This window comes from Pteronotus mesoamericanus, unplaced genomic scaffold (genome assembly GCF_021234165.1).
Source record: "Pteronotus mesoamericanus isolate MK-2021 breed Mesoamerican mustached bat unplaced genomic scaffold, CSHL_Meso_final contig_52, whole genome shotgun sequence".
Taxonomy (NCBI): Eukaryota; Metazoa; Chordata; class Mammalia; order Chiroptera; family Mormoopidae; genus Pteronotus; species Pteronotus mesoamericanus.
In genome coordinates, this window is record NW_026555189.1 from 17,657,658 (window position 1) to 17,946,015 (window position 288,358).

General features: G+C 37.5%; 1 pseudogene; it reads left to right on the plus strand.

Moving 5' to 3' along the window:
• Window positions 1-61,849: 61,849 nt before the first annotated feature.
• Window positions 61,850-214,851, plus strand: LOC129075144 (AP-3 complex subunit beta-2-like; annotated as a pseudogene).
• Window positions 214,852-288,358: the final 73,507 nt, after the last annotated feature.

The window sequence follows — 288,358 nt, forward strand, 5'->3', positions numbered from 1 at the left end:
AAACCCTCACCAACTTTCTGAACTAATATTTTTTGTATAACTTCTCCATCTTAAAAATGTTCAGGATTGATATCAACTAGAGATAACTGTTTCTAATTGATGTTTATACAATCAGCTTTGTAATAAGGGTGAGAGTGCTTATAATACCTAAAATATACTACTAGCCCACCATAGAAAAGCATTAATTAATTAATTCATTTTTTTGCTCATGTATGTCTTTACTTAACAAATACTCTTCATAATCGTTAAAATATTTTGCCCACCACTGGGATTGAGATCATGAATAAAATCAAACCCTGCCCTGGCTTCATGAAGTTTACAGTCAATGTAGTAGACAAACAGTAATTAATCAGAGCAATAAACTTAACATTTCCAAAATTATTATTAAAATGTGAGTTGTAGGAACTGTGAAAGTATATGTAATTGGGATTTTTAGAAAGTCAGAAAAATCTAGGCTGGTTTACCTTGGGCGGGGGAAAGAAATGATAGTTGTAATGCAAGGTCATTACTAGACAAAGATGGAGAAAAAAAATTCCAGGGGAGGGAAGCAGGTAGCAGAATGTGAAGCAGGAAAGTGTCTAAAAAGTGAGTTACTGAAGGGAGCCAGCCAGGGAGATTGGGAAGCAGAGAGCAAGGAAGGATATTGTAAAAGGTAAGGCTGGGAGCCATGAGAAGCCAGACCGAACTTAACTTTGGAAGCTGTTTACAGGTTTCACCTTGATTCTGAGAATAATGGGAAACAATCCAAGCATTTTAAGCTAAGATAGGAAATAACATGATACAACTTTTTTTTTTTTCAGTAAGATCATTTAAATTTTAAAAATGATTGGGGAGAGTCAAAGGTGAATGTAGGTGAACTGGTTAGGAGGTCATTAAAATGCTTCACCAGACTCAGAGGATTCAGATAACTATGTGAGACAATAAAGATTTTAGTCAAGTCCCAGGTTCATTGCAAATGGTCAATGTTAATCTGTTTCTAGTGTTGCTGCTATCAGTAATAAAGCCATGCATATTGTTGTGCAAAGCATTTAACAAACATACTTACATTTTTCTGAACTCACAAACTAGCAACATTAACTTAAAAAAGTTTATGCTTGAAATCTGAAAAAATAAAGCCAACGCAATGATGAATTTAAAATAGTTGTTCTGCTACAGATGTACAATAATTTGATACAACAAAGTTGTTTCTTTTGTCTCTTTACAACATTATGGTCAAGACTGTTCACCTTGTGTAAAAAACAAGCTGTTTTAAAAAAAAAATTAATGTTGTAAACATTTAATCCCCACATCACATTGCTTGCCGTCTTATTTTTATTTTCTTATCCTTTAACCATATACTTTTAACTAAAATGTATAATGGCCTTTTGAATTTCATTCTTAAACTTATTTTAGTCTACGGAAGACGTGGCACAATGCTGTACCGGCTTTGCAGAGGGAGAGGAGGAGTGACTACACCTGGGGAAAAACGCAGACTTGGAGAGGCACCTGGAGCTGTTCCAAATGTGCATTTTCTTAATAATTAGCACATCACACATCTAGTTAGCATCTCATAAATAATCATAGACTATGTATTTAATGAATCGCTTTACTTTGCACTGTCAGAGGTTAACGGGAAAGCAAAATGGTTTGCTTATTTTAAAAACGAGGCACAGTTATTCCTCAGGTACACTATGACTAAAAAATAATGAAATGCAGCAAATAAGCATCGCTCATACTAGTTTTAAAAACACAGAGAGCAATAGGTATATATGTATACATATCTGTCACATCTGTCAAAACACCCTATATTTATATGTTAGAAAATAGCTACCTATATACATTTATGTTGTGACAAGCATATGAATATGCATATGCTTGTGATTGTACATTTCACTTTTACTCCAAGCCTTTCTGTCAAAATCTTGTCCCAAGTTGCATTTTGATGGTGTGTATTTCTCGTCTTTTTTACCCTACAAGAAAAGAGGCTTGTAAAATGAACGATCACCAGTATTCGTACCTATATTTCTCAACACTGACAAAATGCTTCTATAGGATCTCTTGAAATAATGATTCTGAGAGCAAATACATTTTCCAAATGTTACATAGATTTTTAAGGTACAGGTCCTCTGAGAAGACTAAAATGGTATTAAATACCCGTGTAAACAGAGCGAGTTTCCTCTAATGTCAGTACGGCCACACTGGTGACCCAGCCACTGCCGTGTGATGTCATGACTAGGAGTTATTTGGGGCGCTGGGGAAGGGGCTTTTTACACGTGCCCTGACCTAAGCCATTAACAAATATGTATACACATGGGGCAGTGGGAATATGCCCTGTTTGTGATGGGGCACAGGGAATCTTGGGACGTACAACTTGTCACGTCTTCGAGAGCATCAGTGAGCAAGGCACAGGCAAGTGAGGATGGACACTGCACTGGAAGGCACTCACTAGCCTGGGACCGGGAGCCTTGCTTCTCCTTCCCAAGGCTCCTTTGTGCAGCAACTGTGCTCGGCACTTTATTTATGCCTCTGTCTGTCTGCAAGGTCTTTCTCTCTTTTTCTTCCCCAACCTCTTCAACATAATTTCCAATACAAACTCAATTTACCCTCATCAGATCTCTGCTAAAGCATGAAATAGGAACATCTGATTTCTTTTTGTGATGGCACATTATTTTTAATGTAATTAATGCTATCGAATACTTACACTCAGAGTGTTCCATTTTGTTTTTAAAAAGCTTACATTGGAAATCAAGAAATTTTAGTCTTGCCTGTTTCATTTTCTTTTGTTCATAGCCTAGACCAGGGCGTTCACCACACATAAGAAAATTAAGGGAATAATAAGAACTTTTTAATACATCAAGATATTTTCTTGCAGTTAACTTGTCTTAGTACATTATTACTCTGCAAGAGAAGTAACCAATTTTTTTACATTTTTGGCCCTATTTTTTTAAACACTACATTATATAGACTAGTGTTCCCTATAGGAGATTTCAGAAAACACTGGTATTATTGAGTGAAAGGTTATAGAAGGTTAGATACAGAGGGTTTCGAAGATACCCCAGCCCACCTCAGTGCGCTTCAGTATCTGCATCTGTAACTTGAGGAGTTTGCAGTGCCTTGCTTAATGTCAAATAATAAAATAGAACAGCTAACATTTTTATGCATTTGACAGTTTGCATTTACAGCTACTTCATTATTATTTCAAAATTACTTTTAGAGCAGTTTTAGGTTCACATCAAAATTGAGAAGAAGGTGCTCCCTACCTTCACACGTGCCTAACCTCCCCCATTGTCAACCCACCCCATCAGAGTAGTACAGCTGTTACAATTCATGAACCTACCCTGACACATTTAATAACCCAAAGTCCACAGTTTATCTGAGGGGTCACTCTTGGTTTTGTACTTCTATGGATTTATATAAAAACCAGGGGTAGGCAAAAGTAGATTAGTGAAGTTCAGACTAGTGAGAACATGAAACACAAAGTCTATTCGTGTGTGATTATTTATTAATAATTATATTATTTTCCATACAAACAACTCTAAACCTACTTTTGCTCCACCCTGTATAAGACGTGTATCTGTCATAGCCTCATACAATATTCACCACCCTGAAAATCCTCTGTGCCCCACCTGCTCCCTCCTTAACATGCCTCCCTGTGGGCCACCACTGAACTGTTTACTGTCACTGTCTACATAATTTTCTCACTATGAAGTAGGATGTTAGCTGTGTTTATTCTTTATCAGGTGAGGTAAGCAAAGTTCTCCTCTATTCCTAACTAGTGCACTCAGTTTTCTAGGGGAGGTTGTTTTGTTTTTGTCTTTTGTTTTTGTTTTGTTTTTTTTCCCATAAACTAGAGTTGGCTTTTGTCTTGTGCTTTTTCAGCAGCTATTAATACAATCATATTAGTTCTCTCCTTTAGCCTGAGAATATGATGGATTACATTATTGATTTTCAAATATTAAATCAGCCTTGCATATCTGGGATAAATCCCACTTGCTTGTGGTATATAATTCTTTTCATGTATTGTGGGACTCAATTTGCTAACATTTTATTGAGGATTTTTGCATCTATGTTCAGAAGAGACACTGGTCTGTAGCTTTTGCTTATTGCAATGTCTTTCTTGAGTATAACCCTGGCCACTCTCCTTCCATATCTGAAAGGGACTGTAGAGCATTTGCGTAATTTCTTCCTGAAATGTTTGGTAGAATTCACCAGTGTGTGTTTCTAGGTGTGGTGATTTCTGTTTTGGAAAGTTATTAATTATTGAGTGAATGTATTTAATAAATCTATAGACCTCTTCTGAATGTCTATTTCTTTCGGCAGATGTGTCTTTCAAGAAATTGGCCAATTTTATCTAAGTTATCAACTTTGTAGATGTAAAGTTATTCATAGCACCCTTTCATTTTTCTTTTAATGACCATGGAGTTGGTAGTAATGCCCTCTTCTTTCATTCCTGACACTAGTTATCTGTGTCTGCTCTCTAATTTGATTTTTCCCTCCAATATTTACTGTGGGAAACAGATCAAGCCCCTGGTGGGAAATCACACCATGCAGTGCACCCCTCTCCCCATTGATGGGAACTACTAGGGTTTTTCACTCTCGGGCAATTACAGTTCAGGTTTTGCTAGCCCAGCACTGGTTCCCACAGTGACATCTGTTTGCGGGTCTCCACCCTGCTAAACCCGGACTCCCTGCAGCAGCCTGGCTCTCTCTGCAACCTTGAGACCCACCATGTGCTTGTGTCCCCGTCTCTTGTGGCCCCTTGGAGAGCGGTTGAGTTTTCAGACGGATCAGCTTTTCATTTGTGTTTAGGTGTGGAGGCCACTTCCAAGCTCCTCATAAGGAGAGCCAGGAACCCCTTTATCTGCTTATTATTTGATTCTCAAAATAAAAAAGAAAAGTCAAGGCTTCGTCTGCAAACTTGATAATGGGAAAACTGAGTTTTAGATGCTAAGGAATTTGTTCTTAGTCATGAAATTATTGCAGATCTAAACTGGAACTGGATTAATATTTCTGTGTTCTTTCTCTTGTTACTCTTTCAACTCTTTCCTATCTCTTCTTCTATGGTTTCCATAATTTATCAATTCACTGATTTCCTGACACTTGAATTCAGCAAATGTTTATTAGGTACCTGCAATCATAAAGAAATTGGGCTATTTGTGACATAATAGTGAGCAAAAACCAGCATAACCTCTATAATATTGGAGCTAATAGTTGAATGGAGAATAGAGTTATGTCAGACAAAATATAAAATCACACAAAGAACTATTAAAGTACAATGATGGTAAGTTTCTATAATAAGTACATGGTACATTGTGAGCAATGTTCTGGAGGACAATGAAGACCATCTTAAAATTTAACAATTTAAATGAAACATGGAGGAAACCTACATAAAATATGTGCCAGGTACTATTCTAAACATTTTGAATATTTTTATTTAAATTTTACAAAACTATCCAGAAATGTAATAAATGTTATCTCTATCTCACATATGCCCACAAACACAACATGCATATACATACACAAATATACACACACAAGAATTTAACATAAAACATGTCAAACATCATATACTTATGAACCATGTCTAACTACAGAATCCATATTTTTCATTAACACCACACTACCTTTTGGGTAGTAGAAAGTCAAGCAGATAGAACCATATTGCTCAGTCATCACTCCATTTAATTTCGCTATTGGGGTTCAGGTTCGGTCATGTATTGTTGGCTATTTTGTTTTCCTCAAAGCCAAAGGCAGCGTGCTGTGGTCATACAAGCTGAGAAGCACAAGATTTGAAAGCATCACAGAAAGCGACCTTATCAGAAAGGCAGTTATGTGAAAATTCATAATAAAGGTGTTGAGATACAATAATCCATGGAATTAAACCAAAGTTTTCAAAATGGTAAAGAACATAAAGATCTATTTGTGCCAAAATTCTGAGCAAATATTTCTACTTCACACAAGTAATAGTGTTGAAAATGGAGAACAATATATAACCATGATGCAATTTGATTTCAAATATATCTGTATTTTCAGGTATTTTTTGAAATGCTGGAAAATATGGTAAATTATTCCAAGTCCCTCCAGTAGAGAACCAGAGAGCCAGTGACAGCATACATTCAAGGTTGTCATCTAGTGGTGACAAGCAAGCTGCAGGCTTGTGACCCCAAAGTGGTATCTGCATATCACTATCTCCTACCTTTTCCCTCTCCTTTATGAATTTGAAACATCTTATATAATGGCTTAATTTTTTTTAAAGAAAAAATGATGTATAATTTGTCTCTCCATATTTCTTCCTATAAAATAATAGTGTCATTTAACAAAAAGTAGTCGAGGAATACTGATTTCAAGATTGTTTATATTTAATAAAAATCTTGAATATTTATCATTCTTATTTAGATCATGGAAAGTAATAACATACCTTCTTGAAAACAGAGAATTCAACATCATTGCATTCCATCAGAGAGCACAGAAGATAAATTTTAGCATTTGTCAGTGTTACTCACCACCCAGGCATATTTCATTAGCTATTGTCAAAGGCACAGAAAACTGCCAATCACATTAACTAACTTCTTTTAAAAGCCATTCAACTGAGTTTAATTGTGATTAAGTGTATTTGAACGGAAGGAACATTAAATATACAAATGCCTCCTGGCAATCTTTTCAGAGTTGGTGGTGAACAACAGTTTTTGCTCAATGGGAAGAAACCTTTTAATGTATTCCAACAAAATAAAATAAAATAAATCAATGCACACATTTGGTTGCATTCAGTACAGTGAGTTTTGTTTTTTCTTTGCAGTAAAAGAACAAGAGGTAATGCTCAGCCCTTATAGGGCAAGAAAATAATGCTACCACTCACCTCAAGTCAGGATCCTAAAAGAGCCTAGATTCTTCTGTTTAGTTTTCGTCTATCAAGGCAACAAGTTAACCTCACGAAACTAAAAATCACAAATTCCATGCCCATTGCTTATTTACCATCTTCTCTCTACCTTTGACACCGCTGATTTTATTGTTTAGATTATCAATAAATTTCCTTGGGTCTTTTCCAAACAGGATAACTGGGTTCACATTGCTCTAGATTCTCCCTTTTCCTTCCTCCGTTCATTCTCACCTGGGTACAAGGAAAATCTGAATAGGCTTTCACTCTGTAGGGTGTGTCTTGCAGAAGTGTAGCAAATCTGAGGAAATGCTTCTGGGGTAATCAGTGAGAGCTTCGGGGAGGTGGTAGTGTTGGAGTCAGAAGGAACTGATTGAGTCTCAGAGAGGAGCTATCAGAGTACCCACCCAACATACATGACAGTATCACAGCAGCTCCAGTATTTTATTTCTCCAGGAAGAATTCCTTTAAGCAAATGGTGCTATAGCAAACATTCATCATCATGAGTACAAAAAACAGTGCCCAAAGTTCACACTGCTCTGACTCCTAACTGATTTCCATTCATTCCCTCTCTCCCTTCTCTCCCTCTCTCTCTCACACACACACAACACACACATAGCTCCTTCTTCAACACACATTTCCTAATATTTCAGATTCCTACTTTTTTGGTATTTCATTTTCAAAGAACTTAGAATTGCCACAATATTATGATGTTTCTCTTATCTGCACCTTGGAACCTATTATTCTCATTCCTTGTAATTAGTGAATGCCTTCCTCTTATATTGTTTTGCATACGTAGTTGATGTCTATATGTACACCTCTGGACCTAGCTAACAATGCATTTGTCACTTTGTTTTCAAGAAGAGATTCCTTACATGTATATAAATTGAATCATTCTGTCCCTTTTATTTCCTGTTTTAAAAAAATCAATGTGACTATTATATGGTTTATCATTTATTACTTTATACCATTATATATGATAAACATACTGTAAAGGTATTATTTTAGGCATTTAATTAATTAAATGCTTGTCTAGTTTTGCTCAATGAGTTTTTGCTGAAAGAACCAGGGACATGGAAATAAAGAACAAACTGACAGTGACCAGAGGGGAGGAGGAGGAGGAAAAAGGGGAAAACAAGGGGAAGGGGCAAGTCAAGGGACATGAGTAGAGGACTCATGGGCACGGACAATGGGGTGGGGTTTCACTGAATGAGGGGGGTGGGGCGGGCAGGGCAGGGGAGAGCAACGGGGGGGAGGGGGGGAAGGTGGGACAACTGTAATTGAACAATTTAAAAAAAACAGGTATTTCTTTTGTTCTACCAAAAACATTGCTTTTGACTCTAAGCTACCAAATGTTCACTTTATTTTTGGCGATGCAGCAAACAAGGCAGGGAGCAAGAACAAGGCAGGAGTCAATCGATGTTCTATTTCATGCTCCCAAGTGACAGTATTCAATCAGAGTCTACCTTCCACGTCAGAAGGTTTGGGAGGTGCCTATTGGACACCATCTGCTTATACATTGCCAGTTTCATCAGAGAGGATATTGAATTAACCTTGAGAACTGCTTAACATTACCATATTCTCAAGGAGAATCATCATTAGAATAATTGAAATAATAATATGTTGCAATCATAGGAACATTAATATACTGTGATTGGTACAAGGGAGAAACGACAACTGTTCTCTGGCCTTTCAGTTACACTGGATGGACTGCACTGTGACCACTACTGTTTTTAACCTTCCTGATGCAGAATGGGCAGATTCTTTTATATTTTTCTGAGGTGTTTCCCTCTATCTCCCCTCTCCCCTCACCCCAGTTTTAGGATCATACACAGCTTGGGTTATAGGAATACTTGTACCAGATTTAGGCCATAAGAAAGGCTTCATCTTAGATGAATTTTTTTCTTATAAAGAGATAGGATTGGAGGAAGCTGAAAAACCTAGAGAAACGTCAGCTCCATCAAGGAGAAAATCAGATGGGACTACATGCCTGAAAATAACCCCCGGCTGTAGGGGAAGGTGGGGGAAACCAAGAAGTACATGTTGGGTGAAGTAAAAAGAAGTTGGGAAGAAGCAAGGGAAGCAGCGTTGGCAAAAGGAAATCTGTAATGGTCATGCATGTTTGTGTCTAGATGGTCCCACTGGGGACTCAGTGGGAGGAGAAGCTTTGTGTATCATCATCTGAATTGTGTCTTTGTGTTATTTTCTAATAATTACGTTCTCCTCCTCCGAACAAAATGTACCTCCTTAACTATTACATAATTAAAGAGTTTTAGAGGACACATACATGGAAAAGATAATCATAATGAGCTATAAGCTAAAATCTATGAATCCTGCTTTTCAAAGAACTTGTTCATACTCTCTCCTAAATACATATGAAATTCAATACAGAGTTCAAATCTTTAGAAATGTATGTCTTCATATTATATCTTCTTTATTTATGAGATACTTACACATAAATTTTAGTTAAAAATACAAGCTATTTGGAATAATAGGTTGAATAATTATCTGGTGATTTTACTCAGTAGAGATAGGCAATCTTAATAATCCAGATTAATTAAAAAATACCTTCTCTCTTAAAAAAACAAAAACAAAAAAAAAACCTCTCTATTTTGTGCAAGGTGCAGACTCCAGGAGATTTTATACCTCATCTGTAGTGGATGTAATCTTTTTTCCTTGTCTTTAAAACACCAGAGGGAATTACAGGAATCATTGGTTCACTGATTAGTACAAGCAATGGACCTAAATTATACTCAAAATCAGTTCTCTGAAGGGCTTTTATTGGTGGTCATTATTTGAGCGCAAATGAATTTCTTAGCTATTTGGTGGTTGTTAGCCACCATAAAATAGGACAGACATGGAGTCATGGACAAATTCACCCCCCAGGGTAGAAATAAAAAAAAAGAAAAGCATGTTGTTTAGGGACAATGTCTTCCAATCCCACATTGAGCCTGTTCATAAGCAGAAGGGCTTTTTTTTATAGGTCACATGCACAAACCTTAAATATACTCTCAAAAATGCAGACTCAGAAATGCCACCTTAAGGCTGGCTAGGCAGAACATCTATTTAGAAATGAAGGACAGGAGTTTTGATTACCTTCTAGGAATATGCTAAACTTTTAAATGCCACGTGCATTGCCCCCACTAAGGGAGACAATCTCTCAGTTGGACATGTCCCCATGATTCCCCGTTACTGCTATGATTTCCTCAAAACACCATGGCCTTCCCACTGATCTTTCAGGGAAAGATCCTATATAGCCAGTGAGTCAAAAATATGGAAAATGTCTTGTCTACAAACACTTGCAACTTTCCATTTTGCAGGTGACGGAGAGTACCTTTAAGATACTACTGGTTCTCAGCTAGCTCAGATAGATGAGTGTCATCCTGCAAACCAACATGTCGCCGGTTCAATTCCTAGTCAGGGCAGCTGCCTGGGTTGCAGGTTTGGTCCCACATCAGGGCATGTATGGAAAGCAACTGATCACTGTTTCTCTCTCACATTGATATTTCTCTCCCTCTCTTTCTTCCTCCCTTCCCCTCTCTCTAAAATCAACATTTAAAACAATTAAAATAAGTCATTACTGTTTAAGAATCAAGGTGCTTGGGAGATAAGCACTTGTTCAAAGAACTTGTTCATACTCTCTCCTGAGTACATACGAAATTCAATACATAGTTCAAATTTTTAGAAATGTATGTCTTTATATTATATCTTCTTTATTTATTAAATAGGAAAAAGGGAAATTTAAAGTAACTTTAGGAAAGATATACTGATTATATATTAATTAAACAGTAACTTAATCAACCATATGATTTAATCAGCGCAAAGTTTTGCTGGGCATTTTTCCAGGCTAGGTGTAGCAAATAGCTTCTCATATAACACAAACACATGGTAAATATTCCATATATTAATATTAAATATTGTAGTTTAAGTCTTCACTGGTGGGCTCTTTTGGATAAATTGATAGTCCAGTCTTGAGTGCTAAATTGTGAAGGACTCAGAAACCATGTCTCGGTAGAAATCTGCTGAGACAGATTAATGACGTCCGTCACAGAAAAAAGGAGAGTAATGAGACCTAGTGCTGTCTGACACTAGGGAAAAGCAGTGCAGAGCAGGGACCATGGGGAGGTAGACAACAGGTAAACATTTATCCCAAGAGAGTAACCGCTTTCTATGTAGAAACATGGCGGACTTACAGCAAACACAGTCCTACCATAGTCAGATACAATGTCACATCGCCTCTGCTGTATGGGAGATTAATGTAAGGTGTCTTAGGAGCACAGACGAGAAGACTCTGAACCTGCTGGATGAGTCTAAGGAATATTTCAGAGCAAAGGAAACTTCTGATTGACTCCAGAAGCAGAAGCTGGATAGGCAGGAGTCATGCATGTGAGGCCGAAAAAACAGCACATGCAAAAATAACAATATCGGGGTGGGGGGAACGCATGCGGGAAACTTTAAGCAGATTAATTTTGTGGCGGCATAAAACGCATGGAGGGCCATGTTCGAATGGAGCCTGGACAGGTCGACTGTGGCAGGGTCCTAAGTACACCGTCAGTGATGTTGAACAGGTCTCAACGACACGCTGTCCCTGGTATCCCACCAAGGAAAAGTAAACTTGCATGAGCACAATTACATTTGCAGTTTCCCAGAACTTCTCAGACTGCCCTTGTTGTCTCCCTCATTCCAGGCTCATATTTGTCACTGGTACCCAGTTTGCATTTCCCAGGTTCTCTTAATGATTATGGTTTCTCATGCCTGGATTGGATCTGGTTATGCATGTACAATACTGTGTTTAAGGTCACAAAAAAAAAATTTTCTTTCACATTGATTCACTATCCTCACACTGAATGCACCTGGTTTTTATCTTCATCCAGTTCTCCCATCAGGCAAAGGCGAGTGTCGTTAGACTTGCTCGTCCCTCCACAATTATCTTCCCCCACGTTTGATTTAGAGACACATTATTATGAATTGAATAGGTCTGTGCTAAAATACCATCTTTGTCAAGGCACATTCTGAAAGGCTTTTTCTGTGGGGCATACCATGAAAAACAAGAGTAGACAGAACAATTAATGAAGGGAACCCAAAGACTGAACTGCACAAATCAATTTTGCGCTTCCTTTTCTTTTCCAATGTGTCTTCATTTATATTTCAACACTCTGCCTCCGATTAATTTTAGAGAATATATTTCCATGTCAAAATCCTTTCGACGGACCTAAATAAAGTAAATTAAAATGAAGATTGCTGTTGCTATGCAGCTGTATGTATGGATTCTAAGCTTGATGGGAATTTAAAGGCGTTTCTCCCTCATCATTCTTAATGGAGCCTAGAATTAGCAGCCAGCAAAGTTGTGGTGTCTGAGTTCAGTTATCTGTTCTATCTACCAGTTTGCTCTTTTTCTGTTCAAGCTAGGAATGGGGTAAAGTTGGGAGACACTGGAATCAAGCACACTTTCTTTCATCAGTTTGGTGAATTTGCATGGTTACCTTGCCTCTTTAAGCCTAATTCTCCCTGCTGTACAACTCTAAAATGGTACTGTTTGATTGTAGTAAGAATATATATGATAAAAACTCATACAGTGATGATTCTGTGTAGCTATCAAATTGCTACATATTAGACATCCTAAGGACAAAAGGGCCAAAAATTAAGGTGAGAACATTCCCTAAATCTAGCAGAAATTATGAAGCTACTGCTTGAGACAGACGCGAAGAAGAACTGTAGTGAACAGAACACATAGCGTCATGAACACAGAAGTGCATGTGTGGGAAAGCAGGCAGGGCAGGGACCATGACAGTAGGTGCAATGAAGCCTGTTTCCATTCATTAGTACAGAAACATTCATTACAACGAGCAGGTGCTCAATTAATGGATAAAATAAAGACTAGATAAAAACGATGAGAAAACAGAAACACAAAAGTGCAGTGAGTCAAAACTTGATGGAAACTTAGGGTTAATTTGTTCCGGTTGGTTCCTGGGACTCCCTTTATGAAATGATGCTGTGTTCTCTCCATAAGTGAGCAGTAGGTCTGCGTGTCTACTAAACTGGTCTGCCCACTGTAAGGCCTGTATTTGGAAGCACCAGAGGGCTCAATTCTATTTCTTACAGGGAGGCGTTTTGGAAATGTTTTCTCTGATACCTTTAGGAGGAAATGCACATGTTTTCTTTCATTTTAGAAACTTATAGAAACCTTTCCAGGTCAGGTGAGACCCCAGGGAAAATGCAGTGGTAATGGAAATGCTCTTGTGCATCTGTCTTTGTAAATATTTGTTTTTTGTGGTTTATGGCGTGTTTAGTGTTCCCAGGCTATATGAAGTCAAATTATAATTTGGAATGTGTTCCCATAGAAAAATTGTTCCTAAGTTGCAATAAATTATCAGAAACTTGCTTATGTGAAAATGCAACGTTCTCTATCCCTACATGTCATTAGACACTGATTGATACCTCCCTGTTCAAGGGTGGTAAAAAGACAGGGATAAAAATGTATCATGTACCTATTACGATGCTCTTCATGCATTTATTATGTAATTTAATCCTCATCATAAAACTTTGAGTGCAAATGTTATCAGCATTTTATAGAAAGAAAGACAAGTTTAGGATTAGGGAGATTAAGTAATAGGAGTATTTGAAAAGCTGTGGCTGACATGCAATATTAGGCATATGTAAATTGAAGAATTACACTAACTAAACCATCAACAAACCTTTGAAAAACACTGAGGTTTTGGGCCCCATAAAAAGGACTTATGAGGAAGCCTTGACTTCAAGAGGGTTTTAGTCTGCTAGTGATAAGTATGTGCCTTTTGCTGTGAGTTTTGAGAAGTCAAATTGAAAGTTGATTTGTAACCCATAAATATATTTTACTTTATAATAATTACTCAACAAATTATTAATATATAAACATAACATAAAATTTCCTTGTGATATATATTCTAGACATTAATTTACATATTTTCATTTTAAGTGGTATAATTTTGATGAAACATATGAATATATACATATGCATATGCATATATATATAGATGAGATTTCATATATGTAAAGCTCATAAAAAGTATTGAAACTATAAAACCAGGTTCATTTGATACCAGCTTCTTAAACAAGTCTCCCTCATAATAGTGTTCTTTTGTATCATTGTATTAGCATTCAACAAAGAAGTCAGGAATAAGAAATAACACAATTGCGCTATATTTTCAATAACTACATTCTTCCTGTTTCTGCAAGAATGGGACGAGGGACTGGGGCCGGCAGTTCACAGGTCTTGTGTGTTTAAAATTAACCAACTCAACCTGTTCCATTCCAAGCTCGTCCTTGTCTCCTCAAATCCAACTCTTTCTCCTTTGTTCCTCAGACCCATTATTTTCTCCTGCACTTTCCTTAGGCTCAGAGAAGCCTTGTAAGCATTACAAAGAAGAATCCTCATCAGTCAACAATCCGCCCACCTACACTTGCACTGCAACAGGTTCTTGCCACATTCTGGGCGAAATCCAACCACTTTAACTCCTGAGTCATAGGGCCTGTGATAATAGAAAATTTCCAATATCAGGTTAGAAGTCAGGTGCATTGAAAGAAACAAGGTTAAATGAACGTATCAAGTGTGAGACATAACTTTACATTTTTTTTCTAAGTAATAATTGAAAAAATGTGAATAGTAGAATCAAGGAAATGCTGTTCACATCCGTGACGGACTTCTGTGCCTCTGTCCATAGCATCCTCTTTTTGGAACTGCCTGCGCCCTCATCTGCACCTGCTGTACAGCTCTCCCCAAATGCTCCTTCTCATCACTATTTTTTGTTCAGCCAGAATAAAATGAAATAATGTTATTGTGATAGTTAATCCTGTTGTAGGCTTGCTATGTTTTGGAAACTATGCTAAATTATATATATGGCACTATATATAATATACAATCTTATCATCTCTGTTTATTTAATTTGCACAGAAATTAACTATAAAAAGTGTATTACACCGCACCATGTTATAGATAAGAAAACGGAGGCTTAAAGAGGTGACATTGTGGCTGAATTGTGTCCCCCCAAATTCATACATTGGAGTCCTAACCTCCAGTACCTTAGACTGTGGCTATATTTGGATATAGGGTCCTTGAAGCAAGTTGAGCTAAAATGAAGTCACTAGGTGGTTTCTAATCCAACATGACTGATGTCCTTATAAGAAAAGGAAAATACAATCCAGGGATACAAAGGGAAGACAAATGTAAGAGCACAGGGAGATGGCAGCCATCTACAAGCCAAGGAGGGGGCCTCGGAAGAAAGCAGCCTTATCAACACTGCCAACTTGATCTCAAACTTCTAACCTCCAGAATGTGGGAAAATAACTTTCTGTAATTTGATCCCCCCGCCCGCCCCATTATGTGGTACTGCGTTATGGCAGTCCTAACAAGCTAACACAAGTGGCATGAATTTTCCAAAATCCCACACTGGTACAGTGATAAAAACCAGGATTAAAACTCCAATAATTAGTTTCCTGATTCCATGTTGCATGCCACTGTGACTCCAACATTACATTGGAAAATGCAGTACCTATTGTTTCTGTATCATTTTTATTGGTAGCAGTGCACTGCAACACCTGATGGAATTATCATTGATGATATGTTTTGGAAGATCATGCTTTTAAAAGAAGAAAATGATCAGGATTTTGCACCTCCTCATTGTCTCTATCTAGCTCCATGCCTCCTATGTATAAACAGGTGAATGAATAGCACACCTGTACTAATATGTAGAAAATGAAGACGGACTCCATTTCCTTCACAACCCTCCTCAATTGGGTCATGCTGAATGTAAGTGCAGTGCTTTTCTCCTACTGTTATTAAGATTGTATTTATTTATTTATTTATAGAGAGAGGGGAAAGTAGGGGGAATGAGACTGAGAAAAAGAAACATCGATCACTTGCCTCTCTCACTCACTCTGACCAGGGACCAAACCTGCAACCAAGGTACGTGGCCTAACAAGGAATTGAACCAGCAACAATTTGCTTTTCAGGATGACACTCAACCAACTGAACCACACTGTTCAGGGCATGTTTCTGACATTCTGGTACTTGTGTTTTAATCATTCTTAACCAAGGACAACTAGTGGACATTTGCTAATGTCTGGAGACATTTTTCAATTGCCCTAATTGGTGATTGGGGTGTTCCTGGCATCTAGTGAGTAGAGACTAGGGTACTATAAATCACCCTATGCACAGGACAGCCCCTCGCAGTGAATAAATTATCCAGCCCCAAATATCAATAGTGCCAATGATGAAAAAATATGGTTTATATGCTTTATAGGGTATGTGATACATACTTTTTTCTTTAGAATATTTCCAAAACACAGAGTGCCTACATTACTCTTTACACCACTGTACTCAACTAGATACATATATGATGAGCGTGATGATGTGAGGGTCCTTCCCTTTTGGGGACCCTTCCTGCCAATGGAGTCTATTTCATATACCATATTTACATCCATGCATCATGAGAGAAGGGAAAATTACAGGTTCAGGTTAAAAGGAACTCACACATGCTTCTCTGAACAATTGGGCCTAGTTCTGTTATGGTGTCCAAATTCTGTAGGAGATGATGATCCCTATGCTAGGGAAGCCATCTGCTTCCCACCACGAAATGACTAATGATCTGAAGTTCCTGGATGTTCTGATCAGATTCTCAATTCAGCTAAGCAGTCTGTGAAATGCATGTGGGGATTGGCTCAGTCAAGTCTTCCCAGCAGCAACGACAGCTCCAGAAAAAAGGGTCCCAGTCACATGCCTTTAGGCTTCTTGAAGAAAAATATATCAAGAATAACTTACCCAGGGTTTTATTCTGTTGATTCTGTTTCTTAGAATATTAATTAGAGTTGGCAGTGATTGCCAAAGTTCGGTCATTATGCAATGGTAAAACAAACAAATTGAGGACGAGAGATGTGACTTATACTAATAAAAATAATTTTGGAAGTATTGGTTCTGTTTTATGGAATAGCATTCAGGATTTAGAGAGGTTAAGCACTAGTTGATAACGGTAGTCAAGATCTCAATCCTGCTCAGTATGACTCTATTGTTTTCAGCAAAGTCAGAGTTTGTTGGAAAGCTGTATCCCAGATCACTCCTTAGGGAATGCATCTTTTCCACTTGAAAGGCACTGGGGAGTGATGGGGCTGCTGTAACTGACATTCATGAGCTTGGGTGCTACCTATTCATCACCTACTGTACCCCTCATATTGTAGCAGCCATAGAAATGGATATTACTGTCTTTCTAGAATGAAAGCACTCTGTCCAAAGAGCCTCCCTTGCACAGTGACTGGCCTAGAGGAGAAGTTCAGTTACACATCTGTTGACTAAATGAATGAGTGGAGACACACAGGAGTTAAGGGAAGTCCTTATTATTATTAAATAGCTAATAAAGATCTGCTAGGGTTTAAAGCCATGTTAAAACTTCTGAGCCATATGAAACAAAAACCTCAGCGGAAAATAAAATAGAGGTTGTATCAGTTCATTGTTGTTGTATAAACAATAGCATCAAAGCTTAATGACTTAAAATGGCAACAGTTTATTTACTTTTTCTTTTTTATTGAATTTATGGGGGTGAATTTTAATAAAATTCTTTAGGTTTCAGGTATACAGTTCTATAATACATCATCTGTATGTTGTATTGTGCATTTACCATCCCAAGTCGAGTCTCCTGCCATCACCATTTATCCTGCTCCCCCAGCAACAATTTATTTAGTTTTCATCTTTGTGAAGTGGCAGTTTAGACAGTGCTCAGCCATGTAGTTCCTGTGTAGGGTTCCCACAAATGGTATTGGTCAACTGTAGGTCACATAGGTGGATCTCCTGACTGTGGCTGAGATAATCCACTGGGCTCAAAATTGTCAGACTGTCCCTAACACTGTATTCTGCTAATCAAAACAAAGGAGGAGACCAGAGCAGATCCAGGGGGTGAGGAAATACACTCTTCCTCTTGGTAGGAGAAGCTTCAAAGTAACATAAAAGAGAATAAATACAGAAAGCAGAGTGATGACCTTAGAAGGAAACAAGGAAACCAGTTAATCTGTTTTCCCTAATTTGTGGATCATGGTTTATTAAATCAAGCACAGTTTTATCTACTTAATTATTTGAAACAGAAGTCAGGAGACTGTATTCTAAAGGAGTATAAAGACTTTCTTTTAAATTTCTGTTCATGGATTAACTATGTTCAAAGATTTGGCAGAAGTAAATAGGCCTGGCCAAGAGCCAAACATGGTCTCCACAATTGGACAAGCTGCAAGGAGCAGGTCAGATTTTAGAAGCACTGACTGCAAAAACTCAATTATTTAAATCAAAAACCCAATGCAGATGATCAAATAAGTCGTTGACAGTATTTGATCTGGAGCATAAGGAACCATCTGCTCTTTATAAGCTAAAGCTTAGTAATAAATGCAGTCAACCATTGGCAGATTTAAAATTCAAATGCAAGTTGCATTATCTGGCCTTAATTCTAATGCAATTCAGAGTCTTAATTTCTATATTATACTGTACATTATCTGCATAGGAAAAAAACTCATAGAGCTTTTATCAAATTTTTCCACCTGAGGTCTAAATGTTGTCTTGTTATAAGTAAACAGGATGGCCCATATTCAACTAAGAGTGGCAACTGTGAAAACTAGTGTTTTCTTAATCCTCCCCCTTTCTTAAGAGTTTAGGAGGATGTCTGTTGGCTGGGAGGAGAAGGCCTCTCCTCTGTCTCTGTCTCTGTCTCTGTCTCTGTCTCTGTCTCTCTCTTCCTCCCTATGTTCCCTCCCTTCTCTCTCCTTCCTGCCCCTACCCAGCCTTCACTTCACTAAATGAATTAAGGAAATATATTTTTTAATGATGTTCATCAATTTAAGTAAGTAATTTTGTTATTTTCCTGAATTTTTAAACAATATACTACATTTAAAGAATGTGCCTCCTTTGCATGAATATTTAAAAATCTCACAATATTTAAAAAAACATCAAGTTGGCATTTGTAAAAGTTTATCTTAGTGGATTGGTAAGCCTTAAAGATAATTCTTTGACTCTAGATATAGAATAATAACTTAAAATTGAAGATACTTTTAATTTCAAAGGGAAGTTGAATGGACTATCTTCATTATTTTTTGGCATTTGCATTGAAGTTATGAAATTCTAATTTGTTTGGATATCTGGGGAGAAAAAAAAGGAAAATTACCTGAAGTGAAAATTATTTTAAATTAAGGATAAGAAACTGATATGAATATTGAAATTAATGAACAGGCCTCCAGGTTTGAACCATCACAATAATGTATTTTGTATTTTTTTGTATTCTAGTTAAATGAGGTATAAAACTTTTTTAAAAAATTGCCCCTAAAAATTTAGTTTAGTTTCTGTGTGTGTGTCTGTCAAAATAAATGTACAATTCCTTTCCCCTCCCTCCCATCTTAGCAGGGGTTAAGTGATGAGACTGTGTGCAAAGAAAAGATACATTTGGGAATTTAGAAGCTAAAGCAAGTCAGAGTTGTAAGTTTCAGGAACTTCAGACTTCTCCCATGAAAGCGGGATGTAAGACTTCCGGGGCAGGCTTTGTAGTCCAAAGTTACATTGAAAAGTCATTCTAAAACTTCTGCTTTCAGAGTGACTGTGACCAGTAGGCATTCCATTCAGGTTCATGCATGATGGCCACCACATTGACATCTGACCATAAAATATTTTTACATGACTGTTTACATGTTGTTTCATGGATGCTGTGGAGAAGGAAAAGGTTTTCCTCCAACTCTCTTAGCATCCCTGGAGGTGCCTGGATGTTAAACTGGTCAGTTTAACAGGAGAAAAACATATAAATGCATTTAAGTTTACATGACATGAGAACCTTCATAAGGAAGTGAACACTGGAAGAGACTTGAGTACTTGTAGCGTGGGCAGCCCTGTAGGAATATAACAGGTTAAGGAGTATGAGGTAAGTGTTGCAAACCAGAGGAAACTTAACCAGTCCTGTTTGTTAGAATTCTTCCATCATGCTTTTGTTTTGGAAGATAAGGATGTGCCTTTTCTCTGGGTGTAGAGAGAACGATCTCACACAAGGATTTTATGTCTCAGGAGAAAAAAGGTGAGAAGGTCTAAGAGACCTTCCTATTTCCACAGCTTTCCCAAAGTCCTTCACCTTAACTTATGTAATCTACCAAGGTGATGTACGGGGTACTGTGTCCTGAACTCCATCAATGCTTCTATTTATATTTTCTTAAAACCACAGAAAAGTAACCTGGAAGGGAAAACAAGAAAGAAAGGAAGGAAGGAAGGAGAGAAGGAAGGAAGGAAGGAAGGAATGAGAGAAGGAAGGAAGGAAGGAAAGAAGGAGGGAGGGAGGGCAGGCAAGAAAAGAAAGAAAAGAGAGAGAGAAAGAAAGAAAGAGAAAGAAAGAAAGAAAGAAAGAAAGAAAGAAAGAAAGAAAGAAAGAAAGAAAGAAAGAAAGAAAGAAAAAGAAAGAAAGAAAGAAAGAAAAGAAAAAAAGAGAAGTACATGTGTATTTGGTCCTAAGTAACATATGGAAAATTTAGATTCCAACTATGTCAAAACTCTAATAGCAGTTACAAGGGATGGTTTAAGATGATTGGAACACAACACTGTTGCAAGATTTAGCTATTGCCCCAGTAATGTAGGGGTCTTACTGAAGCTATGCCCACATGCAAGAGGCCGCGTTGGCCCGGATCTCAGTCCTGATGCAGCCCCTTGCCAAGCCTCGAGGACCAGCTGAGAAAGGACCAGCTGAGAAAGGTGGAGTGACTATCACCCCAGACAAGGCTGGGTTCCCTCCCTTTTCCCTACCTATTTCCCAGCAAGTTAATTCTAAAGAAAATAACAGTGTCAATGATAAAAATCATTAATATCAACACATAGTGTTATAACCATTCTTCTCCCACCCCATATTGGTAAAATGATTCCCTATGGGGTAACCAAACTTCACTACTGGAATTTGTACAATGGCTGACTTCAGTAGTTTCTTTGGAAGAATTAATTCAGATCAGATAAATTCATGTCAATCTTGTTCTTTGCCTTCGCTGAGATAACATTTCCAGCCATGTGATGACCTGCTGTGGCCAGGACTTTGAGTTGTAAATTGCACGTTTTGAATCAGGATTATGTCTATGATAGTTTTATATTATAAATACCAACAAAAGCCTGGGTAGTTCAGAAGTTATGTTTAGGTCACAAATTATTTCATTACATAGTTAGTAATGAAACCTTTTATTTTTATCATCAAAATATATTAAAAGTGTGGTTACTTACTATAATTAGTAAACTTGTCTTTAGCTAAGACCAAAAAAGATGTAGCAATATGAAAAATAGGAGGAGAAAGAGAAGGAGGAAGAGAAGACATGGACTTCCGGTGCTCATTGCCTTTTGGCTTCACATTTTCTGACTCTAATTCCCAATCTTTCAGCTTTAGTTTTCAAGTTATTTTAAGTTTTATGATTTATATATTTATGTGTCACCTAAATAGAAGTTACACATTAATATAAAAGTTATTTGATCATCTTAAATTGGAAATAATATCTTGCAGTTGCTGAGTGGGACACACTATTCAATGGTGAATAATTAATAATATGGCACTAACATATATATACAGGGTTGTTGTGCAACTGGTTGAGACTAAGACTGATCTCATGGGGGGCAGCAGGCAAAAGCTGGAGAATGGATATGAGAGACCCACAAGTCCCCCATCTCAAACGTGGTATGAGTGAGAAAGCATGGCCATGACAATGTGAACACATCAGCTTTAGTTTGCAATTGCTTATGCATGCCTAATCCAGGATACTTACTGTCACAGAAGCATATGATAGTTTATGATTGTGACCTAGAAATACACAGCTGAGAAAGTGTTGCTATATTTGAATAGTTTCAAAAAGAATAGAGGTAAAAAGCCACAGTTTACTGCATATAATTAGACAACTCATTCACCCAACACCAGCCTGGCTCTTGTTCTAGCTACTGCTTTTGGAGCCTGTTCTATGCAGACTCTAGATGTGTGCAAGTGCAGGCTGCCTGCTGGCCCCAAGTTCCTGCCACCCTCCTATGTCTCATTCTTGATGTTGATGTTTGAGGCACAGGGTAAGCCTTTGCTCCCACATATCCAAAACCCAGAAGCAAGGGTGGGAATGAATGCCCTGTGGTTAAATCAGTGACCGATGGAAAACCCATGTGGGTAGACTCATTTTTTTCCATCCTAGTAGACTAATCCATGAGATCCTGTAATCAGTCCTATTTAGTGGACCAGGTTTATAAATGCAATACAAAATTGTGTTGGATCTTCTTCCTTCCTTCTATCATTAGCCTTGCCCCTGCTTCATTTATTTTTATGTTTTTAAAATGTATTGATTTGCAAGAAAAAGAGAGAGACAGAGACTTTGATTCATTGTTCCATTTATTTATCCATTCATTGGCTGATTCTTGTCTATGCCCTGACTGGGGATTGAACCTGCAACCTTAGAGTACCGGGATGAAACTCTAACCAAGTGAGCTCCAAGGTCAGGGCTATCCCTACTTCTTGATATGGAATTGTACTTCCTTTAAAAGGATCACTTACAGCTCGATTTCCTAGAAATCAGAAACTGAGGCAAAAATATTTCCTCCTAAGACATGAACATGTGCTTATAACCAAATATGCTATTTGATTGGATTATAGCGTTATGTGTTGATTCTCTAAGGGGTTTATAACTAAGGCTGTTAAAAATTATATGGCCTCTTTCTCAATAAAACTATGAAAGTACATGTGAAAGACAGCATCAAAATTTAAAAGATGCATGTAACATGATCTGGTTTAAGATCCTATCTAATATATTCTATTTTGTATTCAGCTTCTTGAGGTCTGCTCAGCCTTTTGGACATCAAACAATTCTGTTTTCAATTAAGAAAAGAACACCTACAAATTTTAATGGAATTAATTGTGAAACAATGGACTCCATTACTGAAGATAACTTTTATCAAGGATAATTGAAGTGGTATAAATCAAAAAGAAATTAATGAACCTCTTCACTCTGAAACCATTCAATAGTGGTGCTTTATATGCCAAAAATAATTTATATTAGAGATACAGTTCCAAAGATAAATAATTGTTTACCATTTCTCCCTTTTTCTTCCAAAAGCAGCATATACATTTCATTGTAGGGCTAGAACAAAACATTTTATTTTTCATGTTTGGCAACACTATAAATATTCATAACCACACAGCTGTCAAAAAAGCACAACTGAAAGTGCTTAAACCACAAAGGAGGAACAATTCCTTGAGTAGTCCTTGAAGAAATCGCTCTGCATGTTCCATCCAATTGTTCTAACATTTAAGCTAAAACTCCTGACCTTCAATAAATAAACAGCGTCCGCCTAATGAAGAATATTCAAAGAACAAAAACATTCATCTTTGAAAAACTATTTTGCCTTTCCTCTGAGGAACTATTTCTGACTGCACCATCATTTTGATCTGGCTTTTTTATAATTCTCATTTTTGTTTTGTTTTCAAATCACTTTTAAATGTCAAGTTTTTTGTTGTTGGGTTGTTTTCCTTTCCTTGGTTCCTCTCTCTCTCTCTCTCTCTCTCTCTCTCTCTCTGATACATTTAGCAAGAATGTTTTGTTGTAAAAACTTTTCTACCTAGTCAAGGGATACTAAAAGTTTAGAAAGAGTTGTCACAAAACCAACTAAGGTCCTGCTTTCAATCCACCCTCATCACAAAGCAATGTGACCTATATCCTGAAGTTTGGATGCTATAGGCACATCAGTATGTAGACAAGTACCTTAAAGTAGAATGACAAGACACCACCCCACCTTCAGAAACAAACATAAAAACCCAAAGTGTAACCTCGGCTTTCTAATTTTTTAAAAATTTTATTTGTCTTTAGAGTGAGGGGAAGGTAAGGAGGAAGAGAGAGAGAGGAACATTGATGTGAGAGAGAAACATTGATCGGCTGCCTCTTGTATGCATTCCAACAGGGAGACCAAACCCACAACCCAGGTATGTGCCCTGACCAGGAATCAATCTGGCAACCTTCTGCTGTGCGGGACAACTTCCAATCAACAGAGCCACATCACTCAAGGCCTAATTCTTTTCTTTAAATTAACACTATTATGTCTATCACCTGACCTTATTTTGAGACTCTTGTTTTATGACTTTTTCCCCCTAGATTTTCCAACCATGGACTATTTTCATAAAATGTCAACGGTGAAAGAGGCTGGAAATCAACCAATCCATGCTACAGAGCATCCAAGATGCTGGGAGACAAAGCAAATTGTCCATGAGCACCTAGCTAGTCAGACAAGATTGTCTTCTCTGACTTCATTCTTAAATATAAGAAATGTTTCCCTTGAAACATCTGGAGCTTCCTTTAATGGTATTTAAATTATACGTCTGCAACCAGGAGTCTTGAATCACAGTCTTGAAACCAAACATGATTTGTAAAGCGCTCATGATTACAAGATCAAAAAGACTACATTAATATGACATCAGCTCATTAATTTGTACCTTCACTCCTGGCCTCCTGCAATTTAAAAATAGCTTCACTGATTATGGGAAGGTTTTCTTCCTTTTGAAAGAAAGGGGGGAAGGAGCATAATTGAATTTTTCGGTATTATCTTTGATGAACATTTAGACGCTCAGAGCCAAATTTGAGCTGGGAAATTTTAAATTCAGTTGGACAAAACCAGAGAAGAACACAGAGCTTAGGAGGGTTGTGGATTCAATGAGTGTCAATCTATTTCCAAAGTTACTGTCTAGGAGTTATGTCAGGGCAAATTGTGAACAGATATTTGACATTTTACTTTTTCTTTTGACTTCTTCGTGCTTCTCTGGCCTTCCTGAGAACTCGGCATTATTCTAAACGAATATATCAAAATATTTGAAATTCTAGGTTTTAATGAGTAAATCTGTTTCACAGGATTGCTCAATAATCTGATCAGCTTGATTTACAAGGAGAGCTTTGGGGAAAAATTCAAACATTTTTATGGTACCATGAGTTTTGTTTGCTGTTGTTTTAAGGCAAAGTTAATTACTTTATTTGTATATAAGGAATATCTCAAGAGAACTTTCCTAATTTAGATCAGGGAACTCTAAAGGTTTATTACTTTTTCATCATTTCATTATTTTTATTTTTATTTTTTTCCCCTGACAAAATAAATTCTTTCCTATGCCAGGACCATCACAATTGCTGTTTTCTCTACATCTTAAAATGTCCTTCAGCCTGTCCTTTTCCATGACTGGCTTTTCCTCAAATGCTACCTACTCCTGGAGGCCTTTGCTGACTTCCATATAAAGGGGACCTACAATTTACAGCCCAGTCATTTTCTCAAATGGAAAAGTGGTGCTCTTATCTTTCCGCTGTTTATCCATATGTTTCATGATCGCCCTAGACTTTGTCTTACCTGTGTACTGGTATATTCTGAGTGCCTAGACAGGTATAGAAAATACAAATATGTACTGAGTAAATGCAAGCATCTACAGGACCTATTACTAGAGTTCTCTCTGCTCTGAAAAGAGTGGCTGGGACATAATTTTTCAAGTTAGGGCATAAAGAGAAGTATAGGAGGAAAATATTTTTCTTAACTCTCCTTTCAAGAGTACTCTACAAATACTCTAGTATTCTAAATAATATATTCAATAGACAATAACAACAGAAGTTATAATGTATCAAGCATTTACCAGTATAAATATTTTGGATATGTTAACTCAATATGAGGAAAAAACAATGGCATAGATAATTATCCATATTTTATAAAGATATTGACACACAGATGGCTACAGTATCTTGAACTTACCTTTGGTCATTTGCCTGTTAGAGGGCAAAGTTCTAGAATCTGTATAGTTATCTACTTTATTATTATGTTTCTTGTAACTAAAACAAACATAAGAAAAAATATATATATATGTGTGTGTATATATAAATTTGTAATCAGAGTCAATGATTATGAATATCAAGATATTTTTATATAATTTTCCCATTTTTCTATTAACATATTGAGCTTAGTGGATAAAAATCATAGAGAGTACAGCTGCACTCTGGAACATTCAACAACAAAGCTATCACCACTTCTAGTTCAACCCAAATGACAGAAAGGAGAGGTTAATAGACCTAGAAAGTAAGAGTTATTAGGTTTGATTGTCTTGAGAGGGGAAGTAAACATTGGCCAAGGGGCTAATCAACCTAGGGTGACCCCATAGAAAGAGAGTCAGTAGAATAAATACCCTCTCTTAAAATGGATTTTCTAAAAGCTAGATCTTGAAACCAGGGCTCATGTTTAAGTGGTTTATTAACAAAATGCTCCCAGGAGAAAGCAGAAATGGAGTAGGGAAATGAAGTCAAACAAGGATACAATTTCAAACAAAGTTCCACCTTTTGCAGGAACCTGCAGGGAAATATGAGGTATAAATTACCTCCCACAGAGCTTGTGATGTCTCAAGGCAGAAGAATTGGACTTTCCTACTGCTGTGCTAATCAGCTATTACTTAGGGGTCAAGCGCAAGCACATACATTCTTAAGTATTTCCTACTTTTATTTACATATGGTTGTATTAGTTTGCCAGGGCTGCTATAACAAAATACCACTGACTAGGAAACTTAAACAATAAAAATCAATTTCCTCCCAGGTCTGGATGGTAAAAGTCCAAGATTAAGGCATTGGCAGGTTCTCTTTCTCCTGAGGCCTCTCTCTCTGGCTTGCAGATGGCTGTCTTCTTGTTGTGTCTACACATGGCCTTTCCTTTGTGTGTGTGTGCATCCCTGGTGTCTGTGTGTGTGTAAACTTCATCTTCTTATAAGGACACCATTCAGAGTGAACTAGAGCCCACCTTAATGTCCTCAATTTGACGTAATTACCACTTCAAAGGACCTATATCCATGTGCAGTCACATTCTGAGGTACTGAGGGTTAAAGCCTCCACATAAGAATTTGGGGATTCACAATTTAACCATAACCTTGGTCAATTTGGCTCCATTAGCCTTAGGAAAGCCCTGCAAAGAAAGTCACAGGTAAGCTGAGACTAGACACACTAATAGTGCAAGGATGTATGCATATTTGGGAAGAGACCAACAGTTAGTGTCTGTCATGTTGTGATGTAATTTTAACTCTACCCAGAGTTATGGCAGGCTCCCCACTTTGAAAGCACTGCCCTCAACAAGACCATCAGATCATCAGACACCAGCTGCCAGTTCTGGTGTTCCTAAGCAACCCCTCTGACCAGCTGGCCAAATTTGTGGATTCCCACTATCCCTCAGGTTTGACAATTCACTAGAATGACTCAAAGACTCAAGAAGTGCCCTACTTATGATTACGGTTTTATTACAGAGATTACAAAACAGGACAGGCCAAAATAGCTAAGAAAAAATGAAATGCACAATGAGAGGTATGGGAGGGTCCTAAGCATCGAGCTGCAGTGTTCTTGCCCTGTGCCAACAGGACTTGTCACTCCCTAGGTCCATTATGCGCTCACCAACCAAGAAGCTCACCCAAGTTGCAGGTGTCCAGAATTTTTATTAGTTCTTCATTGCATAGGCAATATTCATTGAATCATTTGCCATATGACTAAATTCAATCTTCAATCCTCATAACCTGGGTAGAGGTTGGAAGGTCAGGTTGATATCAGTTGGCTCAAAAATCCAACCCTCTAGTCGCATGTTGATCTTTCCTACATGGCCAAGCCCATCCTAACTTTCTGGAGGTCCATCTCCGTAGGGGTTTACTTACTAGAAGTTCACCATTGAGTTAATTTATTAGCAAAAACTCAGCTGTGGCCCCACCGTGAATAACAAAGATACTCTTACCACTATGGAAAGGATTTAGAATTTCCCTCCCAAGAACCCAGGACAAAGACCAGATAAATTTTTTATTATAAAACGGTAACCCAATGTCACCCCCCTACCTCCATCTGATCTTCTGCCAGAGCTCCCCAAAGATCCAAACAAACAGTAAGCCACATAACTATAGTTTTGGGAATAGGGGGGAAAAAGGCAGAAAGTATAAATGAATTTTTATTTAATGTAAACAGTATTTTAAAGAAAAAAAATGAAAAGCTCAGAGGGACCTGGTAGGAGTAGATAAAATGACTAGGGAAGTGAAGAAAGTGATGATGCATTCAATGTTTCCACTGATTACCTAGAAGGTCTTTGATATATCATTTAGCTGACTCTTGACTCCAGTTTTAAGATGATGAAATTCAGACCTGAAGACCTATATTACTTTTGACTTAAAAGATTATGGTTTCATGGAGTCCATAATTTGCATTTAGCCACTATTATTAATATGAGTCACTTACATATGAAACACTTGGTACAGATTTATTATGGCTGCTGGACTACAGAACCAAGGCCACAAGGAGCTTAAAGGGAAAAGCCGCAGTTTCATGGGGTAGTTGCAATATGAAGGTATTATGTATGGACCTCTAACAGGTCCCAATCCAAACCTCCAAAAAGAGATCTGAAAGAATAGCAATGTGTTGTTCAGTTAATGCCATCAGTTTTTTTCCTATATACCTCAGAATTCATCCTGTATGAAGTCCCTGGAAAAAATGGCAGTCATGTCACAATCTAACTGAAATGACAATTGCTATAAATTGTTCTATAAAACAGGAACATAACTGAGATAATTATGAAATAATCTGAATGATACGCCCATGACTAACAAAACTGTGTGTTCTCCATAATCAGGAACATCCTTTAGCACCTCAACACAGTGGCAGGCTTTTAGTTGGTGCCAAATAATTGCTGGATAAATGAAACTTTCCTTATTTTGAGTGCAGACAATGTGATTTAACTTTCTGAGCATTGGTTTTCTTATTAGTAAGTTGAGCATGATACTCTCTTTAGAGGTTTATTATAGGGTTTAATTTGGGTCATATATAATGAAAATTCTCCTCAATTTAAAGAGCTAGAGCAGAAGAAATCTCTGAACTCAAAGTAGATTTCTGAGCAATGACAACTGAATGTCTAAGTACCATTCCCTGCCCCTTACCTTCTTCAAACCAATACTCCAGCCCTCCACTGACCTAAATTCCAGTGTGAACCAGTCACAAGGACAGTATTTCAGAGTCAACAACTTAAGTTAGCATGCCCTCTCTATATTTGCCCTGCCTCAGTGCATTTAGGACCACTTGTCAGGAAAAGGTTATTTAAAAACAAAATAATATATAGTAAATTATTTAATAAGCCACGGTAATAATAGTAGGAATAGTGAGAGCTATTTTACTTGTATATACTCCTGCAATTTTCAAAACTTCCCAAATGGGCTTGCATTGTTTTTCTTATTTAAAAAAGCTTCACGAATCTATTATACAAATAGCATTCTTCAGTGGAACTTCCATGGAACAGTTTATGACTTTAAATACAAAGACTACCACTAGGATGTTTTGAGGCCAAATAAGCACAAGTTGGAGAGGGGAAACACACTTAATTGAACAAATTATTCTTGCATGTTTTTCATCAAAATTTTCTTTCATCCTAATTGTCAAAAGATAATATTAGAACTGGACAAAATACAGTATGACTTGTGAATAATCAAAAGACCCCATACAGAATATGAATTCATGCTGGCTGAATTCTGAGTATGTGTAGGAGGACTCCAGAGACTGTCTGCAGGTAGCTTATTATGTTGCTCTCTGTTTAGAAGTCCAAACTAATGGTGCATATCACTTTAATGAGTAAATGAAAACCTATATAAAATAAATGGTCCATCAAATGAGAAAAAAGAAGATACATTAACAGGTATTAATGTATCTTTAGCATTGAATGGAGTCAGTCTTGTATATATTCTTATAACTTCTTGGAAACTCCCAAAGGGAGCCAACTTTCTCCCATCATTCATTTTAACCTCTGTGTCGTGATAATCCATCATTATGAAAGGAAGCATCTGAAAAGACTGTAATAACCTCTTATAAAGCCTTGCCTATCATCCATATAAATGATGAAGTTTGATTCTGCTGATGATTGAATTGAAAAAGAGGAAATAAATTTAAATTTTCTAAATGGTTAGTTTAAAAAATCTGCTATGTATTGACACTTGAATGGAAATGTGTTAAATAGAATAGTATATTTTATTATGTGCATATCTAAATTATAAATCTCAAACCAGCTCTACAAAATCAATATAATTATTCCCATTTAAAATTGAGAAAATTGAGATAAAATGAATAACAGAATTGGCCAAGGTCACATAGAAGTAAATGATTGCTCTAGCTTTCCAATTTGAATCCATGTCTGTCAGATTTCTAATATTTACTCATTGATTTCCATTTTACAACCACAATTGAGAAAATCATTAATGATTTATTTGATGGCATAAAAAGAACTTGGTTTACTATAAGCTAAGTTCTGTGCTAAGATGTGTACATGCATTTTCTCATCACACAGTTTCATATACCTACCTTTATGGTAGGTTATTTGGCATACCACATTCTCAACAGAGGTGAGAAAGATGTCTCTTATTATATTAACATCTTTTATTATCTGAAGAATGGATGAACAAATGAATGAGTGAATTAATAGAGGGTACAGTTGAAGCCATTAAGTCTACCTGATTTAACTATAAATCCCACGTAGACTGAAGATAAATGTAACATTTTAGGTGGTACCATAGGTAATTATGTTTTATAGTCTTGGTACTTAGCTCATTGATTTTGGTAAGCCAGAACTGGGATCAACAAGAGAGTAGGCCATGTTGTTGACAAATACGATTACTTAATAGTCACACATGTTTGGGAAAATAATACCTCTCAACTTTAATCCCAACCCTATCTTCATCTTAATCTAATTCTCAACATTGCTGACATGCTCCTCCACCTGTCCTACAGTTACTACATTAGCCATTCATTTTCAGTTTCAGAAACACTACACATTGACACCTTCCACACTCTACATGTCTTATTTCAATCTGGAATATCATTTCCTTTCCCTTTACCCAATATTCTTTCATTTGGAAACACATCCAAGGCTTTATCCTCTTTTCCTGATCTATGTTCCCTTAGCATCTTACTCAAGTAGAGTCCTTACCCTAGTATGTAATGGTCTTCATTCCCTTATCTATATTTCCCTCCACTGCGTAAGCCAGTTGAGGACAGAGATCATAGCTGCTTGATCGTTCCATCCCTACTCATTGAAAATATGAAGAATTTAGAATCACATTGAAAGTCTTATTGTAGTCTATAAAATAAACGACACAGTGGTGGCTTTATTAAAGCTCCATACATAATTGCTGCCAATATCCCTAGGATGTTTCTGTGGGGCAAAAAGGAGATGTATCTTCCCTGAGTGAGTATTATCATATTCTACCCTAGAGACTCCAACAAGAATGAAGCCCTGCCATTACCTGGATTTTGGCCTCGTGAGACCTGTATCAGACTTCTGACCTACAGAGCTGTGAGAGAGTAAATTTGTCCTGCTTATGCTGCTTAGTATGTCATAATTTGTGATGGCAGCAATAGAAAACTAATACATGATCACAATTTTTATTCCATTGGGATGTCTTTGTTGATCTCACTACCAGACCGTTAGCTTCTTGAAAGCATGTCTGAGACCCACAACTTGCTTCTGCACTAGCCATGAGTGCTAAAATGTTTGAGTATAAATTGAAAAGAAACCTGTATGCTGCCTGATCCAGTATTACTCCTTAAATCTCAATGGAAACATTCTGCCATTCCAGTGTTTGAGGATGTCTCTAGTGGTTAAGAACTCATTATCTATGGAATGCCTTCTGTGTTTATGAATCCACCATCTACTGAGGCAATCCCCGTTTGGTCTTTGGAAGCTGCTGTAAGGGAGGAAAAACATAGGTCAATATAAAGAGAAATTTCTAATTCTGTTCATTGATAAATGACCTTAGTTTTGCTATTTAGAATAAGCTAAGTTCCTTTCCATTATTCACATAGGAACTCCTAACATTTTCCTCCATGAGTCCTGCCTCCAGTCTAAGCATAACCTGTTGGTCAATGGCTTCTGAATGCTCATCCTGCTAAAACACCTTTGGGCACTCTCAAGTTTGGTACTGACTCTTACAAGTTTGATCCTCAGTCTTTGGACAATCCCACCGAATAAATACTTTTTACAGGAAAATAGATTATGAAAAAAATTGATTGTCTTTTTTTTTTTGTTTGTTTTACCACAGGCAATACATAAAATGAATTTTGGAAAATATGAGAAAAATATTCTTTAGCAGAGTCATAACGATCTTTGTAAGAGTTAAAACGCTACCTGCACCAGGCAGCTAGAGGCCGAGAAGCAGCCGATGATAAATGCAGTTAGCCAGACGCCACTGGCGATGGATAGGAAGAGGATGCCAGCAATAAAGAAAGAGAGCAGGAGTAAAATTTGGGATATATTTTGATAGTATAACAAGAAGTTGCTGATGAATTAGGTGTGTGTACGATCAAAGACCTCAGAGATGATTTCAAGGTCTAAGAATTGAATCTTTTAAAAGGTAGAATTGCCATTTACTGATGTAGAGTGGCATGCAGCAGGTTTACGTTTGAGGGAAAAAAATCTAAAAAATGAGTTTTGAATATGTTCTTTTTGAAATACCAATTAGCAACCCAAGCGGAAGCATACGGAAAGAAGTTGGCTGTATTACACCGAAAAACGTCCAGGTTAGAGATATAAAACTATAAGCTCTCAGTGGGTAGATGACTCTTTTTAAGTCAGGACAATGGATGTGGAATTTAGAGAGTAATTCCAGATGGAAAAGAGACTCAAAGCCTCAGTACTTGACACTATAATACTTAGGTATTTGGAGATGAAGAGAAACCAGAAAAAGATATAGAGAAGCAACAGCTAGTCAAAAGGACATACAAGAGAGTTTTGTACTAGAAATCCACAGAAAAAAAATATTTAGAAAAAATAAATGATTAGCCCTGCCCTGTGTGTTTCTGTTGGTTGGGAATTATCATCTCACAAATTGAAAAGCCTTGGGTTTCCAGGCTGGGGCATATTCCTGGGATACTGGTTCAGTCCCAGCTCAGGTCAGGTCAGGTCCAAAAGGCAACCTATCGATGTTTCCCTCTCACATCAGTGTCTCTCTCTCTCCCTTTACCTCTCTCTAAAATCAAGAAGCATGTCCTCTGATGATAAAAAATAAAAAAATGATTGATTGATGGTGATAGATCAAATTAAAATTAATAAACTGAATGGACATTACAAGGTTTACTGTAGGAGGTTTCTCATTGAAATTGTGGAGGTGAATGGCTCATTGAAGTGGGTGTAAGAGAGGATTGGAAGAAGTGATTTAGAGAGCAACAGAAGTTGAAAATTTTTAATGATATTAAAATTAAAGAGAGAAGATAAATAGTGTGGTAACTCAAGGGAGATGAAGTACGTAGAGATACTAGTTTTCATTGTAGATTAAAGAAATTATAGCTCCTTCGTATGCCACCGAGAATTAGCCAACTAAGGAGGAGGGACAGACAATGGGGAGAGTGACAGGGTGGTTGCAGGGGTGTGTTTGTGGATTCAGATAATGAGAGGAGAGGGGAATCTGTGCATCAGGGAAAGGGTTCGCCTCAGGGCAGATGGGATTTCAATTGCAGTAATAGGATGAAAAATACTGGACATGCTGATACAGATGCAAAGGATTGGCAGATATGGAGTTAGCGGGGGTCTGTGAAAGTAATCTTCAAAGTGCTTGAAATTTCTCAGTGAAATAGGAACCCAGGTTATAAATCAAGAGTGAGGACTAAAGGTTGAGCAAAGAGGAGAGGCTGCGAAGTAATTATCTTGGATGATGGAATAATGATGAGATTAGGATTGCTAGGCAGCCCATTTGAGGTTAGAGTAAGGGATTTAAAGAATATTTCTTGATCATTCATTCATTCATTCATTCATTTGTTCATTCATATTTACTTGAAAGAAGGAAGAAAAAAATGTTAATTATTTCCTCTTGATTCACATGATTTTATACAAAATATTCCATGTCTGGATCCAGGCATCCTCTTCAACCCTATTTTTCCCCCTCCTTCCTTCCCATTTCAGCTCCCCCACCCTTTCCCAGGGCCCCATCCCTCAAACATAAACACATGAAAGTTCAGACTCAGTCTGTACTTATGAGAATTTGTATTGCTTATTGAATCAGCTATCTGTGAAATCTAATCCCATATCTACCATTCACCCATGGTGTGACCTTGGATGCTTCATCTCTTTGAGTCTTTGTTTGTTCATTTGTAAATTTTTAAAATCCTTCTTGATAGGTTATATGGAGATTTTAAAAATTTAAGAATAAGATAAAATACTGAAGTCATGTGACTTTTTCTACTGTTAATTCTTCCTTCCCAAGCTATTTTCTTGGCAGTTTAATATGCTTCACCATTTGTGAAGACTTCAGAAATTCCCCAATTTCTTCCTACTCCTAAAACATAAAACATTTTAATAACATTTACTACAGCAGTTGTACATGAAAAAAGCAAATAATGTAATGTTTACCCCAAGGCACAATGAAATCCTTGCAGATGGGAATCTGCTATTACTCATTTTGTATCATAAAACCTAACTAAAACACACACACACTCCATATTCCATAATTAACATTTGAATTCTGAGAGGGAGAGGAGGATGAAAAAAGGGAAGGAAATCACCAAATCTAGGAACTTTAAAATTAATTATAGAATCTAGGTTCAAACAGGCACTTGGAGAGATAATTAACATTAATGTGTTTGGAGATTTTCAAAGGTAAAAGTGGAGTGATAAATGATAAAATGATTTACATATATGGTTGTGTATGTGAAAAAGAGAGCGAGAGAGAGGGAAGGGGAGAGAGGGAGAGAATTGTGAATAAAATAGCATCTCCAATAATTTTCAAATGTCTCTGAAGAGCAAAAATGATCCCAGTTGATAGTTGCTGTTAAAGTGATTCTCAAACTTCAATGTCACCTGAAGCTCAGGTGACTAGGACCGCCCCCTAGACTTTCCAATTCAGGAGGTGTGGGCTGGATCCCCACAATTTGCATATCTAGCAAGTTCCCAGGTGGCGTCAATACTATTGGCCCAGGGCCACACTTTGAGCAAAGCTGCTTTAGATAGTCACCTCAGAGCTCAACTCCAGGTTCAGTTCCTTGCATGTGACATACTCACCTCTCTGTCACTGTAGGCACACTGCTGAGACTTTTTTCCCTTGGCTACTGCCTTCAGAAGACAAGGACGCCACACAGGTGGAGAAAAGGACACATAGGCTGCCACTTGCATCCTTCTACCTCCAGATAAGCCCTCCTTCCCCATGCCACCATTTACATACAGGTGGTCCTCTGTATAGGATGCAAGCAGTAGAGTCCCTCCCAGCTGACTCCTGAGATGTTACCCTCTCCTTTGCCAGGAGTCTTTCTAAAATGTAAACTAATTATGCCAGATCCTGCTTCGTGACCATCATTGAGGGACACCTACCAAACAGAGACTAAGTTCTCTACTTCTCCTGAGCCCCACAGCTCTCTCCACTGCAAGTCTGCTCTGCCTGTCTTTTCATTGTCACTGGACATGCAGCACTTTCACAGAGCTGCAGGTAAATGAAAGGCAGGAGAATGCACATGAAAATCCATATGTACTAATCCAATGTTGCTAACATATTAGGGGTATGACTCCGCATAAGCTTTTTATCCCAATTTGACCGATTAAAAGATTGAGTCATTTGAGAGCCAATGACACAAATCTTGTTATATAGGAACCTGTAAATGAGCCTTCATACTCCTCATCTCATTTGATTCACATAAACTATATAAACATATCAGGTGGTTACCTATTCCGTTTCATTTCCCCCTTTTAATTTTCTTCTATTGCCATAGGGTACGAGTATTAGGAGATGCATTTTTTTTTTTTTTTTGCACCTAAAATCAACTCTGTCTTCCTCTTCTGAAGACACAGTAACCCAGCATTCTATCTGCCTGACCAAGCTCAGTGCCTTTCTGTGTCATACCTTCCTCCCTTCACAGGCTCAGGTGCTAAAAGAATGCAGAGAAGCAATAAGTCAGGACTTTGAAAAAAATTTTTATATTTCATGTGTGACGATATTCTCTGTCCAGTCTATGGAAAGGCAGAGTAAAAATTAATCCTTATTCAAAGCAGCTTTGAACTGAAATATTTAGAAAATCAGGAGACAGATGAGAGAAACAAATGGAATGGACTTATTCTTTTTGAACATCAGAGTATGATAAAAAAGAACAGACTGGGAAGGAAAACAATTGCCCACTCCATGGTCTCACTTTGCATTCCTGGCGCAGTGTTCAGAATACAGAGAAGAATGGAAAGAACAAATAAGTCAAGTTGATGAAGCCGACCAGCTCAGTGGTTTCCCCTATTGTCATAATTAAATAGCGGGCATGTGTTCCATGTACAGAGTCCATTGTAGATTGGTTTACCTACTGCACATTCCCTTCCCCAGAAATCTAACCATAAAATTTTACCCCACTCTCCACTGTGTAAATTTGACTTATATATCTAGACTCAATCCTGTTGTGGATCCTTACCCACAATCTGCCAACCTTCCTAATTTTTGTGTTCCCTGACCCTAGACTACTTAGAACCCAATTTTAGTTTATCTGCATAATTCCAGAGTTTCCTGCATTTGAATCTAGCCTTTGTCCCTTAAGTTTTCCTTTCATCTAGCCTAGCCCTGATATTCAGAGTTCTGAGAGCTACCTTGTATTCTTTACGCACCACCAGCCAACTAGCTCTTAGGGTAGATTTGTAATTCACCTTTAATCCTCTAAAATTGGTTCCAATACCATTTACAGGTATCAATACCTTAGACTTAGTATTCTCAGAACCAGAATGAACCCTCTCTATAATTATGCACAATACTTATGACTTCAGACATACATACACACCGTAGTTTTTCCATGTCTGTTAACCATCAGTATACCTTTCCCCATTCCAACAACAGAATGGCACTGACATTCTGTTTTGTTCAAATAAGAAACCCAACACTCATTCTGTTGACCCACTTGTTGGATGGGGCAGAGGTGGGGAGAGCTCTAATACTGATACACAATCTAACCCACAGGAACGCTGGATGAAAATTATAAAGGCTAATATCAGGCTTTCTTTGAATTCATAAACACTGAAGATCTATACCTTTTTACCATTTTACTTGTTTTCACTGAAAATTTCTCACTGACATTTTCTGTACTAAGATTATCAGAAGGTTATGAATTTAGTAGGGAAAAAGGTACCCAGAAATGTAGGGCAGACAAGAAAGTAATTTTATAGTTATTCAAACTAATAATCTAGCAACTCATTTTTTTAAATTTATCTATGTCTATGTCTAGGCACGTACATACAATTAGGAAACATGCTATCAACCCTGGGGGTTTTGCCCTCGTGTTGACATAAAAAAGTGTTGCCAGACACCTTTTGGTGCTATAAATGGAACTGACCCTCTGATCTGACCAGAATTAAATAGTTCCGCATCAGATCATAGCGAGCTTGATCACTTATACCTCCATGAATTTTTCAAGCCTTTCTTTTAAATCTCCTTCATAATTTATTCATCCATTCCTCGGCTACAAAGGAATCTGAAGAATGTCTTCAGCTTTCGACCTTTTATTTTCCAATATCAGATTATTTGTCCTGCTCTGATAGCCCCAGAAAGCTTTCAAGACGTGTGTGATGCATCCAAATTTCTCTTTGTTTCCTAGAGCTGAGATGCAACTATCACTTGGAGGGCAATGTATGAAAAGGAACAAGGCCGACCTGAAGTAAACTGGCTTGTGCTTATTGTCAAAAAACTTACTAACTTTTAAAATAAAAAATCTTAGCATTATGGTAATACATAAGAAGAGCATAGGTGTTGAGAGTTGGGGAGGCTTTGTGTGGGGGGGGTCAGGAGGTACATGGGAAATCTCTTTACCTTCTGCTCAATTTTGCTGTGGATATATAACTGGTGTAAAAAATAAAGTCTTCTAAAAATAATAAAAAGTAAGTTTAAAAATTTTTAAAGAGCATAAACTTAAGAATTAGAACAATGTGCATTTCAAACCTTATTTGAATCTTGAGGAATTATCTGGCTCAATTTAGCAGGAAAGCCATAGTGAAAGTTATACAAATCGAAGAGAAACAGATAGAAACCAACATCTCAGAGACAGTAACTGAGTACTCAAATATCCAAGTAAAAAATAATTTCTTTCATCTCATTTTTCTTTCATTATGCTTGTATCTATTTATCTTTGATTGATGGTCCAATTCTCTTTTCTTTTATAATGCCTCTCCAGGGAGTGAAGAAAGGAACATGGGTGTTGTAATTTTTTTAATCCCAGCAACACAGAAAACTCTCCCCTAGTACCCACATAATGACCCTAAGGAAGAACACTCATAATCCACGCTTGGGCAGTGTGCCCACTTCTTGAACCAATTACCGTAGCCAGGACAGAGCATGTCGTGATTCCCCAGAACTCTGTCACATGCCTAAACTTGTGTCCAAAGATGAGGGTCTGATGCTTCAGAGAATATGAAAGTACCAGAAATGCTGAATTGCTTTGTTACTGTACCACAGATCACTACATCCATTTGTTATCCCTGGGAAAATTACTGAAGCACAGTGCTTCATTGAGGAAACGGTTAACATAATTTTTTAAAATGAATATCAGAAGTGTGATGTTTGGGGCTCATCAAATTCTAAAATATGAGCACAATATAGTTTCCTTTGTACAGTATGTTTACAACCATAAGCAGAAAACAAGTAACACATATTGAAATGCGAAGTCCAGACATTAAGTGAGAATTGCTCCTGAACAAAGCGCCTCCCTCTGGAACACTTAGCTTCCGCTTCACTGTGAATTATATCCATCTGTTGGTAAATGTCTTAATATGATATTTTTTTGAAAATAAGCGAAGCTGTAAATGTTAGTTTTGCAAATTTCAATATAGTCATGCGCCACATAGTGATGTTTTGGTCACCGATGGACCATATACAGTGGAGGTTCCATGAGATTATAATGGAGCTGAAAAATTCCTACCATCCGGTGACATCACAGCAATAATCTAGGCCACATAGCCTAAATGTTTGGTGTCCAGAGGTGTCCAACCTGCGACCTGTGGGCTGCGTGCGTCCCAGGATGGCTATGAACATGGCCCAACACAAAATCATGAGTTTACTTAAAACATTGAGATGTTTTTATGTTTATGTATCACAATGTATTTAATGTGTGGTCCAAGACAACTCTTTCTCTTCCAGTGTGGCCCAGAGATGCCAAAAGGTTGGACACCGCTGCATACCATATGGGTTTGTGTAAGTGTACGCTAGGATGTTCACACAAGGACAAAAATCACCTGATGGTACATTTCTTAGAAGGTATCCCCACTGTTAGGTTGCACATGACTATAGTAATAGACTGCCATTATAGAACATCAGTGAGAACGATGAGATTAAAAAGTTCTTAAATAAACAGGTTCAAGGAGGCTTGTTCCCAGCTTCTCTACCTCTAGAGCAGGGAAACCCGCTGACGTGGTTTCCAGCATGGCCTCTCCAGACGGCTGCTCCATGGTCTGGCTGGACAGCGGGAACTTCGAGGGGCCGGGGAAGTGCGTCAGGGTTCGGGCAGCAGGCAATGCACAGCCCAGGCCCAAGCGGGCTGGTTCCCTTATTTTGATTATGCCAGTTTCTAGAATCACTTTTATCTGAAAAAGCAGCTTTTTTTGTTGATCTCACTGAAATATTGTTTGTTTTTTTTTCTTTTTTGAATAACACTGTGTGTTAACAATGTTTACACCGCATGTGACAGAATACAGATTCTGAATTTTGACAGAATATAAATAAGGTCAGTGTTTGTTGATACCTTGTGCTAGAGATACCAACACATGCATACAAACCGTGAAAATATTCAGCATAAAATAATTTGTCTTTTCAACGAGCAGCAGTAGTTATGTGAGCTCAGCAATGCCAGGCCGTTTTTTTCTGAATTTTTTCTTTTGATGGTATATCGTCCTGTTTATAAGAGGGGTGTAGAATGTTTAAAAATAACTGAATGCAAAATAGTTATAACTTGTTTTCTTTCTTTTGTCAAACGAATGCAATTTTCTCTATTGTAGTGGTAAATATGACAATATCCAGGATCATCTAAAACCAAGTATTAAAAGGTATAATTTTAATATTATTATTGCTATAATGAATGCCATGTGCTTTTGTGCACTTATGTTTACACTCACCCCTATTGCTTCTAGCTAATGTTTTCATGTCACTGTGTATTAGAAGTCTAAGTTAATTTCTGTTTTGTTGTTAATACCAGCATCTTCTTTCCCTTTATTACAAAAACTGGTATTCTTAGGATAATGTGGCATGCAAAATTTTAAGTGGTTTTACTGAGATAATAGAATAATATCTGGACATCATAGGAATTTCAGTATGTATATCCCAAACTTATCTAAAAAGTGCCCATTCTGAATAAGGTTACTATAATAAAGAGAAAATAGTCTTAGTCATTACCATATATTAATAATTGGTATTGGTTCCCAATAACTATTGGGAGCTCCCATTTCCATATTCATCGTAGCCCAAGACATTGTGAGGGTCAGCTTATCACTGCCAACTTCATTTTGAATCCATGCATTTATTTCTGAATATCTCTTAACTTTATTTAATGAATGGCCCAGTAATATTTACCATGATAGATTGGCTTCAAGTTTATCACATGGCCCCTCCCGCCACGTGTCTACCATGTATAATTAAATAAACATAATTTTGCATACATGCTGCATACTGAAAATAATGTAGAAAAAGAGCAATCACTATTGCAAGGATGTTCTATGTAATACAATAGGGTATATATGATATCGCAAGGTTAATTGTGGTACTGCTAGTCATGGGAAATTGCGGAAGAAAGAAGCTAATGATAATAAATTTGGTGTCTGAAGTCCATGAGGGATGATGAAAATAAGTCAACCTATCCTTAAAAAATGTATTGATATATATTAGTAAGTATGTAAAATGCACTAATAAATCCATTATACTATATATTTGTACCCAGGGAGCACCATTTTTACCCACGGAGCATTCCTGCAGAAAGAATTGGAGTGCAAAAGTATGAGTTTTTTTGCCTTCATCTTATAGCCCACATAAGGTCTTAGAAGGCAATATATCATGCAGTTTTTTAAAATCCAAATTACACACCTGTGCACCAATCTACAGAAGGGCACCAGCTCAAAAGGATTCCCTCACCTCTGCTCTCGAACTAGTGAGCGGCAAATACGCAGTTGACATTGTTTACGTGAAGGACACAGGTCGCCCTGTTTTTGAAGCTCTCTTGAGGAGTGTTAATGTGCCTTGTTTTATGTGACTTCAGAAAACGGAACAAGACCCATAAGGTAGAGGTTACAAAGTAAAGTTAAAACATTTGAGGTTCAAAAGGAAAGAGGTTTCTGTCTGAGGACCCCATCTCATTTCATTCTGACTTGTTTATTATCCTCTGGACTGTCAAACTTTAATCAAGTCTTTTATCAAGTATTTGAGTAAAATGTATTCCCCTTTTTTCCTCTGACTATAGTACAATAGAGAAAGTGCGCACTGAAATTTTAGTAGTCTCCCATAAAAATGAATGCAGGCTTTCATGCCTTTGAGCTTTTTTGCCCACAAGGCTGAAAAATTATTTAGAAGTTTTAGTAAGAAGCTAAATGTGTCTAATGAGAGACATTAATAATATTGACAAAACAATGAATCTTCTTACCTAAGCCACAATACCAGAGGGTTACCCATCTCAAACCAACTCTCTTGAAATCCCTGCTTGCCTCAAATCCTTGTTGAAAGTAAAATAATCAAATAATGAGTAAACATGTTAACTTTTAAAATCTCATAACATTTTTATCTGTGGAGAAAACAAAATGAAATTCTCTCTCTCCATGCATAGAATTAGGATATTATTAAACTCTTTGGCTGACATCACCTATACAGAGAGGCAGCAGTGGAAGGAACCATAGGTTTTGGATTTAAATTGTTTCATATTATTTTTCTAGCTTTCTTGTTTTAAACTCACCAGGTCTGGGTAACCTACTTAATCTCTAAGAAACTTTACCCGGTAGTTATGTTGATTAAATGGAAATAAATAGATGTTCACTTGTTTTTCTCCTTTACCACAAACACACACACACACACAATTGTGTTGTCATAAAATACACACATAGTTTTTGTAAGTACCAAATTGATGCCAGTGCTTAGAATACTCAATGCAAAAAAATGTATACCAAAATACAGAAGGTGACTTACTACATCTACATATTATTCTTTAAAAAAAATTGGGGAAATATGTAGAATACATACCTCTCAATAGATATCTCTATAGATTTCTACAACCATTCATTTAGTAACAGATAAAGATTGTTAAGAATTCCTCTAGATACACTACCCCTCTTCAAAAGGTAATTAATCTTCTGATTTGTACTATCATCAATTAGTTTGCCCCTTCTTGAAAATCATGCAATGAAAATCAAAGAACATGTGTTCTTAAGTGCATAGTATTTTAGCAAAGTATAGTGCTTGTGAAATTCATTGTGTGTGTATATTGTTTTTTCCTTTTTCTTTTATTGCTGAGCAGTAAAATTACTACTTTGACCCAAATCCATACTTGACTATTTTGGAGACTAACTGAAATTGTGGATAGACTTCCTACTAGTTGCCTTCTATCCTTACTCCCAGTACCCAGAGAAGTCTACTTCTTTTTGACCCTCTCTGCCATTTTATCATGTTGAGCATAAGGTTTTATGTTACACTGCTCTGATTACCACAAACACCTCTCTCTCTCTGTTTATGTTTTATCATCTCAAGCTCCATCAATTTCCAAAGGAAAACAGATTTTCATCCCCTTGATTATCTATGTCAATTCTGCCCCCCCCCCATTCTACTCTTTACTAGTTAATACAACAGCAGTATGGCCTGACATCATAGAACAATTCTAAATTAAGTTTGAAGTATAAGCATCATACAAAACAAATCTGTTGTAATATGATCTACCATAACATCACATGTATGCCAAGGTTAAGAAGAATATGGCAGTTGATAATGGAAATGGGCAAAAGCGACAGATTGAACCAAGTGCTATGAGCACAACTCACAAATAATAAGCCTTTTCTGAAAATCGCAGAAGGGCCTTGTGACAGAGTTGTTGTTTTTTTTTTAATGTTTCAGATGAACTCTCTAAACAACTTATTTTAATTGGAGTACATTACTCTAAGGAATATTTAAACCGCACTGAGGAACTTCAGACTCAGAACCTGCCATTTGCTGAGGAAGCTGCAATTAATTCATTTTCCTCCTAGAGGCACTACTTAACATGTCAAAGAAAGAAATCTCTTCCAATGAGAAAGAGTGAACTTGAAGAAATTGACCATCAAACTGTACCGAACTTTCTTCTTAAATAATTTTTTTTCATTGACTCTGGATATATCCTTCTGTTGAAAGAGGAATATCAGGTTAATAGATTTTAACAGCTGTCCTACTCCACTGGTATGTATAATGAGCAGGAGAAAGATGATGTACAATGAAATAACTGATTGATTTTATGTCACTGGGGAGTTTCACCATCCTGAAGTCATTATTTTCTCCTTTGTTCACTGTTCACTAACCTACAGATAGTATAACAGAGGTAAATGAGTAAAACTTTGAAGATGTTTCCACTTAAAATTGTTGGTAGGAAGGGAAACAATTTTCTTAAAATATTTGTATAGCCTATAATCATTGCATCAAATATGCCTTCTAAAAAATCAGCATAAATAATTGAGTACTGACAGCTACTGTTTATTGAACAATTATCATGTATCAGGGACTATGCTTTGTACAACATAAACATTAAAGAATTAAATTGTCATTATAATCTTGTGATCTGTCAACTCACATTTTACCTTAAGAGGAAAAGATTAAACACTCAGAAAATATCAAGTAAAACATCCAAAATTACAAGCTCACACGAATAGTGAATGTCAGAGATAGAACTCAAAACTTTGATTTGTCTTGGTTTCAGAAGCTCTTCCCAATCTCATCCAACCTAACTATAATTATATCTCCATTACTTATTTTCCCCATTAACATGTCCCTTTGGATGAATTAAAATTTTAGCCAATAGGAATGAAAATTGATCATACTCTTCTATCACTGATTTAAAGTAATTATAATAATGTTAACATACTGATGTAAAATTTTAAGACTAATTGTCACTTATATAACATGACCCATATCTCATGCAAAATTAACCACAAGTTAATGTAGTATCAGAATACAAGTATGTATGTAGAAGTGGAAAATTTTGAGAGACTTGTTATAAATGTGTCAGAAAATTCTGAGGGCCTTTAAAATGTATAGGAGAGAAAAACTAACACACAAAAGAAAACAAAGACAGGAAAAAAATGAAAGAGAAGAGGAAAGAAAAAAGACAAAAAAAAGAAAAGAAGATAGCATGAAAAACTTATTAATGACCATTATTCCGGGTCAGTCTATGCCGGATCTGGCATAGCTAAGATTTGAATCTAGGCTACACTATCCCAAATCTTGAAGGATAGGCAAGGTTGCCACTTAAATCTTTTGCTCCCAACCCAATCCTCAAAGCTAAGTTTAAAAAGTCAAAACTAAATAATCTACTTTACGTTTATAAGAATACGATTAAATTATTTTCAGTAATGGAATGGAACCCCCTGGTTCTGTTGGCATTGTTCAAGTCAAGAGGCAACCAAAATGCATAAGGACACCTTTGGAGCACATGTCTACCATAGCCCTGGATGTGTTGTTTCCAAAACTAAAAATACAATGAGATCTTTCAAGGCCTAGTGTTTGGTATCATCTCTGTATCTGCCATCAGTAGCACAGATCCTGCAACATAAAGCGTTTATTAAATGTTTGTTCAATGAAGGACTAAATAAATTAATGAGTGAATGACATGGCTTTTTCGAAACTCAAGATCTCAGGGTACAGTCCCAGAATAAGAGGATCAAATTTCATAGTCGCTATGATCATCTCTCTCATTTTTCAAAAATTCATGCATAACTATCAGACTCCCATTATTGCTCAGTATCCTACCAGTTTTCTATAACTGAAGACACTAAGTTCCTCTCTTCCTTTGGCTCTTAATTCCCACTGGTCCACCATCTTCACTGAAGCCAGAGTTACTTTTCTAAAGCACACTCAGATTGAGCTACTCACCTACCTTCAAATGTTCATAGTACTCACAATAAACTCAGACTCCTTATCCAGGCCCGCAAGGTCCTCAGCAAACTTCATCACACTCTTAACTCCAAGTGCTATTACCTACTTCATGCTGATGCAACGTGAACTACTGACTACGTTCTGAATGGCCTTGTCTTTCGCCTTAGCATGAGCTACTCCCTCAGTTGGAAATGACCATCGTGCTCTCATGCCATGTCTTGGTCTGAGTTATTCCCATGCCATCTTCAACTTACAATTGCTTTCTCCTTCCTTGAGCGGTTTCTAAGTCATCTCTTTGCTCTGCTGCTGTAAAACGAATGCATGTTGCTGTCAGATAATTTATCTCCCATCATCTTGTAAACTAGCTATGTATTTATCCCTACTTACTTACAGTAAATACCTTGAGGGCAGAAACAGTTTTACAATTTTTGTTTTGTTTTTTATTCCTATTTGGCAACACACCTGACCCAACACATAGTAGGTATTCAACAGAGGTGGGTGTGATCAGATTCACTGTGACAAAGCTACGAAGGCGCTAACAGCTCACGAGGAGTGCAGCCTCCTGCCCTTGCCTCTGATTCTTGGCAGCCTCCTGAGAATGGAGCCAAAAACTCTGTGAGAAACGCATTCTCTGCTTTGATTCTCTGTGTCCAGCTCACGGACTGTTCTTCCTCCTTCCAATCCCTCTCCCTGGGGCCTTTATACAATAAAAATGCCTGCCGTGTTCTATATTCTCCTCAGCCAAATAGGGGCAGAAATCATGAGAGTGAAGCAGTGGCTCACCGGCCCTACAGACCAGCGCACCGTGTGCACCATGCTCCTGAACACAGCTACCCGCTTCCCGGGCTTCCTGCCCCGCTGGGTGCAGGCGTGCACTGGCGACGCCTCTGCCTGCTTACTAATACATACACAGGGCACGTAATGAGAATATCTAATGTCCTGAAACAGATCGAAAAAGCTGTTTGATTAGGAATTTTTATTTTTTAGGTAGACCTGTGCGCATGTGAAAGGTGTCCCCGAAACCCATTAGTAAGAATGGCTACCATTTATTGAGTGCCAATTAAACAACAATCCCTAAACTAAGAGCTCTCCCTGCCAGAGCTTATTAAGTTTTCACTCCCTCTCTACAAAGGAGATGCCATCACACCCACGTTACAAGTAAGAAAACAGTGCGCTGGGAGTTTAAGGAACTAGCCTAATGTCCCCAAGCCAGGAAGAACAGGAGAGGGGCTGGAATACAGGCTGTGACAGAACCCTCGCTCTGACAACGGCAATGTTATTATGGTGATCAAAGTGCAAGGGAGAGAGCCAGATACATTGTTTGTCTGCATTGACCTGTAGCTGTTGGGACTGACATTTACTCAAAATCAGTCACCTGTTTGGAGCAGCTGGGGAAAAAAATGTAACTAGGAACACGTAGTGAAGGAAATGTTCTAGCACATAGCGTTGGACTGTGCAAGGAAACATAGCTATATTTAAGTGAATTAGTTAACATCAAACTTTAGGGATAGTGTGAAACGACACACGCATCTTTCTGAGGTCATTTAAGGTCAGTAAGTTATATGTACATTGCCCACATGGAGGAAGAAAAGTAAATGACTTGCAGCATAACAATCAGGAAAACAAAAGAAAGGTACTCACTGTTCATAGGTATCTCCACACTCCCCAAATAATGTAAAATGAGAAGATCCATTGCTAATTGGAGGGTCCCTGACACAGCTGATAAGCAGAGAGTTGCCTGGATACTGAACGTCTATCCATCTGATGTGCTCAGTGTCTCTATTTCCACAATTAAAGTCTGTCTCCACGTAAAGTATGTTGCGTAAACATTCCACAGAAATGTCTGCTTGCTTTCATCAAGTTTCAGAGACCACCTGTAAAGAAATATGCTTCTCTTTCATCCACTGCTATCCATACGATCATTGTCATCAGAGATAAATTATAATGCTAGTCACAATTTTCATAGAATACATGCAACTAAATAAAATTAGAAATAGAAGTCAGTCTTCCATCATTAATTAACAGTAGGACCCGGCCCACTACTGCCTTTTATGTTTGCCTCAAAAGAAAAACTGGGAGCAGGGCAAGGGATTGCCCTTGGGTATCTGCTTGGTTAGTACCGCCTTTGTCTAATATACTACTGTACCTCACAGTGACCAATTTAGTTGCCCCCTGACACCTTAGACCCGCCCCTGGCGGGGTCTCCCAGTTGGCTGTGCTGAAGTGCTGTCCTGAAGGAGGCAGAGACACAGGGGCGTGTGATGGCCACAGGTCACTCTGTGCAGGGGGGATGAAAGGGGGCCCAGGGCTGGTGGAAGCCCAGCTGTAGACTCCAGAGCAAGAGGGAGCAGTTGCAGGGTTGTGATTAGTGGCCCCTTTGGAGGGATGCGAATCAGAAGTGGTGTTGACAGGGTGCGTCCTGAGTACACCTCCCTGCAGGGACTCGGCCAGAGGACGCTGCTCCCCCTCCTGCTGGAGAAGCAGAGAAGCGGGACCCACAGGAGGTTCTGACAAGTGTGGTGAGGACGGTGTGAAGGAGCCACGAAGAGTTGTCTTGGTAGACAGAGTCCTGAGCAGCAAACCCCTGCCCCTGGACCCCACAGCACGCTGCAGCCATGCATCAGAAATGTTCAATGCCACGCTGTGGGAAGTGCGGCAACAACTGTACAAGAGACTATATTGTGTTCAAGTACATGCTGATGTCTGAGATCAATTTTAACCAGGTGGGCAAAAGAGAGGTGGACCAGGTGCACAGGTGCACCGCCATGCCCTAATGGTGACTGTGGGTGTCAAGGAGCCACTGTGTCCAGGTCCATCCAACCTTGTGCTGCCCCATGCCGTGCTCCTGGCTGGAAAACTGCAAACTAGCTTAGTAAGACCTTAGAGCTAATTAGGTTGCCCCTACAGAAATCTGTAAAATATCATCCATGATACTGAAAAGCAGCAATTCTCCCTGAAGTTTGCCACTAATGGATCTTCCTGCCTTTCCGCTGTGTCCCCTTTCAGATGCAAAACATCTTCATTGTTTACTGGAAAAGCCTCCTCCTTTACCACTGATACTCTAGGGGTGGGTACAGAGCCCCCAGGCAGCACACACAATGGACAAGCCGCTGTTTGAGCGGAGGGCCAGCCCTTGCAAAGACTCCAGAAGACAGGACCTAGCAGGTTGGGAGAATAGCTTAAGGCTGGTCCTTCCGAGGACAGGGGAGGACGAGCCAACCCTAATATCATCCTTTTGCTGGTCCTTAGCTTTCTGTGGAGTTGTTAGGGGAGGAAAAAAAGAAAAAGGTTAGAACAGCCCCATAGGCTGGCCACAGTTCTTCCCCCCACAGGAACACCCGTCTCAGTCCTACCACAAAGGAATCCAGGCTGTCTCAAAAAATTTGAGGGACTTTATGAAAACTAGTCCAAGGTCTTCGAGTGAAATCCCCAAAAGGATTAGAATTTCAAACCCTGCCAGCCACACAGGCTAGTCCCGGGTTCTGCAAGTAAGAGAATCTGGAAGATGGACTCTTTTCTGCTGCCCAAACAGAAGTCTCAAGTCATGAACATTTAGACCCAGTAGAACGGGCTCTTCAAGGCCCACTGCGGCTGCGTGTGGTCCAGGGCTGAGCCTCACATGGGAGGCCACAGAGAACGGCATGGAGGCCAGCAGAGGGCGCTGAGGGGCTGGCCGTCACAGGCACCATCATATCTGAGACTGCGGTCTCACGAACCTTTGCATCCCATCAAAAAACGGAGCCATAGCATGCGGACCAGAGTGCCCCCAGCTTAGATTCCCTTAATTATAAGTAAATCTAAGCAAAATAACTCTGCCGGAAAAGAATAAATTGAGACTGCTGTGCCCCTTCCTCTAAAAAATTTTATTTTGGCATTCAGGTTTAAGACTGTAAGCTCAAACCCATACTATTTAAGAGGAGTACTCAAAAATTAACTGTTCCTACTTGATAATCTCCTTTTCCTGGTGTCTTCCTTGGTTCCTTATCACTCATCTGCTGTTGTTCGGTGGTGAATGTTAGAGGTAACTTTTGAAAAGGTCAACACATGCGAAGCTGTTTCAATGAATTGCGACTATGTTGTTTTTTCCCACAGATCGAAACTATGCTGGGTGCACTCATAAAACAGGATGACTGATAATGGGTTAAAATGAAAGTCCTATTTTGGTTTCTAGCGAAATAGTTTTTTGCACTAATTAGACAATTTTAGAAGGTGCTAATTGCTATTCTCTGTAGGTATTTCTCTGCTGCTGCCCTTGTGAGCGGTGAATATTTTGGTGATATTGTTTCAAGAAATTTCACAGAGCCATCCATTCCGTCAGACCCACAGCACACGGAACCCAGGAAAGTCACGCACATGGCACACCCAAACCCCCATCCACAGGCACACACAAGCACAAGCCCAGCCCCCAGCTGGGGATGCTACTCTACAGTACGTGCGCCTGCTATTCAACTACGTTATAAATTGGTTTCCCACAGGGAAATGATGTTACTGCACAGTGGGAGACGAGGTATGAAAATGGCAACGTTTTAGTGGACCTAGGTGGCAGTATGATATAAAAGAAAGACAAGGGACTTTAAAATCAGACAGCCTCAGGTTCGAATCCTTACTGCACTGGTTGGGGATACATGAGTAGGTAACACTAAGTTTGACTCCTCAGTTGTAATTGTTGCATCAGGCCCCATATCCGGAGCACCTAGTATTGAATAGAAGCAGAACATCAGGAGGTTCCATTCCTCCTTTCCATTCAGTTAAATCTGCATGGCTGGCATGTTGTGGCATATCTGGGGGAAAAAAGGGCATGGAATATCTGGGGGGAAAAAAGAGAGTAAGTGTATTCAGTTGAAGCTGACAAATCAGAAACAGATCCTACTGATTACAGGTACTTTCTACATTGAAATATGCCTTAGATAACTGCTTTTGAGAGTTAAATAATTGCCAAAATATATGGCTGTTTTCCTGAATTACATGCTTCCCCCTCCCCCACCCCGCCACCATTTGGGAGGCGCTAGAGACTGCTTTTAAACACTGTAGTGGAATAATGCAAACACCACCAATGGAATCTCAAACCTGTCACTCCTCACCGTTACCACTTCTTCAGATATTACAATAATACAGAAATGAGATTATGCTAAGAACTCACCTTTCTAACGGTAAGAGCTCACCTTTCTAACCCATGCTTCTCCGACCGTCACAACCAAATTATCCCTTACACAACTGCTAGTTATTTCATAATAACTTCACTATTTCTTTTGTCTATAAAATGAGTCCCGACATTTTTTTCATGTCAAAGGAAACATGAAAAATGATATGGGTATAGTCTATTAGGTTAAAGGTCTATTATTTGTGGGTAATCTCAAGGGTTAATATAATTTTGGGGGGAGGTATATATTTTCCTAGGGCTTTTCTATATGAGTATTATTGTCCCCAATTTCCTTCAATAATTATTATAACGTAAAGAACAAAACACGAATGAGTTAACATTCAGTGACCATCACAAATGTGTTAGGTATGTGTAATGCATTGTCTTGTTTCATCTCCCCATTTAACAGATGAGGAAAATTAAGTCTGTCAGTTACCTGTACCTTAAGCAGCCCTAAGATGCTTATATATTCTGCTCTGTTTGCTAGACGAAGATGTCCAAGAGATTGATCTAAGAATAGAACACAGGAAAATTGCTCAGATCTCTTTCTAAACATTTTTAAAAACCCATAGAATTTGAGTTCCTTCACTATCCCATGTCCTTCCTTTGCCAATGTTTCACTCCATCAGGTTATCATTTCAACAGTGATTCCTGGAGCTAAACACAGCGTGCCAGACATGCCCCGCCCCAATCAGAGCCAAAATAGCTACAAATGGAAGCCTGAGAACCGCTTGAATTTCCTTGCTAACGACATCAAATCTGACCCAGATCCAGCTGTTACACACTACCTTCCTCGCATAGACACCTCTTGAACAATAATACCTTCCCCATCCTTCGTAATTGCTTTTGTTTTTCTCGACTTACTGGAATTCCTTAAATTGTTGAAATATAAATGGACTTCATATGGCTATTACACATCAATCCAAATTATAATGAAGCATTTGAATCCTATTTTTATTATTTAGTCACTTCTCTCATTTTCTGATCACCTGAAAATGTGATCGTCTTACACTGTGGCATTATGCAAATCATCCGCAAATATGCTGAGCATGTCAGGACCAATAACACAGCCTATCAGATTCACAGGCTGCCTTCTATTTCTTGTGGAATTAGCAGGTGTGTATGAATATATTTTATAAAACCAGAATGGCAAAACCAGAATGTCAATCCAGTGCTTTCTTTTATCCTGTGAAATAATATCAACAACCGTAGATACTGTGTGATTTTTCAAGGACAAACAACAGAATTAATCAATGTCTATTAATAAAATATATAAGTAGAAAGTGAAAGCAATTTCAAACAGAAGGAAAGGAAAAGAGATTGAGAGTAATCATACCACATTTGTACTACTTAGCTGTGAGTTATGTTACTGAAAGTTGTTAAAATATTAATTCAGTCAACCTCCTTAATTATAGATTATATTACTTTAAGAACAATGACTAAAGAGGTAACAGCTGAAAAAAGTGTTGCTCAACAAAGTGATAAGTAACAAATGTAATAAAAAACTCAGTCATTATTTTTAATTCTTGATGCTCAGATTTAGGGTGACTTTTTAGGCATGTTGAATTTCATTCAAATTGTTCAGTTTCATACAAGAAATGTTTTACAGGATCTTGGTTTTCAAACACAATAAATAAAAAGATAAAAGAACTTTGATATTCAGCTTTAAAGAAGATTTAAAGAACATTATAATAAAATAAAGAAGGCATTAACAATATGTATGAAGGCAGATTAAGGAAAGTATATATTCATCTCCAATGGAAAGAGAGTTCCTTATTCTCCAATTTTTTTTCCATCCAGATCATATGGTTGTAGTTTTGTCAAAAAACTGAGTTATGGCAATAGTGAGTGGTTCTCTAGTCTAATGAAAAAGAATATTTTAATCATATTGACCTCATCTTGAATCCTGTTTTAGGCACTGAGTTGTTATTTAGGCACTTCTGAGCATCAATTTTTGCCATCCATAAAACAGGTATGAGGATATCTGAAACACAGGGTTTTTGATATTAAAAAAATTATTTGTCCATGTTTCAAATGCTCTTAGTTCCACTTAATGCAATCTAAACCCCTTAGCAAAGCTTACAAGACACCACATGACCTGGCCCAGCCTCCACATGGTTCAACCAAACTGTTCCCTGTGAGTCTCTCACACACATTTGCTTCTTTCTAGCATCTTTGTATCAGTGTTTCCCACTGCTTGAGAGCTTCTTTCTGGAGATCTGTGTCTTCCTGGTCTCTTCTTCTTTTAAAAAAAAAATATTTTATTTTTAGAGAGCAGGGAGGGAGAAAAAGAGGGAGAGAAACACCAATTCGTTGCTTCTCACATGGCCCCAATGGCAGACCTGGACCACAACCCAGGCCTGTGCCCTGACTGGGAATCAAACCGGCAACCATTCGGTCCACAGGCTGGCACGCAATGCACTGAGCCACACCAGCTGGGGCTGCCTGGTCTCTTCTTATGATTCACATTTCCGCTGACTATTTCAGATACACCTTCCAATCCACAATGTAAATTAGTGATTCCTGTCCCATCGTCTTTTTTTCCTTATTTATTGCCTGCTTATTTTTTTCAGAGTGATTACCAAAATCTCAAGTTTATAAACTCCATGAGAAAGAGAACTTGCCTATCTCCTTCATTCTTTGTCCTTGGTGTAAACGCATAAAAGATGCTTGGTATATTATGGTCAAATATCTCAGATTATTACAGGCATATTCACAGAATGAATATGAGTTTCCTCCCTTCTATTTGAATTTTCTGGCTGTATAATAATGCCTTTATAATTATGCAGTTATGATGTAGAGAACCAATATATTGAGACTATAAGGAGATAATAAAATCAAATGGAGAAATTATATACATACAAACACACCCACTATGGGCCACAAGAGCGCAAGTTTTGAGCAGATTGTTGAGTGTTTTAAGAAAGCTGATTTGACTCTCTGAGTGCCCGTAGTCTCTTTAAAGATAACATTACAGGTTTGGAGAAAAGTATGTATCTCTAAAATCTATATATATATTTTTCCCTCATAGAATCTACACCAAATTTGAACAAAGAGGAAATCAAGCCAAATAGAGCAATTTAAGTGTATGTTGAGATCATCAATATATCTAATCTACATTCTGGAGCTTCTGTAAAGGTAGAGGAGCCCATTTTCAAATTTTTATTTTTAAGTCTCCTTTATAGGCTCTTCTTTCCCTCACTTTTCCACTAAGGTAGGTGAACGTTAGTTTACTTCTTCAACCCAGGACTGAGTTTCTTCTTTTTTATCTGCCTAGCATCTCCTCCTGCAAATTCTTCCTGTCTCATTCGCTGTATATGTTGAGATACCAGATATAACTTTTACTAAATACTACATTTCCCCCCGTATGACAGGCCTCCCCCATTATCAACATCTCCCACTTAAACTGAACCTATATTGACACATCACTATCATGAGAACACCATAGCTTACATTAGCCTACACTCTTGGTGTCTTAAAAATTTCCAACAAAAATGTATTCCACATATCCAGACAAATCATTATATTAACAGAATTCATCACCTTCCCAAGAGGAGGCCGCCTTTCATTTTCAAACAAAATAGGTGTGTCCTCTCTAGCCCCATCTAAGCCAGGCACTCATATCACAAAGAATGATGGGGTAAGAGACTCTCACACATTTTCCTTGATTAAATGAGCTGTAAAGTTATTAGCCTGGCATAACCATATAAAGAAAACTACATGAGTATAAACTCAACCCAGAAGAAAGTAGGTCTGAGCAGTGGAAGGATCAGAGGTTCTTGGACAAATTATTTAGGCACCTGGTTTCATTCAGCTGTGAAGACAAGAATAAATATAGCTATTTTTAGTTCCATAAGTAAGTAAACTCCCACTCCCCTAGAATTCTTTCAACTTACTCTATTTTGAGTTGGGTTTCTCTCCCTAGCAACCAGAAACATTTAACCAATATAACTCTTCTCCCCTGCACTCTATAGAATTACTCTGGCCTCATTCACTACTACAGAGGATATAATTATGTTTTTTCAGATTTACAGTAACATGAGTAATTTTTATATTGGATGTTTGGTATAATAGTCGGTCTCTTCTTTACCATGAATTAAATAATAGGGAAATTTTCATATCTTCCCAAAGACATGCCCTGGCCTTTTTCCCAGTAGGCATAGGGATAAGCTCTAGTGCCACCAAAATGCCTTTGAAAACCTCAACACCTTCACCAGTTCCCCCCCCCAAAAAACATATTTGACCCAGTTTGTGAGGTTTCTTAACATTCTTTTAATTCTACAAATTACCAGCTTTCCTTATCAGAGGGCTCTGATGTAAAATGGGTTTCTATTTTGTATGTGAAATTCACTTCCTTTTTTCTTTTTAAACATAAACTCTATTTTCTATTTATTGATTAATTTATTTCCGCAACAAGTATTTGATGGATATCAAGCATGAACCAAGGATTATGCTGAATTTCAGGTTGCAAATAAAAACAAATATGGTAACTATTAAAAAAAATGACAGTTCTTCAAGATTACAAAGATGATCCAGGAATAAAATCCACTTTCCACTTCTCTGATAACTTTTAAAATAAAAACTTATTTCCTGATTTCATATACTGTTGTATCTGCTCTTGGGTAGAGGGGATGAAAATCTGCATTCTTTTTCTTAGGAATAACAAAAATGGCTCAAGCATCTGTTTACCCAGAGAAAGGGTAGGGATCCAGCACCAGTGTGTACAATATCTCAAAAAGACACACAAAAAAATCACCCTCACTGACTAGAACTCAGCCATGAAAGCACATTTGCCTCATCAAAGAAAGCATTTAAAAATTAAGCTTCTCTTTAAAAACATCTATTTTTACTAATTGAGAAGAGGATTACCAACAACATGACAAGGATAGCATGGTAGACTTTAATCAACTCTTAAGTGCTGAATTTTTTTGGGGGGTGGGGAGTGGTGAGTGACACCCAAACATACATTTGCTCAAGGCTTGGGCTAAATATGAAGAGACCTTGGACCTTGCCTCATTTTTGCGCCCAGCCTGCTCTGTGACCTTTGACAAACCCTCAGCTTTTGGGCCTCACAGTTCAACTATTCCAAGCAACTTATTTTAAATGTGCAAGGAGTGACATCTCACATTTTGTTAAAATTGAGAAGTTTGCTCACTTAGGACCAAATACCAAAAAGGCAAATAGAGATTTATACTGATGGCTGCTAACATTAGCCATATAGACCTGAGATTCATTCATTTATTCATTCATTCATTTTTATTATTTTCATTCATTCAGTCCACTCATGTATTTCATTTATGCTGGATAAAAAGCCAATGGTTTTCTGTAAAGGAGCAGATAATAAACATTGTAGTCCTTGCAGACTATATAGTCCCTATCACAATGACCCCACGTGCCATTATAACAGGAAAGCAGCCACAGATACTACATAAAGAGGTGTCCTTATGTTACAAGAACTTTGTAAGAACAGGTGGAGAACTGATTTTGCCCAAGAGCTATAAGACTGACTCTTGCCCTGAAAAAGAAACAAGATACAATTTGAACTGAGCAACTGGCACTGTGGCAATATCTTCATATGATTATTCTGTTTAATCCTCACAAAAAAACAAGTGACAGAAAACAAGACACAAGTTCCACATTCTCACCAATTTTAATTTTTTGTGTAGAAAGAAATTCAACAAATCGATATAAAATAAGTAAATTATCTGAAGCAAAAGCAGAGTAACGGCATCAAAAATGGCGGGGTATTCCTTCAAAGAGGTTGATCCCACCGTTCTCTGTGGTAAGGTGACATTCTATCAGAGACCTGAGTGAAGTGAGGACACACTCCAAACAGATATCTGAAGAGGAGTATTTCAAGAACAAGAAAGAGAAAGTGAGAAAACTTTCGGGACGTGGAGGGGAGCATACTTGACCTAGGACAGGAACAATCAGGAAGTTAATGTGAGAGGAGAGGAGTGAGGTCAGCAAGATGGCCCTGTAAAAAGTGCCCTGCCCGCCTCCACAGCACGAATTTGACATCTGCTCACAGGCCTAAGTGCATTGTGGGAGCTTTCAGGTAGAGGAAGGAGACTGGGAAACCTCAGGGCAGGTCCTCCGAGACCAAGGAGAACTACTGTGGGAAGGCGCTTGGCCAGGTTCCCACCCAAGTGGCTGACCTGCTCATCAGGGTCCCTGGTACTGTCTGTACCCATGACTTCAAGGCCACCGCCCTGTTTGGCCTCAATGCTTTCACCAGAGTAACACACTCCAAGGGACCTGGGAGGTAGCGCACCCATCTCCACTCTAAAGCAGAGGACCCTGAAACAGCCACTGGACTGGGATTCATCCTCTTTAGTCATATTGGAGGGTCAGGGACCCACAAAAACACGTCTAGTGAGACTGGGTTAATATTTGACACTTTCTTCTGCTATAACCGTTGGGCCTTCTTTCAAAATAATATTAATGATGAACATTACTAGCATTGTGTTAAATTCCTTTGAGCACTTATATTAAATTCCATAAAATCACACAATTCCTATAAGGCAGGTATTGTATGTTAATTATGAAAACAGGCCCAGCACAACTAAGATATACTAAGTTTCACAGATAAATGTTGGAGCCAATATTTGGCACTAAAGCCATTACTATTAGAAATAAACAGTTGTATCAGACATGATATGTTTTCAAGCTCAAGTCACCTTTGTCTCTTTATACTTTTACTAATATTAATTATTGCCCTATAAACTGACCAAGAACAAATGGTACCTAGTATGTGGTCAATAAAGGGTAGCTTCCACTACTACTATTACTACAATTATTATTATTATTAGAAAAGTGTATTTGGGGAATTCCTAAGACTTTTATTTAGTTACTTATTTCTCTTTATATCTGGTGAAAAATATCATTTTTATAGACACAGGAACCCAGTACACTGACAAGGATCTGATATCACAGTATAGTTAACTCACACTTGGAATTAGGTCTAATCAAACTTTGACTTTTCTACAAAAAAAAGCTCCATCCTTCTGTATTATACTGGGATGGTCAGCATTAACCAAAAGTGTGTTTATTTTATAGCAACTTGTTTGGGAGAGTTAAGTTTCAATTCAGCTTCATCATTAAATGCCTTACAATTCCTTGCTTGTAGTTTTTGGGATTTTTTGTTTTTGTTTTTACTTTATAGCATACAAGTGTGACTTCTGGCATCTTTCAGAGGTTCTGCTAGTTAAACATTCTTTGATAATGTATTTTCCCCTTAGTATGCAGTACAGTCTTCTTCTTGTAACCAAAAACCAAAACTGTCCTGCACCCAATAGCAGTGCTCAATATATGGCAAAGGCTCAATAGATTCCTCTCTGAAGATACAATGCAGGACCTCTGGGTTTCAGAGCAGTTAATAAAAATGCCTGGAAAATTCTGCACTGCTTACGCTTTCTCAAACAATCAACAACCCTTAAGTATCACCAAACTAATTTTTGCAGTTCTCCAGACTTCTGTTTTCAAGAATCTCTGAGCTAGGAAAAAAAAAAAAAAGAGTTCTAAAATTGAACATACATACTCCAGCGATTCCAGTGAATCTTTCAGATCCTTAATTTATAGCTAACACCCAATCGACAATGAAAAGGAAAATGCATTTCTCTTTAAGAAGCCTTTGGAGTTCTCCTTTAAAGGGTAGAAGTAATAATCAAATTAGATTTGTTTATTCTTTATATCCTTCATATAAATTTCACAGGTTTACCTTGAGAAAATGAATGTTTTCTTCATTTTCATAATCCTGACTCTCCAAATTTGGTTTATACATTTTAAGGAGACTTGATCAAACATCTATTGAATTGGGGTTAAAATATATTTATTTCTTAATTTCCATAAAACCCTCTTTCAGATTCAGAACTAAATGGTACACTATTGAGTTGCTATTGAGAAATATTCTTCAAAGAAGTGTAAGTTTCTTGCATAATCAAATTGGACACAACTCATGATTTTTTTTGCTCTATATTGAAACATTATGTCTCACAGATCACTATGTGATGCATTGTATTCTCAAAAATATGCATAATTTAGGTGTTATAAAAATAAGAAATCCAAAATTTATCAACTGAATTACAATTTATCCTACAACAGAACAATTCCTCTGAATGTAGATGACTAGCAAAATGTATTAGACATAATATATTTACACAAAAATGTATTATTCTCAACTAAGCTTTCTCAAAGATACTAATTTAAGGTTCTAGAGAGAAGTGTTGAAATACAGATGCATGTTTATCATATTAAATTGCATTTGAAAATGCAACACAGGACTTTGGAAAGTGTTTTAATTTTAATCTCTTTACCATGTTTTGTTTTTTCATAAAATATTCCCCCAGCAGTAGCTCCAGTGTACATATGAAACTTTTAAGACATGGCTAGAGAACCCAAAAACAGCTTTCAATTCTTACCACAATTTTGTAAGCTCAAACAACCCTTTAAACACTTTTTAAAAGGAGCCAGAGCCATTCAAAAGTTCACCTTGTATACTTGCTCAGCTTCAATGATCATGAAGGGTACTACAGATTCATTGACTACAAGATAAATATGTAGCAAAGAAATTATATTGAGGAAGTAGGGGCTGGATCACATAGAGGAAATATGGACTGACAAATATCAAATTTTTTGGAAAGTATAGCGGACTCGTATTTTTTTAAATATGATATATGAGAATTATGTATAAATGCTATTACATTTTCCATCAGAAAGAGTCATTTTTACATGTTCTTATGCTGCATTTTAAGAAGACAGGTCACTTTTGGTGCATTTTCATCGCACTGAATGACTTCATATTGGTCCACATCCCAGGTTTGTCAGAAAAATAATGGAGATAGTGAACACGTTCAGCCCTGGCACTGAATAAACTGTTAGGATTCTTGCCTTTTTATTCTTTTTCTTCGTCTTTTGTCAGAATGTGTTCTTGTTCAAAGAGGAAAGGCGGCTGAGTGCACTGCAGAGCGCTGTTGTTTCCAGAAGCCTCCCGGGTCTATTGAAATACACCAAGGACACCCCCCGGAAAAGTGACATTTAGTCCCTTCCTCACATTGTGAGCAAAGACCACGGCTCCAGCATTCCCCAGAAAGCAAGTCTACTGCAACCATTTCGACAGAAAAGATTCTGCACTAATCTTCATGAAATGCATTTGACACACTCTCTTTGGGAAATCTAACTCCAAAATACCGACAAGGTGGCCCAGCAGGTGATATTTTCTGATCTGCATTGACTGTTTAAAAAAAAAAAACTATCAGAAAATCCACTGAGAGGTTCTGCTGCTTGGGAGTCCATTCACAGGAGCCTGGAGGGTGTCAGCTGAACATCACCTCTTAGTCCTGATAGAAACTTGACAAATTTAACAGGGAATTGTTTTAATTATTCCTATGAGTCTAGTACTGTTCTAAGAGCTGTTTATGATACAATAAAACAATGTATTATTTTTCCTGAGGATGATTTATAATCTAAATTTAACGGAAAATAGTTGTGTAATTCATCTCAGTACCGAGTATAAATAGTTATTTGCTGGTAATATTCTATGAGGTATAATGACCAGATTTCCTAATTGTAGAGTCAATGAATTAGCCTTAAAAATACTCTTCTATCATTTGTGACATTTGAGATACATACACACACACACACACACACACACACACACACATATATATATATATATAACTTTTAGAAGAAAATGCTAATTAGATTTTATTGCTATATATTTAATAAAACACCTTTTCATGGGGAAAATGCAATCACTTTCAAGTGAGACTGTCTGTGAGAATGCAGAATGCCATTTGGTGCTGATGTTTCAGGAATCAAATGGCACAGACAAGTCAGACCTACATCTTGAGATTAGTGTTTGTTCAGAAATGAAATGAAGAAAAGTTAGGAAGAAAAGACTGGAGAAATAAAGTGAAAAGAAGAGTAACAGGAGAAATATCTCTGTTAGAAGCGTAAAAAACACGTTTGGCCATGAAAGCTACAGTTGGGTTAAAGTGTCCCCAAAGTCATCGTAAGGCTCTGGACTACGATGATAAATGATGGACACCATAAGGCACCACCCGGAGGCCCTCCCCCCATTAAAGGACCAGTGGGTCCTGCTCCTGAGGGTTCTGTTATCAGACATCTTTCACCTCTCAGCCCCGTTGGGGATTTCCTTTGCTACAGAGAACCAGTCACACATACCATATGTACCATACCACTGATCATACATACCATACATACCATAAAAGATCAGTGTGGGATTATAAAGGGCTGAATATCTCGGGTCCTTTGGGGACGACTCTGAAGGAGCTTGATGTGTGGGTTGGCCACAGCTCCTGTTACAAGTGCGTCACAGCTTGACTTCCCCTTCCATCCCCCCTGCTTCCCTCCCACAGGTGCTGGACCCACGTTATTCTGTAGTGGAAACATTCTGCGTACTAAATCCCATCTCGGAGCCAGCTCCCCTGGGAACCTACCTGTGACTCCAAAGGGAATTGAAAAAAAAGGGATATTTGGCAAAGATGTTGAATAAACTTTGCTTATTTACCTTAACTTTAAACACTCCAATGCTCTTAAAAATATAATATTTGATAAACAAGGAAGGGAATGCTGTAGGTTGCTAAATTGGGAAAGCTATTTATTCTTTTGAATTATATTAAACTTTGGGAGAGAAATAGCTCAACAATTAGCTGTCTCATTTCCTTCAATTGTTCAACTACTTTCCAAAATAGGTTAGTATGTTTTCTCAAAATCAACATGTCCACCTAAATTACCTTAATTTTAAAATCACTGAAGAGTTTAGATTGTGCTTGTGGCTTCCCAGACCTTAGAGAGGTAGCAGCTTATTTCCTGCCTGATTATGCCATAACTCAGCAGTTAGCTTTGTGTTTTAGACAACTCCTGCATCTAAGTATATATTCCTGTTTTTGTTCTTATTTGAAAAGGTGGCATGGGATATTTTAAAAAATCACAGCCCTTAAAATAAAGGAAACTTGGGTTTAAATGTAGAATTTCCCACTAAGTAGTTATAAAATATTTATTAAATTTCTGTTATTATAATGCTTTAATCATACATCATAAGATTAACGTTAAGTAGCTTACATAAGTCACTGATAACCCCATACACCAGAGATGAAAATCACTTTTTGTCTCATTTAAAAATTTTTAATATACTAGTAACAGGGAGTGCTCTATTGAGAAGCATTATGAAATGATAGCTGATTTCATTTATCCATTTTTCTAAAGAAAACTGCATATAGTACTCAGTGGTTTGTTGGAGCTGACCTGTATAGACTTGCCAATTATCATATAATCAGGAAATGTGTGACCTGGTTGTGAAACATAAACATTATTTTGAAGAATACGATTGAACAATTAAGTTATGTTTACAAACAAAGGTAAAAATTATCAAAATTTATTGCATATTAATTATGTTCCTACGCTGTCATAATGCCCTTGATGTTATTTACATCTACTGTATCTGCGTGGTGGAAATCTGCTCCAAATGCTACCACGCAATTCTTTCCAACACGATGTTTGTCGGGGTCATACTGGAGCTTGAAATTGGCCATCGCAGGATTATTTACACCCCAGGAACCAACAAATGCTACAGACTAAGGCCCCTCTCCAAACTGCACTGCAAGCCATTTTATGTGACTTGCAAAGCGTTTATGTGACAGACATTCTGGTATGTGCTGAACTCATATTAAACCCTTTCATTGTCAACAAGCCTATTGAAGTAGCTGCTAGTATTACCTCCTTCTACAGATGAGGAGCCCAGGGCAAGGTGTTTAACCTTCGATGCCTGTGGGCCACACGCTACAGGAGGTGGTACCGGGACCTGAACACGGGCCAACCTCGCCTCACCGGCTGCTCGTGCACACATCACTCTCTTTCATGCACGGCAGTTGTCGATTATACCTGCCTGGGAAGGTGAAGTGAAGAGCAGCCAGGGCTATGTTATTGTAGGCAGTCTACGTGAATGGCATTCTCTAGATCTGTGCAGAGCACAGTCTGGCAGGTTACAGGTTGCAATCTGTGTTTCTGCATCTGAAAAATGTGGACGGCCATCAACTCCATTTTTGTCTAAGGGAGGCTGAAATCAGAGAATGCGTGTAAGGCATTTAGCATTGTGTCTGATACATAGCAAGTCCCTTAATCTCAGTTATTGTTTTTATACTATTCTGTTATATGCACTTTGGAGATGATCGTTTACCATAATGATAGCAAGTTTACGGAAGCAATGATTTTCTTGGAAATGAAGCAGAGCAAGAATAAAAATGCTAAAGAAGGGTTAGAAATATAGGAGAAATAAAGGAGGGTAAGAAATATAGGACAGTAAAGGAAAGGAAGGTTAGGAAAGAGATAATGATGGGGAAATAATGAGTATGGAGAACGTGAAAAAAGAAAGGCTACAAATGAAGCAAAGAGAAAAATGAAGCAGCAGCATAGGGCACTGTATTAAATGTCTGAATAATCTCAATGCTGATAATGTTATTATGAATAAATTTCAAGATTACTTACAACCAGGGCAGATAACTCATTCTTCCTGTAGCACCCACTATTATAACTCTTTCCTGATACTCCTATAATGCATTTATAAGTGGTTGCCAAGACAGGCTGAGATTTTTTGAAAGCAAGAACTTTATGTCTGATCAAATTTTTATCACTTAGCAGTTTCTGCAACATAGAACTCAATAAAAGTTGAAGTTAAATATTAAAATTTGAAACATTTAAATCAATATGCCATATGTCTTGTGAATTTTCCATAACATGAATACATTTTAAAAAATCATATATTCTCATTATCCCTGAAATCCATTTTGCGATGATTTAGAAGTTGATGACTATTCCATAAAATATGCTGAAAATAATATCCATTTTATGGCACATAATTCAAAATTAATTTTTATTGTAAGTCTTTGCCCTAAGTAATGATCTTACAAAACTGAAAAGGAGGGCTGGCAGGAATACTTGCTGTGCTTCTAAGTTGGTGGTTGCCTGCAGATCAATTCTACTCAAATTAATTTAGGTCCTTTGGCACATTTTTACTAAACATCACACTATTAAAAATGTAAAATATGCCAAGCCAGCTATTGAGAGGAAAGTATTCCAGTATGAGCTGCACTTAAGCTTTTATTGGTACATAATTATGAAATATATGATAAATGTAAAACATCAATATAAACACAATTATTGCATAACAACCACAGTAGAATAAAATAAGATTTCTCATAAGTCCAGAGGAGAATTTATGATTATTAATTATTGAGATATATGTCAAGGAAATATCCTTGTCATTGTGCTCCCGGGTTCTGCTTGAGACTTCTATCTGTCACAGTTGGTGGAGGGACATGTCTGCAATGGGCCAGGAGTATAGACCAGGATTTGATCAGTAGGATTTTCTTGGGTACTGTTGTATGACTTCTATCCATATCTTAACAACTAACATTCTGAATCAAGAACTTATCTTCATTATAATTAAAATTTAAAAGCATAGTTATTTAAATCATTTAAGATATGTAAGACTCTGTGCTAGATTCAAGAGAGCAAAATGATGCATTCGATTAGTTATTCATTCATTCAACAATAAAAAATAGTGAATGCATCTAACACATCCCTGGTAGTATGTAAGGTTCTGGGATTGTAACAGTAGTAAACACAGGCCCCTTTCTTTTCAGAGCTAAGTCAAACAAGACCCTTCTACCAACGGAAGGCCTCATGGCTCAGGGGAAAGAAAACATCCAATAGAATTAGGCAGACATGCTTTTTATCCTTAAATTCATCTACCTATTAAAGATGTAATATAAATCAGGTGAACCTAACAGAATTGGCTCCTCACCTTTAAAAATGGTGTAATGCCTAACTCATAGGATGGTTGTGAGAATCAAATCGGATACACTGAGAACCTAGCGCAATGTTTGACACATTATAGACATGGAGTCAATGTCAGTATTGATCATATTCTCATCATTAGTTCCATAGCATATATGCCAGTGTTATTATAAGTCCATTTTGTATCAATATATGGCATGGTATTTCTTAATCTTTATATTATATATTATTTATTCTCTATAAAGATATTTCTTTCAAATATCTTTTAAAGATTTTATTTCTTTTTAGAGAGAGGGGAAGGGAGGGAGAAAGAAAGGGAGAGAAACATCAATGTGTAGTTGCCTCTTACATGCCCCACACCGGGGACCTGGCCTGCAACCCAGGCATGTGGCCTGACTGGGAATCAAACTGGTGACTGTTCACAATCCGGCACTCAATCCACTGAGCCACACCAGCCAGGGCTCTTTCAAATATTAATATATTATTTTCACTACCTGCTTGTAGCTTGATTTAGGAATTTTCTTAATTATGTAAAGATTCAGAGAAATCAAATATCCTCTGAGTATATAATTGTTATTACACTAAATGGAAAACTTCATTTCAACAAAGACAGTATACTATTCTATAATTGTTTAAATGCCAAGAAATATAGATTATTGGCTCATTCAGTAACTTGTGAAGAGATACTATTTGGGTGTAAGTGGGGTGACTATTAGGGAAACAAAAAGTATTTTAATTTGGAGATGCCATAAATTTAACCAAGTATTAAGAACCTATGTTTTCCTATTTTGGGAAGTTAAATTGCTATAGAGAAGGGAGGACAGAGAAATACTGAATTATATGTATGTGTATCTTCTATGTATTATGCATGATGCTAAGCACCCACAAATTAGATATATCAGGACAGGGAAGAGTAAGATACATGGTATTGCCCTTAATTTGCCACGAGCAGATGAAGAAGATGAGGAACTAGGCAGCTGAGCGTGAGTTTTTAAAAATCCCCATGACATTTGTTCCAGGTCACTTGATGAGTTAACAGAGCCTTTTAAACCCAACTCTATGAGTCTGGCATCTTTTCTTTGTAAAGATCACTGCTTTGAAACCAGGCACCAAGTTTTAGGTAGGACAAGGCTAAAGAAATAAGTCTAGCATTGCTAAATTATTTCTGAAGTTTTAATAATCATAGATACACCTCCCATTCCAACCATGTAAGAATAAATTAAATTCCCAAATTTATATCTGAAATGTATTTTTGGTATAATTGGTAAAATATAATTGGTAGTGGGCTAGATTATTACCTATTTTTATATAACTTGTGATGTTTTATTTTTAGCTATTTATTTTCAGAAGTGAATTATAGATAAGCATCTATTCAACTTCTGAGACTTGCGTTTCTCCCTATGGTTGGCAGCATGTGTATCTGGTTTCCCATGTTATGATAACCGATGTAAAGTGCAGAAGGCCAATTTGAGCCTTTTTAAAAAAAATGAGTCAGACTTAAATGGGCCAATACTTTAATTGGAGAGGAGGAGAGCTTTGGATGCTATGCTTGGTGTTGCTCAATGTTTCTGGATGACTAAGTACAGCGCAGCAAAGCTTTTCTATTAAAGCCATCCTCAGAAATCTCCTGTCAGACACAATTCCTCTCCCTCCAATTCTAATTGTTAATTCATGTGTAAATGCTAATCCACCTCAAGAAGTGGCAATGAATGTTATCCGATCTAGTTTGCAGGATGTGGTGAACTAAAGCTCTGTAGTATATTCAATGATCGATGGTGGTTTTCTCTGTTATTAGTGCACCCCCCACCTCTATTACCAGAAAAGAGCAACAGCTCAGACTGGACCGTAGGGCACATTGGCTTCTCCTAATTTATGCTGATACCTTTCTGTCAGGACTATTTCCTTTGGTTTATTACCTGCAGCAAACAGATTAGTAAACCCCATTAGCTTGAGTCTAACAACTACAATCAAATTATCTTGGACCAGAGAAACAACCACACAAGAGAGCATTTGCCACTGATGGAACCTGAGTGTCCCACTAAAAAGAAAACCCCAGTTGCGATGGCTTAAGGATGGTGGACCAAGAATGTAAAAAAAAAAATGACTTTCAGAAGTACACATTATCTCATAAAAACCAAGCAAATCTTCATTGTAGGAAGTCAATGTGATTTTAGCGTATTTGGAAGAGAGTCCAAGCCTGTTAGATAGAAGCTTGGCTTTCCACGTGGTGGTTCGGGGAAGGTTGCAGAGTTAATGCAGTGATGTTTAAGACCTGATGTAAATTTGTACATAGCCTGGAGTACTGAGGAGTCAGCCAAACTCCTCTATAATGGTCTTTTTAAAATGCAAAAGTAATCCTACTCCTTTCTTTCATAGTCATGCTCTGAAAGTCAATGTTCGACTTACCAGATAAATAAAAAAAATTTCCCCCACTTCAGCTTGTATTACTAAGAATTCATAATCTCCTTAAACATTATACATTTTCTAATGGGATACTTCCAAAAGTCTATTGCAAAGTAAGTTTTTAAGCCAAATCTGTACCGCAAGGAAGATACATTCATTTATATTTCAAGAAACAGTGTTTTAGTTACATTGTTGTATGAAAACTTCTCACAGAAGTGAGGTTTATATAAAAAAAAATCAAGGCTTCCAGATAAATGGTAAGCTATTAATAATTTTAGATCTACTGTTTAATTACATGCCTCTAGCTTGAGAGTTACACTCTTATTGTATAATGCTATTTTAGGGATAAAATTTTCAACCTCTGATAACGTTAGTTGTTTATGTGGAACAAAGCCCTTTAGAATTGAGCTCAATTATTTGTCCTTTGGGCTTTAGAGATAAAATTAAATCTTTCCAAAATGTCATTTTTTTTCTCAAATAAATGTCTGTAAGAGTTTTTACATTCAAATTGGCAAACTCACTTTGCATTCAGATTTAATGGGGATATGTTCATTCCTCCTGCAAACATTATCCCTGAGATAACAATTCAAAGTGATGGCGCCTCTTATCTTAAGAAATATTACTTGATGAGTCAATAGATGTCAATCTGGGTGAAATTTAGATACAAGTTCAAAGGCAGGATTGATCTGTTGTTAATCCTGTATGTTAACAATTGTTGGAAAGAGGGGTGGTAAAAATGTCTGGTATTCAATACTTTTCTATTTTACCATCAGGTTATCTAGATAAGGTACAAAATGGCATACTAATTCTGAAAATTCTGCTAAATTTGCCTCACCTAAATCCTGAGATTTCAAGAACACAAACATAGAAAACTCAACAATAAACAGTTTCTATCTAAAAATACTCAACACAGGACTAAATCAAAATGTGTATCTTGCTTTGTGTTGAAAAACATTACCGACTATTCCAACTGCCATTTTTCCCCATTCAGAGCATCACAGAAATAATAGTCAATAGATATACATTGCCATACAAGTGGAGATCATTTTTAAAAGTTGTGTCCAAATCACCTAGGTTGCTTGCTCAAATGCAGTATTACAGACCAAACCTAAACCAACAGATTGAGTACCTTCAGAGAAAAGAGGTGAGAAATCTACATTTCAATCACCTCTGCAGGTGACTTGTATACACATTCAAGATTGAGGTCCACTGAGATAGATATTTGAAAAAGAAAATATAGATTTTGCTATAACTACTTACTTCACTTATTGGAGGCCCTTCCTACTCTCTCTGGCCATTATGAGAAAGGGAGAGTTATACATTATTCATGCCCCAACCAACCACATGTGGTTGTGGGAGTTCATTTGTTTCCACTCATTCTTGTTTTCTGACAATTGTAGTCAAGGTTTCACATTTTTCTAAACCCTGCTTTAGCTGTATCACACCAATTTTGATGTAGAGTGCTTTTCTTGTGATTAAATTCTAAATATTGCTCAATGCTTCTGGCTTCTCGATATGTAACTCAAAATGCAGTTGCAAGCAGAAACCATTTTCAAATAGTGGTTAGAAATAACTGAAATAATGCTACTGCTATTGCACTTCAAGTATATTAGAGTTTAAATAAGGTTTTTGCTGTTGTCTGTAGTCTCAAAGACTAATTCACCCAAAATTTTATGGAACTATGAAACGAAAATTAAAAAAACAAACAAGTACTTGTAAAAAATTTCTTATACTACACTAAGATTTTAAATCTGATGCCAGCTTACATTGGTAATGATTGTCTCTATTAGATAAAACCATACCACATTGCAGCTTTAAGAACATTCAAATGCTGATTCTAGCCATTTTAATATATATATTTTCTTTAGATAGCTGCATGGGGCTATATTAACCAAAAAAAAGGCTAAAGAAATTCCCTTTATAAATTCTCTTCCCATGACCTTGACTTGCTAAGCAACCATAACAGTTCACAAAATTAAGTCAACAACAATTATAGGTTCGTGGACTTAACCTTGCTAAGTATTCTTAAAAATTTGAAAACAGCTAGTAAGTGACAGGGGAAGGCATTTTTGAGCAGAAAACTTGTTCTCCTAGTACTGGACATATCCTGCTCTCAGCGTGGACCCTCAAGGGAAGAGCACCGAACTAGGTGAAAAACTGCCCAGACTGCTGAGCTACTAATAATGAAATACAGCAGCCCCGCCCACCTTTGTCCACAGGGGTTACCTTCCAAGACCACCAGTGGATGTCTGAAACCACAGATAGTACCCAACCCTATGCACACTATGTTCTTGCTTATACATACATATCTATTATAAAGTTTATAAGTAAAGCACAGTAAGAGATTAACAATAACACTAATAATTAAGTAGAACAAGTAGACCAATATACTGTAGTATTTGTCATGTGAATGTGCTGTCTCTCAAAAGTTTAAATTTTGAAAATTGCCACCAGTAAATGTAATGCTTTTTCCACTTTAACTATGTGCTTGCCATCCTCTGTGGCTATAACTTTCTCAGTTTGAGGTACAACAGAAAAACTAGTACACATCTCTTTTCCCTTCTTCACAATTTCATGGGTAGAATATTTGTTCCTACTGTAGCTCTTAGCAAACTTGGCATACAATTTATTTTCTTAGGATGAGAACTTTCAACTTTTCACATACAGGAAGCACTTTATGACCTCTCTTTGGAACATCGAAACTGCCAGCATAACTACTCTTGTGCTTTGGGACCATTATTAAGTAAAATAAGGGCAACTTGAGCACAAGCCCTGTGATATTGTGATAGTCAACCTCCTAACAATACCAAGTGACTATGAGGTGAGGACCGTCTGCAGTGTGGAGACACTTGACAGGGTGTTGATTCACATCACTGGTGGGATGGAACAGGATGGCTCAAGATCTCATCACGCCACTCGGAATGGTGCACACTTTAAAATACAAGTATATGAATTATTTATCTCTAGAATTTTCCACTTCATATTTTCGGACTGTAGTTGATTGTGAGGTAACTGAAACCACAGAAAGCAACAACATGGCCAAGGAGTGTTACTGTAACCATTTAAATATATTTCTTCTAGTTAATAAATTTATAATCTTTTAAATTAGTTATACCTCAAATTCCTAATCCACAAATGTCAAATAAAAGCATCAGGACATTTTTGATGGTATTAATCAAGAGACTAAACTGTTTCTATACATCAAACTATATAATTTTTATACTCCGAATTCAAGAAAGAAAAATACCAATTGTTCATTGGTCATACATAAAATACACAAAATTGTATGAACAGAAGAATTGATAATAAACCCATCAGAACTGATTAATATCAACTTCTCATTAGAACGCAAGGTTCTGAAGGCAAATAAATTGGACATAGCCCTGCATTATTGAAAGTCAGCCACTGGTAGCGACGACGTAGTCATCAATTGTGCTGTTAAAGATCGAGAACTCACACACACAAAAAGCCTGCCACTTCTGAAGTCCTATAATTCCCTGAATTCCTCTTTCATTTCCCTAACCCTATATGAGATTATCAGTTTGATGTTTTGGAGAGATTATTCCTTTAGTTCAACATCTCTTTGATTTGAAAGCAACAGGAATTCATTTATATTTTATTTGAAATGTTGAATGGTGGTCTCTTCTCTGATAATACCCAAACTACAATAACTATGCAGGTGCTTGTATTTTAAGGGCACAAATTATACTTGGCTTATCTAGAATGGTAAATGGAGTATATGTTTGTGAAAGCAGTCATTAAATAGGGAAATCTAATTAGGACAAGCTCTTAACACCCACACACACGCGTACACACACACAAGGCCCTGTTGTCAGAAGGCATAGTTCTTCCTCCAATTAAACCAAATATTAAAGCCCAATGATTAAAGAGAAAAGTGAGACAAAAAGAATATCATTTAGTATGCTCTAGAGTTAAAGGTATAAATATCATCTTTAAAACTTGCTTGTAGTCAAAAGCACTAGAAAAAGAAAAGAAAAAAAGAGCCCAGAGTTATGTTTTCCTTGACAATTATTTGTTTCTTTTTAATATCTACACTTCAATTTTCTGCTGGGAATTCTTTTTGGGGGGAGTTATATTTTCCAATAGAACATCTAAAGGCCAGTATCTTCTGTTAAAAGTCCCACACATTGAAACAGGAGGCACACCAATCCATATTTCAACCTTTGTTCATCATACTGAGTATTTGATATTTACTCTGGGACATTGTAACATGAGGAACATGTGTATGGTTTGTGGTAAGAACAGTGATTATCTGTGGATAGTGATGTGCAAGAGATTAGATGGGAAACTTAAAACTTCCATTGGAAGGAGTCTCTGTTTTTTCATAAATTATTTATATGTAACTACTAATAGACTTACATGCATCATAATCAGGCAGCTACATTATGACTATCTAGGACCTCATACTATTTATGGCTATTTGTATAGAATCTAGGGACAAAGATGAGGATCTTTCAAGGTCTAATCTTAAACTATTCTGGAAACATTTACAAAGACTACTATATCTAACTTTGGAGGGCTATGATAGCATATACTAGCATCTGTATAGATTATATTTTAATGCAGGTTCCTTTATCAATAACTTGATAAGAAAACAATCTTAAGCTTCTCTTCAGTTATATCTACTGTCACTAAAAAGTAAAATAAAAAGTAAAACAATAAAACTTCAAAATAAAGAAATAAAAAGAATTACATTTATTGGAGACAAAAACAAACTTCTAAGTATGTTCTGAATCTGTCTTCACAACAACCTGGCCAGGGTGGGTGTGGGGAGAGGGATGTATAATCTATCGGGAGGGAGAAGCAGTCAATAAAAAGTCCTTTAGAAAGCCTAGATGATGGTCCTAATAGGCAAACATTTTACATCAGCTATTTTAAATGTAGTCAGAGAAGTAAAGAGGAATATAAGAATACGATATTGCCAAACTGAGATGAAAAACATAGAGGAAGAAATTATAAAAAATGATCAAGTGCAAATTCTGCAGTTGAAATGTATAATAATTGTAATATTCTAATGAAAAGAAATCACTAGAGGAAATTTCCACAGGCAGAAAATAGTGAACTTCAGATAGATCAATTAAGATTATCCAGTCTGAGAATCAGAAAGAAAATACTTTAAGGCAAGTGGAAATATAGAGGAAATATATTAGAATTTATGGGATAAAGCTAAGCTATATACATACAGAAATATGCAGCTAAGAATACTTATATTAAAAAGAAGATTTTTGAGTTAATAACCTGGTCTTCTACCTTAAAAATACTAGAAGAGCAAACTAAAACCAAAGGAATAAGAAGAAATTATAAGTATTAGATCAGAAATAAATTAAATCGAGTCTAGGGGAACAATAGAGAAATTCAGGATTTCAATGATGGTTTCTAAATAAATAAATAAATAAATAAATAATTGACAAATCATTAGTGAGACTGAACAAGAAGAGAGAGAAAATTCTCTTCTCTAAAATTAAAAATAAAGGGCATTATTAACGACCATACATAACTTATATCAGAGCATATAATATAGCATATAAATTATAAATATATAATGAGAATATTATAAATAAATGTATATCAATAAATTAAATAACCTAGATGGAGAGGACAAATTTTTACAAAGACACTTAACTGCCAAAACAATTCAATAAGAAAATGAAAATCTGAATAGACTATTACCATGTAGAAAACTTAAATTGGTAATCAAAAAACTTCCCACACATATACACAAAAAGCCAAAGACAAGATAGTTTCCTGGTGAAATCTGCTAAATATATAAAAGAATTAACAAAATTGCCCAAAATCAACAATGGGGAAGTAATATGAACAGACATTTCTTCAAAGAAGATATACAAATGGCCAAGAATCACTGAAAAGATATCCAACATCATTAGTCATTAGGTCAATGCAAAGCAAAACCCAGTGTGACACCATGTTCTACCTACTATATATCTATACTCAAAAACACAAAGAGAAAAAAAAGTTGGCGAAGAGGAGGAGAATCTGGAATCCTCATGCATGACTGATCAGAATGGAAAATGGTGCAGCTGGTTTTGAAAACAACTTGAGAGTTCCTCAGTGTTCAGATGACATATTGTAGAGCTGTGCACTTGAGACATGTATAATTTTGTTAACCAGTGCCACCTAATAAATTCAGTAACAGTGAAAAACATGTTAAACATAGAGTTACCATATGATCTGGGAATCCTTTACCTAAGTATACACGCATACCAGAGAGTACACACATAAAAACAGATAAAAGGGACAGATCTTTGATGGGATGCAGGACATATGACAATGCTCTGTATACATGTGATTATTTAATGGAGGGATTAAAATAAATGCTCTTTATCAAGCAGATTGTCAAAGAAGTGCAAGAGAACTAAATTCATAAACTGTCACAAACTGAAGCCCCTGTGATTATTTAATTGAATCACAACTGTATCTAAAAAGTACATTGCATTCTAACAAATTAATTGGAAGAGGGAGAAAGATTAGCCTCTTAAGAGGCACAGTACTTTTTTTCTCCATTACATTTTTGGCCACATTAAGATCAGACAAAAAAGAGAAAGCCACAGGACAAAGATTTTACAATGTGCATCATCCGCATACTAACCATATATCTGTGAACTACTATATCAGGATGGTTATTTATGTCAATTCATTTAGCTTTAATATTGACCAAAATGGCCTGAACATTCCCCTTCAACTTGATAACCTTAGGCAGGTTTCTTCCCCATTATATCCTCCGATCTCCCTTTTCGTAGACCATTAAACTTTAGAGAATTGTTCTTGCCACTGTAAGTTCTTTCTCTGCCCCTGTGAGATGTAAATCTTCTTGCAACCCAGGAAAAGTCTTTCTCAAGGACATGGGAGCCATCCCTCTGAAATGTAACCATGAGGACATATAGCATCCCTATCTCCCAGCTCTGTGGAAGGGCAGCAGACTGACTTCAATAAGCATCAGTTAGCAAATATACACGCCTATCACTTTCGCCAGCCTTCTCCCTCACGCTCTGGAGAACTTTTCCATGAGTTCACCCCAGTGCTTAAAAATTTCCCCCGATTTCTGTTTTAGCAAAGTTGAGTTCATTCTCCCTCCTCAGGTGCAACAGTCTACGACAAAGTCTTCCCTGCCGTCTTGAATGAGTGACTGTTGCAACTCTCTTGAACAATATGAACACAGGTCTCCAGAAATAAAATAGAAACCAAGAGGTAATAAAGCGAGACCAGAAAGGGTGCATCAGCATGCAAAATATTTTCTGGAAGCAATAAATAAAATGAATACAAATTTGCTAAAAAACTGATCAGCACTAACCAATTTATAATCCAAGGCACACAAAAACAGGGAGGGCTTTAGAAAGAATAGAATGGACTGGCCAACAGGCCCATGAAAACGTTCACAGCCAAAGTAGAAATGATTGGAAGCAAGATCAGGCAGAAATGAAGTTGTAGCTGGAATGCAGTTTTTAGGGACCACCATAGGACAGAAAGGTCAATAATCTTAGGCCTAGACATTAAGTGTTAAGATTTTCATACGGGTGCACACCATGAGGAATGAAATTAGGAAGTTTGAGTAGCCTCATTAATTTTGACTTGCTGCTATGGGTATTAAAAGAAATAGAACAATGAGAAAAAGGACCTGGAATTTTATGTAGCATATTTCCTTGCATTCATACATGAGTACTGCATATTTCTCTGGTACCGTGGTAAATGTTACTTTATGCAGAAAGTATCTCCAACTCTTTAGTGCTAGTGGACAGAAAGAAAATTGATTTCTGTGTACTGACATAGTGTCTTACAGCCTTGCTAATCCTGCTTACTATCTAAGATATTTTTTTAGAGTCCTTGAAATTCCCTACATGAAAAATCATGCCAACTGTGGATAGACAGTTTTAGTTTTTACTTTCCCATCTCTATGACTTTTATTTTATTGAATTGTCTGGAATTTCTTGTACTATACTACTGCTACATTTGTAACTTGAAAAATAGGGCCCACACTTGTATCGATTCTATGAGACAAAAGAGAGAAAAAATAGTAATGGGGATTCTATGCACATACTGCTGTGCACTGGGGCCTTTGTGCCAGTTTTTCTGGCCAGAAAGATGGCTTTTATCTTGGAGTTTGAGTTGTCCGCTGCCTCTGCCATTGCTGAGGGCCGGGATCTCTCCCCTGGGCACAGGTAGGAGAGATCGCAGAGGGATAAAGAGAAAGAGAAATGGAGGGTTTCTTCACATTCTCCCTCTTTCGGTGGCCCACCCTCCTGGTCCTCTGACAAGAAGAAAGAATATTTCTCTCAGAATGATTGACGCCCGTGTTGCCTAACAATACAGTGCTTGCTGTTCAACCTCTGGAACAGGTTTGGGAGAAATGCATACCCCCCCCCCAAAAAAGGGAGAAATTTTTGTTCTGTATGTCTTCCCTCAAAGTGTTACTTCCCTCACAAATATGCCTGCTCCCAGATTTTCAGGGAGTTGCATTTTGTCCAGAAGTTTTGGTTTTAATCAGTGGGAGAAAGGCTGGGATGACTCCATTTTGTCTAGCATCAGAGAGCTAGACATCTTAATTAAAAAAAAATAAACTTTTGCAGACTTTATACAAATTATTTCAGGAAATAGAGAAAACATTACTCAATACACCATATAAAACTAATATATTTTTGAACACATGATTTAAAAAAGATCACCACCTAAAAGAAAAATTCCAGGCCAAACTAAATCATGAATTTAGATGTTTATATCTATATATAACTCATATAGTGGATTAATGTAGTCATTAAAATAAATATGAAGATTTATCATTAGGTTCTGATGAAAAAAATCTTTAAAATAAATTGACAGTAGCTAAGTACATACTACAAAATTTAAAAACAGCATGATATTTTAATAAATTTATCTATGAAATGCAAGACACATATGTAAATATGTGAAATACATGAATGTAAATAATACAAAACATCAAACTGTGGGTGGGGGTAACTTTGTAAAGATATGGTTGTCTAATCACTATGTTGTACACCAGAAACCAATAAAAAATAATATCAAAACAATAAAAAATAACAAAACAGACAAAAATATAAACAGTGGTTCTTTCTGTGTAGAAGAAAGTCAAAGGATTGCAAGAAAATATTATGAACATTTGTGCCTTTTTTGTCACTTCTTTTTCTAATTTTCAACAACGTATCTGGATTGATCATAGAAAAGAAATATGAATGCATTTAACATATTGAGAAATGAAAGTTGTTTTGAAAGGATTTAGGGCCCGTTGGTTTTCTGAAACAGAAACGGGGGCAGTATATGTCCCTGTGCTTCTGAATTTTAAATTGAGCACATTTATGCTAAGAACCTGATCCCCATACAGTGGATATTGAATGATGAATGAAACAAACATTTTATTTTAGAATAACTTTGTGCCCTGTTGAATATGTTCTTTTATAGAGGTTCTGTTTAATTTCTTGGAGTATCTAGCGCCTGGATGAGAATCAGGCAGGGGATCAGTTAGCAATGATGGTGGACTGATGTCGAACGGCCTGGGTTCAAAGAGGAGGTGCTTCACTTTCCCTCTGAGCAGTTTTAAATTTGCTTCACATTCTTGTCAATGACTCCTACAAACTCTGAGCCAAATGGAGTATCTTGCTCCACCTAATAATCATAGCTCAGCATTTGAAAAAATATTAGCTAACTAAGAGCTGTGTGATTTCACCCATACATAGAATATAGAACTGAAACACACAGACACAGACAACAGGATGGAGGTTAGCAGCAGAGAAGGGAGGTGGGAAAGGGGGCCAGATATATGGTGATGGAGGGTGTGACTTTGGGTGTTGGGCACACACAATGCAATATGCAGACTGTTTATCATAGAAATGTACGCTTGAAGCCTATATAGTCTTAGTAGCCAGCGTCACGTCAATACATTTCATAAAATAAATAAATAAAAGCATTAATCTCAGAAAAAAATAACAACCGTCAACCTGGGGAAATCCTGAGAAGGCCAAATGTGACTAGAAGATCAGTATGAGGTCAAGACCTGCTTTTCACAGCACACCCCTTAAATCTTTTGAATTTCATACAGTGTGCATATTTTACCCACTTCAAATTACATTTAAAGTAACAAACTGATGGAGAGAAAAAGGAAATGAGAGAAAGGAAGTAACCCAGTAACTAATGACTAATTGTGTGGACATATGAAGATGGGTGGGAAACTCAAGAAGGGCAAGCAAATAATAGTTACAAAGATGTGACTGGTGTAAAGTTGAAATAATGTGAGCACTAGCTTGGAAATCACAGTGATTACTTTCATTGTTACACATACATATATATTATATACATTATGTATTATATATACATATTTTATTATGCAAGTAAAAATATAATTTCCTATGTCACAGGGCGCTTATGAGTGTTAAATGAGCTAATTCATGCAAACGTGAGCTATATTGTATGTAATGCTGGTCTTAGCTATCATTACGGTTACTATTACATATTAACCATATTAAATGAAAAGTTCTGCTCTTACTGGATTACATTATTTTACATAGAGTCACTCTTGTAAAAAGTAGCTCAATCATAGCCAGGAGCAATAATTTTGAGTATATGCTCTTTTCTCTTTCTCTGGTGGCTTCATGATTATGGCATTTCTGTCTATGATCAGCACTTACGGGGGCTCTTCAATTTACTTCCTGTTCTTCAAAAGGAGCACTGTCTTCTTTTTAAGGTGCTCTGCAGCCCTCTCACTCAAAGACAAATTTATATGTGATAAATAGACCATCCTTTCAGGTGAAATAAACATACACATACTCCAAACGTGTCACAGAAGCACGTCTCCACCAACTCCAACCTCACACACGCGCATTTCAGGAATACTCAATATACTTCAATGAATCTACAATTCTTTGTTTCCTTATTTCTCTGTGCTTTAGTTTCAACTATGATAACTGTGATGTTAGTAACAACGTTCACAAAGTTTGTAAAATGAAATATTTTACAGCCCATGAAACTCTTGGAATAGTTTTACTTTGCTTTTACTGGGTTATAATCATTATTGTAGCATGGCTAAATGAAAGACTACCATGGTAATATACATTAAAAATAAAGCATATTCACACATATATCATATAGTATATTAAAATAAGCAATTACAAGGAAAACTGTTTAAGCTACCCAAATGTTAATAGGGGTTCTATTACATAGAGGAATTATAAAGTGATTTTATATTTTTTCTTCTTTGTATCACAGATTTTATTTATTCTATTATATATTCTATGTGTGTAATAACATATTGGAAAATACATTATTACATATTTTCTAAAAGTTTTAAAGCAAATTATACTTTGAAAACACATATGCCTACCACATAGGAAAAACCCAGTATATTTGTTAACTGTTTTTGTCCTTGTGATTTAATAATGTTAAAAATCCTATTAGATTTGCCTAATGGTTTTAAGTAAAAATTTTATTTTTTATTTTAATTTCCTCTCACCGAAAGTAAAGAACATATTAAAATTAACATATTAAAATGGGGGGTGAGGGGGCGCACAAGGGGTTGCATATGGGAGGAGGGGTAGGTGGATAGGACGGGGGAGAATAATGGGGGGAAATGGGGCAACTGTTATTGAACAACAATTAGAAAATACAAAAAATAAAAAATAGAGAGGGGAAATAAAAAAAGAACACACCAATTTTCAATCCATTAAACTATTGTTATTCTAGATAAGAAGCAAAACCATTGGGATGTTTCAAATGGGAGGTGAAAACACACTGAGAGATCAGTTACCTGTCTGTTTAAACTTGTTGAATCTGGGTTTATACTTAGCAGAATTATCACAGAATAAAAATCCCCTCAGAATTCCCATACAGTATAACTTTCTGTTGTTGTTGTCATAGGGACTAGATCAAAAACCTTAGAGGAAAGGAAAATTGTCTTATTCCCATCAAATTCCAGGACCCAAAACCGAGTGAATCACACGGTGGGACTTTTGTGTTATGCCAATAACTATTTCTGATTTCCACTAATAGTAGTGTTGGAATAGCAAAGTCAAAACAAGTAATTTAATAACAGAGCTAAATACACTCATTAGAAACTTAGTGGGAAAAATAAAAAAAATTTTTGGTGATAAATATGTTTTGTGCAGTCTTGGATTTGAATTATAAAAACATAGCAATCATAGAAAGTTTTAATACAAATTTCCAAAGAAAGTATTCAAAATATTGTTAATTGATGAGTGTTCATTACATCTTGATTTAGAATTGGGGTGTGATATATTTAATATACTGGAGGCAGAAATTTACCTTTATTAAGAATGAGGTTAACTATGTTGTTTCAAAGAAAATGTTATAAATGTTATAAAAGAAGAAACCTTAAATGAAATAAATTATTTTGTTTTTATCATCTATGGTATATGTAATAGCCATAACTGCAGTTTTTCCTATTAGTAAAGATTTATTAGTCTAAATTTATTTATTGGAAATAATAAGACTTTTTAATACTTGTATTTTAGCTACAAATATTCTTATAAGACAGCAGGCTTAAAACAATTAAAAAATGAAGCAAAATTTGATAAATGATGAATAAGTATATTATATACTTAAATGTTCTCTGGAGGCCAATTAATTCTGACCCTCCAACCTCTAGATCTATATTTGAATAATACAAGTTGCTTAAAAATATCTAACAGGATGGGTTTTTTCCCCCCTACTAAGTATGTTTTTATTGTACCCTCCGTTTGGACAGAAAGCCAGAACTTGAAAGCACATATGATTCCTTTGGCTTTTAGTTGACAAAGGACAGCAACATATATCTACATTATGTATGCACATCAGCAAAGGAGTACAACTTATTTACCTTTCCTTTCCAATGCACCGTGGCCATTTGGATTCTGCATCTCAGTGGCTCTGCCTCTGACGCCGTGTCCCATGGGCATCATTTAAAATGACGAGCCTAAAAATTATGGCTCTCCTTCTGCCTAGCCCCATAACAGCTAAAGAATCCCACATCTGTTCCCCAGTTTTGCCTGATTAATAAAGATGTGCAAAACAGGAATTATCCTCTTCCCCTAAATCGGTAAAGAAAATGAGGGGGCTCAGGAATACTAAACAAATTATGGATAAAGCAAAACCTTTCTCAGAAGCTCAATGCCAAGAGGAATTAGACTATTGTTTACACATGGATAGACTCTAATTTTGGTGGTACATCATTCTGCTAGAGTTGAAAGGATCCTTTTCTCCTTAATTTCAGAGTTGAAAGGGATACCATTTTGCTAAAATAATAAGGATATGAATGGGTTCTAGACCTGTGTTTGCCAACTATCTGCAGTAAGGCAATTATATTGTCATTCCATTTGGCTTTAAATCATAATTGTTTGTCACATGAACATCATTTTTTTTTCCCTTCTATAGCTTCTGCCTTAATGATTCTGAGATTACACAATAGCATTCAGCATTTTTTGAGGAAAGAAACAATGAACACCACAAGGGAAATGTAGGTACTTTACATGAATTCAAATAGTATTGATTGAGTACCTTCTATGTTAGAAACAGAGAAAAAAAGCTTTGGAAGTATTATTTTGATTGGCTATATAATATTAGATTTCATGGAGGTTTCAGAATGTATTTAAACAACATCATACACTTGGACAGTTGGGCTAATTCCTATTTTTTATCTTTGTATAAAATACAGCAAAGAACATCCTAAAACAGAGCACTTCTATGTTCATTTCCATTTCCCAAGGATAAATCCCTAGCAGTGAAATTTGTGTCAAGCAGTATGCAAATTTTTAAGACATTGGCACTTCCATACATAGCTGGTAAGAAAGCAATTTGATTCCATTCTCATTGAGGAGCATTGACAATATGTATAAAATTTCTTCCACCTTTTACAATAATTTATCTTTCTGTATATATGTCACATTTGCAATTTAGATGAAGCGTTGAGATCTAGGTCACCTCAGATTTTTTTTTAAAAAAGTTATTTTTGTAATTTATGCCAAAGCAGTGAAAACTCCATGAATAAGTGGTTAATGAAATAGACTCTTCATCTTCCTTGACTATTCAGTGCAAGTTTTATTACAATTATACCAATCACTCCCATAGTCTAAAATTAGTGGGGCTCATCAATATCAGAAAGAGATTAGGGGTTTTGTCTGTTTTAAGTGTGTTTCTGATGCACCTGCTGTCAGAAGAGTGACAGCCAGGTAATGTGGACAGAACCCAGGAACTAACGTCACCATTAGCGAAGGTGGCTAATTGGTCCTCCAAGATTAGGGATATTGTTCTGTTTGTAAACTAGTGATGCCATGTTTGTAAATAACTTCAATTCTACTTTACACAGCCCAGGTCTTCTAAATCCCATTTCAAATCCCTACAGTATAATTAATGAAGTGGAAAGGAAGTTCCTAGGACCTTTCCCAAAATAGTATCTCCAGGTTACTGAAAACCAATAAACTCTTGATGGAGTAGATTATTTTGACACTTTATTTTTGCTATTGGTGTTTTTAATCACAAGACTGATGGGAAATCTGAATTGTTAAAGATAGCATAAACCAGTTTATGTTGAAACAGAATTACCTCAAGCTAGTAGTGCATAAAGTATTAGAAAGGTAGCAAGTTTTGTTGGGTATCCTTAGAAAACATAAAATATCTTTTTTCTTTTTCTTTTTTAACTTTAAATCATTTTTCAAAGGCTTACCTCAGTTCAGCATTTGGATTGAAAATAATGTACTCTGCAATATTTTCTAGTATTAACATTTTGCACATTTGTTTCATTTTTGAGTAAGCATCATAAATGTACTTTTGAAATCTACCAAGTGAAAGCGAGAAAAATATGCTATTTTAATAATATATTTATATACACTGGACTGCTCTTGAATCCTTTAGATGCCAATTGCACTAAGTGTTTTTCTTATCATGTACAGTTCTTTTTAGAGAAAAGCACACATTTTCTCACCACTATACCATGTACTTGTACTTTTTTGTTAACTGTTGAATCCGGCTCATTCTAGGGTCTTAAGTGAAGTTAATAAAACAATACAAATAAACAAGAGACATCTTGGTCCCCAAGACATAAAACAATAATCTGAGTCACTGTTGGTTTTTTTTAATAAAAAGCACATCTGCTTCTGTAATAAATATAAAATTTTCTTCCACAGCCTGCAAATAGGTCAAATAGTAAAGAGTTGGAACGTGCCCTGTGAGTTCTTTTGAAATTTAAAAAGTGTCCTATAAAAATTAAGTTTGGCGGTGACAGAGTTGGCTTGTTAGATAAACCAGAACCTCACACCACCCCCTGCCCTGTGTGATCTTAAAGCAGAAGAAAAGTAACTGCTAGGGGTTTGTCACTCCATGCTCAACAGGTGCCTTTATCAGCAAAGCTTTTGCTATGCATGTAAGGGACAGAAAAGGCAAGCCTGATTATCTCTAGTACATTCGGACTCTGATTTTAAGTGACCACTTTTCATCATGAGTTTATGAAATCTTTAAGAGAAGCTGTGAAGGAATGCAATAAATTCAAGAAATAAAGCTGTCTCAGGCACCCCATAGATCCCAGTGGATATAATTTCACAGAACTGAGTTACTGCTCAGGACAGCCAAGATATTCTTAATGCTTCTGTGTGTAGCCCAAAATACTCTGATTTACAGTTCTAAAGGGAATAAAGCCTTCTGGTTCATACAAGAAAGAAACAAAAGCCACAAACAAAATCTGTGATTTAGTTAATACAGTACTGTGCGGCTTCCTGAATCTCTCAAAACAGGACAGGGGCACGGCAAAAGTAGGTTTACAGTTGTGAGTACATGAAATACAGAATTTATACTTGTATTGGTATTTATTATTGTATTATTTTCCATACGAACAACTGTAAACCTACTTTTGTCACACCCTGTATATGCGGGATCTATTTAAAAATAATGATCAAACTATCTGAATTCCAAAACAACTAAATAACTGAGTAACTGTAGGTTTATGCTCATGAATGAAAAAAGACTCAGTATGACACTTAGGCCAAGTTCATTTAAATTAATCAATAAATTTAATGTAACCCCATGAAAATTTCATCAAGATTTCTAAAGGAACTTGTAATTGTGATTTCATAATTAATATTGAAATATTGGTTTAAAAATTTTGAACAAGTTGAAGTACAAAAAGATGGACATATCCTAAAAGATATTAAGATTGTGTGGAGCAGGTATAATAATTAAAATACTGTGGCATTGTAATGGTAGGTGTTTCAGAACTTGAATTCTGTAGTTAAAAAAGCAGAGAGGAGATAAATACAACATTTCAAATAAATGGGAGGGAAATGCAACAAAAAATGTCATGTTAAAATAATTAATTATTTATTTATTAAAGAAAAATGATAGGCCTGTATCAACCAAAATTCAAAAACTCTTAAAAAAAAGTACAAATGGAAACACACTGAATATATATTATTAAGGTACTACATACAAAGTAAATAAAAATATACACAAAATATATTAGATACAGAATATGTTATATATAATAAGATATATTCAGTACGCTTTCATCCGTACCTTGTTTATATGGGGGGCCCAAAAAACCGAAATTATCTTCTGGAGGGCGGGCCCATTGTACTACAGGCTTCCCCCACTAGGTGAGTGTTCTAGGAACCCATCTGTGTCAGTGCACCAGCTGGCATTGTTGTGAGAGGCTGCGTTCAGCTTCAGTGAATTTTTTTTGAACTCTTTCATTGCATTTGCCCATTTCATGAGGGGTGACTTATACAAGTGCACCTGCCCACTGCTGAGTGTTCAGCAGGTTTTAGCCCAAAACTGCATGACCCATGTGCCCCCCTCCCTATTCACCTTATCTCGCCCCAAGCAACTTTTTCATTTCCCCAGATGGAAAAAGTCCTAAAAGGGATTTTTTAGTGTAGAAGCACTAAAAGGCATCAAAATTGACAAGTTAAAAAACTGTTTTGAGCAGTGGAAAGAACATCTAAATAGGTGTATTGTATCAAGTGGAGAGTACTTTGAAGGTGACTGAAGTTTAAACATTTAAGAATAAATACACAATTTTTAAAAAAATAAATTCTGGGTTTTTGGGTCCCATCTCATATATGTGCACATATATTATATATAAAATAAATACATTTCATATATAATTTTTGGAGATATATTCATCTGTCTATATCTATCCTTATCTATATGTCTTTCTATATCTATAAAGAGGGAAACTATAGTATAATATCATTCTACCTTTTGTATTAGACAAGGTCTTATTTAAAAAGAGATAAATGAATACCAAAAAGAAAAAATAAGTAAAAAAAGACAGAATGTTACGGATATATATATTTACAGATGTATACATTTATACATAAAACCACAGAAATCAATGGAATAGAAACTACTATACTAATCTTCTACAAATCCCTAAAAAACAGATAATCAACTTGAAAAGATTGCAAAGAATTTTAGGATATTCACATTACTGATACACATAAAATATACCTAAATGAAACATAAACAAGATTTAGAAAAAGTAAGTGTTTTTCACTTAGACTAGTGGACATCACAAAGAATAGCATAAAGTATTGGGAAGAAATGAACGGTCTAATAGTCTTAGTGTGAGAGTAAATTGGTACTGACTTCTGGAGGGATATTGGGGAACAGTATTAAATGTGTGCATCATTTTATTCAGAAACTTTTCTTCTAGGTATATATCTAAGAATACATTTGCATGTATATTTAAGCATATATAAGAAAGCTAACTGACACATTAGCCTAGCAATAAAACATTCAGAAATAAACCCAGATGTCCTTATTAGGACAATGGTTAAATTTAAATTTATCTACATTATATTTATATTTAGTTTATTACATATAAATATTTGTGTTTAATATAATATATATTATGTGTATATGTCATGTAAGTTTGCATATGTTTAGAGTAGCATAAAACATGATATTAATTTAGGTTATTATGAACTTGTACTCAGAAAATATTTTAAAAAATACAAAATATGTTCTTGATTATATAATTTATAAAAAAAACAAAACTTACTTCTCAATATATACATATTTACTTGATATACCAAATAGATAGTGATTACTTTGGGGAAAGAAAAATTAATGTTAGGAGCTATGAGTAGAAGAGTAAAGAGGGAATTTTATTTCTAATTTTTTAGTAAAATGAGCATATTTACATATCACTCACGAAAACAAAATTATCCCTTCAGCCATAGTCTTCTGTCATTTCAGCTCTTCTTCCCTTGTTTTTAACCCTTGACATTTTCTCTGAAAGGTTGCAAGGAAACAGGAATCTGAGACTGAGACCTACAACTTCAAGTAAACGGATTCTGTCAACAGACTGAATGCGTTTGGAAATAGGTTCTTTCCCAGGGCCAACAGGTAAGTGCTTGGCCTGGGGGACATCTTGACTTCTTCCTTGTGAGACACTGAGCAGAGAACTCAACTGAGCCTGCACAAACTTCTGAGCTACAGAAATGTCAAAAGGTATGGGTATTGTTTTAAGCCATTAAGTTTGTAATCATTTGTTACATAGCAATAGAAAACCAATATGCCATCAGAAAAAATAATATAAACCCCAAATAAACATTCTTATTCTTTACACCTTTTCTTACGTTAATGGCAAAGATCTCGTTATTACTGCCTAGATCTAATGCTTTGGATTCCACCTCCTGTTTCTTTCTCAGGAATCCTGATGGCTGGTCTACCTCCAACCTATTTCTAACCATGCTCTGTCTCATCTGCATATGAACGTACTCAAGACTATTTTAACTATTCTCTATTCATGACACATCCTTCCTTCCATTAGTATCCTGTATCATGTTTCATTTACAGCTCATTCTTCATTCCTGATCTCTTGCTTCGATTTCAGACCCATACATCAAACTCTTTACTAGATAGCTCTCATTGGATGTCCTACAGGCAGCTCTAACTCAATATATCCAAAGCAGAACTCATCTATTCCTGCTGTCTTTTAATCTCAGTGAGTGGCACCAGCATCCAACAAAATGATCAAGCCAAAAAACCCATATATCACAGTTCTCTCTGTCTTCATACCTGAACCTAATAACGTATCGTCCTCTGTTGACTATGTATTCCGGGAAACCTCTGACGGCCTTCATTGCTCTCCGCCTTCCCTGCCACTCCTCCGGTGCACACCATCATTTATCACCTGGGGAAACTCACCCACACTCCAAACTCATCTACCTTCCAAAATCTGGTCCTCCTATAAGACTGTCACCATATTGAATCTAAAGTAAAATTTCTTAATCCAGTATTGGGTCATGTGACCGTTGATCACTTATTTAACATCCAGAAATGTTCTAAATGTTTGATGTTTTTATTTATTAAATTCTTACTACAGTCTGCTTGACAGATAAGGAAATTGAAGTTTGAAGAGGTTAGCTTGCCCAGATTAAATACCAGTAATGGTAACTATTGACTATACTGCCTCTCTACTCACCTGTCTCAGTGCCCCATACTACTTAACTTTTCAATATTTTCATTTCACACTTATTTAAAAAGAGGGTAACAAAGATTATATAACCTCCGCAAACAAGTTTGTAGATGAGTAGTGATTAAAGCTCAAGTTAGCATTCGTTATCTCGTTTGAATATCACAACAAACTTGGTGACATCCATAAGAGAGAAAATAAATATCAAAGAGCTTTTCTGGCTTGGAAAGTGTCCCATTACTAGATTATGGCATACCTTCGGGGGGAGGGCAGGGACAGGTTCTGAAATGCCGCACCTCATTTATTTAATGAGTTCACAAATATTTATGGAGCACCTGTTATGAGAAAAGCATTAGAAGAGGGTCCTGGGATAAAAACTAGTGAATTAGACAGACTTGTGTCTTCTACTTATAATCTTTAATTTTTGGAAAGGAAAGGGGACTTTGAACAAATATTTTAATAGTTAATGAGTTAGTTATATGCTATTAAATTGTACTAAAGACTACATAATAAAAGAATGGCATGACCTGGCTTGACCCAAGCAAGTTTCCCAGAGAAAATTACATCTTAAATAAGCTGTAAAGGATGGGTAGGACGATGTTGACCATCGCTCCAGAATAATTCATTTAATTTAAATGACGCTAACATCTGCATTGACCAAACAACTGATGTGACTGCTGATCATAGTCAGGGGCTACATAATCTCAAATTAGAGACATAAAATGTCAGTCAGTGCAGGACAATGAGTGTACCATCTTAATAACGGAATTCTACTGAATTGGCAAAAGAGTATTTTTCCGAATGTCTGTGCTCAGATCATGACTGCTCAAATTAACCTTGGCCTGTTAAATAACTATGAGTTGTGGACCTTGTGCACAAGATACCTCTTCACTCTTTGTGGAGACAAGATGAACACAGGTTAATTTAAGAACAATATTGTATACGGTAAGCACTACAGTTTACATAGTGTGGTAATAGACAGCTTTCATTCAAACATGCCACTTTTGCTTGGCTGAATACTTTCCCACACCAACCAGTTGACTCCTGACCCTTTGTTAACCACATTTTCTTTCATGCAGGTTTTCTTCCTTATCCTCTCTGACTGGCTCTTGGTCTCTGTCCAACAGCTGCTCATTACCTGTCAGTGGCTCCCAGCAGCCTAGAGGGAAAAGGACCTGGCTGGAGCCTGTCACCTGGGAGGCCATCTCATCTCTTTTCAGTTCTATTTAGTCTCTAAAGAACTCCAGTTTTTATGTCACCGCCGTAGTGACCATTGTTCATTTGCTCACAAGGTCATGTGTTCAATTGCTGGGCAGCTCAGACCTTTTTGTCACTCACTTGTGTCTTTGAGCCTCAGCTCTCACGAGACAATACAATAGTGGCTTATAGAAAGGGAGTGTTTTTCTGTTTATTTCCATTTTCAATTAAAAGTTTGAAAAAAAATACCTAATTTAACTTCTACCCCTCAATTTACATTGGATAACAGCCCATTAAGCATGAGGTTCATTGACTACAAATATATTAAATTTGTTTGTTTTGATTATTCCTTTCTTTAAAAAAATCACTGCTTTTTTTCTAGGGTCAACAAAAGAGATATAAATACGGAAATGAACTGAACAAAGCAAGTTTTTAAATAAGCCATGAAATACAAAGTTTTGCAACCAGGTTAATAGCAATGTGTCCTCTGACTTTTTACAGATTGGAGGATTGTTGATGTTTTCTTTTTTCCCAGGCCTTGGCTCAAATCACATGACTGACAAAGGCTTTTCTGAGCACTGCAGACTTGCTATGTTCTCCTAAGATTCCCCCATAGCACTCTGTTCTTTTCCATCTCAATCTGCACCAATCCAGTATATTTATGGTCTGTCCGGAAAAAGTCCAGCATCGTTAATGTAACAAGAATGGTTACGCACGATGATGATGTAACATGGCAGCTAAGGAGAGCTGACTGGAATGAGCATGTGTGAACAGTGATGACTTCACAGTGACGACTTCAGTCAGTGGGGGTGGTAGATGCTGTTGAGTGAGCACGTGTACTGTGTGGTCATGGTATTCAAAATGACTGAGCAAGTAGAGCAAGCAATCTGCATCAAACTTTGTGTTAAGTTTGAACATTCTTCTGCAGAAGCTATTGGGGTAATTAGGAAACTGCAGTTATGGGCAACTGGTGATTGATAGCTTCAACAGGATAATGTACCTGCTCATGCATTTCATCTCGTGCAGTTTTTTGGTGAAATATCAAATCATCCAGGTGACTCAGCCCCACGACAGCCCAGACTTGGCACCCTGCCACTTCTGGCTTTTCCCAAAACTAAAATCACCTTTGAAAGAGAAGAGATTTCAGACCATTGATGAGATTCAGGAAAATATGATGGGGCAGGTGATGGCTACTAGGAGAACTGTATGAGGTCCCAAGGTGCCTACTTTGAAGGGGACTTAGGCATCATTGTCATATATACAACGTTTCTTGTATCTTGTCCTCTAGAGTCTGATAGGACCGGGCACAGAAAAATGATAAGTAAATATTATAATTGTCCTATGGAGTTATTCTGGCACAGATGATAGACACACAAATAAAAATATATATTTATGTATATTTTTTAAGAATTAAAATAAAAGATCTGTTCAGAAGGTAATTTAATTTAATTTCATAAAGGGATTGTGGTTTCATAAAAGCCTTCCAGGTCTTGTAACTATATACATCTACCCTTATTGCTTTGTGTGGAGCTTCTTGGCTCTTTTCCACAGAAAGATTGGAAAATTAAAGTAAAACTATTTTATTTGTCTATCATTCTCTAACTTTTTCTCTGCAAGTGAAACAAATATCTCATTAAACTATTGGGAAAATTTTAGGACATTATGGGGGTACTTAAAGTTCAAAAATATTTCCCACTGAACTTCACACCTTCTCTAAATTATATAAAGATAAGCTGAACAGAAATAGAAAATAAGAAAAAAGAATGAAATAGAAAACTACAATCCATATTTTAATACATGACACAGCTTTACAGGGTTTGAAATTTTAAGTACTAGAATTTAATTTAAAATTACTTGTTTTTTAGAGTTAAGCTCCATATTTAACTTTAAGAAATAGATTTTCTCCTCTGGCTTTTAAGAATGGCAATAATTAAAGCATTTCGTTTGATAATATATCCTTAGTTAACGTAAAACATTCCCTTTAGAGCAGTGAATATGCTAGGTTGTACAATTATACAGTTGCTATGGAAATCACCAAAATGTCATCTGTTTGTGTTTATCTTAATGTTCTGAAGTAACAGACATATCTCACAAGTTGACACGTCCATACTTGCCCTTAAGATATGCTTACTTCAAATAAGAGATACAGAGGATGGAAATGTCCTATTTGAAAACCAAAAGCCAACAATGCATTATTAATATCAATATGTAATTATAATAATCTTGGAAGAGAATGAGCCTTGTGCTTTTTCAAGAGGAACCAAAATTATTACATTCTTCAGCATTAAAGAAATGGTATTACACAAGGGACAGGTGAGAAAGGATTGGGCCTGAGGTCATCTCTGGTGATCTTTTTCAAGATGGGTTGCAAATCCATCAAACTCTACAGTGGTGGAGCTACTAATGAGTTCCTCATTAGGTATTAGTCAGCCATATTAATAATATGCACTATTCCCAAAGCCTGTCAACAAGGAGAAAAAAAAAACATTCACTATCCTGGATTAAAGGATACTGATGTCTATTCAAAAAGGAGACCTTTCCTATAGTGGATACATTGTCCTTTTAGGCAGGTGGTTCCACTTTCTAAAATTATAGGGAATGATCGTCCTGAAAATCCTGAAAGAACTAAGTGGTAAGGTTCATGGAATACTTATTGCCAGTAAAATATTTCCTTTCTAAATGTGTCCCTTTTAAATCATTGTTTGTTTATTCTTTCAAAAAATATCCAGTGTCATCGTTTAGTGTTGATATGTGTGTCTGTATATATAATTAAATACATGATTTGAAAAGGGCAAAAAAAGTTCATCTTATTTTGTTTTGGTGAAAGTCATTTCATTAAATTTCAAAGCTGAGATTTTAAGGGGAAAAGGCATTTTCCTTGACATTAGTTTAGAATGTATTTACTCTTCAAAAAGCAAACAAACATTAAACAGCAGTGCTTAAATGCAAATGCTAAACTCAGTATTTAAGATAGTTAGAAAAGAAAGAGGTTAGTGTATCTTTCCTTAGGATAGCCACATGAAAGAAGTTGAAAATTGTTACTTGTATTCTCTATTCTCACATTTCCCCCAGTGGACTATTTCATGCATCCTTCATGAACATCAGTCACTTAATCACTAAAATATGTTAGACTAACACATACAGGGCCAAAACATTGCGGAATGACACAGTTACAGAGCGACCTCTCACTGAGTGGATAGTTTTACAAAATGACAAGACAGCAAAATAGTTAACAAGGATGGAAAAGAACAGGAAAGGAGGAAGTGCTTCGGTATCAGACAACAAGGAGAGATTTAGTATATCTTACTTAGGTATGTTCAGTTATTGGCTCAAAAAAATAAAGTTAGAAACACACATAGTGGCAGGTGTCTTGGAATGACCAGCAATTTTGAATTATTAAAATGAACAATATGAGGAGGGAATAAATGAGAGAATATAAGACCCCAAAAAACACAAAAGTATCTCTGGAGAGTGGACTCCTTGTGGTATAGATTTCCCTTGCTAAGTGAGTAGTCTAAGAACCCATCTGTACCAGCGTACCAGCTGGCATTGTAGTAAGAGGCTGCATTCGGCTTCAGTGAAGTTTTTTAAAGACTCTTTCATTGCATTTGCCCATTTCATGAGGGGTGACTTACGAGCACACCTGCCCACACTGTGCTGAGTGTTCAGCAATGTTTGACCAAAATCATTATAATCCCCATGCTCCCTGCTCCCTATTTCCCAATCTTGCCCTAATTGACTTTTGTTTGTTTGTTTGTTTCTCTAGGAGGAAAAAAGTCCTCAAAGGAAAATGTTTTGCCAATGTGGAAGAGATGAAACCAAAAAACGGCAGAAGCATTAAAAGGCATCAAAATCGATGAGTTTAAAACCGTTTTGAGCACTGGAAAAAATGTCTTGAGAGGTGCATTGCATCAAATGGAGAGTACTTTGAGGGTGATTAAAGTTTAAACACGTGAGAATAAATACACAATTTTTTATAAATAAATTCTGGAATTTTTTGCATCCCCCTGTGTATTCAATGAATACCTCCTGTGAATATTGCATCCTTCGATAGACTTTGAAAGACACTGTTTTCAAAAGAAAAATTTTTTTTTCTAAACTATTTTTAAATACTCATGCTCTATCTTGAAATGTGCTTTTAATAAAAAATAAATCCTTAAGTAAAATACACTACACACATTTATACTTTCATGAATGCTAGTGAGTTACCTTACTTTCTGTATTATCTTTATCACCATCCAGTGATTAAAATGGTTTTAACTTCAGACTCTGAAGAAAAAGTCTATAGTCAGAAGCATAGTGTGAGAAAAAGTATCTAACCACAGAACTGTATTGGTATTGTTTTCCTAGCAGTTGATCTGAAGCAAGCTATAGGTCTTAGCAAATATGATGCTAAGAAGGGTTCAGCCACACTTCTATTAAGGAAAAGCATGATTCCTTTCTACTCATTCAATCAAAAGGAGGTTCCAAAAAATATGTAAGAAGCCAGATGTGAGGAATGAATGAATTTACGAGGAGGAGGAGAATCTGGAGAACCTTCCAGTCTAATCATGAACCTGGTAGTTAACTCTTCCCCTTCTAGCCTCACATGAAAGTGGCTTTAAGACTCCTTGTGAACCAGGAGCTAAGGTATCAGATTCGCCAGCTCCTTCAGGGACCAAACTCTGCTTGGGAACATGCAGCATCTGTTGGTATCATCACAGCCATGGGGGCCATTTTAGTATCTGAACAGCACATCATTTTCTGTTTTGCATTATGACCTGGACACACACCATGAAAGGCGATGGGTTGACCCAAGATTTGCCTCTTTGCAGACAGAAGTTTTCTCCTGCCTGCACTATTGCATTTCCATTGAAAGGGGCCAAACAACTTAAATTTGAATACCACGCTCAGGCAGGAGATCAGAGAGAACCAGGTTTAACATCCTTTGCTTTACTAGGGAATTTTGGAGAACTTTATTTGTTCACTTTTCTCAAAAGTAAAATGAGAATGAGAACAGTTTTCCTCCAAGTGGCTGGCACACAGTGAGGGCTCAAAGATCTAGCAACATTATTAATGTCCCTTCCCTTTCAGGTGGGCCGTTTCTTTCTCCGGGGCCTCTGCTGCCGGCCCGGAGTACCAAGCTTCACTTTGGCCTTCCTTCCTTGCCCTGGTTAGTGTGATATTTCCTCAGTTCCTGACCCTTTGCCAATGCTGGAAATTTCCTTTGCTCCGTTCTACTACATGCTACATACTCCTCAGGCAAGCCCATTCTGACTGTTCATTTCTTAAGGATTACAAAAAGGGCATAACCTGAAGAAAGATCTTTCCACAGAAGACATTTCCTAAATATGCTCCCCATACTGATTTCACACACACACACACACACACACACACACACACACACACACACAACTTAGATTCATATCACAGCTACACCTTAGTTCTGTATGTGATCTATAACTGATTCACAGGTTGGGCACTTTAGTCAGTCTGCAGAAAACTTGCAAGGTAGAAGTACAATGTTTGAATTTAATAAGGTACTGTCACTGGGCAATTATACTGTATGTTTTTATACAAAACCCATAAGAAATAAACATTTTTTAAAGTTTTTCAAATAAGTCTGTAATACAAATATGTTCAACTTCCTGTTGGAATAGGGTTGCTGTTTATTGATTCTTGGTCAGTCAGCACACAGGCCAAAAACAGATGGCATATTCCAATCTGGTCATTTGAAAAGGATTTAGTAAAGGGGCTATTGCAGAGCTCTGCGCTGGCTTTGCTGTTTTGATGTAGGAAGGAAGGAAGGAAGGAAAGGGAAGGAGGGAAGATATCAATGATCAAATCAAGGGATGAAGAAATCTGTGTGTTCTTCAGCACTATAAAGATTTTTTTAATAAGGATGACTTATATTCATCAAAAGGAGGTAGGTGCACCAAAAGGGACGGTGAGCTACAGGGATTAGTAAGTGGGGAGATGGCCCATTGTCACCCACAGGCTTAAACACAGGACGGGGAAGCTGTCCCACAACCCAGAACGGAGCAGCTGATTGGACAGGACTACTAAGAACTTCAGCTACAGACCCGGTCTTGGGAAGCAGCTACTTAAGAGGACACTAAAGAGGAGGAAGCAAGAGAAATTAACACCTGACCTCACTCTGGTCCCTTCCCCCATCTCCCACTAGTGTTTCCTCTGCCTGAGCCCAGCCCAAAGGACGAGGCCAAGGGAGCCCCTTGTCGAGAAGATAGCAGGTCTGGAGGACCAAACAGAGGCTGCTGAGCACAGTTCTAATTCATATTGTTGAAAATACATTTCTAGAAATAAACATATTAAACACATTACACTAAAACTTTAAATAATTACTGAATCCTGATGCCATCTTAATGTGATAAGAAGGAAAAAAAAGTAATCACTCCGTTAAGTGATATTACATGAGACTGCAACTGTTAACAAGACTAAAATAAAAACATACATATAGCACCAGTTCATTGACCGTATTAGGATGGACATTTAAAATCTTAATTGGAACAGGTATCAACCCTTAAATGTAATGATGAAAATGCACTTTTTAAAAATTGTATATTAAGGAAGTTAAAACGAGAGCATAATTAAGGTGATACTCTCTTAATTTTAGCTTTTCAAAATTTCTAGGGATTTGTAGATTATAGATGGTAGTATTAGTGAATAAATTCTAAGATGGCAGTGTTCCCTGACTATAATACACAGAATCCTAATCAAACCCAGTCTTATAATTCACTAACATTGGCTTCTTCATACAGGTGGCCAGGCGGATGAGGGTGGGGATTAGATCAAGCATATCAAACCAGGAAGTTCTCAATGTATTCTTTAACAAATTTAGAACCCTGGTTAATATCACTCTAGTCTCAAATCAGGTAGTGTTTATACCAGACTCCAGCCTCTAGGGGCTATAACACAAATTACTTTTAGAAAATAAACGTGTTTAAGTGATCATTATTGTTCAATTATCACCAAATATGCAGGCTAATGATACTAATGCCAGACTCCTGATACCTTCAGAGCAAGACCACAGTACTTGCAGTTAATGTAAACGAATGAGCAAACTTGTCTAATAGCTATCATATGAATTTCAAACATATGTTCTACTTAGAACTTGAGGGGTCCGACTGGATTTTTTCTTCAATCATATTCCATTTTTCAGAAAAACAAAAAACCCACAGACTGAAGAATGAGCTCAAATGCCTAAGTAAAAATAAAATATAGATTAGGTTCTTGCATATCAAAACAGCCAAACATTAAAAAGGAAGCTGAGAGAACCCCACCCTTTACTATCCAAGCCATACATGAGCCTTCTTCACACCCTGTAACTGTTTGTCTGGCTGGAGAATAAACTCCAAGAAGCCTGCAAGAAAATAGCTAAAAGTACAAAATAAATGTTACCATTTGAAAAGAGGCATAGAAAAGTAGAAAAAGGGAAAAACAATGTAGGAATATCTTATTCCTCAAGCAGAGATGATATCCACTCCCGGCAGGCAGCGAGGCTCTAACAAGAGCTGAGTGGCTGATGCATTCCATCCCCGGCCCCCACAGAGGTTGCCCAGGGCAGCCGGACTAACGTCACGGGGCACCACGGCGCCTGCGTCTGGGGAGCCCACTATCGCCGTACTTAGCACTAAAACCGTGGGCCTTTTCCCTAGTGCTTCCAGACACTGAAATTGACCGTGAGGGCAAATGGGACTCTAAAAGTCTACAGGTCTCAAAGTAGCTTATATAGGCCACTCTTTCAAGTGTAGAGGGAACATCAGGGAAGTAGGGGACATTAGAGGTACCGGAAAACATGAACAAAGAAAGCAACCACCAGTTGTGATTATATAAACAATCTTAGAAATTTTCTCAGAAAGGCCTTCAAGGACCATTTTGTGGAGAAGGGACCCTTAAACATGCACATGGAATAGCAAACAACCATGACTGACACCAGTATTGTCTCACTGTATGGGGCTGGACTGTGTTGAATTAGTAGGGACAGTTTATTGAGCACTTATTCTGGGACAGGCACTGAAAAGGTGCTATTATTACATTCATTCTACAGTTGGGGGAACAGAAATGCAGAAGTTAAGTGATCTTTCCCAAGTTACACAGCTGCCCTGTGGCATGGATGATATATAAACCCAGGAAAGCTGTGTTCTTAGCGAAATACTATGCTGCTTTGACATAGGAAGGAAGGAAGGAAGGAAGGAAGGAAGGAAGGAAGGAAGGAAGGAAGGAAGGAAGGAAGGAAGGAAGGAAGGAAGGAAGGAAGGAAGGAAGGAAGGAAGGAAGGGGAAGGAGGGAAGACATTAATGATCAAATCAAGGGATGAATAAATCTGTGTGTTCTCCAGCACTATAAAGATTTATTTAATAAGGATGACTTATAGTCATCAATTTCTTTCGGTGACTGAGAGTGCTGCTGTTAAGTAAATGTTGAAAAAGCAAGATACGTCATAAGGCAATAGGCTTATCTTCTGTGTAAATGAGCACAGCGAGCACTTACTTAGGCAGGAGCTACCGTGAACTATGCATGTGCGGGTGTCATTACCACGCCTCACCACCCTTTGCTTGTAAGCCATTTTCTTATTTTTCCTATGAAGAAGCTGAGGTACAGATATGTAGAATAACTTGCCTCGGACCACGTGGTTGGATGGGGACAGATATACAGTCAGCCTTTTAATGGAATTCAAAGCCGTTGCACGTTTCTTCTGAGATATGTTGGATCCAGCGCACAGACATTGTGGTGCCTGGACAAGGGTGGACGAGTCAAGTGGAATCAATTTGTATGTCTCCTTGGGAAATGATCAAAGTGCTCAGGAAGAGTGTAGGACTTGAACCTCTAAAGTGACCACTATGTAATAACTTGGTTGTTCTAGCCTCGGAAGTGAGGAGATTGTGTAAAAAATAAGAATTAAATTTATTTTCAAAGTCACTGAAAGCTCCCAAGGTCAAAGTAAAATGCCCACATTTGACTTCAGGGTTAGCAGTTCACGGAGCAGACACGTTCCCGGGCTCCCTGTCACTATTGCTCTGCCTCACTCCCATTTCTCTTTAAAGAAGGAAAGAAAGGTGATTGTTCTGTGGGAGTCTAAAAATTCTTTTTCCCACTTATTATACTAACATTTCAGTCATTCTTTCTGGTGCTTAGAGATTTTTAGTTCTCCGATGAGGGATCTGGCAAAGTGTGTTTTTCCTTTTGTAGTGAAACAGACAATAAAAAAGTAAGGAGTTGGAGGGAACCATTTCACTTTCTTAACAAAGGTAAAAAAAAATGGAATGTTAGGCAATTTATCTGATACTTTATTGAAAGTCCTTTGTAGAGTGCTACAAATGCCCTTCCTCTGGTGAGCCCTGCTGCTGTGTGTGTATGGGCTACAGAGGCATCCATGCTGGGGACCGTCTCCCCCATTTCTACTGCAGGCTGGGTCGGAGGTCATTCCTATTGCAGCAACGGTCCTACTTCCTTGTGCCCGCCCACCAGCAATATCTAACCAGCCTTCTCGAGTTCCTGCTCTACAGTCTCAAGGCACTTGGAACAAGAATCAATCAGAAACCCTGGATTAGATACTAACAAGATGGATGGCAAGTTAATCCTCGCCACAAAAAAAAAAAAAAAATTAAAAGTCACTTAAGAGTCACAGTGTCAAACGTACATATGACTGAAAGGTGGGACTCATCAGTTACTTGTGGTAGCAGCAGCAGTGTAGTATTGGTAGAAATAGAAATAGTGATGGGCGATATTTAAGTGCTTGCACCATGATTTTGCATGCATTCATGTATTGCATGCTCTATCTATGCAGGGAATAATAGTTCACTTGTCCTGGCTAAGAAAATGTGTCCTGTAAACTCCCAACTTCAGGAAGTTCTGGAGGCTGCCCTTCAAAATTTATTGCCACTTTTGTACAAGGCAACACCTGCGCTGGCCTGCTCTCTATGACTGAGTGCATGAGAAATACTCAGGACATATGCCCGGGAGACATGGGGCTCCTCCGAAAGCCACCTTTGGCTTTGCTGGACCTTTCTTAAACAGTATGACCATTTATAATGCTGTCATCTTATCTCAACTCCCTCATTCTTTCATGTCCCTGCATCACATCTATGGTCTCCCGGTCTTTCCTTCCTCCTCTATTTTTCCTCGCATAGGTATTTTCTTTAATAAAATCCTTGCCTATTTTATCCTGTTTGGGTTTATGCCTCTCAGAAGACCTGGACTAACACATTATTCTTATTTTATTGGAAGAGCCAGGCAATAAGTCTTATACATGGAGGTTAGAGATCCAGAGACCGGTGTCTCAAAATAAAGTCATTGACAATTTAGCATTTCAACAAGCAATCAATTTTTCCTAGCATTTTTAGTCTACCAGGTTTTGAAATGCTGAAAATACCCATTTTACATTTAAACTCTTCCATTTTTCTCTGATAATGAAAGAAAAAGGTTTGGACCCTCAGGCAAGATGCTGGAGTTATTGCTTTTAAGTTTTCTTCCAATACCTTCTGTGAAAAACATCTCAGAAGATACAGCTCCACACAATAACCCAGCTACAATAACAATCTCTAGTGTTGAAAGTTACCCCACATCACAGAATATTACACACTGCTCTGTGAGAACTACAACCTGAAGACTTCTTTTTTTTAAAGTATTTAGTTCTTCAAGGTCAAGATGTATATAATTTCCAAGCTTACCCTTTCTTTGGAAAGGTCAAAAGGTTACATCATGTGGGCATACTTTATCTTCCTAATTACCTCACCAACTGCCCTCAACTTCTCTCTTCACTACCTGCACTTCTCTTTGGAGCTGAAATCTCAATTATGTTCAAACGACTTCATTCCACTCTAAGCATACTGAGGGGAATGTCATTTGGAAACAAAATCTCTTCATCTGTTTGGAGTCATTTGTGCATTTCACCTTTCTGATGACCCTACCCACATCTCATGCACACCTTCCTTTTTCTCGTTGACAAAATCTTTACTATCATTTATTGGGGAAGAATAAACATGTTCACTGACCTGTTTGAACTGTCAGGTATTTCTTTTAACACTTGGAAAGATCTATGTTAGTATATTGACTGGAAAAGAAAAGGATGTCATATGGTGGCTTGCTAGAAACTTTCAAAGAAGATTAAAAGATTCATAAGAAAAAAAGACACTTTACTTCCCTGCAGTTCCACTCTTACACATTCTATAACCCTTAATAAAAAGAAAGATGTAATCTTACTTATCATTGATTATGTTTTATGTAGATATCACAAATTCATGTATATTTGTCATATGATCATAATTACTTAGATGACTAGTGATTAAACAATTTACCATATAAGTATAATGTGGTCCAGAAGAGGGTCTACTGGACTCATTCAAGAAAGTCACTGCTCAGTTGCTGAGAGTCAAACATCACTAATGATAAAAACCATGAGTATGCTATGAGTCAACATATGGGCAAATGTAAAAATAGACTAAATTTTTTGCAACAATTTTTATCTGTATGGGAATGTTCTTTCCTCCAAATTTTAATTGTACAATTTGCATTTAAAAAATGTATTAAGTGGGCATACTTTATACACATACTAAATGGATCATATAAGTGAATAGTCTCTGTACTGAGTATTCTAGTTAAAGAGGTTTTTATGGGAATAGCTAGAGTGTTTGTACTTTCTTGCAGCTCAAGTGATGGCGGTAGTTATTGCCTTCCCTTAGACATACAAATGTAAGGGTGGTTAGAACTCTGGAGACTGCAGTCAAGAACTAATTGCCCTAAAACCAGCCTCATTGTCTCAGATGAATTGCATGCTCACCTCTCTTTCACTGACACTTGCTTCTCTTTATCTCTGTTCTCTTGCTCTTGCTTTCATTTTCACTCTCTTCTGCCTTCTGTTTTCAGACAGTCCAATGTGAATTCCGGTGCCAATAAGACATATCAGAGGTCTCCTGACCACTGCAAATCGGCTCTTGTTATTAACCAGCCCATCGTACAGAGAAGGATGAAAATCATGTGATGTAAATATATTCACCTTCATCTGCTCCTGTAACATGGACTGAAATTTAGTATCATTCCCACAAAAGAAAAAGAAAAAAAAAAAGAAAGGGGCTGTTGAGCAAAACAAATCTCATATAAAGGTCACTTCACATGGAAACCTGACAATCTTTAATATCTCCTTTTATTTCTTATGGCTTTTTATTTAAAAATAACAACATAAATTATAACATATAAAATTCCCTGCTGTACTCTATGCTTTCAGAAATGGAACATTCACCTTCTCATCTACTTCTAAACTTTTTAAAAATCACCCATTGGTATTTTTCCTCTTCCACTGATACCTCACCTTCAATTAGTCTTCCTTTCATCTCTCCATCTTTTCCTTGTACAACAGGGAAGAATATAATAAATGTTCATGTAACTGATGTTATCAGGGTTACTTAGCACTGAAAGGAGTCTGGTTTCCATAGAAATTCTAGAGGCTAAACTTTGGCATTTATAGGTAATTAGCTGTTTTAAATAATGTATGGGTATTTCAACAACCTAATACATATAAACGAATAAATATTTTATACATTATACAATTGTTTTTACTTAGGTGAGCTGAGTTTTATAAAATATAAAGACCAAAACTATTAATAATAAGCAGTGATCTGCTGAAGAAGTTCCTTGATAGAATCATAAAAAATACAATCGGCACAATAACTTCTCCCCTAAAAGATCTCGTTGAGTTTTAGACTCAAAGATTCAAAGTGGACCAAAAATATCAGTTCCTTGCATGCCAGTGATCTCCACCCCAGCGAGTTTTAAGAAGCCTGAAGGAATCTGTGTTGTCTTTCCCAAGCAAAATGAAAGGAAGAAAACCCAGGAAATCAGAGAATGAATGCAAGCCAATGGCCAAAGTTCCAAGAGGTCGGGAAGAAGTTAGGGACCTGCCTGATGCTGACCTTCAGAAGAGTCCCTCTGGCTGCTCCCTATCAACCAACTGTGCTTTCTCTTGTAACACGACTTTGGTCTTTGGAAGAACATTTACTAAAATTTGTGAAAGGATGACATTAGAAATATTGGAGAGGGGCTGCGTTAGAGCGCTATGCTGCCTTTGCAAAAAGTGGACCTTTAATTTTTTTTTTTTTTTAAGGAGAGAATCTGTAACTACTTCAGATGATTAAACTTACGGCCACTATGCCATCTGTGAAAATGGGCTAAGCAGGTAAATAAGTAAAAATGAAGAACAGTACTTATTTATTAAACATGATTTTCAAAAATTGAATTAAATGCTTGTCTCAAATCTTTCTTAAACAAATTACTTAGCAATGAAAACAGATCATTACTCATATATTTAAGTAAGTTTTTATTAAATTAAGTATCACTTGTAGTACAGTTCCTATAGCGGGAGATGGAAGCGTGGAACATGGAAGTTCTCAAACCACATCGAGGTTTCTTGTACATCTCATATGTGAGCAACCAACTAGCTGGAAGGTTTGGTTTTGTTTTGTTTTCTGGTTGTTTGGTTTTTGTTTTGAGTTTTTAACTTTCTCATCAATAATTGGTTACTAAGTCTTTTTTCTTATCAACCATGTACGATTATTAATAGGCAATGGATTTACAACAGTCAGGGTAGAGATGAAGACTTTATTCTCACAGAATTTGAAATCCAAATGGACTAAAAAGAAACCTTTAAAATTGTTGCACAAATTACTACACAAAAGGACTTTAAACAATTACACAAATGATTACAAACTAAGATGAGTATTTTGAAGGGCAAGTAATGCATTTTAAGAAGACTTTAGCAATGAAATCCAACTGAAAATAAAGAACTCAGGAAGAGATCCCCAAAGAACTGACATTTGAGCAGACATGAATAATGTAAGAATTAACTAGGTAACAGAGAAAAGGATAAGAGAGAGAGATAAGAGACAAGCAATTCCAAGGAGAAGTGAGAGGCCTGAGTATCAGAGCCCTGGCTTGAAGATATTTAAAGATGTAAAGAGAAGGTAGAAAGCGATGCATTGTGAATGCTGGAGAGTGAAGATGTCAGGCCACATACATGGAGGGCCTTGGAAAAGAGCAGTGTTTTTGACTTTACTGTAACACCAGTAAATATATTGAAATGCTGTTTATTTTCTTTTTTTTCTTCTTGAATCTGAAGTGCCTATGAACTTGACTATCTGTCCTGACTTTAATTAAGAATTAATTAAATGCATGTCCCTGTAAGGCCCAGGTGAGGGGTCGCTCATTTATTCATCTCTTCAGCTTATGTAGCAAATACTAGAATGAGAGACATGTGCTGAAAACTGGGGGTGCAGCCATGGAGAAGACACAGTATGGGGACTGATTGAATTGACCTGCATAAAGGTGTCCTCTGCATCCTTGGAAAGCTGTGTGATTTGGAAAACAAGGAGTAGTCTATGACCATAATAGAAGAGGTCCCAAGAACTTATTAGAAGGCAGTTAGCTTTCTCTTTCCTCCAGAAGGGGATAAAGCTCCCTTATGATACACAGACAGTAAATTTGTATTCTGAATTTCCCATTTAAAAAAAATCTTAAAGAACTGCTACATCTATGTGTCTTAATTGTAAAATACTGCGGTACATACTTTAAATGCATGCTATAATATTGGCCTGTCAGTACAGAGCATTGGACATTACACAACTCAAAGCAGGAGTATTTTCTAACTGACTTTTGGGTCAATGATACTAACTGCACCAGTGCCACCTCAGAAATATTTTTTTTAAGTCTTCCCCCAGTTTGAAGTCACAGCAAGTTTTTGTACCTAAGCTTAACTATCCATAAATCGGTTACATTGTTTTTGCTGCTGTTAGCTTCCCAGACTGAACCACAATTTGCAAGAATTGTAAGCCAACCAGACTTCCTTGGTCATGTTTGGCAATCTTAAGTTTTATTTACCCAAACAATTAAGGGGCACTCATTTTTGTCACGAAGTCCATTAAGTTACTTGAAGGCAAACAGGATAGTTTTCTGTGTTCCATGAAAGGAAGGATCAAGAACACTTTTCATCGGCAAATTAAGGAACATGGCAGGAGGTGGGACATTTCTGCCAGTTCTGAAAGGAGGAGTGAAATCGGACCCCGTTCAGGGAGCAGGCGGTGTTCAGCCCCAGCCAGCAGGATTGGGGAAGCATCAATGTGTGAAGGGGCGAGGGCTTTTTTTATTGTGCAAGTATGAAAATTATATCCTAGCCCTCCATTCAATGAAACGCTTGGTTTTTCAGAAACATATATTTTCTATAGAATGTAAGACTACAGTATGCTCTGAGAAGTTTTAGAGAACTAAGATGAAGAGTAAATACTCCATAGGAAAACATTTCTGCTCAAACCAAGAAAATGTTCTGGTTGAGCTTCCAGCAGAGAGAAGGCAGCTTCCTGAGGTTTCAGGTACTGAAGATACTCAAGAAAACATGGATCAATTGCCTATGAGAAAAGATACATAGCTAGTAAGATGAGATAACCTCAGAATCTCAGAAACTGAGAACCTGATATGTTTTAATTTTTAAGGGCAGCTTTTTTCTGAAGGGATGGGGGGAGATTTTCTTAAAATATTGTGTTGGTTTTAAATATAATTTTTATTGCTTAAATTTTTAATAATCTCCACAATTCAAAGTGTGTGGGAGGCAGACATAGAGAAGTTCTAGGAAACAGTATCTGATGCTGCAATCCACTGTAAAAAAACCTTGAAAATGGTATGCTTAGTGTTTTGGAAGCATGCTGTCATATTTCATCAGTGAAAGAACAGCACAAACCCAATGAATAAAGAGAAATTAATTTTTTGGAGGTTAGTAATAAAATAAAAGATTTAATTTGATTTATTTTAGCTCAAATTGCTCAAAAATATAGTGGAAACAATGGTGAACAATATTTTTCCATAAGATTTAGTCATTTTAAATAACAAAATATATAATTATAGATGCTGTAAATGGCAATTTGTTAGTAATTACACATAAAACATTGAGACATTATAAAGTTAAATTTTAAACTTTAATTCAATTTCATTATGCTAACTCTTAAATGGCAAACAGCATTTTAAAAAAAAACAACCTGTCCTTTCTATATAAGCATTAAAGTAAACAAACTATAAAAGTCAGAAGATTGGGTGAAAGCTCATTCCATACCTCATCCCACATGAGTACTGTCGGGCGAGACCAGACAGGAAATGTGACCTTTCTAAGGCCACACAAGGTCCGCTTTCCCCAAAGGGAAACTGGGAAAGAGATATCAAAATTCCTACCCCTCATAGAATAGGCTTTAAGCATCTTCATTGCAAATTTATTAAAGTCATTAATCTGTATCATGAATCAACAAAGGTGAGTCAGAAGCATAAGGCATATAATTTCTCTCATTTGAGCCCAGAGCATTTCCTTATTTTATTATTAGTAGTAGTAATACTATTTTTGTGGAACATCTATTTGTCTCTTATTTAATAACTTGTTTTCAGAATACAATGTGGGGAATGGTTGAGAGGTGGACAAACCAAAATACCTCTCACCCAGTCCTGTGTATTATCCAGTTTACAAGTGTTTTCTACTAACAGACATTACCAGACATTATTAGAACAATTATGACTAGAATTCCATGAATCCCTAATTTCTCAGTTCCATTGTTCCATCCTTCCCTGAGTTTCCTTGTCACTCCCAGTTCCCAAATTCAAATCACAAAACAATATTCAATGTTAATTAAAATAATTATATAAACAGTCACTTTCTTAAAAGAATGGATGCAATAACCTGGTTGGTTCTCCTTTTATAGACCTTTTTTTTTTTTCTTGGCAAATCCCAATATGACTATATGTAAATTAAGTAGTCTTAAGCAATGCAGGTAAATGTTTTAACACAGGCATTTAAATTTTTCAACTCTCATTTTGAGATAGTTGTATATACATACTCTATGGTTTGTAAAAAATGACATAAAATAAGGTACAAGAAATGCCTATGATAGTCCTAGCACATGGTAGGCACTTGAAACTAGTAGCTATAATAAAGATCTGTACAATGTTAAACCAACTAGTTGAAAAGCCTTCCTAATTCATATTTTTAACAGAGTAAATATCAAGGCATGATTTGGGGAGGCAATGTATGTTAAAAATACTTTCAGTTTAATTTTGGGAATGTGTTAGAAATAGCAATGAACTTATGCATGGCTGGTGGGTAAACTTAGTTTTGTCTCTGTAATTAGGTTGCGAAAACTGGTATCTATCAAAATATTTCTTCCCATCTCAGCTGAATACATTGCTACTTTTTTTGTAAAAACACACAGCCTATCTGCCATGGAAACTAGTGTATTTTCAGTATCTACTGTAGAAGCAATAAAGCCAGTTAGAATATCAGGATGGTAATCAGGCACCAGCCTTATAAAACAACATTCAAAATGTCTGCCCCATTTGTTTGCTAGACTTTTACCACAATTCAAATGTGTGGCATAAATAAGTGAATTCATTATCAGTCCATGTCTGTGCAGGGGTAGATAGAACTTCTGCTTTAGGGAAGTTAGCAAAAGTGCATAAATATTAGAAAGAAAGTAAAACTAAGAAAGAGATGTGCAAGAAAGAAAAAAATTATCCAGCCTGGAGGACAGAGGTTAAAAGGCGTCATGACATGAGGGGGTCATTGGAGGTTTGGGACACACTTTGATTTGCTGAATGAAAAATTGACGACCAGGAAAAGACGCAACTGATTGAGGCTTGCGCAGTTCCGTTCTCAGAGCTGTGCTTTGATGGTCAAAATGCAGTGTGTAGCTGGTATGTTGGGTACATAGTCCTTGGGTCTTTCCACTGCTTCATATTCTTCAAGCCTTTAGTCACATATTTTCTTCTTACTGTGACCATAATGGTTCTATTCTCCTTCTCTGTTCTAGATTTCTCCACAACATTTTTAACCATAAAGAATATTATATTTTTCCTTATTTTAATTTCCTATCTCTTTGCACCAGAATATATGCTGCATGAAAGTATAATTTTTGTCTATTTTTTTCACTAATATATCCATGTCCTCACAGCCTATAACAACATATAGAAAAGCTTAAGAGCCCAACACACATTTGTTGAATGAATAAATGAAGTGCAAAGAATGAGAATAAGAAGGGTCTGAGTGGTACCAATACCAGTTAGTGCCTTTTACCAATGCTACAATGTTAGGTCAGTTACCCCCTCTCTCCATCTCAATTGTCTTTCCCGTAAAATCCGTCTGATTCCATGGGCTACAAAGATTGTGCTAAAGAAAGAGAGTCCCATTTCCCAGTCAGCTTGGTCCAATTAAGCAAGATAATCAAGAACTAATGCAACAAGACAGCCATCTAACCAATATTTCCACCGTTGTTCTTAAAATTAAGTAACGGATATAAAGGGTCAAGATAAATTGGAACTAAATGAATATTAAAGGAGAAAGAGAGCTGACTCTGCTTCTGACCACTTCCTCTGAAGGGAAAATGTTAAATGGATTTATATACTCTATATATTATATACATTCCATGTATATCCCATACATACTAGACACACACACACGGACAACTAAGGCGCAGAGAGGGGATCGAGTTCTGCAAAAGCAGCCGCTGTCACCGTTTTTTCCTTGCCATTCTCCAATACTAATTCTCAGTTAAAATAAGGCTGCTTGCTTGCATGTCTAGATTTAACAGAATAAGTTAGTTCTGCTATCTTGCACAAAGTGTTTTGTGATCATTGGTAATAATGCTGGCATTATAAATAGGGAGTAATAGCTGTCTGATCTTGCTGCCTAATATTACAGCTTTTTGGTGTTCATTCTATTAGATTGAACAGCATGCTCTAATTCTCTCTCTCTGATTCTCTCTTTCTCATAAAGAGAAACAGCATTTTTAGTATAAGCAAAACCATCTCTGCAATGTTTTTTGCTAAGGTCTCTAAAGTTCTCTTTCATTTTCTCTCAACCAAAACAAATAAACAAAGAAAAAAAATATAAGAGGTACATATTGCCTCATTTGTCAGTTGAAGAAATGGGAAAGGAGCAAAGATATGGGAACTTACCCTTGAACAATCAAAAAGAATAAAAGATTTGGAGCAAAGATTTGGCTTCCTGTATTCCTGACTCCAAGTCCATGTCTTTAACCACTCTGCTATATTGGGAACATTTTCTTGTCAGGTAAAATAAGGGTGAAAGCAAAAACAAATTGACAGAAAGATCTTGGTTGCAATGGCTCTCACATGGCTGCAAGTGTCCTCCAGGACCACAGAGGACCTGAGAGGACAGGAGGCATCAGAGCATGCTGATGTCTCCAAGCTGTTCCATCCTGACCTCCCACCTGTAACCTTGCTTGGCTCTGGTCCATTCTCTCCCTAGTCATGTCCTATCCCCTGCTGTTTCTAACTGTACTTCAGCTTCAGGCTTCATCCTTGTGTTGGGAAGAGTTTCATCACCCTTGTACAAGTTCATTCTCACCCTGTAGATCCTGCTTCCAGCCTGCTTGGGTACTATTTATGTAGAGCATGGGCCAGGTGGAGAACAGGTTTTATTCATGAGAGTTCTCCGTTAACTCTGAGTTACGTATTTAATACTGTGTCCCAGAGTTCCCCACGAGATTAAGCATCAGTTGCACGCCATCTTAACTAGCTTGAGAATGAACCCTCTTACGATTGCCTTTGCTTCCTTCTGTCATTTCCCATCGTGCCTTCTTCATTTCCTGGAATTACCTCCCAAATATACTATTTGCACTTGATTTTTTGTGTCTGAGTAGTTGGCTTCTAGGGGAACCCAAACTAAGTTTTAATCCTTTTTTTTTGCATCACCCTCCCCCTATGCACATATAATCTATCAGGTCCACTCAATTCAATTTCATAGTTAACTCTTTTTTTTTTTTTATTTACTTTTTAAATACATTTGTCTCTGCCTCCCCCCCACGTCTTTCCCTTGCCCCCTCCCACCTTCCCTCCCTCAGCTCTTCCCCTTTGGTTTTGTCCATGAGTCCTTGCTATATGTTCCTTGACTTTCCCCTTCCCTTCCCTTTCCCTGCCCCCCCCCTTCCCTCTTGTCTCTGTTGATTTCTTTTCCTTTCAGTGTTGCTGGTCATAGTTAACTCTTAAAAATCTCACTTCAGCCCTAGCTGGTGTGGCTCAGTGGGTTGAGTGCCGGCCTATAAACTAAAAGCTCACTGGTTCAATTCCCGGTCAGGGCACATGCCTGGGTTGTGGGCCAGGTCCCCAGTAGGGGGTATGCAAGAGGCAACCACATATTGTTGTTTCTCTCCCTCTCTTTTTCCCTTCCTTCCCCTCTCTAAAAATAAATAAATAAAATCTTTTAAAAAAATCTCATCCCATCTTCATATCCTCCTCCTCCGCCTCAGGAGTGGATTCTCGTGTCTCTCCTAGGCTAACTTCGATAAAATAGAGTTTGTGATGTCACTTGCCTGCATAAAACCTTTAACTCCCGGTTGCCTGGAAAGTGAATCCTAATTACACCTGGCCTAAGACATTCATCATTGATAATCTGGCTCTAAATAGGACTGTCACAGATACCCCTCCTGTCACATGGACAGACTATGCTTCGTGCATGCTGGCGACTTTCAGGATTTAATGCCATTACTCTCTCCACAGAGGATTCTATCCCCTCTTTCTGTCTTTCCTGCAAATTTCAAAGATTTCTCCAGAACTGATCTCCAACTTCCTGATATTGGTGTAGACAGGCACTTAGCGTTCTATGTACCCACAGCCCTCTGTCTGTACCCTATTGCATTATGAGGCCATTTACAAGCTTACAAATGTATCTGGTTCCCTAGATTGTCATCTCTTCCTGGGCAATGACCATTTCCTATTGATTTGGACTCTCCTGCTTTAGTAACATCTCAGCACAGAGGCAATTATCAATCAAGGCAAAATGTGCAGCATGACACTTTTTGCTTCCCTAATACTTTTATATCTAAAAATTTCTCAATAAGGAATCCTGTGAGTATTAGAAAAAAATATATATGTAGAAAAATATACACACACACCAGTGTGGCTCAGTTGGTTGGAGCGTCATCCTGCAACTGAAGGGTTGCAAGTTTGATTCCTGGTCGGAACATATACTTAGGATGCATATTTGGTCCCCGGTCAAGATGCCTATGGTCCCTGGTTGGCACACATCCAGAAGGTAACCAATCGATGCTTCTCTCTCGCATTGATGTTTCTCTCTATTTCTACCTGTCTCTCTAAAAAGCAATGAGAAAATGTCCTCAGGTGAGGATAAAAAAATTAATATATATATATATATATATATATATATATATATATATATATTTTAAAGATCCACCCTCCTACATAGACCCTTAGAGAATACTGGAAACTGCTAAAGGCAGCTTAACCTACTTCACAATTTTGCCTCTGGCCAGCCCTGACTCGAATTACTACCAAATGGGAAAGAATTTGACTTAAATTAATATGAAATCAGGATATAAATCTGTACTCTTTATGTTTAACTAAATCTCCATTGGTTAACATATTAGCAACCAGTTTTGAACTGTAGAAAGCTGAGTTTATAGGAAAAAAATAAGAGTCTTAATATAGTGAAGACACTAAGAACACCAAATGCTATAGGATCACCAAACCTAATGACATCAAAATAGCCAATTGGAACGAGACTTCTCAGAAGGGGTGGCGGTTATCTAATTATAAACTTGCAAAGCCTATTAAGCTATTTGTACATGTGAAATTGGTATAAAATGCCATGCAAATTTCAAAAGTATGTAATATCTTTGTGTTACACATCCGGTAGAACTGAAATGTGGAATTATGGAGAATAAAAAGACCCTTCAGAAAGTTTCAGTTCAGTCCAAGTCAAATCTGGCCAAATGGCTTAAAGTTCACAGCCGATAGACAAACCTTTAGTCATAACTTTAATTAATGCCATGGACCTCTGTGGAATGAAAATTCTGCCACCTAATTAAAATGAGTCTTGATTCATTATTTTTTTCCTAGACAGCTGTGATTTAGATTTTAGAAGCTAACTCTGAAGATTTCCTGACCTTTGGCAACATATTCATTCCATTTTAAACTCGGAGCTTTCAGGTGAGTTGAAAAGATGATGGGACTTTGAGGTCACCTCCAAGGCAGGCTGATTGCCCAGCAGAGTTTGCTTCCGACAGGTCCACTTTATGAAGACTGTCTCCTTGAGCAGCCATATCACTGCAGGCCAGAACTTCGGGTCCAGGATAACTCTTCAATCACACCACTCCAACCACTCGCGTGTATCAGCACTAGGAACAGAACCAATTGTCCTCGTGTTTAACTCTTTGCTTACAGACAACTAAACAAACACTTGTTTCCCCTAAGTTAATAGTATAAGCATATATGCTGTCTTATGTGGCTGTCACTTCATCCCTTGCACAGCAGACTTTTAATGATTATGTACTATATTCCAAATCCTGGGACAGAAACATGAATAGCTACGCTTCCTGCTATCTGGTGGTTTCACTGCAATAGAGGAGAGAACTACACATGTGCTAAGTGGGATAATAAACTCTATGTGCGTGCTGTGTGAGTATGCAATCCATCCTGAGTCGTGTGTGACTGTGGATACCTGAAAATGATTCAAAGAGAATGTACAGTTAAACTTAACTTTAGATAACAAGTTTACAGTTGGAAAAGGACGTGGGGTAGGCATGCACAAGGGTGATAAGTTGTAAAGGGTGTTAGGATTTTTAAAAAATGGCTGGAGATTTTCCTAAAGCTGTGAGAAAGGGGTCAGGAGCTAGAATGAGAAGAATCTGCCACCACAAGGCAAACAGTAAAGATTAGGCAGTGGTGAAGAGCGACAGAAAATGAGGAACACGTGATTTACATCAGTATAAATTTAGAGAAAGTAATTCAGTGCTGGAATGAGGAAATGCGGGGAGCTGGAAGGAATATAAAAGAAGACTAGGGCACTGGAATACTTCAGTGAGTAAAAAGGAAAGCTTAAAAAGTTCCAGTGACACTAAGGAGGAAAGGAAGAGGAACTGTTTGAGAGAATGACAAAGCGAGAGGAATCTGATGATACTCATTGGATGTAGCTGGAAACATAAATATAAACAATATTGAAACCAGCATAAATATAAACAATACTGAAACCAGTTTCTCTAAAATATAGTAACCCGGGGCCCACAAAATGGCAAAGAGCCTTTTAATATTTGTATTTTGCTGAACTCAGCTTTTCAGCACTACAACGTAAGTGTTTTATCTTCATTTATGGATTAAAAATAACTTGATAAAATATGTCCAGTGATGCCAGGCTTAAAATTCAAGTTTTTCTGAGCGCTAATCTTTCTCTCAAGCCACCATACTGCCTTCTGGTTTTAAAATAGGTTAATTTAAAAATTGACATGTGATCATTTTGCCATTGGGTATGGAGCACTCAAGATAATTAAATTAGCATAGTGTTTCTCTTTACATCCAACAACTCACTTCACTTGGCAGGCAGAGAATGTAGATTTTTTAATAGGGCACCACATTTCACATGGAAAAGTTTGCTCCTTGACTTAAGCAACCCAGTAATTATCTCCAAATCTCCCCCAAATCCCTAAGCCTGGATATTTCTTTTAGGTATTAAGAAAATAACCTGGTCTCTTTTTACTTTGTTTTTGACTCTTTTCAGTGAGATGGGAAGCAATGTCATATAAACCTGCAGAAAATTAAAAAGCATTGAAATCAAGCTTTCCAATCGCATACTCAAAAAATATACCCAGCATGTGTGATATAAAGTATAACAAACACTTGCAAGAAATGTTCATAGATGGAAAGTATATAATTTCAAAAAATAGTTTGATAGGAATATTTTTTAAAAGGACTATTTTAAAAAGAAAATGGCTATTTTTAAGATTTTTTCCCCCATATCACACAAATATTTCTGAATAGAGAATTAGCCATGTTAGGCAATATTATTATCTTTTAAATATAATCCACAACACAAGATACTCTAATTTTACCCCTTTATTTAAATTAAAATGATAACCAGAGGGAGGGGTTAAGGGGCTGGTGAAAAAGGTGAAGGGATTAAAAAAAAAAAAAAAACCCACCTCAGAGACAGACAACAGTATGGCAGTTACCAGAGGGAAATGGGGGTGGGGGAGGCAGAAAAGGGGGAAGGGGGGCGGGGTGGGATACACGATGATGGAAAGGAGGCGCGACTGGAGGCGGTGAACACATAATACAATATACGGAAGATGTATTACAGAGCTGTACGCCTGAACGCTATATACTTTCATGAACCAATATAACCTCAATAAATTCAATAAAAATAAAGTAATTATAAAAAGATACCCAGAAAATGCCATACCTGAACTCATCTACTGTTTCCATTCTGTCCCTACTTGCATTCCTACGAATTGTCACTCAAAATTTTGGTTTGACATTATGTTCTGGGTGACAAGAAAGTATACAAAAGAGCCTATACTTTGGCAAACATGAAAATCTAGGATATTAGTGCTTACATTAGTCAATAATCCTGACATGAACATCCTCAGGGTAGATTAATCTTCTGGACAGGAATGTGTTACTCTCTCCCGATCAACTCAGGAACTTCATTTTAGCAGAAAATGAAAAGCATTAAGATTCAATCTTTACTTTAGCTATAACTGCTATCAGTTTCTAATTGTTATTTAATCTGCCATTTTAAATCAATCTCTCTCTCTCCCCCTCCTCCTATCTTTGTAATTATTTTCCATTTTAACTCTCCATGTATTAATATTACTACTCAGAGGCCATGTGATTTTGGCTTATAGTCTCCCACTTATCAACTATTAACTCTCAAGCCCTTCGGAAAGCAAAAGCACTATGCATTGCTTCACTTTATAATAGGCTAAGAAAAGTTAGGCAAGCTTTATAAATCTTACCTTGAATTCTACATTTTTATATTTACAATCCAATAGATACTTGTAAGCCCTTATCTTAAGGATAAGAGGCAACAGTTTGAAAAGTTTAAGACTTAGCTCTTTGTCTTTGAGGTTTTGCTGTGGTTATCAGGCAATGTCTAGGTATGGGTTTATTTTTATTTATGTTGCATGAAATCTAGTGTGTTTCTTCACTCTCTGTAACCACTCTTATTTTTCCTGTTATTGCCTCTCTATATTACCTTTTCACTATATATGAAGTCTATGAGAAAATTTAAGATTATGTAGGGGAAGAAAAATAATTTTCTCTCTACCCTTCTAGATTCTTAGCTGAGATCCTCCCTTCCCCGTAATAACAGACAGATTAACAGGAGAAAAACAAACCAAAGTTGAATTACATGTGTACCTCCCCCATGCATAGGAGATACCCAGGAAAACTGAACAACTGCCTGAACTGGCCCTAACTTTTTGCCTTAAACGTCAGCCACAGCTAAAGACAAACGAAGATGTTAGAAGATGTTCCAGGCAGGGAGCCAGATACTGGAGGTGACCAGAAAAGCACAGTAAACAACAGAAAGGTTGTGCAGATTTAAATCACAGCCTTCCCCATTGGTAAGAGTTTCTAGGATTTAGTCAGTCTTTCCTTAACCCCTATTTCAGAGAGGAAGACGCCTTGCAAATGGAGATTCTCCTGGGAAAGTAACTGTCCCTCACAAAAGCGTAACAGATTCTCCATTTTCAGAGTTACTCTTGTGTCTGCTGTTTCTTAAAATTAATTGACCTAAAAATTCCTTAGGCTGAAGAGGCATATTTTGGGTGGCAAACTCTGCTACCCTGCAATTAATTCTCTTTTCCATTTCCCAATTTCTCTTTTATATTTCCACATTTTTAACCTCTTTCCTTCTTGTGAGTGATAGCTTCAAGTCTAGCAGACAATTAATTCTCTATTTATTTTTAATGTAACATTGAATGTTGCTATTGACTTTTCAGTCACCATTTTCATTTCTAAAAGTTTCTACATCAAAAACTCATTTTATTCTTCACAGAAATCTGTTCTTCCCTCAAGAATTCTGCTTTTCTTTAAACAATTTTTTTCAAATATTCAAAGAAAGAAAATCTTTCTGAGGTTGTTGCTTCATCCCTAATTATGGGGTGTGAATTTCAATGGATTTCTGTGGTGGCCGGTGCATTTTGGATGTAAGGTTTCAGAAGAAATACATCCTTAGGAATCTATTCCTTGTGGTTTCACCTTTGTCACTGCAAGGCTTTCACATTTTGAATTAAATTTTGTTTATTCACAACATGAGATTTCCAACACCACATAGTTAATGGGGATGACAAATTTAAATTTGCTTATAGAGCAAGCTCAGAGTCTTTTTCCTAAACATTGATCTGTTTTTTTTTTCCATTCACAGCCCCAGTTTTTATCTAGTTTCTTTGCCACAGTATGCGGCCAGTGCGTGAGTTCTTCAGGGTTTCTGTGTGTGGGTAGGAAAGCCTTTTGAGGCTCCTGCTCCTGCTACGCACGGGCCTGAGACCTGCTCCCCTATCTTTGAATGGAAATCAATCCACCTGTCCCAGAACACTATGTGTCTCCATACCATTTTGACTGTTCAGATTGAATTATCCTTCATTCTTGCTAAAAGATATATTTTTTAAAAGGGGTAAAAGTATGACTCATACAGATATAAAATAAATGTGTTAAATACTTTATTTAACTCATTGCTTAATGAATAAACCTGACGGACGATGTTACAATAGGTTCAAAAGAGCAGTTAAAGAAGAACGCACATATAAAGAAATATTGTCATTAATTTATGTAGAAATGCAAAACTCTCTTTTTCCATAAGGGGAGAGGGGTCAATTTAAGAAAGAATGTACTTACATATCTACAGACTAGATTATTATGCATGGCTATCAGTTTTCTACAATTTATAGAATTTTCAAATGGCTCAAAAGCAAAGAAAGGTTAGACTCAGATAGCATAGAAGAGTGTGTTTAATGGAGACCATGGCTAATCTTTTTTATTGACTTCAAATTTCCCTACATCTTAATTTTAGTTTCTTCTGAGTCCCAGTCCCCTGAACACTTCTTTCCTTGCTTGTAAGCTTGAATGAGCATTTTTAAAACGCATTTTATCTTGTATAACTATGGACTTCTTGTAGAAAAATACCTGAAGTCACCTTAGTCTACCATATTGACTAGGCTTCATTATTCTTCATTTTTAAACTGTTCTTCTGTTTTTGTGATAAAAATTTCACTCTGTTCTCCTGCTAACATGTAGACTTGATCTTCTATGTGTTCATTGAATTTTCCCCAGGTCGAACTTTTGGCAGCATTTCCTAGGTTTTTGGTCTTGGTGTTTGTTTAGTGTATATCTCTGCCTATACTTTTAACTGCTTTCTCTATGCTGATGACCTGGAAATTGACACCTCAATCTATCGGATGCTTCGGGAACTTACTCCCACCTGTGTAGGGGGTATTGTCTAATAGGCATCCCACTGGCAGCTCAAATTTGACAAGACCAACACAGAATGCATTAAACATCTTCTACCTGACCCTCCAGCATAGTTTCCAAAGTTGTTCCTCTTCCTGCATATTCTCTATATCATATTTTGATATTGCAATATAAATAGTCATTCAAATTAGAATCCTGAAAACAATCCTTAACATCTCTCTCCCCTCTACTTCCAAATCAATTATTATATCCTAATACTTCTTAAAATCACATTTTAATTTATTTCTGTAGTGTCATTTCTTGAGGTGATACTTTATATTTGTTGGGGGTGGGGAATTATATTAACTACCATACTGGCTCTTATTTCTAACAAATGATAATCACTATCTACTTGTTCAACAAAACCTTTCTAAAATGTGAACTTTATCATATCAACATACAAGTAACTCATACAGATGAATAGCAATAAATAAATAAATAAACCAACTTAAAAATGGGCAAGGACCTGAATAGCCATTCTTCCATACAGGAGATACAAATGGCCAATAATAACATAAAATATGGTCAACATTACTAATGTTCAGGGAAAAGAAAATCAAAATCACAGTGAAATATCATCTCACATTGGTTAGAATATCTATTATCAAAAAGAAAAAAATAAATGCTGGCAGGTTGTAGAGAAAAGGGAACCCTTGTACATTGTTGGTGGGAACATAAACTTGTAAATCACAATAAAAAACAGTGCGTGGGTTCCTCAAGAAATTGAAAATAGATCTATCATGTGATTCAGCAACCATGCTGTTAGGTATGTAACCATAGGAAACAAAACTACTGTCTTGAAGAGATATCTGTACTGCCATGTCCATTGGAGCATCATTCATAATAGCCAAGGTATGGCAACACCCTAAGTGTTCACCAACAGAAGAATAGATCAATAAAATGTAAGATAGGTATACATAGACCATGGAAAAATATTCAGCCTTAAAGAGTAAGACAATTCTGCTATATGAAACAACATGGATGAATATAGAAGGCATTGCATTAAATGAAGTAAGTGAAGAAAGAAAGATCAATACAACATGGTATCACATATGTGGAATCTAAATTTTAAAAGTCAAACTCACAGAAATAGAGTAAAAATGTGTTTGCAGGGGGAAGGGGTATGGTGGAAATAGGAAGAGGTTGGTAAAGGGTAAAAACTTCCAGACAGAAAATGAAAAATTTCTGCAGATCTAATGTATGCCATGGTGACTACAGTTGACAACAGTACATTCTGTAATTGTAACTCACTACGAGAGTAGAACTTAAATGTTATCACACACACAAAACAATAAGTGAGGTGATGCAAGTGTTAGTTAACTCGATGAGGGGAATCTATTCACAGTATTTATGCATTGAATTATTATTTTGTGTTCTTTAAATACCTTACAGATTTGTTTGTCAATTAAATCTCAATAAAACTGAACAAGAAAGCATTCAAACTGGGACAGCATTGGGAAAGGCAACAGACCATAGTCCAGCTGGTGACTCAGCTCTGTCACCTTCCAGCTGCATGAACTTCGACAAGTGAATAAAGTGCTCTAACCCTCATTTCCAAATTTACTAAATGAAGATGGAAATGGAATGTCTGGTGATACTTGAGTAAAAACTGATGGGAATTTGGAAGTGTGCCCCCAGAACAAACAACATATAAATGGAGACCATTATTACAAATGTTAAATTTATATAAAAAAACAAACTTATATTACATAAATGTATTTTTTAACTTACCCGTTTTTAAGTTCCTATTTTTATTTATTTTATCCCAGTCATTCTCCTGCCTTTTCTCTCCATGTAGCATTCAGTGATAAAGTGAATACACCACATTTAGTGTATATCTCTGCCTATACTTTTAACTGCTTTCTCTATGCTGATGACCTGGAAATTGACACCTCAATCTATCGGATGCTTCGGGAATTTTATACAGCATACATCCATATATATCGGTTTTTTGATTTTTTTAAAGTTTTACAGCAGTAACACTGTGTCATTTACATGATGCTACTTTTTTACTCAAAAATAATTTAGATATTTCATAGCCATCTGAGATAGATTTTATACCTTTATCTCACACTTTTATCTTTCATTGGCCTTATGAATATATTCCAGATCTAAAATTGCATGTTGACTTTATGATATTCTTGGCAAAATGAATATTTTGTTATTAAAAAGATGAATAAGTTCTATTTATCTAATGTATAACATGGTGACTATAGCTGACAATATTGTGTTACATAATTGGAATTTGCTAAGATTATAGAACTCATGTTCTTACTGTCTCCCCATCCCGGGGCGGGGGGTGGGGAGATTAAAAATTACTAGTGTTTTTCCCTGACTGGTGTGGCTCAGTTGGTTGGACATCGAAAGTTCACTGGTTTGGTGGTGGTCAGGACATGTGTCTAGGATGCAGGCCTGGTCCCCAGCTGGGGTGTGTATGAGAGGCAACTGATTAATATTTCACACATAGAAGTTTCTTTTCCTTTTTCTCCCTCCCTTACCCTCTGAGAATAAATAAAATCTTTTAAAAAATTACAAGTGATTTATGAATTTAACAAACACTTAAGGCATTTAAGAAAACATTTAAGACAAAGTATGTGTCTTTACTCTGTAATGAGTTCTTTATAGTTTTACTAGTACTTCATATTATAATAGTTCTCTCTCAAATAACAAAGTGTGTATTCAGTCAATCTTTTGCCTAAGGGTTTCTATCAGTGATTGCTAATTGGGTGGATTAAATGGAATTATCTGAAGAAAAGAATGTGAATAAATACATATATTACATTTACATACACAAATATCCACAGACTACAATATCAATATTCAAAAATTAATTAGCAAGCAATCCAAAATGACAGTTAAAGTTAAAAACCACATAATCACTATCAATCAATAAAAGCACAATCACAAATCAATAAAAGTAAATAGAGTTTTTTGTAATAAATGTAATGAAATCATGACACATTTTCTTACTGGTAACTACAAATGTAAGAAGTACATAAATTAGAGAAGATTAAAATTAATGGAGAGATGTACCATGTTCATGGAATGAAAGACTTAATAGTAGTAAAAGGCTTACTTCCCCTTTGAAAGTATAGAGTCAAAGCAATCATAATCAATATACCATCAGATTTTAAAAAGAAATGGAGAATCTCATTCTAAAGTTGATAGGAAAGTTCAAAGAACCTGAAATAGTCAAAACAATTTAAATAAAAAGGACAATGACAAAGGACTGCCTTTTCTGATTTGAGGACTTACTATAAAGCTACAGTAATCAAAACATTTTCATGTTGGTGCCATGACAGCAGATGGACCATTGGAACAGAATTTTAAGTCCAGAAACAGTCTTACACATAAATGTCAAAATAATAATGGAAAAAGGATAGTCTTTTTAATAAGTGATGTTGCAATAATTAAATATCCATATAAAGATAATCTTGATCCATTCATCAACTTATATACAAAAATGAATATAAAATGGACATACCTCTAAATTTAAGGACAAAAGCCATACAAATTCTTTAAAAAAACACATAGGAGAACATACTTGTAATCTTGGGTTATCTAGCATTTCTTGAATTGGAAACAAAAAATATAAATCTGAAGAGAAAAATTCAACTTCATCAAAATTAAGACTTCTGCTAATGTAAACACACAAAAAATGTAAAGGTGAGACAGACTGCTATCTCTGTATATATATACAAAATTTCTATATGTAAGATGGAAGACTTAAATGTAGACTATGTAAACAACTCTTACGACTCAATAATAAGAAAGTAATCCAATTTCAAAAATAAAGATGGATAAAAAATTTGAACAGATATTTCACAAATGAATAAAGCTGACAAACACATGAAAAGATGTTCAACACTTTTGGTTATGAGGGAAACGCAAGTTAAATAAAAAATGTAATATCAACATAGACCTACTTAAATAAATAGAATTAGAAAGACTGACAATACTGAAATGAGGACATAGAACTAGGGCCCTCATTATAATGCTTGTGGGCATTCAAAATGATAACATCAGCTTAGGAAATTAATTTCTTTCCATTCTTTACCATTCCTACTATGAAAGTCAATAATTACCAGCCTAAGTATCTAATATAGAGAAATCAAAACACGTCCACACAAAGACTTGTATGCAAATGTTTATAGCGGCCTTATTCAGAATAATGAGAAAATGTAAGCAAGCTAATACTCATCAAATAGAGAATGGATAAGTAAAATGTGGTACATGCTCACAATGGAATACCACTCAGTAATAAAGATGTACAAACTCTTAGTAAATGCAATAATGTGGCTAAATCTTAAAAATGATAAGTGAAAGATATAAGAGACTATATACTATTTGATTCTATTTATATGAAAGTTCTACAAAGGTATAAGTAAAACATGGAAGAAAATACGTGGCTTTCTTAAACGAAGGGTCAATTGTAAAGTGGCACGAGGCAATTTTAGGAGATACTGGAAGTATTCTAAATCTTGATTTTGTTAGTGATTATTGTTATATTCACTGACCAGAACACATCAAACTGTGCACTTGTAAATGTTAAATTTTCATGCATGTAAAATATACTTTTATAAAGCTTTAAAATTACATTCAGTTGCTCCTATAATATTCGGCACCACGGTGATAATCATGACTTTAATCCTGAAGCCCTTCGCCTTAGAATTCCCAAGATTCTCTTTTGCCTGGTATCTTTGGGAAAATTGTCCTCTTCTCACTTCCCATTAATTGCCTCAGCCTTGAAAAGTAACACTGCTATCAATCACACTCCCACCTCTACCAACACAGTCTCTGAATGGAGACAAGACATGTCATCTTTTTGAATAGTTTGTTTTATTAACCATATGAGAAACGCTCTACCAGGTAATTTGCAATGGTCCTTCCAATTCTAATTGTCTAATAAAAACTAGAGCCTGAGAAGAATCAATCATGGAAACATTTCTTTTAACAGACAAATCTCCCCAACTTTGAAACACGATCCTTTGGACATAGGGTTTTCCTCCCCTTTGATGACCTCATTGCTTTCTTTCATTTGTCAGTACTACACATATACCTGGAAACTGGTGATTTAGCTTGTAGCTAGACATATAAAAAGGGTCATACTTGTACGTCAGCTTGATCAGCTTATTCTCTAGATGAAGGGAAATAACCACTCTCTTCCTTTAGAAGTAGGATTGAAACCATTTAATCTATACCAACAAGAACAAAGAAAAAAGGAAAGCTACATTTTAGCAGTGGGCAAGTAGAACTTTGCACTCAGAGGGTAATATCTTGAAGTCTATTTATACTCAAAGGCAGTCCCTCTTGTCAGCTCCACCATGACTTTAAAATCTTTATTTTTGAAATTAAACTATTCCACTCATATTAATACCCACTTCAAAAAATGATATATAAATATAGATTATATGTGTATCTATATCTATATCTTACATTTGGAAGGAAGGAAAGGGGAAAGAAAGACCTTAAAAACAAAAGACTTCCCACAGTGGGGTGAAAATGTATCCCAAAAGAAATTAAGATCACTTTCATGAACTCGATGAAACATTGTTAATTAGCTATATTTTAAGGTATCAAACAGTGCACTATACCTTACAAAAAGCACATGTAGGACAATGTACATCTAATCAATGGGTTAAATTAGTTTTCAGGGCCTTCTGTGACCCACCCTAGCAACTACATCTCTGTTTTTGCTTTGTTTTTTATGACCACACTTTTTCTCAACAGCTAGCCTATCTTCCCCTTAAGGTCTATAGATCTTCCAGAGCACAAACCAAATGTTACCCTTTCCTGTATGAAAGCTGCCCTATTATTCCAATAGAAAGTAATTACTCTTCCTCCAGAATCATAAGCAATTTGTCTAAGCTGCTCTTATGGTACTTACCTTTTTCTGATTTATTGAGTTATTAGTAGAAATCATTTTTAGCAGCTTTGTTTCAACAATCAATCAACATCCTAGTATATGGCAAAATTTTATTTTTTTGTGGCAAGAATTTTATGATATGCCAAAATTCATTCATGATATAAGCTCTCAGAAACCTATAGTCAGAGACAAACTACTTCAAATTTAGTAAAGAATACCTACAAACACGCTGCAGCTAACATCATACTTAAGAGTTAGTAACTTGTAGCTTTCTCTGTAATATCAGGTGCAAGACAAGAAGATCCCCACCATCGCTCTTTTTCAACATTAGACTGGAGGGTCTGGCTAATGCAGTAAGAAGAAAAAGGAAATAAGAGGTATTCTTAGTGGGAAGGAAGAAATAAAACTGTCTTTCTTTGTAAATAGATGACACGATTGCCTGCGTAGATAATCTGGAAGAACAGACACACACACATGCAAATATTAAAATTTTACTGCTGTTTTGGAAGCACTTCCTAAAACGGGAACATCTGAATGGCTTGGACTAATTTTTATTGGTTAGCTTTGCTGCCATAACAAACCATCTGCATTCCTAGCCAGTTAAGAGTACAACCGTTTATCTAGCTCATGACTTTCTGAGCCGCAGTTCTGGCTGGGGTCAGCTGGGCAGGTCTTTGGGTCTGGGCTTGGTTCGGCTGTGCTAGGTAGGTGTTTGCATTTGTGGCTGCTTGGTGGGTAGCCGAGGGATGGACCTGAAGGTTGGTCTGACCGGGACCTTTCTCCATTTGGTCTCTCATCGCCTAGCAGGCTTGCCTTGCCTTGTTTACATGGCAATCAAAGGATTCCAAGGGCAGCGCCCCATCCCCCTCTCCTCCCGTGGAAAGCTGCAGGGTCTCTTGAGGGTTCGGCTGGAAATTCTCACATGATCAGGACATCACAAGGCCAGTCATATTTAAAGGCTCCATCTCTTGATGGGAGGAGGTATAATATTATGGCCATTTTATAATTATCTGTAACTATAAAGTGATACTTAACAATATAATCACTGAATGACTCTCAGAATAGACGGAAATCATATCATTGTTTCCTAGCCAAGTCTTAATATTTTCAATAAGAGAGAATGAAATATTACAGTAAAGATCATCTTAATTATCAAAGTAATTTAAAAATGTGTCTGCGTTTCTAACCTCAGAGTAATGGGGATAGATATGTGTCCCTTTGACATAACCCTCTACCATGAAAATTAAAGTCTCACTTTTTCAATTTTTTTCATAATCTCTAACATGATATAGCTCCCATCATAAATTATGTTTTCATATTCCATTTTTGAAAATAGTCACCTTTTAGTTTTTATATTACATAAAGAAGAAAAAATGGCAAATGTTTTACATTTGAATCTGATCAATATCAAATGTGGTCAAATGGTTAAATTTGTGCTTTTGTATGCCATTTTCACGTCACTGTATTTTTAAATTTAAGCATGCACAAAGAAAGATTTGGCTTCTGATGTCCTACAAAATTTATGCTGCATATGTCATTGTTGCTTCCCTCTATACGTTCTTTGGATTCATTCCCTAAGTATATGCCTTAAACAGATTGCACTTCATGAATTCTTCAAAAGGTCATACAGCTTATATGTCTTTAGATCAAGACATGGAATGAGCCACACCACTTCTGCTATTTATAAGCTCTTTGAAATTACATTTACATTACCTCTGCAGTTTCATTTATTTAGCTACAAAATAGAAATACTGCTGTCTCCCTCATATGATTTTGTTGTGAAAATAGGGAAAGAACACATGAAAATTCCAGCCCAGTGTCTTACATCTAGTACGCATTCTGTTTATTAGCTGTTTCCTTCCTTTATCCCTTTAATTCATGTTTTTCTATCATTTTCTAGCTCTCCTAATCCAGCCCAGATGTCTATAGTACAGAAGGTGTTCACAGAAGGACTCCCACAACCATGACTCAAATACTCCATGCTGCGCTCATGGCAGGATTATTGGTTCCACATCGAGAAAATCCCAGTCACGTACTTATTCTGGAAACTATGTGAGGCTCTTAGTTGTCAACAGAAATGAGAAGCATGTGAGGTCAAAATAACAATGGTAGTAACAATGATGGTGACAGTATAGTAGCCTCATTCTGACATTTATTAGGTACAATCACCATATTGGGGCTACACAATTCTTACTCCCATTTTAGAGAGAGAACACTGAACCTCAGAGAAGCTGATTTGCCTGGAGAAACAATAGCTACTAAGAGATGGAACAAGAATTTCAAATCCAGGTCTATTTACACTCCAGATGCCTTGCTCTTAACCATTACTTCATAGTGTAAAAATGAATGCAGTGATGAATTTTCTCCTGATTTCCTGGAATTAATGCTGTCACTAAATCATTTTTATGACTTTTTCAATAAAAGCTTTATATATTTTTCTGGAGTTGAGTGATATTTAGATATAACAGAAAACATGAATTGGAGAGAAAAGACTGCACCCATCTTTGGATCAGATGTAAATTACGGCTAATTACTTGAGTCTAGTAAAACTGGGATGCAGACATGCAGGAATGATAATGGGATTCAGCGGACATACATTCTGGGCTCTGGAGAATGGGGTGATAGGTGGCAATTATCATTAGTGACTTTTGAATAAGGATGTTGGAGTCTTCTTGCTCATTAGATCAAACAGTTCAACGGTCATTAGAAGGAGCCATAAAAGGCACTGAAATACCATCAGAAAGAGGGTAATGGTTATTACTGTAGCAACCTATTATTTCCATAATGGCAGTGTGATTAAGAAATCAACATCACACATTATTTTCCATCAGCTGTGGCGTTTAAAAGCTGGTGACAGTGGTCACAAATCAAACTGGGAACAGTCTCGGTACCTTTCGTGAAACTCACATGGTGCACATGACTTCCTTTTCTGACTGTGACTTTAATTTGAATAGTATCAGGAGCAGGTCAGGACAGATCTGCCATAAATCATTCCAAAAGTTTGGTTGGCGTTGGAGGCATACACGCTATGAAAGCGTTCACGATGAAAAGGAGACTGGAATTTTACAGTCATGGTTTGTTACAAATCTCTCAGGAATGAGAACACAGATGTGGTTGTCACTTTTTTTTCTTTCTTATGCACTGGTTGTAAATACAAGACGCGGAGCTTTGTTGAAGAGCAATATATCACATCATGAGGAAAACACCACCCAGATTCTATGCTAAGAGAGGAAATTCTGCAGACTACACAGTAAATTAAAAGATGTAAAAACTACACTAGAGGACATTATGCTTAAGGAAACAAATTCTCATTATTTTGAATAAGACTTTGAATTCTTAAAGTCTGACCTAAATGACAATTTTAATTGGATATTTACAATGAAAAATATGTAGAAACCTACAAGCAATAAGTCAGTAATTATGCACTTGCTTAAAACATGTGCTTGGCATTTTTTTTTTAATTCCCTAATTAAATTCTAATTAGGATGTGCAGCGGAGTGTTAATTTTTTGCTAGCTATACCTCCGGGGCATTTTTTTTTACACCTTCAGGAGCCTAAGCTTATTCAGATATGTAAGAGATAATTATCAATAGAAAGGACCATCACATTGCTGGCTTGGAGGATTGCTTATGTGTGGTTTCTGCCTCTACCTAAACAGCCCAGGGGACCTGTGGGTGACTATGAACTTTCCTCAGCTGCCCAATAGGCATATGATTTTTTCTGCCTCCTCCAACCAGGACTTTCCGTCCAGAAAAAGAGCGGGGCAGAGAAACGTGTAGCTGCTCAGTCAGTCTGAATATATATAGGGTGGCCAACCAATCGGGCACATTCAAACTTTGGGTCTCACGTACCAACTCAGAGTGCAAATATTAAATCATCTGTTTCAGTCTCAGAATCCATGAAGTCCACTTTAACTCGATGCACTACACATTACAGTGAAATGGTGGTTTTGTGTTGAGAATTGGCCATTATTCTTCTCAATTGCTCTCCCAAGGTTTTCTGGGAGCTTTCCAACAAATTTATTTCTATATTGCCAAATCAGACTTAGACTTTCTTTTCAAACTATTATCCAAGTTGCCAAAAATTTTGGTCACCTTATATATGACATGAAGAGGTCAAGATAGAAAGCGTTCTATATTTCTCTAACCTTTGGGGCATGAATGAAAAAACAAAAAATACAAATACCTATTAGGGCAAAACATTTTTACAGAAATTCTCATTGACTTCTCAATACAAATCAGTGAGTAGTTACATCTTAATTTTACAGAAAATTCTGAAGTCTATAGGTGTTAAAGGACTTACCCAAAGACCCATAGCTCATAGCCAATAGAGCCAGGATTTGAATTTATGATTCTGAATTGTTATGAGTCTGAATCATGTTCCTCAATATTCTAAATCCACTTTCACTGATGTCATTTATCCAATATAAAACATAGTAATACAGTCCCTCCCTCCCACATGACACTTCCATAGTTTTATGCAGTTCATTTCTGCATCTAATTTTAATAAATCCTTCAGTACGCTCATTTTAAAAATCACACGTTCCTCTCATTTTGCTCTCCCTGGTAACAATGGACAGCAACTGTCAACAGATGTGAAAGTTTACAGATCATTAAATTCCCCTCCACACGGCACCCTCAGAAGTGCCCTGGTGTCAAAGGACCACCTCTTTCCCATCTGAAAGGATTGGCTGCTGCACAGTTTCACTCAAAACTACTAACTTAGTCAATTTTCTCTAATGTGCAATTAACCTGAACAATTCCGGAGATAGGGGCCACTGTGCAGTCAATTATACCTGGGTTCCTCTTTGCACCTGTACTCTATCTTCCTGTCTTCTGGGCTACCTGCTTTCCTTAGAGACCTTCACTGAGTCACCTAAAGGTTGTGGGACAGAAGGCTCTTCAGCAAACTTTATAATGGAGCACATTTTGTTTGGGGAAAAATCAAGGGGAGAAAAACATCCTCCTAGTTCAAGTATCTGTCCCTCATGCTCTGCTTCACATACACACACACACACACTCTTTACCATAAGATACTTTCTCTGTGTGAAATCCACTTCTTTCCATTAGGTTCAGCTGAAACAATGAAAAATGAATCATCCATAAAACCCTAGTTTAGCTTTCATACTTAGAAGAAATTTTATCCTGTCTTACCCAACAACATTAATTATGTTCTATTTGAATTCCACCTGTGCTTTATGAATTCCAGAAGAACTAAAGGTTAGCACTTTTTTATGGTATTAATTTTTATCCCTCTATATCCCTTACTCTATACTCTAAAAAGGCAGAACTGTGTTATTACCACCTAAGGATCTCCAGCACATAGCACAGTGCCTAACGTATCTTTGTTGATCATGCTTACTTATTCACTTACTTATATGTCTTTTAAAAATGTATTCAGCATTTAGTAGGGAGCTGTACCTTCTAAGATAAGCCCCTCCCCCAATGACTCCTGCCTTTGGGGATTTTTGTCCTCATGTTATTCCTTGCCCTTGAGTGAGGGTATACCTAGAGATTAACAAACCAAAGAATAAAGCAAAAAATAATGAGGCATCTCTTCCATGATTAGGTTACTCAATACAGAGATTTCCAAATCAGTGGCATCTTCTCTTTCTGGCTCTGATGAAGCGAGGTGCCATGTTGACCAATATGGCAAAGGGGTTTTGTTCACACAGGCAGCTGTCTGCAAAAAACTGAATCTTCCCAATAACTCTGTACGTAAACTGGGGTCTACAACTTTTCCCAACTGATCCTTCAGGCAAAATTACAATCCCTCTTACTTAATAACTTGATTGCAGCCTTGTGAGACTCTAAAGCAGAAAACCAGATAAGCTATGCCAGAATTCGTCCTCCAGAACTGTGAAATAATATATACGGCTGTGTATTAAACCACCAAGATTTAGAGTAATTTGTTATGCAATAACACAAAACTAGTGCAGTGTTGACATTTTATTAAGTGCTAGCAACACTTAAATTTCTTTTCTCTTAGTGCTCCATTCTAGTAATCAAGAAAAAATTGTCTCATTATCTAAATTTAGAAAGAGCTCAGTTTCTATTTATATGAAGCCTTTTTCAAATGGTATTTCAGGTGTTTATTGCCCTATAACAAACTACCCTAAAACTTAATGATTTAATACAACAACAAGGATAAATGATTTCTCATGATATCGGTGGAGTGGGATCCTCTGCTGGTTTAGCCTGAGGTTGCGCATGTACAATAGCTAAACTCACATGGCTGGAAGGTCCAAGATGACCTCAGTCCCATGTCTGGCTAGCTGTTGGTCATGGCAGTGAGCTGGAGTGCCTCAGTTCTTTCCACAGAAGCCTCTTTTCCTTCAGTAAGTTGGACTGGATTTCTTATGTGGCAGCTCCAACTCAGTGTTCCAAGAACGCAAGACACAACGCACAAATACCTTTTAAGCCTTTGCTTGAAATGTGTTTGCTGATGTCCCCTTGGCCAAAAACAGCAGTATGGCCAACTCCAGAGTGAATGTGAGGGTAACTATACAAGCTTATGGTTACTTGCAATCACGACTTATTGAAAGCCGTTGCTGTGAGAATCTACAGCAAAGAGTGTTGACATTTAGATTAATAGAGGTGGTCCTACAATACTATAGCTTCACAGAACCTTAGGGGACATGTAGTTCAATCCCCTCATTATACTCATAAGGGAACAGATATGATTGAAACAAAATAATTACCTAAGAACAGAGTCAACATTAAAATCCAGATTCCTTTTTTAAGTCATTCATATTCTCTATGCCCTACAGAGCATATCACTCGATTGTCAACCTCAAACCATACAAAGAATCTCTCAAAGGAGAAGGTCACGCCATGCCATGCCAGGTGACAGAATACAACTCCCAAACAGCCAGTCCCTTTTCCTTTTCCTGGGGTTATTTTAGTACAAAAGTGTGTTAGCTCTCTAATAATTAGATACTTCGTCTATCTTGAACTATTCCACAATGTGCCAATTATTCAAGGGGTTACTGCTACTAAACTACTAAATAATGAATTATCTCCCACTAGCAACAGAATCTAGTGGCCTAAAGTATTGCTTTTATATCAGCCTGCTTTCAGGGCAGCAGACAAACATTAGTGAGGCCAGATGCAGCTAAACACCTGACTTTTAAACTTCTCCAGAATTATTTGCATTGCTTTAAACCACTATTTCTTTATATTTTCTATGCTAAAATAAACTTGGCCTGGCTGTGAGTACAGATCAGCACAACAACTTTTGTACACAGGTAAATGCTCCTGATTTTCCAAACCTGGATTTCTGTGATTCTTATTTTCTTGAGCTTTTGCTCATGATGATTTTTTGGATACAGCTGCTGGAGAATGCAGAAGTGACTCTCCCCAAGAATACACCTGTCTTGTTAAATTATTCCCATTTTGATACCCGTGCACATGACCCTCTCTAGTCTCTAATAATAGGATTCATATTCAAGGACTGGAGGGGCAGCGACTTTCTGCTTTTAACTAATTCTAGTCTCGCTATTCTTCTCATAGTCTGAATATTCACATCATAGAAAAGTCATGATCAACACTGAAGAAATTCATCTGCCATCTCTATTTGACATTATTTTTAAAAAGTTCACTAATCAACTGCTTTATTTTTTTTTTTTTTACTACTAATTTCATTTGATTTTAGGGCAAGTATTTATTCTTGAAAGCCCATTTTTCTGGCCTAAACACACATTGTAAAACTTGTAGTTTTCTTCTGAAATTTTATATGCTCTTGTAAGTCTTTGATAAAGAAGAAAGAATGCATGAATTTAGTCAGAATTATTTTTAAGTACCAGTTTTATCACTTCCTTGGTGTTTAATTTTGAGCAAACCTTCTTACTTTTTTAAAGGTTATATTTACCAACTTATACATAAAATGAGAAATTTACCCAAAAGAAAAATGTTTTAAAAATGTAAAAGTTGCTCTCCATTAAGTAGCTTGCAAAGTATTAAATATCAATCATTGATAATTGCTTGAAATAATATTCCTTTCTAATAACACTTATTGCTCTTTATTCTAATATTGTTGATGGTCTAAGGTTTTCTATAACATCCTCTCTCATAGAGATTATATCTTATTTACCTTTATATGCCTGATAGAATATACAATATTAAGTTTTCCAGATAGTGACATGTACAATTTTGAATTTGAAACCTAGAGAAAACCTCCATGAGGCAGAAATACATTACTATTATTTTCATTTGTCAAATTAAGAAACTGGATCTCAAAAAAAAAGAGAAATCCAAGATTGTAAAGTGAGTAAATTTTTTACAAGGGAGTTGAAGCCATACTTATCATCTCCCAGCCCATACTCCCCCCAGGGCACTTCCGGATATTTATTTCTGCCGGAAGGAGCCCTTGCAGGGAGGGGTAAGACTCGCATCCCAGAAGACATGAAGGGTGAAGTCGAAGATGTCCTGCCCTGAGAGAAAGTTGAAGATTACCCTTTCAACACGTAAAACTGTAAGTAGATTGAGGACACTGGTTTATCTTATCTGAAATACTAATAAAATAATGATAAAGTAGTTCTTCAAGGCTTACAATTCAAAATAAAATAAAGTGGCATGTTTTCTAAGGTATATTGTATGGCTTCTTGCCTCCCTAGCCTAATACCTTTTCGATGACTAGAGTGTTTCAAATAATATGCACTATGTTTTTATTATAAACATGAAAAAGACTTCCAGGGCTTGCCAAATATTTAAAGGAAGACTACAAATGTTGTTTAAAAAGTTAAAACCTATAAGCAAATTAATCTCTATGTTGTAACCTCAAAATGTTTCTTCTTCCTATTTTGGTTCCTGTATTATCTATGAAAGAGTCTTTAATACAATGCATCCATAAAGCAATAACAAAATGTTACATAAAGTAATAAAACAAAAAATAATTTTTAAAAGTAGAATGAAGATAAAAATAAGTTAATTAAACTTGGAAGACAAATCCAATAAAATCTTCAAATTTCATCATGAAGACAAAATTTTTGACAACAGAAAACAGAGAGAGAATTCAGGATATACAATATCTTACAAATATTTATTCCAAAAGAACAGAATAAAGAAAAAGTAGGATTCAATAAATTTTTAAAAATAGGTAAGAGATTCCCCAGAGTTAAAGAACATCAGTCATCAAAATTAAAAGGCTGCCTAGTAGTTGAAATAGTCCACGCCTAAACACCATTGCATAATTGCAGAATCACAGGGAATAAAGTAAATATTCTAAATTATCCTGAGATAGAGGTCAGTTTGAAGTAGAACAGTAATAAAGCCACTTACAAATAAACTAGAATGTTAGAACAGAACAGTAAAAGGTGTTGAATATTTTAAGGATTAAATGATGCTCAATTTAGAATCATATACTTATTTAAACTATCAAACATGCGAGTTAAAAAAAATGCATCTTCATATGTATTAGGGTTTATGCATTCAGACTCCTCTATGAATACACCATTCCTTGGAAAGTAATTTGAGAATGTGTTCTGGTAAAAAAAAAAGAAAGAAAGAAAGAAAGAAAGAAAAAAAGAAAAGAAGAGGGAAAGAACATAAGAGATCTAAAAAATAATAGTTCAAAACACAAAAAAATAATCAAAGAAACACCTAGGATGAAGACACTAGGTCAAGCATAAAGAGTCATCAAGCTATATGGTGATTACCAAAGGGAAGGCAGGGAGGGAGGAGGTAAAGGGAGGCAAAGGGGAAGTGGCGACAAAAAGAGACTTTTAATTTGGGCGGTGAACATACGATGCAATATGCAGGTGCTGTATTAGAGAGTTGTACACTTGACACCTGGGTGGTTTTATTGACCCATGTCACCCCAATAGATTCAATTTAAAAATTAAAAAAAAGAGTTATCAAGCCAGAGAAAAACGAAAGATTATAGAAATTTAAAACCAATTCCTGTTGGATGGTATTTGGAACAAGGTTGCATATATTTATTGGCAGCATTTTTGGTTATTTTTCAACTTATAGACTCAACCGGTAATCAAACTGATTAGGGCTTAAATATGTTACAGAAGAGTATAATGCTATAACATGTAGGGTTACATATAGGGAAGTAAACTAAATGATAAAAGTAGACACACAAAAGACAAGAACTTCATGTGAAAAAATAGAGAACTATGGGAGATGGTAGGTGGGTCCTAATATTTTCAACTTATAAAGGGAGACATTAAAACATTCTAGCTATTAAAGACAAATAGGGTGTACATTATTTAAAAGATATAAGCTCAGCAACACAGAAAAACTACACTGAATTGGGGAGGGGGGAGCAAGAAAATAATTATAGGCTGTGCTGTGAGTTTAGTCCTTATTTTAGGGCAGAGTAGTCAATCAATGATGGAAAACATTGAACATCAAGGCATTTAATATATCGGAGCAGACACTGTCAGCACCTTTCCTGTGGCCCTTTGGGCATTTCTGTTGTCCTGTGCTCCAGAGAACTGCCACCTGCTTGTCTGTGTCTCAGCACTTTCACACGGGGCTGCTCTGCCCATGGCTGGGACAGGTGGGAACGACAGACATTAACCACAAGAGCATAACTCACCGCTGCCTGATGGAAGAAGGTATACAAATAGCCCATCTCCTTCCACCAGCAAGCAGGGTGTTTCTGAGGTATGTGCTATATATTTTTCCTAGATTTTTCCTGTAAGATTAATCTCTACTCACTCATTATGGTGACTAACCTTATATTAGCTGCCTTTCTTTCCCTGTGTCTCATCCCCATTTTCTTTTGAATAAACTACTTGCATTTCATTCCTCGTCTCAGGATCTGCTTCTAGGAGAAATCTAAATTAAGACATGTTGGTAGATATGAAATCAACCCACTGGAATTAAAATGAGTTATCCACTGAGGATAAGAATTAAGGTAAGGAAACTGCTTTGCACTGTAAGCCCTGAAATACCATTTCACTATTAATAAATATTTCTATTTTGATATATGGATGGATAGAAGTTGACAGATAACAAAGACAGGTAGGTAGGTAGGTAGGTAGGTAAATATCAGGAGGGTCTCTTGTCACACGTCAATTAATCCAGGCAATTTATAAAAACCACTGAGGGAATTAAGCCCATATTTGAGCAATTCAAAGTGTCATCCAAATACCAATGCCACCGCACGATTCATTCACAATGTTTTGTTGTCCTGTACTGTGGTGTCCATGCCAACGAGAGGAACAGCAGGCAGAAATGGCACTGGAGAAATTTCTGCACTCACACCCAGTGTATCCTGTAGCTCTAAATACCCTTCAGACTGTTTCTTATTAAACATTCGTTATGTTCTCAGTGCATAAGCTCCTGCCAACAGCCAGCTCAGTTTCTCTAACTTTCATGTGTTGCCAAGAAAATCAAAACCATAACATCTTCCTCTATCATCCTTATATTTCTGAATTTCTTGCTGACCGAGACATGCACAGCTTGCTGACTGAGTCATGTTTGCCTAATTCTACTGACTTAGTATATTTCACTTACAGGAATGTAATGCAAACTACTTCCAAATACACAGGACTGTGTGCTTATGTATTTTCCTCTGGAAATCCTTTAACTGAGCACATTTTTCGTATTTCTCACTTAAAGTAATAAATATCTATGCTTCAGAACAATAGTTTTATCTTCTAATCAATATTAAAATATGATCTTTTCATATTATACGTTAAAGTTGACTCTTCAAAAAAAAATCAAGCAAATCTTGTGGCTCTCACACCCCTGGCATGCAACAATAAGGTCCTTATGCAAAAAGAGACCGTATTCTTTTGAATAAGTTTCAGAGGTTATAAACTTTACATCTGGTTGATGGATTCTAAGTGGTTACAAATACATGGAAATTTTCAAGGCACTTATGAAAGCAAGTTGGATGTTGGTGGGTTTCTGACTGATGTTCTATTGCCAATGGCTTGGTGTTGCATAAATACTGGATTTTTCGCTGGGAACTGTCTTCAAGGCAATGCTTTTAAATTTTATTCAGCAATTGTGTGTATATGTATATGTGTGTGTGTGTGAGAGAGAGAGAGAGAGAGAGAGAGAGAAAGAGACAGCAATAAACTGAGCCTATCAGTGACCTAATTTGGAATAAGAATTATTGCCCTACCTTGATCACAGGCTCAGTTGATGATACATTCTAGAGGGGAGACTGTTTTCACCTTTGGGCACAGGAGCTCCCTGAATGCCAAGCCCCTATAATCCTTACTGAGACCTTGCAGAGAAGGAGACATAAGGAGATCAGGAGAGGTACAGACCTGGTCGTAAGGATCTTACAGAACTAGACACACAGGCTGCCAATAATTAATATAAATATAAGATCCTTCTAAAGGTAAGATAAAGAATTACAGCATCAACAATAATGGGTCTAGAAGATCAGGAAATTTCTCTGAGACCCGAAGGAGAAATAGAAATAATCCTAAAGGAAGTAGAGGATGCTGCTGATGGCAAAAATGAAGTGTTTGGTTTTTTTTTTTAAACGATGTCTTCAGTAAGAGAAACAACATGGGCAAAGTCCTGAGACAAAGACCAGATGCCTCTCAAAAAGGGATCACAGACCAGAGACCAATATACAGCAGCCAAATATATTTTGTTTTTAAAGCACAGTATTTTGTTTTGTTTTGTTTTGTTTCCTATCAGCTATTTGCCAATATTTAAATGCTACAAGACAATGCCACATATCCGCTTTCAACTGGAAAATAAGAAGGGGGAATGTTAGAGCCACATCCCTAGCATGAACAGTGCCAGTCCGCTTCAGAGGGTCACTCTCTCTCCCTCTTGGCAGAGTCCACATGCCCCATTGTACATTCGTGAATGTATTTGCCTGGGCAATTGCATTGGTTATTACTGTTCTAGTATACGACTGTCATGAGAGGGAGACTTTAGTAATCCTGTCACCATGGTGTCCTCATTAGAGAACCCAGAACATGATAAGAGCTAAAAAGAAGAAAGAAAGGGAAGGGAGGGAAGGAAGGAGGGTGGGAGAGAGGGAGAAACCTTTACTCAAATATGAGGAACACACGCAGGTCAGTATGCCTGGTTACAGGAGGAGAGAGGGAAACATCACCAGAGAAGAGGTTGAGGATTAATCGAGCATGAAACCACATTAAAGAAGTTTTATTTCATCTTAGAGCAAGGGAAAACCATCAAAACATGGCAAGCTGGGGAATGAAGATTGAATATCAGATTTGGAAAATAAGAATTCCAATCCACTTTGTGGAGGGAGATATTATATTTTTGTCCTCACCAAAAAACATTTTCCCATTGCATTTTGGAGAAAGAGAGAAATATCATTGTGAGAGAGACATGTGGATTGGTTGCCTCCTTTATGCGCCTGGACCAGGGGTCACCTGCTGTCAGACAAGGGATTGTTCACACCTGGTCTAGGACCAAGCCCACAACCTAGGTATGTGCCCTGACCAGGAACTGAAACCATCTTTGGTTATGGGGTATGGGATGACACTCCAACCAACTGAGCCACACTGGCCAGGCATACACACACACACACACACACACACACACACACACACACACACTTTTCATAAAAATGTTGAGAGATCAACTGTAGTAGCTCATCTGCCTCTAGGTGAAGAACTGAGACTATGCCCTTAGCTACAGATAGGGCAGATTTCATGAGTTAGAAGTTTTCTCCCTTGAGTACCCACTACAGAAGTAAGGAGATTAAACTGTCACAGTTTTCACTTGAGACAAGACCTAGGCTTATGCACCTAATAATGACTAATAAGATCTAACAGAATCTCTATAAATACTTGTTTATCATTAAGTAGGAAGATAAAAAGACCTTGATACCCACTTTTGTTTTTAGTGAATAGACACTGATCAATATTTAAACAGACACCTTTAAGAAAAACATTACATTCCCTGCCATTGGAACCTTAAAATCCTAATTAAAAAATTAAATCCAAAGCTCTACCTACAGATTTCTGCATTTTCATATGTACAAGTCTTTTAACATGGTCAAAACAAGGTGTGTTGCCATAGAGAAACACTGCATTTTAGAGAAAAATGTGGTATAAAAAACAAAGCAAGTTAAAAAGGTCACAACTAAATAAGTATCCAAATAAATATTTGTTTTTATCTCTTATGTAATAATAAGGCAAACATATCTATGTATTTTCAAATATGATTCTTAAAATATATCATCATCCATTTGATCTTGAGATCAAATAGATTCTGTTGATCTGCTGAAATTATTAAAATATTTGAAAAATACAACCTGATTTAAAAATATATAACAACAACTCTATCATGGGCCAATTTATTAACTATGGAGAAAAAAGAAAATAAATATATTACACATACATAAAAGTTATAAAATACTTTGAAATCACAGAAATATCATACTTTTTCATTCACATTTTAAATCAGAAATATAACTACACTCTTCCCTCAATCATATTTTTATGTGTTCACTTATTGTAAAGTATATTTAAAAATACTAACAAAAACATTGCTTATGACATAATTACTCCTGTTCTGTGTGTCCTTAGCCATTTTTTTTTCAATAGAAACAATAAACAGAAGTTGTCAATCTCTTGCTAGGTCATTTTCTACAAATTCCTGTCACACTTAGACCAAGTCTGGGCATGTCACCATGGTCCTCATAATCTAGTTGCAGTCCGTTACCACCTCTACCTCGAACACTGCACCCCCCCCACCTACCCCCCCTTACAAACTGTGCTCCAGCCTCACTCACTGACGCCCTTCTGCTTCTCACAAGAACCTAGCCTTTTTCCATCACCAGGAATTTGGGCCTGCCATCTTTTCAACCTGGAATGGTCTTTGAAAGACTTGCACAAGTCTAATTTGTTGCTGCCTTTAGTGTTGTTATCATCACTAATGTCTCCTCTAAGTTTCAGGAGTATGACCCAAACTGAATAAAGATAGAAATTTTCTGGGTTGCCATGCCAATGTGGGCCATGTTTGCTCTGAGAAGCATGTTCTGCCTTTTCCTGGCCCTGCTCTGGGTCAGGGAAGGTATGGTTTTCATAGCTTGCTTTCCCAATTCTCAGGCCAGCTGGCTTCTGCCTGGATTTGGGCGATGGAAAGCACCAATAGGATTAGAAGTCAAAGGAAGGAGATGACAGGTAGCATTTCCAGACATAGACGTGGCTACTCGTGCCTCCAGCCTCTTCAGACAGGCCTGGGAGATTTCAGCTTCCACCCAGCATCTCAGATTCCTGTTTCTGGTAACTCTCTCAGTTCCTCCAAGAAACTCAGCGTCTCAGCTGTTTAACCGGCTCAAATTTTAATTTGCTGTTTGTTTTCAATTCTCCACCTTCAAAGGTGGCAAGCTCCTGTCCCAATAATCTGCTTTTCCGAAATTTCTAATTAATGATTTCTCTGTCTTGTGAAGGCAGGGAAGTTGATCTATTGCATTCTCCACTGAGAAGTCCTCAAAATATCTGAAGACCACAGCAATGTAACCATAGAGTGCTCTCTTCTGCAGACTGAAGAGCCCCATTTCTTAAAAAAGGGTCTTTCACATGTTATCTCTAAGATCACGTAGAGTATTAAAAAAAAACCCATAACTTCGGCTTTTGTTCAGAACTATGATTAAAAATTATCTAAATGATGTCTGAATCCTGTGGTTATCCTTAGGAAATACAGATTTCCTCAGGAGTAAATTGTGCACACACACACACACACACACAAAAACAAACACTCATTCATTCTTCTAATGACTTTTTTGGGTCATGCCCAACTCTGGTGTATTGCTCAGTCTTGCTTGTATCAAGCTGTGGATTTCAATGTTGAACCTTGGGTAATTTGTTTCAAGTGTTTACTCCACCTGATCCTAATTGTCCACTGAGACATCCTCTATGTAGTTAAACTCTTCATATTCTTGGGCAAACATTTCCTTACCTTCCAGATTCCTGGCATCTCTGTGATGCTAGACATCAATACATTGACAGCTATGTTGAGTAAAATAAAGGTTCAGTTTAAGAATTTAATTTGTCAGGATCAGTTAATATAAAAACACAAAGTATTTTAAAACTCTGATATAGGGATATTTTCAATGTGCAAAACATATAAGGTGAAAAGGTCATTCATTTTTGAAATGAATTTGGGGAGTGATATGAGAAACAGCCCAATATAGCAGGGAGGGAAAGCCTTCTCCATTTCCTTCCTTTGCTTCTATTTTTTTGTTTGTTTGTTTGTTTTTCTGAAATCACATTTATTTTGGTTCTTCTGGCCTCTCTTCTTTTTTTTTGCTAAAGAGAGTCTCTGAGTATCTTAAAATGGGTCCCAGCCCTCCTGGAATATCTCCAACCTAGTCAACCCCCTTAAAAGCCACTGACACTCAGAGAGCTGGCATTTTAACATATTTCAAAATGTTTGTCTCCTTTAAGTTATTTCATTATGTTCCTCTTTACTGTTATTTCAAGAGCAAACACTGTCACCCACTGCACCCCCATCACTCATCTTTCTGATAAGACTCCCAAGGTCCCTCCATAGTTCCAGTCGCCATCTTGCCATTGCTGGTACTCCTTCCATGTATATGCTCAAAACTAAAGTAATGTAGATATCCTGGGTTTGGCATTCTAACCGATGTCTTTTGATACTGCCGAGCCTTCTGTGCACCAGTGCAAAAGCACTTCACACACACATGCACACACATACATTCTTCAAAAACCTGTGGGTCTCTCTTCAGTACAAGGTTCTTCATTTCTCTTATTTATTCCCCAGGGATGTGGATGAACAATTTAAACCTCACCAGTTACAAAAGTGAGTTGTGTGACAGAAATGCTGGCCTTGGGGGGGAGTCCTGCAGGGACAAATTATAGTCCCATACCAGAGTGTGCGGCCACGCTCCTATCTCCTTGGTTGAACGTTATCCGAAGATCACCAGCCAAAATTTAGGTAAGTTATATGTTTGTTCAGCTTAATTCTATGAAGAGTTAACTAATAAACATCTAAGTTCAACTCTCTCTCCTCAACCCCTAGACAATGTCTGGAAGCCCTCACCAGTAGGGAGACGGGCGAGCACAGCATTTTATATGTGAACCTTATATGTGTATAATCATGTAAGTGTATATGCTTACACATTATTAACGGGAACTGATATTTTACATTTTTTTAATCCTCACCTGAGGACCTTTTTCTCATTGCTTCTTTTTAGAGAGGAAGAGGGGATGGGGAGTGAGAGACAAAGAGGGAGAGAAAGGGAGAGGAACGTCATTGTGAGAGAGAACATCTATTGGCTGCCTACCATGTGCATCCCCTCAGCCAGGACTGAACCTGCAACCTCGGCAGATGCTGTGATCAGGAATCGAGTCCACACCTTTCAGTGCACAGGATGACATTCCAACTAATCGAGCCACACGGGCCCAGGCTGATACATATAAATATTTTTTTTCTTTTTAGGAAAAGTAGGTAGAATAAAGGGCATTACCACAGAGAGTACGTTTGTTCAGAAGATCCCAACTAATCCTTAAATTTCATTGAGAAACATTTGTCATGATTTTGACGGCATTCAGCACAAATATTGCTTGTCACTGTAAATCTTTCAAGTGATACTTTTCTGGGGTTAAACAGACAGAAGTGGCCCACCTCTGGGGCGAGTTGGGAAAGACCAGGGGCTCCACCTTGCAGTCAACTCAACTCATGAGTACGTTTGAAACGAACTCATCTTGGCACCCTGTAGTGTCGTTTGTGGTTTTCCCCTTCTGCTTATATTAAATGTTTCCCTTTTACTCTTGATCTTTCTTGGAAACTAAATTCAAGGGATTAAATGAGAATTTCCAGGAAGTCAATTATTTTTACAATGGCAAGAAATTCTGGCACTTTCTGATCTCATGATATATTATATAATAAGGCCTATTAGAAAATTACACATTGTAAAGACCATACCAGTCCATTTACTTCACTTCCTAATTTAGAAAATTGAGGCTTAAAAACTATAAAACTATAAAACTCTTCTAATTTTTTATTACTACTAAGTAGCCATGAGGAGATATAAGTCCAAATATTCCTAATTCTTATATTATTGCTTATTTTTCTACCCCGTATTGATACATTTATAAACAAAGGTATAAGCAATTAAGAATAAGTCCTAAATTGGTTTGTCATCCCATAGACAACGGCTGGGTATAAAAATAAGCATCACTTTTTGTTTTCAATAATAACCAACTTCAAAGTGAGCCATTTCTGCTATATCTTTTTGTTTTTTAATAACACTATTTGGGGGATTTCTGCCAAGCCAGAGCAAGATATAATAAAGTAGGCTCTCCTTCCATCCCAAAGCACAACAAAGAAGTGAATCATGAATAGAAATGTTAACATCAAACGTACTCACTGAAAAGTAATAACACTACAACAAGATAAGGCAATTTACATGAGTATTTCATAAAGATTTTCCTCCTGAGATTCTTATACGATCTCTCTTCTAAGCTTTGACTTTTTTTTAATTTAAAAGGAAAGTATAGTGATTAGTTGCATTGCCTCTGAGAACCAGATACATATTTATGAAGAATATCTAAGTGTATCTATATAGAGATAATGTACAGGGAGAGCACAGATATTCAGAATCATAATCTCATTTATGTAAGGTGCATCTATTGCACCAGGCACCTACTGAAGTTCTTTTGAAATGTGGGCACATTCGCTGCATTAACATTTGACTCTGATTTGCAGCTTTTGTATTTCAGGTGTCTCAAAAAAAATCCTCCTGATTGTTATCTGCTCTCATGAGCAAGATTACCTGTCGAGTCTCTGACTCACACTGATTCAAGCACACAGCATACAGCTTAAGGCTGCAGTAGGATGCAGTGTTGGGTACTCCAGTGCTATCCCAACAAGAATGCTCAACATTCCTGTAAAGATCTCAGTGACCCCATCTTACCCTGTCACTATTCACTTCTACTCAATGCCAGACCTGTTAAGTATTCTGTTATGTATCTGTTGTCATGGCCAACTTGTCCTATGATATCCCTTTTCTAGAACTTTCCTTGACAAGTTAGAGCTAGGAATATAATTATCTTTTCCAGGTTGACCTATTTCACTTTAGAGAATATTTTAGAAACTGTCCTAGTTGCCCATCTATTCTGTTTAAAACAACTCTCTGATCTGCTCCAGCTCAGTCTCCAAGACCAATTACAGCATCTCTCTAGATGTGTAGGTCACTACTCAAGCTGCCTACAGTGCTTCAAGGAGTCAGATTGTTGAATATACACAGGTAGAGTTATGCTTTTCTGCAAAACGAGGCTGTAGGAGGGGAAGAAAACTTTCAGAAACTATGGAGGAGGATCAGCAATACTTCCTCAAATCCTACAGCACACCAAGATTTCTGGAGCACAACTTGATGCCATCTGGTACCCAGTGAGCCGAGTGCACTGAATATATGTCATGGAGTTTTCCAAAAGTGTCCATATCAATACATATCACATCCCACATGCTCTTCTTACAGTGTAATGCTGAGATTCCTCTGTTGAGAGATGGCAGTTGCCTTATTTTACCATGAACTGAGAAGACTTTTGTAACTGCCTCAATCATTAGAATGTGGCAAAAGTAATGCTGAGTGACTAACAGGGCTAGTTCATAAGAGGTGACGTGGCTTCTGTTAGCTCTGCAGAGATATTTGCCATGAGCTGCCCTAGGCTGACATGTAAGAATGCTGGCTCCTTGAAACCACCTTGCTTGTGAGACCATCAGGGTAGACCACATAGGGTACACAGAGGAGCTTCGAGGAGTCCATGTTGTTAGAGCCTCCACTATTTGATTTTTCCCAGCCCAGGCACTAGACATGAGTAGACACATTCTCAGCTGAATCTAGTCCCCTGCTTTCTGGCCATGCCAGTTAAAAATTGCTCTTTCATGAGCAAAGTAAACACTGTTAAAAACTACTAAATTTGGGGTTGGTTTGTTATGAAGGCATAGTAACTAGGACAGACACATTCTTTGGTATTCCCAATGTTTGCAGAAATTTAATTATATGCCAACCAAATTTGCATTACACTTAAAAATTCCAATATTCAGTTACTTGAAAGGACAGAAGACCTGTCAACATTGAGCCAATATTCCTACACAGCGATTCTCAGTTGGAGAGGAGTGGATCTGCCCCTTTCAATGAGGTCATATTCAAGTTTAACACACCCCCCCACCATGGCTGGCCAACTTGTTCAGCTACATTTTCTGCCTAGTCACTTTTGGCATTCAAATTCACTCCCTGAAATGGGGTGTACGACCCTCCTTCCTTCACTTCAGATAAAAATTTAAGGCAATAATATAGGCAATTGACCTAGAATATAGATGCAGATTCTGGACAATATAATTAAATGTTAAACCTACAGATAATGCTTAGCTAGTACTAAAATTTACATTTAAAGAGGGTTTTTTGGTGCAAGTCTGTTCAATTTTGTAGACACAACAATCTAATAGTGAGTGAGGAGTTAAAAATAGCAATATTTTCCATGTTTAAGAAGCAGAGGCTTATAAAAGTTGGAGACATAATGAGGCTCCTAAACCTATTCTTTATAAAAAGTAGAATGTCTCATTATTCCTCCTGTATTTTCTGGGTGCTGCTTATATTCCCTTTCCTTTGCCATGCACATTTATTTTAATAAATTCATTTGATTGATTGGATTTGGCCAAAGATCTTTCTTCCCTTCACAGTAGTTCCAGGCAAATATTTACTTATCTGTCTGATTTCCACTCTTCTAGAAAAGTAGATTCTGAGAACAACTCTCACCTGGGAAACTATGTCAGGTACCTAGGTCAGGGCAGCAGTGGAGGAGGGAAGGACAATGTGCCAGCTGAGGGGGTTGTCTCAGGGAGAAGGAAGACATTTCAAACGAAGAAAGGAAACGGCCACACAGTCCATCCCAATTGACCGTCGCTCCAATTGATTAAACAGGGAGGCCAATAAGACATCAGAAAGGAAACTTGGGGTTCATCAAAAGAACCCAGCAAAAGAAAGGTCTGGAGAAATAGTTGGGAGGCAAGAGATGATCCTGTAGGATGTTTCTTTACATCTTGTGACAGTTTTTGTCTTCAACTACCTTTTCCATGAGAGTTGTAGAGCAAACAGCCTTGGAAGGTAAAGGTGCTACTGGAGCAGAGGAAAGATTTGTTTCTGACCAGCATAATGAAGATAAAGTCTCCCTCAAGGGCAGAAGTTGGGCAGGTTTACCAGCAGCTCCTTTGCGAGGCTGGGGCTTCCTAAGCTTGGGTGACCTCGGGTGTGACTCAGCCCACTCCATGAGCACACTGGCCACTCTGCACCATTCCCACAGGGCTTGTGGACTAGCTAGAGGAAGTGACTGGAATACAAAGTTCGTGCTATAAGTGATAAAGATCTTGGTCTCTGATCCACGAGTCTCGTGTCTTCTGCCAGCATCTATGAAGCTGCAGCAGGCTTGTTAGTTAGCAAGTAGGGGACCACTGCAGGAGCAGTATGCAGGACTGTTTCCTGTGCTCTTAAAAGTGTAGTCCAAGAAATTGCCCAACACCATGGGGATGTATTTTGCGAAAGAGCTAGTGGGAGTTCCTATGATTTCTCTCTCTTACAACAGAAGGAAAGGGCTTCTGGGTGGTGGAGTCCCTTTTCTATCTCCTTTGCATCATGCCTCAACAAACACTTCCAGGTACATTACGTGACAACAGTCTGAGGCATGCATTTTGGATTCAAAGGTGTATGCAAAGTCTTCCCCCCCACCACCACCACCATTGGCTTCAAATTTGGTGTATGTACAAGAACATGACATTTATACACCCTTGTCACAAAGCAAGTGACAAGAAGTGATACAAACAGTGGCACAGGGAAGAAAGACAAGGATTCTGAGAAGCAGGTCTTTGACAATCAAGTGTATGAGAGAAATCCAGTCAGAACAAGCAGCTTAAGGCAAGTCCGAGAGGCTAAGATAAAACCAAAATGGTAAGTTTTCTCATGTACTTCATCATGGACAGATGAAGAAGTTCCTCACAGAATCCCTGAAGGCAAGGATGACGGAAGCTTTGAAGATCAGACTCAAATCTGTTTCGTGGAATCCTGGCTCACTGGAGAGAAAAGGAGAGAACGAGGCTAGTTTCTAGAGCCCTTTGACACTTCCATAGCAAATGCCCCTCTGTTCACAGGGGTAGCCTGGTTTCTTTACTTATGTGTAAGAAAGCAGAGGTGGAATAAGAGAAACCAATACCTTTCTGGGAGTTACGTAGCCAGTAAGTGGCAGAGCTGATTTCCAAAGTGGGTGTAATGGACTGAACTATGCCCCCCACCAATCCATATGCTGAAGCCCTAATCCCCAATGACTGTATTTGAAGATATGACCTTGAGGAGGTAAAGTTAAAGGGGATCATAAGGCTAGGGACCTAATCCAATAGGGCTGGTGTCCTTATAAGAAGAGGTTGACACCAGGAGTCTGTGCACAGCGCAGACTGTGTGAAGACACAATGAGAAGGTGTTGGGCCACCTGCAACCCAGCACGAGATATTTCATCAGAAACCAGCCCTGCTGGTACCTCGATCTGGGGCTTAAGTCTCCAGAGCTATGAGATAGTAAGTGTCTCTTCCTACCCAGTCTGTAGTAATCTGATAGGAGAGTCCAAGGAAACTAGTGCACTATGGCTTCGATTTCTATGCTCACAGCTTCTCACTACACCAGGCTGCCCTTTCCTAATGATTATTAACATGTCTTCAAATATAGAGACATTCAAATCCATCAAAAAGTTAACGTATCCGCATTTGAGTTTTGCAGGAAAAGGATAAAAGTAACCTATCCACATGTTTTTCATTTTTGTAGGTAATTTTCTTTATTTACTGCTGGATAATGAAATAATAAAAGTGCTCAAAGCACTTTTTAGTTGGTTATGAAGAGAAATCAATACTGCTTTTTGTTTCAAAAAGGAGAGGCATGAAATGACGCAGAGGTATTAAACACAAGTGGGTTGCATAGTTATTTGTGAGGGGTTGCTAACAATTGAATTACTATTTTAATGTTATAACATGGCAGCGCTCAAGATTACCTTTCACATCTAATCATACCATTTACATGGAAGTAGGAAAATGCTTCTGAAGTGGCCAAATGCTACTCACTGAATGGATCACAATAACACTAGAAATTGCTCCAGAGAAAAAATAATCAGATCCCTCGCCAGGCTCTGGGGAAAGGTTAATGCCTCTTCATTTAAAAAAAGAAAAAAAAAGAGCACACACAAAGGAGATTATATATAGAGAGAGATTATATATATATATATATATATAAATACATATATATTTATATATAAATACATATATATGTGCTCTTTTTTTCTATATATATATACATAGAAAAAAAGAGCACACACAAAAGAGATTATATAGAGAGATTATATATATATAAATACATATATAAATATAAATTTATATAAATACATAAATTTATGTATTTATATATATATAAAGTGCAGCTTGAAGCAATAAAATATACCATGAATCCAGGCACTGATTCATGGCTGCAAGCTTAACTTTAATGTTTTAAAGTTACATGTTCTTGGTTTTGCCACCGGTAAGACTGGATTTTAGCTAAAATCACTAATACATATAAGAACATTATGCCCTGCATATTTACATCAGTTTTTATGTAATGAAATCATCAAAACCCCTTTGACTTAGGTACTATTTTCATCATCCTTATTTTCTAGATGAGAGTGTTGAGGCAAAAAGAGTATGTAATTTGCCCATGGTTGGGAAGTGGCAGAACAAGCATTTAAGAGCAAGCTTATCTCAGTCTATGGACAGGCAATCCAGTGCTATCCCTAAAGCTCCTACTATGTCCCTCAAAGAAAATTCATGAGAGACAACATACAGTAGTGCCCCCACCCATGGTTTCATTTTTCACAGGTTCTGTTCCCCACCGTCCACCATGGTCCAAAAATATTAACTGGAAAATTCAAGAAGTAAACAACTCATGCATTTTAAGTTGTGTGCTCTTCTGAGTAGTGAGATGAAATCGTGCACCATCCCACTCTGCCCTGCCCAGGAATGTGAATCATCCTTTTGTCAAATGAATCCACACCGTAAACACTTCCTGCCCATTAGTCACTTAGTAGCCTTCTTGGTTATGAGATCCACTGCCGTAGTATCACAGTGCCTGTGTTCAAGTGCCACTGGCATGGCCCCAAAGCATTCCAGTAGCGAGGCTGCCGATTTAAATATGCTAAAGAGAACCTATGTATCGCTTCCTCTAAAAGACGAATGCAGTACAATAAGATATGCTGAGAGACACTGCATTCATATAACTTTTACTACAGCACATTGTTGTAACTGGTCGATTTTATTATTAGTTGTTGTTACTACCTTGCGTTTATAAATTTTATAAATTAAACTTCATCATAGGTATGTATGTGTAGGAAGAATCATAGTATACACTGAGCTCTGTACCATCTGTGGTTGCAGGCACCCCCTGGGGGTCCTCAGCCTGCGGATAAAGGAGGGACTACTACTATGTCTACAGTGAGGCACAGGCTGCCTCTCTGGCTCCAGGCTGCTTCTGCAGCCCCTGTTCACGACCCCCAAGTCCTCCGCCCACTCCTCTATTACATCAAATGTACATTCACCAAACACCCTAGATTGTTTTGTGACGTCCTTTGCTTTTTTCTTTTCTTTTCTAAAATGCCTTTCTATTTGTTCCACTCTTCAGGCACACACAGCTCATTGGTTACATTGCCCATGGTCCAAAAATTTCGCATATATGCAAATCATTTCGCATATATGATTCCATATATGGAATCCTTTCTGAACTCTATGAAGAGTCTGGTTTTGCTCCTTCATTCCCAGTAACATTCTATGCACTCTCTCTCAGGGTGTATTTTGATCGAATTATTCATTTACGTACATGCCTCTCCTGCTGAAATGTAAGCCATTGCAAGGCCATCTCTATTTTCAATAGGCCCTGCTTCTCAATGCAAAAGATCTTTGAAGCTTGTTAAAAATGAGTCGTGCGCACTCATCTGGATACACAGAATCAGACTCTCTGAAGGAAGAAGCACATCTCATGCCCCCGGCGCTGGGCTTTGTATCTGTGGTATCCTGCCTCCTGTGTTTCTATCAAGTTGTAAGAGTGAAGGCGCAACCAAGCTACTATCCAACCAAAGATATGCTCAGAGTTCATCCCTGGAGCCCCAATAATGAATAGTCCTGGCTTCTGCCAGGATCATCCAGGGACAACCGAGCTCCCTCATTGGCATGGTGTCACCACGGGGGTCCTTTACCAAGGGCTGTCTTTCCTCCATCACATGCTGCTTGGGAAACTCTTAATCTTTCAACAGTCAGTTCCCTCGTCATTTCCCCTCTAACAGCTCTCCTGATTTTTCCAGACCTGACAGGGATATAGCACTTAGGTCCATTAAGTGTTACGTTGCATATCTTCTGAGACAGTGACCATGCTAATTTTAGAGACATTACTGTATTCCTCAAAATTAGTAGAGTCTAACACACAGTAGGCACTCTAAATGCTCATAAATGCTTACATTTATGCATGCAAATGCCTCTGGTATTAAATTGGAATCCTGATGTTTACGGCCAATAGCATTTCTGCGTGGTCAGTGTACACACAATACTATTGTCCCTTATTTGAATATAACCCCTGCCTCTGTCATATAAAATGTATACATTTTTTGTTAATATATTTATTGTTTCTTGACCTAGGCCTGCAGAATTCACAATTGCCACCAATGTGGTTATGACAATGTAATAACACTAGTATTTAAATTTACTAATCTTCACTGTACAATGTTAATTTGTCAGATATACCACTTTGAAGATTTATTTCTCTCAAGAGTCATTTAAAATTTTTGGAAGTTCTTATTCCTGTTTTTTCCTCTTGATTAGCACCATATGGTTTATTATTATTATTTTATTATTACTTAAAAATAAGGCAGACTTTTTATAGATTTATAAGTCACACGCTTTTAAAAGCCTTACTTATTTTTATCCAAACATTTTTATTATAAAGCATATGTTGGGGATATTTTTTAAACATAAGAAAGAAAAGAAAGAAGCAGCTATGAAATTATGAATGCAGGGACCTAACCTGGAGACATTCTCAGTCATCTTCATAGATCAGAGGTCTTTTTCTCTTAGGTAGATATCCGCTTAAAAATATTAAATGGCTAATTTTGTATACAGACTATGTTTATTTTGTGTGTAAGGTCCCCTGACCCTCTTAAAGTACAAAGTAGGAAGGCATCCACCCAGCTTTAGTTCAAGGACTTGAATAAACTTGATTCAGGCAAAGTGGCCTCAGCGTGGAACTTTTCTATTAAACTGTAACTCAGAGGAGACCGCTGTGAATCAAATGAGGGGGTGATTTCGTCCAAGATAGTTTTCCTAGAAGACCACTCCACAGAATGGCTGAGGAGAGGATTATAAGGTAGCAAAAAACATGAATTTCAGAGTCAATTGGATTGAACCACCACCTTTCTTGTTTTGCAGGCTGTGGGACCTCTGTTGAATTAACCTTGCTTGTCTCAGCATCTTTATTTATAAACAGAGATAATTTCTACTTGAAAATTATGTTGAAGATTAATGTCACAATACATACAAAATAGTTAGAACATAACTGACACTAGACATTCATCCTTGTATCTTGCTATTTAAGAGGAAGCTATAGAAAGAGATTCAGCTTTGGAGGAGTGTCGATTCAGACTCCTTTGTCTCAGGTCCAATGGACCATTTATCATATTGCCATAGGAAAGCATTCACCAGTGAGAGAGAGCTGCGTAGATGTTGCCAAGCCCTCTAGTGCACGGACAGCAGTCTGGCTTAGCAAGGACCCTATGGGAGATGCTGAAATTCTCTTCAGCTCCTGCTCCCATTTGATGGCTTTCATATAGTAAGATCTTATGTGTCAAGGACTCAGATAAGCATTTCGCATATATGATCATTCACACCTGGCCACAGCCCCAGCAGGTGATCATTAACATATATGCTTGGGATGCAGGGAATGGAAGTGAAGAGAGCTTCATAAATTTGTCCATAGGCAGCCAGTCAGAGGAAAAACTTTTTATCTGATTATATAATGATGTCATTAAAATTAAGCAGCTTAAGTTAGATGAGTTCCATTGTGAATTCCAACTTTATTTGAATATTCTAACTATATACTGTCTACTATCTACAGGGAACTATAGTAGAAGCAATAAAAGATTATAAAAGACGTGTAACTAGTTATAAGTTCCTTATGGTGTATTATATATGTAGATGCAAGCATGTGAATGCGTGTGTTTGTACATAAATATATGTATACCACAGTATAATTAACTCAGTAAGCAGTATTTATTAACTGCCTAATGTGTTCAAAACATATCACAAGGAAATGTGAATCTGTTGTTGAAGATAGTGTTAGTCCTACCCTCACAAAGCAACTGTCACAAGTATTGTTTCTCATGTTAAGTATCTGAAACTGCGTGAGGCATGGGAAAGCTCTGGGTGCAAGGAAGACAGAGGATGGGGGTGGGGTGTGAGGACTGGAAAGAGTTGGATAGGCAACGTTCTAGTCCAAGACAACTGGAAAATATGGTCAGAATCAGCTCCTCCCAAACCATCTAGTGCTCTAATATTACATACCCCAAAAGGTGTGTCTAGCATTTTTTATTAAACATCTATCATAACCAACTTTATACTTGTTACCTTACATTAGTTTTTATGCTTCTACCATGACTACACAAGGTAAGCATTTATGGCCTCGTTACTTTTGTCTCCATTTATAAGAATCTCCTCTGAGTAGCTAGTCCGTGAAATATTTAAGGTCTAGGGAGGCATCGTATCCTTGGAGACTTTGCACATAAATCAGTCTCAAAAACTACTTTTATGATATTTAAATTCTCTTTAATATTAGATTAACTTTCTCCAGGAGATACATGTATCATTTAAGAATATTTCCAAATATTCTAATATCACTTGTCCTATTTGTCGAACAAGATCGAAGGACAGATCCATTTGTAGTGAGTTAAAAAGTGGGGCAAGCCTTTATTTTCATAGTAACTACACCACTACTATCAAAACTAGAGAATTTTTATTAACATAGACCAGGAAAATGCATCTTCCATCAATGGGATAGATGTTTTTCAAATCCCCAAGTTAAATAGCAAATATACGTATATAAATTGAAAATTTTGAGAGAAGATAGTCTATATAGAAAAGTTAAGATCTTAGTGATATATAACAAGATGAATTCTAAGCACACATATGTATATCATAATATAAATTTAGAAAATAAAGATGTAAAGTAAAAATAAATAAAATTAAAGCTAAAGGCATAATATAAAAGTATCCATACATATGTAGATTACCCAGATGTAGTAAAACTAAACATACATATTTTGTGTGTGCCTGTGTGTGTGAAACAATGGGCACTTCTGACTGATGGGGTTAAAGGCAGTTAGATCACTTAGAGTTCTCTTAATATTTACATATCTATAATAAGCGCTTAGCTTTAATAGTGGAGGAAAATAAGTATTATAGAAACAACAACATGATTTTATTAGACAAAAAGTCAAAGGTTTTCTGTGTGTGTGTGTGTTTAGGTATCTTATTTCATATTAATGTGTGTGTTTACTGCTAGCAGATAGATTCTATTACAGAATTTTGCTATTTTTGCTATTTTACCAAAAGACATAGCAAGAGCAGAAAATGGACCTCCACTGAGCCTGTCTGATTGGTTAAATAGGCTCAATTATCACAGAAAAATAACTCATGTGACCTTTTTAATTAATCTTTGCTCTTTGCATTTACAGCATTGGCCTCAAGACTAAATTATATTTAATTCATATTAAATTGTACATCATATAGCAAATGGTTCTGGAATAATTGGATATCACATGATATGCCCCCTCCTACCTCTATTTAGTTAAGGATTTTATTTCAGCAACTGATTCAGATGCCTTAATCTCAGAGAACTGTTTATCCTGGAATATCCGTGTGGCATTTTGTTTCTCCAAAGTTATCACACACACACAAAAAATATCATAACATATTTATGAAGATTTCAAGGTCTGATACCAACATATTTAGATTAAGGAGTCCTGGGCAGAACCCTTTAGTCTTCATTTTTAACAGCTCTTCACAATTTCGGAGGCAAATGATCTCGTGAAATTCACAGGTAGTGACTACTCCTTTCTCAGTATTTACCTGCTAATAGATGTCTTATATGGATTGATAATCAAAAGAAAATCTGATTCAAATTCAGTCTCATAATTCAAGGCAATTTATACATTAAATTAGTGATTGCAGAAATTGCACTTTTGCAGAATTGGCAGGCTTCTTCCGTATTCTAACCGTTTGTCTTCAAGAAGAAAAAGTGCTGTCAGGTGTTGAAAAAAACAACTATACCTTGTAAAGCAACCTCCAAAGAAAAATCACACCCATAAGGTGCAGAAAAGTTTCTGACTGGATACTCTTTGCAGATATTTAAGTTTGTCATGCACGGATCTAGAGACAGAGGTCAGATCTCCTCTACAACCTCCTCCTAATTAAAATGCCAATGTTCTCTAAGTGGTCTTTTAATCAACCATAATTTGAGGCATTTTTTGAATATCTGTTGTGCACAAATCACTGTGGGGACTTGAAGAAGCATTAGACAAAGTTCATAAAAGCTGAGAGAGAGAAATCCTTGACTTAGGCTGTGTTTGGAAGTGATGTTGCAATGATTAGGTAAATGAACGTGAATTGTCTCCCGTGATTTTTTTCTAACATTCAAAATGTAGATATTCATGTCTTCTTTAAAAGTGACTTGATCCACACAAATATGCTCAATTAATTTTTAACTAAGGTGCAAACCAATTCAATGGAAGAAGGAGAGCCTTTTCAAAAGATCCAGGAGCAACTGGGCATCCAAAGGAAGATAAAATGAACCCAACGTAACTTCACATCTTATACAGCAGTCAACTCAAAATGGATCATGCACTTAAGTGCAAATTGTAAATGTCAAATTGTAACTGTATTAGAAAGTAAAGAATTCGGAAAAATAATCTTCAGGACCAAAGCTTAGGCAAAAGCATAATCCATAATTGGAAAACAAGAAACTGGATCTCATAAGCATTAAAAACTTGCTTCACAAAAGACTCTGAAAAGGGAATGAAAAAAACGACTATAGAAAAAGGATATTTACAAACCACATAGTTAACAACGGAGTAGTTCTAGAATATATAACTCTTACAATTCAACAGTAAAACACACACACACACACTCACAATCCAATTAAAACATGGGAAAAACACATGGACAAACATCTCAGTAAGAAGGGTACACAGTTGACAAGTAAACAGAAGTGATGTTCAGTTTCATTACCAGAGAAATACAGATTAAAACCACAACATATCTGTCAGAATGACTAAATAAAAAATGATAAAACCAAATGCTGACAAGTATATGGGGAAAATAGATTACTTACACACTGATGGTTGAGAATGTAAAATGCTGTAGCTACTATGTAAAATATGATGGCAGTTTCTTGTGTATCTAAACATGTCAATATCATAGAAAGCAGAAATTGCACTCTCGCACATTTTTTTGAGAGAAATAAAAACATATACTTATGTGCAGCTTTATTTGTAATAACCCATAACTGGGAACAACCCAGGTGTCTTTCAATGGGGGAATGCTAATTCAAACTATGGTACACTCACACTGTGGAATATTGCTCAGAAATACTTTTTAAAAAAATATTGATAAATGCAGCAACTTGAATGAATCTCAAAGGAATTTTACTAAGTGAAAACAGTGGCCTCAAGAGGTTGCATGTTGTAGTATTCCATTTTTAAAACTCTTTTAAAATGATAAAATTATAAAAATGGAGAAGAAATTAATTAGTGGTTGCTGTGATTTATCAATAGTGGGCATGGAAGAGACGTGAACGTGACTCTAAAAGGGCGAGTCAAGCCCTTTTCACCTCGCTGTGGTGAACAGTGGCCTTTTGAACGTCTGCATCAACGTCAACATCCTGGCTGTGGTACCAGGGCGGAGTGGCAGAGTTTTGCAAGATGCTAACATTGGGGAAACAAGGTGAAGAGCACACAGGAGCTCTGCGAATAATGCCCTAGAGCTATACATGTGAATCTACAGTTATGGCAACATTTTTAAAAAGTGTAGTTTTAGGAAAAAGCAATTCTTGAGTATTATTTAAAAAACAAAAAATAAAATGGTTTTGAAATGAGAAGAGTCTTCACAGTCATATTAAATGGTTTTGAACAGGAGTTGCCAAATAAAGTTTACCTTATGCTCACAATTTTTTAAAAAAATATTATTTTAGTAAGTATTCCTGGAGAAAAGTTTGCACTGGGAGCGGTGAAAAAGTGCTGCTCAGATCTCCCTTCCGGAAAGAACCCTCTGCTCCAGGGCATGAGTGCAGTCACCTCACAGCCTCCGCCTGCTAAACTAACTTTGGGATCCACATCCGCTCTCCTTCTAAGGCCTGTCCGAGAGAGACACTGGGTCTTGGCTATTTTTCTCCACCCTTGGGTTCCTGGAGTGGGAAATCTTTGCTTTGGAATACCCCTGTTGGCTCTCCCCTCTAAAAAATGCCCAAATCTACACTGCAGTCTGAGCTTCTCCCTGTCCAGTCCCCAGTCCTGCTTCCCTTCCTCTTCCTTCTCAAAAGTAAGGATCTGCATGTTCGTTTGGAACTTTCCTGATCCTACAGACTCTGATTTTTTATCTTTTGAAAACATTAGCCCTCTCAAAAAAAAAAAAAAAAAGTCCTTGGCATTCCCAGCCCTATCTCAGCACCTTCTCCCCAAAGGACTCTGGGTACATCGTGTATTCTAACATGGTTTCTTCTTTCATCAAAATTATTCACCCAGATCCCTAAAGAGCCACACACTTCAACTGTCCAGTTGTACGTACATATGTATGGATGCATTTTGGATAAATAACACATGAACAGATTTCTATATATTTCCTTTTTAAATTTCATGTACCTATTCCTGTACATACCTATTCCAAAACCACTCTTCCCTACAACAGCAGTCATTTGGGTATATTTAGCACCTATCTTTGCAATCCACTGTATTGAGAGGAAGAATAAACATTATTGTTTCAGGGAAGTGAGTGCATTTTATTAATACGCTCTCAAGATGCATATCTTGGAGTGAAAATGACGTTCTCACTAATTTCATGAGTTACCTCAAAAGTAACTAGAAACAGAAAAGTTGTTTTTCAGTCTGTTAAAAGTTAGGTTTGTTTCTAGGCCAGGTTGCTGGTTTTCCCCTTGGCTTTTGTCTTTCCGTCTCATGTTAGCCGTCTCCCCAGGAAGATACTGAATATTGTGTGTTCTTATCCAGAGTAAATCTGGCACTTGGTCCTATTGCAAATTTTTTGTATTTTCTGGGTTTTGGGGAAGTTTTATTTTTACTTATTTTTGCACTTCGTATTTTCCCATTACCATCCGTCCCCTTATCCCTCCTTCCCACAATCACCACACTGGTGCCCGTGTCCCTGAGCCCCCTTTTCTTTTTTGTCCAACGGCTCCACCCCCAAATCTCCCTCCCCCACATCACTGTCGTCCTGCGCTCCATCTGTGAGTCTCTCTATTTTGCTCTTTAAACTCTGCTATTAATCCAATCAGATCTTGGATTTCACCTTAAATGAAGAAGACTTTGCTAAGAGTTCTGAATGTTCTTTGATAAAGAGACTGCTGATTTCCAGCTTTTATTATAACCTATTTTTTTTCTGTCAAAATGTCTTTTAATATGGACTGTTTTTAATCTCTTTAAATTAATGAATCTTATTAAATGGCTCTTAAGTAAATCATTTTGATAGTGGTTAATAGATTTTTTTTTTTTTACTTAAAACGGTGAATATAAGATGGTTTTTCAAAAATAAGACAAAAATGCCAATCCCAAACTGCACTTGTGTGTGTGTGCGTGTGTGTGTGTGTGTCTCCCTGATGAATACTCCCCAGTGCTGGTTTTCTGGGTCTGTTGCCAGAGATTGATTTAGTCGTTTAGGAAAGGAAAAAGGGAAAAAAAAATCTTAGATACACATCAAAGAGCAAGACATCAGGGACAGAGTAGGAAATTCTTATATTTTTGGTCTGTTACACTCTTTTGTCAACTTTGTTTTTAGTCTTGTACCTTTTATTACTGTCTTTTATACAGTGACCAGTTGTGTTTTATTTAAGCACAACTTAACTATAATTCTTAAAATGTATTCCTAGAAGTCCTTGAGTCTGACACATGACTCCATGCAGTACTGAAGGTAGAATATTTTTTTATATTATCTTTTTATTTGTACATTTTAACCTGTTTGGAGTATATCTCGTTAAAAGTGTAAGAACATGCAGTATGCCCTGATCACCACTCCGGACGAGAGGTGGGAGCGAAGGGGTGGGTCAGAGATGTGAGTTATCTTACATGGTATTTTAAAGCAATAGTAGCTTTAAACAGAACGCTCACCTTTTTGAATGGCATAGCCCTCAATCGTTCTTCCCTTTCTCTTCCAACTGTCTCCATGTCTTCTAAAATGTACGTGCCTTTCATGCAGCATAACCATCACAGGTGAAATCACAATGCTTACGAAAACAAAATTATCCCCAGAAATGCCCAGAGATATATGATACTTGGGAAGTGTCACTGGGGAAGAGATGGACGTGTTACAGGGGAAGCCAGGAGAAGGGGGCCACCAGTAGCAGGAAGGAGAGGCAGGAAGATGACCTTTGCATTCCACGAGGCCTGGCTCTGTGTCTTTCTTTCAATGCGGTGTCCCTAAATAAATTGCACTAAATAAATTGTATTTGTTTGAATGAAATAAAGAGATTGAAAGAAAGAGTGAGAAAGGGAACAAAATGTTCTAGAAATCAAAGCATGATGATATTCCTACTCATGAGATGTAGGGGGAGAGACAGAGAGAGAGAAATTACTGTTTTGTACCACAACTCATGTTAAACAGCGAGATTCAGAGTATAGTAAGTACACAAGTGTTTGGTATTTTCTGGGTTTTATAAGAAGAAATAGTAGTGATGCATGTACCAGTTACTCCCCACACCTCATACCACAGAATATGGAGATTCACTACTTGGCAGCTGGCTGTAAGGCCATCTCAAAAGAGACAAAACCATTCCTTATCATCTTTTTTTAAATAAATTCTTTTTAAATTTTTTTTAAAGAATTTATTTATTTTTAGAGAGAAGGAAAGGAGAAAGAGAGAAAGAGAAACATCAAAGTTTGATTGCCCCTCATGTGCCCTCTAGCAGGGACCTGGCCTGAAACCCAGGCATGTGCCCTGACTGGGAATTGAACTGGCAGCTCTTTGGTTCACAAGCCAGCACTCACTCCACCGAGCCACATCAGCCAGGGCATCATCTTAACAATATCGTCCATGCCAAGGTTCTGGGTCTTCAGTCCAACAATTATTGAAAGTTGACATAGTTTATCATCTTGGACTCAAAAAGGAGAAGAAGAAAAAAAATAAGCTTATGAAAAAAATAAGCAAGAGTGAGCCCTGCTTGCTTGTATCTTTAACATTGCCAAAGAGCCCTTGCCCAATAGGATGCTGTTGGTCAGGCTGTCCTGGTCCACGTCTCACAGGTCTGGGATGGAAGTGGCCACCTTGACTGGGTGGTGGAAGGGAATTCCAGCAGCCTCTCTGAGGGACAGTCCACAGCAGCATGGATTGACTGAGTGGGTCATTGGGATTAGCAGACTGATAGAGGTTTTTGAAGGGTCAGAGTCAACTGAGGATCAACCAATCTTCGAAGATGGTCACAAATATATATGAACAGAATCAGGGCAAAAGAGGTCACTTGTGTTATTTGCAGACATAAAGCTGTATTTTAAAGTGGCTCAGTTAAGGAGATATGGGTAAGTCTAACCGAGACAATATGGAGGATGCTCCAGTAGGCTGTCAAATCTCGAGCAACACAATCTGTAGTTTTCAATGTCAATCTTAATCCATTATTAATTCTGTGTCTCATAGGGGGAAAATGCAGTAATTAAGAGAAGCTTCACATTTCTTATTCATAGAACTTTCCAATCACATACAGTTTCTCAAAAAGCACTCAACGAAAAAATTGTCTTATCCTAAACGCAGCATTTCTATTTGCGGAAAGGGAAAAATAAAAGGCAAATCTCTTATCTGCCCTTGGAGTTTTCACAGCATAAACTGTCATCCTTTTCTTCCCTATTCCCTTAGGTAACAGATTATCAGGAGGCTGTTAAACACCCCAGGACTTTTAAATAATATATTCATGAGACTTCAAATAACAAAACTTGAAAGTTAAAGAGGAAACTAAATGGATAGGATGCACGTGGGGAGGAACGAGAGAGTGAGGGTGCCCTACCAAATGCCTTACCAAGAAGGGGGTTTATCATCCATCACACTTGGACTTCAGCTGTTTGGCCTCTTTTGGGATCCAGGGCAGCACACATACTCTTTCTCACTCAGCAGGGACAACTTCTACAAAGGGAAGGCCGAACAACCTCACTTGACCGAGTGAACAGACAAAAAGTATTGAAAGAAAACGTACATTTGAAATTATTTTTTAATAAATCCTTTAGCTCTGAATTTTAACAAAATATTTTATTGTTGTTTAAACTACTTTTTAATTCTCCCTATGCATTATTTACTTCCTCTGGGGGGAAAAAAAACCCAAAACCTTCTGTAAAGGTCTCTGGAATAAATCTTAATCTTCTGAGATCAAGAGTGTGCAAACTACGGCCCATGGCCAAATCCCTCCTCTGCCTGTTTTTGTGTGGCCTAGGAGCTAAGTCTGTTTTACATTTTTAAACGTTTACATTTTTAAAGGTTATATAAATGCCTAGTATCCTCTAATTTGCTATTTGGCACTTTATAGAAAAAAATTACCACCCCTGGTTCTAGATCATTATCCTTCACGTGTATACATCTAAATGTCATAGACATAGATTCAGATGAACCCAAGGTCACAGCAGTAGAAAATTATGTTGCAATTTGCCTTTCTTTGTTGCCCCTGAAGTATTCCTTCCACTATTACTACCTCTGAAAATACCATATCATTTAGAACATCAACCCATTGGAATGAAAAGGATGCATCATTAAAAGAATAAACTGTTTTCGCAACACACAGATGAACATGAAGCCACAGAGTCATGGAAATTTAGAGACAGACGTTGTCAGGAATTTTGCTTCTCTACTTCTGGGCCTAATATTCTATAAGCCCTCCCCCCACACCCATTCCTTCTTCCTGGTTGCACGAGAAAGTCTAGTTTCTTGGCAAAAGAAGGAGCCTTTCCTTCAACATACCATGGGTTTCATGACCAGAAATGCTAATGGATTTGCTTACAATTAATAGCCAATTGATAACAGAACCAGACCCAGGACTGGATTCCAGATCTACCTGTGCTCAAACCTTTCCTCAGGATGCCATGAATCTATATTCACCTTGTCCCTGTAAAGTTACCTGTCCATCATCTCATCTATGCACGCGTAGTAACGGGGAAAATGCCTAGGGATGGCCACTCACACATTCCTGGGTGGTGGCACTGGTGATGGAGTTTAGGATAATTTTATTTACTATGTTATACTTTTTTTTTTTTTTTTTGCAGCCAGCAGTGGGCGCCTTGTTTGCAACAAGTATCTTTCAATGGATCTGTATTGAAAAGAATGAATTGTGAAGCAGCATTTTTCAAACATACTGCTATGAATTACCTAAGAGTCACAAAGGAATTATGTGCACTGTAATAGGGAGGTCAATGAAAAAAATAAAATAAAAAGAAATTCGCAGAACCTGAGCCAGAAGCCCAGGGCATGCTTGATTACTAACCTGTACATAGACCATTGCATGGTCTAATTAATTTTTAATTCTACAATGCATTTCCATCCAAGTCTACCTCTACATTTTATGTCTGTGAGCACACAGGGGCACATTTTCCTTAATTAAACATGACTTTGGTAGAGAAATTCCAACACAGCGATTAAGTTTTTTCTTTGGTTTAGTTTAAAACACTAAGACCCCTGCATTGATCCAAAAGGATTAAAATGATGGAAACAGCAGAGGGTGGGTTCAGGAACCAGACGGGTAGAGATCTGCATCAGGCTCTGGGGCTCACAGACTTTGTGACCCTTGGCAGCCCATTAGATTGTGAGCTTCAGTTTCCTTATCTATGAAACAACGGTGGTAACACAGTACAAGCGCTTTCAGGAGCGCGAAATGTACGATCTCCACATAGGAGGGCTCTTGTGGGAATCTGGTGAAATGCCCACTGTGTGCTGAAGTAGGGGACATGGGTCATTATTTCTTCATTCTTCAGAACAAGATAGACACACACATAGTGAAGGCCAGCATCTCTGAACACACATAGTGAAGGCCAGCATCTCTGAACACACATAGCGAAGGCCAGCATCTCTGAACAGATAGCTCTGTGCCCTGTGTCATAGTGATGACACAGGGCACAGAGCTACGCATTCTTGCTCCCACCTTCTCCAAGGGGCAGACTGATGATAGCGGTTGAAAACACAGCTCTCAAAGTTGCAGCCTAGCCAACTGGCAAGTCTTGCAACACCTTAGAGTTTCATCTGTAGAATGAAGACAACACCATATACTTCATTTGGTCACTGAGAATTAAATACAGTTATGTTTGAAGTCAGGTATTTTTCTTCTGACAGCAGCAAATAAATACTAAGGGTTTAACACTGAGTGAGCTCTTATTACAGGCTAAGTCATAGTCTTCATACTATCTCTAGGTCTTAGATGTAACCCTGGTAATGAGTAGGCACGCAACGAGTAGCTATAAAGTAAAAAAGAAAAAAAAAAGAATAAATGAATGAATGAATGATGACAACTGGGCCTCTCTGCCGGTGGTTTCTTCAATATTAACATTATACTCTAATTAGCTATATTCTCTTTTCTCAGTTGTCATGTCATGTCATGTCCAGAGTCATGTCCACATTCCTGCCCCCCAGTGGTAGTTACGAGCAGAGCATCTGGAATCCAGAGCTAAGAGTCTATTCCCGGATCTATCATTCCATAGCTATGCTACAGTGAATTACTTACTTTATCTCCCTCACCCTCAGTTTATCAAAGATTACACTAATCGTTTCAGGCACTTATGGGGAATATTAAATATACTGATATTATTGTTATCAAAGTACTTGGCATGTAAGTACTCGGTAAATGTTTGCTATTTTTATTATCATTTCTTATGTCACACTGACTTTCTCAGAGGACCTATGCATTGGGCTTCTGTCCCACTTTGTGTGCAGAGAAAAATACACTTAATAGCGAAAGGTGCCCGTTGGCCTTCAAAGGGCTGCCATTACCAAGCTCACTTTAATTGGGCCCTCTCTCTCAGTGACGGAAATGGCATCAGTCACAAGCGCTGCCTGAACTTGTGTGGTCCAGGGGATTTGGGACAAGCTCTCTGGTTGTAAGGAGGGATGGGAAGCCCAAACAAGAAATGAAAACTGTGCATTGTGGCCTTTAACCTAAACAGACATTTCCACTGCCTATTAAGAGAAAGAGAGAGAGAAGGCGTGAGGGTATTTAAGTTGTGTATGTATGCCTTATTGAAAGTAAGGAGAAGGGTGGCTAAATCATTTGTTATTTATCTCATTATTTGAGTCTGTCAAGTCCTCACACCACTCTTACAAAATTGATACAACGGCTTTCATTCATCAAATAGAGATAACACTAAACATCAGAAAGGTAAAGCAACCTGTTGAAGTCACTCAGCCTTTAAGTGGCAGAATTAGGGTTCACGCTTAGATCTGAGTGTGGCCAAACCTTGTGCTATTTAAATAATAACAATTCCTTAAAAATAATTTTATTCATTGATTAGAGAGACACAAGCAGAGAGAGAGAGAGAGAGAGAGAGACAGTCAGACAGACAGACAGAGATATCAATTTGTCATTCCACTTATTTATGCATCCATTGATTGATTTTTGTATGTGCCCTGACCAGGGATCGAACCTGCAACCTTGGCATATCACGCTGATCCTCTAATCAACTGAGCTACCCAGCCAGGGCCAATAATAACAATTTCTATTTAAAGAGTGCTGCATATTCATTTCAAAAAATTTAAGAAATTCAGATAAAAAATAAAGTCAAAATGATTTTTACTCCTCCACTTAAAGGGAGCTTTCTGGGTCCATGTCCTGTGGGTTGTTCGCAGCACATCACCCTCCCTTCACTTAATGACTAAGAATCTCATTTCCCTCATCTGTAAAACTGGGCCAAAAGCAATAGTGTTTCTTGGGCACCTCACCGCTTTAAAATTCTGATTTTATACTTCAAAGTGATTTTGCTTTCAATTTTTAGTGCTCTTAATGGAAAAAATTAAGCAGATTTCCATAAAGAGTTTAGGTCTTCCTGCACAGAGACTACATTCAGCTGGGGAAGGCCTCTCTGGGTAGGTTCCCTGATGTCACACCTGTTCATCATTTCCGGGCATGGCCTTATTTTCGTACCCACTGGACACACAGCTATACTACCTGCCTCTGCCGACAGTTAGCATGCTTAGAGCAGGGAAGAAAGGGGGAGAAAGCTGGTATAGGAAGGTTATAACATTTGTGAGCACTGAGGTGCATCTGTCGTATATAAAACTTTGACCAGCTCAGGAACCTTAAGAAGTCATTGGAACCTTAAAAAGCTACTGGTCTAGATGCCAGTAGCTACTAGACTGATACGAAAGTGGAAGCGGTGGTTAATCAGGCACCTCCCCTTTGGATGTTCAGATGGTCTGATTCGCAGTATTTTTTTTTCCTCCTGCCTCCTGACTCCTGCACTGACAGAAAGATTAGAAAGTTACATAATTGCATTAGGATAACAAGGCAGTTCAGGGAGAGGCTGATACCCTGGCAGTATTTTTAGAATAATTCGGAGGAGCTGCCATTACCATCTTGTTGAGAGCTGTCTTCATTTGTCAGGAGGGACAGAGAAAAGTGAATTCATCATCTATTTTTCAGATTACTGGGTACTTGAAAGATGGGTGAGAAGAAGTAACATGAAGATCAAGTCGTTTCGAAAATAAGGACATCATGAGCACCTGTACAATGACCTACATATTTTTTTCTTTTTGTCAAGCACAAGCTGTGTATTATTTCGCTTGTAGTCTTTGTATCTTCTGCTCCAGATTTCCCCTCATTCCCAGCCCTTCTTATTTTTTTCTCACCTTCTCATCACACACACACAAACACACACACACACACACACAGGAGCAGAGATACAGTCACACACACAGATACACAGCAACACACACACACACAGGGACATAGAAAACACCCTAAGCTACAGTTTTATTTTCTTTGAACAAACCCTGCATGTATCACACATATATATGCACAATAGACTCATCCATCCTTCCAAACTATAATTTTCCATTTTTCTCAGCCCCAATTTCACCATCTATAAAATTAGGATGAAAGTGCCATCCTACCAGAATTGCAATTAGATTCTGAAATAGTTAAAGCCTTTTGAATTGCAAGTGACAGAAATTTACAGTGTCCTCTCTTACACACACATGGGAGTCTTTCTGTGGTGCAGAGCACTGGGTGGACGGAAATGGGGTGACCTTTGGGACATGAGCAACAAGGGCTTAGATACGCCAAGATCACCTGTTTTCTCTCTCTCTCTCTCTCTCTCTCTCTCTCTCTCTCTCTCTCTCTCTGCATGTACTTCACACATCTGATTCGCTGCACTGGGGAAGGCTATTCCCAGAAAACAACATAAGAGGTCATGGTATCCAATAGCAGTTCACTGTAGATTTCAATGAGGCTTCCATAAAATAAAAAGCATTGACAAATTCTCCTTTGCTATTTTCCCTTTGCCCTTTTCAGGGTCTGCTCTAATCTCTAAGGTCATCTTCCCGAGGAAACCATTAGCAACCGTTGCCATTCATGACCTTTTCCTTCTCTGACATGTTGAAGTAGAATAAAAGGTAGGGAGAAATAAGACGGTGAACTTTATTCATTGGAAATCATATGAACATCCTCACAGAAAGAGCAATGAGAGAGACAACAATGACGTGCCCTAGGTTGTTTCCTCCTTGAAATGGGAGGAAAGACAGGGCAGCTGGAATTTTCAGGTGTTTGATGATCCTAGAGTGACTTAATAGGGCTAGTGAGAAAAAAAAAATTCCTGTGGCCAAACCAGAATGGAAGGAGAACGTAAGAAACTGATGAGCAGAGTGCCAAGGAAGGGGTGTAAAGATTGGAGAAAGAGATTTACCAGAAAATTCTAGAAAGGGGTTTTCTCTGGGTGCTGAGTATAGCTCTTCTCTCATCCAATGAATACAACAGTCTAAACAATTTTTAAGGATGACCATACTAAATCTTTGTACTAATTCTAATAGGTTTTTGGACTTTTTTGTGCATATAGTCAATAATAAATGAACCAAGAGAAACCATGGTTCTATCTAGACACATATGTGAATGTCTTACCTTCCCTATGAACCATGACATTCATGAGAGCAGGGTCTCCTGACTTACTATTATGTATCTGTTCTACAGGCCTAAGTAAGGCCTGGAAATAATAGCCTTTGGTGCTCGTTCTATGAAATGAAACAGGAATGGAAGAGGAGGGACATGACAGGACAGAGTGAGAAGAAAAGCCAGGAAGGACTCAGGGGACATGAGAAAGAATGGGGCAAAATCCTACCCTCTGTTTCCCCCGGGAGCCGACTAAAGGGAGAACCTGCGCTGTTCCTGATGGCTCTGGTGTTTTACCCTCGGACCAGCTGTAAGATACGCTTCCAGCATTCACAAAAGAAAATCACACCTGTTCCATGATTCCCTTTCAGTTTCTTTGTAACTGGGCTAACTATCCCATTAATTCTATTTTCACTTGACAAGCCTGGCTCGTTCATCACCCAGCTGTTGCGCACCGGCCCCCAGTGATTTCACTCACACGCACTCAGTCTCTTTTCTGGGGTCACGTTTCTGCTCTGAGGCTCTTTTGGCAACTGGAGAGTTGAGCCGGTTTCCAAGTAGAAGCTGTTTCCAGGCCAGATTTTCAGACGGGTACATATATTTCTGGCTGAGTACCATCTTTGAAAATACCAAGTTTTTTTTGTTTTGTTTTGTTTTGTTTTGAAACCTTGTCTTCCAAAGCAGAAACCAGAAATGAGAGGAGCTTCACAGTTGGATGGAGTCATGGTTGAACTTGTTGGTTGAATTCAAGAAAGAGATCAGGTTTAGTCCTTGTAGGTTCCAGTCCTGGCTCATCATTTGATTTCAGCTCGTGGTACACGGAGCTGCCTCCCGTGACGGTCCGTAGCCTCTACATTTTCAGTGTCTAACGCAGTGCCTGCTACCCAGTAGGTGTTCAGGGAGTGCGGAGTTAATGAAAACATGCATGCGTGAAAACGCGTCCTTCCTATTTTATTGTGATTTGGTTAGAGTAAATAGAATACATAATGGGTTATATTTGAAAACTCAAAAATGTATACTTAGAGTAGGGGAGAGAATATGACCCAGAGATAAGCTACTTTTATTACCACATGTATTACTAACTTTCAAAGAATAATGTATGTATGAGACATATACTTGCCCTATATAATAGGAAGACTTCACAAATGTCACAAAACTGAGGCCAAGCAATGCAGACGGGCCTATCTCACAGCATATAGTTGGTAAGTAACAGAACTGGTTAGCTTAATTTAATGAGGGTTTTTGTAAAACACTGATTTTTCTTTCCAGGAGAAGAACCCTTTCTCAGGTGGATGGGTTTTCTTTAAATCCCAACATCGAGGGAAAATATCAGGCATCCAACTCCTCTCAGGATGGGAACAGGGTGAGCTGATTGTCACAAAGTCCCTCTCTCAGCTTCCTCAGCCAGGTCAGGGGCTCCCTCCTACAGCAGTTGGTGTGGTAACTGCCTCAGATGACCTGTGATTAAATTTCCCTCTGCCCCAAACGGTGACCCGTCAGAAAACGTTTGCTGGGGGAATAAGTTGGAAAGGAGATACGGGTCCTGGGGCGTCCAGTCGGCCCAAGACACAGTCCTAGGGGCTAGAGACGGGGAGTAGAGTAAGGCCCAGCCACCTTTTACAGAGACCTCGCTGTCTCCTGGGGCAGACCCACAAACACACGTGACAGCAGCAAGACTGCGTGGCAGGTGGTTTGGCAAAATCCACAAGCGATGCCTTGAGAACATAAGGAAGGGACTCACGTATTCATGTGATTTGAAAGATGGGTGACAGATGGGTGACAGAAGCAGATAATTAAGAAAGACCTAATTATGTGGCCCCAGTAAACACAGTAACGGCCACCCACAGCAGGGCCCAGAAGCATGAAAAGCCACGTTCCAGGGGTTTCTAAGGGAATCCGGTGTGACCACTTCCACCCTTTAGAGCTGTGTTTTCTAGACAAAGTTTCTTACAGAATTTATGGTGCCTTTTCCTGGTGGAAGGAAATGTGGGATTCTACATCTTTTTAAAGTTGGATATCTGATAGAGGTGAGAACGAGATTACACAGGAGTAATGGCAAATGCAAGATTTGGGGATAATAAATAATTTGCGTATTTGTGGAGACATGTAGGTAAAGTGTGGGGAAGCGTTAGGTAAAGTTAAGCTGGCATGTTCAGAAATATTACTCTATGTATTGAGAATAATAATTTGACTTTATTTAATAATCAACATGAAAAAGGCATAAATACATCATAAATATTAAGGTTTTATTTGCTCTTTTCTGGATGCTAAGATATAAATGAACTTGTATTTGGTCTATAATATAAAAATATGTATTACACCAATGATAGGTGTGATACTATTGAAGGCTTGTAGGTGAGGCATGTTAGAGGAATAAAAAAAAAAGACCAACAGGGAGAAATGAGTCAGATATACTACTGTGAGTTTAAATAGCATAAAAAAACTTAGGTCTCCTCAAGTAAAAAAATTATCATTGATACAAAATGATGAGTTATTTTGGGGGAGCAATGTATAATATTCTTGCTGAGAATACAGCCCTCATTAAAACTACCCCCAGCTGATAATACTTGTTTTTGGTGCCTGAATCAAAAGATGGAAGTAATTCAGCAAATCCGCACTGGAGCCGTATCTAAATGACAAGTGTCTGATTCAAAAGCTTAAGTGCAGTTATTATGCGAAAATGACCTTTATGCTTGCAAATATGGTAATTCTATATAAATGACATTCCTACCCCGATTTAGTTACAAGTAAATATTTTCTAATGTAAACCCAAGTCCAATATTAAACCAAGATATCCATTCTATATTAAATTGTTCTACTGCTCTTTTTAAAGTAATTCTGGGTATTTCAAAGAACCTTATCTTTTCCCTTAACTTTGGACAGAGGAATTCCTTATCTTAGACTGATTTGACCCATCTAACAAAACTCTAGGCATTTGCTTTCCTGCCTTCTGAATTTAAGTGTTTCAGAGGAGAAGTCTGAGGCCAGATGTAGTTGGTTTTTGTTGCTTTTGTTGTTTTTCTTTTCGACTACATGTATGTAGGACATTGCCTTCCTTATAATAAATATTAAAATTATTTGTCTAGGTATGCATTAATTCTTTTAAATTAATTGGTTAATTTCTTTAAATCTGCATATCTAAGCTTTGTCCAGCCTTAGAAAAATACTTAAAATTATTTTGTAACATCAATTTTTCCTCAGAGAGTTTAGGGGTTTTATTTCATCATTAAGTATGTTAATTGTAGATTTTCTTCTAATGTCCTTTATTAAACTGAGGAATTTTCCTTTTACATAGAGTTGCTGAGAGCTGAATTTTATCATTTTTTCTAATTTTTAAAGATTTTATTTATTTTTAGAGAGAGGGACAGGGAGGGAGAAAGAAAGGGAGAGAAACATTGACGTGAGAGGGAAACATCTGTTGCCGCTCATAAGCGCCTGGACTGGGGACTGAAACTGCCACCCAGGCACATGTTCTGAGCGGGAATCCAACTGGCAGCCTTTCACATTGTGGGATGACGCCCAACTCACTGGGTCAAAATTTTTTTTTCTGGTACCTATTAAGATGATCATGATTTTTCTTTATTCTGATTTTGTGACTTTATATTACTGAATTTTTCTAATGTGGAAGCAGCCTTGCTTTACTGCAGAAACCCAGCTTCAATATATTCGCAGGTGTGTTTACTGATAACCTGTGGAGGACTATTGCATGTATGATCTTGAGGGATTTTAGGCTGTCATTTCTTTTTCTTCCATCCTTTCCAAATTTTACTATCTGGGTTATTACGTTGTTCTTATAAAAACATTGGTAAGAGTTCCCCTCCGTTTCCTAGAAGAGAACTGGGTAGAACCACTGTTATGTCTTCCTATGGTATCTGATAGGATTCACCTGTAAAGCCACCTGGGCTTTCATTCTGTGTTGTGTTTTGTTTTGTTTTTTTTTAATTGATTATTTTATTGTTCAAATACAGTTGTCCCCATTCTCATTCATGGGAAGTTTTTTTGGTTACAAGTACAATTTCCTTAATAGAGGCACAGCTTTTATAGTCAATAATACTGTAATAATTTTGTAGGGTGCCAAGAAGGTCCTGGAAATATCGGGGGCAACACTTTGTAAAGTACATGATTGTGTAACCACTATGCTGCACATCTGAAACTAATACAAAATAATATTATGTGCCAACTATAACTGAAAAATAAAAGTAAAAAAATAGGTGCACAGCTTTTCAGAGTTCTTCTTGTGTTAGTTTTGGTATTTGTGTGGGGATTTTTTTAAAGGTTTTGGGTTAAGACATTGCCTATTTTTAAGCATCCTCTACTAAACTTGGAGAATATCGAAAAAATCCATACAAAAAATAATTGTCCATGAAAAAACAAAGAGGAATTATTTCTGAGAGAGGAATTTCCTTCTTTTCAGACAATTCAAAGGTAAAGCCTGAGTAAATTTGGGTCCTGGCGCCATAGAGTCAGTGTCCCGCACAAAAGTAACAATGGTCTTGCTTTACTTCCACCTCCGTCTATCACACCTGAGACACCTGAGACACTAATGGCTTCTGAGAGCCTCCTGCTAAGACAAACATCGACTAAATTTAGAGCATGCAAATTAAAATCGGTGAGAGGAAAGCAGTGAACTCAATCAGTGATGCTGCCAGCATTCTAGTGACACAGACCATGTGGGAGAGCATTATGTACCCTGTCTTAGAAGGGCAGTCTAGCTGATTGTTGCCAATTTTATGGAGAGAAGCAAGAAACTGGATCATCACCAAGGGAGTGGGGGCTGTAATGTAGACTCTGTCTTTGAGTGACCATTTTGAGAAATGTGAAGCTCATGTAGAAATATACTTTAGGATAACTAAAAATAAATAAGATTTATGTTTCTAGAGGGGATATAATTTTTGGATTCAAACACATGCATGACCATAAAGTGGAAGGAAGGGCTAAAGCATTCTGTTTTAGGAATCAAGAGATGCGTAGCATATTAATAATGCCAATGAGCATTTACTTATATAGCATTTACTCTATGCAAAATGACTCAGAGCATTTAATTCTCAACATGTGATATAGGTGCCCTATTATAGTGAATGCTTGAGAAAAGCAAAACTCAAAAATGTTCAAATAAATTAACGCCACATAGTTTCCAGATAGTAGAGTGGGGATTTAACCAGTGGTGTGCTGGAGACATCTCTTAATGGCTCCCAAAGCTGATAGAACACCAATTCTGCCCTCAGCAACATCCTCTTGGTAGCTGGATATTGTCCATGAGGCAATTTTTTATATGACAAATGGAAAATGCCACAAATCAGTCCCTCTCCAAGAGCTTTAAGTCAGTCACTTACATCAATTATTTATCAACCCACCATCGGTTTAACCTACACAAGCTGCCCCAAAGACTGTGCTCTTAGTCAATATCTTATGTGAGAATTAAAAATCCCGAGGTAAAACAGGACCTTTTAACAGTAAATTTATAGTAGCAAAGTCAAGGATGTCTTCCTCTCCCCTGACTTTGGGTATTTAAACAGAGACTAGGCAACCACCATTTAGAGCTGTAGCAGAGAACATTCAAATATTAGGTAGAATGGTTGGAATTCTCCATTCTAGAACCATATACCTTTCTTTATATATTAAGAGTCTACCAAAATGACATTAATGTTAAACATTAACCTAGATTAGAATATTCTCACTAAAATAAAAGTTAAGTTGCTTAAGTTTGAGCCAATATTGCTTGGCTTAATATAAATCATCTTTAAAAATACACCATTTTTCAGAATTGAGAAACAACTCTAGAAACCTTGAAGTTTCACCTCAACTGAGAAAGCTGACTCATAAACCAAATTGAACATCCCCTTAAAAATGCCATGCAAAGTCTCCAAAGCTCATTTTATTTTCGGGGTGCATATTTCAGAGCAGCATGACATTTTCAAAGTCTTGTTTTATGTTGTAAAATATTGCACTAAAATTGAAGTTAAGGTTAACAGATTTTCGAACTTACTCCTTTAAGAAGGCCTCTATCTCAGCTTTGCCCTTGTATACAAAATGAAAATCCCGAGTACAGACGCAATGTTTAATAAAGGCTAATTTAAATTCATCCTGGGGTCACTGGCTTTCACGGGAGAGGGGTTGGGGCAGAGGGAGATTTAACAAAAAGTTTCTCTAATCATAACATGATGTATAACTAATCTACTTTAGAAAATGAGGGAGCGTTAGGGTGAAATACAAAATGTTCTTTCATTACGATAGTTTCCTACCAGTGGATCTCTGGTTTGGGCCGGTGGGCGGGCTCAGGTCACACGCTGGGAACAGTGCTCTTTGAAGGGCCCCACCACAGTGACAAGTGCACTCCAGCCTTGCTGTCTCCCACTTGAAGTCTCTCCAGGTTAGTGCTTTGAACATTAGTTCACCGCTGACCTTGGCCATTATGATTTGCAGGAAACCAACGGCAGTCATTAGCAGCTCCTCGCAAATCTGCTTCCACCCCTAGTTGTCTGAGGATAAGTGTGTCTCCATTCCTTATGTCACTTGTCATTTTTGTTCTTGCACTGAATATATTGTAACAATCAAATTTGACAGATCAAAGATGAACTCTGTCGCTTAAAAACTAGTGTTCAATTTTCTGCAAACTTTCCAAAAGATGCTTTTTGAATTTTCTTTTTAAATTATTAAATGTTGTAAACAAGTTGAGGCCGAAAATTAGGATGTATTTTTTTTCTCTTTACCAAAATGGACAGAGAGAAAAGAAGTAGAAGGGGAATATGAAGAGAAGAAGGCCAGAAAGAATAAAAGAATAAGAGTGGACATAACAACATAAATGAATTCTATTACATATTTGCTAAGCAATGTGCTAAATGAATAAATATACGTTTTTCCCTTTCTGTCTCCTTGGCAACTAATTTCTTGTTCTTAGTTCTTTTATCTCCCCTCGAGCATTATTGAGGTATAACTGGTATACAAAAAAACTGCACCTACTGATTGTAATCTATCTGACGGGTTTGTAGGTATGCATACACTCATGTTACCATCAGCACAGTCAAGATAATAAACATATTTATCATCTCTAAAAGTTTGCATTCCTTTTTGGGAGGTAGAGGTAAGAACACTTCATGTGAGAACTCCCCTCCTAACAGATTTTTAAACTCACAATACCTTACTTTTCAGTATGGGCACTACGGTATACAGCAGATGTCCGGAACTTACCTATCTTGTATAACTATAAACTCAGAGCCACCTCTCCCACCCCAGCGTCCTAGTGGCCACCACTCTACTGTCTACTTCTATACACTTGATATTTTAGATGCCTCATAAAGTAAGAATCATGAAGAATCATTCGTCCCTCTGTAAATGACTTATCTCACTTTTCATAATGCCTTCCAACTTCATCCATGTTGTCACACAAACAGTAGAATCTCATTATTTTTTAAGGTTAAAGAATACTTCATTTTATGCATATACCACATTTTCTTTACCCATTCATCCATCAGCGACACTTGGGCTGTTTCCATGTCCTGGCTATTATGACTAACACTGCAATGAACATGGGGATGCAGACACCCCTGTGGGATCCTGATTTCAATTGTTTTGGATAAATACGCACAAGCAGGATTGCTGGATCGTATGGCATCTGAGGAATCTCCATATTGCTTTTCACAGCAACTACACCACTTTACATTTCTACTAACAGGGTAAAAGGATTCTAGTTTCTCTACAACCTCACCGACACTTACCTTTTTTTCTTATAGTAGTCAACCTAATAGGTGTGAGATGATATCTCATCATGGTTTTGATTTGCATTTCCATGATGATTAGTGATGTTGAGTGCCTTCTCACATACCTGTTAGCCATCTGCCTATTCTCTTTGGAGAAATGTGTACTGTCAGAATGTTACAAAGTGCCTATTGTACACATTTGTGAATAAGTATAGCAAGGCTCAGAGGCACTGAGAGGCTTGCCAGTGTTGTACAAACAGTAAAAACTGTGCATTAGGAGAGTAAATAATTGTTCAACAACAGTAAATGACTGGATGTGCTGAAAATAAAACTTCCATTTTTATTTTTAGAGAAGTTTGAACTTGAACAATTGATCTGTAAAAAAAATTGCACCTGAGCATTGAATTTTAAAGGATATAAACAATATTCAGCAGTTTTCACTCTCCCATTAAAACAAACAAGCAAACAAACACTAAGCATGTTTTACAGCAAATCCAAATGTCATTTTCAATCTTGAGTCTTAAATTTCAGGGAGTCTTCCATATATATTTGCTATATCCAAAATGTGGAAACGTACCACTGTAGAAGTCGACATTATTAACACAAAGATCATCTGGAGAAAAATGCAATCAAGTCAGAAATACACTAATTACCTGGTAAAACTGTCAGAAAATATCTTTAGGCCTCATAGTTATAAGAGAACAGGTCTAATTCCATGGCCTAGATTAGGTCTCTATCTCTTCTTATAGGAGATCCTCACGCATTTTTCTCTTCTATTTTTTTATACTTGGTAACTTTATCCTCTGTCTTCACCTGAAACGCTGACCCGATGTATCCATAAACCACCTAACACACTCATGTTGGCCCTGTCCTGGGTTTTAACATAACTTACTCTCTACATAGAGACAGGAAGTAACCAAACAACAAATGGAGAAATGGTGGACCTAAGAATTATCCAGGGGCTCCTTAACTTTTTTCAGTTTGAGTCGTATGCATCCTACACTCTATGTGTTATTATACTGACACCCTTTAAACGTTTTTTATACATTGTTTTTGATACAGTAAACTGCTTTGAATATATTACATTAGAACTCTCAAAGAGCAACAAGTGGAAGATCATTTTATTTTACCACCTGAGGGTGCTGTCTGCCATCCAACATTTTGATTTTGCTTCCTCCTAGTTCTTTTTTTACCAATTCATCAGAATTTATTGAGTAATTAATAAACAGTTTATTATATCTTAACCTTCTTAATTTATAAAATGGAGTAAGGAGTAAGACCAATCATGGCACTGTAATACAAAAGGTATTATGTCCTATGGACATCAAAAAAGTTGATGTATAAAGGATTTAAAAAAGCATGCCTACAGTGATGAGTCAGTCACCATCATATGTTCATTTAACTTAAATAGACAAAGTGTTGAAGTAAAAAGACTACTTAAAAGTTTTACAATTATTTTAGTTCTCTGGGATAAAATAACATGTTTATTGCCCAAGTTTCACAATTTTAGCTGTTATTGTAAATTTTTCATGACATGATTTTTCAAATGTAGAGTCAATAAAAGGATTAAAATTAATTTAAAATTGCTTTTATCTTGTTATGTGGACACTTTAAACCCCATTTACCTATGTGGTCAATTCTTATTCCTAAGGTAGGATTTATTAAAGCTATCGTCCACCTAACATTTAGGCAGCTGCTCCAGGAGCAGTGATATTGATAAGTTGACAACAATGTTGACAATCATAGCAATAAATACTAGTATCAATAAAAATCTCTGTTAAGAGATATAGATGGATTATCCAGTACAATCCTTACCCTAATAATAGCTCAATTTTACAAGTGAGGAGAGAACTGAAACTACATAGTGCTTCAAGAGTTTATCACATCATTGGTAAGTGATGAAGTTACACTAAAATCCATGTCTCTCTAAAGCCAGAGTTTAAGCTCTTACCTCCTATGTACAGATTCCCTGTTATATTTAAACTACTCATTATATATGAATGATATATACTTGTAGAAGAGAGAGCTTTTCCATTATTACCAGCACCACCACATCATCACTATCATTCAAATTGTCATCCTCATGTCCTGATGCAGGGGCAGGCAAAAGTAGGGTCACAGTTGTTAGTAGAAAAAGTAATACAGTAATTCATAAATAATAACACAAGAACTCTGTTTCATGTAATCACAACGGTAAACCTACTGTTGCCCATCCCTGTATATTATTTCTTTAAAATGTATCTTTTTAATTATATATATTTATGTAAATATTTAATATATATTTTAAGATACATAATATATAAATGATATAGATAGATAGATAAAAAGTGTACACACAGCTTGGGGACTGTTCGTGCAGTAGTAGCATCCAGGTGGCTGCATCCCATACTATAAAACAAATTCCAAGAAGCCTCCTTCTGGGACACCCATCACTCCTCCTCCTCTTCTTCAAAGGGAATCCCTAACCTGACTCAGTCGTCATAGGTAAGTTTGGTCTGTTTTTGAAATTCATATAAATGGAACTATGGCTTATGTAGTATTCCTCAACTATTTTATACCTGGTTTAGTTTACCTGATACGATATTTGCAAAATGCTTAAAAGTTGTGGCATATTGTAGTAATTTATTCGTCTTCATTGTTGTATAGCCTTTCCTTGCACAAATTAACCGCTATTTAAATGGATCCATTGGATTTGGATCAACATGTGGGTTGTTTCATGATTTGGGTCCTTAAAATCAGCGTTACCATCGCTTTTTTGCAGCTATGCATTGACGCACACGGGTGGGGTTTTCTTGGGTTTTACTTAGTAATAAAAATGTTAGCCAGGGTATATGAGTAAGGGCAGCTTTAATAAAATGCTGCCAGTTTTCCAGCACAGTTAACCAGTCTATACTCCCACCTGGACTGCATCAGGGTTCTCGTTGGTTCACATCCTCACCTACTTTTGTTATTGTCAGTCATTTATTTTTAGCCCTTCTTGTGAGTATACATCATTTTCCATTTCTATTAAATTATATTTAAATATTTCCTCTCAGTTTGTCATACATACATTTCATGGATTAAGACTGAGGTACTGCAGCTGGGAAAAAAAAAAACTAAACAAACATTTTATTCAAAGAACGAAGCAGGTATTGTGTGGAGGTTTTAGTGGTCAAGCAGCCAAAATCAAGTAGAACAAATTTAAAAGTGTGTATATTGGTGTGCGCTCACAAGCATCCTGAATTGAGTAGTGCATGGAGGATACCTCAAAATATAATGTCCCAGCAAAGAGAATAAGAATGGGAAAAGAATGGCTTTAGCATGCTGTGTACGCCTAACAGCTTTCTCCCCCAGAGAACATCCACACCTTTAAAGGAGTAAGAGAGAATTATGGGATTACATGGTGGCCTTGCCTCGCTACTTGGTGTCATTCCACCTGAAAGAGATTTAACCCAAGGTCATTTTCCCATCACAAGGCCAAACTGCAGTCCCCATTCAAATCCAATTACCTGAAAGTTCAAGGTCCTTCACTAGTTTGTAGTTCCTTTTCTGGTCATTGCAATGTATTTGTATTTTAGTCTAAGAACAATGGGGGTTCACCGGAAGACTGTGAAAGGTCATATTTTCCGTCATAGGTTTTATGAAGGCCGAACAGCTTCGTTTAAAATCATTAGAGGTCAGACTCGCAAACTGAACGTAAATGCGACCTGCACATTCTTTCCCTCAGCACCTTTCCAAGTTCTGGGTTTTACCAGTCTTCATTCATGGCTGTTTCAACCATATTTGATGATTTCAAGTTAGGCTCTTTTACAAACATCTGTGGTTGTTTTTCCTTTGTATTTATTACCCACAAGTAAAATTCCACTATTGAATTTCTCCTTTTTTTTTTTTCACCACAGATTTTAAGGCTTTTTATATTATCCAACTACTTGGCCTTTAATTTCCTTTGGAATTGTGCCATTTTATAGATTCTTACCCCTTGGGTGAATCTAGGATTCAAGATGCCTTTTTTATCCCTTATTCATATCCCACAATACTCTCTTACACTTATGCTCAAATCGGTTTTCCATGTCAGTAAACAAAACACAGAAATGGCAATCTGAGGAACAGAATAAAAATACAAGCAACAATCCATTTTTAGTTTCCATAGATATTTTGTGCTGAAACTATGATAGTTCATTATTTAAGACAAATTAAGATCTATAAAATTGCATTCCATCCAAATGTATGGGCATGGTGCTGGCAACTGCAGATTTATAAAATAAAAAATGAAGTTACATTTTCCTTTGGCTCATAGAAAAGCTGTTCAAATGGTAATAAGCTGGAATTATCACTTTAAAAGATCTCTTATTTTCCTGTAAAATTATAGCAGCTCCTTTAAAAATATATTTCTCTCTCTCAGAGAAAAATGACCCATCTTTATAGTTGAGAATTTTTTAACCTACTCTAATGCTGGTAACCCTTCTTTTATGTTATAATATAACAGACTGATTTTAACACATCTATTTGTAAGTATTTTTCACATCAAAACATAGTACATGAGTTTAAAACTTCAAAATTATTAACTATTTTTCTTAAAAACAATTAGCACAAAGAGTTTGACAGGATATCTGTAAAGTTTAATTTTTACTTTAGTGGTTGGTTAGAAAATTAAACCTCAACACTGAACAACTTTTGTTTTTAATTAGTTCCTTTGCAGTTTTAGATCTTTGCCAGATGATCAAATGGTCTCACTTCATGCAAAAATATGAAATTGCTTTTACATGTAACTGTAAAACTTTGCTCACAGCTTCTTTTTCATGATTTTCTCCCTTTACATTAGTATATAAATAAGTTTGTGCATAACTGTCCTGTTTCCTATATGAAGCCCCATTACTTTCTTCTTATTTAAAAGCTTAATTTTTATTACAGGTAGCATTAGGAGAATTTGGTAACTCCTGAAATAGTCATATGAGCTTTGAGTGTTTCTAAGAGTGACTGACTTATGGTTTAAGATCTTCCCATTGCTATGATCTTATTTCATTCTTAATGACAGGAATAGCTGCATCCATTGAGTTTGCACAGAAACTATCATCACCGCTTCTCCCATTTCTATAGGTCTTCCTGTGTTCACTCTTGTATGGATGTTGAAATACATCTCCTGCACCAAAAACCTCCTGCCTCACTCATCTATTGCTTCGGCACTAGAGTTATGTTTTTGGCATGGTATTTAGTGACACAGACTTCGGAATAAGTCAGCTGTAGGTATGACTTTGTCTGCCACATTCTAGCCTTGAGCCTGACTTATCTTACCTAACTTCTCTGGTCCTCAGACTCTAATTTAGGGAAATAGGGCTGATGATACATAACTCAGAGTTGAGAGGATTAACCCAGGCTAAGTAAATTAAGCATTTTTCACACATAATGGCTATCAAATAGTGGCTGGTCAAAGGAGGAATATTCGTTTCTATTTTTGCCCAACTGTCTTTGCCAAGAGGTCGTAAGTTTCTTGAGAACAGGAAAGATATTTCTACTTTTGTTTTTCTTAGCTTTAGTACATAGGATGGAGCTGACTTAAAACAGAAACTCAGTAGATGATTTTTATTGCAGTTGTATGCAATTCAAATAAATAATAACGCTCACTTCACTGTTCTGTATTCCTGTCCTTAATCCTACCGAATTTCTACATCTTCTTTGCCTTTGTTACTGCCTCCTTGGAATCCTCTGTCTGGTGACTTTTTTGTTGATATTTTCTTTCCTGAGATTATATCTTATGGCCTGTATGAGACAGGCAATGATAACCTTTAGATTAATTCATTCAATATATTCTAACATGTAATCACCACATGACAGCCACTTAAGTGGAACTAAACCTATCACTGAATTTGGTCCAATAGTCTAATTGAAACAACTCAGTCCTACATCAGCCTTAGATTTTTCCGTTTTCCTTCTCTTCTGTGTAATTTACTTTAGTTTTCTAATGAATGGCCAGAGTTAGAAAGGATTCCTTGTTTAATACATGAATCACTATGAAACAATGGCTGCCCTTTTAAAGCCAAGTGATAGATAATTCACTCCGTCCTTAATGCATTTTTTTCTTTATTTCTCCTGAAAAAGTTTTCCTTAGTTAATTAAGCTGCTTTCTACTTCAAGAAGTTTCCTTCTGATAGTTTTGAGCCTATCTTCTGGCAAGCCTGAGTCATTCCTGACTAGGAGGTTTCAACTCTTTAAAGATAGCTGTTGCTTACTCCCTGAGACTGTATCATTAAAAAAAATTATTCCTTTGTGCTATGTTTTATGAACTTTAATCTTGGGTTCTCTACATGATAATTGTTGGACAAATCCTTTCTGTGTTCCTGTTAATGACACACACCCACACTTCACAGTGGTGTGGACTGGCCAAAGTGGAAGATCTGAGCAAAACAGCCTCTAGCCACTGAAGTTCTAAATTAGTTTCAGGCCAATCCAGTCATTTATCAGTGTTGAGTTTTGATAAAATTGCTATCAACTGAAACCTTAAAACCTTTTACTACTTGTTCCTGATGCTCGTTCATCTCTCTCCCACCTCAAAACTACTAACAGATATATGTTTTGCCCTATTAAATTGCATTGCTAATTTCTGACTTGCTCTTTTAGTACACTGCCAAGGCATTTTTGGATCCTGATTTTATCAGAACCTGAAATGTAATAATTTTCCTTCTCAGTCTCCAAAATCCTTGTCACCCACCTCTGGAAGTACTTCTCATTCCAACTACTTTGTAGCCAAACACAACAAGATCTATAGCATTTCTACTACACAACACATCTTCTCAAATATTTCTCACTTTTCATCCAAAAATATTGCAATTTCCAAATTTCAAGATATAAATGTAAATGTCTTACTTTAAAATATGTAAATATGTGTATATTATCTGAAATTGTTAATGCTCTTGTCCATCCCATTTACATTGTAACTCCTTCAATGTACCATTGAAGATACATACCTATTGAGGGTTTTTTTTTCATTTTCATTTTATCCATGAATATGCTAGAGAGATGTGTATGGGGTGACTCCCCCAAAAATGGAATTATCTTCTAGAGGGCAGGCTCTGTGTAGTGCAGACTTCCCCTACTAGGTGAGTGTGCCAGGAACCTGCCTGTACCACTATACCAGCTGGTGGTGTTGTGAGAGGCTGATTTTGGGTTTGGTGAAGTTTTTTTGAAGACTCTTTCAAAACATTTGCCTATTTCATGGTGGGTGATTTACAAGCACACCTGCCCACACCACGCTGAGTGTTCAGCAGTTTTTGTCCCAAACCAGCATGACCCCTGAGCTCGACCCTCCCTATTCAGCCATCTGGCCCCAAGCAATTGTCTGTTTGTTTCCTCAGGTGAAAAAAGTTCTCAAAGGGAAGCATTTTGCTCTTGTGGAAGAAGTGAAACAACAAACAGTAGAAGCACTAAAAGGCATCAAAATCAACAAGTTCAAATGCTGTTTTGATCTGTGGAAAAAATGTCTCAATAGGTGTATTGCATCAGATGGAAAGTACTTTGAAGGTGACTGAAGTTTAAACATGTAAGAATAAGTACACAATTTCTTATAAATAAATTCAACTTTTTGCCCCCCTCATATTTTATAGGAACACACTAATTGTTACTTTTTCTTTTTTAAAATTAAACTTAATTTTCTGAAAAAATGATTTAATAGTTTCAATTATTACAAATCACATCTTATGTTATTACTATAGTCTCCATAATTTATAAATGCTTAAATTTCAATGAGTAACAAATTCCTGACATAGTAGGTTTTAAAATATTTGGAAAGGCAGGTTGGACTTTGTTTTGTTTTGTTGTTGTTTTAATCCATGTGGTAGGGGAGAGAAAGCAGAAGTATAAATTCTCTTTGATTTTGCATTTGCCTTGGTTTGTTTCAGAATCGATCTATTTTAGACTCTGACTCTTCCTTCCACTCTCTCTACAATTTGCTGGATCTGACTCATCTGCATAACCCAACTTGGGCTAAAACCCACATCACAGATCTCTGTACAGAACCAGCATTTTCCTAACCAGTTCTTTTGAGACCCTATTTCAGTTTTTGTTTGTGTGTTTATTCTGTATCCAGTTTGGTGAGAAATGATGTAGTTGCTTCTAACCCATGGCATCTTCTTGATTTCCTACTAGATGCACAACAATTTTTTTTATTGAGTTTACTTATCTCAAGTATATTTAAGTTGACATAAAAATTGAGCAGAAACTACAAAACTCCCATATCCTCTCCTCCAACCATGGCACATGGTTTCCCCTAGTATTAACATCCCCTAGTAATACTAGGGGAATACTAACTAATTCCCCTAGTTAATATTCCCCTAGTATTAACATGTAAGTAATATATCACTTACAATTCACAGGTTAACACAGATACGTTATTATTAACTAAAGCCCATAATTTATATTAGGATTCCCACTTTGCATTGTACGTTCCATGGGCTTTGATAAATGCATGTCACATTTTCACCAGACCAGTATCATACAGAACGGATTCAGTGCCCTTAAAGGTTCTGTTCACTGATTCATCCTGGCAATCACTGAGCATCTCTATCGTTTGGCCAGTTCCAGACTGTCATGTAATTGGAATCATATAGCATGTAGTCTTTTCAGATTAGCTTCTTAGCAATATCTATTAATGTTTCTCCACATCTTTTTATGGCTTGAAAGCTCTTTTTTTAAATCACTAAATAATATTTCATTGTATGATATACTTGGCTTATGGATTCAACTACTGAACATCTTGATTACTTCCAAGTTTTGGCTATTATGAGTAAGGTTGCTATAAACATTCATCGACCTGGTTTTGTGTAGACCTAAGTTTTGAACTCATTAGTAAAAATATCTAACTGCTAGATCCTATGTTAAAACTGTTTAACTTGGTAAGAAATTGCCAAACTGTCTTCCCTAGCAACTTACAACCAGCAATGAATAAGAACTCCTGTTCTCCATATCCCCACCAGCATTTGGTATTGTGAGAGTTCTGGAATTTAGTCATTCTAGTAAGTGTGTAGTGGTATCTCATTGCTGTTTTAATTTGCAAGTCCCTAATGACATATTATGTGGAGCATCTTTTCATATGCTTATTTGCCATCTGTATATCTTCTTTGGTCAAGAGCCTGTTCAGGTCTTTGCCCATACTGTATCGAGTAATTCATCTTCTTATTGTAGATTTACAAATATTTTGGATACAAATTCAAGGCAGAATCATTTCTAAAGCACATTCCCATCAGTAGCACTGCTCTGTCTTTCCCTGAAATGCTCTTTCAATATTATACATACTTCTATTAAAATGCACGCAAGAACTGACTGCAATCATTTGCTCACGTTTTGCCTCCTTTATGGATATAAAGTCTTTCGGTAGAGAAGTATTTGGGGAAGTAGCTTTCTAATAAATGGCCAGATGTGTTGCCAGATAGAAAAGAAACATTCAATAAGTGATTGTGAGTGGATGTCACTACTGAATTAAGCTACAGCCAATTCTATAGCTAGTGTCTAAGACACTGTCTCAAACATACAGGGTAAAATTCCCTGTTTCAAAAATAGAAGAGGGATTATTGGTGGTTTTTCAGAAAAAAGAAAATACTTGACCCACCTATCAGACATTTTTAAGAATATTTCCTCCTTTGTTTCTACTTTATCTTCTGGTTTCTTAACAGTTAGGATACCTGGGGGTTACATTTTGTCTGTATCACATACACACACACCCATTCCCTTTAACTTGAGCCTTTCCCAAGGCTCAGGATAAAGAAGGGTTTAAACATTTATTGATGAGTTCCTGCTAGTCAGTAATCAATTCTAATAGGGGGATATGAAGACAGTGATGGAATCATTGTGACCTTCTTAAATGGATTCATTTTTTAAAATAAACAAACACTATAATTATCATTAGTTCATAGATATAGAGATAGAAAAATGGATGATAGATAGATGATAGATGATAGATAGAAAGATGATAGATAATTTAGGGGAGTGAGAAAATAAAGATAAATTTAGCAATATCTGATACACTGAAAAAGTGTATACTTTTTCTGACCCAGAATCCACTTCTAGGTATTCACTGTTTGTTGACTCTCACAGTAACTACATACATTATTTGTAATTGGAAAATAGATGAAATAATACAAATGACCACCAATGTATTTATATGACAGAATGCTATATACCAGGTTAAATACATACATACATACATACATACATACATGCTCTAGGCATCAATGTAAATAGATCACAAAAACAATGTTAGGTGAAAATTCAAGTTGCAAAATAAAATGTGCAAAATGATATAATGTATATCTATTAACAATCAATAAATTTTATCTGTATCTGAGTATGTGTTGTAAAATATATATTAAAAATTGACTGGCAAGAAACAGATCATATTCAAACTAGCATGCCTATGTGGAAATGTGATTGAGAAACATTTCAAAGGAAACTTTAACTTTCTCTCTAATGTGTGTGTTAAATTTTAAATGTTCTGAAGATAACATTATCAAACATTAAGATTTTGAGAAGCATAGATTTTTGTTATATTCTTTCTCTATGTTTAATTATAAATTGTTTTAATTACAAATGTAAACATTTGTAGGAAAACTTTAGAGGCTATTAAACTGATTTAGGAAACAGAATTTTAGAAGCACCTCCATCAAAACTAAGTCACCATAGAAATTATCAGAATCAGCTCAAGAGAAGGAAGCAGCAGATTCAAAGACTAGCAGCCAAGCAGATGACGACATGGAACCCGAGGTGATGAAATATGCTGGAGAATGTGCCTTATATTACGCAGAGCACTTTGAACAAGGGAACTTACCTCCTTGAGTCTTGCTTCCCTCCTGTAAAATGAAGGATATAAATATATGTATATATTAGATGCCTTCCAACTTTAAAATATAATGAATGGTCATCTGAATATGTTCTACATGGTGTTTACTGATCCTTCCCATTTTATTTTTAAGTTTTGATACTACTGTGTAAGAAAACAAAGAAAAACTATTCTGATCCAAATCCTTAGTTGTTACTCAACAGTTTTTCCTTTTCCTTTTCTTTCTGAAGGGTGAGCAATGGTAGAAACTGAAAATTAGACACTTTTTTTTTCAGATTTCCTTACAGTGAGGCAGCCATTGACCAATATTGGGCAATGAGATGCAAAGAAGTATCTGTTGGGAGAAAGGAGCTTCTGGGAGAGGCTCTCCCCTCTTCCCTCTCTTTCTGTGAGGATACTGCTGGAGTTACACAGCAGAGCCAACTGCAACCATGCAGGGGCAAGTTCAAGCACAAAATGCTAGACTGGCACGGTCTGTCTGCATTCAGCCACTGCAGGCTTGATCCCCCTCCTCCAGGCTGATGTTGTGAGATCCCCAATACGCCTTCCTGACTCCCGGAGTTATTGTTATTCTTTTACTTGCAGCCAAGAACATATTAATGGTTCTGTGTATGTTCTTAATTTTTTCCACTGCTTGCCATTCCATTTTTTCAGTCAAATGGCCCACATTTTAAACGTCTCCCCATTACTAGATGTTTGAGGCTAGACAACTAAACAAACCACCTAGTGTTTTTTTTTACTTAAATTTAGGATAATGGGACTTAATACTATTTGAAACATAGATCAAGAAAAAATCGTATCATTTGCCATAATCCTTGGTACAAATAGTGTTCCAATTCAGAGGAAGTATCCCTATCTGAGCAACGCAAGGGCTGGAGACAGAGCAAAGTGAGCTCATGGCAGTGCATCAAACAACTGTGGGCATCACCAGCAGCAGGTCTATTGTGGTACCACGAGGCAGAAGCACACAGGAAACAAACAACACAAGAAAAATACAGGCTCCCAAGACAGAAGTTTTTTGGAAGAGAACTATTAAGTGGGTCAATGTTTCTCTCATGCAATTCCCTTAAGTTACATAAAACTTTAAACGCAGCAATTACACGTTTCCCCAGACTTCATTAGTTGGTTGTGATAAACCCAGAGAATTTAAACTCTCTGAATCCGCCATTCTCCTTTTTAAATATGAATAGCAATGCATGTGTCAAAGGATTAACCTAAGGATAAATGAAATCAGAGAAAGAAACAGAGTAGGTGTTTAGATTAACTGGTATATTACAGGCATTTAACAATATTTTTGGTTTCCGTGTTGCAATTGTTATATATCCATGTACACACGTTTCACTTTTGATCCCTTTAAGCTCAGTGAGGTGCTGAATGGGTACAAATGAGAATTAAATAATAAAAATACACATTCAATTTGACAAGCTCAGTAATATTTTGGAATTCCTCCAATCACCAGAACACATGATTGGCACCCTCGTCTAATAAACATCAGTTTACACACCAGACTTAAAACAAATGGAGTTTCAGTCCCTGAGCACAAGAAGCGTAGATGTGAGCTTCAAACTCTAGGAAAAATCTCAACTTCTTTGTCAGTTCTCTCATTCTTTGCTTTTCTCACCATTCACCTTCTCCCCTTCCAGTCTTCTCCATGGTGAACCAAGAGCTGGGGAAGGTATGACGGGGCTCCTTCACTCATCAAAGTCCACTTACTTAAGTGCAACCAATCATTGTCCCCTCCTTCAATCTAATGTGTTCTCTGATCCTTATATGCAGGAGCGGCATCTGTCTCCACTCTGACATTCACTGCGCTTTACTTATGCCTTTTAAATGTGTAATTTATCACATACTATGTATTACGATTATTTTGATGGGTTTTCTTTCTCTTCCTGAGAGAAAACAATCATAATACCTTCCCTATCATCTTTTAAGCTCTGCCCTTTGTGACACTGAATGTTGTACAATTGGAAGGCCAGGATATATTTGTTAAAAAACGAATGCATATACTTAAAATGACTTGATAATGATAATAACTAGACTGTCTTAAATAAGTAAAATGTGCAAGGCACTGTGCTAGGTGCTTAAATAACTTGTGCCATGAATTATTCAAAATATCTATCCAAGCCATTATTATGTTCATTTTACAGAAGAGAAAACAAAGTCACATAAGTTACTAGCAAGAAATCTAGAATTTACATTTAAAAAAAAAAAAAAGCCAAACTCAGTGAGTTCAAGCAGTTTTGCCCACATCACACAATGAGGACATGAATTTGACATTGTGAATGTCTCTCTTTGAAGCTGATTATTTAAATCATCTTACTTAAAAGAAATTTATTGTCTCATATGACTAAGAAGTTCAGAGGTCAGTCTTGGGGGACACTTTGATAAGAAGTTTTATGCTATGAGCTCTGGCTCACTTCTCTGAAAATATCTTGGCTCTGCCATTCTCCAGGTAAAGACTTCTTCAACACAATGGCTGCCTCATAGGAGCAAATAGTTGCAGATGACCAGACCTCATATCTGCATCCCAAACCATTCAGAGATAAATGAACTGATTATAAGGGAAGCTTTTTATTATTGACAGGATAACCAGGAAGAAGCTAGACTAGAAGGCCCTAGAAAATATTTCTGCTTACCCAGATCAGGATAGCTGCCCATATTTGCAAATGCCCAAGATGACTTTCATCTCTGGCAGAAGATGGGGCCAACCCAAACCATTTGACTAATATAAATTGAGAGAGAATAGAGTTTCTCAAAAAAAAAAAAAAATCAGGGTACAGGGCTCATTATAACAGAAAAGCAAGAATTGGGTCATGTGACATCAAAGTTCATATTCTTGAAAATTCCCCTGTGTGGCTCCCACTCTGTTACAGACGGTAAAGGTCATTTCTCATTAGCTACCCAAACCACTGTGCAGTAATTTTCAGAGCCTGTTGCCGTGCATATATGTACAAGTATTGATTCCAAATTTCTCTCTTTTCCAAAACTCTGTCCTTCTTTCCCCAGGATATATTGCCTGTTTTTTTTTCAGCCCAGCCATCCTTCAGCTGCCTGGATCGCATGAGTGCAGCTCAAATGTAATGCCAAACAAATCAACAGAATAGCTGTCAGGCCTTCACTAGAAACAATATTAGCCTTGTCTGTTCATACTGAGAGCAGAATGGAAGTGACACAAATAAAATGTAATGGGATAAAATATATTGCTCAATGTACAGTAACAAGGAACTACTGGTTGACAATTTTTTTCTCTCCTCACTACATTTCAATATAGTTTCTCTATGATTTCTACATAGTGTTAGTAAACTAAGTGCTTACAGCAGGTTCAAACACATAGTAAGAGCACAATAAGTGTATTTTGAGGACTGAATAAATGAATGGATTAATTAAATCAGACCCAACAAATCAGTTATAGAATATGTACTTAGAAATGCAGAATCTTAAATTTGGAAAATAATCTTGGAAAATAACAATCTGATCTATCTAGTTTTCCTGAGAGTAAATTCTTTCCACTGCATTCCTGATATGGTGTTCTTATGATGCTAGTTGAGTATCTCTACAAAGAAAATTAGTACCACACAGATTACTCAATTCCCAGGACATACAGAGACACGTGTATGAGAGTTTCTTATCTTAAAGAATAATGTTCCTTGTAGCTTCCACACAGTGAACCCACCTAAAATAGACTATAGAAATTAGAAAAGTATGAAGAAAATTATGTAAGCCAACACTATTGCCTTTGGATCTACAGAATGTCCATATGCCCAGAGAATTAATAGCACATGACACAATTTTAAGTAAAAAGAAAATGTGTTGCTTTTAAATATGCAGTTTTACTTTGTTTGACACAGTTGTCTCTCAATAACTGGGGTTTTCAAAATTTAAAATCAAAGGAAATTTATAAGCATTTGGCATGTGAAACATGTCCACAGTTTTGTTTTGCACTTCAGGGACAAAATCTCTTGATCTTTGCAATGTTAGCATCAAGTTGGTATTGTTATTAATTCCATTCGCAGAGGAATTATGTATAGGAAATTTAAGTGATTGACATGCTGACACCTGAACCTGCGTCTACCTGGATAGAAGGCCCATGCCTTATACATACATGCACCAACTTTCAGTGATATTTATCATTTCTTTTTCCTAAACTGCATCAGAAAAAAAACCCAGGGATATTCTTAGCAAAGGATTCATTTGATAAAACACACATGCCATTGGCTCTGCTCTAACATTTAACATTTGTGATACTATTTGCTGAAAGAAAAGAAATGCTAAGACTCAACCAAATGTTTATTGAGTAGATTATTCTCTATGGCCTTCTGCTTAAAAGTTGAAAATTAAAAATAGCACAGTATTCACTGTTTGTCCCCTGCCAAACTGTGTGGGAATGGCGACCCAGGGTGCAGGCCAAGGTTTCTGAAGCTCTGAGTTGGGCGATGCATCTTCCTTCGCCTGCAGTGTTAATACCTTCTCTCCTTTTCTTTCAGGACAGAAAATAGTAACTAATAGCTTCAAGAGCGGCCGCTTTCATCACTTCTACTGCAAATAAACTCAGTTTGTCTTTCATCCATCAGAATCTACAGATGGCCACCTAGGGCTGGGTAGAGGCTTGCAACTGCTGCTTTGAGGGAATTACTACAGACATGATCAATAGTGGTAAAGGAGCGAGGACAGGATCCTAGGGGACAATGAACATGTCCCTCAGTTCTCAAAATGTATCTGGGCTTCTCACCTTCACGGAGTGTGGCTGCAGGGGCGTTCCATGTCAGGAGGAAACGAGAGTGCTCTTTTCTCCTCTGACAGGCAGGGAAGGGGGATTTTGCCTGGGGAGGAGGTGGAAGGAAACAAAGCATTTTCTTTTCTCGTGACTGTTTAGCTAGGGGAGATACATGCTCTGGTGGAATGCAGTGCTGTGGATTCTGCAGCCAAATACACGGCCTGCTGTGCAGGTAAGAGGCATTTTGGAGCAAGCGCTGGAACTGAGGACAGAGAGGCCTGGCGTTAAGTCCCAGCTCTGCCACTTGCTGGCTGTGTGATCTAAGACATGCAATGAAAGTTCTTGAGCCTTAGTTTTCTCCACTGTAATATGGGACAGCATTAGCCTATCTTGCAGAGTTGTCATTAGAATAGCATTGTTAGATTTAGCAAATAAAGTACAAAGAGCTCTTTGGTAAATTTGAATTTCAGACGTACAACAACCACCAAAAATTTTTGGTATGAGTAGATCCCAAATATTGCACGAGACATACTTAAACTAAACATTAGTTGTTGTTTATCTGAAATGCAAGTTTAAAGGGGTATCCCGCAGTTTATCTTGCAACCTTACAAGAGAAATATAGTACCTACTAGCACAGTGCTTGACACAGATTTGTTGCTCCATGGAATTACGTCCCCCTTCACCTCATGCATTTTAGTTTTACGCTCCACACAAGGACCCATTTTTTTAACCACTGAATGTGTCAGAACTTAATTTTGTTTTCTTTGAATCCACATATTAACAGGGCATCAAACATTCTCTTTGGTGAGGGCTAACTAAGGGATTTCCTCTTCCTGCCAACAAAGAGTCCAGGAAAGTTTTAGGTATTGAGGTTGAATCTCTTTCAATAACTGATTTAGGAAGTCAGTAGTTTGTTAACTAGAAAATACAGATCAAAATGACTTGGGTTTATGTTGCACTATTTTCTGTACAGACACAGGAAGAAATTGTAAAAGCTAACGTTCCACTTTTTTTTGTTGAACTCATTCTTTATTACCATTCTTGAAACAATACCCTGAGCCCAATACTATGAGTATAAATAACTTTTTTCTTTTTGTTTTCTAATAGTATAAAGATTTTTTCCCCTGTAGTAATGTTTACTCATTTTTTATTCTAAGTATGGTCATTCATAATTTACATTTTTCTATTCATATTAATAACTTTTGAGGGGGGTTTTGACTTTGGTAGTTTATACGTTCAACTCAAATGAAATTCTGTCAGAGAAAGACAAGTACCATAAGATTTCACTCACACGTAGACTCTAATGAGCAAATTGAACTAACTAGCAAAACAGATACAGACTCATAGATAAGAGAGCAGAGTGACAGCCAGTGGCGGAGGGGGTTGATGGTAGGAGGGTGGAAGGATTGAACACAAAAAAAGGAGAGAGAAAACCCATGCCCATGTAAAATGGTGTGGTGATTGCTGGGGGGAGAAGGGGAGGGAGGAGGTGGAGACTATAGGGGATAAGTTGTGATGGATGGGACTTGACCTGGTGTAGGGATCACACAATACAGTGTACAGATGGTGTATTATGGAAATGGGCACCGGAAGCCCATATAATTTTGTTAACTAGGATAACTCCATTTCACAGGTGGAGAAACTGAGGCAGTGGTTAATTTATTGAATGATTTACTCACAAAAGCCCCACCAATCAGAAGGCCAAAAGAAAAGTAAAAGTCAATTCCTTCTATTCTAATCCAATATTACTATTTTTTTTTAATTTTATTCATGGGTTGAAGAAAGGAAGAAAGAAGATAGAATATGTGGAATTATTTGGAAGCGTTCAGAAAAAAATGCAATAAACAAAAACATTGTTATTACATAGAGAATAAATATATCTGTTACAATTAAGTCCAATTTCCATCATTCTAATATTAAAAGAGCAAGTAAGCTACACTTAAACAGCATTTAAATTAGGTTAATGTTCTCAAAGGTTAATAGTATGAAATGTAGCTCTAATTTTCATTTGACAGCTAAAGTCCAGCCTTCTACGTGTTATTAAATTCAATTAAAAACATTCCCTCTGTTACCAAAAAAAAAAAATTGTTCTTGTAAAGGATAATTACTAGAAAAGTATACCTTTATTTTTAATATTTACCTATTAAATATAACAAACACTACAATAAAAGTACATTTGATTTATTTACTACCTATTAAACTATATTGATATTATAAAAAAGAATATCTAAAATTCTTAGTGGCCCTTCAACATCAGGATATATATGCTCTGTGCTTGATATGAGCCTTGATACATATCCCTGTTTGTATTTCATTGTGTAAGAGCAATGTGTAAATTATAGCTTTTGAATTGGCTTATAACTAGTCTCTATTTACATTAAAAAATACTGACATCATAAACCTGGATATTAAAATATGGGTCATTTCTTCCAGGTATCTATAATTACACTTTGTAGTGTTTTGGACATTCTCTGACATCCAGATTTTTTTAAGGAAATGGGTAGTCTATTAATGACAAATAATTGTTTTCCTATGTCCTTTCTTTCTATCTAAATATTTCACCTTTTCATTTTTCTACAGGCCATGTGACATCCACAGGAGGAATTCCTTGACTTTCATCTTGATTTATAGATATGATGATAAAAGTTCAGTCTCAGAGCTTGCTGCCCACTCCTCTGATAGGATGCAACCTACAGCATCTGCTCAAAGACAGATTATCCATCGCTGAAAATAGTTTGATTTTAGTAAACATAGCCTACAGCATGAACATATTGAATTTAGGCTCAAGTCGCACAGAATATAAAAGTAAAAATATTCCAATATGCACTATGTTTTCAAATTAATTCTATGCCTCAGGTCTTTGTTTTGTTTTCTGCTCAATCCTTAGGAAGTTAAATTCACAGTACACAATGGTCAATATACACTATAAACATATCGATGGAATATTTAGCCTCAATGCAAATGTTATGACATGAATTCATTCATAAAATAGTTTTCATGAATTTCCCATACCTGGCAGGCAACGTTGTAGGGACAAAGTCTACAACTGTCTCAACCCTTATCAGCTTTATAATCTAGTGTGGAAAATAGACAAATAAACATGCAAATTACCAATAATGATGCAGCTTACAATAGGAAAAGTACAGGATGTTATGAAATGATATAATTGAGTATTAGGAAAGGCTTCTCTAAGGAAGTAATTCTTAAATTCAGACTCTAAACAATGAGGAGTAGAAGGAAAACTGCTCTTGTCAGAAAACTGTGAAGACTTGAAGGGACTTGGCACAGGGCTGTGGTGCTGATGGTCAGAGATGAGGTAAGATGTTGCTGAGTCTCATAGGCCATTAAGCTGAACCTTTGGAAAGTCAATAGCAGGACAATGGTAGATTGGTTTGTATGTTCCCTCTTGCTGCTATGGACAGAGAAGGTGCTGAAGTTGGTAAAGATGGAAGCAGGAGAAACAATACAAAGGCTGATCAGGACGGTATGGTGGCTATGGAGATGGAGAGGAATGGATCGTTTGAGATGTGCGTGCATTTATTTTTCTAAGTGGCAGAAATAACCTTTGAGTAATCTGAGAGAATTTTAAAAGATATACATACTATAAACCAAAACATTAAAAAAAAAAACCCTTCCAGACTTCCAGTCAAGATGGAGCTGTAGGAAACATGCTTTGCCTCCTTGCATGTAACCACAGAAATAATTACAACTAACCTCAAAACAAGTAACACCTAAAAGTGTCAGAAAACTGAACGGCATGGAAGTCCAACAACCAAGCATTTAAAGAAGCCACGTTCATCCAGATGGGTAGGAAGGGCAAAGCCACAGAGACAGGTGAAGAGGCGTGGAGATGAAGTGTGCCCTGGAGAGGCAGTGGCAGAAGAATGGGCAGTCCCACAATCATATGAGGTGGATAAAAATTGGAAGAGATACCCTAGGAGCAAGTGATCCCAGACCCAGGCTAAACCACGCAGTCCAGCCTTCCAGCATCAGGAAGATAAATCCCCATAACTTCTGCTGTAAAAACCAGTAGGGGTTGGGGCGACAGAAGAAATCGCTGGACTTTCAGGAGACTCTGCTTAAAGGGACAACACAAACCTAAAACATACACAGGCCCACCCTCTCTGGGATTCAGCACCAGGGCAACAGCTGAAAGGCCACCAGTCACCCGGGGCAACAGCTAGAAGGGTGCTAGTGGCCCAGGGTGAAAGCCAAGCAAACCTCCAGAAGCCAGGCAGCAGCACTGTCCTCTCTCTGAGCCCTCCCCTCACACAGAGCCATAGAGCAGTGAAGTGAGTTGTTCCACCCTGGTGATTACCTAAGGCTCCACCCCACACAATTTATAGGTGTCTTTTCTACAATAAGCCACACTACTAAGACAGTGCATCAAAGCAACTCTACCCAATACATACAAACACACACAGGGAGGCTGCCAAATTGAAGAAATATGGCCCAAACAGAACAGAACCCCAGAAAAAGAACTAAGCAAAATGGAATAGCCAACCTATCAGATGCAGAGTTCAAAATACTGGTTATCAGGATGCTCAAAGAACTCAATGAGTACAGAAACAAAATAAAAAAGACCCAGGAAGAAGTGAGGGTTACACTAAGTAGAATAAAGAAAAGTCTATAAGGAACTAACAGTGGAGGAGATGAAGCTGGGATTCAAATCAACAGTTTGGAACATAAGGAAGAAATAAACATTCAACCAGAAGAACAAGAAGAAAAACTAATTTAAAAAAATGAAGATAGTATAAGGTGCCTTTGAAACATCTCCAAATGTACCAACATCTAAATCATAGGGATACCAGAAGGAGAAGAGGGAGAGCAAGAAATTAAAAACTTTGAAAATATAATGAAAAAAAAAAAACCCTCCCTAATTTGGTGAAGGAAATAGACATACAAGTCCAGGAGGCACAGAGAGTTCCAAACAAGTTGGACCCAAAGAGGATCACACTAAGACATATCATAATTAAAATGCCAAAGGTTAAAGATAAAGAGAGAATCTTAAAAGTAGCAAGAGAAAAGCAGAGAGTTTCCTACAAAGGAGTTCCCATAAGACTGTCAGCTAATTCCTCCAAAGAAATTCTGCAGGTTAGAAGGGACTGGCAGGAAGAACTCAAAGTGATGAAAAGCAAGGACCTTCAACCTACGTTACTCTATCCAGCAAAGCTATCTTATACAATAGAAGTGCACATAAAGCTAAAGGAGTTCATCATCACCAAGTCATTATTACATGAATTGTTAAAGGGACTTATTTAAGAAAAAGAAGATCAAAACTATGAACATTAAAATGGCAACAAATTCACAACTGACAATTACTGAGTATAAAAAAACAAAGCAAAACCAGAACAGAAACAGAATCGTAGATATGGAGCTATGTGGAAGGTTATTAGCTGGGAGAGGGAAGGATAGAATGAGGGAAAACACGGTAGGTTACAAAATAGACGGGGGATGTCAAGAATAGTATAGGAAATGGAGAAGCCAAAGAACTTATATGTATGACCCATGGACATGAACAAAGGGGGGGGCACTGCTGGAGGGAATCGGGGTACTAGGTGGGTGAAGGCAAAGGGAGAAAACTGGGACAACTGTAACAGCATAATCAATAAAATATATTTTAAAAAGCCCCCCAACCATAGACACAGACAACACTTTATTATGCATATGGACTCAAAAACAAATGCTTTGTAACACACCGTGCAGCTGATATTTCTGCCCTAGAAAAAACATAGAATGGGTAGACAAGGTCAACTAGAGGTCATTTATCATCATTTCTGAAAAAGGTCACGTAAATTTTATGTAGTGCTAAGAACTCATTATCTGCCTGAGCAATATAAGAATCACATGGCAATGTGTAGCAATAAAACTTAGACCAGAACATTAATGGGCATGTAGGAAAAATGGTCAAATATGTATGCCTAGATGCTATTCGTGAATGTCACTGTCACCAACAGAATGTTGCAGGGATGCACTGGCCATCACAAAAGAGCATTCATTCAATTAAGAAGCCTCATTGTGATTATTCACACTACCCTCCGCATCTAACCAAGAGCCTGCAGAGTTCTTACCTGACCTTCTCCACAGGCACCGAACCCAGGTATTACCTAAAATAAGGTAATCAACATTTCCTTCCTGATCCCTTCTTTTCCCAAGAAAGATGTTTAGACCATTATGATTGGAAAAAACTTAGACAACATTATTTCTCTACTTAGTGCCACATGGCTGAAGGAAAACCCTGTTTTCTCCCAGATAAACTTTCCTAAAAGCCCCCCTAAAATGAGGTTAGAGACACTGTACATACTCCCTAATAACTGCCTGTGCAAATCCATCAGAACAAAACTAAGCATCAAAAGCTCTTGCCGCCATGTGTTTTGCGGAGGTCCTGGCCATAGCGGCCTCCCAGCCCTAAAACGAATGGAGAGGCAAATCTTGGACAACACCTCCCATGCTAGCAGTCAGCACACAAAGAAAAGCACTTCAAATGTGGCCCTTTCTCCCAGGGGGTTTACAGTCTCTGTCCTTCAACCACTGTGAAGGGAAGGTGGTTCATCTACGTTTATCCCCACCATCTATTTGCTATTTTTCTGTAACAACCGTTTCCTTTTCTTTCCCCCTATTTCTTAAGAAAATCACAGTCCATAGACCTTTCTCTGGCTCCTTGATCAGTATCACTAATGTAAATTAAGATATAAATGAAGCTATAAATTAGAGTGCAGTCTTAAGAGAAAAGGCCAGGTAGTCAAGGACCAGAGACAGCAGAACTCATTTAGAATCAGCAGTTATCCGGCTACACAAGCAGGTATTAAACCAGTGAGTCTGGCTGCAGAGAGGAAATAAAAGGAGATATAAAAGGTGTGAAGGATCTGTTGAAACACAATTGTAAGCAACATGAAGTCACTGTGAATGGCTGAGAAATCACAGTAGTTTGATAGACCTGCTGAGCATATCTAAGGAAAGGAATGACTTTTTCCTTGGAATGAGTATTTGCCTATGTTGGCAATTACCATTGAGTCTGGGGGCTGGGGCTGAAAAAAAAATGTTTATATGCCACTTAAAGCCTATTCAAGGTGAGAAAAGAAAACTCTCTTTTATTGCTGTAAGTAAAAATCATAATAATGACAACAGTAAGAAAAAGTTGCCATTATTCACTATTTTCATGAAGGCCATCTTATTCTTCATGGAAAAATGCATTTATCCTTATTTCCATGCCTCTAGTTCTATTTTGCTCATTTGTTTGCTTTGTTCATTTGGTTCCTATTATAAGTGAGATCATATGGTAACAAGGAACTAACTGAGAGGGACCAGAGGGGAGGGGGATGAGGGGAAGGGAAGGAAGATGAGGAAGGGCCTAGTTAAAGAACAAGTATAAATGACCCAAGGTCATGGACAACAGGGTGGGGATTGACTGTTTGTGGGGGCGGCGACTGGCAGAGCAGAGGAGAGCAATGTGGGGAGGATCGGGACAACTGTTAATAGAAAATCAAAAAAGGGAAGAAAAATGCATTTATCCACACGTTCTTTTATATTATTTAGTATTAAATGAAATATTTCTATTCAAAGTAGCTTATGCTAATTAAAGGAAGAGTGTATCTCCTTATGGAACTACAAGGCTTTAGGTACGGCTGATTCCAGACACACAGTCAGTGCACAGAGTCAACGCCAGCAAACCAATGGGCTTGCTCTCCTCTTTTTCATGGGAGCTCCATCCGCAGACAAGCTTTTCCTCTCCTACAGGCAGAGGCTACAGGCAGCTCCAGAGAGCAAACCTATCTTCTCACTGAGCTGCAAAGAAAGCTCCCCAGTTCTATTCATCAAAAGTGCTGCGACTGAATTCCGGTAGCCCTGCTTGCCCTTCCTTGGATCGCTCAACTACCTAACACAGAGCCAATGCCTTGGTGGCCTGGTCCGATCTCAACAATTTTTGACTTGTGAGGAATGAGAAGGAAAGAGGTTCAACATGAAAATTGGAATGCTGCTAGACTTTGGGTGGGTGGTTGCTGGGTAGATGGAGATATCTTTTACTCTATTAGAAATTAAAATACAGAAGAGGAGTTTGTGCCTTAAATTTGAAGGATGCTAAATCCAGGAGTCATGGCTTATAAGACACCTACATGCAAAAGGAACCACATAGCACTCTCTTACAAAGAACAGAGTTAAAACAACAGTGAAGAGAGCTAAAAGAGTTAAAGAAAAACCTGCCAAATTCTGCTTGTTTATGTGAGATTATCAAGGAATGAGCTACACTTGAACACAACTCATTGTATTGAAGAAGGGAAGATTGAGAGAAAAGGAGTAAATGGGTATATTATCTTTTTTATTGTCATTTTGGAGATGAGAAAATAAGAGGTCAGAGAAACAATGTCAAGTTCCTAAATAACCCAGCTAGTAAGTGTTAAGCTGAACTCTGAACCTGGATTTGGTTGATTCCAAAGCAATTTCTAAGGGAAAGGCCCACTAATATTCACACCCTACTTAATTAAGTGTAGAAATAACATTTGGCTCAGAAGTTTATATCAATGTGCCTTTCAGATATAAAGTTTTCAAAATCATAAGAAGGTGTTCAGGTGGAAGTCACCTGTAAAAATGCATAATATTATGATACATTCACCCTAGTTATCAAAAAATGTATAATAAAGTAGAAAAATTAACAATCTATATTCTAATGAAAAAGATTGCTGGTTAGTGATGTGTTTATATTTGCACAAATTGATATATTGATTTAAAGATGTAGAAAAATTTAAGTATTTTTAATTTTTTTAAAGTTTTCCTTTTCATTGAGTTTATCTGGGTGACACTGGTTAACAAAATTATGCAGGTTTCAGATGCACAAACAGAATTCATATTTAAGAGGGAGTCACATGGTACCTCATAACGCAGTAAATTGAGAGTGAGGATTTGAATGTTTGAAAGCTGAACTCGCTGGAAAATGCCAGGAGTATAATTATTTGGAATTTGTTGCTCCCTCACATTGCACAGTATTCAGTCTCTTCCCTCCTCATCTTTTTGTGGCTAATGTGAGGGAATATTTGAAATGTGAAAAATAACCTTTTCTTTCTATTCCTGATGGTGTTACCATATGGCATTAGCATTTGGTTCCATCCTTTTCACCCCCCTACTATTTATTTATTTTAATCACTACTTGTGATTAGTATAAAGAAGGGCTCATAGAGTTGATTCCTGACTATACTCTCCCTCAGTTTGGCCCCAGATCATTCAATTTTCCTTACTTGCAGAAACAGCCCTTTTTAAATCAGCGTAATGTTATTCACCCGTTGAATGAAATCCTTAAAAATGATAGTTCCTCATATTTTAACAGAGTTTCTATTATCTGTGGATTATTTTTCTCCCCAAGTTCCAAAACCATCTGTGTCTTCTCATTTATGACCAAGACTTTTTGAGTTTTAAATTTGCTCAGAGCTGACAAAACACAACATCTGGATTTCAACTGATGGAGGAAGGCTCATTTGAAAGCTTTTTAATGCCCCTGGACCACAATGAGATCAAATTGAAGAACACTTTTTTATGAGTTGAGAGCAAATGAATTAGAAACATGTGGATTAAATTTTTCTTAAACCTCCAAGGAAATTTAAATATTAAGGAAAAGTGCTTTGCAAACTGCCTCTTGGCTTCTGCCAAAGTCAGAACACTTGAAAAAAAAAGAAAAGTTGGTGATATCTACTGAATCCAAATGTACCCAGCATTTTCTTCCGTAGTGTATAAAAGACACTTTGATCTTTGAATAAAACAGAGCAGATTCAAAGATTTGCAAGTTTCATATCCAACAATGCTTATCCTTCAGTCTCAAATAAGTATAATCCTAGAGTTCAACTGATCTTTCCTTGTTTTTTTAATTGCTACTCATTTTGTCTATTTAGCAATAGCCAAAAATAAGTGAAACAACATAATTGCACTAATGTGACACAGTGTCTCCCTGTCATTTCATGCGCTTTATTTTAAGGATGGAAGAAACTGATCAATAAATATTTGTTTCAAATTCATGACTATATAAGTTTATTTCAAGACAACTTTATTTTTTGGGGTTTTAGAGAGCATTTCTGATTAATGGAAAATAAACTTTTCCCACTGTTGGACACATATTCATCACTTAAACCCTCATTTCATGGCTCAAACTGTCAAACAACATCTGAGCTTGTTGTTATGTGAGTGTCTGTAGAGGTGTGTAAAAATCAGTGTTACTAATGCTTCAACTCTCCACATCTGACCTCAAGCCCCTGGACATAGAGAAGGAGTAATTCTTCAATTATTTGCAGGGAAAATGCTGCCATGACCCTGGACCTCAGTGAAGTCCCCACCAACGACAGCTCTGGAGAGAGCAGGCAGAGGGGAGCAATCATCGGCGTAGGAGCTGCAATTTTCCCAATTTCCCAAGGAGGAAGCAGCTTAAAACAATCCTTTGCTGGTAGCCACGAAGCCTGGCAGTGACAAGGACTAATTCTCCCCTTCCGCCCTTTCCTCAGAACGCCTTGATCTTCTCTCATCCTGAGGATAACCAATGTCATGACATGTCTGCAACCTGCCTTATCACCGCTGCTAATAACAGATTCCTGCCTGGAGACAGCGCCAGGAGCACAATTTTAAATAGTCTCTTCTGGCACAAAATGATTTTGTAAAGCAAACTCCGACATTGAGGCAAACATTCACAAATGTGCCAGCGATAACTCCAGAAGTCACTTGACAGCATTAAAATGAAACCTTACTCCTGACAACTTTTTTTCCCCTCTCCACTACCTCTTGCAATTTAGCATAAGACCTTTAGAGACATCCTTGTACTACAAGTCTCTCAGGAAAATCGCTGAAAGTTGTTCATGGGAGCGAGAAAAGAAGTCCCTCGGACATACCTGTTCTTGGAGAAAACAGGAGAGCTGGCTAGTTGAGGGGGGTAGGAAGTGAGTCAAAACAAAGCCTCCCAAATTAAGAAATGAGGGAGCGTACCTCCAAAAAGAAAGATGTGTCGTATGAATAATAAAGCTGATGTTTAAAATGCAACATGAAGCCCTGGCTGGTGTGGCTCAATGGACTGAGTGCCGGCCTTCAAATCAAAGGGTCGCCGGTTCGATTCCCAGGCAGGGAACAGGCACGGGTTGCGGGCCAGGTCCTCACTACGGGGCACACAAGAGGCAACTACACACTGATGTTTCTCTCCCTCTCTTTCTCCCTCTCTTCATCTCTCCCTAAAAATAAATAAAATCTTTAAAAATAAATGCAGCATGAAGAGAAATACAAATAGGCTTGTTCATCCTTTGCCTCCCCTGAGGGAAATCTCCAAAGAAGTCAAAATGCACAGGTTCACAGCCTCCCCCTTACCCATGGCAGAAATTATGTCAAGACAAAGTGCTGGAGAAGAGCACCATTCAAGTGATTGATCGATTTAACTAGGGGAGACTGTGGCTCAGTGAGGGGTGAGTAAGAAGCATGGAGCAATGAGGTCAGGGGAAAATGCTTCGTCTTAGAGCTGGGAAGCGAAAATGCACCCCACCCTCAAGAATTTTAGTAACATTCATCATTTTCCCACATCTGCTGGGGATCTGAGCTGGCCTATAACAAAGGAACAATTCAAGTACCAGGAAACACCCCTGACCAGCTACAACGCAGTGACTGATCTAACGAACACTTAAATCATCTGAAATAATGCATTTCCTTGTCTTGTGCTGCCCAGTGTAATTCATTAAAGGAAAGCTGTGCTTGCTTTTATTTCCATTTTATGAAACCTCCATGGCGCTCGGATCTTCACAATTCGGGCTCAGTTATCGTGAACCGGGACAGCGTGGTTTGCACAATGCGAAGGCCAGATTTTAACAGTTCCTGATTCCTAACTCCAGCCTCAGACTACATTTCCCTTGTGAGAAAATACAGGAGAAAAATTCTGTCTCTGCTATCAGGGAGCTATAGAATGGTTCTCAAAGAATGACCCTACACAAAAGTGGTTTTCCATGATTTGCTTAAGGTTTCCACCTTCAACACTAGATGACGATACCCTATAAAGTTTTTCATATATACATAAAATTTGAAATTGGCAAGCACAATTCTGCCAATGATCACTACCAGTGAAAAAACAAGTGAGCAAGCAATGAATGAATGTCAATAGAAGATTGAAATAATTCCTAAAATAATCCACACACCATCCTTTTCCCCCATATGAAGAGTATTACACTTAACAATATCATTTTACTATTAAGAGCACCACACATTCAAATGATGGAATAAAATATGTTAATATTGCCATGCTAGAATTGGAAAAATATTATTTATTGGATTCAAAAGCTATATAAATATAAGGCTTTCATGTATTTATTCCTTCTCTGAGCAATCATTCATTAAAGGACACAATACATGAAGAAGACGCAGGATAATAGGAGAGGCAATGTCCAACCTTTATTGGCCACTAATTATGGCAGCTACCGGCTACACACTTTACATGTTGTCCGATTTAATTATTGGAACAACACTTTAAGGGAGATACCATGAATAGCCCTAACTGACAGCTGAGAAAACTGAGGCCCACAGAGTTTCAATAGGTTACTTAAGGCCACACAAGCAGGAACGATCAGAGTCAGGAATGAAATTAAAACAGTCTCTAGAATCGCAATCCCCATGTCCTTGTGCCTTGGTGCTAGAGATCTAAAACTTACCACTCCTTAATTCATGGAGCTAAAGCACAGAAAATACAGATGGCCAAATATCGGAGTTGCAGCTGCCTCCACTTTGCAGCTAGAGAGCCCCTTCCAAGCATCTAATTTAAAATGTGCAATTTCTTGTGCAGTGGGTGCTGCTGGCGGCCTGGGTTGTGCATCGTTATATGAGGGGACTTGGCAGCACAAGGCTGTGGACGCAGTCTGACACATAATTACAGTTTGCTCTTCAGGACATCCCATGCCCTCTACCAGATCTGCCTGTAATCAACGTAGCAGCTGTGGCAATTCTTTGACATACTTCTTTAAATACCTAAATGAATCATTTTTTTGTGATACTCCTGCTATCTGGATTATTTTTCTAAAAAGCCTTTAATATGGCATGTGCTCTAGTTGGAGACCTCCAGCGTAGTCACATACAACTTATTGTTGTTTCTTCCCAGTAAACATTTTAATACTGTGAAAAGATGTTTCCCGTGGAGGAAGAATGGTCTAGCTATGAGATCAACTTTTACTTTTCAGGCTTTTTTTTTTTTTTTTAATTCAACCTGCACAAAGAGACAAAGAAAAAAAGAAGGAACTGCTTTTCATGATTTGCTTATTAAGTTCCTTATAGAAAAGGAGAGATTGATCCACAAAGGTTCTATTTCTTATGCATCCAGCAAATGCCAAAGGCTCTATTCAACCAAGATACAACCTCTTCCATGAAGACCTCCTTGCAAATCCCTACCCATCCAGTAACCGTGATTATTGTATCATAGTTATTTTCTCTCTCAGAGTCACACTGCTCTATAATGTTTGCTGTCTGCCTTTCCTCCCAGACTGTGAATTTCTTGGAGGCAGCAGTAGATGTATCATGTATACTTATTTCCTTGTTCTGCCTCAAAAGCCTGGTAAGTTAGTACAACTCAAAAAAAAAAAAAAAAGTTTAAATGAAGGATAGAAACCAGAATCCTACAGACACAGTCTTAGTAAGTGTCTTGAAGTGTTTTCTGTGAAATATTCTCCCAAAATTTTACATTGGTGATGTGTTGAAGGTTTAAAAAAAAAAAAAAAGCAGAAGTAGATAAACGTAAAGAAAATTACATAGTACTTGTTGACTGTACTCTGGTGTCTGCCAGATCTTCTGAAAAGTGTGTTTCAAGGGTTACCTCCAGGCACCCTCCCAACCATCTCAGACAATGATAACTTTTGTTAGCTATACCTCATTGAAGAGAAAACTGAGACGCACAGAACTGAAAGGGCTGGTCTAAGAAAGGATGATAATCTCCATCTAGTGAGACTGGCTGTCACGCAAAACAGCCTCTAAAGCCCCCACTCCCAACTAATCCGCAGAGTGAGGACACAAAGCAGAGTTCATCCCCGTGTTATCATTTACTAAGTATTGTATTATTTTCCATAAGAACAGCTGGAAGCTTACTTTTGCCCCACCCTCTACCTACTGCCTTCCTGGGAAACAGAAACACTTTTTGTGTCTAAACCCAGTAGAGGAGCTTCACCTGTAGCCAAGCTCAGGGTCACTGAGAAAGAACTTCAAAGGCAGTACAGCTGGGGAAGCAAAGCACAGCTGTGATGCGACATCCACAAACCACGAACCAGACCCACAAGCAGAAGGTGGAACCCACCAACACATCTCTTCTTCAGTGGCTGCTGCAAACGTTCACCACGCACCCGCGCCCGCGCTCTGCGCCAGCCCCCGCACACGGCCAAAGGAGGCGCCGCACAAACCCTGTGGGATCGCGCAGTTCCATGGACGTGTACTCTCGAGTCGCACCTTGCGGTGGGCCAGCCGCTAGGTACCCATGGCTACTTAATTTAAATTGAAATTAAAGTGACATACAACTGAAAAACTCAGTTCCTCTGTCTCTCTCACCACACTGGAAATGCTCAATAGTCGCATGTGGCTAGTGGTCACCATGCAGAACAGGGCCCATATAGTATCACTTCTGCACTGGAGAAAGTTTCACGGGGCACTTGCATTAAAGAACTACACGGAAGAGCAACGGCCCTTCAATCAGAGAGGCAAACGCTAGCGAAGCCCCTGCGCGCAGGACACTAAGCCTCCCTATACCCCAGTTTCTAACTTCTCTGTTAAATGAATACAGTTACAGTGCTTGCTCTTGAGAGTCATTGGAAAGATTATTTTCGTTAATATAAATATTTTGAGCGCCTCCTTAGTCTAGACATACTCAACAATACTGGGTTTTGGATTATTGTCACTGACATCACTGATGATGTTATTTGTATCTCTGAAAGCATGTGATTTGGTTTTGATATAAACCCTGAAAGACCAGGATCCCCTTTCCAAGTTACAGGTGAGAACACATAGTTCTAGGAGAAGGTACCCACATAAATCAGATTCACTCGAGTGGGATATCAAAGGCACAATTCATGCCCAATGCGTGGACTCCTGCCGCCTGCTTCACCGCTCTGACACAGATCTTTGGCATTTATATACTAAATGTAATAATACATGTTATAATAAAATTTGTATAATAAAATCATATTTATTATGTAAGTAAAGTGAACAGCACAGTAAATAATAATAAGTGAAGAAAAGCACACTAGAAACAAATACTATTCAAGTTATTTATAGAAAAGAGAGTTACTCAAATTTGGCTTGGCTTTAACAGAGGTAATTGAAAGATTTTACCACCCATGTCTTTTCAACTGTACTTGCCAGTTCATGGACGAATTTCATCCAGCATATAAACATGGAGGGGCGGGTTAAATTTAGATGCCTGGGATAGATCCTCCTCAATGGAAGGCACTGGAAAGGGGTAATAAAGAGGCCCAAAGGTTCTTTCAAAGAACAGTGAAAAAACGGACCTTTTGGGTGAATAAGTCGGACTCCATGAATCTACCCTGCAATGATCTTAAACACGTTCATTGAGTAAGATGTTAGGCATTTTAAACATAGATTGAGAAACTGATATTCACCTGTAGATACAGATTTGTAACTAAGTGTTGCTTAACTTAAGATACTAAATTGGAAAGTATTGTACTTTCAGAACTTCCATACGTACTTTATTCATTCAAGTGATAATTTTGTTTGTTTCTCATAGAAAATTATTTAAATATTGTTTTAATGCTGATGCTCAACTTTCTCACATGTATATTAATGAATACAGTGAGGAATTATTGTGTGGCTATTCTAATCCTGGGACTTTATTTTATTTAGACTTATATGAATACATGTAAAAGGGAAAAAAAGAAAGAAAAAGAAGTGGAAGAAGAAGAAAAAGCAAAATGAAAGAGTAGCAATGAGTCCATAGATAGGACTGATTCTGCTACTTGTTAGCAGTGTTAACATGGCCTCGTTACTTAATGTACTGAGGCTCCGTATTCCTATGGGGATAATTTCACCTACCTCTATTTTCCTTTTTCTTTCTTTTCTTCTTTTTTTTAGTAAGGAGTATACTAGATTATAGATATGGAGCACTTCATACATTGCATATCTCATATCACATAATAAGAATTATAATATGTAACCTTTACAAAAACCTTATAAGGTAGGTATTATTATCTCTTTTTTCAGGTGAGAAACCTGAGGATCATAAATCTAAAAGAGCATGTCCAAGCTCAAAACTCTCAAAATTATGCCTAGTAAAATGGACTACTTTTACCCAGGTCTACGATATGCCTTCCATTGCCCTTAAAATAATACTAAAGGTTGCTACAAGGCAGTGTTAAAAACATTTTAATGTAATACTGAAAAAAATGATATATAAATTCTACTTTTGCAGGTAAAAAATAAAAAATGTGAAGAATAAAACCTATATGCTGATTACTCCAAATTTACATGTCTATCCTAGATCTCTACCCTGAACTCTGAACCTGCATCCAAATGTTTCCAGGTCATCTAAGCTTGAAAGTCTAATTGTCATCTCAAAATTAATATTCCTAAAACTGAACCCCTGATCTTACTGTCTTCTGACCTCTACCTCTGCTCTTGCCTTTTTCTCTCTCGCGCCCCCTGGAAAATCCATCCCTCAGTTGCTCAAGCCAACACCTGGACTCCTCTCTTTCTCTTACACTCCATATCCAATTACTCAGAATATTTTAACAAAGCTCTCATCAAAGTATATCAAGAATCCAATCACTCTATCTTTCCTAACATCTCCCTACATCTTTCCTTTAATCTGTTCTCAGTACGGAAGCCAGAACTCTCATCATTTTGAAAAAGCCAAAGTCCTTATAATAATCTATAAAGCCCTCCAATACTGAACGCTCCTTGATTAACTCTTTAGCCTCAAACTGTAGGACTGACTTCTCGCTCACTCCACTTTAATTATACTGGCCCCCACCATGTTCCATGACCAGCCCAGACATGCTCCTACTTCAGGATTCTGCATTCGCCGTTTCCTCTGCCTTGAACACCCTCCTCTCAGTTATCCGTTAAGATCAAAATCACGCCCTCTTCAAGCCTTCGTTCATACTTTCTCACTGAGCATTTCCCTCACCACCTTATAAAAAATTGCAGTCCCTTCTCCCTACACACACACTCCCTATTCCTCTTCCCAGTCTTATTTTCCTCCATAGTACATGTTAGTCCCTTGTCCCTTCTGGAAACAGGATAAGATATGATAACATAGGAAAACATAGGCTAAAACATGATATGATATTTATTCTCTATTTTCTCTTACTAAAATTTAATCTCCATGAGGGCTGAAATTTGTATCTGATCTGTTAACGCCTTTCTCCACAATGCCTAGAATATATGTGTTTAATAATTATTTGTTAAATGAATAAATGAAAGTGAATAGGCAAGGGAAAAAAGTATTACAATGATATTTTAGTCTTCTGATTTTTTCTTTTTTATATGACCAATACTTGTTTATATTTTAAATGTTATGTTTACTTACATAGTAGATTTTTCTTTTTGAGTTTCTACCACCATTCCTATAATATTTTATTTCTCTTATGTGTTGTTTTGATTTTAGGAGCTCTGCTTTTGGCAAGCAGTGATAGAATCTAAAAATGTCATTGTTTGAAAGCAAACATTTAATGGTAAATGCAGTAATAGTTAATGGTTTTCTGGTAGTGGTAGTAGCAACAACAGAGAAATCATTCCTTGAGGTCTTTTATGAATTACAGACCATGACTGATCCTTCATTTGTGTTGGTTTATTTAACCCTCAGAAAAACCTGATGGAATATCCATAATTAATAGAGAAGGAAACTGACATTCAGGGCTTTAGAAAATTGGCTCAAGGTTACAGCACCAGTAACTGAAAAGTTGGAATGTTAACGCCAACGATTCCTTATCCACATAGTTCACAGCATCTGTATTTCCAAACATTAAGGTACAATATATTGAAAATGATTTAGTCTGTTCAATACATACTTATTAACACAACTGACTATGGTATGGATTAAACATAATCAGAAGGATTAGTTTTTCTATATACTTAACTACAGCAAAGTTTTAAAAATAATTCTCAGCTCTCAAGCGAACTCCTCTCCTTTGATTTAACAACACGTTATTCTTTGTGTGTCTGTATTTTTTTTTTCTGTTGCTAAAGGTCTTGTAGGATAAACAAGTGACTCTTTACACAGCCTGACTTACTTTCTCAACACTGATCACGCTACCTTGAAAAGGGCTCATAACCACTCCTTACTTTTCTGTAGGTATGTTTTCTGGACTCCTCGGGGGAGGTTTTGAAATTCTGACACTTCAAGAAAGTGCAGTGTGTTTACCCCAAAATATTATTTGTTGGGGAGGCTGAGGACTTTTTTATTTACTTATGGACACAGCATGGTTTATAGACTCACAGAGTGAGGAAATGGAAAAAGAACATAAAAACAAAATCGAAACAAGCTAGTTGGTAAAATAACTTCAGTTTGCAAAAAAAAAAAAAAAAAGGGAGAAGAAGATGATGGGGAAATATTGAGAAAGAACACACCTTTGGAATTAATCAGTGCTTAGGGGAAATGATATTTTTGAAGCATCTATTGTGTACCAACCTTGCATAAAGTGCCTATGTATCTTTTATAGCATCTCTTTGCAGCAAATCACCAATACAGTTGTTATCCCCACATTAAAAGAAATTTTTTAAGGTGAAACATTGATATTGAAAGAGTTAAAATAACTTATTCAAAATCAACTAACTAAAATGCCTTCATTTTGAAAGTCATGAGCTTCCAGGTTCAAGGACAGGAAAATAAATCAGCAGAATGCTGAAGGTAAGGACCCTGTTTACTAGAATGTGGTTACAATTGCCCTCTTTTTCAAATACTCCGTAGGTTGTTCTCCTTTGTGCCCTCCCTACCCTAGGCATATTATAATCATGCTATTTTTTAGGATATTGGAAGTTTAGGAAGCCTTTAAAAAGTGATCCTAATGAAATCCTGCTCTTGCTGATCACATATTTACCATTGCTTAATAATGAAAATCTTTCTATTAAATATCTATCTGTCATATTTATTTTGCTAAAATTCTCTAAAATGTAAGCTAAGGCCAAGATGGAGTGAAGGGTTCACTAAAAACAACAAACACAACTAACAGACAAAAATCAATGGAATGTATCTGTCATATTAGGCAGCACCGGACAGTGACACCTGAGACAGGTGAACTCTGTGATTGCCCCCAGGGTTATGACCTCGGGTGTCTAGACTGCATCCCTGAGAGAGAAGAGCCTGGCAGCACCCAGCAACCTCACTGAGCTGGGTCCATCTGAGAGTCGGGAGAGGGTGGTGGAAGGCCTAAAACAAAGACGCAGTGTCGTGTGCTGCCTTCAGACCTGGTGAATCCAAGCGGGCCCTTCATGGTATAACCACAAGTTACCCTCCCACTTCTGCTCCCCTAGATGAGGTACTTCAGCCAACAGCCCCCCTCAGCAAGGGGATCAGGCAGAATTTTATATAGTTTTTCCATGAGTAGTGAATTTCAGTTTCCCGGCAGCTCAGGAAATTATTGTACGAGACAATCAGAGCCTCCTGCAGAAACTGGGGGTCACTAAACCTTTTTAATACTACAAATCCGGCCTCCCATGGCCCCTGGTTTTTCACTCCATTCCCGAGTGCCACCTTCATGTGGCATACTGTGCTCTCCTCCTACAGACTGGGAGTATATATGACTAACAATATGTGACTATGGGCAATTTCATTTGTCCTGTGTTGGGGGACGTGTGTTTGGTTATCCTTAAAACTCCAGGGTGAAATTTCCCTTCTCATTGATGGGATGAATAGGAGGTATTTAAAAGACGAAGAGCAAGATGAGAAAGGTTTTCAGGTCAAAACACTGGAAACACATGATTTGCACAGGAAAAAAAAAAAATTAGTGTGAGATCCACCAAGCATTTCCTCAAGTCTTCAACTTGTTACTTAGAGAAACTTATTAAGGGCAGAGAAAGAATCATGTAACCAGAAATGAAAAATCTCACATTTCACAATAAATCAGGTAAATAACTTAGAAAACTCAATAGGATATTAGTAGTGGGACAAAATTCCAGGGAGATTAGTCTAATGTAACACTACTTTGCATAGCTTAGAAGTGACCTCAAAAGGCAACAAGAAAATTAAAAGTCACAATGTTTGAGAGTCCATCAAAACCTACCAGTTAAGGAAAGAATCAAAAGCATGACCCATAAAGAAAAGAAAAACCAATTTATAGAAACAGGCTGAGAAACAATCCAGATAACAGAATTACTAAACGAAACATTAGAACTGCTATGACTATATTTCTATATGTTCAAGAAGGGAAAATATTAAGCATGTTAAGTAGAAAAATAAATAATATTAAAAAGCTGAACTTCTAGATGTGAACACTATAATATCTGATTTAAAAAAAAAAAACCATTGGTTTGCATTAACCTCAGAGTAGACCCTTCAGAAGAAAAAAACTGGTGAACCTGAAGACAAAGCAACAGAATTTGTTCAAAATAGAACACAGAGAGACAAAAGACTGGAGGGAAAAAATGAATCTATCATCAATCAGCTATCCAACAGCTTCAAGTGGACTACCATATGTGCAGCTGCAGTCAAGGAAAAATAATTTGGAGAGGGAGGTAGATCAAAGAAAAATGATTGAGAAAATAATGACTGAATTTTTTCCAAATTTCATAAGAATTATAACCCCAGATCCAAGAAGCTCAATAAATCCAAAACACAAGCAACATGAAGAAAACAACACAAAAACAATCTTAAGTTGCAAAAAATATATATGGTAAAGAAAAAGTCTTAAAAGCAGCTGGAGAAAGATCTGTTTTAAACCAAAGCAAGAAGAATAATAGACTTCTCTATCTCTGAATCTGTTTCTATTTTTTCGTTAGTTTATTTTGTTTATTAACTTCCACATATGCGTGAAAAAGGTGAAGAGATTAAAAGAAAACCCACCTCATAGACACAACAACGGCATGGTGATTTCCAGAGGGAAAGAGGGGTAGGGGCAGGTAGAAGAGGTCAAAGGGGAGATAAAGGGTGATGGTAGAAGACTTGACTTGGGGCGGGGAACACACAATATATATACAGATGATGGATTATAGAATTGTACACCTTGAACTTTTATTAACCAATGTCACCCCGATAAATTCAGTAAATTTAATTTTCAAAAAAGAATAATAGATTTCTCATCAAAAATAATGCAAGTCAGAAGAGAATGGAGCAACAACTTTACTAAAAGAAAACATTGTCAATCTATACGTTACAGCATAGTAAAATAAGCCTCCAAAAATGAAGACGAACTAAAGACTTCCTTGGATATATAAATGACTCAAGAATAGATCACCAGCAGACCTATGCTAAAAAAAAAAAAAAGCTAAAGAACATTTTCATTCAAAAGGAAAATTATACCAGATGGAAATATGTATCTATACACAAAGTAATTAAGAGCAATCAAAAGTATTAAAAATGTGAGTAATTATAATATATTTTCCTCTGCCTTTTATCTCCATAAAATTAATTGAATGTCTACAGTAAAAAATAACAAGGCATTGTGAGGCTTATAATATATTCAGAAGTTAAATGTATGGCAACAGTATTGCAAAGGCCAGTAGGGGGAGAGAAGGTAATAAAGTATGTGTTCTTATAGTCTATGGTATACATGAAGTCAAATAATATTACTTAAGTTATAAGTTAAAGGGTATGAATTAGGGGAGAAATGAAAGTTTTTCCTTTATTGTGCCCCTACACTTTCTACTTTCCTGATTTATAATGTAGTCTTTTCCTTCAATCATACACAAGGATGGTATTCTGTAGACCCAATCTAAATTCCACTTTCTGTTATAAATTGATAAGCCAGTTCTAATAAAATGAAAGGCTCATTAAGCTGTACAGTGTACATGACTGAAGGCATGAAACAAAACTGCATTTATCCATATTTGAAATTTTTCTTGTTATTGCTTTTATTGATTTAGAAGCTCAATTTGATTTTTTTTATCTGCCTATACATTTCTCATCAAAATCTTTTTGGAATACTCATGAAAATTCTGTTTTAATGATATACTTCCTTCTGTTTTTAAATCTAAAGACAAAAGCATATCATTCTGATAAACAGACAACTCAATTAACTCTTTGAACTTTTTAAATACAGCTACGTGTTCAATGTTACCACTGAAGTTGATCTGTTTGGGGTTTTTAAATCCAAAAAGAAGTGCTTATGACGAAACCACCCAGTATGCTCTTGTTCATTTCCTCAAAATTGACAGAAATTACGTTTATTATTACTTCTCAAAAGAAGGAAATTTACTATTCTCTTATGACTAGCTACAGAAATAAGATAGAAAAGCCTTCTAACTCTTTTTTTGCTTTAGAGTTTATATTGCCTGTACTGCACCAATGCCCATTCCAGTAAAATATAACAAAACTTTCAATAATGGAGCCTTAGCATACAAACATATAAAATAAGCCTCAGGTATACATGTTTTGGAAAAAAGAAAAAAATAGCTATTTCAGGGAGAAAATGACAAAAGAAGGAATCTATCTCTTTCCATCCTTTCATCCAGTTTATTGGGTTCCAAGTATGTGTCTATGTCTGTCCCAGGTTCAAAATACGATCTCCTTATGGTCAGGCTATTTACTGTGACCATCACTGTCCCCACCTCCAAACAATTCTAATGACATTTGATTGCCTGAATTAAATATAAATTATTTTTCTTAGAATAAATCTTTAAAAATTGCTAAAATATAATCTAGGTATTGAGACTAACAATAAATATTAGTAATATTAAAATAACTCAATGACTTTTGATAGAGGTTTAAATAAATACAGATTCTGAGGTTTATTCACAGACAGCTATTAGACATCACTTTGGAATTTACCTTCCTATAATGAGAAAACTCATTGAGATCCTTAGGAAGAAATTGCAGTAATCTTTACCTGGTTTTCTCCCTACATGTATTTTAAGATGGAATTGCAGAAAATAAAGAAATGTTGTCTGAACCAGAGGCTGAGCATTTTTAGTTTAAAATTTATTATAGGTGGCTTCTACAAAACAAAACTGTAACTATATGATAAAGGAAAGAAAAATACTTATACTGTAAAGCCATTTAACCCCTCCTTCTGCAACAAACACAGATATCTACATTTTCAGTGTTTTAAGTGTTTTTTTAAACAGGTTGAATGAACAAGACAGTTAACTTAGGCACAGTAGTCAATACAATCCCAGAATAGAAGTATTGAATTTTTCCCGATGAAATCACCATTGACCTGACAAACCTCATCTTGCTCCTAAAAATACACATCTTCTGAGCTAAAATATGATCTGATTTATTTAATTATTATCTAGTAAATATGTTATTAAAATTTGCATTCTAATTAAAGATAACAACAACCAAAAAAACAACTAATCCAAAGACCTCAGGCTGGTGTCCGGGATGATTTCAAAAAGTACTAAAGTGAAATACGAACAGACAAACCAAAGAAAGGAATTTACATAACAAATTCCATAGACCAAATGAAGATAAAAAAAGATGAAAATTAAAATTTTAAAAAGGTACTTTCCCCTAATTTAATAATATTTTAAAAAATCCGAGTTGTGACTAGTGTGCTAGCTTCTGGGGCCTAGCAAATTCCTTATTTATTACTTTATTTTGTTAAGAACAGCATACATTTCTAGAAGCCTCACATAAAGCAATGCAAGGGGGCCGGATGGGCCCAGGAAGGCCCGGGTAGAGCAGGTGAGAGACATGCTATAAACACAGATTCTAGAAGGGTGACCCTGCACTTGCTTGAGAGCATTGGAAGACTGTGCCTTCAACAACAAAGACAGAATCATCCAGATCAACTGATTGTAGGTGTGATCACCAAACTAGCACCGCACTGCGCATTGGTAGGCTGTGTGAAATTAATATTTGAGCATGAACTTCATGTATGCATGTGTATTATGGCTGTGTATGTATGTTTACATGCATGCATATATATGTATTTGTGTGTGTGTGTGTGTACATATACACCATTATGTGCATAGATACCCACATATACGTATATATGTGTGTATTCAGTCTGGGGTAAAGGATTAGGTAAAACATCTAAATTTAGGTAATTCTTGATTCAACTACATAGAAAATCCTCACAAACACTGCACGTGCTTAGTATTATATATCCAAAGATTATGAGGGGTAAGCATTTATTGGCCATTGAACTACTTTTCAGGTGAATCATTCGACCCAGCTAATGTTAATTAGTCCGTTTCTGTGCAGAGCTCTTATATTTGCTCTGCCCTCTGAAACACCCTTTGCCACCGAATGCTGTGGAAGTCATTCAGGTGCATTTCGCAAGTTTTCTCTCGCCACCCTGTTTAGAGACCCCAGCAGCATTCTGCTCCAGGCACTTTCTCACGTGACTCTAATTTATCTAGTTCATAGTACTCAACACTATGTAAAAATACCGCAAACATACAAACAAAAGAAAAATAATTCTTTCTTTGCTGAACTGACCTGGCTTCATCCAGAATGTAGCCTTTTTCAGAGCAGGGATTTTTACAATTTTATTGAATAGATTCTCTCTACTCAGCTCCTTTTAGGTGGCTAATAAATGTTGATTGAATGATACACTCAGAATTTAGGGCAAGTTTATTACAACATAAATTTTCTCAAGTATAACTAAAAACATTTGTTGAGATCAAATGTGCCCAAATGTGTCATAAGATTCATGAAATGCTTTACTTTGTGCTAACCTGACCGTGACTGTAGGCAGTAGACTGAGTAGGATGTAGAGCAGATTTCAAAAGGATCATTTTTTTTTCCTCAATAACAAACGGAGAAGAACCATTAGCCAGTGGTGTCAAGAAATTAGTGCCCAGATCCAAAATAAACTCTTCTTATTCTGATCTGGTCTTCCCTCTTCTTTCCAATGTGTCCCAAGGCATTATGTCACCCAGGGGTGCCCTACACTTGGTTTCTTTCATGTTTCAGAAACCTTGCTAGCATTGCTTAAGCCCGATTTTACAATTGATCCAAATATTCTTCAAGTTTCAAAAGTTTATCAATGGACTATTAGCCCAATTTGCTCTACCAGTGTACTTGATCACTCACTACTATATATTCTTTCTATCAAACCTAGTGATTTTCAACTCTTCCTGCACATTAGAATCAACTGGGGAGCTTTTAAAACTAATATTGCCTGAGCCCCATCTCAGACCATTAAATCGGAATCTATGAGGGCGGGGCTGCACTGTCAAAACTCCCTAGGCAATTATAATGCGCAGCCGAGGTTTAGACCAACTGCTTTAAACTGAATGTCGTGCTCAGCATTTCCCTTCTCTCTGTCATGCTATAGTGATCATAATGTGGATATTCTACTCCTCTGGTGACAATTGCCATTTCCAAAGTAAATCTCAGCCACTAAAGAGGGCCCCACAGTGAAGAAACATAAATACCGTGATATGCCAGATACATAAGTATGTACGTGTGAGGTATGACCCACGTCAAGGCGTTTTCTTTTCTAACAGTTTACTAATACAGCCATGTGTCTCACACGTTCCCATACCCACCCATTCGTGCATAACTCTGGGTCACTAGAGATGATGAGCTTCTGACAAGGGCTACCTCACATCTTTTCAAGTAAGACGTGGAAAAAAAAGTTCAAAAAGGCCTCTTCCAAAAATGGTCCCAGGAGGTTTCTATAGATGATTTCATGAAAGAGGCTTGAATGGAGATGCTTCATTACAATGGAGCAAAGTTTGCCTAATATCTTAATGGGTGGAGAATATTTCACGGCAATCAGTAGCCGGTCTGTATCCTCTCAGCTTTTCTGTTAGAAAAACATTTTTATGATCGAGACATTTCTTCTTATAATCCCCTGTTACTATTGGAATAGCAATAGGTAAAGTGTTTTTAAATGTATTAATATCATTGCCAATATAAAATATACGTGTATGTATTCAAGGTGAAAATGTAATTGTAATACAATTGTATTTACAATGCAATTGTAATACAAAACAAATTTAAAAAGTTTTGAAATAGTGACACTAAGAGAAAACTATTATAATAATAAAGACCATTTAACCATCCCCCGTCCTAATTCCCTTCCCTGAGGGGAGCCTAGAAAAACTCAGGGCATGTGTTTCCGGAAAACAAATACATACATATAATTGCTGTGAGTGTTTTGAACATAGTTTTATTCTGTTTGCTTGTTTTTCTGGGGGTTTTTTAAGCTCTTTTCTCATTTGCCGTAAGTGACTTCTGTCACTTCAGCGCCCCGATGCCGACAGGCCCTTGCCTCTGGGCCCTCCTAGCGCTTAGTGACGGAGCGTTAGAAGCTGCCAGACAGCGCGCCAGAAGAGCCTAACTTGCAATGGGACACCAACCAGAAACTGTAAACCGCTTCACCTCTTTACTTCATTCAGTATTGCCCTGCATGGTTTTCATGGGTCACGCATTGCTGCCAGGATGGGAGGGCAGGTGTCCATGGCGAGGAGAAAGGAAAACAAGATAAATGAACGTTCTTTGGAGCTGGAACTAAACTGCCTTGATCTGTCCGAGTTGTTGTTTTCCGAAATTGCCTGAGCAAGATCACACGCTGCCTCCTCCCTGTTACTCTATAGGGTAAAAAAGACCTGCTCTAGGAACTGGGGCCGAGGGGGATGAAGGCGTGATAACCCTCAGGCCAGCGACGCAAGGAGGCGCGGTTTCTGAGTGTGCGGGCCACGAACCAGCTGTAGAACAGGAGCACGCGATGCGTGCTTAACGCGTGCAGGGCCCACCTGCGGGCACCTGATCCCGGACTTCCAGCCTCCACGACTGTCCTGGTTCAAGGTGCCCCCGCGAGCGACCCCTGGACTCACCTCCCCAGCACACGTCCAATCTGAAGTTACCTGTGAACAACTTCCTCTGAAAACACCTAATAACCGAGCAGGGGCTACACACCCCGCGAAAGAGAGAAGACCCACTTCTCCCCGGCCCACCCCACTCCACCCTGGCACAGCGACTCAGTCTGGAGGAAGCTGAAAACACTGAGAGTCTCCCTGAGGAGCCAAGGCTTTGAGCCCCACAATGGGCACCCCAGCTTTTAAGACGTGCCCCAAAAGCCTAGTCCCTAGAACATCTAGATTTGAAAAGCAACTGGGCCCCTGTCTGGAGACTCCCAAGGCTAATACAATGAACTGGGAAACGGCTGTCCAGGGCCTGGTGGGCGGACTTACCGGCCAGGGCTCAGCTCGGAGGCAGCAGGCCTAGGGGGTGCAGAAGTTACAGGAACGAGGCTCGTTTGCTGACCTTAAAGTGACTGCGTCGGCCTGAGAGGCAGGCATCTAACTGAATGCACATCCAGCCGAGTCTTTAAATTCTCCCCCAGCCTCCACCCTGGGCTCCCAGGGCCCCGCGCAGGCGCCTTCCATCCTGGGAGCCCCACGCCGAGGTCCTAAATAGGCAATTTATTGACTGTCAGCCCTAGTCAACAGCAAAGGAAGGCCTCCCTTTACTGGCCTCAAAGCTTCAAGGCTTCAGCAACGGTACTTAAAACTATTTGCTGTCTTGTTAAGTCTAGAGGGACTGAAAAAGAATGATTTGAATAATTATAAATATCATAAGGAACTGATTTCTATAAGTTCTGCAGGAAGAACAAAGTTTACTTGGTATTTTAAATCTAATTGTAGGAATTGGGTAAATGTGGAGTTAGCACAGGTGTTTTCCATTTTTCTGGTGTATTTGATCATCTAGGAGGGACCCACAGAATGTTTCCCAGAATGTTTCTCAGACTTGTATGACTGGAACCTTTGTTCTCGTCACTTTGAGAAAGGTCGGGCCGTGTTGACAGGGCAGCCTCCGATGCGGCTTGGTCAGATCCCGGACCGGAGACACTCCTGGTTCCCTCACATCGCCCAGGGAGCCCTGCCCGCTGTTCCCGGAATGGACCGCCAGCAAGATTCAAGAACCTTCTTCCAAGGGGGGAGCTGCTTTTTCCTAAATGCAAATTGCTACTCTGCGTTGTTCATTTTATTAACCTATGTCACTCCAATAAATTTAATAAAAAATAATAAAACACTTGAAATTAAAAAAATATATATATATATATTTTTTTTTTTTTGCTCTCTATTCCCCAAAAGAATGTCTTGTTTCTGTGCCCTTGGATGAATCACGTCCCCCCCCCCCCCCTGCTGCTCTAACCCACTTGCCTCCCATGCCGACCCCACTCCCACCTCCTCTTGCTGGTGCCCTGGCCAGTGGTCCTCTCCGCCCTCCTATTTGGACCACCTTCCTGCCCCCCACCTGCTGCCCCGGCCCTCCTGAGGGGCCCAGGTTCTCCTGACCCATCCTCTCAGCAGGGACAGGCAGTACGTAGTGCTCCAGAACTTGGCTACCACGTCTGTCACGAGCCAGGGCGTGTTTGGGCCCGACCTAAAGGACCCTCCATCAGACCCACCCGCCTCACCCAGATCAAGACCCTGAAGCCCAAAGTGCTGACCAACCTGGCAAGGGAATCCTACTGTCCTATGGGCATCCCAGACCTATACTGGCAGCATGGACAAGGACTTGTGACAGCCACCATCCAGGCCGGTGGACGCTGTGCCACTAACAAAACCCGAGTCTGCGACACCTGCCCTAATGGTTTGCTGCAGCTACTGCCCCACTGTGAGGAGCTTGTGGTTGCAGCTTCTGTGTTGCCATGAAGCTACTGTATATGTGGCCGGCACAGAGAGCTCATCACACATTTGGCAAAGCTCACAGAAAACATCCAAGTGTCAATGGCCCAAGCCAGCATCCTGTGGCTCAGCAGTGAGTACTACGAGCCTGTCCCCAAGATTGCACTATTGATCCCCCCAAAATGGCCAAGCCCTTCACAGCAGAGGAGGTCTTCCACCTGGCAGCCAAGCCCTACCTGATCAGCACTAAGCAGACCAAGCTGCTGACCCAGTATGGGCTGTCTGGCCAAGTACCATCGGGCTGTGATATCCGGCCTACTTCACCTGGCAGCTTATCACCCCTTCTGAGCAGGGCGAGGCCCTCAGCCCCAGTCTTGAAGTCACCCTTAAAAGGCCGGGACCACTTCCAGCTGCACTCACTGTCCTACCTGCTCAATGCCGAGGTCTCTGGCTACCAGGAGCTCCCAGGCTGGCCAGAGGAAGCACGACGTGGATATAAGTGAACAGACTAAGGGCTCACATTTCACAAAGAGGAAGGGGAGGAGAAACCCAGCTTGAGGGTGAGGGGCAAGAGAGGAGCACTGAGAGTGAACAGAGTGAGGAGGCAGGTCGGAAGGGGCAGGGGAAGAACTTCCAGAGGCACAAGGAGAAGGCCTGACCTCAGACGCAGGCAACAGTTCCAGTGATAGCTCACAGAGTCGGAGGGGCAAGCACGTGGAAACTGCCTTCCGGATGAACTAAACACCTCCCAGCAGCAAAAGTGGCCCTGCCGCCTAGAAGATCTCCCTGCCTGACTTAGAAAACTTGACCCCGCCCAGTGTCCAGCCTGGATATCCCTCCCTGGGTGTGTCCAGCAGTCTGGCTGCTGACCTAGAGAGCGTGACACTGACAGACCCCCTGCAGGTGACCTCCTGCTGAGTCCCATGTGGAGTGTTGGGAGGCAGGGGCTGCTGAACCTGCGGCTGGTGAGGGGCTGGCTGTGCACTCCACCGTCACGTTCTCCACGGACCCCCACGTGGTGTCGTGCACCTCCACTTCTCCAACAACTCTGCTACCCTCATCAGGGGCCTGCATGTCGGTCCCCCTTGCCTGCCTGCTGGCATGAGCATCCCGGAATTTCCTGAAAGAGTCCCTGGCACCCAGAGAATCTGCCCCTGCTGTGACGGGCATTGATTTCTGTGACTCGGCCTAGGCAGCTGTCTCCCCCTAACCTAGCTGTGCCCCCAAACCTAACAGTTCTCTGTTTCTATTCAGCCACCCACTGGAGAGCTGACGGCCCCTTTGTTCACGAGCAGGGGCTAAAGAAGGAACATGGACAGCTAGTGATGGGAACGAGATCACAGATACTTGTCAGAGTGACCACACTGTTGTGCACAAAGTGACTGTCACTGCCAATTTGGGCCATGTCCCTTTGTGGGACAGCTGATGAGAACAGGCGTACAGGGGGACCCTGACCAGGGGAAGCCTGGGCCTGCTGACTCCGGATGCCCGGCGCACTGGCACTGCCCATCAACAGTAAGACGGTGGTGATGGGCACCCACCTGGTGGCAAAGAGCATGGTACAGGCCCTGACCCAGTGACTCCCAAGCCCTGTGACCTCAATGACCCCACCTGTCCCTCCCTCATGCATCTGGGCTGTTAGCTCCCCTTTCTTTCTTTCCCTCCCTCGTCACACTCCGCATGTCTGAGAGCATCCAGAAGTGCCCCCTCTGGTCATTACCAGTCTCTCCCCGGGGACCCCTCAGGGACCTTTGCACAGGGAGATGGCAGCTGCTCCCTTCAGCCCTCCCAGCTCCTATAGCTGTACATACAGCAAAATCTCAATAAAATGTCTTCTTCCTAATATAGCAGTACCTTGGTACTTGTCGTTAATTTGTTCTGAACTCATGATGAGTGCCAAAAGCAACAAGTACCAAATGATGAAGCGTTTTCTCTTGCAGTGTGGTGTCATGTCTCATACAAGTTCTAGCTAGAGCAATGAATCCCGAGCAAGCGTCGAGTGCTGAAACATTTTTTTCTCGTCAAAATGCGACAAGTGCAGTGTTTGACAAACTCTGAAGCTGATGAGTACTGAGGTATGATGGTACATACGTTAGGCACATATTATGCATATGACAGATGTTAACTAAATTTAATGGGATTATTTTGCAATATATACAAATACCAAATCATTACACTGTATACCTGAAACGAATATATGTTAGTTACAACTCAATTAAAATAAATAGAGAGGGAGAGAGATGAGTGAATAAATCAATAAAATGTGTAGTTTGGGGCTCTAGTTCAGGAACATTACATGAGAATATCTGGGAGTGTCTAGAAATCTTCATTTTAAAAGTGTCCAAGATGATTTTAAAGCACAAAAGTTAAAAACAGCTAAGGTACGACTTAGATACCTCTTGGTTTAGCTGGCCCTGTTTCTGCCCTGGCTCTTCTGTGTCACACCAGCCCTTCAGAAGGGACCTTGGTGAACTGAGAATGAGGTGCCAAAAGAAACGACTTACAAGCAAATGAACTGAAATCTCTGTAGCCTGCTCATTTTATAGTTGATAACGATCAACGGAATGAATATCTACTGAAACACAATCCAAGAGAAGCTATTCTGAAAACTCAAGGAAGAGTGGAATTTCTGACTTAAGGGGTTGAAAATCTGATAAGAGACAAAGCTACATATAAAAGTTATGTGAAGAGAAAAAAATCTAAGCATCCTAATTACTTGGGTAATTGTCTTGACTTTTACCTCTACTTGACGACAGATATAAAAACTCTGAATAAAGTCTTCTAACCTCTAGTCTAGGTTTTCCATTAAATATTCTAAGTGCATAACCATAATATAGTCTAGATTTTCTAGTTTCTAGTCTAGGAATTTCTTTTATCTACATAGAACATTTTGTATTCTGAAATTTCAAGGTATGTCTAGTTGCAAATAACCTGAATCATTTTCTCAAATTATTAAAATATTTTTAAAATTCTATCACTTGGAAATCTTCTACTGCTTTTGCACTTGAAAGTAATTCAAGGCAGCTGTTATTTTATTTCTTTCTTCTTTTACTAATTCTAAATCATAAATTGAGATACTCTATATCCTGGAATACTAAAGACAGTTGAAACTTGGACCCTGTTCTCACAGACCACAGCATAAGAGATAGACAAATATATAAACGATTGTGGGCCTTAGTTGGCGGGGGGGCGGAGGTGATGTTCACACTATAGACTATGTCTTGTCCCCTTTGCTTGGCAGATAACGATGATTTTAGAATCCATGAAGAGAAGTGACTACACAGAAGACAGTTCTGTATAAGTTGGGTAGAGAGGGAGCACACATTTTATACCAGCGAGGATATGAGTAGACAGCAGATAAGGCAAGAAATCTTATTTTAGCAATGGGGAGGAAAAGGGCCTGTAATGATCCACTCAGTGAAAAGAATGAGCTCCTTAAATAGTCACTATTTGACACGCTTTTTCCATTTGATAACTAAATTAATTGTGACACAAGAGGATTTGGGGCATGGGCGAGGGAAGGAAGAAGAGTTCTTAACACAGAACAAAAATAGGGCTGGAGGACAGAGTGGCCTTGCCCACCCACGAGAGACATGTCATTTGCGAACAAAAGTGCCCATCAAAGAATTCTCAGCATGGAATCCTGGGAGGCCTTCGTTTGTCACCCAGGCTCCTTCTCCTAGCTGTGGCAGGAGCCTCAGATGCTAATTGCCACCATGAGTCTCTAGATTTACACACTGAACACTATGACATAATCCTGGAGAAAGATAAGGAGATTGGGGAAGACAGATCTCTTCAGTCTCGCTGTGAGAGTAGAGAGAAGCGAACCCAAAGCAAACCTGACAACTTTCCCTTTAATTGATTTAAATTAGGAATTCCTCCAACTTCCAAACTGTTTTCTAATTAAGTTCGATATGAATGATGGCCCATGTTGTAGCTGGTTGAAAGGTGAGTTTTCTCAAATAATAATGATGCAGGAATGTGATCGAGTTTTGTGGAGAAGTGATCCATACTATTCACATGACATCTTTCAACATTTTGGGGGGCGGTGGTGATTAGCTTATTTTAGGTTTTAATAAAACAATAAATCCCACTCAAAAAAGAAAACCTCCCAAACACTAAGGCTCATCTTTAAAATAACTTTAATGAGATTTATTTTTATTCATTTAAAAAATTTATATGTGCTCATGAAAAAGTATTTGGCATATAGAAAATGGAAAAATGGGGGAAAAGAACACCCATAATATCAGATATAGTCACGGATAGAAGTTAACCTTTGCAGTATACTTCTCACATGCTTCAGATTTTAACCTGTACATAATTTTAGGATCATACTAAATACTGTGTCTATAAAGTATCTTATCTTTTCACGTAATATAAAGCAAACCTGTTTCCATGAAATTACAATATTTGAAAAGATAAATTTAATTCTTGCATCTTATTTCTTCATACAAATCACGCATAATTTGTACATTTCTCTCCTTTCAATCATAAGTGCCATTCTCAAAGTGTTCAGCATTTTGAATAATAATGTGTATATTAATGTGGATATTTTAACTTTATACTGTTTTTTATTTTTTATTTGTTGACTTCGCAGAATGACTTTTCAGCTCACATTAAAATGGAAATATACTAAGACTCAAAATAAATTTGAAGTATAAATATAACATGAGATATTAGTAATAATAATATTTTTCCCTGCTAGAAAAGTGGATAAATGGAATACATTTCTCATTCTCTCTCTCTCTCTCTCAGAGTCCTTTCATATATGTATTGTTCCATGAAGGATTTTTATTTTTATTTACTTTCGACCTTCTGACCTTAGTTTCCTTGATTATAAAATAAGGTCAGTATTTCCTATGGCAATGCATCTTTGTGTGGGTTACAAGATAATTATATGTAAATTAAATATCATAATGCCTAGCATTTTGTAGATGCTCATTAAAATGTATTTCTATCAGGTCACCTTTCTCTTAATTGGTACAAATTATGCATAGCATAATCTATAATTTCTCAGTCGGGGCAACAGAACCATCAACTGTTTTAGCATTTGAAAGGAAATGGCAAAACTTAAGAAAGTCTCCATCTTGAAAGCTTAAAAGGGATCGATCGATTTATTTTCCTCAACAATGCCCCACTTTTTAGAGAGGATCAATTTAGTGAGAGTCAGAAAAGAATCTTCTGATCATTGTTGAAGGGAAGTGTTAGCTATACTTTTTAAACATGTGGCTGGCAGAGAGAATAGGGAATGACATTTTAGTCCACACCTTGGAACAAAATGGAACGTATGAGGAAAATGCAGAGGGACCTTTGAAGGGTGTCTCACAAATCAAGCCTTTGTTAGGTATATACCTGACTGTGAAGCTGTCGGGATTTGTTTAGCTAATGACTCTAACTTGTTAAAATTTTAACCGAGGCTACTTTTGCTGCATTTCAAAGACTTCATAGTATTCCTTTTATTATTTGTTTCCTGTGTTTTTGCAAGATGATTCTGCGTGAATATTTATCATTTAGTGACATAAGGGCATTTATTCACTGCTGACCCTCCATTCTGCACCCCAGTGTAGCTGTCTGTTCCCACTGTAGCAGCCTGACTCTGGCCTCTATTACTTGGAGTTCGTAACTTCTTCCAGGATGAGTAAAGTGCACAGGTATTGAGGAAATGAACTGGAGGTAAAGAGAAGAGAATATCCTTTGTCAGTTGGGAGAATGTGGTGAAGTTGTTGAAATTGTTGAACATTTATGGAAGCACTGTGCTTAGAAGTTTGGTTATATTATCTTATTCAGTATCCATTGTAGTTTTACAAGTAGTAATTATTTTCATATCCATTTTGCAGATGAGGAAACTGAGCCTTAATAAAGTTAACTAACTGAATAAATCGACACCACTGATATGTTTCCAGTAAACCCTGGCTATTCTTTGAAAATAGTGGCTATGAGACAGCTTTATAAAGTTTCATGAAACAATTTGCAAGGTTCTCGGATTTTCATTTTATAGATGACACACCAAAACTCAGGGAAGTTAATTAACTTCCTTCAGTTCATGTAACTAAGTAACCTAAATGGATTTCATCACAGATATCTAAATTTGATCTTAAATCTATCCCATAGTTCTTGACTCTATAACGTATCTTTATGGTCTTATCTGTTACTGGATATTGTAAGTGATATAAAAATAATATAATTTGGTCCTTTCCCTCAACATGTTTATTCTTATCAGAAGGAATAAATTTGATATTAAAAATGTCTAATATAGCCCTGGCTGGTATGGCTTAGTGGATTGAGTACCAGCTTGCAAACCAAAGGGTTGCTGGTTTGATTCCCAGTCAGGGCACAGGCCTGGGTTGTGGGCCAGGTCCCCAGTAGGGGGTGCACAAGAGGCAACCACACATTGATATTTATCTCCCTCTCTTCCCTCTCTTCCTCCCTTCCCATCTATCTAAAAATAAATAAATAAAATCTTTTTTAAAAATGTCTAATATATAGAGAGATAATGGTCACCAAATAAAAACAACAGAAAACTAGGAGATAGGATGGGCGGGGAAGGATTTGAAAGAACTGGGTAAGAACTGGATTGGTCTGCAGCCACTACTCTAAAAGATGACGTTCTTAGTTTGACCCACAGGGGTACAACACAGCTTGAACACTTTGTCCTCCACCTATTAAGAGATTTGTGTAATGTGGATAATACCTGTTCTGAAATTTACCTTAGGCTTATTTTTTTTTTAATGACTTGCTGAAAATTTTCAGCGTAAAAGAAAACAAAAATAACCATGATGGGTCTTCATGTGTTTGATATTTTTAATTACTTGGAAGAATATTTAAAATAATTTGCATATTATATCTCTTTCAATAAAGAAGCTAGTTTTTGAAAAAAATGTTAATTACATGATAACTCTAAGAAATGCAGTTTGAATGATCCCCTAATTGTTAATAGGATTTTACTTTCCTGATTATACTAACTTGCATTTTTGAAAGGATAAAATTTGGGGAGTTTTTCAGACCTGTTTAATCTCTGTCTCTTCAACTTGCTTGCTCTGTCTGTAAATCTTCTGAAACTATTTTTCACTTGCGAAAAAAGAAGGCTTTTGATTCTGGGGATTAATGGGAAAAATACAATTATATATAAAAAGTAGGCTGGTTTCTAATACCTAGCAGACACTTAGCTAATGTTTAGTTCCTCTTCTTTAGGCAAAATGCCTGCTATCAGGCCTCGGGTGGGATGGATGTCCAAAATCATAGCCCTCCTAAGTCTCCCACTATTAATAGATAAGGTAATAGACAACAAATTGTGTATATTTCTTCAGTTGTTGCAGCTTTGATTTCAAAGCAGAGGTGGAAGCACTCTTCCCCTTCCTGACCTCATTATCATCATGACAATGACAAAAAAAATTTCCTCATCCTCTCCTCACAGTCAGTTGTGAACTGTAAGAAATGCCAGCTATAGAATAAACAAGACGCACACCAGCAATGATTTGTAAATAATGGGAGTTATCATTGTAATTAAAGACCAGCTCAGCCATGAAGGCACTGATTCTAAGTTTAATGAATAAACGAGGCAGTCGGCTAATATTTAACTTTAATTTCCTGGGAAGCAGAATATGAGTAGCTTTTAAAACTTCATTGGAGAAGAGTGAAGGTTGAACATATTTATCTTCAAGCAAGAAAGATAAAACTATTGAGAGAAGAGGTAAAAACTACCTATAGGGACAGAAGGACATGTGATGCAAAGGAAGATACTTGGACCAAAAAGGAAATCCACTAGTGTTGTGATTTGGCAAAAGGAGGGAGGAACTAATCACCTGAGAGCCCATAGGCTTTTGAAAGAGCATGCTATTTGTCTTCTCTGATGGACTTCTTTGTACAAAAGAATCATGTAATTGTCAAAATACATATGTGAGTTGATCTTCCCAATTTGATTTAAAGTGCCATAAAATAAGAGGGAAAGAAGAAATGCAAACGGAGATGGAGTACTGACCTAGTTCTATGCATTTTGTATTTATGATGATGGCATGAAGTAAATCCACTTGAGAAAACTGAGACTCAGCATATTTGACAAATTATTCAAGGTCACAGAGGACTAAGTGTTAAATGCAAAGGTTCGCATCTAGGTAATTGTTTTCCATTACACTGCTTTACCTCAAAGAAAGAGATCAAAGAAATGAGGTCTAATTTGCCATTGGTTCCCCATCTTCCCTTCTCCCTTCCAAAAGTGCTTACATCACAGAGATCAGGAACTTACTAAATACCTAAATACAAGAACACTCCCCCAACACCCAATCAACAAATGCCCAAATAGGTTAAAGAATTCATGTAAGTCCTGAGAGAAAGTAAGATCTATTTTCTTAGAGAATCATAAATATACAATACAGTACAATATTATTTATTACTGTCATAATCCTACACATTGTATCCACATGACTCACTTACAATTTTCTCATTTTAATACAATTTTAAAAATAAAAGGTCTTGTATACCCAGTTTTGATATACATGTAAACTTATTGGTGGGGTGGAGGCTACTTAATACAGTGTCAGAACCTTCTAGAGTCTGTTGGAAGGCAGGCTGTCATTGTTCTGTTTTTAGTGTAGAACATTGATTTATATGATATTATAATGAATATGTTGCATTAGATATGCTTTCTATATTGAAATTATTATTTTACACAAAATCAACACCCCTCCCAGGTGCAGGTATATAGGAGATGCTTTTTGACAACAATCTACAGATGATCTGTACAGTTTCAGTTAGTGACACTTTCTGAACAACTGAAAGTGGCTGATGTTGCAGTTGCTGCTCAGAGCGTGGCTGCTTCAGAAATTTTTTAAAATGTTAATGCAATGTCAAAGTTTTCCGGTATCTGTGTATGTAAATATGAATGCATACCATCCACATCACCACAATGATGCTGGGCTTATTTTTCCAAGAATAGAAACATTGTCAGTTTTACATTAATTTTAATAGGAATTAATGGCTACTAAACAAATTGTTGTTGACAAGCAACATTTTGAGAATCAAATAATCTCAGATTTTTGTTTGTAACTTAGAGCAATGTCTATATATATTTATACCAATAGCTCATTAATTTACTCATATTTTATTTAAAGAGTCAGCTTTCTGTCATGTTGAGGATTTTTAAAAAAATCTCTTGAATACTACGATAGGTAAGATGCTGTGCTAGGTATGTGGCATTTTTTCCATCAACTTCTTCAGTATCAGTGTGGAACACAAACTAGTGTTCTTATTTTGTATTAGAGAAAATGAAAAATAGCAAAGGCTAAATCAAGTGTTGCTGCAGGATATATGGAGGTGGTGAGCAATGGAAAAGATATTTCAAAAATAACTATTATTTATTGTTTCTCTGCTATATGCCAGGTGCTTCCTAAGGGGCCTGTCATATAATGTCTCCGGCCCTGCACACAGAGATATGCTTTTTAATTAAATGGAATTTATCTGTTTCTTTTTCATACACAGAAAATTCATCAGATAATTATCAGCCTGGGGTATTATGTTGCATTATGATAATCTGGCAACATGGTGAGCGTACAGGAGGGAAAGAACTCCAATCGTTCTTACAGCGAGATCTTTTTTAGTTATTAACATTCATGGCTTTACTAGCTGATCGCAACTCAAACTGGTAAACTTTTTGGTGCTTGAAATGGTATATCATAAACAGCCATTTTGGAAGGTCCTTTCTAGGCACAGGAGAGAGTTTGCAGTGAATTGAAAGCAACTATCATTGCATACACCCTAAACTGCTCTAATTTAACTGCCAGAAAAACGGTCAGGGCAGGGGCGACGTAAACGAGGGACGGGTCGGTGACGGGGGCCTCTCTCAGAAAGTCGCTCCCGGTTCAGAGATTAAATCCATGAGAATTTTTTTCTTTTTTTTTATTGTTCTGTTTTACAAAGTTCAAATTTTAGGCCCTCGGCTAAGAAAATAAACGTGTTCTGTTTCTCCATCGGCAGTCAGTTCAAGCGTCCTTCATGGGTGGCTTAGTCCCGGTGTGGCAATCAGGTATTAATTTGAACTTGAATTATAGGCCCGGTGGTGAAAGGTCAGAGTTTCATCCATTTGGCAGTCCATCTTCCCCGCTCGGTTCATTCGCCTTTATTAAGCCTGATGAAAGCTTTATATCCCCGCTGCTTTGTTTCCTTTCCTCAATACCAGCCCTCACTGTCCAGACTTATACCTATTCTATACACACCAGCCTTCAAACATTCTCCATTTAAGCTGAAAACGTTCATGCATGAACGCCTGTTTTGATTCAATCTTTAGCATTGTGACAGCCGAAGAATATTTTTTAATATTATAACAGGTAAATATTTATTGAGATAAAAAATCCAAAGAATACTCTTAGTTTCTCTCAAATGAAAGAAGGAGCCCACTGCTGTGGAAAAGGCGGGGGTCGCGGGGCGGGGTGAGTACTGAGCGTCAAATTAATATTATCAAGTGACAGGTACAGTGATATGTGCTCTTTATAAATTATCTTATACAAACTTCAAAAATTATTTTGGAAGTTGGTATCAATATGCCTGCTTAACAAATAAGAGACTTTTTATGTAAAAACTAAGTTAGTTAAATAGTTATAACTTGGATAATAGTGACCCCTATGTTGACATTTTGGCCGAATAACTCTTTGCGGTGGGTCTGTCTTACACATTGCAAGGTGCTTATCAGCACCCCTGGCCCCTACCCATTAGAAGCCAATAGCAGGAGATAGCTGACATATTCAAAATATCCAAATCAATAAAGTTATTGGTGAAAATGAAAAATGTGTCTTTTATTTTACAGAAAAAACTAAACAGACTTTTTGGACAACCTAATATTTCTAACTTACTCCAAAAACATATGTTTCAATTGAATGCAGCAACACTGGAAAGATGTAAAAACAAATAAAATAAATAAAATAACACAAAATAAAAGGAAAGAAAAGAAAAGAAAAGAAAAGAAAAGAAAAGAAAAGAAAAGAAAAGAAAAGAAAAAAGAATGAAAGACAAAGATTGCCCTTTACTTCCCCGGATCTCAAATGCTCCTACTCAGAGTAGAGGGCAATGCATCTGGATGGTTCAGACTCCAAAAGGAGAAACTAATCATCAGATATAGACACAAGGTCCCATCTCTATCTTTGTAATCAGGTTATTCTTATACTTTCTGTATTTTGGGTGCATAGTGTGATGTCCGCTTCATACACAGAAGTACTGGATTATCTGATAGATAATTGTGTTAAATGTTCTGGATATCCCTGCTTGTTCCTTGAGATCATCTCCTCTATCCTTCATAATTCTTCCTTGTCTCACAGGTCTGACTTATCTGGATTTTATCAACAAAGCCCCCTTGCTGCTGGAATCCACTGGGTACACACAACTGAGGGCCTGGCTGGACACCCGGAGGCAGGAAGAAACAGAGATCGCGGTATTCACACTCCTAGCTCCCTCCCTGCCGAATCTAAGTTTGGAAGTGCATGCGTGATCCTTTTCCAAAGGCCACCTTTTTTTGTTCAGGTCCCTCTCCTAGTGGCATCCCAGGCCTAAGGATGACAATGTCTCCTGTTTCTATACCCAGGGTGATTCACCATACTTGGTTCATTTCCTATCGTCTTAATGACACTTTTATAAATAGTTCTTTCATTAAAATGCCTTTAATGATTCCTCTTGAGTATATTGTCCTTTCTGTGCTGGGCTCCTGATTCAATTATTATAAAGACCTTAGATGCGGTTGGAGAGAAAACTCTATGGTTCTGTCACATTCCCAATAAAACCCTAAAAAAAGAAAAATAAGGATGATATGATCACCAACTGAGGGAATACCTCTGGGAAATTATTCTTCGTAGTTTTCCCTCGAATTGTAAATACAATGGATATACTGGCATGCCACTCCCAACAAATAACATGGATTCTTTTTGAAAGCCTAATTAAATCTATATAGAACTTCCCATCAGTTAAATATTTTTAACCCCTAATAAATCCCAGTTCCACATTGTCCTAATATTTGCACAACATGGTATTGTGTTTAAAAATAGAGTCCAGCAAATAAAATAACAGAAAGATCCCAAATATTAACTTGCATCTCTTAGAGGATATTAAAGGAGATCTAATTAATATTTCAAAGCAATACTTCATCATATATGTTTTATTTACACCCAAATTATCTCTCTACCCAGCAGTGCCCAAACCATTTAGTCATTCACCATAAAAAACTTTCCTTAAATTTCCAGCCTATACAGAGCTTAACTTTTTTCTACCTGTTTCTATTTCTTCCTGCTTCTCTGTTCTTGTCTTTTCCACTCTTCCTCATTATTGAGCTGTTATAAATTTCCTATTATGTCACTCAAAATCATATTCAAAGATGAACTCATTTAAATGGGTAGAGGAAAGAGAAAGATAACTGGAAGTAAATCTAAACCGAGTTTCTCTTCTCTTTCTAGTGGGAAGTGACCATGTCAGGAGAGCATCATGCATTGATCAAATGTTTCCATGCAGTGAGGCTCCTTTGTGAAAACCTCAGAGAGTTATATAAGCCTCAAATTTAAAACCAATAGGCAAAGTAAAAAAAAAAAATTGTTAATAAAAATAAAAATTAAAACTAGAGCCCTGGCTGGGTGGCTCAGTTGGTTAGAGGATCCTCCTATACACCGAGTTTGCGGGTTCCATCCCCAGTCAGGGCACATACCTAGGTTGTGGGTTCAAGCCCCTGTTGGAGCGCTTATGGGAGGCAAGCATCAATATTTCTCTCTCACATGGATGTTTCTGTCTCTCTCTCCATTCCTCACTCTCTAAAATCAATAAACATATCCTCAGATGAAGATTAAAACAAAAAATTAAAAGTAGAGAAAAAAATCTATATTCACAAAGCCCAGACATAGCCATTGATAACACTCTGATAAATGTGTACTATAAATTATCACATATTATTTTATATATCTATATACCCTTTGTGTATACATAGATATGGATATATAACTTTTTCTTTGACCTGTCATTTTATGTGCATCCAAATGAAATTTTTTAAATTATTTTTTAAATATTCCACTTTAAGGCTTAAAATAATTTGCCAGTTTCCCTCTTAGAATCAAGTAACAATTAGAGGTTATTTCAATTTTTAAACACTGTATCTGTTATTAAAATCAAACATTTTTCCACTTATATAATCACTTCCCTGACAGATTGTTAGACAAAGATGTACCGGGTCAAATATTAGAAAATTTTGTCCTCTGATTGACATTACCAAAGGGATTTCTAGAGAAATGGAATCAATGCACACTTCTACCAGCAAGATATAATTAAGGCTGTTTCTCTGTTTCTCAATCTATCAAGTGCTGGTTAAATAAGTAAGAAATGGCATATTGTTATTTTCATTTGCATTGGTATGGAGTTTATTATGCATTTCACAAGGTTATTGACTATTTGTATTACCAGTTTATAAACTCTACCATTAATATCCTTTGCCTATTTTAGTATTGACAAAATTTTTATTAAATTTTATAGTGCTTCAAATTAGGGTATTACTTCCTTGTCATTATTTTTGCATTTTTACATTTTTGTAACTTCCTATTAATAAGACATTTTTTAGCATTTAACTTTTTACCAAAGAATTTAAGAATTTCATCATAACTATTACCAATTACCCTTATTGCTCCCAAATGTGTATGCTTGTCTGTATTTATGTTTTTATGTTATCTGTTTTACATTTAAACTTTTTACCAGACAAAGCATTATTAGTACAAAATATGAAAGAATATGACTTGATCTCCAAGTTTCCTCTAAATTGTAGAATTATTTCTTATCATTTGTTGGACTATCTTTCAATGTTCTCATTGTGAAAGTTCTCCCCCTGCTTTTTGAAAATTAATAAATGCTTCTGTATTTTCCAAATAGGCCAAAGCCTGCTTGTTTGTGCCATTGACTAGCTTGGTGTTCCCCCATAGCAGGCAAGTTCAAGTCCTCTCCACTCATTCACATATTCTGGGATATCCTTCAGGGAGGCCTGAAACATTTTTCACACATATTCTGCTGCTCAGACTATGCCACTTGCTCTTAACGTTGTGTCTCATGAGGAAAGAAAATCTATGCTGTAGACTTGCCATCCCAATGTTAGCATGTTTCGGCCTTTTCTCTGCACTGGGTTAGGGGGACCCTGAAACACGGTCCCTTCGCTCATCAGTGACACCCTCTAATGGAGGTGGCATATGGGTAGCCGGGCTCACTGGCAGGGGAAGAATCACAGTTGCTTCATCAGCATAGCCCATCCTTCCTTTTAGAGAAGGTGGCAAGAGCCTTCTCATTTATCGAGTCCTAATCTTCATGGTCAATTTCTCTAGAAGTCCTCAACACTGCCAGACTAGGTTAAAAATAGGCCGAATAGCATATTTTCAGTATTCCTACCTACAACTACCTATTCAATAACCTTCTTCCATATTAGACAATCAGCTCTATGAGGTCAAGGACCGTGTCTGATTTGTCTTTGTATTAAGTGTGTGTCTTTCATTTCTTTATAAAGAAACGCCATGGCTAGATTTTTGGATAGGTGTCAGAATAGAGATCTGTGAGTGAAAAGGAAAAATAAATCCATTTTGGTAATACAAAAAAATACAATACACTTGCATCATGCTGACTATATTCTGAAAAGAAAAACAGGACTTTTTGCACATTTGCATGGCATCCAAGAAAATACTTGGGTCTATAAGTGGAGCATATACAATATTAATTCTTTTCTAATTAATTTTATGCAAATATTCTGTAGCAGGAGCATTAGGGAATGGGTTGTCTCATTATTTTCACCACAAATGTTAAAAGGGAATCTACAATGCAAATATTCTTTCAGAACTCTGAACCAAGTCCAAATGTTTTCTTAGAAGGCGGGGTAGAATGGAAGTGGCAGACAGGGTGTAAATACCAGCAATGAAAAAAAAAGTACTTCTTGGCCCTTGGTCATGGAGACTGCAATGCATGGACATTGAGAAATAAAAGGGATTTAGGAGTAAATTCACAGCCGACAGCTTGCTTCTCCTGCCTTTCAATTCATTCATACGTGAAACAATATCGTATCATAAAATGAACCATTACAAAGCCAGAGAATGGAGGGTATGGAAAATAAATTCCTGAACCAGGCCAAGAAACAGGTGCATGTGTGTCATATACAGCGTTGTAGAATCCAGATGTCTATTCTTTCTTTCTTCTGTGTGTGCCAGACACATTTAGAACCACAGAAAGTTCTGAGGAACGTGTCCCTGGTGCTTTAGGTATAATGACATTCCAGAGACCCTGCCTTAGGATCATAAACTAAGGAACCCATCTCTAACCTCACATTTAGGCAAACATGTCTGAACAGCGCAATCTCACAAACATACGCCTGTGTTTATTTTCCAATTATTGCCCTCTGGGCATTTATAATGGAAGTGAAAGTCAGCTTACAGAGACAATCCAGTGACTGTCAACTTTGGTAAACACAATTTAGTACTTCAGTGTCACAGTGACGAAGCAATACTCCAAGCCCTAATTTCATACTGACCTATCTTCTTCCCTGACAGGACTTCGCATATTGTAACCTTGCTTAAGGCTATTATCTCTCTATTTCTACCTACTTTCTGGACTCTGTTCCTAATTTCTCCATCTTTGGTTTTATAGCTTGTCTCATTCTTATCACAACTTACCCCAAAACATTGTGCCCCATCAAGTTCCCAGGTTTTCTTTTGCTTGCACATTCTTTTTTACATTGTTTGAACCACAGCACCATCACTTCATAGTTGTGTGAACTTACAAATATCTCTTAAGCCATTTTAACCTCAATTTTACCATCTGTAAAATTGGTGCTGTTGTGCAAATTACTCCCCCTACCACCCCCAAAAATCCAATATAAACACCCAGGAAATGTGAGGTAGTGAACAAATGGTAAATTTGAATAATTTGCCCTCCTTCTCTACTGGAATGCTATAACAACACTATCTTAACAAATTCCCATTTCTTCTTAATTAATGACCATTCCTACCCCAGTGCCCAGACAGGATGTGGTAGGGATGGAGGAGGGGAAAAAGCAAAACTAGCTTTATGGAACATACTCAAAATTCATTAAAAAAATAATAACCACAGAGTGAATCCTGAATCCAGAGAATATGGAAAGGTAGAAGTAAAAACACCAAACAAATAAAAAAAACCAACAATGAAGGTGATCAGCTGAACCTAAAACTGGTTCTTTAGTAACACTAAAAAATAGAATAGTCTCTGCTAAATTTATCAGGGATGGCAGAGAGCCAGAACAGAACCAGACATTGCAAATGAGTGGGGATCTGAATTCCATGGAACACCTCGGTGACTAAGGGATGATTTCTAAACACTGCCTTTTGCTAACCATTTTAAAACATTTTTATCCCTAAAAACATTTTTTTGAATTTTCATTAATGAATAGAAATTCAGTTTTTTAAAAAATATGGATATATCTATAATTATTAAAGGAAAATAATAGACATCATATTCTCACAAAAAGCAAATAGCACTAAAGCCTTTTTGATAGGTACAGTCTTGTCTTTGCTATCATATTTTGTCCAAACTAGTATTATCAGCAACAATGGAAACTTGGAAACTTCCGATGTAGAAATGCAGGCATTAGTCATAGTGAAATTTTGTGGGAGGTAGAATAGTGTTCAATTTAATTCATTTACATTAACTAGTTGACACTGTTTCTTGTCGTGAGAGCCAGGCTACGTCATCTCAGAACAACAAAACCACAACACCCTCTATTTCCTAAAATGTTGAGTGAAGCATTACTTTAACCCTCATAGTAGTTAACATTTAAATAATTTAAGAGAAGAAACAGGAAGGGATAACACATTATCCCTAAGAGAAGGGGATAAGTGTTATTGTAAAATATATATAAACGAATGGAGGAAAATGGAGGAAGAATGTGAGAGGCACTAAAGGAAGGTGAATTTAAGGAAAAATTCCAGAGAGGAGTTTTGTTTGATTGCTATGCATTAAATTGTGCCCCCTAAAAATTCATATGTTGAAGTCTTCACAACCAGTGTGAGTACTTGGATATAGGATATTTAGGAGGTAATTAAAGTTAAATGAGGTCATAAGCATGAGGCCCTAATCCAGCAGGATTAGTGTCTGTAAGAAGACGGAGAGACCAGAGCGCCTTCTCTCATCCAAGAGAAGAGGCCTCAGATGAACACCTGCATTGTGAGAACTTTAACATGAGGACTCGGAACTGTGAGAGATAAAATCCTGTTATTTAAGTCATCCAATCTCTGGTATTGTGTTGTGGCAGCTCCAGCTGATTAATAAGTACACCTGTCAAAACTGCCTGAGGTGACAGGAGAAATGTTTCAAATGGCCCGGAGTTTGGGTGGATCAGGAAGGAAGAGGCATCAAGTTGAAGGAGATGAGAGATGTTGAGAGAGTCCGCAGAATGTTAAATCTGGAAGGATTCTTAGGGCCCCCATTTTCAGCTGCTTCATCTTACAGTAAAGGAATCTAAGACCCAACTTTGTGCGAGGTTATACCTAAAGCCAGTGACAGAGTCATGGAAGGCATGTGGATTCTCTCTGTGTACGCAGGGACCCATTTCTCAGAAGAGGATGTAGAAGTGTGGTGTCATCTTCACTGAGAATAATTCTACTTTCCTCTACACTCATGTGAAGTTCTCTCCTTATTGAAGCTTCCCAAAACAGCCTAAGGCCTTCACGGAAGCACTTGATTAATTACTAAGAACCATCAAACTCTGCAGCGACATCCCCAAGGCAAAGGCTGCCTTTCTGCCTGAAACGCCAATCTCGCTGAAGGTCTGAGACTCGCCATGTTTTCTGACATTCCAGGCTATGTGGCCCTCTGCCTGGGGATGACTCAGTGGGAAGAGGGTTGACTTTAACAAATAAGACACAGCTTCCCCACCAGCAAGCCTGCTGTTGCTGTTGTTTCCAATCCTCCTAAGGAGGGATCGTCCATATGCTCACCTACCACTGCCCCAGTACAATATCAAAGAATGAAAAAATAAGTGGAAGAAGCAGGAACCAGTGGCAATAAAGAGCAAGACCAGTGTTAGGACTTGACAGGCAACAGGAAAAAGCAAGAACTATATCATGAAGGCGTGGAGCCCTTGGGCCCACATGCTGCTATCTGAAGGACTGTCTTCCTTTTCCCACTCTTCCCCAAGCAATGCCAAAAGCAGTCAGAAAACACAGCTTTGCAACCAGATCGGAGTGTCGCTTTATGATTCTCAAACTCATAAAAATCGAAACTAATAATAATAATACCATCCAACAATGACACGTGCATGATAAGGTGGACCTAATCCATGTATTAACGAATACATCCAGCTTTGCCCGCTGGATGTTGTATCTTTTGGAAATATTCACAAAGGTCTTCAAAGTGTCTTTATCCTCTGCATAGTAATTTAAAAATAACATTAGGGAATCTGGACATATCAGAACAAAAATAGAGGGAACAAAGGTCGATTAGTAATACGACAGTCACGACCATGTGTTGTCCATACGTCCTGTTGCAGGTATGAAGAGCCCAGCTGCCACCTCACTGTATGCTCCATCGAGTTGCACCAACGCAGAGCTTCATGGGATTGGCTCTAAGCCAATGGTCGAGTGTGGAGGGGTTCCTGAGGAGGTACCAGGTGAGATGAAACTCCTCCAATGACTGATTTTAGCCTGAGGACTCCCCAGGGACTTCGCTGAAACTTTGAGGCCCATGCTACAGGCTGAGATTTCTTCCCTGAGACAGTTACCCTTCCTTCTGTTTCTCACGGGAGTCAAATCTTCATTTTATTCTGAAGATCCTCCTCGCCTTCTCCTGCTCTCTCACCCAGTAAGTCTCTTGTCTGTCTAATCCTGTCTTGCTGTCTGTTTCTCAGGAACTCAAGCTAGCACAGGTAAGAATATCCAAGAGCCGGTTCACGATGGCAACACAGCACAGTCCTGAACTCACCTCCTCCCACTGACATTTAATCCGCCGCTGCACATGGAACACTTTCATCTGGGAAAAAAAAAAATCTAATGGAATGGCTCCTTCACATCAAGCAAATCAGAAAAACTAAGCACATTGCAGCAGGAAGGAAAATCTGAGACATAATCTTCCCAGAAACCACCCCCCCACCACCCCACGGCAGCCAATGGAAGACTCAGAGCTGCTTCCTGAGACCCAAAGGGTTTGTACCCCACAGTGGGCACCCCAACTATTAAGACCTGCACCTGAGAGCCAGCTCCAGGATGTCTAGTTTTGAAAACCAATGGGGCTTGTGGGCATGAGATGGGGCGGGGGGATGGTCTGTATAAACTGAGACAGGGCTGTGCCCAAACCCACTCGCCCCCGGGCTCAGCAGAGAACCAGCCGCGGAAAAGGGCCCAGACTTTATGTAACGGAGACCTATTTGCTAACTTCAAGGCTTTGGACTGAGGCACTGGGCCCTGCTGAGATACCCTCCTGGAAGAAAGGGTGGCGGGCTCCATCTTATCCCGCTCCTTCCACCTTGCTAAAGCCGGTGAGAAAGATCTTTTTACCCCCTTTTTCCCCCTTTATTGGTTCATTTTTCATTTTTGAGGGTGCCGTGTCTGTCCTCCCCTCTCTGCCTCACTTCAGAATGCTGACACCCCGCAGAAGAGCGCTTCCGCACCCCTCGGGCGTCCTGGGTCTTCCGGCTGCAGCCAGCGGACACCCCTGGATCCCCTGGCTCTGGAGGCTGGGGGATGTGGGGGGGCGGGCACGCGTTCCCTGCGTCTTGAATTACTAACAGGGGTGTTCGCTAGACATCAACAATGGAACATTTTCTTAAAATATGCAGTCCATAATTTAATCAAAACATGTATTAATTATTTGTTATGTGCCAAGGCATTCCTAGGATTTGTATTTCATAAAACACACTTTAGAAAACAATGTTAAAGTAACATTTCATAAATGCCAGCATTCTTTTTATGCTTTGTATGTTATGTTTATGGTAACACAATTTACTTTTTCATGTATACATACAAAGTTGCCCATCGACTTAACAGCTATACCCTTCCTGTTATAACATTCCCTGCTCCTACTACCCCAGGACTCAACAAAGATCCTTGCAGGTATTAGAGCTCAATAAATATTTCCTTCCATGGATTGACTCAACTCTAACTCCCAATCAAATCTCATCAGTTGTTATAAAATCGGCATTAAAAATAATAAAATAATTCAAGAGATTCAGCATTCTTAAGAAATGTGTTAAATCTTCCAACTATTAATACACATCTATTATAGTTTTTTAAATGCCTGATGATTAGTAAAAGCCTCCACTTTTAATCGTCAGCTATTTCCCAAGCCACAGTGAGATGAGATTCTCCTGGCATTGCTGATACTTCACAACAATCTCACCAGAGATTTAAATGTGTATGTTATTTAAATAAATAAACGTATGGCTTAAGTAAGTCCTGTGGTTTGAATGTGTAAATCAGAAAATATGCACGGTGATAACATGCTGTGAAATGTTTGCCTCACAAATCAGAACTGTGCATGGCAATCCATAAAAACAAAGGTATGCTAAAGTGCCATTCCGTAAACCAGCTTCTGGGTTGACTTTTAATGCCTATTTATTCTGGCTTCATTTCTTCATGCGTCTGTCATCTGTGCTGCTCACATAACTAAATGGAGACATACTTTAATGAGCACAGCTTAACAATGCCCCTCTTGCCCAGACTGCTGTACCGTTAGCCCATTTAAAACTTAAATGTGTAAAAACAAATTTAACAGAACCGAACACATTTCTATTAAAAGGATTTAATTATGTCAGCAGCATAGTGTTTATTTGTCCCAGTAACCATTAAGAGATAATAGATATTTCTTTTATTAATATGGCATGAACACACTGAATAAATGACATTTGGAAAGTAATTAACATCACTTCCACAGTTAATATCTTCTCACGCAGTGTGAGGATCGCGCCTCTTGATCTGCCCTCGTGATATGTGACATCCTTATCCTATAACAGATGTACCATTGCCTCGCAACTTTCTTCTGTTATCACACTTTTACAGTTCAAATTATGCAGATCACAAATGCAGAGGCAAAAGACAGGGCTATTTGAACAGCTATTTATTATTAGAGTGCCTTATGGAGGTTGTAAATCAATCCCATCACACTTTAATTTAAGACCAATGAATGGTACGGCCATGACTCAGACTAATTTACCCATTATTTTTGATATTTACTTTAAAGCAAACAATATCATCATTAGAAAGGAAACTAGTCATTTCCCCGTTTCATATCTAATTTCACATGTTGCTGTCTTGCTCCTTTTGAATAATTTACAGAAATTCTATCATCTTATAGCATAACCTATAATTTTCCATGATTGATAAAATCATTCAATGGTAACTATTTTTGGCCAAGGATCATCTTTTCCATTGCCTTGTGTTCTTTTAATAATTTATTTTTTAATTAAAACCTTCGGTCATAGCGGAAAGAGAAACTGAACACTGCGCCTTGTCCCTCGAATTTCTATAGTCCATAAACAGTGAGCCAAAGTCTACTCGTGAAAACTCTATTTCAATTACTGAATTGGTTTTCTGGGTTACACGTATGTCAGTGTTATGGTTTTTATTCATGTAGTCAATTCATTTAACACATAGGTCTGATTACTCTAAATCAGTTGGCGTTTGGTGCTTGGTACAAAGTAGTAAACAAACACATTAGCTTCCGACCTTCTGGAGGCTTACATTCAGGAGCCATGAAGATATAATTATAACTTGGAATTAATTCACAGGGGGATAAAAAAGAAGCAGGGAGAGGAAACAGGAGTGACCTGGTTCGATTAAAGCAGCCAGGTACACCTCCAGCCTTAAAAGGCAGGGAGGAGCAAGAGCAGAGGCGAGACAGAGCGGAGGGCGCCAGGGCTGGGCGCAAAGGGTCAGGGGTGTGAAGGAGGGGCGCGGTGTGCGCAGAGAGCAGGGGGTGGGCGGTGCCGAGGCAGAAAACCGAGTCGAAGGGGGAGCAGAGGCCAGATCACTCAGGATCTTGTAGATCTCCCGCGTGGTTTATTCAGGTAAAACTTGAAGGAATGACCTGGACAGCCTGAGTTTTCCCTCCCTAAGTCAGGCCTAGTTACATCACCCGTTATTACCCTGGGAATTAAGTGGTGCCCGGGCGTGGGTGCTCACCAGCATCCCCCAGGTGAGCTCTGTAATGTGGGGATACGAATTTCACGGCAAGCGGTAGCAGCAATCTTTCGTGATCCTTGAAGATCTGCCCTTCGTGATGGCACAGGGCGTGTCAGAACGTTGTGCCACGGCTAAACAGCGCTCTCTCCACTTAAAAAGCAAAGTGTTTTTCAAAATATCTTTTTCGAAAAGTAGGTTTGTTAAGATAAGGTTTACATGTAACAATCCTGTACTTTGGTTCTATATATGCACCCATACACATAACATAAAATCACTATGTGGGGAAAAGGCATACCAGCATAAATGAGTTGATGGAAGATAAATGAAAATTACATATGTATTTGCCTAGCTCAGTCCTGGACTTATATTTAGTAAATATTAGTTTATTCCCTTCCTCTTTTATGTGTGAGGCACTGGATTAGATACTTTATTTGTATCTTATATAAGACAGCAATTTTACTTTATTTCTCATTCATCCACATAAGATTGGTGATATCAAATCATTTTCAAGTCTCACAAGTAACATCATTTTATACAGGGGTGGGCAAAAGTACACTTACAGTTTTAAGTGCATGAAATAGAGTTTATTCTTGTATTATTGTTTATTAATTATTGCCTTTTTCCATATGAACAGCTGCAAGCCTATTTTTGCTCACCCCTATATAAAGGAAAGTGTGTAGGACACACTGAAAATATAAGCTAGAATGAAATATTTACATAGCAAGCAGATTTTATAAAATTTTTTAAAGAATTCTATGAACAGTTGCACACCAATAATTTAGGTGACATCCACAACTGATATGGATGGAGTATACAGGGTGGGGCAAATGTGGGTTTACAGATGTGAGAATGCAAAACATGAGTTCATAAAACTATTATAATAATCATAACATGCATGTCTTTCCCCACATGAATAACTGTAAATGTACTTTTGCCCCACCCTATACATAGGAGATTTTTCCAACAGCCGGGCTAAACAATAATTTTTTCCCTACCTATAATCCCTTGACTATTATCTAAGTCAATGTTTCTCAACCTTGGCTGCTTATGAGAATCACATGGCGAGCTCCTAACATCTCTGTGACCGGGCCTCTTCTAAGGTCAATCAGCCTGTAATCTCAGGGTCAGGGGCTCTGGCGTATCTATTTTGAAAGCTCCCTGGGTGATTTCAGTTGGGCAGTTGAGGTTGAGAACCTCTGTTCTAGGGTACTCTGTATAGTGATGTAAGGTTATCTTAAAAGATGCATATACTTGGCTTTTCAAACAATGTATTTCCCTTTTGAAATCCTACTCTGCTTTCAAGTCTTCAAAGAATTAGCAGCTGTGTTGTGAAGCCTTTCCAGTTAACATAGCCGTTGCAACTTAATCTACCCTGCGCATATCTTTTTGTTAAAGATTTTATGTATTTACTTTTAAAGACAGGGGAAGAAAGGGAGAAAGAGAGGGGAGGAGCATCAATGTGTGAGAAATACATCAATCAGTTGCCTCTCAAATGCCCCCAGTTGGGGATCTGGCCTACAACCCAGGCGTGTGCCTTGACTGGGAATTGAACCGGCGACCTTTCATTTCACAGGCCAGCACTCAGTCCACTGAGCCACACCAGCCAGGGCTCCGTGCATATCTTTATTGTAGCTCTTACAGAACTAGTCGTTGATAATGGAAGGGAAAAGGAAATACTAAACTCTGCTTCTAGAAGGTGAGTTCCTTGACAGGGCAGGGAAGAGATAGGGGGAAAGAGAGAGAAAGAGGTAGGCAGATTGAGGTATATAGATATATAATCCATGAAGTAAATATACAGTTGGATATTCTCTTAGAATTTAATGAAATTGATTTCGAATTCAATAAATATTTTGTAGAAATTTATAAATTTCCTTACAAAATAATGAAGGAACTTTGTCTCTTAAACGTAATGATGCTCTATATATTTGATGATCATTTTTACAGCATCAGTACATTTTTTAAAATATTTCACTGCATATTAAATGCTAGGAAATATAGCATACTCACTGTTTCAGAAAAATTGTTCAGACAGGGAAAACAGGCAGTGCGTTTGTAATATAGATGTATTTGTTAGAGGAACTGGAGAAAGAAGGAGTAGCTCTTGAAAGCAAAGGGGTGTATGGAGTTTAGCTGGGAAACAGATTCTATTTTGAAATTTGAGGATCACTTGTGGTGATTTTCTCTTTCTGCATCTGTTTCTTTCTCTTTGTTTATGTTTTTATGAGACTTGTAATTGAAGTCAAGTAAGCAATATTCTCCACCATTTCCTTCAATATAAAAATGTTTATTGGTATGGATGCTCTGTAACTGTAGTTTGATAATGACAGATGCAAGCCAACGACCAAACCTTCTCTTCTCATGTACTTTATCGCTGATGATGAAGGAAAATGGCCTCTGCGTCCGTGACAACGTTGCCTTGGAGTTTGCATCAGGAGGGACAGACACAAAGGAGCGCGCTGGCAAGTGCCTACACTCAATGCCCTCAAAGGATTCCCTTCACCTCATTAATGCCCCTGATGACTTCTATATTAAGATGAAAAAAAAAATACTGAAATTTCAAAAGAGTTGCAAAGAAAACATGAAACTAAATGTGAAAATCACTAATCATGTTTTTTTTTAAGATTTTACTTATTTATTTTTAGAGAGAGGGGAAGGGAGGGAGAAAAAGAGGGAGAGAAACACCAATGTGTGTTTGCTTCTCACATGCCCCACCTGGGGACCTGGCCCACAACCCAAGCACGTGCCCTGACTGGGAATCAAACCAGTGACTCTTTGGTTCACAGACCAGTGCTCCATCCATGGACCCACACCAGCCAGGGCACTAATCATGTTTTTTAAATAAATATTTTACAGGCAGTTGTATATGCCCATTGAGCACTTGGAATTTGGCTCACTCGACTAAGCGACTAAATTTTTCATTTCATTTAATATTAATTAATGTGATTGATAAGACTCACGTGGCTAGGGCAGCCCATATCAGAGAGCACAGGTTTCAACTCCAGCCTCACTTTGAACTCCTTTGGAGGCAAGAAGTCACTGCAAAGGGAACACCCAGTCCATTACTGGACACCTGCAGGGATCGTCTTTGTTACAGAAGCCAAAAAGAGTCTCCCTATAGTTTCCTCAAAGTAATTTTAGCACAATCTGCTGGAACCACATACAGAAATTCAAAGACTGTACTTTTTTGACATTGCAGCTCTCCTAATTAATTCCTAATCTAGTATTTTATTCTCTGGTCCAAATGATCCTTCATATCATGCATTTCTCTAGTTTCATGTTAGAGTCTAGTCTAGTAGTCTCTAGCATTTAATCTGGCAGATGTAGATTGCAAATCCAGCTGCTCCATTTGTATACAATATTTCCCAGAAAAATTCAACCCTAGTTTTATCTTTTGTGAAATAGGTATAATAATAATATCACATTTTGTTGCCAACGAATAATAAATATACATCACAGTGACTAGTACATAATAGATAGTGAAATTGTAATTCTCTCCTATTTGTAATACCTTCTAGCTCTGTCTTACTGGTTTACATCCCTCTTCGAGTTTGATACATAATACAGGTTTGAACACAGTGTTTCCTGTGTACTTTTATAAGAATTTGACCATAGGCACAAAGGATAACTTTCTAAATATTTGACCTGACACACTGATATGATTTGGGGAAAAATATTTAACTGTTCTTTCCCTTCAGTAGAAGACAGAAAGGGAATTGCTTTGGTAACAAGTTTGATATTGCTAAACTTTCACTGAGAAGAGGCATTGTAGGATTTATTGAAGTCATCTTGTCGACCACATTCTTGAGTTACTTGTTCCTGACTGCAACAATTTGTTATCTACAGGATCCCCACTGCTACTGTGGGGGAAAATGCAGTTTTATATCAATCCACCACAGACAGCTTACTCACTTGCCTCCCAGAAATTGTTCATTACTTCTAAGAGGAAGGAATGGCTGAAAAGGTGTGAAGGTTTCCCCAGATGTCGTTTTTAAAACTACAAACTGCTCCACCTGGACATAAAACTACGCATCAAGGAAAAAAAAAAAGTAAAAATGGAATGCTTTGAAGTGAAGGACAAGTATACATCTTGAGCCACATTTGTGAATGTACTGCGAAGAGGAAGGAAGAAGGGAGGGACCGAAAGGAGGGAAGGAGGAAGGGAGGGGAGGGAGGGGAGGAAGGGAGGAGAGGGAGGCGAAAGGGAAAAGATATGTATGCGACAAAGTATGCTACACTCCAAAAGAACTACGTGAGTTTCCTACCTTATTATACAAGCAGAAATTGGAGGAGTATGTGGGGAATAGACACCTGGGGTATAGGAGAATGGTGGATGAAACACAAAGAAATTTTCTACACTAAACTACCATTGCACCCTTGTTTAAGATCCATCAGTCAGCTTTGTATGGCTCTGTATCTGAGCCCTAGTAACGCCATTATCCTCTCTTGCCTATCTTGACACTAATACCACCTTTTCCTGATTACTGCTTTGAATTAAGGAAGTATAAGTCTTCCACATTTGCTGTTCTTATTCAAAGTTGTGCTGGATGTTATAGGTTGTTTGCATTTCCATTTGGGTTTTAGAATCAGCTTTTGTTTTCTGCAAAAACACTTTTGGGATTTTTATTGAGATTGTGTTAACTGTATAAATAATTTCAGGACAACTGGAGTCCTCTGATCTGTAAATATAGCCTATCTCTCCTTTAATTGAGTTGCTTTTTCTTTTCAAAAATATTTTGAAGTTTTCTATTTACTGGAATTGCATGCAGCTTGTCAGTTTTATTGCTGAGTATTTTATATACTGGTCCAGCACAAATAACACCCCTTTTCTATTACAAAATCTTTTATTACAAAATCATAAGGATGTAATTCTGTAACATAACATGTTCACTTGAACATGTTAAGTGAAATGTTCAAATTAAAACTATAAATTATTGCAACCTTATTATTACCCTACCAATCAATCAAGCAGGTGTTACTTCTGCTGTGCTCTGTATTTCATGTGATTGTAAGAGGTATTGTTATTTTAAATTTCCAGTATTTCTTTACCAGTATAAGAAATGCAATTGATTTTTGTATTTTTATCTTATATACTAAAATGTTTCTAAATTCACTTATTGTTCCTAGAGTTTGCCTTTTTAGATTTCTTAGGATTTCTTCCTTATAAGATTATGCCATCTGCTAATAAAAATTTTTACATTTCTTATTTTCTACTTGTGACCATTTTTTTCACATCTTATCACATTGAATAAAATCTGAGTACAGTATTGAATGGAAGTGATGTGAATGTTCAGTCTTGCTTTGTTGCTGATCTTAGGAAGAAAAGTATTCAGTCTTTTACTATTAAAGTATGATATTATCTGTAGGTATTTTTCAGGATGTACATTACCTGGGTAAAGTGATTTTTTATTATCCTTAATTTATGTAGGTATCCTGACACCAATAGATGTTAGATTTTGTCAAATGCTTTTCCATATGATGGAAATGATATGATTCTATTTTATCTCCTTTGTTGGCTTATTAGCTATATATTTTATTTTCGTGTTTAATTTATACCACTTAATTTGTAGCATAAACACCTGAAAAATATATACCCATTTCTCAGCAGACCCTCCTCAAGTTTTGTACTACTGTTTTCATACATGGTAGATCATTCCGGGTTATAAACACCATGATAATATTGTTACTAGCTTTGCTTTAAAGAGTCAGTTACTATTTTAATAAATTTAAATAATAAAAATACTTAGCATTTACTCATGTAGTTCCCATTTCTAATGCTTTTCATTTATTTGTGTATATCCATAGCTCTATTTGATATCAAGGGCTTCCACCTGAAGGATATACTTTCTTTTCTTATAATTCAGGTCTGCTGGAAATAAACTCACTTTTCTAGGTCTGAAATATCTTGTTTTATCTTTATGTTTTATTTTTAGTTAATTAATTTTTCCCATCACCTTTTAGTTCCTCATACCCTCTTCTATCTCTACCCACCCTCTACCCCTGTGGTTACCACACTGTTGTCCACCGACGTGAGTTCTTTCTCTTCTTTGCTCAATTCCTCCACACCTCCCCGCCCAGAGCTGTCAGCCCGCTCTCTGTGAGTCTGTCTCTATTCTGCTTGTTAGTTCGGTTTGTTCATTAGATTCCACATATGAGTGAAATCATATGGTACTTGTTTTTCTTTGACTGGCTTATTTCATTTGGCATAATGTTCTCCAGAAAGATAGTTTCTTTTCCCATAGAATTTTGGTTGACAGGCGTATGTATATGTATGCATGTGCATGTTTCAGTACTTTAAACATATTGTCCCACTTTTTGTCTTTCAGTTTTCCTGCACGTGGTGCATGTTACTCTTACCTTCCTCTCTCTGTATTCTGTCTCTGGTTGCTCGTATAAGGTTTTCCGTTTAAACTGGTTTTAAGCAGTGTGCTTACAATTTGCATTTGTGTAGTTTTCTTAGTTTCTTAGTTCACTGAGCATCTTTAAGCTGTGGATTTGTAGTTTCCATTACATTTGAAATTTTAAACAATTATTACTGCAAATCTATTTTTTAATGTATCTCTTCCCTTTCTTTTTCTTCAAGAATGTCAACTGCACCTATAGTCATCATCCAAGGTTGTCTCACAATTCACTAATGCCCTGTGCATTTTTGTCCAGTACTATTTTTCCTTATCATTTTAGATCACTTTTATTGCTATATGTCTTTAATTTTAGTCTTATCTTTTGCAATGTCTAAACTGACCTTAAGCCATTCCTTGTATTTTCATCTCAGATATTTTAATTTTCATCTTTAGAGGTTTAATGTGGGTCATTTTACATTTTTTATGCCTCTCCACTTAATATTTCTCCACCTTCTCAAGCATATGGAATACAGTTATGTTAATTATTTTAATGTCTCTGTCTACTAAATTTATAATCTGTCACTTCTGGGTAAATTTTAATTGATTATATTTTCTTCTCATCAAAAGTTATAGTTTCTTAATATTTTGCATGCCGGGATATTTTCACTGGATTGTAGACACTACAAATTTTATTTTTTTGGCATGGTGGATATTCTGGTATTTCTAAAAATACTATTTTCTTTTTGTCTGGATGCAGTTAAGATATAAGATATAAGTTTTATCCTGTTATTTTATATAAATTTGTTTTATATAAATTTATATAATTTGTAGAACATGACTGTTTTGTTTTTTTAAGGGAGAGATGGTAAGTTGGATTCCTATTATTCCATCTTGTCCAGAAGGGAAATACATATAACTTTCACAGAAACAGCAAAGTATTATGGTTCAACCCAACACCAAGATATTGCTTGAATAAAATATATAACAATCTAAAAATCTGTACAGATTGAAGAGATGCCCCAAAATGGTTCTGTGTAATGCCTTATATTTCATATTGCACTCAATAAATATAAATTATAATGAGAAAAATTGACAAATTAAGTAATAGGCAATAGTATACCATGATGAGAAAGCTAAAAAAGCTCACGAAATATTAGAAATAAAAGAATAACTGAAAATCAGGACTATAAAATAGAAGAACCAGAAACGTAGAGATGGGACAAGGCATCTCATTAAGAAAATAGAGAATAAAAAGGAGAAAAATGAAATGTATTGATGGAAATAAAGAAAACAATTAAAGGACTTTGATCTCTGGCTGGTGTGGCTGAGTTGATTGGGCACCATCCTGCAAAGTGAAAGACCATCAGTTGGGTTCCTGATCGGGGCTCATGCCTGGCTGGAGGGTTTGGTCCCCAGCTGGGGCACATGAAGGAGGCAAACAATATTGATGCTTCTCTCCCTCTCTTTCCCTCAACTTTCTTCTCTCTCTAAAATAAACTTATAAAAAAAGAATTTGATAAAAGGAAGAAAAGCAAAGATAACTAGGCATATAATAACAGCAAACACTGAAAAAGAAAACTAAACAATGGACAGACACACACACACACACACACACAATGCTATTAAATATATGAAAAAAAAACTTTCTCAGATTAAGACGTAAACTTTCATATTGAAGGACAAACTGGGAAATGTTGATACAATATGCTGATTGTAACACACATTGCAATAGAATTATTAAACTTTGATGAAACAGAATATGATCTATTAAAACAAAAAGCCCAAATCACTTCAAGAAGAGAGAAACTCAGCCTGCTATCAGATTATTTTGAGGAGAAACCAGGTAATACATTTAAGCTAGAATATTAGTACCTTATTAGTACTGTGTTACACTAGGTATTATTAGTGCTATTCCACTATTTTTACAACCAGAAAATATTTATTCAAAAGCAGACATAGAATTAAATAAAGCAATCTGTGTAAACTATTGAGGTCATCTAATAATTCTGCAAGGGTAACTTGATTGTCCCTGTTTCACAGATGAAGATGCAGTGGTTCCAATAAATTTACCAAACAAACTGCAACACATAGGTAGTGAATGTCCAGAGCTGGAATTTTCACTTGGGCTCTTCACCTACAACATGCAAGGTTTTTCTGGGGAAGCCTCCGGAAACCTTCATAAGCACACTGGCAAGGACAGAAAAAGCATACTGTATTAGTTTCCTAGGACTGCTGTGATAAAGTACCACCAACCAGGTGTCTTCAAACAACGGAATCATATTCTCTGACAGTTCTGAAGCCCAGAAGTCTAAAATCAAGACATTGGCAGGGTTGATTTTTTGTTCCCTTGGGCTCGGAGGGAGAATCTGTTTCATGGCTTCTTCCTGGCTTCTGGCAACAGCGAGCAATCTTTGAGTTTCTTGGCTTGTCAATGCATTGCTTCCCTCTTTGCCACCTGATGCCACATGGCTCTATCCTACTTCTCTGTTTTCACATGGTCTGAATTTTTGTAAGGGAGCCAGCCATATTGAAACAGGGGCCCACCCTACTCTGGAGTGACCGCATCTTAATTTAAACCATTATATATGCACCAATTCTATTGAGTAATAAGATCACATGAGATCACATTCTGAGCTATTGACAGCTGGGATGGCAAAGTATCTTTCTTAGGAGACACAACCCTATCTGAATATTAAAAAACTAAAACATCCCCCACACCAAAGCCCCAAAGCTTCACAGGGTCAATCCAGAGGATAGTGTCTGAAAAGGCAGTTATTCTTTATACAGTGCAAGGTGAAAATAAATAGATCCTTGGCTTCAAGAAGAAAAGGTTATTTTTAAACAGCATAACTTTAATTCAGTGCTTATATTTTATTAATAATTAATAAATGATTAATGCAGATTGCTTTCTTCCAAATAAATTATCAGAATGTGTTATAACAGATGTGAATAAATCATGAGTTGTCTGCACAAATATCAGGAGTATAATACATTATATTTAAATATTAGTTATGTGTCTGAAATATGGGTAAGGACTCAATTGTAATGTATTAACCACTATTTCTATCAATGAGTTATTAATTATTGACATTCAGCATGTTTTGAAATGACTTTCTAGATGTTTTATTGTGTAAAGCAAGTATTGATATTGATTTAATTTTCTCTTTTCCTTTTAGTGGCATATAATTGAATTGGGGAAAAATATCATCTATAACAATTAGAGATAGTCTAAAACATCAACAAGAATAAAAAAGTTATCATACTATATGTTTTCTTCCTACTAAGAAATGAAATTGCTTATTCAAATGATTTTAATCATGCTCTTAATGGAAATATGTTTACATGATGAGAATAAAGTAGCAGAATGCACACCATCTAATTATCATTGTCATTGTCGTCATCATCATCATCATCAATGCCACTTTTTATGCTGGTTTTGTGCCAGGCATTAAGAAAAGTGCTACAAATTTTTTTATTCCAACATCAAAATAATCTTAAAAATGAGCTGCCATTATATTTTCCATTTCACACCTGTAAAAAACTGAGTTTTAGAGATTTTTTTTAAAAAAGCTACTCTAGAACATAGTTAACAGGCAAGAGCCAGGATTCAAATTCAAGAAGTCTCCCATGAGTACTGGGCTTCACAAGAAAGAAACTTGGAAAGATCCTGCTCCTGTTTGAGCTTCGTAATTCAGTCAGATTTAGAATTTGATGTCCTCGAGTGTAATCTGAAGGTATTAAAGATAATGACTAATGTGTGTCGTGCATACAGCCATCCTGTTCTTAGTGCCATGCATACACATATTAACTCACGTAATCCTCAGTAACACAATAGGGGAGATTCTGTCCCCTTTTACAGATGAAAAAACAGACACATAGGTACTAAGTAACATTTCTGGGCTTATTCAGTAATAGTAGTATTAAAATTTGAAACCAAGATCTAGTTCCGAAACCTCTGCTCCTGACAATGTACACTACTGCCCTATGTATGCATTTATTTTAAAATATTGTATTTATTTAATTTTGGAGAGAGAGGAAGGGAGGGAGAAAGAGTGAGAGAGAGACATTGACACAAGAGAGAAACATCAGTTGCCTTTCTCATATGCCCTGACCAGGGACCAAAGCCGCAACCCAGGCACATACCCTGACAGGGGATCAAACAAGTGACCCTTTCCCTCTGAGGGATGACACCCAACCAACCAAGCCACCCCAGTCAGGGCTGAATGTAGGTATTTAAATAGAAGATTCCCACTCTCCCCAGCTCTGAGCATCTGTGACTCACCATTTTACAACTGTCATTCCTTTTGGACTATGGCTAAGTCTTTCCTCAATATCCTAAGGGCATTTTAAGGCAACTTGTCCTTCAAGTTCTTGTGTCAAAGAAACAACTTTTGGAAAACACTATCCAAGCATAAGAAATTATTTTTTCTAAAGAATGTTCCAAATTAGTGATGATGAGTCAAGCAACTGTACAAAAGCACATCTAGCCCAGGTTCTCCATGGTTACTTCCTACATACTCCTTTTTTCTTAATCTCCATCATACTCAGCATGACTCACAGGCCCTAGTCTGGTCCAGCTTGTCGAATGCCAAATGCATGCATTTTTGTCCTACTCTTGGTGCCTTCAGTACCTTGGCTTATAACTATCAAAATTCCAAATCCTAATATCAAAAAGAATAAACTACAAATTCTGGAAGGGCGGAGTAATCAAATAAGTGTAATCGGTCTACGGCCATATGACCCTGAATGTGCCTGATCTCATCAAATAAGTGTAATCTGTTGATTATATTTTGTTGTTGTATAGCCCAAAAATGATATTTCTATTCTGCATTTTAAACTGACACTCTTAATATTATTTCATCACAAGTTTACCTTATAGCTGGGCACCAAGTCCATTGCACTTTTTTCTTGGATCTACTGTTAACCTACTTTAATCATTTACTCTTGCTGTCATATGACAAGCCATGTTATGTAAGCAGAATCGATGCTCACTACAACCAGGAACAGCTCACACAACTCTCCACAGATCCTTGATGTTTCTTTGTTTGTTTTTTTCCTGACTACAATATGAGATATTTGGTTTTGTTGAAAGCGGCAAAGCCATTGAAGACAAGGGTCCTAGCTCCCTCAGTCTACCATTTGGCAAATTGCCTACTCACTTGGTTTTTAGGTGAGCACTAATAAACATGTGAGGGGGGACTCCAGAAAAGTGGAGTGATCATCTGGAGGGCAGGCCCCATGCAGTACAGGCTTCCCCGGCTAAGTGAGTGTTCTAGGAGCCCATCTGTAGCAGTGCACCAGCTGGCATTGTTGTGAGAGGCTGCATTTGGCTTCAATGATTTTTTTTTAAAGATTCTTTTAATGCATTTGCCCATTTCATGATGGGTGACTTACGAGCATACCTGCGCACACCCTGCTGAGTATTCAGCAGATTTTAACCAAAAATAGCATGACCACCCCCCCATGCCCTGCCCTCCTTATTCACCTGATCTTGCTCCAAGAGACTCCTTTTTTTGTCTCCCCCAGATGAAAAAAGTCCTCAAAGGAAAATGTTTTGCTCAAGTGAAAGAGGCGAAACAAAAAACAGCAGAAGCACGAAAAGACAGCAAACTGACAAGTTCAAATACTGTTTTGAGCAGTGGAAAAAACATATTGATAGGTCTGTTGCATCAAATGGAGAGTACTTTGAAGGTGACTGAAGTTTAAACAAAGGTGAAGTTTAAACTGAAGAATATACAATTTTTTATAAATAAATTCTGAATTTTGAGGGGGTGCCCCCTCGTATATCCATTTTTGAGGCATGTGTCACAGCAGCCAATGTTATCCTAAATAACGCACAAACTTACAAAAATAAACAAGTAGTTGGAAGTTGCCATCGTTGCAAGGCTGCCCAGGGGAAGTGGGTATCCTGCCTGTCTCCCAGTTAAGCTCCATTTGCATGTGTACAGTTTTCTGCTAACTTCTCCAGCTTCATCTCACTTCAATCTTTTCTCTCAGGTCCACTAAACTCAAAGAGAATTTTTAAAAAATATATATATATCTAATTCTTCCTTCTACAGTTTCTATTTTGTAGGTCCAGAATGCTCTTTCCTGGCACCGTGTATGGGCCAGCTCCTTTTTTAGCTATTAAGTGTCATGATAAATGTGGAGATGGTGCCAGCTGGTCCCAAAGGCCAGTCTGCCAAAAGTTGGTTGTGGTCATATGCTCAGTCTCCAGAGCTGTGTTGTCCAGTACAGAAACCATTTGCCACATGGGACTATTTCCTGTTACAGGAGGCACGTTCATGTGCTTAATGGCCACCTGGGCCTTTTGGCTACCATATGAGACAGAACAAAGTATGAACATTTCCACCATCACAGATAATTCTATTAAACAGTACTGCTCTCAAGATGGACTTGGAAAAACAAACAATGTCTCTGCCTCCCTATGTCTCTGTTTTCCAAATATCTCAGATACTGTTGATATTAAATTCAATACTGTATATAAAATACTTAAAGTAGTGCCTAGTGGACAATTGATGCTCAAAAATTGTTAGCTTTCATTTTCATTTCTTAAGTACATATCACAGGGTGCTATAATGTTCTTCCAATGGTCTCAGTCTTAAGTGACTGTACTAACCTATAATATTTTAATATACCTTCCTTCCTATTCTATTCTCATTTACTGTTTCTGCCTTTTCCTCAAACCTGATACTTAACCTCACTTCTGGCTACCATTTATATTTCCATTTGTGAAAATATATTTTTTAAGATTGTATCTATTTATTTTTAGAGAGGGGAAGGGAGGGAGAAAGAGAGGGAGGGAAACATCAAGGTGTAGTTGCTTCTCACGCACCCCTCACTGGGGACCTGGCCCACAACCCGGGCATATGCCTTAGACTGGGAATTGAACGGGCAACCCCTTGGTTTGCAGGCCAGCACTCAATCCTCTGAGCCATTCCAGCCAGAGCTCCATTTGTGAAAATAATTTGAAAACATTTCTGGCTAAGCTGTCCCAGAATGCTTTAGGTGAACATCTGTTTTGTTTTCTTTTTTGCTGTTAAAGTCCGGATTCCAAGTTCCGAAGATAAAACTTCTAGTAGATTCTTGTTCTCCAAAATAAAAATAACAACAATGATGACTCCTAAATACAGAAGACTCTTAGTTACCCATAAACGAAAACCATGTTTGAAGGCTGCCTTCCACCAGCGCCAGAATCCAGGGAGAAGCAAGCCATGGGGATCAGCCCAAGTGGAAGCAAAAACGAGTGGATTCACCACTCTGTACAGGGCACAGAGAGGAGAGAGGCGGGTGTTTCCTCACCATTTCCTGAGTCTATGATCACTGGGCCTACTTCACCACTTTACACAGACAGATACCCCAGCTCTGCATAGGATTCCAAAAGATATTACAATAATTTGACCCAGAGTTTATTTCCAGTTGCTCAGGTGGTACTAGAGAGAAAAACCTTAAGGACCACTATTTTATAATCTACCTGGACTTAGTCATGGTTGTTATAGAAACAGTGCAGTATTCAATGGGTATGCCTTTCCAATTCACAAGCAGGCAAGCGATTCTTTAAATCATATCACTAGAAACCAAGCCCTTTTTGCACTTTAATATACCGCCTGCACCTGTAGCAATGTTGTGTCATCCTGTCTAGAACTGAAAGCATACAAAAGGCCATCGAATGACCTAAGGGAAAGAGAGTCTTGCTTACAAGATGGATTGTTCTGGGCGCCTCTAGGAACGTCATGTTCCTGCCTCACTGGTCAGGCCCTGGACAGCGGATAAGCTATCACTACAAATAATAAACACAATCAATGATCATTTCTACCATTTATTTAATGCCCTACATGTTAAGCACATTTTTTGGTCTTGATAAGGGACAAAATTATACCTACCTTTAAGTGTTGAGAGAAGAAGAGGTAATTCATTTCAAAGGAATGGAAATTAGCCTAGACAAGCTAAGAAATTCAAAGCAGGTTGTACCCTTCTCTAGTAATAAGAACAGCGGAATTTGAGGTCCAACACTGTCAAGTCCAAGTTCATGTTTTAGACACCTGGCTAAGGACAAAGCTTTCCCAGTCAATACAAAGAGGGTGGCAATCAGCTACCCTAAGGCAAATCCCTAGGACAGGGTATAGGTTTCAATCTCAAAATGCTTAATGATTGCTTGAAGAGCTCCTTACGATTTCCAAATTATAAATCTGTTGCAAGTAGAGTCCAGGAATGCACATTTTATCAAGCCAACATGGTTTAGTTGGCCATCTTGTCTTTGAGAGACCAAGCCCTAGAGAGAGAATTATACTGTGTGGACCACATGGGCTCAAGGGAAGTCAGTTTCCAGTTGTCAAGCTGGCCTACTAAGAGCAGTCAAGGTTAATTATCTACAAACATTTTAAAATAGGAAAAATATAGAAGAAGCAGGGATTTCTAACTCATTAAACCAAGAGATAAAATGCATTATTAAAAACAAACCTTCCTTTACTCAGCAAGTACTGATGTTACACAAGGATGGTACTAGTTGTTGGGCTTACGAAATCAATTTCATGCAACTCAAAAGAATTACACAGAGGAGTTGAATTCTGTAAGCTGAGAGGAGAGCTGTAATAAAGGGTAGGGGAAGACAATGGACAGAACCTCAGGGCATCCACATGCCTCTATCTAGTGGGGAATCGCCCAGAAGTTGAGCTATGCCGTCTGCAGACCCTCTGTACCTTCCACATAAGCCCTGACCTCAGAATAGTGAGGCTGTTACCAGTTATATCAGAATCTGTGGGGTGCACAGTATGAAGGGCACTTTGAGGATGGTCTGATCTGGTCTTGCATTCCTTCATTTGATGGTTGTGCAACGTTGTTGAGTTTATTCAATCTTGCTGAGTTGTAATTTTCTTCTCTGTATAATATGGATAATAACATTATTTATCATCTACAGTTTTGTGATGCTTGAATAAGTACACATTTATTATCTCATTTAATCATTACTTTAAAGAACTTAGAATCACTCTTTGAAAGAAAATAGACGATAGGGCCAACCATAAACCCTATTTTCTTCTCCTTCTATATTAACCTCTTAAATTACTTCATTTAATCATGAGATCTTAAATAACATTACTATCCTGGTGACTCCCTTGAACTTTACACTAAATATTCAACTTCTTATTAAAATCTCATCACAGATTACTTAATAGTTATCTTAAAACTAATATATCTCTCAAATTAATATACCCAAACACAGACTGTTGATGTCTATCACTTCATATTGCTCATCCCTAAATTATTAGCATCTTAGTAAATAGGGCCATAATTCAGGCAAAATAAAATTGCATCTTGATTCCTCTCTTTTAAACTCACACTATCTCCCATCCCTCTGCAAATTCTGTTAGGTCTATCTTTAAACTGTATGCCAGATCAGACTGCTTTGCTCTGGTCCTGTGCCCTATCTAAGCCACCACTGATGTTCCCATATCAACTCTTGACACCAGACACAGTTTCTCCCTCAATTAACAACCAAAATTACCATCAAAGCATTAAAATGTCATGTTACCATCCTACTCAAAATCCTCCAATGCTTTCATATTCCAGTTAAAAATAAAATCTAACTGATTTATGCTAACCTACCTTTCTAATACGACCTGGCCCCGCCCACCTCTCTGACATTATCTTTACCATGCTGCCCCCTTGTCCAGGAGCCCCGTGGTCCTTGCTATCCTCTCAGCAAGCTGGGAAGTGCTCGTTTCCACCGGAGCATCTTCAGGGTGCTGCCATCTCTGTTTTGATTCTTTGCCATCCGTGTCTCTTTTTATACACTCCCTTTGTAAAGGGGCTTTCCACTGACCACTCTATAGGAAACAAAACATCTTCTATCTGTACATTCTTTTTTTTTTTTTGACCCTACTAGATTTTTCCTTTAACATTTTTCTGATTTTTAAAAATGTTTTATTGACTTTATTGATTAATAATATTACATAGGTTTCAGGTGCACAATTCTATAATACATCATCTGTTATTGGATTGCATGTCCACCACCCTGAGTCAAATCTCTACTAGATTTTTTTATTACACTTAACACTGCAATTATCTCCCTGTTTACTCTTTAAATTCATGGGCCTTGTGTTTCTTATTATGAGCTCAAGAATGCAAAAACAATGTCTGCTTGGTTTCTGTTCTGTCTTCAGAACCTATATAGGTTTTAGCACATGCACAGTAGGTGCTTTAAATGATGTTGAATGTAAACATAAAAGCTTCAGTACAAAAAGGCACTCAGTAGATAGCACAGACAGTGGAAAGACAAGATACACAATTCCTAGCTTCTTCTCCAACCCCTTCCTTGTGTTAAACTCCTTCTTATTTTCCAAAACCACTGTGACTTTTCACGCCTCCTTGTCTTTGAATAAGCTGTTCTTTGGCTCAATCTATGGAAGGGCATTACCATCTCTGTCCAAGATTCAGATGGAGCCTCTCTTCCCCTCTCTGAGTGTCTTACAGACTTCAGCCAGAAAAACAGAATGAAACAGAAAAATGAAATCCACAACATTTCCAATATCATCCAACAAAACAAAGTAAGAAATAGGTATAGGCCCCAAATAATGGGAAAAAGTTGTGTACGGAAGGGGTATGTAAGCAGGGGTATGAGCATGAAACACTGGCCTCTTCTATTATTAAAAGGCATTTATTTTTTCCTTGTGCATTTTTGATAGAAATATGAACCATCAATTTTTTTTTATTTCAAGGTCCTATAGATTTTCTACAAATCTACCACAATGAAAACATCTATATTTCATTATTACTCTATCTTTTATACACCTTCTCAATTGCATTACATAATTAAAATGGGGAAGTTGCCCTGGGGAAATAATAAAATCTGCTAGGATATACCTGTGTTAAGTAAATATGTAGAAGATGTATTTTTACTGAATATTTTAGATTACTTGAGCTTATTTTAAAAAATACACCTAATGGCCTGACACAGATAATTACCGAAACTTGCACATTAATACCCTCTGAATGGTAATTATATTTTAATTAAAATGCCAAAATGATCAAAACGTGAAGAATAAGCTATTTACCAAGTAGAGTTTAAACAATGAAATAAATGGGGGAAAGGACTTAAATTTTTATGATGTTTTTCTAGTAATGCTGAAAAAGTGATACTGAGAGCAATTACTTTTTTTTTCCCCAAAATACAGTAATATACAAATAGGAGCAAATTAAATCCACCACTCAGCAAATTTCATTTGCTATGGGGAGATTAATATGAAAAGGGCCTCTGAATTTTTATCAGAGCAGAAAACTTAATAGGATATTTCAAAAATTCAGCTCTGGCTGGCTTGAGGATAGATAATGGAATTTTGCAGCTTAAATCTGGAGGTCACGATTTCAAAAATGCCCCAAGTTGGCGGTGACTAAAAGGCAATACTATCTGATGCCTATGTGAAATGAATTACTGGTTTCACTCTGATCGTTACCAGATAGGGATCTAATACTGTCTGGAAAACTGGAGCTAATTGGCCCAATTGCTGGTGTTCAAGGACTGAAAACGGAATCACAGTCCCACTCTGTCCTTGGTTGCTTCCCCGTGAGGGGAGAGGCAGGTGCACAGTTGATGTGAACTATGGTGGATGTTGATGTAAATAAACCCAAGGTTAGTCCTGGCAGCTAGCGCTTTCACCCCACAGGGTCCTGGAGATCTGGCTTATGAGGTTGGGGACAGTGCGTCCTGCTCTCTGTGGACCTGGAAGGAAGCCAGAGCAGATGAGACGGTGATATGAGGGGGTCCTGTGCTCCACGGATGAAAGACTTGCTCCGGGCCCGAGGAATCAAGGGCAGGTGGACGCGGCTGCTCTTTTTATTGCCCGGTTTGCGCAAAACTGACTCAGCACTGAAGACGGGAATCGTGAGAGGAGGAACTGAAGTTCAGTAGACGCGTGAATTTAGGGCAAACACTAACCATTTTCCTGTCCCCAGGGTGAAGCAGTGGATATGGGGGAGCGCTGGCCCAGGGACAGGTGGCCTGGGTTCAAATTCCACTTTCAACATGAAATAACTAAACAACACTGGGCGCGCTGCTTCTCTTCCCTCACCCCCGGTTCCTTGACCTTCTATGACTGCAGTAGATTTAAAGTGTTGCCAAATATCTCTGGCACAGGATAAGCGCATAATAACATTGGTTATAACATTTCTATTATAACAAATGAATAGTTGCTATTATTGCCTCTGTTATTGTTACTCTTCAACACCCATCCTGTAAACCTACTCTCTAGGTTGGTTATGAGGATCAGCAGATATAAAGAAATAGGGAAACTATGATGGTCTATGCAAATTCAAGGTGTTAATAATTATAATTGCATCCAGTTTATTCTTATGTACTATCATATGTCTTTTTCAAAGACCTTTTACTCCCAAGATTTCAGACAATGACATCAAGGACCAGTGAACCCTCTGGGCATAGAAGAAAGGAGAGGTAAATAGTAAGATGGTTAAAGAGGGGCTTGCAGAAAATTTGGGGGAAACATGAGCCCTACTGCTGCCTCCAGCAGATCCCCTCATGTGCTGGGGTAGTGCAACAGCCGGGTCACCAGGCATTTTTGTACATGCTGTGTGTTGGAACCCGGAGGTAGGAAATTATTTCATCAAGCAGTCCTGTAACTTTGCAGCTCCCTGGTGGGTCTTCTAATCTCAGCTTATGTTCACCCATCGAGCCATGATTGCTGGAAGGGTTATTACTATTTCTCATTATACTATCTCCAAGTCTTCTTTTATCCCTTTGTTAAAATTGTTCCACTGAGAATATTTTTTTAACTCAAATTGAATTTCCTTTCTGACTCCCCGCCATGATGTCACAGAGTTCCAGGTTCCTAAAGAGCTCTCAAAAATTCTAAGGGAAAAAAATGCGTGAGTTCAATAAGATTTATTTATTTGGAGGGAGGAAAATAACTGTGTATTTTCTACCCATTCCACATGTATTAATCAAAGTCCTAGACCAGGTTCTGCAGATGATATGTGTACACACACACACACACACACACACACACACACTTTGTGTATGTTAGTGAATAAGGAGCCAACTCAATAAATCTGTAGTTCTAAATTCATAATGTTTTTAGAATAAAAGAAAATTTACATTAGCAGACTTTTGGAACCACAGCTTTCACCTCATTGGTCTTGGTCTCTCCCATGTTCAACCCAGGTCTTCTTGGTTTTCGTGGTTTCTTGAATTGACAGTCTTCATTTTTTATTTTATTTTTCAAGTATAGTTTGCATTCATTGTTATTTTGTCTTTGTTTCAGGTGTACAGCATAGTAAATTGGCATTCTTACTATATGACAGTTCACAATGCATGATGAAAAAACAGAAACAATGTATCAGTGGCGCATTCTGCACTGAGTGACTGATGCGTTGCATCTTCCTTTGGCACACATAAGAGTTGAGCTCCCTGCCTGGTGTTTTATGTACAGAGATGCTCTCCTAATATTTCTCATCAGACGTTATTTTGGCCTCGTGAATATTCTCAGCTCCTGACAACTAGAAGAAGCAGGTCCTAGTCAGAAGAGAACACCTAAATGTTCCACTAACTCTTCTTCAGGCCTTGAAACTTACCACATTTTTCAAATCCCAAACCAGGAGACTAACAACTCCTTCTGTTTCCATATGTACAAGAATACAGGGGCATTGGAATTTCTAGGACGTTCTTATGAGTAACGTGATGATGTTAGGAAATCAAGGCATTTTCCAGAAAATTTTAGATTTATTGTTACTAAACTAGAATGTATAGTTTCTGCATTACATCCTAAGGACAAAAATAAACTAACCTGTACAAAACAACAACAACAAAAAATCCCTTACCAAGAAAGTTTAACAGCCGATTGCAATCTAAAGGAGGTCTGGACTGTTCCTGTTTCCCACGACAGTATATCTAATGCCTAGTAGAGCTCCTAGCACAGACTGGAAACTCAATAAATATTTGTGGAAGAGAAAGGAAGAGGCAGATGTAATAGCCATAGATACATGTGATTTCTGAGGGCACAGGAAGCAAAGTTCGAGCTTCCTGTTATCTTGTCCCATGATCTCTACAATGTACATTATCATAGAGGACACACATTTTCTAGGGTCCTTCTTTGTAGGGATATTCTTTTACTGCACCACTAAGTATAACTTAATCTAAACAGAAGATTCTGTCAGTTCTCACTCCCATTTCCAGGCAAGTATTCTTAAATAGGATGGGTGGCATATCGAAACTTCTAACTATCCACAAATCATCATCTTATCAGGAAGTTCTTAAGCACTTCTATTCCCAACCTCCCTCATGTAGTTAATATTTATCACAAACTTCCTATGTGCCAGGAACAACTCTAAAAGTCTTAACATGTGATAATCCACAGAATCCTCTTAAGTTGTGATGTCTATTATTAGCAGTCACTCACCTGCAAAATGGAAGGAAGCTCAGAAAAGTTTAATTGAATATCTACTATGAGCCAATCGTCATTTTCAAGGGTGCTAAAACAAAAATGAATGCTGCATGGTCGCCCTTCAAGGCTTTCTGATTTTACTGTGATAGGCAGACATCTATTTTTCTCATAGAACTCATGAGGGTGGTATTTGTATTTATCTCCAAGAGTTTTCAGGAGAAATAAATGTAAATAACGGTAAGTGGCTAGCACAAATTAATTTCTTAATAATTAAATGATAGAAATGATTATTGTTCCCATCAGTTTATTATTTCCATGAGGATAACAAATTGAACTACGAATGAATTAGAGACGCTGTCATAAGAAAGATGGATTGCAGATGACTAGTTAAGAATGAGTAGGTACTGTCCCAGCATTGTAGCAGAAAATACCTAATCCTGACAGCTGGAACAGCACGTGCAATGATTATCAGAATAAAATTGAGTTTCTTATAAAACGTTGACTTCCAAGTCAGACACATGGACAGAGCCTCTTCCTGTTGACCAGCACAAGACCAGTATTCCTCAGCAGAAGACGAATTACACAGTTTGGATCATTGATCATACAGAGATTTGTTGTCAGCTTGACTTTTTAGATTTGCCAGGTATTAGAAGAGCTTATTTATAGAAAGCAGATGGCTTTTTGTCATTTAATTCACTGAAATTTACTTAGTATGAGGAAGGGAAAAATCAAGCTGGCTCCATGATAAAAGCTTTCTAAGTACATTAGCTCATTGAGTGGACAGCAGAAGGACAAATAGAAGGCTGCTTTGACAATGAATTGGCCTTCTTTTGTGTTTCGGAAGAGATAAGACCAAAGTGCTCCGCAGTGGATGATAACATGAGTAGAAGCAATTTCAGAATTGGCTTCATCAAAAGCTGAATCCTCTCTCCTCTCCCATTGACCACAGTGCCGCCTTCCTTCCGAGGTACCCTCACTGCCTGCCTAGAATGGGTCAAGTTCAAACAACTGGGCCTTGTTTCAAATCCTAGATCCATTCCATTTCAACTCTTAGATCTCTGCCTTCTTTATTTACTTTTTATTTTTGTTTTCAGACAGAACTCCAACTGGCTTGCCCTTTGTTCTGGCATTACAAAGCACCATTGCTTTTTTTCAGTAATATATATTCTGCATCCCTTCAAAGGCTGCCCAAATCATTCATATAACTGTTATTATTTTAGCCTATATTTCATTGTGATATATATATATATATAGCTATCTCCAGATGAGTGCATTTTCTCTATTCTATTGGCCTCTCCTTTCTGCCTTGGCTCTCCTTCCCCTTTCTCTGAACCACCCCACACCTCGTAGGCACTATTTGAAGGTGACAGGAAGTGTGAACTTTGGAGACAATAGTTTTAGGTCCTGACTATAGTTATTTTATTGATGATTTGTGAATCTCATCAAAGTATACTTTTCTCTGTCTAATCTGTAAATAGTTCGGTATACCTCATGGGATTGTTATGAGGCATAAATAATAGAAAGCAGGCAAACGGTGCCTGGGACTAGGGACTTATTACTATTGTTGCTGTTTTCATTCAATATGCATTATTAAAACCTAACTAGTTCCCACAATGGTAAGTATCAGGGGTACAAAGACAGAAAACCCATGGTCTCTCCTGAAGGAGCTCACTCCCTAGGTTTTAAAGAGCTGAAAGCAACACTAATTTAGAATAAAAGATATCCTTGAGCAAGGAGAAAGAGAATCAAGAGTGAAAGACAATGTTCCAATTCTTTTAGTGAACAACAGTTGAGCTCTTGTATTTGCAAGGGAAGGTGACGGTGTCTGAGCCCACCTGCACGCAGTGGCCGGGGTGGCTCACTTGGGAACCTGCACTGAATGGTGAGGCAGCCTGAAAGGCTCACCTGGCTGATATTAGGCAGGGACAGAATATGAAGTAGTAGAAGGATCTCCTCCTGAGTTGTCCTATGACTGATACCAGGAGGAAAATTAATGAAGATCCTTACTAATCATGTACTTTCAAAAACCAGATAATGCTCTGATAAGAAGTAGTAAATCTCTTTTAGGAGAAGCCAAAAGTCAACTATGATGGGCAATACTCAATATTTGTTCCAGAGCCCCCACAAGAGTCAGCCAAGCATCAGCCACGCCTGAATCACATTTGGATTTCTCCTTGTGTTCAGCCCTGCCCCTTTCTCCTTTCCTTCACAGGTTTTGATTCCTAGTACACGCCTTTCACATTGATCTCCATTTCAGCTTCTGGAGAAACCAGCCTGTCACAGTGAAATTGAAATATGGCAAGATATGACTATTCATTTGATACAGAACAAACTTTTCCAAGTACATTTCTATATGTTCTGCAAAGATATATCTTATTTATAAATAACAAACACGTTCACAGTAGTCTTTACTCCTAAATGAATGGCAGAGCAGACATGCATATCTTTGTTTGTTTTTTTTTTTAATTGGAAGAGGTCTGGGACAATGTACAAGTCACAACCCTCATATGCTCATTGATGTTACCAGAAATCCCGGGGCAGCCCTCAGGATGCTTTCCTTGCTGTCCATATTTATTCTTTCACTTCTCCATCTAAACACCAGGGTAATCATTCAAAAGGGCATTCTGTTTATGTATTCTCCTGCTCTGAACTCTTCAATGGCATTTTTGTTACCCTTCACAACTACTAGCTCTAAGACCCTGGAAGAACTCTGTTCCCCTACTTCTGCAGCCTCATTTTCTCAGCTTGAAGATGTCTGTGAGACCCTTTCTCACCTTTCTCAACTAGTCTCACTGTACTCATCATTTCTAATAATCAATATCTCTCACTCTTTCTCTCCCTCATCCCCACCAATAGCATGGCCTGTACAATTGCATTTGACTAGAATGCCCTTGCCTTTTCCCTCTTGGTGATCCCCACTCATTCAGCAGGTCTCAGATTCAACATCCTCCTTCGTGGAAGTCTTTCTGACATGCAGAATCACCCATTGCAACCAACAAACAAGGTAGCGAGCCTATGTCCATAGCAAAGTATGAGTTTAGATTGTTTCTTCTTCCCCACTCAACTTTTGAGGGTTTAATAACGCTTACTTTATTCAATCCTTTATCCTTGGGCTTCCTATTATGCCTTGTGATTTGATAGATGTATTCCATCCCTTAATGATGGAGTGATGGGCTGACCTTATATCCTGCAGAAAAAAAGCCCTAAAGGGATGGTGATTTCATAGGTCCCTGATTCATTGTGTCTTTTCATCCCAGAACAATTTCTGTATATTCTCAAATTAGATGGAAAATTTCTTAAGAGCCCCTGAAGTCTAGGATTAGTCACAAGAGAATTAGCTCTTTAACCAGAATGATGATGGTGCAGAGGGTGGATGATTACAGCCTAGCACATCACAAGAGGACTCAGGAGAGTGAATGCAGGTTTAGTCTCCTGAGATTTGTTGAAGGAGTGTGAACACCCCCTTGTCAATCTTGATAAAGGTCAGATTATAAGAAATAAAAGCAAGTCCCATTTAACCCAGTAGGTAGCATACCTATACCTCCATCTTCTCTAGAGCCTAAGAATATAAATAGCTGAAAGAGGGTTCAGAGAAATTAACTGATCCAGAATGCAGTAACATATCATTATCTGCCACCAGGTAGCAGCATCTTTCATGACTCTTTCTTCCCCCTTTCTTGTTCCTGCAAGAATAATGGACTGGTTGCTCCTTTTCCCAAGCCTCCTAGATCTACCTTTTTCTTAGAAATTTTAACTAGTTCCTGAAGGCCAAAAAAAAAAAAAAAACCCCAAAGAAAATCCACCAATTGCTTAAATAAAATTATAAAACCTTTCCAAGTTGTTAAAGAGGAGTAAACTGAGCAGAAGGAGAAGAAGTGAATGTCCTCATCCTAAATCAGCTCCTGATGTGTGTCTAGTCTTCATGAATTTCCCAGAAACATGGGTGTCTACACCTCATTAATCATCAGGTCATGGCATGATTGAAATTTCAGAAACCTCATATCCCTACGCAAAAAAATAAGATCAGAGACATAGAACCCATACTCAATTACCTTTATTGTAGATGAAAGGTGAGCCCTCTCTATGCTGCGATTGCATTTAGGGGTCAGCAAATCACAACCCATAGGACAGACATAGGCAGTTGGTTGCAGTGGGTGATTCTGCATGTCAGAAAGACTTCCACGAGGGAGGATGTTGAATCTGAGACCCGACGAATGAGTGGGGATCACCAAGAGAGAAAAGGCAAGGGCATTCTAGTCGAATGCAATTGTACAGGCCATGCTTTTGTGTGGGGATGGGAGGAGAGAAATAGTGAGAGAGATTGATTATTGGATGTGATGAGTACAGTGAGACTAGTTGAGAAAGGTGAAAAAGAGTCTCATGCTTTATTGTAACACAGTCATGGTCTTTCATGTATGTATTGTCTATGGTCACATTCAGTTCAAAGACCAAGTTGCATGGTTGAGACAGATTCTATCATGTAAAGCCCAAGACAAACTGTCCCTTTATAGAGAATATTTGCTGATCGCTGCACCTTAACAAGGTCCTTTTAGATAACAAATATGGGACTAGATATTGTGACTGTACTTCCTAAACCTGAAGAATTGTCAGGTGGTAATTGTATTATTGGTTTTAATGAATGAGGAAGCCCTTTGCTTTCTTGTCACTCTCTAATTTCACTTCCTAAGAGAGATTTGTGGTCTTAAACCATTCATCTTTCTCTGCTTGGTCTTCTATTTTCTGATTTTATGCATTTTTAAAATCTTATATTGTTGGAAATCTGACCTTTATATACAGGGATCATTATGGTAGCTAAATACTGGCAAAATAAGAAGTGAGAAAAAATGCAAAATGTTTTGTTTTTAAGCATTAATGTAATAGACTTAAAGTGATCCAGGGAGAACCATATACATTTCTAAACAAAATTTTAAAATGCATATTACATGGTACCAACATTTAATATGGGAAGTATGTGCAAAAAAATGCAAACAATGAATTCAGATTAAATAATATATTTGACAAGTTGCCAACATGTCTGTGAGAGAGGTGAATGGGAACAGTCGCCTCAGCAATGCATTGGTTTCTCTCCATGGAGAACACTCACCATGACCTCTAAGTGAAAGCTCGCAAGGATCCACTGTTTGGGGGTGAGACAATAGAAGGAAGACAAAGAAGAAAAGTTTCAGGGAGCAACGAGAACTTCATGGAAGAACACTTGAAACCTTAGTGAGGTACACAAAAACAGCAAGAATGATGAATTGGTAACCCCAAACAGAAAGTCATGTCACAGCTTCTTCTTAAAAATGTACTAATCACTGTAATACCAACTAGCATAACAATAGATACCTAATAAATATTCGCTGAACAAAGGGATACACATACTATGTGGCTATAAGTACACAGAGCAATAAAATCCCCAATCAACTTGTTGAAGATAATGGATATGTATCATTTAAGGATGCTTCAACCATAATTAAAGGTTAAATTTTCTCTTAAAAAAGTTTAAAAAACTAATATATTAGAGATGAATGAAGAAGAATGGCTTTGTAAACACTATATATGTGACAGTAATTTTGTTGTTGTTTGTTTCCTCTGGCTCTTGGTATTTATTTGCACAAAGACAAAAACATACATACAAACTCATAAATTTGTGTGGTGGTCAGATTAACTGCCCACACCAACCCTCAAGATGTTCGAGTTATGATCTCAGGTACCTGTGAGTATGTTACCTTTTATTGAAGAAGGACTTTGTGGACGTGATTTTGCCTAAGAACCTGAGACAGCGGAAGTCTTCCAAATTATTCAGTCTAAAACCAGGAGTCCTTGGAAGCGAAGGACTTTCCCAGATGCAGTCAGAGGATGATAGGGCAATAGCAGAAATGTTCAGAAGGAGGCAGTGTTGCTGGCTTGGAAGATGGAGAGCGGGGGCTGTGAGCTGAAGGATGTAGGCAGCCTCTAGATGGGAAAAGGGAAAACAGATTCTCCTTCAAAGCTTCCAGAGGAAAGCAGCCCTATTGACACCCAGAGCTCAGACCAATGAGACTCGAGTCGGATTTCTGGCCTATAGAACTGTAAGCAGATGAATGTTTTAAGCCACCAAGTTTATAGTAATTTGTTACAACAGCAGCAGTGGAAAACCAATACAGTCAAGCCAACATTTAAACCCTGTATGTTTCATAGGCAGGCATGGATACCCTGTCTCTTCTGTAAAGAGAACATATCGTATAACCTTCTATCCATATCCCTGCATGGAAACATTCCCATGGAGTTGAGTCTTTTAAAGCAGATGCATACGCACTAAAAATATCAGCCACTCTCTTCAAAAATGATCCCCGGCAGCCCACACATTAATGTAACCTGCAAGGTCCCTGTGGAATTTGAGTCAGAATCTCATCTGGCCATTATCTGTGTGTTTAACTTAAATGTGTGAAAAAGTAACTGCATTATTTACGACCCTATAAGAATATGTTTGCAGGAATGAAATGAGCCCCAAGGGTAAAGGATACCTTGAGGTGGATGAGCACATGTTTGACATGGTATACGTGGCCATTTGTGATGTTTGCCAAGAGAGGTTTTACTGTTTCTACCAATCAACTTACCCTCACTCTCAAACACACCATCTCCTTTGCACAATGAACCATGTTGAGATAAAGTGTAGTAATTCGTTGAACACACCATGCCATTTCCTTACTCTTGAATACATTCTTCCCTCTACATAGGATGTTCTTTCCATTCTCTTAGTCTTGTCAATCTTCATTCAAGTCTAGGATGAATATTCAATGCCCCATATATTTCCTTGGAAGCAACAGCATGCCACTGAGTCCCAACCTCAGTTCTTCTTCTTTCCTCACTTATTAATGAGTTTAAGTTTCACAATGATAGGCTCAAATAAAACATATGTATTCTAATAACTTCTTTACTGGTTATTATTTTATTTTACTAATGTATGCATTTACTTATTCATAAATATTCATTACACATCTTTTTTATGCTAGTCATTATATAAGGCACTAGTGACCTAGTTATGAATAAATAAAGATAGATCATTCAATCCTGAGGCTTAAGGCGGAATTCTTTGCTATTGTCATGTTCATCTTCTTTATAAACATGGAGCTCAACCCAGTGCCTAAGATATGAGGTATCCAGTAAATATTTGAATGAAAGTAAGAATGAAAAAGAGTGAGAGAACAGGAGAAGAGAAGAGAGAGAAAGGAAGAAGGGGGAAAAAAAGGAAGAAACATAGTCAGGGAGGGAAGAAAAGGGAATGAATTTTTTAAGTACAAACTTCTCTCAAACAAAGCCTGGGCTTCAGCTGGCACTGGGGAAAGCAGAATAAATAAGTTTCTCTAGAATATGCATAGTTGCCATCTTGACAGAAATTATTTTAATTTTAGAATATCAAAGAGTCAGAAGTGCAATGTTTTACAAACTCTACCACTGAATTATTCTAATAGCAAAGGGGAGTGAATACAAACCTCCAGAGGCTTCAGCCAACCAGAAGAGTGAAACTTAAGTCTCTGGATTTATGTGAAACATTCATGTAAATTTTATTTCTACTCATAACACAGCCATGTTGGCTCAAATATAAAGAAACATTAGTTTTCTGTCAAATCTGCTCATGAAATTCACTCTCTAGGAAACTGCAGCTATTGTTACAGGACGTTGTTCACCCCTCCCAGCAACCTGCCGTCTACCCTGGTAGCAGACACGTGCCAGCTCCAGAGCACTGCACTGGGGAACGGTCGGGTCCTGGGGTCTCTGGAAGTGATGTCCACGGTGCGTGTCCCAGAACAGGCATCCTTGCCATTGACCACATATCATGTGGAGATGTCCACCCTAAGAATCATATGTTTTTTCTTTGTATGCCTGGAGTCCTTCCGCATTTTAAAACAGCAATTACTATTTAAGAAGTTCCATTTCAGCTGTTTCTAAATCATTTAATAATATGTATTTTCCTTTTAATATCCTTCAGAGGATACTAAAGTACCTCTCATATAATATCATTAATCTGCTCAACATTTCCTTTTCAAAGATGGGCTTTTTTCATCACTTAAAGTACCTTATGTTTTTCTAAGTTAATATCTAACATCAAACATTGCACTGGTTTAAGTAATAGCAATGTTTACAACTAGATGGCAGTTAGAGTTTGAGTTGTAAACCCAGGGACTATTTTGCCAAGTTAATAAAATAAAGTAGTGGGGACTGTAAAAAAAAAAAAAAAACTTAACTGGTGGAAATACTGATAGAGACAGAGACAGAGATAGAGATAGAGATAGAGATATGGATACAGACATATCATGGAGTGATATATTCTTTTATAAATTCATGGACATTTATAATAATGGAAGAGTTCTCATTTATCTAGAATGAACAGTTCTTGATATAATAGTTTAAATAGATATTCCTAAGTATCTAAGCATGTAAGTGTATATAAATATAAATGATGATGGTTCAGTTCACTGGAATATGTCTGATATTATTATTTTGCTCAATTGAATGCCATAGGTACATGAGGGCTAATCACAAAATGTACTTTTTATGGGTTTAGTGAAAAGTTTTCTAACATATTTGAGAGCTGTTTTCCAAAAGACATTGAAACTACTCGTTCCCATTATTCAGGTAACTCAGCCTGAAAGTTGCTCTCTTTCTGTCAGGACAGGAGGATATTTATAAAGCCACCCCACAGAGAGAAAGTATTAGTAGCAGACGTTTCCCTGTGTGTGAAATGAAATAGAGCATGTCCCTAACCTGCTAAAATTGCTTGAACAAGCCAAAAAAAACAAAAAAGAATATACATCTAGAATAATAAAACTAGTATTTTTTTTTTTACTTTTAAATAGGTGCAGAGGGTTATCAGCATCTCTGTCTGAAATTAATATGATAATTATCAACTTTTATTAACAAGTGCTCAGACGAACAAGTATCCATTCACATAGCAAGTGTTTATTAAACTCCTACATTGTTTTAGGGGCTGATGGTCCAGCAGTGATCAAGACAGAAAAATAGCCCCGCCCTTTCTTAACGTACTTACTTAGGAGTCTAGTTGGCACAATAGAAATAAAGAAAATCAGGGAGAGAATTTTTTTTTTTTTTTTTTTTTTTTGGTCAAAGGGCTATGAAGGAAAATGAAGCAGGACATAGAACTATGGAGTGTTAAGAAAACAGACTCTTCCACGCAGGTTTGTCTGGGAGAAGTAGCAGCTGAGTGTTACAAATAAAGAAAGGGAGCCATGTAAAAAAGTACCCAAGAACATTATTCTAGGCAGGAGGACCAATAAGCTTGTCCTACCCCATGAGCAGCAAGAATAATGGAGAGATGCAAATAAAAAGGAATGTAGTAAGTGATACATCCAGAAATAGGCCAGAGGCCACAAAAATCCCTGAGAAGTCCTGGGTGAGAAATGGTGTGAAAATTCTTTAGAGAAACCTGAGCAGCAACATTTCTTGACCTAATTTATGACTAAAAAGAGATCACTCTGTTGTGTAGGAAAGAAAAAAAAAAACAGAACTGAGGTAAGTATGGAAGGCAGGAGAACACTTAGGAGAAACCATGACAGGTCTGGAAAATAAGCAAAGGTGATTTGTTGATGGTTGTGTACACATGGTGAAAGGGTCAGGTTTAAGACATGTTTTAAAAGTAAAAACAGCAAAGTTGCTGGTTCCTTGGAGACAACAAGTGAGGAAAGAGTGGAAACTGGAATGATACGGGTATTTGATTTAAATAGCTGTGTGAATATTGATGACGTTTACTGAAATGAGAAAGCGGAGGACGATTGAACCAGGGGAGTGAAGAATCAAGAGTTCCATTTGGCATCTCCTAAGTGTGAGATGCCAATTAGCCATCCCCATGGAGATGGGGGGCCATTAATTAGACAGTTACTCTGGAGAGAATCTGAGAGGTCAAAGGTGGAGATATACATTTCAATATTGTCAACATGTGGCCCATATTTCCAGGAGTGGGTATGGATGGTAACAGTGCTGAACTGAAAGTTTCTGTAGAGCAGAGAGGCAAGGAGTGATTCCTGATTCACTCCACCACGTAGACAACAGGGGCAGGAGCTATGCAGGGTTCACTGTAATGGCAGCGGTCTGGCTCATCAGGCACTACATCATTATTAATAATCATGCTTTGAAAGGGTTAAGGGGAAAGCTTAATTAGAACATTGAATTGATCGAAATTTCATATTATAGTCTAAAATTTCATGGGTGGGAAGAGGCTTATCGTTGCTTATGGTTCATCTACTATACCTGACTCATCTGCACCAATATCCAATTTGTTTCTTACATCATTTCTACAGCATAATCTACAAAGTCCCTTCTGGAGAGTTGAGCAACACTTGGGATAGATGGTATAATTTCTATTATTTGACACTTTTCTTCATCACAGATACTAATCACAGGAAGAAATCCTGGATCCTTTTTTTGCTCAACAAATAAGGTTCCAGATGGTAAGACTGATTCTGACACTGTGTAAATCATTGTTTTATCCTTACAGCTTTGAATATGTTCTGACTATGGAAAGACACCGGACTTAGGTGTTTTAGTCACCACCAGTGTTGTGTGACTAAAAATTAAGTGAATGGGAATGTTAGGTTGCTTTAGGGGAAGAATAGAATGAGGATCAAATGAGCTGACCATCTTTTACTTTCCTCATCTGATTATACTAGACTTGATAAGTTACAGTGATATCATATTTAACCAGTATTTTTGGTAGACCTAATATATATCTGGTGCTAGTGACAGAGAAAAAGATATAGTCCCAACGCTTAAGGAGCTGAGAGTCAAATAGATAATAGAAGCAAGAAAATGCAACAGTTGTAAAATGTGCTCACCATATGGCTAAGGAAACATGAACAGAAGGCACATGGGTAGATGCCCAATTCAATTCTTGCCCATTCTTCCCTCAGTACATTGTACTCCCTGGTTAAATGGAATTAAAGAACAGACAGGACATTCTAAGATGAGAAGGGGTGCCATGCTTTCCAAAGTTGTTTGTTTTATGTTAGTTTTTGTCAATCAAGAAAATTTGTAGAGGCTAGAAAAAAAACATAAGGATTAACACACTAACAGTCAGCATTCTAAGCATTTACTGAGTGCCAAGTAAGTTATTAACAATCCCATAAAGCAAGCTTCATAGCGCAGAATCTCCTTTACAACGAAGCCGTGCATGTGCACAAAGGTGGGCTGTTTTTCCAAGGCCAGAGTCAAGACTCGGAGCCAGTGTGTCCAACCTCAGAGTCTTCCTCTTGCTCAGCCCTGACTGCTGACAAGGGCTGTGGGGATGTAGAAACTATAACTTATAATATATCAATAAAATAAGTCCTGTCGGCTCGTCTTCAGGTTAAATATGCTCAGATCCCCTGAGCTGGTGAGGATCCCACAGTTAAACATTCAGATACCTACGACAACACAAAATGTTTCTTTTTCCTGCACCCAACATTCTGTGTGACTCCAGATAGTAAAGTGAAGAGTCAAATATCAAAGTTATGAGGCAGAATTGATCTAATAAAAGGTACGGATTTATTTTAAAAAATATAAAAACGTCCTTCCATCATGAGGTATTAAGCAAACTAGATAACCAGAATTGTTCAATTGTGTGCCATCTCCTGCAATGATAACTGACCCAAATTATATTTCATTTGTATATTTCATAATTACATTTCAACTAAGCTTCACCCGAAATAAAAACTAACTGCAAAACTTTAATATTTCTGGCCAGGCTGTGACCCAGAGCCATCTACAGAAGAATACATAGAATTCATCAGTAGAGGATAGTCCTGGATATCCTCCAAGAAAAAAAAAATATTAAAAATGATTTGAAACAAATCTTAATAGATCTAGTGGTACAATTGATTACAAGTTACATAAAGTCTCTGAATATCTGTTTTTTCACATGTAATACAAGAATAAGAATGCCTATCTTGCAGAAATATAATAAGGATTGCGTTAATTCATACACAACACCATCCACAGTTTCTGGTATATAGCACACGCTAAATATTTTCATGTTATACATGTAAATGAATATGTATGAATATGACAGTTTTTAAAGCATGAACAATGAAAGAATGGCACATCTATTGGCATAAGCTTGCCATTAGTTTTGTTAGCTTGTTTTTAGTTAATTTTGTCATTTTTGTAAATTTGTCATAGAATATTATATTAAAATACATCAAATATAGAACTGTGAAAAAATTAACTGAGCACACAAAGGCAACTGCAGTTAATGTAGCAGTATATACCTCTTCAGATTTTATCCTGTTGTGACCTCCTTCCCCCGTACAGAGAATTTCGGTTATTCCCAGCCTGCTAAGTGCCATACCCACAGCCTTGCTTGGACGATTCAGATGACCTCCTGCTTGACCAAACTAGAGGTGACCGAGATGGAAATGGCCTGTGTTTTTCTGAAGCCAAAACTTAGAGGCATGTACTTGATGTAGCTCCATAAGTTCAAGGAATCTAGAGAGCATACATAAAAAACTCACAAAAAACTTAGTTCATGGTATATAAGAGTTTTGTTTTGTATGTAGGACCGAGGGACATGCATAAAATGAGGTTAAAGGGAGTCATCCTTTTTTTTAAACCAGAAGGCCCCGCCTTTCTTTTTGGAGACCCTTTGTTCTCAGGTGGGAAACATCTAGGCACCTATTATTAACTCACTTGAGGATCTCCTCTAGGAAATTATACAAGCTCTATCCTTTCTGTCTTTCACATCTTTTAACATTCTGAACCAGTTCTTCAGAATTAGAAGCATGCGCGTTAGTTATTTCCATTCATATAAAATGGTCCAAGGGCGAATAGGAAACACTACTTTATATTACATATTACTGAGGTGCTAATTTCTCCATCATCACAAAAAGTCAAAATTATCTCTGGATTCCTTCGCTGCTTATGATTCATATGCCTGGACACTGATTTCATGTATATTTTATTAAAACATCACCCAGCATCGGCAAAGATGACTGTTCATACCTCCAGAATTTTTATTCATGTTTACCCACAATGGGTAAAAGCAGCATGCAAAATAAATGAAGAATGATACCACAAATGTCTTTAGAGGGATATTAGAAGAGAATCAGCAGAGAGGGCTCATGAAAGTTGTATGAACCATATATTATCTATGCATATACTGTAACGGTCAGAACATTTAGTATGTCACGCTCCACACCGGCCCAAATAATATATTTGTCACATCGTGAGGTTGTAACTTGGAATCGGAAAGTTAATTCTGCCTTTGTTTTTACTTTTTAAAATATATTTGCCTTTCACGGTGCTGTTCACATGAAAAGTCTCTGCCTGCTTTCACAATTCTTTGAAACCAGCCCTTTGTATGGAAATGTCAAACCTCTAGGCTACGGTACAGTGTCTGTGCACTAGAGTTGTTTTCTTAGCTTGAGTAGGGCTCCATTTCCTAATGCCATTCAGATTCCTTTTGTCACAGTGTTACTAATGAATACTGAAACTGAAGACAGAAAATAAAGTGCCCAAGATAAAGGCAATAGGTTAAAACAGGGGCACATTTAAAAAGTCCCATAAAACATATCTTAGAGCCCAGGAGTCATCAATGAAATGAAAGAGGGAGAGGACCCCTTCACTTAGAAAGGCATTTTGTTTTTCTAATTAGCATGGGTCAGTCGGGGCTGAGGGGAAAATGCATGATGATGTTTCCAACAGTGGGGTGAAGGTGCTACTTGGGAACGGCAAGGTTAGCAAAACCTATAAGCGTATATACACTCATTTATTTCATTATTATTGTTTATGTCTTTATCCCTCTGGGAATGTAGACGATATGATTTTGTAGAAACAGAAGGTCAGAGCCGGAAAAAAAAATTAGAATAATTTAGTCCAGTCTCTTCTTTCAAAGAGGAAGACACCACAGTCCAAAGAGGTCAAGGGGATCGGGCAGGTTCCCCTAACTGGGAGCGAGGGGATGAGGAAAGACGTCCCCCACTTCCCAGCGCCATCCCTCCCATTTTATTCTAGTCTGTGAACTGAATGACCCACAGCCCAAGCACATGCTCAAAGAAAACTTCAGAGATGACACCCTGGAAATTTTACTGACCCCACTACTGATGAGGAATGGTTTCAAATATCAACCATTTTCAGACTGAAGTCTAACAATATAACCAAGTGAGGTACTACAAAAACAGTTTAAAGGCTTGACCGCTGCACTGGAGTTAGACGTCCTTAATTCCAAATCCAAGAACTTTAACTTCTATTTATGTGACCTTGAACAAGTCATTTGATTTCTCTGTGCCTGGATTGTCTCATTTGGAAAATGTGCATTATAACGATCCCAAACTTATACAGCTGTTGTGACGCTTAAAAGTGTGCACACAAAGTGTTTATCGAATTATCTAGTCCAAAGTTAGTCCTCAATATATATTTGTAGTCATTATTATTATTTATTATTATTAATGATAAAAAAAGATTTTCCATTGCCTTGGATGTAGCCCATTAGACTGATGAATTTGTCTACCTTTATAAGCGTGGCTTCCATTTGGGGACAATGAAAAGCCTTAAGAAGAGACTGGTCAATTCTCCTATAGTAAATGAACACATGCCAAAAGAGTCACTGTCTCATTGGCTCCAAATACGTAGGCAGATGGTCTGTCTGGACACACTAGATTTCAAATCCTTTTGCAGTCTTGTAGAGGTCAGTCAAATGATAACTGCACTGTAAGTCACGGTCATTGTCAGAGGCCTTAATCACCAAATAGAACTGTAGCTCAAAGCAGAATCTGAGCTAAGAAACAAACAACTAATTGATTTACAAATGACTTGAGGTCCAGAACTTAATTTGTAAGTAACTCAGGGACTTAACTATCCCATGAGAACTAGTGACTGGTAGAATCATAAAATAATCAAAATAGCAACCATTCATAATGAAGATAGGCCAGGCGTCAGGTTAGTTCTGTTTCTCAGTGGAGACCCTGCCATAGTGAGCTTTTAATGATATTGTCTTTGATTAATATGTGCATTATGTATAATTTATTGGTCACTTGCACAGCAGAATCCTTCTAGAGAAAGATTACACACAATGATGTTTCACCAGTTATATCTCCATAAAACATATCTAGGTTACAAGCTGGACAACAGAAGACTAGTTAACACTGATCAGCAGATGTGCCTGCCGAGATGGTACACCGAGAAAATTTTTATGACTTAGTTCCTGGAAAATAAATTCACCTGTGACTCCTCGGGGACTATCTGTATGGGCGTTTAAACTCTATCCCCAAGGCCCTCTTCCCATATTACAACATCAACACATCAGTCTTGGGAGTTAATAAATAAAATCTGATGAGGACCACGTTAACATTTATGTTGAGCTTAAATAAAACATGAAGCTAACATCTTGAAAGACTCCGTGCGTTGAGCAAGGCAGTATTCACACCACACTATTCAAGAATTATTCATGAAGCTTCAGTGCTTCTCAAGATTTTTGTTGTTTATATCTGCTTTCACTTGAAGCTCTTCCTTGCAATGATTGTTTTCAGGTATTTCGTCTACCTAGCTAGGAAGTGTGCAATAACAGGAAGAAACACTTTGAGCACCTAATGATATCTAAGTGCCTTAATTGCTTGACGATCTTCCTTCCTGATTGTTAACCATCTGTTTGTTGGGATGGGGAAGGTGTTGGTGGGAAGAAAGGGAAAGGTTTACATTTAGTAAAAGTAGATTAAACAGAAAGATCTTACTTAGAAAAGCTAAGGCCAATAATCTCCCGGGTTCAGAGTTCAGTCAAGTCTAAGTGATTTTCTAATGATTTTGTCGCACATGTCATGGCTTTAACTTTAAGCAAAGCCTCAGGGAATGGATACCCACTGACCAAGGTTTATTCGCATCCATCTTCAAAAGCCCCTGCCCATTTGTGGGTGAGAAAGCCATCTTTTTCCTTGGATTTTTCTCCTCTATATGAAAAAGTTTTTCAGTCACCATGGAGAAGGTGAAAGTGATAAACTGACCCACTTGGACACCCTTCTGCCTGCAACAGCTCAGTCCCACTGGGTCCTCTGAGAATTGCTTGTGAAGGAATCTTTTATCTCCCAATACAAAAACATTCCTCTTCATGGTCCAAATTCGCTAAGTCAGAAACCAAGGACTCCTCAGTGACAACAGACGGTTATATCTACGTCTTCAGTGGTTTATAAATAGTTTTTAAAGCACTTCCACGCACACACACTCATTTGATAATAATGAACATTTAGTTCCACTGGAAGCGTATGTTAGATTGGGAAAGGGACAGTCACAGATACTGACATTTATGGGGTTTCACGCAGGGCAGAAATTAGCATGAAGAAGCCAAGGCTGTTCAAGAGTGTAAGACGCATAGTCCATAATCAGAGACAGGATGTCAGTTGTATTTACATGCAAGCAGAACTGGAAATGCTGATCATGAAACATTCAGCAACATTATTTCCCTCTCTATCTATCTTTTTTAATGTGGGCATGCATTTTTAACTCTGGTAATATCCAAAACAATTCATGCAAATAAAAAGATGGAAATTTGTCTTGACCCAGACTATACATTAGTTAATTAAAAAGAGAGAGAGAAATAGAATACCAAGCATATGTAAAATAGTTCTTTCAGTTGGAGTGTTTTATTCAGTTTGAAATTAAAGTGTTTAATAAAGGAAGCAATTTTTGTGATTAAATATGTATTATGGTATTTATATTTTGCAATAACATGTAGCTTTTCCCCTATGACACTAAATTATTTTTATCATTTTTCATACCTAATTTCTGTATCATGGTGCTAACACTTTTTTTATAAAGAAAAAAAGCTATTGCCTTTTTTTTAAAAAAACCACATACACTACACTTAAAAGATTTTGTCTGTCAGGAATAAAGTGCCAAATATGTTTCTCTATGCCTTAAGTCTATACACCCTTTATAGTGTTTCTATGAAAATACTTACGCTTTCAAATAAAAAATGTTTAAGGACATTATTCTGGAGAAATATGATCCTGAATATTGTTTAGATCATTTTTTAATTATTCATTTTGATGGAACAAAACATGTATTAAAAAAATGTGCACAGCTCATAAATGGATCAAGTCAATTCATTCTTGAGAAGTGAATACACTTGTTTAAACGCAATGCAGATCAAATTTGAACATTACTGGCACCCCAATAGCTTCCTTCATGCACCATCCTAGTCACATCTATGTCATCTCCCCATTGATTAATTTTGCCTGTTTTCAAAATGTATAGCAACACAATCATACAATCTGATTACATGTAAATATTTCCCTGAGTGTTATATTTGTGATACTTTGCCTTTCGTATTGGGTTGCCTATCTTTTCTTAATTGAATTAACAGAGTGTATTGATGGAAAAATTTATAAATTGATCATAAGGTAGGTAGATAGATGAGTACCTAGATGGGTAAGTGGGAGACTGGGAGACAGATGGTGATATAACCTTATATGTTCCTTATAATATTCCTTTTTTCTGAAATCTATTTTCTCTGATGTTAATATAACCATTTTAGTTTTATTTTTAACTAATGGAGAATAGTACCTCTTTTTTGATTCTTTCACTTTTAACTTGTTTGTGTTTTTATAAAGTGGATTTTTTTGGTAGACAGCATGTAGTTAGGTCTTGCTGAGGAAAACTCTTTTAAATCAAATCTGACACTTTCCACATTTAAATGGGGTTTTAAGATCATGTACTGGTGATTATTATATAGTTGGGATTTAATCTACTATCTTCCATTTTCTGTACTGTTTGTCAGATTTGTTTTTGTTCCATCTTAATTTTGGCTCACTGGCCATTTTACCACTTATCCTCCATTTTTAATTTAAAAAAATTTGAATAGATGTCTTTGCTATGTCTTCATTTTCACACATCTTTTTTTTTCCACAACATGCTGATAATCACATTCATTGTAATTTCCACTTTAAATAATATAGATTTCCTTTACAAAGTTTGATTTCAGTCTATTTTTTGTATGTTTACTTAACACAGTCAATCATTCCTTTAGAGTCTTGAACTTATGAAATATTTAATAATTTTTTTACTGCTTTAGTCAACTAGTTCTATCATCCATGTCATATCTTGGCTACTTTCGTCTTATTTCACTCTTAATTAGTTGTATCTTTCTGCTTCTTAACATGCTTCATTATTTTTTTAATGGTGATATAGACAACGTAAATTTTACTTTATTTATTGCTGGTTATTTTTGTATTACTTCAAAAATGCTGTGATGAGGTTACTTAAACAGTGTGGTCCTCTGAGTTTTTCTTTTAACCTTTTTTTTTAAGTGAGGCCGACAAGTATTTATTCAAGAGTTAGTTTTCATTTACTACACTTTATTGTATCAATACTTCATTAATGTCTTGTAAATTATGAGACTTTTCACTCTAGCTGGTGGGAAAAGGCTCTATTCCTGGTACCATGGAATCTCTGGGCATTATCCCCTCTGAATCTTTTAACAGTTCTGTCCCGGTCTTAATTTGTGCCCTCACCTTTGTGTACTGTTGGTGCTCAGGAATATAAGAGGGACTCTCTGCAGATCCCTGGAGCTCTGTCTCTGTGCAGCACTCTCCTTTCTGACACTCTGCCCTGCGAAGTCTAGCTGTCATTGCCTTCCTGGATCCCCACCCTAGTCTCACAACTCCAGGACCCTTGCAGGCTCTTCCTGAACTCTTCCTCTTTTCTGTATGACCTGGAAGCTTTCTACAGGCAGTAAGCCTGGGCTATAGTAAGGCATCACTTTGTTTTCCCTATATTTGAGAGAATGGCCTTCATGGTGAGTTTTGCTAAAACCAAAAGTCTCTTATCTGGTAGTTTTTCATAAAGGCTGGCCATTTGGGGGAAAAATGATAGATTTTGTAGACATAATACATATCCAGAAAAGGGCACACCCCTTTTTCTGGTAGTGTAAAGGGCTGCTCAACCTGTTGATTTGTGTTTGGGTTTCGCTCGGGATGCAAGGCCTTGCACTCTGAAGGAGCCAGAGGGGCCCTGGAGTAACAAAGGTGTGAGAACGAAGAGACCATGGCTAACGCCCAGATATGAGAGCAGAAGTCTGTGGGCACAGCAGTCTCACTGAAATGCTCCACACACTCTGAGCCCGACACGCGGGGCCTTCCCCAGTCCCATGCTTTCTTCCCAGCACTTGCTGAAGAGAATTGTTATATACGTGTAGATTTTCCTTTCTGTCTCTGGCTCCCAGGGATTCCAAAGGTCTGTCAGCTCACCCTTGAACTTTGAAAATTCATTAAAAGTTAAGCTGTTCCTCTTCTTCTTATCCACATCTATAGTGATTTTCTTCCTTTCCCCACTGTTTTGCCAAGGGTGACAACAGCCATCAGTTTGTTCTCTCCTAGGATGGGCTCAACACTCTCTCAATTTTAGTTCATTAGATTTCGCCAAATGCCCAACTCTCTGCTGGGACTCATAAACACACTTTTGTAGGTTATCCAGCAAATGCTCATTACTAAGGTAGGAGCACTTTTTTTCTGCAACTTCTATATCCTAGGAGGAAGCATAAGTCTATGCCTAGTATTTTTTTTAACTTTATGTTTTTAATGTTATTTTTCAGCTACAGTTTACATTCAACGTTATGTTGTATTATTTTTAGGTGTACAGTATAGTGGTTAGACAACTATGCCTCAACGTATCTAGGGAAGCACAGTCTGATCTTGCTTTAACTATATGCTGCCTCTAAAAAAACTTTACTATTATCCAACCAAAGATATCATACATTCAGGTTATTTCTTCTTGAGACTATTTTTTTCCTTTATACTGGCAATTCTTTTTCATTTCCCAGAACCAGATCAATTTAATCCCCGCATCGAAGCCATATCTAATTCTCACAATCAAAAGTAGTTATTGCATTAAAATATTAATTAGTGTTTACCTTGGACCAAGTACTACTGTTAGAACACCTTGATGAGTAAAACGAATATTTCTATACTCATGAGTCTTATGTTGTAGTGGGGAAGAAAGGAAATAAGCATAAAATGACGTATGTAAAAAAGTTCATGAAAATAAAAGAAAGTGTAGAGCAGGTAAGAGATAGGACATGTTGAAGGGTTTGGGTAAGTAGGAATTTTTAATATGGGAAGCAGATTAGGCCTCATAGAGATGATGGCATTTAAGCAAAGACTTGAAAGAATTGAGGGGGCTGAACCAAGTGAACAGCTCTAAAAGAGAGGATTCAGCAGAAAAGCCCACTGGCACAAGGAACCCGAGGCAGGAGTCTATGTGCCATGTGTGAGCAACAGCAAAGATGTTGGTATGGAGCAAGTACAGGGAAAGGGCAGGGGATGGGGTCATAAAGCTATATGGAGAAAACAATTACATGTGGCTTTAACCCTGAGTAAACTTGGGAGCAATGAAAACTTTTGAGGAATAACATGGTCTACCTTACATTGTCAAAGGGTAAGATTATCTGTTCGCAAAGAATATTACCTTACTTTCCTTTTAATACTTAACACAATTAAATGGCCATGCTGAATCTTGCTTATCGCTGTGCCATGTTCTGAAGTTCTCAAGAAAATAAGAACCATGTTTTATTGGGCTTTGTATCCATAGGTGTAAGCTTGTACATACCCAGGATCATGCATGTGGCCAACACATTCAGATGTAGATTTAATTACAAAATATTACCTGTCCAGGATGTGTCAGGAACAAAGGGAGATGCTGTTGCATCTTAATTCAACTCAGGATAGAAGTCTGAGGTAATTTAATGCGTGTACTAATGACAGCACACATTCAATGTACATTGTTATTTCATTCACCTTTGAGTGACTTTAAACAATCATCTGTTGTTGCAAAGTGCTAACATGGACCAAAAATGTGTGTGTGTGTGTGTGTGTGTGTGTGTGTGTGTCTTTCCGCACATCACCTAAACCCCCGATATAATTGGAATGAAATCGAGAATGAGGACCAAAAAAAAAATTTAAGCTCTAATAAGACCAGTCATAACTGTGAAAATTTATGTATATTTCAATCTTTCTATTTTTTCACAAGAATCCTAAAAGTTGTGTGATATTTTATTTTAGTAATTAAAATGCTAATACTAATTAAAAATTAGCATTCGTACCCAAAGTTACCACTTTTATAGAATTTCAATCTCTTTTTGCCTCATCACTCCATTCAGCAGAAAGTCAATATGCATACATTATAAAGAATTTATGCAACTACATTCCAGAGATATATATCTTGACATATAGTCATAGAACTAAACACACATATGAAAAAAATATTATCACCAACTTTAGGTCAACTCCCTTTTATTTAAAAATAATGTTTTGTGTCAGTGGCAAAGGGTGAGATTTTGGCATATCCAGGGAACTGAAGGTAGATATAGTAGCTTATTTTCCTCAATCTGGAAATTCTGACTACTTCAGGAAGATCCCATATCAATTTCTCACTTTGGCTTAATGTGCCTCTTAGAATGCTTTGAACGATACATGGGGCTTTAAATTGCAACCTTGGTGCTTTTTACTTTCCCATAGTAGAAATAAGCCTTAACAATTTTTCTTTTTCCCTGACTCTGCCTGTTATCTGAGTGCTCTTCTTGTCCAAGGCTACTCTGTTCTCACCTAAAGAATAGTACCTATCACTTCCTCAAATGGCTCTGGCAAGGGGCAAATCCGAAAGATATATAAGAGTAATTCCAAACAACAGTGAAGGTACAGACAAGCAGATAAACAGATATATACATACATGCCTGCATACATGTACTGGGTAGGCTCTTTGTGTGTGTTTGCGTATTTGCATATAGTTGTTAAAAATGTGGAATTCCAGAATAAGATAAATTGAAATGAGAAGCCCAACTCTGTTCATTTTAGCATCATGAACATCAGCAAGTGACAAGCACCCTAAAACTCAGTCTTCACACACAGCAGTACAATGGAAATAATGATGCCATTTTTAGAAATTATGGTAAAGATATATAGATACAGTAAGAGAAGAGCAACAGTGGAAGCTAACAGTACTCACATAAAAGTAGTAGCTTTCTAACACTTAATGTCCAATGAGGACCTATGTGTTAATATCTAGTATGTTCATGGGCAACTTGCATCAATTTTAGTAAATTTAAGTACAAAGTAAGGGGCCAATATCAAAGCAGTTTTCATAATGAACCATTGTAATACAATCATTTATGCCAGCAGGGTGGAAAATTCCTTTGCTTTTATGAAATCTCTGCTATAAGCTGAAAATCTCATCAAGAGTGGCACTGTATTGCCATTTTAAAGGAACTTGCTGCTCAACCCTTCCTCTTGATTCTTTCCAATTTCCTGTGAGTTATACATCTGTCCATTGTGATGGGAAGCCATGCCAATAGGTGGGCAGAGGTGGGCCACGCATCGATCTTTGTGACATGCTGTTAGACATCTTCTTCTACTTAATCCCATCTGGTGAGTCTTGACCAGTTCAATTTTTCCACTGAAGATACTATGTTTAATAGAATTAGAACTCCTCTCCCTCACATCTTGTTTTATGATGAAGCAGTTTCAGACTCTTCCTAACTCTTCCTATTTTCGGTCATCTTAGCTAATTCTCAGTTCCTTTTTAATCCATACATGTAATGGAAAGCAAAATATCCCCACTAGCCTGGGTAAAATTTGTCAATAAGTCCTTCTTTTGGAAAGGTTAGAGTTCTAAATAAACTATTTTGCAGAATTGCTCAGAACCCTAGCAATCTGGAACTGTTACCTTTGTTGTTGTTTGCAGCAGAATTATGAATTTATATTTTAAAACATGATTCTAGTTCCATCAATAGGAAAAAGGTATATCTGTTCATTTTGAAATTTCATTTCTCCCCCAAATCAATATATGGTAGGGGATAAGTTATAGTGACCAGGGATCAACTCCTTCCAACAGAAAAACTCTGCAATGTTTTGTTTACATTGATGTTTTTGTTTACTAAAATGATGTTTTGGTCATAAAATTAAACATCCATTTATAAACAGATATCAACATTCCCATAACCACCAATTTTGTCATTATCCAGGACTTCAGAGTAGAAAGTTTATTAGGGAAATAGGAGAGTAAATTCTATCAAAAATATATGCCACCAAGAAATAAACACAGTATAACTCATAGCATTAATAGATACCTAACAAATACTAGAATTCTATTTCCTTCCCTCTTCTTCCCTCTCCTTTTTTCCCCCTATGTATTATGAGTGCACTGTACTTTTTAATGTCTACAATAAGCATCTGAGATAGCATTTGTTAGTGCATTATACACATGAAGAAAATAAGTCAGGAAAAAAACAACAAATAACTAAGCAATGCTATACACATAAAATATTTTGACTTTTGCCTGTTTCCTTCCCATATGGCCCCAGGGTAGTGAAAGCAATTGTGAGAATTTTGTTCACCATTTTCAGAGACCTTTCATTTTCTTTGCCTGAAAAAGCTCCTTTGCAAAAAAGCAATAAAACTCATATCAACTCTAAGATAATGACCTCAGCTAAATGACTTGTAATGACACAAAGGGAGATCAATGAACAAGCACAGTGATAATTTGCATATGTTTGCGTGGTGGTAGGGGGTCAGTGTAAGTGTGTGTATGTGTGTCTATGGGTTGGTAAGTGTGTACATTGCAAGCTTCATTGGCATTCCATTGAATAAATGGAAATCAACACTAGACGCCTTATCCGACAAATTCCCCTCAGCCTCTGCCATCATTCACACTGTACTGCTTAGATATCAGAAATTATGGTTCTCTCCAACCCTTGGGGCAGACCTTCCCCTCCATTCTACCCATGGGAAACTTACCCTAAATGCCTTGTTCTTTCTGAAGTTTTTCTTGAATTGTATATTCGGTTCCTCTGGCTGCTGCAACAAATAAACACAGATTTACTAGCTTAGGACAACATAAACTTATTATCTGAGAGATCTTAAAGTCAGAAGCCTCACGGGGCTACAATCAGGGTGTTAGTGGGGCTGCTTTCCTTCTGGAAGTCTTAAAGGAGAATTTGTTTCCTTGACTTTCGATTATTCTACACTCTGCCTGAAGCCCTTGGCCTGTGCCATTTGCTCCCTGCTCACTGCCAGCTGGGTAACATCTTCAGCTAGCTCTCTGGTTCTGACCTACTTAGAAAACCCACTGTAATTAGGCTAAATCCACCAGAATAATCATGGATTATTTTCCCATCTCAGTATCCTTGATTTAATCACGTCTGCAAAGTGCGAAGTCTCTTTTGACATGTAAGGTAATATATTCACAGGTACTGGGGATTAGGAGATAAATAAATATCTTTGTGGGGGTCTGTGTGCTATCTATCACTGATGGAAATCAATCTCTTCTCCCTCATATTTCCATGTGTTCATATTGCTTTTACATTTTATATTTAATATAGATTGATGTACTTTTTGTTATGTCATTTCATCACTTCCCTTAAAAGTTAGAATCCCAGAAGACGTTAACTCTTATCTCTTTTTCCCGACCTTTGGACATCTTTTGATTTCTGCAACAGTCAACATGGGTTTAGTTTATTAAATTAAACTTAAAAGTTTTGAGAGAGACTATATTAAACCATGAGTCAGGCAGAGCAATAGAGGCAACTGATAATGGGATTGCTTTGTTAAGCAATTTTGTTGTTGTTGTTGTTGTTGTTGTTGTTGTTACCAGATAGGACAAGATTGGCAATAGCATGAGCTCAAACTGTGGTCTTTCACCAATATTAAGTCTACAAAGTAAACGTGGGGGGTTGGAATCTCTTCTAGAAGGAGTGATTTTCTAGAATAGGATGCATTCAAATTTTGAAATGCAGGTACCTATCATGAGAAAAAAAATAGAAAGGAGTCATTTAAGTCCCTTATATTAAATCCTAGTTGCTTCTAGTTGCTTTCTAAGATCACTCCTGTGGTAAGAGGGGGGTAATTGTGCCTCTGTCTTATATAGAAGGATTTACGCTGTCTTTGGACTATGGTCCAAACCACTGACAGCAATAAACTTGTTTGATATCTATCATTAGAATGGAGGAGGGACCATTATGATAATAATATCTCTTTTTAATTATTGGAAGGGTGGACAGTTGTATTCACTCAGAGACTATGGTTAGGGGAGATGACACATAACACAATCAATGGTTTCTTCAAATTTAGAAAAAAAGAATAAAGTTGAGTTTTTCCATTAATTGTGATTATCACCATGCCTGCAACCTAGGAGCATTTCAAAGGCTTAGTGAAAGACCTTGGGTATAAATAAAATAAAACCAGAAAACAAGAAAAAATAAAGGAGTTGCTATAAGGTGAAATATATCCTGTTTTCAGAAAATAAAGACACAATATTATTAGGTTTAAACCCTTCTACTGTTTATTTATTTTAGCCTCTATATTTCAGAGCCTAAACCTCATGATCTCCCTAAGAAATATTCATTAATATCCTCAACTTTCAAATACAGATTTTAGGAAAAAGAGGTTAATAACATGGAAAACACAAAAACACAGATATGAATAAAATATTCATTTAAATGTCAACAAACACAACACTGGGAAAACTCATTTATTTTTAAATAAGTAAATTGTTGAATTAGCTATCACAAAATACCCAGGACATTGAAGACATATTGTAGGTTAAGTTTTCTGACTTTGCACTAACTTACGTGAGCACTGTTTGCTAAGACGGCATACTCAATTATAAATAACTTACTCATGACCAAACTGTATGAAACCAAACTATATGAAGTCTTCTGATTTTTCAATAAAAACTCGTGTTTTAAAGTTTTAAAATATATTAGATGTGATATAAATTTAGAACACTGAAAGTAAACTGTCTGACTAGTGCCTACAAAGTTGAAGGGATTAAGGAGAAAAAACCTTCATAGACACAGACAATAGTATGGTGATTACCAGAGGGAAAGGGAGGTGGGGAGAGGTAGATTAAAAGAGTATGGGGGGAATAAATGGTGATGGAAGGGGACTTGACTGGTAAACAGGCGCTACAATATACCAATGAAGAATTTTAGCATAGACTATGAATTTTATTATAGAATTGTACACCTGAACCCTATATAATTTTATTAACCAATGCCACTCCAATAAATTCCATTAAAAAATAACTTAAAATAATAATAAAATACATAAAAAAATAAAACCCATCTCTTTCCTAGTAAATGTATTTTTACTTATTGTATTATTTTTCCAATGACTACTGCAAGGTTGGAGCTCTATTGCCAAGGAGTAGAATTCCGGACAAAGAAAAACAGTGCTTGACAAGGACACAAGGATAGGTCCATATAAAAAGCTGTGATAGTGAAGTTTATGTGTCAGCTTGCCTGGACCATGATACCCAGATAGTTAAACACCCTGCGTGTTTCTGTGAGGTGTTCTTAGACGAGATTAACACTTAAAAAACAGATTGTCCTCTGATGTGGTGGGCCCTATCCAACCAGTTGAAAGACTTAACTGGACAAAGAACAGCCTCCCCTGAGCAAGCGAATTCTGCAAGCAGACCACCTTTGCGGTTGAACTGCAGCAGATTTTGGACTTACCAGCCTCCCAAATCATGTGAACCAACTCTTTTGAATAAGTCTCCAAAATACTGTATTGTTTCTATTTCTCTAAAGAATTCTGATAAATACCAAGGGAGAAAAGAAGGATTTATGTACCAGAAATAAATGAAATAGCAGAGAAAATATTGAGTCACAAATAAGACATAGTATCAAGAATGATATATGTCATGAGGATGAAAATTAACCTGCATGGGTGAGGTTAGTTTCCTTAAACTAACATCTCTTAGCTACTAAGGATGGTGCTACTTGCTTCAAAACTTAACCCCCACAGCTTCCCTAGGAGAGAGTTATAATCCTCAATTTTTAAGTAATGATAGTGAGGCCTGAAAAGTTAAGGAATCTACAGTCTTAAGCAAACAGAGCACACTTGGGAAATGAGTAAATTAGGACTCTAGTTTTGTTTTTCAATCTACCTAGCACCCCAAGCCTAACTTCATTAAATCCCACTCACCCACCCTAATGGTAACTAATGCTACTACTACTAGTTAACCAGAGAAATCCAGTTCATACGTCATGGACAAACCATTTCATGAAACTCAAAGTGCACAACTTATATGCTTCACAGTTGGGGGCCCCTAATACATTTGCATGTCATCACTAGTGTATGTGACATAATTCATGTAAAGTGTCATAAAAAGAAGTGGCGGATATAATATTCAGGCATAATTTATATGTACTTCTAAACCACTGCTCACATAACAAAGTCAGGTACTGAACATTCACATTCTGGGGGTATTTTATGCCTACAGCCATCATGCTGTGTTGTTGGAACGGAGAGAAACCCTCTCCAGCACCGTCTCCCTCTTGTGACTGTGGTTTATCACTTCGATGATTCTGTTGCTCGTTGTAACCCAATATGTATGTTAGTATACCTTAAGGAATAAGTTGTCATTCGATTTATTAGTTGGAGTGTCTTGCATTTTTCAATGGTAGGGAAAATTTTATATTGACATATCCGGAGTTTTTATTGAAGTTATATTAGTCCTATCTATCAGAGATATGCTAGAAAATCTATAACTTCCACCGGAATGTTGCCCATGTGAGCAATTCAGTTTATGAAGTGCAATCTTCTAAGGCAGGCTTAGGGCCTCGTGATTCATTTTTCAACCTGTGTGATGTTTAATGATTTTGTCAAAATAAAAACTAATACACAGTTCTATGTCCATCATCAAATTATGCCATTCAATTTACAGCTTATGCTATGAAAAAAGACACCCAGCTATGGAGGTTGGAGGAGCAGAAAATTGCTCCAGTCTATACAATTCTCCTTCCTCTTTTGACACAGATATTCATAATGGGGAAGAAGTTATTTGGTTTATTATTACACTGGGAGGTTTTTTACAACAGAGTAATGACATTGTTTCATTATGTCAAACATGTAGATATCTACCTAGAGTATACTGTTGAGCCAGAAACATGATTATTAAAAAAATGAAACCATATAAAGCAAGAGGAAAAAGGGCTGAAAGGACTTTATCACCTTGTTTAAACCAATCTTAAATCCCATTTTCTAAACTACTAAACAGTTATTCCCAAGCACGTTTATTTTCCTTAACTATCAGAGTCAGAGTATTAAGGAGAGTTCTTGCAATTTACACATGTGTGTTTGTGTGTGTCTGGTGTACGCGCATGTGTGCACAGGCATTTTAAAAGGCTGAACATAATTCACATTCTGTTTTCATCTGCTTTTTACATGATATTTTCTGAGGAATTAGCTATTGTTAAATAAGATAAAAAAGGTGACGCTTCAGTAATAAAAAGAGGAGAAAAATTATATGATCTTTTGTTTGGAGGATGGGATTTCTGCAAATAAAGTTAACGGTTATCTAGATAGCATGGTTCATGAAACAGCTCTTATGAAAAGTCAATTTCAGAACCAATGAAAAGCAACCTTATTTTTTATGTAGGGTTAATTTTCTGAGATTCCTTCATTTCCTCTTCACACAGTGAGGCATTTAGTAGTTGCCATGGTGTTTTTTTGTGTGTACCCCTCTGACACATACAGGGATTTAGACCTACTATGTAACCCCCCACAGGCATTAAACAAGGGTCACTTGAAAGGTATTGGAACCTAGGTGGAGAGGCCTCAGGACCATCCATACATGATGACATTTTTATTTCAATATTCTGAGGAAGCAAATAAAGCACAGAATGACTCAAAGACTAGCCTGCACAGCTAATTCATAGGGAGTTGAGATGCACGCTCAGGCTTGTCAGATTCACAGACCTACGTTCTTTACAGAATATCCCATGGCCCCTGGAAGTTGCAGAACGCCAGCTACAATGGAGAGAAATCACAGACACATGTCAGATTTAGCATTTATTGCTAGAATGTTCAGCACAAAGAAGTGACCCTCTTCTGCATGCAAGACCTTGTTATTAATCATTCTGCCTTTTTCTCGCACACAAACCAAAACTCAGAAAACATAGCTCACATGGGAATGGAATTCACATTTTCAATGATGGGTCTGTTCCTGGACTGTATCGAATATTCACCTCTAATGCCTTTCTAACCAAACCTTGTTATTACCTTTCAGAATTTATCTAAGAGAAAGCAGATAGTATTAAAAATAGAATCTCAGGATTTTGTCATCAATAGTGTGGCTTAAATGGAATGAAATGCTGGGGATTCTGGAATATAAAAGCTGCCACACAAATGAATTAATGGGTCAGAGGGTTTTGTAATTCATAACAAAAATGCTGAAAGGGAAAAAAAAAAAGAATCATCAGTTCAAGTGAAATGCTACAATGAAGGGCGTGAAGCAAATGGATGCCAATACAGGAAGGGGACAATACCAGAGGAACTGCTGTGACAGGGAGAGGCTACAGGACATAAGTTCCAGCAAAGCTTTTTTTCGGCATTAGACCCCCAATCCAAAGATCCTAGCTCAATGCATTTCAAAAATATACTGTCCTCAACATAGACCATTCTGCTGAAAGTGTGAGTAATACTCAAAATTATTTTACACAGTAGACAGATACTGAAACCATGTGTTATTGACCTGTGGAGAGAATGACTTCATTTCCCGTATTTCTCAGTATTCTCTCATTACATTAGTAAAGAAGTCTCGGTTTTATATTAACATATCCTTAGCACTTTATTAACACTTGTTAATTTCTCCTGCGTAGTGACATCAAATTTCCTTTTAAGAAACAATTATTTACATTAAAAAGGGAGTCAGTTTAAAGGAAGATAAGTAGAGACTTTATACAGATATGGGGAAAATCTTGATAGTGTGATATAACTATTTAACTTGAGAAATGGTGCGCATCTAGAGAAAAGGAAGGTGCAATGGTAAACTATTTGAGTCCATTAGCAAAATTCAGGGACAGGTCTATTTCTAGTCATCTCTGAGATCTGTGAGAGGGAATGATCCTGGAGAGACAAACAGAAGGGCCAGCAGAGGCAGGAACTAACAGGTTTGCATTTGCATTTACACAATCTGATCCTTTGCAGAAGAGCAAGCCCTGGATACAAAGACAAATGAGGCCTAAGTCCTGACCAGCTCTCTCCCCAGCATCCCAGTAGGGTTGTTCTTGTTTCTTTTTCTCTCACTGAAATTGTCTGGAGCAAGAAACTTTTGGGTAGTTCTATTAGCCAAGTTTCTCTCAGGCACCTACTGCCTTTCTGTACCACGCGGTCACCTGTAGGATCACCAATCACTCTTTCCTCAGTATTTTCTGAAGTCATTTCTTCCCGGAGTATGAAATGCTCTCCATAGGAAATGCTCTCCGTTCTTTCCATCGTTCCTTAGCTTTCCCTTCACCGTTCTGATTCGTCATTGTCGAAAGAATTTCAATTTGTCCATATTTTTAAAGCGCTACAGCCAGAACTGAATTCACTATTTTAGGTATAGCAATATTATTTTGGGCATCTGTAAACGGATACTATCCACTGAGCACCAACAAAGAAAAATCTCTCTACTTTTGTATTAGCCCAAGATCACGCTAACTTTGTGTGTTCTATCCATGACTCCGAATGCAACAATTGTGACTTGTTTCCTTAAAAGGGTAGACAGTGAACATGGTTTAAGCAATCATTTCTTTCAAGCTTACCTAATTAGAAAACTAACAAAAAGAGTACTCTCTTCTAGAAACACACAGCCTTTACCAGTGTTCTCAATATTCCTCAGGAAATAAAAAGATACCAAGGAAGGGGCATTTTAATAGTGAAATATTAGATTTATTTGTTATGTGGTTTTCTGTTTTTCATGAGAATTTTTAAAAGGAACTCATAGAGCCTAAGGGAGAGATTTCAAAGCTTTGGTTTCCAAATTATTTTTTTTAAACGTCCTAATTTTCTCTGTACGGTTCCTTCCTGCCCCAGCCTACCGTAATCACTCACACATATGGGGTAATGTCATTGTGTTACTGGAGGGATGGGGGACAGAGCACAACTTCGGCAGAGAAATCAATTGTTGATGAAGCATTGACCCTTTGTCAGGACATATTTCTCCCATATTGCCAGTGGCCGAAGACTGCAGATTAGTTCTTACGTTAAAACTCAAAAAAATACACAGCTCTAATTTTCTATCAAAGGAAGACAGCTCTCCATTCTTTCTAAGTCTGCCTATATTTATAAATGCCTATAACTGAGCGCTCATCCTAGAGATCAGTGTCTTCTTCCTAGAGTGGCTGATCAATTAGAAGCGTGAAAATAACAGAAGTCTCCATGCAGATAAGGTTAGGCGACATTCAAAGCCATTCCTCTTCAAAGAACTCCCACCCAGAGGAAGCCGGTCCTGCCAGGTTAATTTGCAAACACATCACCTGGGGGATCTTTTTCAAATGCAGGTGTTGATGCCCTGCTTGGGCGGGGAAACCTGAGCTTCTGCATTTCTAATAAACTTTTCTTTCTAACAACCCTGCCACTGGTCCACAGACAACACTTGACTGTAAAGGGGCTAACGGAAAACTGGAAAATTAGAAGTTTCCTATACTTGTTTCCCATTCTATTTTAATGTTAGACCATCTTTCATTTATGCATTAATACACATGGTGCATCTGCAATGTTCAGGCTCTACTTTAGTTGATGGACATTCAGCCCCAATTTCTTTCCAATGCCCTTTAGGTTTGGGTTTAAAAGGAAAGTCTCTGCCTTAAGACCTCATTGCAGTAGGGCAAGTACATCTAATACAGCTTTGTCCTTAAAGTTAAGTGCAAGGGACTTGAGAATTAGAAATACCTGATTTTGAAAGCTGGCTCTGTTGCTTAGCCTCCTTGTCCCCCTGGACAGATTAAACTCTGAGCCACAGTTTTCTCACCCATGATGATGTAAAGGAGGAATTAAAAGACATAATGTTTGTAAAGCATTAGTATAGTACCCGACATGAGCCATATTTTTAAAAATACGTCAATCCTTATAAGTCTCACTCCAGTTCTGGCATTTACTGAGCCATGGATAAACTGTGGGCAAGGCATACTTAGAGGTATGACGGTATGAAGGCATACTTAGAGGTATGAAGGACTGGGACAGAGGTGACTAACACATAATAGTATTGGCGAATTCTGAAAATAGGTCCTTGAGGTACTTGTTTTCCTATTCCAGAGATTTCCGTGAGCATCAACATTGATTTTTCTGCAATGACAAACATGTCTGTGTCTGAACTGGTGCCACTTTGATTAACAAGGCTACATTCCATATAAGCAGTGGAATGAGACATATAGGAAAGGGTCAAGGATACTAAGTCAACCATCGAGATTTCACAGAAGTATATGTACAGAAGTACAGCTCCACCAGCTCATTA